The following is a 288,358-nucleotide window of genomic DNA, read 5'->3' as shown; positions in this document are numbered from 1 at the left end:
AAGGTTTGGTAGGTGCCTGGAATATGCTGCCAGTGGGTGTGATAGAAGCAGATACAATAACAGCACTTAAGAGGCATTTACACAGACACACGAACAGGCAGGGAGTAGAGTGATACAGATTATGTACAGGAACATGGGATTAGTTTAGACTAGCATCATGATCAGTACAGACTTGGTGGGCTGAAGGGCCTGTTCCTGTGCTGTACTGTTCTATGTTTTTATTACATTGTTGTTTGTGGGAGCATGCTGCATACAAACTGGCTCCCATGTTTCAGTCTTTACAGTTAAGCACATGTTAAAACATACATCGTTGGCTCTAAACGTTCCAGACAAATGCAAGTCAATGTTTTCATGACAAACAGTGTATTTTGAATATTGTACTGGTGTTGATCATGAGACATAACACTTCTACATGAAGGATATGGTAAGAGGTGTATCATATCTCCTAGCAATCAATCTTGTTATTGCCATTAATCCAAACTTGTGCACTGTAATAATAGTTTGATCTCAACCTTAACTTACAGTGTATTTTGTTGTTGGAGCAGGAACAGTTTAAATGAGTTCTGCTGTATACCCATATATAAAAGACATTTGTGCCATATATAAGAAAAGGTTTGACCATCAACAAAGCTGCCCAATCTGTTAATAAAAACTTAATTTGATTGCAAGTCTGAGCACTGTGCTGTATTCACAAAGCCTGGTAATAGATATCATTGGGGCAATAATGAGGAATTAGTTGAGGGCTTCAGGCTCTCACAGAGCCCATCAGGCCTTACCATAATGTAAGTGTGCACCCTAGGCCAAGGGATAAAAAACAGAAGAAAAAGCCTCAGGCAAATCTGTCACCGTCCATATGCACTGTACTAAGATTGATCATAGTGACAAAATCTTTGTCATTCATCAATGCACCAATATTATTCATGCAGTCTTGTTTACAGCTATGTCAGTGTTTCATATTGAAAATGCACAGTTTCTAGAAATGTATTAAGCATTTTTGTAAGCAAGTCATTTGACTGAAATTCATGGAGCTCTCAGACTTACGCAGCATTTAGCATTCCATCTGAAGGAGATGCAGTTGACTCTTAGTTATGCAGGGTGACTAGAGGGAGTGTCTCCATGGACAATGCAAAGGATCCCAGTAGCCCATCCATAGTGACTGCATGTTGCACCTGTGTCCAGCATTACCCCCACTTACTTCCACTGCCACCAAGTGAATCTTCAGTCGTCAGGCCTTGCTGCAATTCCACCTGAAGACCATGGACCTGGACAAGTTTGAGCAGGTGCAGAACTTCCAGCTCTGCCGGAAGGCCTTGTCCTCACTGAATGGCTGCATTGGACCCATGGGCAGGAGCAGAGTCAATGGCAGAGTGCAAGCTCCCCATTTCTGCTTTACCAGCATAACTCCTGCCCAGAGATGCTCAATAGCTTCAACAACCTTCAGGAGAAAATCTGATGCCATGATTACCCCAGGTGGGGGGCAGAAGGAGATGTGGAGGGGTGGAGGCACCCACTAAAGACAGCAATGCCTTCTTTTGTCTGCATTACCTGATGTACTGTGTGACCTTTGGAAGGATCTTGCTTCTCCCCCTTGCAACAAAAAGTTCCCATCTCACATGAGGTTCAAGAGCCAGCTACAGGGGCAGACGGTTGACCCTGAAATAATCTCAGCAGCAACAACGACCCAAAATCTCCCTTCCCCCCACAAGTGTCACCCATGCCCAAGGGCAGCCTGCAATAACAACAGGAGGTAATTACCATCTCAGGGCTGCCCTTTATCAGCAGGGTTAGTCCAGGAAGCTTTTGGTTCCTCACCCAGGTAACCCAGAAACCTGTAAGTCAGCTGCTGGATAATTGAGTCACTGTGTATTTAGAAAAAAAATTATACAGTTTAACAAAACAACATGGCTGGTGATCAGTGTTTAGTGACTTTCACTAAGTCATTAATAAGCAATAACTAAAAGCTGGAACATTGCCTTACCGAGACAAAGCAAACTTCTTGATTAAACTCAAATGTAGAAAAACAATGCTACATGGCACAGATGAAATGTATTTTGAGATAAGTCACATACATTACACTAGTTCTGCACAGACTGGATTCATGAGATCTAGTGACACATCATCTGATATTGACCTTACAAAATCATAGAGTCATATAGCACAGAAGTAGGCCCATCAGCCCAGTGTGCCCATGTTGACCATCCTATCTGTACTAATCCCAGTTACCAGCACTTGGTCCATAACCCACTATGTCTCAGGTACTTGTCTAGATGCTTCCTAGATGTTCTGATAGCATCTGCTTGCACCATCTCCTCAGGCAATACGTTCCAGATTGCAACCACCCACTGAGTGAAAAAAGCTCTTCCTCAGATGCCCTCCAAACTCCTCACCTTAAACCTATGCCCTCTGGCCCTAGTCATCTCTGCCATGGCTAAGCTTTCTAAGTATCTACCCAATGAATGCCTTAAAGACCCAGGAAAGCTCTCAGTGGAGTTTCCTTTCTAGTTATTGACAGAAATCCCATGAGTCATGAGCTTCACCTTTGATGAAGTTCCCCCCCCCCCCACTCTACACAACGCAACAAACCCCCAACACTGCACCCAACCCACTCACTTGATCTTTCATGAATAATGGCTCAGCACTTTGAGCATTGTACAGCATTGGGAAACAACTGCATAGAAATTGGATTTCACCCATTCTTGGGATAGTAGCATTTAGCTCTACTATCTAATGAGGAGATACACAAAAATCACTAAAATGGTGAAATTGAACTTAATCTTTTTTTCAGGTGTTGCCTCCCCTAACCAGTTTCAAACCCCCCCCCCCACCACCCTGATGTCCCCCCCCCCCCCCCATTTTGGTGCATCACTCCACTGGCCCACACAATTCACAGCCATTGGCATCATTGATGCCAGGGATCATAGGAAGCAGGTCAGAGCTTTAAAGTAGGTTCTCTATGACAGCCACACCCATGGCACAAAGGGCAGTCATGAAAGGAAGGGAAAATACAGGGGAGGAAATGACACTTGCCTTCACTGTAACTGACCACATCCACCTTCCAGCTCAAACCTGCAATCACACCCAGACATTCCTTCCCATGCACTGAGGCCCTCCAAGCTACTGTGTGGAGGGATCATAATACAGGCTGAGATCAGATCAGTGATCCATGCAGTGAGAAGCTGCTGTGGGCACTCAAACACACAGAACTGACCTGCTGCACAAGCAACCATAATGAGGAAGAAAAGTTACAATGGCCCAGAAAGGACATTGCAAATCATGTAACTTGGTGCAGTGTTTATTCCTTGTTTGACAGTGAGTGAAAAATGCTTGTTCTGGATTGAACTGTTTGTACCAATTTCACTCATTAACAAAGAAGTCAACATTGTGCGATTTATGATGCCATCACAATGATGCTGAAGGAGTGGCTCCGGTACCAGTTATTTCAATTGCCTTTAAATTTGAACAGAACTATTTTAATCTGCACTCCATGCATTAAAATAAGTAGAAGCGGGTCCAATTTCTATATAAGGTGTTCACAGATATAGTTGCTTGGCTGCTGGGTTTCAAATAGCTGGACTACCTACAGGAGATTTCAAATGTAGAATGGTTGTTTCATTGCACAAAGGGAGGCAGGAGGGAACAGAAGTCATTTTGGCAGGCTTGTGGAACAGGCTGCTTTCTGACACATTCTATTAACCACTGAATGAGCAACCTTGTCGGAGATATTTAGTCAAGTTATTATTTGTGGCAAAAAGTGTAGGGGAAACAAATTTAGAAAAGAGGAAACAATACAATCTTGATGGTATCTGTAGCATTATTATACTTGATTTAATTTCAGTGAAGGTAAGTGTCTTAGAATACCAATACTTATCCTACATCAACAGCATGATTTCTACAACTTTGCAGCAGAATATTTTAGATCAGAGATTACACTGCATTATAAAATGCCATCTGCCTAACGTAATGCATTTCTTGGGATTTCAACTAATTCCTCATGGGTTGCCACCAGGTTCAGCTAATAATGGCATTAAATTAGTATTGACCAATAAACAGAAGTGACAGCACCAGTGGCCTAATCCCACAGTGTCATTGAGCAGTGGTTCTATCTGGCCTGAATGTTTTGCATACATGACTAATCACACGGAAACAAAGAGGTAGATGCAGTTTCTGAATAGCCTGAACCATTTACAGGGAAAGTCACCAAACTAATTTGATTGTTGATCGCATTTTAAGAACCATGACAATTTGATGCAGTTCAGTTTGGAAGCTAAAATCAGTCCATTCCACTGGATTTTTTTTCATAATGTGTTGCTTTATCGCACTGTTTAAAATTAAATATCATTGCCTGATGGATCATTCAGAATGAGAAAAAATATTTTGAGTGTAATCTCACTGGAAACCTCACTCTCTTTTATTTTTTAATTGTGATTCATGTTGCATATGTTTCCAACAGTTACATTTATACTTGTGGTGTTTTGCAATACCTTGGCATTGGCCGAGTTGTTGTGCAACAATGCAAGAAAACAAAATTGGTATATAACATCGGCTGCCTTGCAGACAATCATGCAAGTTGGCCTGAGAAAAGAGACATTGCAGTGTTGGAACTGCCAATTAAAACTGACAGCATTGAAATCTGTGTTAATGTCTTCGAAAGCTGGGTGAGCCAACAATTAATGAGGTGATTTGCTTGAGTAGGAGCCAGGCACACTGCAGGCAAATGTGTATCTTCCAAAATGTAAACACTAATTGTTGTGTAACCCAATAGAATAACAACACTACTGAAGGATTTGGAGCAATGTATCAACATGCTGATGCTCTCACAGATTTCTCTCAAACCTGTCCAAGCATCTTCTGTGGCCACCATCCCAAAGCTATTTTCAGGCTCTGCCTGTGCTGTCCAGCCTGAGGTACTGTGCTGAGGAAATTGTGTTTCGCCTCCCTTAAGGGGGAGGAACCTGGCATATATAATGTCTGAGATATGAACAAATGCCACTTCAAATCTGAGATTGCCACACAATGCAGATTATCCTAAAATGGGTGCAAGTAATTCACTTCAGTCTTGTAGCTACAGGCCAAATGTGGCATCAGAATCTTCAAATTATATTTTGAAGGAAAAATCTTGGAAAAAATCTAGATCATTGTACTTTGAATTATGGAATCACAGATTTGTTACAACATGGATGGAGGCTATTCAGTCCATTGAATCTGTGTGGGATCTATGCAGAACAGTCTAGTTAGTCCCATTGCCTAGCTCTTCCTTATAACTTCACAATTTACTTACATATTTATCCAACTCTCCTTTGAACCTGCATCCAGCATATTTTTTGGCAGCTTATTCTAGTTCACAAACTCTCACTGCTTAGAAAACACTTTTTCTCACATCAACCCTGGAGTTTTTCTCAGTCACTTCAATCTGTATTCCCTGATCTTTGACTCCTCTACTGATGGGAGCCTATTTACACCATCCAAACCAACTAAGACACAAAGATGTAAACATTAGTGGAAGCCAGAAACAAAACTTGAGACAATTTTTCATTCCACAGAATTATTTATTATTAAGCAAAGGAGCCACCCATAGAGTCCTGTTGTCTTCTTTCAGCTTTCTCGATACTCATTTTTTATTTTTATTTCTTGTGATTTCTATCTGAACTGCTGAGGGTTTCCAGAACTGTGTTTATTTTAGGTCACCTACGATCTTGCTCAAAGATGTGTATGGATTGGCCTCTTCCTCCATTGCTCAGTGTATCAAGATCAGCAGTCCTTTCCCAAACTCTCGCCCCTCCCATGACCAATACCTTCCCCCTGCATCAATACTTCCACCTACATTAGTTTTGACCCCCCTGCATCAGTCCCTTCCCCTCCACTATCAGATTGGTTTGTGGGTCCATGGGTCCAATGAATCCATGAACACTATTCTGTTATTCCTCTTTTGCACTATTTATTTATTTTTGTAACTTACAGTAATTTTTATGTAACTTATAATAATTTTTATGTCTTTATGTCTTGCACTGTACTGCTGCCACAAAACAACAAATTTCATGACATATGTCAGTGATAATAAACTTGATTCTGATTCTGATCAATAGCTCCCCCCATCAATTCCTTCCTCCCACATTAATTACACCCACTGCATCAATACTTCACCCCACATCAGATCCTTTTCCACATCAATGCCTCCACCTTCACCAGTACCTCCTCCCTGTCTCAGTACAAACCCCCCCCCACATCAATCCCTCCCCCCCAAATCGGTACCTCCCCCCTGTCTCAGTACACCCCACTGCTCACAACAATACCTCTCCCCACATTAGTTTCTCCCACTATATCAATGCCTCCCTCAGCATCAGGTCCCGATTAATCTTAGGAAGTACCCATTTATGGAAATTTGGTTTACTCACCTTAAAAATGACAACATTCCACTTCAGTAATGGAATAAGACGTTTAGAGTTACATGGCATAAAAGGCTTAACTTTATAAGGTAGTGTATCTTCTAACATTTCAGGAACAATATTGTTGACACACTATATGTTTTTAGAGAGACTCTGAAGAAACAAAGATATACTGCAGTTTAACTTCAAGAATATTCAGCGCATTAAAATTTGGCTTTCTACTAACTCAGCTTGCCAATTGTAGCAGTCAATTACCTACTGCTTTGTTTTCATTGCTCAATGAAGAGATAATTTCAAACACTAGTCAGCCTTTGAATATTGAAGATTTGTAAATGTATCAATTCATTCATCGAATTAGGCATCCCGGACAAGGTTAGCATTTGTTACCCATCCCTTATGGTTGTTGGGAAAGTGGTGGAAAATTACCTTTTTAAACCACAGCACTCTGTGAGATAAATGAATTTCCACAGTGATGCTGGGGAGGGATGACTTTGTACCTGTAACAGTGAATGAATAGTGATGTATTTCTAGGTCAGGCTAGGATGTGACTTGGTTGTAAAAGTGATCCCATACTCCTGATCCTCTTAGCTTAAGTACATCTGTTTCAATTTACTTTTCTATGCTATATTACTCTATGACTTTATAACTTTAATTAAGAATTGTCCAATAATTCTACTTTCCTGTTTTATTCAAAATAATAATTTGTTCTTCTATAAAAACAATTGTATCCAGCTTGAGAATGTGAAAATACTCTGCGCAGATTAGGCAGTCCTGTTTTATAACAATTTCTGCCTTTCATTAGACCAATCAAGATAACTTGTGCAGCAGTTAAAGATGCTGTTTTATCCAGCATTTTTGGTTGTGTTGCACTTCTCTGGGTAACTAGACACAAAATGTTTCAATATCAGTGTGAACCAAGGAGAGGTGGTTCATATTAGTGACAATGTCATTCATTCCATTTGATAGTCAGCTTGTGACCTTCTTGAAAGACAAGCTGTACAAGGCAAAGTAAACTGTTGTAACCTGGTGCGCATCAATTCATATTTTATCTGATGTACTTCTAATCATATATTAACAGTTGTAAAGAGTCAGCAATGTCATTACTAAATAATTACATATTAAGGAAGCCAATGAGAGCAAACACTCACAAGTGAAACACCACCTTCCCCATCATCATTGTGATGTGGATGAACAGTGAATATTGTAAAATCAGAATGAAGAAGTTGGCCACACACTGGTAAATAAGCAATATTGGAAGCCAGTATAGATCCTGTGGAACCAGAAGCATATTGCTAGTAGGAATGGGAGTGAGGGGTGGGAAATGGGGAGGGGGAGGCAAGGGGAAAATGGTGGGAAGGGGAGGGAGGAGGACAGGTAAGGTCAGGGTGACAGGGAAGAAGGGTGAGTACAAGCAAGGGGAGAGGAGGGGAAAGGATAGAGAAGAGGAAGTGTGAGGGAGAGGCAGGGGGTTGGAAAGCTGAGCGTAGAACAAGCCTGTGACTTGAAAACTAAGCTGCTTATCAATGTCAAAGAGGTGAGAGAACTACTGAACATCAATGTGTCTTTGTGAAACACAAGGACAGAGGAAAAAAATAAGAGAAAAGGGGAGAAAAAATTGTGTCTATAACACACCTATGTTAAGCTTTGGTACATTTTTTTCTGTGAAAGTTGCTATGTAAGTACAAGCTGTTGCTACGAATAAATCCTGCTCCTTGATACACAGAGGATTTAGAAGAAGCATCAATTTATTTTTAGTTTCTTGGTACAGAATTCGATAGATAGAAAAAAGGCTGCTCTCCATGATATTTGCCTTTTAGCCTCCTGATACCAACATGATGCAAAGAGGTCCGTGTTATTGACTGATCGTAGCAACCGGTTTCTATCAAATGGTCTGCAACAAATCCAGATCCAAAGAATATCGCATTGCTGGCACACTTTGTAAACCAGGGATCCAATGTCACTCTTTCCTGCCAAGAACACATTCAACCACCATTTATGTCACAAATTATACATGCACTGTATCCCAAAATTGTATTGCATTTTATGTTATATATCCCTTCAAGCTCATCCACAAGAAACTGTTGGATAAAAAAAAACATTCAATTATGAAATGAGGTGGTGCAAGGTATTCGAGGCTGGGTTGAAATGCTTTCTGTATTTTATCTCTTTAATGTGGTTTTACCAATCTAATTGAACTTTTCACCAGTTTCTCCCAAAAAGTGGTTGCAATGGTACTTGTTGCTGAGGCTGGTATCAAAAGTGATATGCTATAAGTTGCATTTTGCTTTTCTTAGGTCATCCCCAACAAAGTTGTTGATCCATGTGTTCTGTAATACAGCAGATTTGTCAAAACACTTCCTCAATGGCGTGAAATCTGACTTTGTCAATCTAATGATGTTCTAATTTATGAACATTTGGAGAGGTATAATATGATTAAGAATAGTCAGCATGGTTTTGTCAAGGGCAGGTCCTGCCTTATGAACCTGATTGAATTTTTTGAGGATGTGACTAAAACAGGAAGAGTAGTAGATGTAGCGTATATGGATTTCAGCAAGGCATTTGATAAGGTTCCCCATGCAAGTCTTATTGAGAAAGTAAGGATGCATGGGATCCAAGGGGACATTGCTTTGTGGATCTAGAACTGGCTGGCCCACAGAAGGCAAAGAGTAGTTGTTAATGGGTCATATTCTGCATGGAGGTCAGTGACCAATGGTGTGCCTCAGGGATCTGTTCTGGGACCCTTACTCTTCGTGATTTTTATTAATGACCTGGATGAGGAAGTGGAGGGATGGGTTAATAAGTTTGCTGATGACACAAAGGTTGGAGGTGTTGTGGATAGTGTGGAGGGCTTTCAGGGGTTACAGCAGGACTGAGATAGGATGCAAAACTGGGCTGAGAAGTGGCAGATGCAGTTCAACCCAGATAAGTGTGAAGTGGTTTATTTTGGTAGGTCAAATATGATGGCAGAATATAGTATTAATGGTAAGACTCTTGGCAGTGTGAAGGATCAGAGGGATCTTGGGGTCCAAGTCCACAGGACGCTCAAAGAAGCTGCACATGTTGACTCTGTGGTTAAGAAGGCATATGGTGTATTGTCCTTCATCAATCATGGAATTGAATTTAGGAGCGGAGAGGTAGTGTTGCAGCTACCCTGGTCAGACCCCACTTGGAGTACTGTGCTCAGTTCTGGTCACCTCACTACAGGAAGGATGTGGAAGCCATAGAAAGGGCACAGAGGAGATTGACAAGGATGTTGCCTGGATTGGGGAGCATGCCTTATGAAAACAGGTTGAGTGAACTCGGCCTTTTCTCCTTGGAGCGACGGAGAATGAGAGGTGACCTGATAGAGGTGTATAAGATGATGAGAGACATTGATTGGGTAGATAGTCAGAGGCTTTTTCCCAGGGCTGAAATGGTGGCCACAAGAGGACACAGGTTTAAGGTGCTGAGGAGCAGGTACAGAGGAGATGTCAGGGGTAAGTTTTTTACTCAGAGAGTGGTGAGTGCATGGAATAGGCTGCCGGCAACGGTGGTGGAGGTGGATACGATAGGGTCTTTTAAGAGACTGTTGGATAGGTACATGGAGCTGAGAAAAATAGAGGGTTATGGGTAAGCCTAGTAATTTCTAAGGTAGGGACATGTTCGGCACAGCTTTGTGGACCAAAGAGCCTGAATTTTGCTGTAGGTTTTCTATGTTTCTAATAAATATAAACATTTTATCAATGGCAATTAAAGCTGTTGAAAACCATCTATCTTAAAACAGAGGTTGAAGAAGGAAGATAATAGCAACTTGAAAGTTTTGGAAAACACAGTAAATTTAAAAACAAAAGGGGAAAGTAATTTAAAGAAGGATGTAAATGTAAAATAAACAGCACTAATAGCCAATAGGTTATTGGAGGATAAAAACTGGAATAAGACAAACACAAGAAAAGTGTTAAAACATTTTTATTTTTTGTGCTAAATGATATTTTAAGTACTGAATTTACTAGTTGAGGTTATGAAGTTACAATAATTCCTAATATTCCTTTTATATAAGTAGATTCCATTAACATTAACATATAATTCTGAATTATGCACTGATTGAATTGCTCTGCATGTCATCATAAATTGTTTCCTCTGACTTTGAGATGCCCTTGTGTTAATACATACAATAATGAATACATGTAAAATATCACAAACCTATATATGAAGGCTTCAGACAATTCTAAAAAGATCAAATCACGCACTCATACTTTATATTGAACCACTCCATGCGATGATTGCCTGCTCATCCTTCCCTATTATCTGACATTCTCTATTCAAAACATTGATGTTGTATGTTTCTTTCATTACTAAATGTGGGTTAGAAATGTGGTTGAAAGTTGATAGATGCTCATTCATCAATCACACTAAAATAGTTTAGTCTTTTGAATTTTGAAATATAATTTTAATAAACATTTAGATATAATCTAGAAATCCTGGTTAACAGCATAGTTTAGAAGGCATGCAATGTTGTTCTTGATTTGTTTGACAAGGTACATGGCCAAGATGCTGACAGCTTGAGTGACTTGACTGTTGGTGGTGACTCACCAGGAGGTGATGACATTGATGGAAAGTGATTGATAACCCTGACAGAGACCCCACCCTGGCCACTTAACCATGTGCATTACAGTAGTTTTTGTAGGCCTAGGTTACGGAATGGAACAATGACCAAAATAGGTATTCAAATGTGTTAAAACAATGCATTCGTATCCAACAGGGTTTTTTTTCACAGGGATTTATAACCACTAATGAGTTGCTAATGTGAAAATAATTTTCTTTTCTGACTGAAGTGCAGGAAATAAAGACAGATGTAGGGAGCCTATTGGGCTGATCAGAGCTTTGAAAGCACTTCAATAAATGTAAAAAATCTGAACATTCCACTTTTGAAGAGTGACAGCAACCACACTTGTCACTTTCACTTGTCAACAATACACTGTCAGGCCTACTCTGAAACAATTTATCTTGGTAAAGAAAGCAACTTAAGTTGAAATGCAAGTTTCCAGTAGGAGATTCCAGGAAGGGCGTGAATATTCCAATCTTAAACTATTCCAGTTGCAGACAGTTACAATGTTTGCCGCTGATTACTTGAGACAGCAATATGAAGAGTAGAAAAATAGAAAAGACTTCCTTCAATGGGAGCCTTGAATGGTTTGGTTCCACTCTTCTTGATATGCTTTACTGCTTCTATTTTGCTCGTTGTTAATGTTGTCCTTTTCTCTCTTAGTTTGGTGATGCTGGTCGAGACTACAACCGACTTTATTGCTTCCATCATCAATGTCATTTTACTTTTCATCCACAGCAAAATGAAATAATAATAATTCTGTTAACATTCCTGATATATACCAACATGCTAAGGAATAAAATTCTATTCTTTGATAAAGATTGGTTCTTGAGGGCTCTCAAGGCTTTAACCTGGAAATCTAGCTTGGCAAAGTTAAAGCTGCAGAGCCAGTTAAATCAGAGGCTGCAGCTTAAACTTTGCCAAGCTAGATTTCATTAAAACATTTATCAAAAAGTTGATGAAAGGTCATGGACCTCAAACATTAACTCTGTTTCTCTCTTCACAGATGCTACCTGACATGCTGAATGCTTTTTTGCCATTTTCTTCTTTTTATTTCATTGAAATATTTGATCTGTTCACTCGTCACCCGAGTTTTGATTGATTTTCCATTCATCGTCCCAACTCGACTAAGTGGGCAGGTTGAAGAGAATTGTAAGGGTGGAGATAGAGATTTTTGAAGTTTTATCACCTTACCTAATCATAACACTCTTGCTTTTACAGATTGAGATTCAACCTATATCTTATTTCAAAAAGCAATTAGGCAAAGAAAATATTCTTTTTTGTCATTCTGAACTGGATTTGAACCTGGATTCTAGACTTGAAAGGCAAGTGTCTAACTACTCTTTTGTGCCCAGTCTTTGGAAAAGCTTTCCCTCGAGATGGTGCCCTGCACTCCAAGAGACACAAGTATCATCTCTCATTACAGTACTTCTATGAAATTTGATGCCACCGTGTGTATATTATAATATAAATGTGACACAGGAGGATTCAAGTGAAATTGTAAAGGCGACTTTCTAATTGTGTACTAAGTGTTTAGAATGATGTTGTAATCAGTCACAGCAATGATATTGATCTCACTGGAATCTAATGTACATTAATTGTATGCATAAAATCACTTCATCAGGATTTGTTGTGTGATTGTGACTTACCACTTCAGTTGGACTCAGCTCAAACTTCCCTGTGCGAACAAGTGCACTAAGTGAACCATTTGACCATGAATAGTTCCAAGGTAACTGCAGCCATCCATGACACCTCATTAATTCACTTTTACAATTGCAATGAGCAATCACACACTGTGATAAATGTACACACGTTCGTATGGGAAAATATGCAAAAGGTGACAGCTGTAAAGGCAGGAATAGTGTTGTCTGATAGACAAAACGTCCAGAGGAGCTGGATTAACAAGGCAGAGTTCTTAAAAAAAATAAAATGTAGGAAGGCACATATGCATCAGCAGACTATGTGTGGGAGATAAATTATTTACTATCCTTAATTAGAATATCTTAAAGTTATGATCAGCAAACAGTGGGTATATTCAATTTCCCAAATCACAGTTGAACTCTTGTAAGGATACTTCTGTCATGTTGAATAGGTTCAGGATAATGCAATATATTTTTCATGAAATATGTAAAAATGCACATTGCAGAGCCTGTTCCAGAAAGACATGGACTTTGAACAGATGAATAAGTGCTAATAGGTTGTAAATGAAAGATGAAATAATTGGGCAAACCTGCAACATGAGTCTGTTTTTTTTTACTGTACTTTCATCTCTTTACATGTAAGTGCTTGCAAACTCATTTTATATGTTCACTGAGGACAGGCAAAGCTACACAAAAGGTGTGAAATCGAAGCTGTCTGATAACTGGATGTGGCTGATTAATAGAAATTTCTCGGTGAGGCTCCTGCAGCTCAGAGCCTGAGCCTTGTGGGGGTGACTGGAATGGAGCAGCTGTAGAGACAGCAGGAGCAAGAAGGACAGCTTGACCAGCCCTTCCATGGTAAGCACAAGTAGAAGGACAAATAGGCTCTTTAGCTTACAACATTAGCAAGAGTGACAGTGAGCCATGCTAATTGGTCTTTAGCATACCAATAAAGCATCAGTGCCCTGCTTACTCTCACTGGTTTAGAAAATGATTTAAAGCAGTTCAGTAAACTTTACTTGGATTTACTATTCCTGTTACATTGGGCAGCTTCGAACTAGATTTAAGGCTGGGTTTATTGCCATGCGCAGTTAAATCAGTGTTCAAGTTAACTATCCAAATTTAAGATTGAACTGCTTGTTTGCCTAAATAAACTGCAATTACATCCTCTAAAAATTAGGAGTGGAAACAACTTTTTCTCAGCCTCTTTTCAAATTAACAGGCGTACTTTTAATTTCAGAAGATAAAACATTGCAGCGTATTCCAGGTTTATATTTTACTTTCTGAAAGTGTTCAACCAGTAATTTACAATAGATAACCTTTATATAAATAAATCTAACAAGCTCTGTGTCATTTCTGATGCAGATTCATGTGGATATTGTGAGGAGCTATGAAATGATAACTTCGCATCGGCTGGTTTCAACGGGTAGCTTTTAAGGAGACATTAGCATGAAAGCTAGAAGTAAACTGCTGGACAAGCTTTACCTCAGCACTGCTGTGCTAATCATCCTGGGAAATCTGCACTGTGATGGATGCTGTAACCATTGCTCTGTTAACTTCCACCATAAAAGTCTATACTTCTAGTTTAAATTTTAGAGCAAGTTAGATCAGAAATAGTTCACCTAGAGTGCCAGATGCTGTCTATTAACTCGGCAAATTCTCACCTGAGATAATTATCCATAATGCTTAGTTTCACTTATCAACAGGTAATATTTTACAGCTGATTAAAATTCTTTATGCTATTCAATGCTGTCATAGAAAACCATTGTGTGGGGAAAAGAAATCCTTCTTTGCAATAACACCAGCTGTAGCTTAAATTATCCCATTACAAACGGAGCCCCGATGACCACAGAATGATGCCATCTAAATTGCTTTAGTTTCAAATGTACCTAACGATGACAGAATGTCAGAATAAAACACAGCCCAGGCCCGTGAGAAGAGAACAGGCCACAACTGTTAAATGGCGAGTGTTTGCTTAAAAAGGCTGTTCGACTACAGGTCAAGCACAGAGGTAGCTGCATGCAAATGCATTTCTTTAAACTAGTTCAAAGGAAAGCATCAAAGTAAGTGTGCACAACCTGACATCAAGATAAAAATAATAGCGACCTAGCAGTCAGAGGCAGACTTTTCCAATGCTGAAACTAAATCAAAACTTTCCCAACAATAGGGAGCTTGTGACATTGATGTATATTTGAACAGCAAAAGGTGACAACATTAGGAGGGACATTCGTTCTCTATGCCAAAGGACAACTTCCCAAAGTCCCAGAAAGGAACAGTAAGATCAGCACGGATACAGGGACTGTGATGTAAGCCTGATAGCAAATATTTTCATAACATTAAGAGCTTAATGCATCAATACATCTAAGGGTGCAGAAGACACGTGGCAAAAAAATCTGAAGGGTGTGAAATTGGCATGATTAATAATTAGAATTATTAGCACATATGCCAGCTGCTCATGTATGGGCTATTCTTTGATTTATGGCATCATGAGATTCTATATCAGTGGTAGCAGAGAGCCAGACCATAAAACTCTAGGCATTTCTCTCTCAGGCTCTGGGGTATCCTTTCCATCTACCTCTCTAGTCTGACCACTGTTTCTTTTTACACTTTGCTTCTTTTTAATAATCATTTAATCATTTTCTCTTGGCTTATGTGACGGTGTAGGTTACTTGAACCTGGCTGTTTAATGACAGAGAACAAATGGGGGAAGAGTGAGATTTGGGATGATGTTCAAGCTATTAAAGGGGCTGGCAGACTCTCACTTGAAACTGTTGCCAGGCTGCAAACAAGTACTTCATGGGAGATAGAGGAGGTGCTAAAGGAAAGACCATTTACATTAACAATAGAAATAATAGCTGATACCACAGGGGTTGTAAACAGGGGCATCTTTTTTCCAGCCTTACTTTGGTGCATTTATTAAACTGTCACTATATATTTATGTATCAAAGTACTTATATATCAAAGTAGTTTCTCACTCTTAGAATAGAGAGTATCATTTTATCACCCCTGAAGCGTCCAGGCAACCCCTATAGGTTGTATTTCAAAACTTAACAACAAAGAAATCTATATGACATGGCGTTTTCAGTTCTGCTACATCTTTATTGGATTACAATTATTCAAATCAGTTAGGGAACAGTAAAAAATTAAAGATGGTAGCTCTGGTTTAGAAAGTAAATAAAATGTAGAATTTTATACCTTTGCAAAAATTGCTTTTGAAAGATTATCTTTTATGCTGATTTTGGATGTGATTTAGCATTAATGCTCTGCAAAATCTTATGCATTGTGCTGTGAGGCAACATAAAATATCGAAGACAACTACAACTTGTAAAGGGAGCTCTTGTTAAAAAGTTTATGAAATGTAGCTCTTTACTATGCAGTCATTGCTGTCAAGAGGCATTTGGGGGTATCTGTAACACCAAAAGGGATAGTTATGGGTGATCTTACTACACACCTACATTTCTGGCTGGTTCAATTTTCAGTTTTCAAGCTATGATTGAAGTTGCTCTGTTGTATGTCTATGTAGATTCCACTTGCATAGTGTTGATCAGTAGTGAAATGTGATACATCAGCCTTGCTTAATCTTCCATTTCTCTAAATGTTTTCCATCTCCCTTCACAAATTCATATAAGGAGATCAGGACTTAAACTGGGCAAGTTGAACAGTAGAAATGTTCAAAAATATGAGAAGTCTAGACACAATAAATAAAGAGAAACTCTTCCTATTCATGGAAGGGTTGAGAACTAGAGAAGACAGATTTAGGCTGATTGGCAAAAGAACTAAATAAACAGAAGAAAATTTTTCTTATGCAGAAAATTCTTATAACCTGTAATGTACTGCCTGAGTAGTGGAAACAAGTTCAATTCTAGCTCTCAAAAAATAATTCTATATGTACTTGAAGGTAAAGAAAATTGCAGGGTGTGAGGAAAGAGGTAGGAAATTGGTCTAATTGGATTGATCTTAGAAAAAACTTGCCATTGTCTCCATGGGCTGAATGGCCTCATTCTGTGCTATGACTATTCTTCGAGTTTATGAAACATGCATGATAGGATGCCATGAAGTCAAAGCAACATTACCAATATGAAATACATTACAATACTCACCAACAAAGCTAACATAACATCACTTGGAAGGATAAATTTTGATTGTATGGTATATAATGAACAATAGCAAGTCAGCAAACGGTTTTACAAATGACCGATTTTTATTTTCATTGACATTAACAGAAGTAAAATTAGAGACAAATGTAAAATGGGTCGCTAACTTATTGCTTCCTGTTTTACAGTACTGCTCAAAGTAAAAGGGGGTCATGCTGGTAAAAGGCTGGAAACAGGTGTTCTATGGGTGCTCTGCCTATTTGAAAGGTTGGATTTAGCACACAAGCCCTCCAATTCACACTGTAACCTGTCTTGGAAATATATCGCCAGTCCTTCGTCTTCAGTGGGTCCAAATCCTGAAACTCTCCACCCAACAGATTTGCGGGAGTACCTTCATCAACAGGACTTCAGCTTAAAAAGGCAGCTCACCACCATCTTCCCAAATGATGGGTAATAAACATTGGCCATTATAGCGATGCCCAGATTACCCAAAAATTAATAGCTAAAAAATTTTGTGGTCCTGATTGCTGATTATTATGATTTTAACACTGGAAATACTAAGCTATACATCTCCAGGTTTACCACAAGATACTAGATACATTTTCTATGCAGTGATATAGGTAGGCTCCACTACCTAATTCCACAAAAGTTTTCTGCCAGGCACAAAGCAGGATGTTGCAGGATGGTTTAGGGATCAAGGGAGCTGGCAGATAGGTTCTTCTCTGTGGAACTGGAGGACTTATGGAGGCACAAAGGAGGAGGGAGAATTCTGTACACGCGAAGGAGGAAGGGGAGGTGAAGGAGGCCATCTCACCCTCCTCAGACTTCTGTCCCTCCCTTCTGGACCACGTAGTGCTGGTCTGTTTCTTCTCATAGCCTTCTTCTGTTCTTTGTGCAGAGCCTTTGCAAGAAGCCCATGACCAAGGATTCTCTATGTGACTTCTAAAAGGGGACAGTGAAGTGTTACACAACATCACGTAAGGTCCTCAAATAACTTCTAGAATAGGGTACTTCAATATTGTTAACATCTTGGATATGAAGTCATGAGTATCCCTTTAATTAGAGATTAAAATTGATATCAACACTGTGTTTACTCCTACACAACTAATTCCTGTAAAAATGGGCACCAGTTGAATGCAGCATGCCAAAATGTTGCTCAGTGTCCTTAATGATCACCAGCGGGCATTTTAAGTGGCAGTCAGTTACTTAACACACCTCCAGGTAGGTACAACTACCTTCAATTCCTTTTCTCAGATGGAGTCCTGTGCTAACTAAGAGCTAAATCAGCCACCTCAACAGCTCTCAAACACCTCAAGTATTCTGTTGAAAATCATCTGCAGGACCCAACACAGCAGAAGAGAAGTAATTTAAATTCAAAGTCATTAGTCCACTAATTTTTCAGATATTACCACTTCTTCAATTCCCATAATTCTGGCTCCAGGTCTATCAGATTTGTCTCAAAGGTAGTACACTTTCCACTGAATAAGGACATCTTAGGTTCTAGCCTTCACTCTATAGACTGGGGTAAATAATTGACACTGACGTTCAGGTTCAGTATTGAGAGTCCAGACCACTCTAGCTAATTCCTTTTGAGTGTGATGACGGACAGAGGCATTGTCTGCTTTCTCAGGTGCATATCCTGTGGCAATACTTAAAAAGCTTGAGTAGTTTCATGGCAAATATTTATTGCTTGATCAATATTATTAAAAAACATACTATCTAGTTGCTTATCTCCCTGTTGTTTGTGGATCACTGACTATATTTCAAAAGTAACGTTTTAGAATAGTCTGGAAACATGAAAAGCACTCAATAAATGCAAACTTCTTTCTTCTTTCCCAGGATTACAAGTCATACAATCAAATCAATGTACCATGTGTTATTGATTTTGAAAGCAACAAGCAACTGAAGAAACTAAGTTATATTATAATAGTAATAATAATAATCATAATAATAACATATTTAGAATGTGCAAAAATGAATTCTGTTAGAAATCTACAGTTAAATGAGTTAAATGGTCTGACAAAGTAAACATATGAGTATTAAATTGCAAACACAAGTATTTATTGATAATTTTCTAGTGTTGTGCAAATGATCTGAGTGCTATGGGTGCCATGCTGTTCCATGTTGCTGTGAGATGCATGGGTGGACATTTGTAGCAGGAGTCACGCCACATGCCGTATTGGGAAGGACATAGTGACACTTTCACACTGGAAATAATGATGGCTGACAGAAAATTATGGCAGTCATTGTGCAAAGCTAACTTAACAAAAGTAGACCTCAGTGATGCAGCTCGTGTCATTCATTAAACACATCCAGCAGAATACATCAGTAGGAAAGACCCCCATTTGTAATACTTAAAGGGATCGTCAGGTTCCTTCAGGTTAGTGGCAGTGTGACTACGACGATATTTGATACTTTCAAGTACCCTTCGCGTTTGTAAGGTTGATAGGAAATGACAGGCGAAGAGCTAAGGCCTGACTTAAGACCTCTGCACTTCCTAATTCAGACATATGAGAGTTCAATATGGTTTGGAGGAGGGGCAGATGCCACACAGAGCAAATTGACATGCTAGAAGTGGAAGGAATGGGATAGCTGGGCGGGGGTGGGGGGGAGGATTGTTGATAGGTGGGCCTGGCAAGAGCCCTCAAAGCTTATATCCACTAAGGAGTTTCTGGAAGCAGTTCCCCTCCATCCACCTCAGCAAGGAGCAATGCATGCGTCATTTGTGATGAGCACCACGATATTGGTATTGGTTTATTATTGTCACTTGTACCGAGGTACAGTGAAAAACTTGTCTTGCATACCATTCGTACAGATCAATTCATTACACAGTGCATTGAGGCAGTACAGGATAAAAACAATAACAGAATACAGAGTAAAGTGTCGCAGCTACAGCTATGTCAAATACTGTAGGCACATCTACAAATGATTGCTTTGCCATTGCCTATTTGGCTGTAGAATCCTTTAACTTCTACACATTGGACTCCTTTCAGACACGATCTGGAGGTACCTACAACATATCCCAGTTTGCCATGTACTGTTACATAGAGGATGTCACAGGTGCTGCCTGTTCCAGGAGAGCTGAATATATCTCATTCTTCCTTGCAGGTGAGCAACGGGCAGAGTGAAAACTTCGTTCTATTGGCATCCAAGGTATCCAGTTTCTTAAGTTATTTTTTCATGATCTGGCAAAATTTATTCCAGTAAGATTTAAATTTGATGTAAGTCTTACACCTTCACTGACATCATGTGGTTACCCAGAATTCATAATTTGTCATCATGATTGAGTCGCACCAACAATGCACCTTCAGTTAGTCCTTTCACATTATTGGCTCAAGTCATTGTTTAATAACAATATACCATAGAAGCTGGCAATGCCAGTCATGCTTATCACACTTGTACCTGCTCATTTTCAAGATGAACTCGTTTAGTGAGAAGCCACTTTAAGTTCTCACACAACTCTTTTGGTGTTGTGCTGTGGGTATATCCTGTTGGATAAAATACAAGGCCAGGTGTGCTGAGTTTCACTGCTGGTTACTCTCTCACTGGAAAATTAAAGTTTGGACATTGTTCCATGTATTGTAGCTAATTTAGTTGTATTGGTAATGAGATCATCAGAAAATCACATTACATTTGGAAATGACTGTAAGGGTTCTGTGTCTTTAACAATTAAGAAAATGCTTTAACCATTGCCATATTTTCACTTCCATTGAGCGAGCAAAGCATTTGGTCATTACACTAAGTTGATGACGTCAAACTGGCATCTGCAGCATTCCCAAAGAACCAGGCTTGCTGGTACATCTGAGGGCAGTGAATATAAATACTGCTTCCAAAGAGATAGGTTGCCATCCTTTCCTTTTTCAATCTTTTTATTAGTTTTCAAATTAATACAGATTAATATATCAATGTTTATACATGTAATACAAAGAGATCAAGAGAACAATCATGACATGGATAATCATAAAGAACAATAGAGTATAAAAAAATCTGTATATCCAATGATCTGTTAGTGAATGAATATAATATAAAAGAAAAAGATTTATTATAAAATATAAAAAAAGAAAAAAACAATAAGAAAAATTATAAACAATATATCAAACCAAACTAAGCTAAAAAAATTTTTAAAAAACAGAAAAAAAAACTGGACTAAAATTTCCCAATAGAAACAGAGCAATATTATGTCATCAACTCCGTTCCTCTAAATTGAAAGGTTATTATAAGGGGATCTATATCATGTGAAAATATTGAATAAATGGACTCCAAACTTCCTCAAATTTAAGTGAAGGATCAACAGTAACACTCCTAATTTTTTCCAAGTTTAAACATGATATAGTTTGAGAGAACCATTGAAAAGTAGTAGGGGGTATTGGATCCTTCCATTTAAGCAAAGTGGATCGTTTGGGTTGCCATCCTTTTGACCACAAATTGGTTGAACTGAATTGTCTCACGAAAGGAATAAGCTGGAAATAAGATTAATTGAAAGGAACATTGAATAAAACATTAATGCATGTTTTATTTATTTGCTGAATTTATTCCAAATACGTTTGCTGAGTTTAGGTGTACATTTCTGAAACTATGTACCTGGCCACGTATTGTACAACCAAGCAAATAACACCTTAATTAGCCAATGCCAAATTAGCTGAGGTAATAGCAAACTAATATTTGCTTAAGGATTGTAAGATGAGCTACAATGATAAATAATGCTGGGCTTTTAATTTTTTTTAGATCAGTGCATCAGCAGTAGAAGTTAGCAAGCCTAATTTGTGATGCTCCCAATACTCTGAAAAGGAAAATGAAGGCCTACATTTAAAAGAGCACCTTTCAGGCCTTCAGGAGGACTTGGACAATAAAACACTTTGAAGTGTAGTCATGTAAAGAAAGGAAGGCAACAGTCAACTTGGACATAATCTCCCGCAATCAGCAATGTGTTAATGTCTGGGCAATCTCTGTAAAGTTGACTGAAGGAGACATATTGACCAGAAATCACACGATAATTCCACTATTCTTCTTCAAGTGCTGGGCACCTTGAAAGAGCAGATGAAGCCTAAATTTACCAATTTATTCAAGGAAAAGCATCTCTAATAATGCAGCTTTCCTTCAGTTCTGAACTGGAATGTGCTGAGGTGGGATTTGAATTCATAGTGTTTTTACAAAGAGTTGAAAGTGTCACCACTGATGTTTTTGTTTCAATATGGCACCCAGTGAAAGTGCATATATTAATTACATGAACTGTGGAGGATACCTTGTTGCTGAAGCAGTACGTACATGTGGCACACTAGCTAGACCGAGGTGCGATCAGTAGTGGCATTTTGGACACCTGTGTTTCATCAGAGCACTCTCTTGTCTTGCCACAGCTGGGCATGTATTCAGCAGCAGGGCTCTTTTAAATGTAGGTCTTCATTTTTCTTTTCATCACAAATTGCTGACATGGTTAATTAAGAGAATAGGACCTTTCTGGTATCAGATGTTTAGTTGTCCCAACCTGCCATGTAATCTGACTGGGCTTCAGTTTGTGGTGAATCACCTCTCTCAACCATTTCTCCTCTGCAGGCATGAAATACTCCAACTCAAACTTTTTGAATGACGCAAACCTAACAGAACTGACAGCAGCTGAAAGGTATTGTTGGTACAGCATGAAGCGTTTGTCTTTGTGAAGCATAATTACTGTATCATTCAAAAGAAGGTTGAAAGAACATAAGTAATTGGAGACATGTCTATTTACAAAATATTCCTTAACATTGTGAACAAATTGCATATGATGTGAGTCTAGGACCCAAACGTTTAGGTCATCAATCTAGTTAATATGCTTACCAAATTAATTGATTCAGTGTTGGGGGGAGTGGGGGAGAAGAGCGAGCAATAAATTGGACAGTCTGCAAAAATGGGTGTGAGGGTTAGCATGTGCAATTAATAAGCATCTGCTACTTCTGATGCAGGTGAAACACCAACTTTTTTGCTGCCTACTAACTTACAAGATTGCATTGTGTTGATGGTCCAAATATCTCCAGCTGCAGCCTGGAAGGATCATAGAACATGGCCATAGCCACACAACAGCCATTGGCAATATGGTCCTCATCTGCCCTAAGTTTGCACTTGTAGCTGGAGAATGTGGCAGGTCTTAGTGAGGATATATTTAACTAAAGCACTGATGTCTCACATACTGTTCCCCAATGAGGTTTAGGGAAGAAACTTGCTCTCTGAACGCCATGCATAAATGTGAGCTCTTGCTGAGAACCTATCTTTCTCTTTTGTTCCAGCAGCTTGCCCTGCTTTGCAAATTCTCCCAAGATACTTTCCAAACAAAATGACTCCAAATGCACCTTTGTATGGGAGCAACTAGTGTCTAGAATCAGCAAGAATCTTTCAGCATTTAGCACTCCACTCCAATAAATGTTTACAACCTTAAAGAACTTCAGTAAGCATGAAGTACTTAGACAGCCATAAAAATATCCTGTAGAATTCAATGATCAATTAAAGCAAAATTAGTTGACAACTTGTTTAAGTAATATTGGCAGAGGATCCACCTGCTGCTGAATATGTGCTTATCTGTGGGAAGACAAGAGGGCACTCTGGTGGAGTGCAGATCTCCAAAACGTCACTGCCGATCGACACCTCAATCTAGCTAGTGTGCCGCGTGTATGTATTACTCCAGCAACAGGATATCCACCACAGTTCATGTCATTAAGATAAGATCTCTTTATTAGTCACAGGTACATCGAAACACACAGTGAAATGCATCCTTTGGGTAGAGTGTTCTGGGAGCAGCCCACAAGTGTTGCCATGCTTCTGGCGCCGACAAAGCATGCCCACAACTTCCTAACCTGTACATCTTCAGAATGTGGGAGGAAACCAGAGCACCCGGAGGAAACCCACACAGTCACGGGGAGAACGTACAAACTCCTTACAGACAGCGGCTGGAATTGAAGCCGGGTTGCTAGCGCTGTGATAGCGTTATGCTAACCGCTAAACATTACTGAAACCACCCAAAATGGAATAAAATATTGTGTCCCAACCCAAGTAATCAAAAATAACCTCAATGTTTTGGATTATTACTGTTAATCTGGATGGTTTTCAAGTAGCAAGTGTCAGCTAAAGTAGGAAAATGGTGATACTAAGAAGATATTAACAGTGCATAATATGTTTTTATAAAAATAAAAAAACAACCTTTTTTACATTTTTAAAATTTAACACTTCCTTCAAAATGTTAATTTATGTAACCCTTCTCTAATTGGGCTAAAAGTGCCTTGCTTTTCAGCAATGTGGAACACTGACATAACTAATCATTCATACACACAGACCAACAGAAAACGTTGCTACATTTACTGAGATTGAATCCAACTACAATATCACTTAGATCAATGAAAGTTGACTGAGCGCCTTGCTAGGCCATCAGATTGCATCAAGTAGTAAGGGACAGGAGTCACAAATAGGCTGGTCCAAATAAAGATGATGTTTCATTACTAGCTTAAAAAAAGAAATAGAAGCAAGAGAAGACCACACAACCTAAAGAACTGCCTATGTCATTCATTCTTTCATTTGGATCACGGCTAAACTTCTATATTAACTCTTCCCCTTATCCATCGATTCCCACAGTGCTGAAAATTCTTTTAAAGCAGTCTTGAATATTTTATTGGACCAATTTTTCTAGACTGGGCCTGGTGCCTAGAATCACTCCAGATGCCATTACCTGGGCCAGATGGAGAATGCTGGGGTCACTGGACCTCTGCATCCTCAGGTCAGGCAGTGAGGTCTGATGAACAGAAAGACTGTGGACAATGTAGTACTGAGGTCCTGCCTCATGATAAAAGGCAAAGCTGAGAATGGGGCTTTCCCTTTTGTCACAGCTGTCATAAATATTAATAGTTATGAAACATCTTTGTCATTCAGAGACTTTAACAACTCTTAAATTTTAATTAATTTTTCAATTAAAATCACTGAAAACAGAAAGTTAATTAAAGCACAAAGCAAATAGAAAAAAAATTAAAAAATGATGGAACTGAAAGAAAATAATTTAAAAATATTCACCTTCCTCCTAATCAGCAGGCCTGTATTGAAGTCAATGGGATCTCTGATCACAAGGCAGGTCTGATTAGCACAGGATCTGAGAGGCCATCCACCTGTGCTTGGGAATCCCAACATGATTGAATCCCTGCTGTTGTACTTAATGTGGAGTCCAGCGAAGCAGCTTGGTGACAGATTTGCCCACAAACTAACTGAAAAACCTCAAACTTGCAGCACATGCATGTAAATCAGGTACTAATGTTTGGTTAGCTGAGCTCTGGTGGTCTCCTTGGAAATGCTGCCACAGCTAGCAAGATTTGACCCATTGGCTGACCAGAGTCAGTGCTCTTGCATAGGGAATTTCAAGATTAATCAACACTTTCTAAGTGATGTGAGTGAACCAATTGGGTTTTACGACAATCCACTTTTACTGGTTACAGCTTTCTTTTAGTTTCTGGATTTGGAGTAAGAACTTAATTCACATTCTCAAATTGCTAACTGAATCCACATTATCTGATTTGTAAATCCAGTTTTGTGGAATATTAGTGCAGGAACATAAACACTATAGCTTTATTTAAAGAATGAAGCTACATCTATTCAATTCTATCTATTCAGAACTTCAGGTGGCCAAATTTACTGTAACCTGACAGGACTTTCTTTCATTGCTATGGATCCATCTGGCCATGAACATGGTTGCTGGACCAAGACCAGTAGATGCATCACAAACAGCTATGGAGGCAGTTAACGTTTTTATTACACTGTCATCATTGTGCTTTTTATTTTCATCGGTTTGTATAACTTACAGCACCTTTAACAAAAGCATCCCAAGGAAATATCACAACAGTTTTGTCAAAACACATGAAGAGGTATCAGGGAAGATGACCAAAAGTTTGGCAAAAGAGGTTGGAGTAAAGAATTGAGAGAGAATGGAAACGTAGATAGTTTGAAATCAGGTAAGGAGGCATCTGTGGAAATGATTCAGGTCGAAGACCCTTTGTCAGAACAGTTTTGATAAAGGGTCTTCAACCAGAAATATTCATTCTGTTTCTCTTTCTATCAACGCTGCCTGAATATTTCCAGTATTTTCTGTACTTATTTCAGGTTTCCAACATCTGCAGTTTTTAGACAGACAGAGGTTGGAGGGAGGGGTTGAAAACTGCGGAGTTTATAGTTGACAAGTTTGAAGGCATGGATGCCAATGATGGAACAACTACATTTGAGGCTCATTCAGAGGCAAGAATGGAGGAGCAGAAGCATGTTGGAATGTTATTGGACTGGAGGAAGTTTCAGAGGTGAGGAAGGGAGATGCCATGGATGAATTTGTTTGTCACACTTCTCTAATTAACCTCTCTCTTAATAGGGTGTACTTGCAATTATTACACAATACGGTCATCAAATACTGATAAGGAGTTATGTGGATTGTTTCTGCAAAAAGACAGGAAACAGGTTGCAGAACACAGCAGTATAGAAGAAACATGGATCACAATGATGAGAAAGTCAGCTTTGAGTGTTCTATATCCAAACTAATAATCAATTACATGCATTGCTCCTCTTCATCATGATTAGCTTGCAGCTTTTAAAACAAACCGCATAACAATCTTCTGTAATACAATAGCCTGTTAAAGATCATAAAGGATGTAACAGGATTCCTGGAACAAACACCACATGAGCACCGTTACTCACCTTGTATAACCAAGCGCTGGTTGAAAACTTCAAATATTTCCTATTGCTATATTGCACATATTTTTGGTGAGGGGATGGAGGATACTGCTGGTGAGTATCGACTGATTTGTAGTGGTGCAATAATTGGCTGGGCATATGAATACAGCATTACTACATAATTTCAAAATCCACTTTTAATACCAGCAGCTGTGGCACTAGAATAACTATATCAGCAGTGTCATTGCAGAGCTTTTAAGCAAGCCTCCTTTACTGGGGAAATATGAACAAGTATGGACAGATGTGGATGAGCAGAATGCAGTCTCTATCATTTCAGAAATAAACAATAAATTAATGGGTCCATTAATCACCATCAAAACTGTATCTGTGGTGATGATAGCCGAAGAGAGCTTATCTGAATTTGACTGGCCGTAAACCTGTCCGGAATGTAATGCAATTACCATCCTGCCTGCATCTGGGGCACTTCTGGGGTGATTTTTGATGAAATTAAGTAGACAAGCCATTCAAGCGTATAATAGATATCTAAATCACAACAAACGTGCAAAAGCAGGACATTACCAAAAGCAGACTATTTTAAATAAACTGACATTGGGAGGAATGTTGCCAATGTTTTATTTTGCTTTTTGAATAAAGCCAACACTTTTATTTACTTATACTATTTATATTTCCCGCTGGTTGCTTCATTAATCTAATAAACACGATACTGCATAGACTTAAATTAACCATTATATGTGTGTCCTGACTCATCAGAAATCAAATCAGCCCTCCCTCTAGCAATGCAGCTGAGGACTGGATTGTATATTAAATACAGTGGTATGTTTTGTTCAATCAACCAGACTTTATCAGGCATCACTGTGCAGTTCAAACATGTACCTATAATTGCATTATACCCTTGTGATTGCCTTACCTGTTACAGGTTAGTGAGCTGTACACTTTAACAGGGACAAGTGAAAGAAGAGTTATTTTTAATAGCAGTCAGTTTATTTTTGCTGTTACATTATATTATTAAATTATATGACAAAATAATCTTAAACAGCAGTTCAAAATTCTCAGTTGTATGCAATATCGTGGGGAAATACATGCCTGTGAAAATACACAGTTAAAAAAGCTGGCCCCTAGACAAGGCAGTCGATAATCAAAATATAACATCATAGTGTTGGTAATTTCATTATTTATTAAGGACTTAAGGATGCCAATAATGACATGTATACTGGCCACTAAAACCAATAATTCTTAGGCCGAGTGCCAGTACCATTGTGTTCTCCAGACTATTATGACTACATCACTGTCCTTCTGCCTGTACTAAGGAGCTTGGCCCGGTTTACAAAAATGCCGCAGGGTGAAGAAAGCTGCCATTCAGGGGACTGCGCCTGCAGGCTGCCTCATTCTACCTGACATCCGTTTGCAGATGGGCTGTTCCCCAGGTAGGCCTGGCAAAGCTCTTTCCATTAATCATTGCTTAAACCACTCTCAAAGGAAAGACCTCAGGTTAGTCATCATTTGAAAGCAAATTGGGTGAAAAATAGTGCTGGCAATCAGAAGGTTATGTTGTAATCCCCTGTGAGACTCGTGCAAATGCAAAAACCAGACTCTTCCTTGCAAGCAAGTAATCTGTCAGTCAGTGAACGACATCATAATCCAGTTTAATATAATAACAAACAATACAAATTACAACTTGATTTACTTCCCTTGTCCTTTGATTTATTTTGCTTTGAAATATAGAGAGCCCAGGGACTATATAAAAAAGAAAAAAAGGTAATTTATACAAATTGTGGAGAAACTACTTAATTGATCCAGTGTAGTTTTGAATTTAAATTTAAATTAAATTTTTAAATTTAAAATTAAATATTTTAATTTTTAAATTTTTAAAAAATTTTTTAAATTTTATTTACAGCGTGGTAACAGGCGCTTCTGGCCCAACGAGTCCGCGCTGCCCATTTTAAACCCAAATTAACCTACCCATACGTCTTTGCAATGTGGGAGGAAACCGGAGCACCCGGAGGAAACCCACACAGACATAGGAGAACATACAAACTCCTTACAGCCAGCGACGGGAATCGAACCCCGATCGCTGGCGCTGTAATAGCGTTGCGCTAACTGCTACGCTACCGTGCCGCCGTTCTTATTCATTCTTATTTCCATACGTATGCAGAAAGCTATGTAATCAATCTAAATTCTGAATCAGAAAACTTGAGCTGATTTACTTCAGCTTTTTTATCGACAGAAGCTGCAACTAGCTGTGACTATCAAGAAGCATCATCTCTAGAATATAGCTAGAGCAGTAACAGTATTTACCCTTTGAGGACTGTGATAAGATTAGTACACCTTGCCCCAAGATATTACAAGATCTGATCTATCCTTTATTCCGCAACTGTACCCTGTCATTTATAGTTTGTTATTCCATAATATTTGCCATTTTATTCTAATGTTTTAGAAATTAACCATTCAAAAATGTTTGACTCACAAGTTGAATACCTTTCTGTAAATGGTGGCCAGGGCCAAATTCTTTGCATTCTCTCCTCAGAGTCAATTGAATGTGTGCTCAAAGCCCATTCCACCAGCTTTGGTGCAAAAATCAGACACTCCAGGGTAGAATAAGGGAGTGCTGCAATGTTGGAGGCACTGCCTTTCCGCCCCAGTGGCAGATTGAGCCCTGCCTGCCCCAGGTAGATATGAAGGATTCTGTATTAAGAACACGGGAGCTATCCCTTGTGTCACTGCCAATGTTAGCAAATGAAAAGTTACTGCACTCTCATGACATTCCAATGTCTACTATTTAATAGATGTTAATACACATGTTTAACAAGGTTTTTTTGGAATGTTGGATATGAAAGCAAAATACTGTGGATGCTAGAAATCTTAAATGCAAACTGAAAATGGTGGGAATGCTCAGCAGGTCAGGCAGCACCTGTGAGAGAGAAAGAGAGTTAACATTTCAGATTGTTGGCTTTTTGTCGAACCCAATATGATAGAAATGTGTGATGCATCGTGATATTTAGAATGCTAATTTTCAGGTGTGTATTGTGGGTGACTGAGTATGGTAAAATTTGGAAGGACTTGGATAAATAGGTAATAAAAAAGACCATAGCATAGAATCTGCACATTGCACATAACTTCATACATTCAGAATATGCTAATACTATTCTTCAGAATGTAAGACAACACACAGCACAATATAACACAGGAAGAACACTAAATATTCAATAAAGACATCTGATTAATGAAACTTCGAGTCAATTTCATCAAACTTTGTGGAAGTTACCTTTCATAAAGCAGAACAAAGTATAACAAGAAGAATTGTGCAGTACAAAGCAAAATACTGCAATGCTGGAAATCTGGAATAAAAATGAAAGTTCAAGAAATACTTGGAGGGTAAGGCAGTGTCCTTAGGTCAGACCTTTCTGGTTTGGTTTGCCCGTTTGAAATCAAGTCCAGTCCACAGCTTAGCCAACTGTAAAAGCTCAGATTGATTTTTAATAACTTTTAAATGTCCAGGACATTCAAAACATATAAAAAAAACTTTTAAAACTGAAGTAAATAATGGAGTCCAGCAGCATACCAAACTGATTCTGCATCCTAAATCTCTCGTTCTTTATGCCTTCTGCATTTGATAATGCATAAGCACGTCTAGGATTTAATACCAATTAAATGGCTAAATATTGTGGCATCATTCAGAACCAGTGACATTAGCTACTGCTGTTTTCCCTTCTTGGCCCGTCTCCTCTCAGACGTACCCACAATGCTTCCTGATGAAGGGTCCTAATGAAGGGTCTCGGCCTGAAACACCGACTGTTCATTTCCCTCCATAGATGCTGCCTGACCTGCTGAGTTCCTCCAGCATTTTGTGTGTGTTGCTCCAGATTTGCAGCATTTGCTTTCTCTCTTGTGTCTCCACGATGCTTCCATTGCTCACTGGCAATTTTACAATTTATACCTTCCAAGCCCCAGTCATTTCATTCTCCTCGTGGATATCAAATACCTCCGCACCTCTAAACCCACCCAGGAAAGCCTGAATATGCTTTGCTTCTTCCTTGAACAGGAGCCAAACCAATGTCCCTCCAACACCAACCTCCATTGCCTGGTTGTACTTCTTTGCACATTGAGCAACCTCCCCATGACACCACTCATTTCCTCCAATAAAAACTTATGGCCCATAGCTTTTGCGGCCACTTTGAGGGATATGGGAAATATTTTTTGCTCCATTGCTATAGTTCACTTGTTCACTCTTTTTCTATCACCTTGAACTGTTTTTTACCACTTCATGCCCTCATCCAGACCAGTAGCTAACATCCACTATAAGCACACTGACTTTTCAAATGCCTTAGCTTTACATACTTCCACACCACTATCTGTAAGAGTTTCATTCCCAATTTTCCCAATTTCTCTAACTCTGTCAAATCCATTCCATCGATGCCACCTTCCATGCTGGTGCTTTTGATATCACTTCCTTTTCCCTCCACTGAGGTGCCCTCTAATATAATTGAGAGGAAACTTGAATTTGACCATTTCTGGCACCTCCAGCACATTGATACCATGAAACACCATTCCTCTGCTCTTGCCCTTTCAGTATTCAATAGGGACTATTCTCTTTATGGGACTCTGGTTTACTCAATCACCACCAACAGTTCCTCCCTTTCCTCCTCATGACAACTTCTTGTACAACACATGTCCTTTGACCTCCTTCCTTCCCACCATCCATGGTCCCAGGTGTTTGCCAGGTGAAACTGAGATTTTGTTGTGCTATTGTCAAATTATTATGTGATACTGACTGCTCACATGTGCCTCCTCAGCATTTGAGATCGAAATGATTAGTGCCTGATCACTTTGCAAAACTTGTAATTATTCACAAGAATAACCTATGTTTTTGGTGCTTGGCATATTACCTCTCTGAAACTCTTCCACTCTGACCTCTTAGTCCTTAACCTTCTGCTCCATTCCAATGAAGCTCAACATAAGCTCCACTTTTTTTTAATAAGGTGACAATGGAGGTTGATGAGAACAGTATGTTCAATGTAGTTTGCAGAATTTAGCAAAACAATGACAACATAGGTTCAAGGAAGAGCATCTTTAACCCAGCATATTATAGTCTTCTGGACTCAGTGTTGAGTTCAACAATTTTACACCATCTAACTACTCTCCTTCACACCTCTCCCGAACCCATCTTTTGTTTCTTTATTTGTCACATTATCACCCCTTTCTTGTATGAATTATTAAAGCAATTTATCATTTCAGGTGGTTGAATGCTTGGCAAATTCTACCACCCTTTGGTTTTAAAGTTTGCTGGTGATTTATTAAAGAATTTACAAATATTAGGTTATTTGAGTTGATAAAATCTAGTAATATGGTTTTCTCTAGGTTATTAAGGAGGAATCCAAATAGACAGATATATTTTCAGATTACCAAACTGTAAATGTAAGGCTTAAATTGTGTCTCGATCACATGACCCACAAAATTCATTCACCACCTGTATTCCTCTTCTGAAGGTGAAAGAAGAAGTAGCAGAGGCTCTTGCTATTATTTTCTAACTATCTTTGGCTACAGCCATGGTGCCAAAGGACAAGAAAGATGTTAATGTGGTGTTGGCTGAATTACTGGTTCAAAACATTTAGAAAGGCACAGATTGATCAAGGACAGTCAGCATGCACCTGTTAAGAGAAAGTCATGTCTGATCAATGATCATTTTTTATCACTTTTTTAAAGATAAGCTAACAAGGAGAGTTGATCAGGTCAGCATATTTGATGTAGCTTAAAGAATTTAGCAAAGTAGTTGACAAGGTTCCATTCAACAGACTGATCCAAGGGAAAGTGGGATGCTTACAAAATTGTCTCAGTTTCAGAAAGCAAAGTCTAAGGACTGATGGGTATTTTAGATACTGCTTCTCTGTCGCTGCAGAGTCTCACAGACCTCAGTACTGAGTCAGTTCCTTTTGGGGTAAATATCAATGGTTTGGACAAGTTTAGAAGCCATGATTGACAACTAGCACATGATATCAAAGTTGGCTGAGCAGTTGACATTGAAAAGAAAACTATAGACTATGCATGGACAGAACACACCAGTAGAAAAATGGTAAACTGAATTCAATTCAGGAAAGTGTGAGATAAAGCATTTGAGAGAGACAAACAAGATGAGGAAATATATGATAAATATAAGGTATTGAGAAGTGTAATAAAAAGAAAGATCATGGAGCTCATGGATACAATCACAGGTGAATATGGAAGGAAAATGGTGTACTCACCATTATTGGCTGAGGCAAAAAATATAACCGCAGAATGGTCAGACTAGAATATTATAGTATAAAACATTATTGAAGCCTCAGCCAGAATACAATTCCAGACACTAAATAGCAGAAATGATATGGTAACAATGAACAAGGAAATTGCTGGGTCTGGGAATTGTCCAGGCTTGTTTAGTTTTTGTATTGGAAAGGAAGTGATTGAGTGCAGGTTTAATTTAGGTGTGTGTAAAATTACAAGAGCCTAGATGGGGTGAAGACAATATACTATTTCACTGATGGAGTGGTAAGTAACAGGGGCATTTAAAATTATTGGTAGAGGGACTGGCAGAGAGTTGATGATTTTTTTCACCAGAGGAGTGGTGGGAGGGGTTCAAGTTCAGTAGATGAAAGGTTGGTCATGGCAGAACCCATCATCATATTTACAGATTATCTGGATGAGCACTTGATGTGCCTTAGCCTCCAGGGCTACAGACCAAGAACTGGAAAATGCACTTAGTCTGAATAGTTCTTCCTTGTACACATTGGAAAGATGAGCTGAATGTCCTCTTTTATTGTCAAACACTTCTGTGATTTAATTACCTGTGTTCCTTCATATTCCTGTGTTCTTTCCATTCCTTCTTTTTCAGCATCTTACATCTATTTTTTTTCTCTCTTCAATTCTGCTGAAAGGCCATCAACCTGAAGCAATGACCCTTTATTCCTCTCTCCACATTTACTGCTTCACTTGCCAGCTATTCCATTTTCTCTATTTGTAATATGCAGTATTCATATCATACCTGAGCCAGTGAGACAAAGGACAAACACCAAATAATAAATATTATATAATAGAAATTGCAGTGGATTACAAGACAATAATATGTCAAGGGATTAAAATGTCATCATAGGGATCAGTTGATGGTCTTGGCTGGATTGCTAACTATGATCAGATTACTAATGTACTAAAAATACAGATTTCTTTTGGCAAATTCTACCACCTTTCGATTTCAAAGGTTAATAAGTTTGCAAGTATCAGGTTATTTCAGTTGATAAATAAAATATTTCTTTTTTCTCTTTATGATATATGGAGGATGCTGAAAAGATAGATATGTCTTCAGATCAAATCCAACTATGAATTTGAGTCTTAAGTAATCTCTGGGTCATTTGATTCCTGAAATTCAGTCACCACCTGTAATCCTCTCCCACATGCTAGGTATCGTGACATTATTGAAATTATGTTGACGTTTACTGTTGCTGCCAATTAGTTTACATGATGCAAACTAACACAGGGTCGAATTAACTGCCAAATTTCTATCTGATGAAGAATTGTAAAGGAATGCACTACCCATCATATACTATGCACCAATGCTTTCTCTCCCTCTGTCTTTCTTAATTATGTTGACCAAAAGACAATGTTTTGTTCAACCTGAATATTTGTTCATAAATGTCACTGGTAGACTCTGTTAAGGTAAAATAGCAGTGTGATGAACTTTTAAGAGCAGTAAAAGTTGCCGAATCAAGTTGCTAATGATCTGTTATTCTGTTTCCTTTCAGTTCTGGCATTATATTGGAGAGTTAAGTGTATTTGACACAACGGCATCTTTATATTTACATGTGAGTTTTCTGTATCTTCCAAAAAACATTTTGTTCAAAGGAACATTAAAATGTTTTATAACCATTTGAAATCTATTAATGTTAATGGTACTTTCTGATCTTTCTGATCCAAAATGTATTACCGTATGGCCCAGTAGCATTTGGAATGGTCACAGAAAAGTTGCTATAAAACATGAAATTGATCACCAGGAGATTAGGGAAATCATCTCAAGATACAGCAATCAGTTCCAACACCCCAACACCACCACCCCACCCCACCCCCACCTTGATATGTCAGTAATAGTAACCCTATCTATGCAATGGATAAAAATGCCTAAACCAATTCAGACCCTAAACTGTGAAATCTAATAACATATTGCAACCAGGTGGATAACAATATAGAAAGTCAGCAAAAAAAAATTATGACATCTTTCACAGCATCAACATATCAATTCTTTTTCCACCATTATTTCTTCTTAGGTTGATTCAAACATAAATGGAACTGTGAAAATATATTTTTTTGCATTCTTAACTCTATTTATATTCCTATATACCACATATATATTACCATTTACTTTTGCATTTGGCTTTTTATTAATTTTAGCTCAATTATAACCAAGAATTATGTTGTTGTCTATTGCACGTGTTTCTTCCTGAATCACAAGGGGAAAATAGACTCATATTTTCCCAGAAAAAAACAAGAAATCTATTCCCGTGCTGCCTTCTCTGGATGAGTATGTACATAAATTGATGTCAAACGGCAACATTTGAACAAAATTCTTTTGTTCTCCTTCGGTGTGGCGCTGCGCATTCAGAACAAAGCTGGCAAAGCATTGTTTCTCTTTTACAATATGTATGATGCACATATTTAAGTCCTGGTTTTCAATCACTGATGTGACATCTGGTCGGAGTTGGAAACAGTAGCTATTGAAAACACACATCCATAAACAATATGGATAATTGTAAACGACATCTGCGCCGCCACATTTACGAACGTTTCATACAATAAAGCTGAAATAAGGTACATAAGGTGGGTATCGGTTAATCCTAGACACCAAATTAAAAATAATCTAACCTCATTAATTCACTCAGGGGGCATTGTGAGGTGCTCTAATGTATAAAGTGCACGACACAAACTTGCACTTCCAGAGAGGTCTATCCTGTAGTTCCTTCAGCGGGCCACGAACTTGTTTTAAGGGATTCGGAGAAGTCGCAATTTTCGCTCATTCGAATGGTCTTTAAATTTGTTGTTACAAATAGAACTGGTTGTCTAGGGGAAAATCCCACGAGACAAAATTAGCACATACTTACCCAAAGTCAGAATGTCAGAAGTTACAAAAAAAAGGATATTGCTGGCTTGTAATTTCAGTGTACGAATGAAATGCCAAATCCAAAATCAGATCTATTTTTTAAAATGGACGAAACAAAAAGAAACATGTCCTCTAGGTAGGCTTATCCTGAAGTAAATGATCGGAAAAGTATTGGCTCCAGTCAAGAAGTCGGTATCACGCTTGTTGAACCGTTAGGCAGACCCTTTACCACCCGGCTGAAGCGATCGCTAAAGCCGTATTAGAAAATTGCGTAAGGACATTCGAAAACAGTGAACGTTGAGAAGATTACTGTTATTTTACACTTAAATTTTATTCGACTGCTTCCTTTGATATTTAACAACATCATAAGAGAATCCTGGAATGAAACGGCTCTAGCTGTTCTACATTCTTCTTCTTGTTCAAAGTCACCAACTTAAATCTCGAAAATTGAAACAAAAGTTTCATGGTTGTTATTTTGAAACAGATGTGAAACTTTTCCCCACACAACAAATCTTACTGTCCCAAGTTATCCAGAGTAAAACGCTCTTTGCATTGCTAACAAACATTGTGCCAAAGGATGCCATCAAACGAGAAAATGAACAATAAATGGACTATCGATTTAAATGCATTCCAGGTCCAAGAAAATACGGGTTTGCTAATTTTAAAAAGAATATATTACATAAGAAATGTATTCGAGTATGTTTCGTGATTGAGAGATCTTTTCAGGGTGTTGTAGATGCTTAAAGTACCTGAGCCAAGCAGGCAGACACCCATCTGATTAGTGGTGTTTAGATGCCATATTGCTGTCAGATTTCCCTTGGTCATGCCAATCAGAGGGGCAAGGTGTTGAGTTAGCATGGCTGCTGTTGCAATCATACAGCCTCAATATGTTTGTTCCTCCCTGCAGACCCCCAGAGATAACCTGCAGCCTGCCTCAACCATCATACAGGATTATTAGGTTGACTGCACCGGCGTGGCAACCCTGAACAGCAGCTATCAGCAGCAAGATTTATTGCTTCATTTGACAAACAGAGATTGGCAAACCAAGCATGACACTTCGGGGACTGAGATTTAACACCATGACACAACCAAGTTTGCTAAAAAAAACTAATCCAGTCTTTCGCCCGGCTGCATTAGCATAGAATGGCATCTGGCTTTCACTGTAAACTCTATGTAATAATTCAGAAAAAGCAGCTTTGATCGCTCTCATACGTTTCCTTAGGCAGTGCAAGGAGAACAAGTAGCCAGCGAGACTCTATGGAGAGAAAAAGAGACAGGACTCCCGGTGTAAGTGTGTCCAATATGGTTTTCTTTCCCATTCTCCACAGTCAAGGGCACAACATGGGGCTCTCATCTGTCACAGAGGCCCAGCTCTACCTGCCTCCTCTCTGAATCTCTCAGCTGCCAGCTCAGGATGAGATCCTCTGTCTGTCTCCACATAAAATATTACACTGTCATCTGCTGACCTGATTGTGGTCCTACTTCAGAAATCAAAGGATCGACACTAAACAAGATGTCAAAGATAAAAGCATAGGACAGTAATTGTTCCCTATTGTCTACTTAGGATTCAGTCCTCTTTTAAGAAGGATTATGCATAATAGATCACGGATCTCGTTTTGATACTTAAAGCTGTATGTTCATCATTTTTTAAATCTGTGTCTCACTTTTCTGTTATCATACACAAAACATTTGTGGGTTTAAATCCTATCATTGCAGAATAAATGATTAAAGACGAGACTGAAAGATTCACTATATTCGAACCAAGAACACTAATATACAATGGTGTGTTATAATAATCGGGAAATCGATCTGAGTGACCGAGGGAAACAACAGTATGAGCATTTCTCATTGTTAGTAGAACATTGGCTAAAGTTTAAGGGAAGGTTTACACTAACCTGGCTCTTTGGTCTCGGCGTGGGCAGTAAATACACACTGTGCCACAAGTGTCTTCAGTAATAAATCCGCCGCTGTCAGTTGCGCGCTGATAATCTGGCAATACTTCTGAGGGGAAAACATTTCGATAGAAATGATAGCCGGAAAACTTGTAAGGAAAGATGGAAAATGGATACTGTACTCGTTAATGGAAAATTGGCTGAACCACAGGGGCCGAAGGCGAAGGGACAGCATTTCAATGATTTTATATTGGCAATGAGGCACATGGGAAAGGGGAAAGAAAATATAAAGAGTAGAGGAGCTAGTAAGGGAAGTGTGGATGTACTTGCTTTATTTTGTTTATTGGGTCAAATTTGTCTCGAGTTCTCGTTTACAGCTCTAACCCTTTTCCTCTGATGTTGCACTTCAAAACAGTTTGGCGAGAAGACATCCTGTTATTTCTCTTGCGACGGAGCCCTGACATCGCACAGGTAAGAGGTAGACTGATTTCGTTTTAAAGGCGTCATTTAACTTGTTTCTTGTTTAAGTAAATTGGATGGATTTTCTCCTCAAAGCTTTCGATGAGACGGATTTTCTGTCTGCTTTGGAAAGGGAAAGTCAATGAAAACGTGAAAAGTGGACGCACAGTGTGCAGAAACCGCTTCACGCTAAGGAAGTTCTTTTTGGTCTACGGAGGTGATCCAGTGCAGCGAGCGAGCCTGGCGGTGAGTTGCTGATTGCAATTGGCAGTGTAATTATAATTGGAGATTGAAGTGTTTGCACTGAACTATTTCAATGTCACTTCGCGGCTTTTTTCTTGTTAAAAAAGGTCGCATCTTTACAGTCACAAAGCTAAAGTTAAAATTAACAGCTCGCCATTAGTTCCGCCTTGCCGGATAAAAGCGAAATATTTTCAGGTTGACTGAAAGTTTAACTTTGCTAAACTATTTATTTTGCAGAAAATCCACCGTGACGTGGCACGCGCGTAAGAAAGAAATCCCCTCGCCATTTAACAAATTACTTGTTTTTTTTATCTTCCGGAGCGGCGAAAATGCTTCAATCCCGTCTTTTTGTTGTGTTTCTTCATTTGTGCGAAATTAGCAGCGTCTGTAAAGCTGATTGAAAGGATGAGATTAGTTTGTCTTTTGTGCAGCGGGGCCAGTCTTTGTAAAAACTTCACCCAGCTCATTGAACAGGATGTAGCGAGCAGAGGATTAAAAACCACCTATAGCCATTTGTTAAAGTAAGAATAACGGCGGGGGAAACTCTTACATCAGGCGCAGCTAATATTCGTTGCTGGTCTTGGAAATATTTATCGGTGCTGCATGATATTAAAAAAACATAATAGGAATTTAGTTTAGAAAGCAGCAGCAAGGCCTCTTACATTTTAAAAGTAGAATATTTTCATTTACAAGCATTAATAGAAAATTAACTTTTTGGATTATTTCTGGAGAATATAAACCAGAACTAATGCCTTAATATAAATATATTTTACAGGTTAGGGACATGATTTAAAAGTGTAAGGATCTGAATAATATTAGTTACATGGTACACGCTTCCAAGACGGATGCGGTGATACCGGCCACTCTAACTTGGAGAGAGTGACTCCTAATGTGTTTTAAGTAAAAAGGAATGATGTGAGTTAAAAATAGGAGATTTAAAACTGGTGGATGAGGAGTGGCAGGTCACAAAGAAAAGGAGGGTTCAGAACCATATGAAAATGAAGCGATTTCTCCCCTGCCATTTATTTATGTCGAGTCTCCCTCCCACCAAAGCCGTTATTTACTGTCCCTTTTCTTGATCACGGTAATATTTTCCAGTTGGTCTGAGCTGGTTTGTTCAGTTCCTGGAGAGCTGAATCCCTCCTAAATTGCATTCCCCCCCCCCCCCCCTTAAAGGCGTTAAATCGTGTAACAACTACCTTCCCAGTTTATCACAAGGATAGTTTCCAGGAAATAATTTCAAAATCAGAATAAGATTAAATGAGGAAGCAAACCTTTCAAACTGAAAACCTTACGCCATTTCTAACATTTACACTCGGTAGCTCGGAGTGATCACCCGACCATCAAATTAAATTCCAAATTAAAACCAACAGCAAAAATTGATTAAAATCTGACCACCGCTACTACTTTTTTTCCCAAGAAACAATGATTAAATAGGGCGTGGGGAAATGCGCTTCCACTGAAGTTTGCTTGACCTAGTACGCTTGTTTCCATCAAAACATTTCCCAGGTATCAATTTTCTTCTCACACTCAATATTGCCCATCCAGCAATCTAGGAGAGTCTCAGCGTGAGAAGACATGGGGCCCTGGACTTATATTTAGATCCTGATAAATTGCGACGTGTTTTCTGTTTTCCCAGGTCAGTGACCCCACCATCCACACCAGGGTTTGACTCAGCTCGGCACTGCTGCTTTCCCGGGGCGTACAGGGCGCTTTCTTTCATATTCCTTCGGATTCAAAGCTAAAGGTAGTGTTCCAGCCTGGTCCTTTCTCTCGCCCGAACTGAGGTGACAGCCACTCGAGGTAATGGATTGCTGTCCCGAGACTGAACTCACTGCCCAGCCGTGCATCAGTTCCAGAAACCCCAGCAAGTCCTCACTACATCTCTCCCGGTCCCGACCCCCACTCCCCGGGTACTGCTCCTCACCGTCTTATTCGTTTGTGGATCTGAATGTTGTGACCGCAACGAGTTCAATGTTACTGCGTCACTTAATGTTAGTTTGCCGAGTTAGGTCTATCTGTGTGTGTGTGTGTGTGTGTGTCTCCCTGATTGTCCCCCAGTTTACACACAGCTTCTGGATGTTTGCGCTGAGTTTTGGACTTTATTGAGGCGGAGTTGAGACGGAAATTCCACACCTAGTTTTTGAACTTTCGGCTACTCCAAAAAAAGGAATCAGATTTAATAATCGCAGCCGTCGAATATATATGCAGATAGTTTGAGCAGCACAGCCTATTGCTTTGGCTTCACCTTCCTCTTCCCCGGTCTCTACTCCCAGGTTTCCCCTTTTATAAAGAGATAGGTTTTTGGTGTATTTTTTTCACTGGATTATTATTTTATATTTTAGGCGACTTTATTACACTTAAATTTAAAAAAAACACAACGAATTCACAACATCACTGACGAATAGGGATTTCCAGCCTGAAAAGGGTGTTTTAAATGTTCGATATATTAGCTAACTCCCCTTTTAGAGTTTGCCTCTCTCTTATTGTGCCTAATTTATGTATATTTTTATTGAATTACCACAAATATTTTTTTTGCACGTCTCTAATTGGGATGCTTAAAATAGACTAGTTCTGAGTTCGTTTTTGTGGCTGAATTTAATTTGGTTAAGAGAGATGGTCCTGGTAAAATCGAGCGAACTGTTTACTGTCACAAACTCGGCGCTTGGTTTAAATCTGGAATCATAGCATGACCAATAGAAGTCTCACGAGTTGCGGGATCCGATTCATTTACCTTAAACCTTGGGCTCAACATTTGTAAACTGGCCCATAAATTTGGTAGCAGCCCTGAAATAAAAATCAGGTTGGGAAAAATTGGGATATACTTCACTTTTCCTCTCGACGCCAGCTGTGACCACTATTCGAGCTTTCTCCAATACTGTAAACAAATTCAGCGAGATTAAATGACTTTTACAAAAGTGATGTCAGATGCAGAGGCGCAGTGAAAGTGATCCATGGACCAATGATCTTCTAAATCTCACGCAACTCCTCTGCTCAACCAGATCGCGGCAAACCTGCTCTAACCTATCTAGTTACTTTGATCGCATTTAGCACAATGCTGTTATTACGCTAAAGGCAAGAAATGCTGAAGCAGTTCAAAAGTGGAAGAAGAAAGAGCCGATGGAGAGATATTGCAGCCCTAATGTAATCCTTTGGTAAGAAGTCAATGGTTTTCCCCACAGTTACACCTAAACTCTTAAATTACCTTTGCATCGATTCTGATGAATCCACTGTGGATATTGTTTGTTGCTGCTTTTATTTTAGATTTCCAATATTTGTATTTTTTTCTTCCTGCTTTCCCTACAAAATAATGAACAATGTGTTGGGAATGTGATTTCTGTTTAAGTGGTTCCCAATATATTGGACAATCTGCTATTTTCCTTTTAAGTTTGACCTCCTCAGAAAATGCTGTCTGAGGATTTATATTGTACTTCATTGTTCTGCACAAGACAATTTAAAAAAAAGGTGGCAGGATCCTATGGCAGGATCCTATGTAGCATTGCGGCGAAGTGAACTAACAAATATCTAGAGGCACAGACTATTGGTCCAGAGAATTAGGTTCAAATCCCACCACAGCAGCTGGGGAATTAAAATTCATAATTAAAGGAATTCTAAATAGAAAGCTACTGAAAGTAATGGTGACAATGAAACTACCAAATTGTCATAAAAGCCCATGTAGTTCACCAATGTACTTCACAGAATAAAATCTGCCATTCTTACCCAGTCTGGCCTACATGTGAATTCAGGTGTAGAGCAATGTTGTTGATTTTTAACTGCCTTTTGAACTAGTCTGTTAGGGAAAGAACAATACTTGTCTTCCTTCTCTATGAATGAATAAAAATAATACAGGAACACTCAGGTTAGTTTAGAAAGGGTTTTGGGTCATAGGATGACAGTTACCAACATTAACTACTATTCTTCCTTGCTTGCAACACATTGACACAGAGGAGCTGAAGGGAACAGCCTGATGTTTTAGATTTTAAGGGGAAAGCAACAGTTGGTATAAGCTTGCATAGTTATTCTGTACAAGGTGCACCTGAAGTAGAGTCATAGACTGCATTCAACAAAATGGTTCCAGTACTCTCAATGGTCAGGCTATGGGTATTTATACATTTGCTACCACATCATGTGTTGCTACCACACAAACAAATAAGAAACTGGAGGTGTAATTTAACATTCTATCACTGGGCCAAGAAACTGGTCATTGCAAAGAAAGTTGCCTGTTTTATTCTCCTCCTCATATTTTTCCCCTTTATTTTAAGCCCCACTCTGTGTTGTAATAAAGAGAACCTAGTTTCATACACCAGTCTGCACTGTCAGAAGGAGATACAAGAGACCACAGATGCTGGAAATCTGGATCAACACACAAAGGAGCTGGAGAAACTCAACGGGTTAGGCAGCATTTATGGAGGGAAATGTACAGTCGATGTTTCAGGTCGAGACCCTTCATCATCGAGTCCTGATAAAGGGTCTTGACTGGAAATATCGTCTGTCCATTTCCCTCCATAGATGCTGTCCGACCCGCTGAGTTCCTCCAGCTCCTTTGTGTGTTGCATTGTCAGAAGTACTGTCTTCTGGGTGAGATGTTAAAATCGAACACATGACAATCCAACAGCACTACTTTGAAGAACAACATAGGGAATCATTATACCGACTAACATTGTCTGTTTGTTTGATTGGCCATTTTACATGTCTGCATGTTGGCTGGCAGGATTCACATCATCCTTTATATCTGGAAACACTCATCAGATCAGGCAACAAATGTGGAAAGAGAAACAGTTAATACTTCAGGTCAAACTGTCTTTGTCAGAACCTGGGATTGAGAGAAAACAAGTCTATACTCTGCAATACTTTTCTCCCAATGACTCCACAGCAATCTGATTACCTGATTTTTTTGTTTCATTTGTTATTGCTGAGGCTTTGATTTGTGCAAATTGCCAGTCATTGCTGTTCCTATCAATATCTATTGAGGTTGGTAATTGGAACCAATGAAATAAAACAGAGAATGCTGAAAATACAGCATCTGTAAAAATGTCATCAACCAGAATTACTATCTCAGATCCCCTCCTTGGATACCACCTGACTTCCTGAATATTTCCTGTTTTATTTCATTGATTCTAATGATTAATCCCAATAGACATCATCAGATGGCTGTACAGGAAGTGAAACAATTTGGAGAGATGGGGGTAGAGAAAAGACCCTGTTGAATTGGGTAAAAGTACATAGTTGGAACAAAGTAGAGGCTGTTTTAATAATAATAAAAAACAGAAAATAATGGAAACAATATGTCAGAGAACAAAGGGGATGTCTCAGGGTGGAGACAAGAGAATCTGATGATGTAGATGGTCTTGTTATTTCTGAGAGAAGGTGATAGAAGCTTGTTAATCATAATTGATTGTAGCAGATGTTTAGTATCCAGACGTCTCTGCTGACCTTGGGCTTGGGGGTTCCTGATACTAATATTGGATAACCAGAATGGAAAAATCTTTCATTCCCTATCACTGACATTTCTTATGTCGATGAGCATAAATAATTACGACAAAACTAAAAATAACACAATAGTGAGTAAAAAATCATTTTAAAATTGGTTAAGAACCATTAATTTGTATTGTTATGTGCCAAGGAGGACAGAAAACCATCTGGCCTTCTGAAGTATGAAACATGGGCATAATAACTGATAACCAGCCAGCGAACAGGAGCAACATTTCTGTTGTTTGGAGGACACTGTCAAGAACCTGAAAAACAGTCACTGGACTCAGGTAAGTGTTTGGGGAGGTGGGTTGGGGGGATGAAATCAGGATGGTGAGTGGGAAGCTCTTCTACCTCCTGATACCCAAGTAAACCAACTAAAAGAAAATGTATATCTCTCTGTCACCTCAAGTGGTCCGAGATCCTTTAGATACAGGGTAAACTTGGGAAAAAAGCCTCATCAACCACCCTGAAAAGCCCTCTAGTTGATCGATGTCAACCCCATAATTGGAATCAGAGTTGTATATTTAACGAAAATTTCATTGCCTTTCTGTGGCGATTCCTCTCAAGCTTGGGTTAAAGATTGCAACCAGTGACTGTTAGTTTCACTGGTCAGTTCAACTGACCTCATGTTGACTCTCAGTGATTGGGCGTGAAATTTGAGAGCAGATATATGGTGGAAGTGAGGAGTGGCCAATGCAAATTGTATTGTTGAAAATGGATGCAGAATTAATCCATGAAATCAGAAGTGTAGTGGTGAAACATTTTAAATCTTATTTAAATATTAAATCATTTAATATTTTGATGCAGAGAAATAATTAAAAGCTACCAAAAGCAAAATAGTAAAGATTTTGGAATCTTGAAATAAAATGCTGTATATACTCAACTGGAGAAGGAACATCTGTCAATGGGGGATCAGAGTTAATGTGGGTAATAGGAAAATATAGAAATGAATCAAGTTTAAAGATTCAGGCAAAGGGGGAGGATGCAAAGAGAAAAGGTCTGTGATAGGGTGGAGAGATTGAATGACACAAGTGATGGAAGTGCCAGCTGAGAGGGAGCTGGATGATAGATTGGCAATATACTTCCAATCCAGGGTGGTGTGCAATACTGAAGTGGTGCTGTTCCCCGCAATCTGCTGCCATGGTCCTTCTTGCTGGGACAGGTTGCAGGTATGCGAGGTGAAGTTCTAGTAGCCTGAATGAGTAACCACACTGCCTTTTGTATTTGGTATATATTGTATCCACTGTGCACCAGTAGTGGAAGGAGTGAATGTTTAGGGTAGTTGAGTGGCTGCCAGTCAAGTGGGAAGCTTTGTCCTGGATGTTGTTGAACTTACTGAAAACGATGGCGCTGCACTCATCCAGGCAAATGTTTCATCAAGCTGCTGACTTGTGCCTACTGGATGGTGGAAAGGCCATGGAATGTCTGGAGATGAGTCGCTTGCCACAGGATACCTAGCATCTGGCCTGTTGTTGTAGCTATAGTAGTTATGTGGATTACCCAGTTGGGTTTCTGGTCAATGGTGACCCTTAGATATTGATGGTGAGAAGCTTGGCGATAGTAATGCCATTTTATGTCAGCGATAGGTGTTGAGATTCTCTTTCGCTGGAGATGGTTATTGCCTGGCACTTTTGTGGAGCAAATATTGCTTGCTACTTTATCAGCCCATACCTGAATGTTGTTTAGGTCTTTCTGCATGCAGGCATAGACTGCTTCATCTGCTGAGGAGTTGCAAATAGAATTGAACATTGTGCAATCACAAGCAAACATCTCTACTCATGGACCATTCAGAAATCTGATGGTGGAGGGAAAGAAACTGTTGGTGAAGCAGTGAAGATTATGTTGGACCAAAGACGCTGCCCCAGGGAACTCCTGCAGTAATGTCCTGCACTGGGACTGATTGCCAGGACTGTGAGATACAAGGCTGGAAAGGCTGATTATCTGAGATTCTTGAATTCAGTGTTCAGACCAAAAAGCTGTACTGTGTCTAGTCAGAAGATGAAATATTTTTCCTCGAGATACATTGAATCCACTGAAAAAGTATAGCAGGCAAAAGCAGAGAAGTGAGAGTGGAAGTGGGAACCAGAAGATCAGGTTACGCTTGTAGAGCCGATCTGTGTGGATTTCTGAAGGGAAGATCATACTTAGCGTAACTAATCGGTGATTATTGTAATGCATTGAACACCGCAAGGATATGGTGTGTCCATGTAACCTAAAAGACTCCAGGATCTGGCACACCACAGTCAGAAACAGAGTAAAACTGCTATCCAACAGTATATCTTAACTCCATTGCATTAACACAATGTTCCGAGTTCTCATATCGGCCACCATTATAAATGGCAGCTACTTATTGCCAACAGTTTTCTTGCTATGAACCTATGGATATGATAGAGTACGCTAGGACAGCCCAGAATCAGAATCAGGTTTACTTTCACTGATATATGTCGTGAAGTTTGTTATTTTGCGGCAGCAGTACAGTGCAAGACATAAAGACATAAAAATTACTATAAGTTGCAAAAATAAATAAATATTCCAAAAGAGGAATAACGAGGTAGTTTTCCTGGACCATTCAGAAATCTGACGGCGGAGGGGAAGAAGCTGTTCCTGAAACACTGAGTGTAGGTTTTCAGGCTCCTGCACCTCCTCCCCGATGGTAGTAACATGAAGAAGGCATGTCCTGGGTGGTGAGGGTCCATAATGATGGATGCCACCTTCCTGAGGTACCACCTCTTGAAGATGTCCTCGATGGTGAGGAGGGTTGTGCCTGCGATAGAACTGGTTGAGTCTCCAGCCTTCTGCAGCCTCTTTCGATCTTGCACTTTGGAGCCTCCATACCAGGCGGTGATGCAACCAGTCAGAATGCTCTCCACCGTACATCTGTAGAAATTTGCAACAGTTTTTGGTGACGTACCAAATCTCCTCAAACTCCTAATGAAGTAGAGCCACTGGCGTGCCTTCTTCATGATTGCATCAATGTGTTGGGCCCAAGATAGATCCTCTGAGATGTTGATGCCCAGGATTTTTAAGTTGCTCACCCTTTCCACCACTGACCCCTCAATGAAGACTGGTGTGTGTTCTCCTGACTTCCCCTTCCTAAAATCCAGGTATAAATCGAACAATTAATAGGGATGAGTGTTTTATGCCACCAATGTGAGTTCAAACCTGGATGACTAGGGGGTGACAGGATAAAAATTAGACCCACTTCCCCACCTTTTCGAACAGGTCCTATTCATTTGAACTGCAAGGTGATATTGATTTTGGCAGGTATAATTTTTTTCAGGAAAATGCTACTTACCGGAAATTAACATATTAAAACATATTCCACCAACTTGAATATTGCTGTGGCAGACACCTATCCTAATGTTTGGTTTTAATTTGGTAGATAGCTATTCCATTAACTACCTAACCTGAATTTAAGCTTCAAAAACTATATTCCAACTGAAAATGGAATAATTCCCTCCATAATTTAATGGAATTTCCACATCCAGCATGAACTCATGCTGCATATGTAGACATTCACAGATTTTTCTTACAGGAGATGAGAGAATTTGACTGCAGGAATAAAGATGTCTCACTGCAATTTAATAGGGCACTGGTTAAATGGCACCTGGAGTATTATGCAGAGTTTTGGTCTCCTTACTGAGAAAGGATGCATATACCAGTGAGAGAATGCAACAAAGATTCATTAGCCATTTCTTGGGATGGTGGGTTTGCTGTATGAGGAGACACCTCGAGTAGAACAGATCATTTTCTCCAGAGTTTGGAAGAATGAGAGGAAATATCATTAAAACTTATAAGTTCTTACTGGAAATGAAAATTGAAAACTGCAGATCCTGGAAATCTGAAATCTGACAAAAAATATTTGACCAGAAGAGTTAAGTCTATTTCTATTTCCTAAGATACTGCCTGAGCTACTGAGATACAGCATTTTTTGTTTTTATTTCAAATTCCTTACAGGGATTGACAAACCAGATGCAGGGAGGATGTTTCTCTTGGATGAGGAATTGAGGCCCATGGATCATGGTCTTTGAGTAAGGACTGAGATGAGGAGAAATTTATTCCCCCAAAGAACAGTGTAGAAGCTCAGTTGTTGAGTTTGTTCAAAACAGAAATCAATAAATTCCTGGATATTAAGGAAATGATGGATATGGGGATAGTGCAGGAAAATGGAGAAGGTCAGCCATAATCCTGAAGGACTTACTCCTGCTCCTATTTCTTATGTTCAAATGTTGTTCTGAGACTCAAATTATTCCAACACTTATGAGAAAACAGTTTCATCTGCAGATTTTTGGGGGAAATGACAATAATTTTTTAAACAATTCAATGTTTTTTCTTCCCTTCCATTTCCCTAAATCTCTTCATTCTTTTTACTTTCTTTCAATGAGCAACTTATACAAAGCACCCATCAGTTAGCTTTGTAACATTATGGAGTATGCAGGAATGGCTAGGGCAGATTTTATGGACCTTCCTATTAGGAATTGCATGATGCTTCACAGCCATATGACTTAGATTGGGAAATCAATGCATGGTAAATTGTGAGTTTGCAGTGCTATCAAAGGCTATCAAAGCATGATAAACCTGTTGGTAAAATAAATTTAATTTCAGAACAGTGATGACTACTCACTGTATTTTCATTATTTCTTGATAACCTCAATAAGTTTACACAATTTCCCACTCAATTATCTTCGAAGTGTAATGCTGAGTGTCTGAATCTGAGCCAAAGACTTCCACTGCCATTTCAGTACTGAATGACTTCATTTTCCATGCCTTGTAGCTCAGTGTTGGAGGTCTGAGTAGGTGAGAAATCTCGGCTATCTGAAAGAAAATGACACAAGTGAAAAGTCATGCAGAGCAAGCAGGGGCAAGAAAGAAGTGAATGTTTACACCAGCTGTACTTCCTGAACCAGAAGAGAGTAGGATGAAGAGGAGGACCACCAGATATGTGTATACTGCCATTTTCAATTATCTCTGTGTTACTGTCGTCCATGGTCTCTGTGACAGCTGCTCCAGTAATGGCATCAGTTTCTCCTCAGACTGGTGAGGCAATTGTATTTCTCTCCCAGTCTAATATTGCTGGCAGGCATTGTTCTCCTCATCCTCCAGGAGAGATTGAAAGGTGTTAGAGAATGAACTTCTGTGTCTTTAATTCATGATTTGTGGTCAGGCAGATACCATGATTGAAAACCTGAATGAGTGAAATGCAGTATTGGGATAACAGTGAATTTGTGAGGCTTAATGGGATATATAAGATGAGATATCTTTGTACATCGAAACACACAGTGAAATGCATTTTTTGCATTGATTGTTCTGGGGGCAGCCCGCAAGTGTAGCCATGCTTCCGTTGCCCACAACTTCCTAACCCGTACGTCTTTGGAATGTGGGAGGAAACCGGAGCACCCGAAGGAAACCCACGCAGACACAGGGACAATGTACAAACTCACTACAGACAGTGGCCGGAATTGAACCTGGGTCGCTGGCGCTGTAATAGCGTTACACTAACCTCTACACTACCATACCTGCCAGCAGGTTAAATGATGAGAAACTGTTGTGAGGTGAGTGACAGAGGTGTAAAGCAAGGAGCAATGTGTAAGTGTAGTGACACTTTGGAGCAGAGGTTTATGCTGATGAATGATCATCAACCTGAAACAACTCTCTTTCTCTCTGCCCACCTTGTTGAGTACTTTCAGCATTTTAAGAAATTTTATTGATGTGTTTACTGATCTTGGTCACAATTTTGAGGTTATTAAACTTTAATTGACATTGCATCCAGATCATGAGTATTTCAGTCCTGGACAGACCTCAGTATCATTGTATTGGTATTGGTATTGGTATTGGTTTATTATTGTCACTTGTACCTGGGCAGGCACAGCAGTGAAGCAGTTAGTATAATGCTTTACAGTGCCAGCGACCTGGGTTCAATTCAAAATGTTTGTACATTTTCCCCATGCCTGCATGGGTTTCCTCCGGGTGCTCCGGTTTCCTCCCAAATTCCAATGACATATGGGTTAGGAAGTTGTGGGCATGCTATGTTGGCGCCGGAAGCGTAGCGACACTTGTGGGCTGCTCCCAGAACATTCTACGCAAAAGATGCATTTCGCAGTGTGTTTCGATGTACATATGACTAATAAAGATATCGTATCGTATCGTATCATAGGTACAGTGAAAACTTGTCTTGCATACCAATCATACAGCTCAATTCATTACACAGTGTGGTTACATTGAGTTAGTACAGATTGCATTGAGATAGTACAGGTAGAAACAATAACAGTACAGAGTAAAGTGTCACAGCTACAGAAGAAGTGCAGTGCGGGTAGACAATAAAGTGCAAGGTCACAACAAGGTAGATTGTGAGGTCATAGTCCATCTTATCGTATAAGGGAACTGTTCAATAGTCTTATCACAGTGGGATAGAAGCCGTCCTTGAGCCTGATGGTATGTGCCCTCAGGCTCCTGTATCTTCTACCTGATGGAAGAGGAGAGAAGATAAGCTGGTGTGGTTGATAAGCTGCAGCAGAAATTTCCACCAGCACATGTAACCTCATGGCTTGGCATCTCAATACTTTCAAGCCAAGGTTTCAACCGAGGGATCAACCTTGGTTTAATGAAGAGTGGAGAAGAACATGCATGAGGTAGCACCAGGAATACCTAAAAATGATGACAGCCAGGACATGGATGGGGCATTTACAACCAAGTGACAAGTAGATGATCCATCTCAGCTTCCTCTTGAGATCCCCTCCAGCACAGAAGTTAATCTCCAGCCTATTAGATTCACCCATGAAACAGCTGAGAGCACTGGATACATCTAAGACCACTGGACCAGGTATCACACAGCTGCAGGACTGAAGCCCTATGTTCCAGAACGAGCTGTGCCTCTAGCCAAGCTGCTTCAGTACAGTTCATTGACAGTGGAAAATTGCCAAGTATGTCCTTTTCACAAAAGTCCAGTCAAGCTAACTACCAACTAATCAGTCTACTCCCAATCATCAGCCAAGTGATGTATGTTGTAACCGACAATGCTAAAGAGAGGCACTTACTCACCAATAACCAATGTACTGATGCCCAGTTTTGGTTTCACCAGGACCATTCAACTTAGAGTCATAGAGTCATAGGGTAATACAGCATGGAAACAGGCCTTTCAGCTCAACTCATCTATGCCAACCATTAGTGCCCACCAAGCTAGTCCCATTTGCCCACATTTGGCCCATTTCCCTCTAAATCCCTCCTATCCATATACTTATCCAAATGTCTGTTTATCCAAATATCCAAACTTCTAGAGGTGATGCGAGAGTGACTGCTGACATCAAGGCAGCATTTGACCAACTGTAGCATCAAGGCATCCAGGTAAAACTGAGGTATCAAAGGGAAAACAACCATGTGGTTGGAGTTGTACTTCACTTGAAGGAAGATGATTGTTGTTGTCAGAGATCCATCATCCCAGCCCCTGGACATCACTGCAGAAGTTCCTCAGGGCAGTATCCTAGCTCCAGCTGTCTTCAACTGCTTCATCAATGACCTTCCTTCCATCCAAAGGTCATAACTGGGGATATTTGCTGATCAGCACAAAATATTCAATTACACACACAACTTTTCAGCAAATAACATAGTCCATACCAACATGTAGCAAGACCAAGCCAACATTCAGTCATGAGCAAGTAAAATTTGCACTACTAAAGTGCCAGCAATCATCATCTCCATCAAGAAAGAATCAAGCCATCTACCCTTCATATTCATCGAAATTACCATCGCTGAGTCCCCCACCATCAATATCTTGAGAACAACATTGACCAGAAACTCAACTGAACCAGCCATATAAATATTGTGGCAGCAAGAGCAAGTTGGAGGGTGGGTATCCTATGACAACTGACTCATCTCCTGACACTCCAAGTGCTTTCCACCATCATCATTAAATATTCTCTACTTCCCTAGATGAGTGCAGCTAAAATAACTCCCATGAAGCTCAACACCATTCAGGAGAAGACAGGCCACTTGAATGGTACACACCAACCAAGATTCATTCCCTCTACCATGGGTACATAGTGGCTGCAATGTGTACGCCTACAAAATGTACTGCAGTTACTTGCCCAGACAACTCTGACAGTACCTATCAAACCCACAATCTATAACACTAAGCTGGACAAGGGGCAGCAGGTGCATGAGAACACCACCATCTGCAGGTTCACTTCCAAGTCACGTACCATCTTGACTTGGAAATATATTATGTGCCTTTCACCATCGCTGGATCTACGCTCTGGAACTCCATCTTTGTTAGAAATATCGGCGTACCTTCACGCCGATTGAAGTGGGTCACCATCACTTTCTGAAGAGCAATTAGAGATGTGCAATAAATGTTGGTCTTGTCAGCAATGTTCACAATCCATAAAATGAATAATCTTTAAAGAGCCCTTTATCATGGACCGGTGGAGCTTCCTGAGACCCTCAGCATGGAGAATCTCTCTGCACCCTCAACTATTACAGGCTAGCTGCTTTAATTCCTTCTCAGCCATGTCTTCATGGAACTTTCCAAATGCTTTTGAATGACTGGTTGCAGTTCTTGGAAGCATAGGCCACTTTCCTTTCAAGAGGTGTAGTTATGCCTTAAATCAACACAGATTTCCTTTGGCTGGTGTTGGTGACTTCCAAAAGGATCATCTGTAAGAAGCTGCAGAGAGTAATGGACTTAGCCCAATACATCGCGTCCTTCCCCACCATCGGTAGTATCAACAGGAGGCACTGCCTCAAGAAGGCAACATGTATCATCAAAGATCCCCACCATCCAGGCCATGCCATCTTCTCGCAGCTACCATCAAGCAGGAGGTGCAGAAGCCTGAAGTCCCACACTCCCTGGTTCAAGAACAGCTACTTCCCTTCAACCACTCAGTTCTTGAACCAACCTGCACAACCCTAATCACTACCTCAGTACAGCAACACTTGGATCACTTTGCACTACAATGAAGTTTGTTTTTACATATTCTAATTGTTCTTTCATGTAAAAATTGTGTATAATTTATGTTTATTTTATGTTTTTCTTGTGAATGTTGCTTATCAGATGCTATATGCCTGTAATGCTGCTGCAAGCAAGTTTTTCCTTGCATCTGTGGTTGTGCATATGACAATAAGCTCGACTTTGACTTTAAACATGTGCCAAGGTGCTCTGCTACTCAGTTGGCATTGGCTGTACGATGAAATGCATGCATCAGTTTCAGGGGTGTTCAAGCTGCACGGGTTATTCACTCACAATGGTTCCAGTACATTTTTTTGTGTGGTTGAATTCTTCTCGACAATGTCTTTTCACTGCTTTATCCAAGATATAACTCTGCACTAAACATATTACCATCCTTATACTAGTCAACATATACCCTCATGAGATATGCTGATAAAAGATGATAAATTTCAAGATTTGTGCTTGAGTTACTTCATACATTACAATTTCTGTAATGAGAATAATGCTCAACTATACACAAGACTCCAAATTAGTGTCATAACATTTTATTATCATATACTGTTATGGAGCTCATTTTAACCTTCAGATTTATGTTTATGTGCAATCAGTTCTGAAACCACTGCAGCATTCAATTGTATAACCTTTACATAACAATAAAGGGTTTTAACCATATAAATTGTCATTTTTTTCTGGTCTACCTTTCATTTCACTTAATCCATTAAAATAAGACATGAAGGTTCTTGAACTAATTTTAAAGTTACCAAAACAACCTAAGTCCACACCTGTATGTAAAAATATAAAATGCAGATGTTTAAAAAGAATAGTGGAGCTGTAAAAGCATTTTGCAGAGGAGAAAAGAATAAATCATTAGCAAGTGGCAAAATGATGTATTTTTATATGAATCACCATATTATGTTTTGAATTTACAAAGAGAAATGAATATTTAACTGAATTTTGCATTTTTTTTAAATGGATCATCGTATAGTAATGGAAAGAGTAGAGCACTTCAGCTCAACAAACTTTCTTCAAATACCTCAGTTGTAAGTACAAAAAGCCTATTGGCTCTGAACCACTGATTCTTAAACTTTTCACCTCTTTGTAATTGTAATCTAAACTCATTTTCCAACCACTTTTCCTTAGATCAGTTCAAGTGGATCCGAAGTCTGATTGATTCTGACATGAACACTCTTGAAGTACTTCTAATGGGAGTCTTTTGCATTTTATTCCTTTGAACCCACTACAGTGTGTTTACTGGTATTTACATTTCGTGGCCTAAAAATGAACCATGGAAATTAGAAAACAAACTCCTATTCAACATTTCATGTCAAAGGTGATGGCCATGCCTGTGTGTTGTCTGTGGGACAAACATTTTCTGTGATCTTCAGGCCTCTGTTCTGCAGTGTTGCACTCTCCACAGTTACGTACCTGTCTGGAGGGAGTGCTGCAGTTTATCTTGTCAATGTGGGAAGTCCTAGACGATGCCATCAAACTGATCGATGGCAGAGATGCTCCTTTGACACGCGCACAATGGTACTGGCAGAGAAGAAAGAAAGTGAGCCATTCTTTAAACAATGTTGCTTTTGAGTTGTACAAAATTCACACTCACTGAATGAAACAGTTGCCATGTTCCGAAGTTCACTTTGTACTTCGACCCTCAAGAAAAAAAACATGCAAGGCTCCTGTGCAACTTGCAAAGTGCCTAATTTAGTTAATTTAACCATCAGCTACACTGAGCGCACAGACTGCTGCAGAGTGCACCTGTTAGGCGCTGCAGCGTTGTGCCTCTGGCTGTTTGCTTTTGTTTTCAATCACAATTGTGGACTGTTAGTGCTGTTGCCTGACTATCGCAGTTATCATATAAAACAGTCATTAAGGACTAATGTGCACCTGCTATAGGAAATGCATGAATCAAGTATGGTCTCATTTCATTCCCTGCTGTACAGAATCATAGATTTCACTCATAGAAACCTCACAGCACACAGGGCAGCAAAAGCCAGGCCGACTCATACCTTTACTGCAACTAAAAGAGATTTCAGACAGTTAAAGTATGTTTCAAGTTCTCAGTACACTAATTTTTTGAGTTAATTTAGAAACTCTTTCTAAGTTCTGTGACAACTTTTTACAGTATTGTATTTCACAAGACCAGCAAGCAATTGGTCTAAGACATGTTTTGTTAGGTACCAATGTTAGCTCTAGGATGGCTGAAAACCAGTAGGAAATCTGCTATAAAAAGGTAAACGAGAGAAAAGAGCTTTGAAAAAAGATCCACTAAAATTGTTGTCAGGGACTTGACTGTGTATGAATGGAATGCTGTTTCATTTATGTGCTCCTCTTCAGAACTAGAGATTTCCGACAAGATAGTGCATGAGCTTTCTGAAAGGGGAAAGCTTTTTGTTTTTTCACACAAACATGCTCAGACATAGCTTTCCTTTCAGCTAATTAAGCTGTTTTGAAGGAAACTGGTCAAACAGTGACATCTTTGTGGGGAGCCTTGGAATAAATAGCACGATATAGAAGAGGGGACATTTAAAGGGTGACTTCTGCCATTGTCTGTGCTGGAGGAATCTTTTCTACTTGGTCAGTGCCGCCGGAGTGACCTCTCACAATGGAGAGAATTTGAAGGCAATAACCTCGAGAGATGCCATTAAGAGGACAATCCCAGAATAAGATTTCATGGTAGGGAGCCAAGCTTGCTTTCTCTCGACCCATAATGCTTTCAACATTTCACATGCATGGTTTTTGCTGTTAGCATGGTGTTGGTGACCAAACAGTTTCAGATCATTTTTCACAGCTTCTATTTTTTATGACCCCTAAGTATGTGTTTAAGTCGTGACAGAATTTAACTAAAATCAGAACATTCTGCTTTGCATAAATCAAGTTATTTTAAAAAAAGTTAAATTCAAATCTGCATAGGCTCTCGTCGACCTGAAATAAACAAAATACTTATATAAAATTTTGAGAGATTATGCACAACTTGCACTTCAGAATCACTGGCAAATCAGAACTTTCGAATTGGATTTATCAAAGTATTTGTTTCAAATGCTGTTAGGATTTCCTTCTCAATTCTTTTTGAATCTTATTTTTACAATACACAGTTTGTGATGTCTATTAAGTCATGCATGTGTAACTTCACTCAAACAAGAAAGCCACAATGTCACTAAGAGATTAAAATGAATTACTCTCTTTTTTGCACAAGTTGGCAGAACAATCTGAAACCTTAGACCTCAGTCATGTGAAATTACAGTAAGATTGTAGACTCAACTGACAAAACAGAATGCTAATATGTACTAACAGGGAAGTCCAAAACAACATTTTATTAAAATTTATTGAAATCAAGATAACTTGCCTAAACCCTTTCAAGAACCTATACACATTGCAAGATTCAAAAAGAATTGAGAAGAAAATCCTAACACCATTTGAAACAAATACTTTGATAACCTATACACATGCTGAGAAAATCATTTCACTACATTAAGGGTTGACAATTCTACTTGTGTTGGAAGTTCAGACCTGTCTGATACTGGACACTTCTTTGGCTCTGTGCCTTAATCACATAAGTAACACTTTTTAATTGACCGAACAGAAATAAAATCAAATCATAGGGAATAGTTATCTATCCTCTTGTGGAGGGATCTGTTTCAAACTAAGAAAGAACTTTATACCATTCTCGTCTTTTGTGTCCATTCAGCATAGTCATGCTTCTCTCCAGTGATGAAAATATTTCAAAATCTGCAACCTATTCCCGGCAAGATTGTGCATTGCAGGGACCATCCTGGAGCAGTGGGAGGACCAAAAGGTACCACAGGTCTACTTCAGCACAATCCAAGGTCCCAGGTCTGTAGAGCATAACCAATTCATCATGCCAGCCCATGATCAGCTGACTTTTGTGCGGAAGCAGTATAAGTTCATCCCTCCGTTATCTCCATAGGAAGCTGCTTGGTCATCCCATTGTCCAAACTGACCCCTTCATCACAGTCTCCAGGTCACTCCTACCACATCCCTTTGAATGCATTTCTGGGTACAGTATTTACTAGTTCTGCTGAGAGAAACTTCTGCATCACTTTGGGCATTTAGTAGTCTTAGTGTGGCTGTGCAGAATGTACCTAATGTCCTCTGTCCACCACTTCTTCTCTGCTGTACAAGCCTATGCACTTATAATGTACTAAGCACAGAACATTTGTTCTTCAAATAAAATATTCGATATGGATCATGAAAAGTCGCATCCCCAGCAGCAATCCTCACAGCGAGCTTGAAAATCACCCATTTATTCCTACTTTCCTAACTCATTGCCATCTGTTATGTTGTCCATATAAAAGTGATACCACGACTTTTTTTTTGGTTGATTATTTTCACATGTACCGAGGTGCAGTGAAAAACTTTGTTTTGCATACCATCCATACAGATCATTTCATTACAACAGTGCATTGAGGTAGTACAAGAGAAAACAATAACAGAATGCAGAATAAAATGTTACAGTTACAGAGAAAGAGCAGTGCAGGCAGACAATAAAGTGCAAGGCCATAACGAGTTAGATTTGAGGTTAAGAGCCCATCTTATCGTAAAAGGGGGCCTTGCAATAGTCTTATAGCAGGATAGAGGCTGTCTTTGAGCCTGGTGGTACGTGCTTTCAAGCTTTTGTATCTTCTGCCTGATGGGAGGGGGGAGAAAGGAGAATGTCTGGGGTGGCTGATGTCTTTGATTATGTTGGCTGCTTTACCCAGGCAGCAAGAAGTTTAGACAGAGTCCATGGAGGGGAGGCTGGTTTCCATGAAGTGCTGAGCTGTGTCCAGAACTCTCTGCAGTTTCTTGCAATCTTGGGCAGAGCAGTTGCCATACCAAGCCGTGATGTGTGAGGCTTCCTTAAGAAGCAACCTCTTGCCAGCATTGAATGTAGCTCCTGGAATGAGAAATGTCGGTAAGTTCCATTAGCACTGCACTCCCAGAATGCAGAAGGGGAACAATCATAAGTTTTTGAGGCCATACCTCACCGTATACTGCAAATTTATGTTGATTAATATTCATTGGTACTACTCTAGGTTTACCATAGAATTCTGCAGTGCAACTTTTGATCGTTTGAATGTCATTATAAAATATATGACTGTAAGCTGTTTGTTAGTGGACTCCATTGCTTAACCTTAGGTTGCTACATTCATAAGGGTTACATTCTGACTGAAGGCTGGGAACCTGACTTCCTAAACTTTGTGCAATACTGCTGCCTGCTGTTTTCCATCAGTTCAACAGCTCTTTGGAGCTCACTTCCAGGTGCACCATTTCTGCTGCTACAAGTTTAATCCATTGGTGTCACATGACCTGTTGTTTTCAATATGGGCATGAGGTGGTTTACTTTAGCCCATAAGCAGCACAGGGTTAAGATCACCACTTATTCATGGCAATCACAGGCACATTCATTTTTGCACAAAATCAAGATAATGATGTGTTGGTTTTCTGAATCTCCCCTGCACTTTCAGCAAAATCTCAACACCAGCTCAAGGAATTGTCTGCTCATTAAGTCACCTAGTAATTAACTGCAGATACTATTTCTCAATAAAAGCTTACACTAGGAGAGGCAACTGTGATTCTGATAAGTGAGCAACATTGCACATCAAGGACAGTGAGTTCACTGACAGCTGGCGTCGACACTTTGCAGTATGAGATGCCATTTTAACTCCTCGATTAGATTACTGCTTTCTAATTGTTCCCAGATAACCATTATTCCTGATTTATTTTCACACAGGAAATGAAAGTATATAGGGAATATTTTTTCCTTCAAAGCATTCCACTGTTTATAGAGGAATATATTCTCACCAAATATTTTTGTTTCTCTGAGGACTTCAATTTTTCTGCTGTTATTGAGATCTCTAAATAATGCCATCCTCCATCATTAAATTATGCCCACTGTGTACTTTATTTCAAATTCCCTTAATTGTAAACAGATAGGGCAGGTGTAGCTATTCTGAAGTAATGTCTTAGAAAGATCTGAACCCATAAAATGGTTTCCCTGTTTCAGGTAGCTGAACCTTCACTGACTACTCTAATGTCTCTTTCAGGCACTGAGCCTGAATGACTGTTAAACCCCATGTCATTGGTGGCTGGAAGGTAAGATCAGAGTTTTCTGCAGGACTGTGATTCCCACTGAAAGTTCAACTGGGTGGGATTTCCATACAAATCTTGTACTTTTTGGGTGCAGCCTGACTGGCATTTGAACAAACTGTCGCTGGGATTTCATACGGAAGAGGAAGATAGAAAGATGTTGGAGAAGATGCTTCTGCAAAACTAAAAAGGGACAGAAAATATTTTTTATGGACCACATGGAACTATTTATATTTTACTCAGAGTCATGATTACTAAGACAATTTGTGATTTTTGTATTTCTTTTCCTACCTGTGAATTCTCTTTACATAACTCCAGGTTAAATTTATCTTTTTTTCTCTCTGCTCATTTCACTAATTTGTCTGTGTACTCCCAATGTTTGCTATCATCCTCATTGTTTGCCACATTTCTGAAATTTGTGCCATCTACAAGCTTTGAAACCATGTCCTGCACACCAAATACCAGATGTTTAAAATACATCACAGAACATTTTGATCCCAATACTGATCCTGGGGAAGTATCACTGAATTCTTCTCTTCAATCTAATAAATAACTATTCAGCTTCACTCTATTCTTAATCAACGCCATTTCCACGCAACCTCTTCCCTTATATCCTCATGGACTTTGATTTTTCTAACACTTTTATTATGTAGCATTTTTTCAAGCCTTTTAAAAGTCTACATCCATCAACAGCAGTAACTCAGCGATCCTCCCGACTGCCTCCTCCCAAAACTCAATTGTTAATCAAACATAATTTGCCCTAATGAATCTATACTGACCTTCATATTTTAATCCATATTTTTCCAAATGTCAACTAATTTTACCTGTATTTTCAGCCCTAAAAGGTTTTCCTACCACTGATGTTAGGGTGACGGGCCAGTAGTTGCTGACTGTACCCTTCTGTACCTTTTTAAACAGAGGTGTAACAAGAACAATATTCCAAACTTCTTTCCAATTCCCACAGCTACAGAGATTTTGAAGATTGTGGTAAAGCATTTGCATTTTCTATCTTTAATTCACTCAACAGCTGAGCAATAAACATGATCAAACCGTATGACTTCTTCTTGAGTAAGTGCCATCTCTTAAATGCTTCTCTATTATTTTTATTCTTTTCCTATTTCTCTACCACTTACTGTTTAACTCGGCCATTGACAACATCCTTTCTGCAGTAGGATAGTCATTCCTAAAGATTCTTTAGGAAACAGAGCCCATCAAGGAAAAATAAAATCATTCATGTAGAATTAAAAAAGGAATCTCTCAAACATAAAGCAATTTTTTTGTTGCTTCATTCCACACAAAACAAAACATGTTTTCAGTTTATAATCAGCCTCATCTTTCCTTGGATTATGCTTTTATTTATCACTGTTTAATAAAAGAGTTTTGGGCTCCTCTTAATAAACCATATGAACCATAGAACCATAGAACCATACAGCACAAAACAGGCCCTTCGGCCCACCATGTTGTGCTGTCCATCAAACCACCCTCACACTATCTAACTCTTTCCTCCCGCATATCCCTCTATCTCACATTCCTCCATATGCCTATCCAACAAACTCTTGAACCTGTCCAATGTATCTGCCTCCACCACTACCCCAGGCAGTGCATTCCATGCACCAACCACTCTCTGGGTGAAAAACCTCCCTCTGACATCTCCCCTGAACCTCCCACCCCTAACCTTAAAGCCATGCCCTCTTGTCTTGAGCATTGGTGCCCTGAAAAGGAGGCACTGGTTGTCTACTCTATCAATTCCTCTCAATATTTTATATGCCCCTATCAAGTGTCCTCTCATCCTCCTCCTTTCCAGTGAATAAAGCCCTAGCACCTTAAGCCTTTCCTCATATTCCATACGCTCTAATCCAGGCAGCATCCTGGTAAATCTCCTCTGCACCCTCTCCAACGCCTCCACATCCTTCTTATAATGCGGCGACCAGAACTGAACAAAGTACTCTAAGTGTGGTCTAACTAGAGTTTTGTAAAGCTGCATCATCACTTCACGGCTCTTAAACTCAATCCCACGATTTATGAAAGCTAACATCCCATAGGCCTTCTTAACTGCTCAATCTGCCTGTGAGGCAACTTTCAGTGAACTGTGAATATGAACCCCCAGATCCCTCTGCTCCTCTACACTGCCAAGTAACTTGCCATTTACCTTGTACTCTGCCCTGGAGTTTGTCCTTCCAAAGTGTACCACCTCACACTTCTCCAGATTGAACTCCATCTGTCACTTGTCAGCCCAGCTCTGCATCCTATCAATATCCCTCTGTAAGCTCCGACAGCCCTCCACACTATCCACAACACCGCTGATCTTAGCGCCGTCCGCAAACTTACTAACCCAGCCTTCCACCCCCTCATCTAAGTCATCTATAAGTATCACAAAAAGTATAGGTCCCAGAACTGATCCCTGCGGGACACCACTAGTCACTGCCCTCCACAACCCCCTGCTTTCTACAGGCAAGCCAATTCCTAATCCACACAGCCAAGCTTCCCTGGATCCCTTGGCCTCTGACCTTCTGAAGAAGCCTACCATGAGGAACCTTATCAAACGCCTTACTAAAATCCATATAGACCACATCCACTGCACTACCCTCATCAATCTTCCTCATCACCTCCTCAAAGAACTCTATCAGGCTTGTGAGGCAAGATCTTCCCTTCACAAAGCCATGCTGGCTGTCCCTAATCAGTCCATGATTCTCCCGGTGTTCATAGATCCTATCCCTTAGAATCCTTTCTGACAGCTTACCCACCACAGACGTGAGAATCACCAGTCTATAATTCCCTGGCCTATCCCTATTACTTTTTTTGAACAAGAGGACAACATTCGCAACCCTCCAATCCTCCGGCACCATCCCCGTGGACAACGAGGACTCAAAGATCCTTACCAGCGGTTCAACAATCTCCTCCCTCGCCTCCCGAAGCAGCCTGGGGAAAATCCCGTCAGGCCCCGGAGATTTATCTGTCTTGATATCATTTAACAACTTCAACACATCCTCCCTCTTGATATCTACAACCTCAAGAACATTACCCTTACCAGCACTCCTTTCCGTATCATCAAGACCCCTCTCTTTGGTGAATACCGAAGAGAAGTATTCATTGAGAACTTCTGCCACTTCCGCCGCCTCCAGGCACATTCTCCCACCTTTGTCTTTAATCGGACCTACCTTTACCCTAGCCATCCTCCTACCCTTCACGTACGTGAAAAAGGCCTTGGGATTTTCCTTAACCCTACCAGCCAACGCCTTTGCATGTCCCCTTCTAGCTCTCCTCAGCCCTTTCTTAAGTTCCTTCCTCGCTATCCTATATTCCTCATGGGCCCTGTCTGAACCTTGCTGCTTATACCTTATGTATGCTACCTTCTTCTCCCTAACTAGTCATTCCACCTCTCTCGTCACCCACGGTTCCTTCACCCTGCCATTCTTTCTCTGTCTCACCGGGACATATTTATCCCTAACATCCTGCATAAGATCCCTGAACATCGACCACATCTCCATGGTACATTTCGCTTCAAAAAGGACATCCCACTTTACACTCCCAAGTTCTCTCCTTATAGCCTCATAGTTCACCCTTCCCCAATTAAATATCTTCTTGCCCTCCCTGCACCTGTCCCTGTCCATGACAATTTTAAAGGTTATGGAGCAATGGTCACTGTCCCCCAAATGCTCACCCACCAATAGATCCTTCACCTGTCCCAGTTCATTTCCTAAAACTAGATCTAGCATGACATTCCCTCTAGTCGGCCTGTCGACATACTGCGTCAGGAATCCCTCCTGGAAACATTTAACAAATTCCGTCGCATCTAAACCTTTGGCACTAAGCAGGTTCCAGTCTATATTTGGGAAGTTGAAGTCTCCCATTATAACAACCCTGTTATTTTTGCTTCTCTCCAAACACTGCTTGCCAATCTGCTCCTCTATATCTCTACTGCTACCGGGGGCCTATAGAATACTCCTAGTAGAGTAACTGCTCCCTTCTTCTTCCTTACTTCCACCCATACAGACTCTAGAGATGATCCTTCTACAACATCCATCCTTTCCACAGCTGTAACAGTATCCCTGACCAGTATCGCCACCCCTCCTCCTCTTCTCCCCCCTTCCCTATCCCTCTTAAAACACCAAAAACCAGGAATATTCAATATCCACTCCTGCCCTGACGTCAGCCATGTCTCAGTAATAGCCACAATATCATAGTCCCCCATACTTATCCAAGCCCTTAGTTCATCTCCCTTATTCCTGACACTTCTTGCATTTAACTAAACACACTTCAGTCCATCTACCTTACTACTTTTATAGCCTGTATTCTGCTTCTCCTTCCCCAAAGCCTCTCTACCTGTTTGATCTAACTTTTCCCCATCCCCTTCTTCCTCTGACCTACTCCTCTGGTTCCCTTCCTTCTCACAAACTAGTTTAAACCCTCCCGAACCACCCTAGCAAACATAGCCGCAAGGATATTGGCCCCCTTCTGGTTCGGGTGTAACCCGTCCTCTCTGTACAGGTCCCACCTTCCCGAGAAGAGATCCCAATGATCCAGAAATCTAAAACCCTCACTCCTGCACCAACTTCTCAGCCACACATTTATCTGCCACCTCCTCCTGTTCCTGCCTTCACTATCGCGTGGCACCGGCAGCAATCCCAAGATTGCTACACTTATCCTTTCTTTCTTTGCCCCTATTATTTCAAATCTCGTTCCTGTTCAACAAACTTTTTCAGCTGACATCTCACATCACAACACCCTTAGTGGTTGAAGCTATTGTGCCAGGAGTTGAGAAGGGAACCTACAGCAGGAAGACTGATATCTGGCATCAGCCACCACCCCGTCATGTAGGCCTTCCTTATCTGCTTCAAGACCAGAAAAGCCACTCTACTGTCAATCTGCACTACTGGGGTGTCTGAGATAACTCAACCTGCAATTGTGGTGTGGACCAAACCAAGGCACACGTTGTGGGTGAGTGTTCACTGACCAAGTTCTACAGTGAGCTTACCCTTGTCATAATGAATATCATTGCTTGTCTTAGAATACATGCAAACAGTTTTCTCTGCACTTCATACAGTATGCAGCTTGGCTCTTTGCTATACTAGAACTGGACATGTATGGAAGCCTCCTTTCATTGTTAGATTTTTACCTTCATGCCTTTAGACAGCCACAGAGCTTTGGATTTAGTTGTTCTACCATTTCCTCTTGTGGCAAAGTGTCTTCTTTTCCTGAATGACTCACCTTTGAAGGCCTCCCATTGATCATTTAGAATTTCCCTGCTGGTCTTTGGTTATAGTTCACCTGGGCCAGGTGACACCCAATTCACTGAACTTAGCTCTCCTCCAGCTGAGTACTATTGCCATTCATGTTTCCGTTTCCTTTCTCATAGCTCCTCTAAACCTGATGCTATTATGATCATTGTTTCCCAAATGCATTACTCATCCCTCAATCGAAAAATCCCCCCCATTTATTCCACTTTATTTCTACAGATTAGATCCAGCACTTCTCCTCTGCACATTGGGTGAGAAATACTGATCAAGAAAGTGTTCCTCTACATATTGCAGGAGTCCTTTCCTTCCTTTGCCCTTCACTCTGTTATTTCCCTGGTTTACATCAGAATAAATGAAAACTCTCCCTATCACCATTCTAAGGTTCTTGCCTTTATCTGCAAATTGCCAGAAAATTTATTGCCTATCTCCTCATTATCCGGAGGTCTAAAAATCACACCTGGCATCCTAATGGCATGCCTATCATTCCTTAATTCTAAATAATCAGATCCCACTTCTGAACCCTCAAGGTAATCATCCTACTTTCATCCTATGTCCTGATGAAGGGTCTCAGCCTGAAACATTGTTTGTTCATTTCTCTCCAATAGATGTTGCCTGACCTGCTGAGTTCCTCCAGCATTTTGTGTGCATTGAATCATCCTACTTTAGTACTATGCAAGGTTTTTGATAAGTACTGCCACCTTTTTCTTTTTTCTCTGGGCTTTGATTTCCAGAATACCTTGTAACCAGGAATGTTAATTTTCTTTCCCTCATATTGTTGAATCATATCATCCTTATTGCCACAACAGTGTAATCCTATGTGGTTACTTGTACCTGCAGCTCACCAACATTGTTACCAAGTTCTGGTTATTTGTGCTCTTGCTCTCTGCAACATTTTTCCTGGAATAAGGAATGGTTCTTGAACTATTCCTTATTCAAATATATTAACAGTAACTGGGGAATTTAAATTCAGTGAATTAACTCACCTGGAATTTTAAAGAAAAGATGGCATCAATAATTATAACAAAGAAAAGTAAGGATGGACTCAGAACAGATCAAGCAGCTCAAAACATGGCATCTCTGAGGCACTATGAACCATCAGCAACAGCAGACTTTTACTCCACCAGTTACTTCGTGGCCTGACATATCTCTCATTCTACCATTGCTATCAATCCAGGAAACCAGTCAAGGTTTAATAAGCAGTGCATTCCCCCACTGATTTCCCGGCAACCTATTCTCTCTCACATACTTATCATCCCATACCACCCAGTAACAATTTATTTTAGCACATCATTGGGATGTGGGAGGAAACTGGATCAACTAAGGGAAACCCAAGCAGTCACAGAGAAAAGTGTAGCCTCCACAACCAGCAGATGAGTCACTGGAGCTGGGAGATAGCAGCACCACCTGCTGTGCACAGTACTCTAACTGCTCACTGAATCTCACCAAGATCAGTCAGCTTCAGGGCTTATTTTATCCTCAGTCGAAATACGGACAAAAGTTTTGAATTTCAGAGGCAAGAAGAGACTGATTATCCAATTAACAAACAATCTGCTGGAGGAACTCAGGGGGTCAAGCAGCATCTGTGGCGGGAAAGGAATTGTCGATGTTTTGGGTTGAAACCCTGCATCAAGTAGCCCAGTAGAACTGAAGGCGATGAGAACCAAGGGGACAACAGACAAAGGAAGATGGTTGTGGCTGCTGGAGATCACTCATCCTATTCCTGCACGTTGCCCACCCAGTCACACACCATCCTGAATCTGATTGTTGTTAGGTCTAATTCCTGGAATTCCCCTTGCCACAGCACCTTTGGGTTAGTTCACCAGATGGTTCAAGATGGTGGATTGCCACTACCTTCACTAGGCCACCACTTTATGAAGAAGCAATACAATACCTGCATCTCATTACTAAATTAAACAAAAATGTATATTTTCTGGAATCTGAACCCTTGCAAAGTTTATTTTTCACCAACTAATTATAAGTACAGAAGGATCTTTGGGTGCAAGTCCATAGCTCCCTGAAAGCAGCAACACAAGTAGACAGGCTGGTAAAGAAGGCAAGCAGCATACTTACCTTCATCATTGAGCATAAAAGTCAGGACATCATGTTGCAGCTGTATAAAACTTTGGTTAGGCAACTTTTGCAGTATTGTGTGCAATTTTCATTGCTGCATTACAAGAAGGATGCGAAGGCTTTGGAGAGGGTGCAGAAAAGGTTCACCAGGCTGCTGCATGGATCAGAGAGTATTAGTTATAAGGAGAAGTTGGACAAACTTGGACTGTTTTCATTTGAGCTTCAGAGGCTGAGGGGCGACCTGATTGAAGTATATAAAATTGTGAGAGGCATACTTAGGGTAGATATTCAAAGTATTTTTCCAAGGGTGGAAATGTCAAATATTAGAGGGCTCTAAAGTGAGGGGGGAAAGTTTAAAGGAGACTTACAAGGGAATTTATTGTACACAGAGAGGTAGGTGTCTGGGGAGGTGGTGGAAGCAGATCCAATAACAACATTTAAGAGGCAGTTAGACAGGCACATGAACAGGAAGCGAATGGAGGGATATGGACCATGTGCAGGCAGATGGGATTAGTTAAAATTTGCATTATGGTCAAAACTTCCATCGTGAGCCGTGGACCCTGTTTCTGTGCTGTACTGTTCAATGTTCTAGTATTGGAAAGCAAAAACTGAAATGAATTTTATTTTATAGCCTTCAGTTGTATTTTCAACATTATATTCCATCTGCCATTTTTCTCCCCACTCACTTGGGATGTGAGATGTATATTACTAATTAATTCACTCACTGTTCTATTTGCATTTTCTTTGCATCCTTCTTGCAGTTTACCTCCCCGACTAGCTTCGCAACCATCGGATAATACTTGATATATTGTACTCCGTTCTCCTATCAGTGTTGGTGATCTAGGTTGTAGTTAGCTGAGGTGAAAACATTGATCCTTGGAGCACAGCAATAACTAAGAACCACCATTCTAAAAATGACCCATTCATTCCCATTTTCCGTTTTCAAGCCCAATCACCAACCGCTGTGCACCCCACTCTTCACAGTGTGCCAATCTGAGAAAGATCTCTCTATTCCCACTCTGATTTCTGTCCATTAACCAATTCTCAATCCATGCCAGTATATTACCCCCCAATTCCATCTGTTCTAATCTTGTTGACCAACCTTCTGTGTGGGACCTTATCAAAAGGCTTCTGAAAATCTAAATACAGTACATCCACTGGTTCCCTCTTATCTGTTCTAATAGTCATAATCTCCAAAAAACTCATATAGATTAATTAAACATAACTTCTCTTTCATAAATCCACACTGATACTGCTCAGTCTTAATCTTTTCCAAGTATTCTGTTCTCATTATCATTTTCAGGAGGTTCCCTGCTACTGATGTCAGATATCATCTAAAAAGGATACGTACATGGATAAGAAAGGTTTAGAGGGATGTGGGGCAAATGGGACCAACTTAGGTGGGCACCTTGGTCACATGGACAAGTTGGGCTGAAGGGCCTGCTTCCATGCTGTATTACTCTGTGTCTTTGAGTCTTGATTCTTACATCAATGTCTTGCACACAGCATAAGCCCACCTCAATTTTCAATGCTAAAGATACTTGTCACATTGTTATTTAATTACTGATCGCATCATTTTTATATTATGTCTATCAGAACTACAAGCTGCAATTTCTGCCTCATCGATCATTCAGAACCTCACAGTGGCACAGGGCCACTTGATGCACTGGAATCAATTGGGGTGGGCGGAGGGGTGCATGCTGACTATCACACATAGAGGCATTGCCATGTCTCCCTTCCCTTGTGTGTTTTCTCATCTCTATGGTAACCTAGAATACAGTTGTTCAACAGCTGCCACAGGGAGAGTTCCCTTAAGGTCTGATTCCCTTCGCAGCAACAAGCATGTCAAAGATGTGGTACTTGGGAGCTTTTCATGCTGTTTCCTCTCACAGATCCCATTTCAACTCCTGTGATTCTGAGTGTAAGCCACCATATCACTGTCTTAACATATTTTGGGCCAATTCCATGATTTTTGGCAGGGAATCCAATTTGGTAGTACTGCTTCCTGCAGCACATATTAAAGTGCATCAAAAAAAAGGTGAAATCCAATTTCTAGACATGTGTTTTTCTCTCCTAGGTCACTCTGAGATAGTTCTAGTGGCTGAATAACTTCTGGCAAGTGAATCAGTCCAAAGTTGATGCAGACTCTTTGATGTATCTACCCGAGACCATATATATGAGGTCAGATGGAGATCACTAAGTCAATAGATTACACTCATTAATTATTAGGAACTATGCTTAAAGAAGCAACAGTTCCAATAAAGAAGCAACACCTCCCTCACACCTGCCTATCACTATCTTTTACCTGCATCTACCTATCACCACCTCCCCTCTTTTGTCCACCTATCATTGCTCTGCTTTTCCCTCCTATATATTGGGCTTCAGTCCTGAAGAAGGGTCCTGACCTGAAATGTTGACCGCCTGCTTTTCTCCACGGATGCTGCCTGGCCTGCTGATTTCCTCCAGCATCATAGTGTTTTTCATCTAAATTCCAGCATCCGCAGTCCCTTGTTTCTCCAATTTAGTCTTCATTGATTATCAGTATTTTGGAAAACATAACAAATAGAAGACACTTAAAACATCCTTTGAGCGCTCACTGTGCATTCAAGTCCCTCCATGTTTTCAGCCCAATCCATCAATGTAACCTCCTTCAGCCCTACAACACTCTCAGATCTCTACACTCAGTCAATTCTAGCATCTCACGTCTGCGATTTTCTTCCCTTCTTCATCAGCAGCCATGCTGTCAAATGCCTAAGGTCTAAGATCTGAATTCTCAGAGTCAGAATCAGAATCAGAATCAGGTTTATTATCACTGACATATGTCGTGAAATTTGTTGTTTTACTGTCTCATCCTCAACATCTCCAATTCTCCTTTAAAATGCTCCATGATACATCTCTTTGATCATGCATTTGGTCATCTCCTCCAATTCCATGATAAATTCTGTTGAATAATTATTCTTGCAAAATGCATTGGGATATTTTACTCTGGCAAATTTGTTATATAAATGCAAATTGTTGTTGTTTCAGGATCTATGGATCAATATAGTTGAAAATAGCTGCTGCTTCTATCAAAGTTTACACAAATCAATTCTGTCCCAGAAAGTTAAAAACAAAACAAAAAGAACAAAGTTTTCCAATCAGAAGCAAACCACTTCAATAGCTCTATGTTTCTAAATGGAAATGTTGGAAAAGAATGGGAAATGTGGCTAAAATAAATCCCTAAAAAAATTAGAATCAGGGAATGGAGCTCTGCAAATATTAACAGAACAAGCATGAATGGGGGAAAGGGAGAGCTATTCAACTATCTTTTGAATAGAGCACTTGTTTTTTGAGCAATGTGGAGCTTTGAACAAGTTTTTAAGAACAATCATATATTCTCTGCTTCTTAGAGAGCTGTCAGAGAGTTTGCAGGCATTGAGTGGTCCATTTGGTCATATTCATGCCTCTTAGATATTCCATTTTTTGGTATCTGATGAGATCTAGTGTAATTTAAAGTTATAAAATTGCCTATTTCGAAAGATGTTCTCTGACCACCTGCCACCATTGCTACATATTTGCATATTAACTACAATGCTTTACTCTACAGAAGCCATGTGTTATCATAATGAAACATCATTTAACTAAAGTGTTTTGTGCAGTTTCACCCGAGACAGAGCATGAATAATAATACAGAACAATTAAAGGGCTACTTTTTACATTTGTTTGGCAGTTAAAACATGGACAACTTTTCGTTTAATGTCACATTCAATAAGACCATACTGAGGTAATAAAATAGGATGTTCAGTTCTATCTCCTCTTAATAGAAAGAAAATAATCTCTTTTTTTTCCATTTTGGCAGCGAAATGTCCATGCACATTGCTGCGGCGTCTGTAGCAGCATGTGTTTCTAGGATTGTTCTGGAAGAGAAAATGCCAAAACAGCAGGGAGCAGGAGATAAACAGGCAATTCGTGACTCATTAAAACAGCCAACAGTGGCCAACATTGTAGAGCATGCAAGGACCCAGATCCAGCTCAGTCATAAACTTTTTTTCCACCAGCTGGACTTAGCATCTGTCAGAGTTTGGAGGGAAGATAATCTGGTACAAACGATTTCAGTGTATTGCATTTAGAAATCTGCCGGCTTACATAACGGTGCTGACTGGGAACCCAGGGAACTCTTTAAATGATGACACAGCTTCTCGATGTGATGTTATAATTATTCCTATTAAAACATTTTACCACCAGTTTCCTTTCTCTGACAGTACTTTAAAATGTTATTTCGGAAACAGAATTCACAATGGTGTATTCTGCAAACATGATTACAGTAGGTTCTGGAAAGGATATCTCCTCCCCCACCATTTTGTCTTTGACTGTGCTTGATGTACTTTATTAATGCTGTACCCAATCTATTCGAAAAGACTAGCATATGGTTAAACATAGCTCTGGGATATGGGAAAAATATAACAAAGTTCAGATCACAATGCACAAAAGACATCTCTAAGTATAGTAATATCCCAGCTTCATTTATTCCCCTAGGGCACATGCTCAGGCTCCGCACTCTTTGAGAGAATCATGAAATTTCTCTCCAAAAAAACTGCTCTGAAGCCAGTAACAAATGTTACATTATGAACTGAGGATTAAAGCATGCATACCATTGCCAAAGGTTGGGTCCCAGATGCCTCTGTGAGTAAGATTAAAAATCTGCTACATCACGTCCGTGAATTTCAATATTTATAGCGTTCAATAAAATGTTTCACTGTCAAAGGGAGATATGGCAGCACACTCCCTTGCAGCAGATGGGATGCAATATGGCACATTTACATGGACCAGCTGTGCTGGGCAGGATTGAATGCTGGTCAGAGGCAGAATACAGACAGCACATCTGGATTGCTGACAGAGTGGCTGACATATCCATTGAAAAGTTTGTTTCACTACAGCAATCAACGGTTTAAATTGGCTCCTCCGTTTACCTTCCCTGTAACAAGAGGCAACATTAACATGAACAACAATGGTTGTTATTTTCTGTGCCTGGGCTTTCTCCATAGGACATCGTGTGGCTGCAAGTGTGGTTGGCTAATCACTTGGGTGGGTTGGTGTTAACTGGTTTAAAGTAGCAGTGTCCTTGTGCTATCACTGGCTGTGAGATTTCAAACTGGTCTCAGTTTTAAGGTATCATTTGACAATATTTCCTCTATTTAAAATGTCCGTAAGATTATGGCTGCTGTTGTACCTATATTTTAAGACATGGTTTATCACGAAGAGCTTACTAACTAGTTATCAACTTAAGAGTAGAAGCCAGCTGGATATTTTTTACAAAGCAAAATCTGACAATTTAAGTAGAAATGACAAAATGTCATGACCAAAATTATCAGACTTTTTTTCAATTATATTGGTTTGTTTCCTTGGAGCAAATATGTAGCTGAACAATTAGAAAAGATAGACCACATCAAAGTGAAGAATCATGCAACAGAGATGCAGCACAGGGAAAGGCAATTCAGCCCTTTGCATCCATGCTATGCAGAAAAGAGCTATCCCACCTAGTTCCAGTTCTCCAGCTGTTGGTCTTAGTCTTGCAGGTCGTGGCACTTCAAGTACATATCCAAGTACCTTGTAAGTATGGTGAGGATCTATGTCGTCCCAATTCTTTAAGTGAGCTCCAGACTTTCAGGGTGAAAAGATTTTGCTCATCTTATCCCTAAGTCTTCTACCAACTACCTTTAATGAATGCTCTCAATTTCTTGACCTGCTGAGAGAAATGTCTTTCCTATAATTTCCATCCAGCCTCCTCATTAATACTATATATTTGGTTATATCTCCCCTCAGCATTCTCTAACAAAGAAAACCTGACATTGAGTTAGAATATTAAGCATTGAATTAACAATTTTAAAAAATACATGAAAAAAGAAACGTAAATAAAACTAGCAGCAATTATTAAAGCATGTTATAAATGTGATTTAGACATTTTATGATTTAAATAGTTTATAATAGTATAATGAGTACTGTTTTCCCAATAGGAAGAAACATGACTGATTTTTTTCCCACAATTTTGCCTGTCTGGTCTGCAACTCAGCCACAATTCTTTGAAGTTTGTCCCACAGTAAGGCTAATGAAGGATGAGTAAGGCAAAAGGAAAACCAAGATCTTACATAAAAATTGAAAATTTATGGGAGGGGAGGCAACTGTTTAGCATGTTGTGTCTGTACTGAACAAAAGAAGAGCTATGAAGGTTATCCCAGCTCCATGTCCATAGTGCTGTACATCATACAGATATAAATTGATTTTGACCCATTTCCCAGCTCAAACTCTGCAAGTACGCACCAGAAAGTGGAGGCACAAGACTCATCTGAAGCTTAGAGACGTTGAATGCAATAAAGTTAGTCACAGGCCATTGCCCTGTGGGTCTTCCCATGGCAATTCCTAGACTTCTTCCAAACATCCATGCAAGGGTGAGTCACTTAAGTGGATGGTACCAGGCAGAACATTTCTGGATTCCATGTAATGCCTTCCTTCCAAATCTGGTTAATCATTTTTGGCTTGCTGCTGATGGCTGACTGGAAAAGTGGCTCCATCTCCTTATGGTCCAATTACTGAGTGACCCATGGTAAGCTGCTGGCACATGGAGTTTTAGCAACAAAACCAGAAAAAAATCATTGATGTTACTGAGACAGATTCAACAGTGTGCCGAAAAACTTACATCATTCACCGGAATCAAACCCATGCTATTGTGTGCCTTTTATATAGCTTACTTTCTCAAACTCAGCATTATTATGGTAAACCACACCAACAGCATATTGTATCAATGTATTTTAATTGTACAATCATCTGTTGCATCTAAAAAATAAAAAAAGGAAAATAAATTAATGTTAAAATTAAGTTAAAGAAATCAGCTAGAAACTTAATGAAATTTTAGCAAATGATTGATGACGAAATTTGCAGTGGACAATTGTCCAATGAAAAGATATTCTTCAGTACAGTGGCTGGGAAATAGCAAAAGCCAGCCAGAATTTTCGCTCCTGATTGTTCTACACTGTCCTCTGCTGGAGAATGCCTTTGTGTACAGATGTCTAAAGAAAGGGTTCCAATAGAAGCCCAGGGCAATCTTCTTGGATTTGTAATTTTTGTGTGTATAGACACTAAGTAAGCATAGACCGAGGTCTGCTGTGATACCTTTGATAGATGATTAGTCTGCCACCACTCACTGCAAGGGCTCACACTTCATATTTTGTCTGTGGGCAGTGTGTCAGAGAACATTGTTACCTGCATTAAGGATCAATACTTCCAGGAATTAAGAAAGGGGAAAAAATGGAACAAAGCTGGGCAGTATTTCCATTCAAAAAGAACATAAGAAACAGAAGCAGGAGTAGACAACTGACTCCATAACCCTGTTCTCTCACTCAATAAGATCACTTCTATATCCCCGCCACATATATCATATCCTTGACCCATACTTTATAGAGAAATATGTCATGGTTTAAAAGGTTGGCAGGACAATTTTATGAAGACCAGCCATTTCCTCAGTGGATTACCTAGAGGAATTATGCAAATTGCCAAAATCAGTTATTTGTATAATTTCTTTGGGGAATCCTCCGATGGCAGCCCTGCAGATATTCAGGGCTAGTGTATCATCACGAGCAATGTGTTCCATGTAGTATTTCAATTTACGTAAACTGCAGTAAGTACCTGCCTGTTATGAATGCGAATTTTGGGTCTTCTCAACTGGTGAAAAATTCCATAAGCCAGGCAACTGGACAACATAATTTTCTCCCTCTGAGGCTGTAATGTAACACAGGGAATCAAGACTTCACACATTCTCTTCATTAATCTCATATTTTCTCCAATATTGTTATCTTCAATACTGCTGTAAAATTGGAATTTCTCCATTTTTTTTGAAAAACATTCTGATGTAAAGATTCCAAAGGTGCTTGAAAAGCAAAAAGCACTTAAAAACCAAAAAAGCAAATTGACTTCATTGGTTGTAAAATGAGTTGAGTCCATGATGAGCACAAAATAAATGTCTTTCTTTCTTAATTATCTCCAGCTTATGGTAGAACATTGATTGCTTCTTACATGTTAACTATATTTGAATCATATTTCATATACATGCACTCTTTAGTGTAAGCAATCATCTCTGTTCTGGGAGGACTAAAAGGATTTGGACATGTTGTTATGGAAAAGCTCATTGATTGATTGATAAGATTTACTTTTTCAAAGATTTATCAGATCAAATTATTAGCATGATGTTTGAATATTATTTTATTCAAAGTGCTTTATTTATACCAAGAATCCTATTTTACAGATATAAGAAGACCAGAGATTACTTATATCATAGTAATATTGTACAGCCATGGCGTTAACATTAGTAACATTCTGGCCTCTGCATTGGTTAGTAGTGCATTCAAGCCTCACCTTAGGGCACATAACCAGGCTGCCATTCTTTGCAATGCTGAAGGAGCAATTTATTGTCTGGGGTGCTCCCATATCTCACTTGGAAAAGTGCATTCCACTTAATTTTCACTAGACCAATGTAAGTTTCAATAAACATTCACCTTTCTTGTCTGAAAACCAGAGGGCACTTGGAGCAGAACTTCCAATACAAATTCATAGCCTTACCTCTCTCATCTCAGAAGAGAAGGGCACACCTGCCAACCTCAGTTACACCTCATACTTTTGACCATCCTCAAGATAGGAAAAAATATGACTCCAGTAACTGCATATGGTTTACCTTGCTGTTTGCCAGAGGGATGTCATCCCAAGGGTCCTCCGCAACTGCCTTCTCCTAATGCCAAAGAGGTGCTCCCTGAATCGCGGTGTGGTTCTGTCCATCAAGAGGCACAAAGGATATGATCTTTTGTCCACAAAACAACTCCAAGGGAAAATCAAAAAATTGCAGATGCTGGAACCATTCTGACAAAGAGCCTTTGACCAGAAACAATTTTTTCTCTCTCCACAGATCCTTCCAGCTGTGCTGAGAGTTCTTAGGATTTTCAGTTTTTATTGTAACTAAAAGAGAAATGCAGGGAGGAGCACTGTCCACTACACGTGGACTTCTCGGCCTTACAAAAGCCTACGCCTCCATCAACCAATGGGAAATCCTTCTTAGGTTTGGTTCCCTACAGATATTCATCTCCATTCCAAGTCTACTAAAGATGGCATGCAGGTCATGATTCTACCCAGTGGGTCCACCACAGATTTAACAACTGTGGTTAAGTGAGACTGCATCATTTCTTAAACCCTTCTCACCGCTGTCTGTAAGGAGTTTGTACGTTCTCCCCGTGTCTGTGTGGGTTTCCTCCAGGTGCTCCGGTTTCCTCCCACATTCCAAAGACGTACGGGTTAGGAAGTTATGGGCATGCTATGTTGGCGCTGGAAGCGTGTCGATACTTGCAGGCTGCCCCCAGAACACTCTACACAAAAGATGCATTTCACTGTGTTTCAATGTACATGTGACTAATAAAGATACCTTACCTTATCTTCAAGAGGGGTGTAGCCTTTGAGTATATTTTAGACCAAGATATATAGATTTAGAGGTATTAAGGGAATCAAGGAATTATGGAGTTACTGCAAGAAAGTGATACTTATGCTATGATTTGCCAAGATCATATTTAATGGTGGAGCAAGCCCGGGGAACTAAATGGCCTACCCCTGTTTCTGTTCTTTATGTTCTTATGTTCTTTCTTGCTGCAATATTACACATCACACCCAACAAACCACTAGTTGGAATGATTGTAATCAAAGGACAAATGGGAAAGTGTTCATTCTTTGACACCTCCACTCCAGAGCAGAAAGTACTCCAACTCCAGTCATCAAACTACAGATGGTGCTTGTGTATGCTTACAATCACTGACAGAGTTTCCCTGTCTAAAAGTTAGATGCTTTTTGCTTCAGTTAGGAGCAACTGTGGGAGCTCAGGCTTTGCTTCCTCAAAGAATTAATAACTAGTTTGTGAAGAATTTTCCTTTGCCTGATCCTGCCTGGATCAAATGGATATAAAAATCTGAAAAAGTGTTGCTCCACAGCTAACAACTCCCCCAGTAAGAACCAATTCCCAAACCTGCAACACCTAGTCAATGCTGTAAACACAACCCCTACCCTTTGATCCCTGAACCCCTTAACACTGCCATTTCCAAAGCTGTGATCAGCATCCAGTCCTCCCCCTCCACCTTGGTTACCATTACCCATTCCACAGATTGTAATCATCAACCCCTGAAGTACCTATTCCTCCCAGAAATCAATGAGCCACACCCCAATTATAAGCGATCCCTCCACACAATCACTGTGCAGCTCCACAATCAAAGACCATCCAGTGATCAATCACCAACTGACCCCACAGTCAGGACCAATTGACAATTCATAAATCCCTGTCTTCAAGATCACCTCCTGGATTGATTTCACAACTACCAGTCCTTCATAATCAATGACCCATGTAATCTTTGACAACACTACCAACGCTCCCCCCCACCCCTCCACCATCAGCACCCAATCACCGATCCCAGCAATCATTGGCATTCCCGTAATTGCCAGTCTCCCCTGATCTCTCTATCACTGAGGCCCTCCAGGCAATAGTCAACACTAGATGGTCGCAGATCCCTACAGGCAATCAATGATTGCAGGACAATTTCACAATCTATAACCTTCCCAACAATCAAGATCGACAATCAAACCTCAAGGATTCTGTTGCTTGGCTTTGAATACATGGAAATATTAAATAAAAATAAAATTACTCTGCCATTGTCTAAGAGTTTGCACAATGTACAGAGGAGATCAGGATGCAGCATTACCACGTCCATCTTTGTTTTGCACCCAGAGGGCATGTGGAGGCAAATCAGCCCTTTAGAATTAGACCTCTAAATAAATGCAAGTCTAATTAATATTTTAATAGACCTGTTAAATCTCCATAATTGTTGCGTTTCCTTCTGTCTCAATCATGTTTGCTACTTCTATCATGTCTTGCCTATTACACATTTGCCACATTTTTCTGGTGCTTTCATTTGCTCTTAGACCTGCATTACCTGGTCTCCAAGACAGGTGTCACTGTTGCCTATCTATCACTGAGGTGCCTCTGTTTCCTTCAGGTTTTGTTACTTCATCCTTTTAAGTTAGTCAGCAATAAATAACACTATATTATAAATTTAGAATAGATTTGCAACCCTTCTCCCTGATCCCATTCTCAAAAGCAATGGTTTTCTCCCTTCCATCCAGTCCCTCATTTGCCTTCCACCTTTCACCATCTCTGATGACTATTGTCTCCCTGTCTATTCTGGATGCATCTTAATCCTCAGTCTTTTAGCCCTGATCCCATGGGTTTCCTAGACCATCCTTAATGAAAGAGGAGCAAGTGAAGGAGGCAGAGAAATGGTGGGCTAGAGATTGAGAAATAAGGGGTAATGGGAAGAGAAAGAATAGGGGAGAATCAGTACAAAGGGGATGGGGAACATATTCCGGGCAAAAGCTTTAGAGCTCCACCATTAAAGTTTCATTGTTGAGAACAGCCTCTACCCTACCAATAACTTGACACCCTGTAAATTTGGTTCCACTCTATCATGTGATATACCCTTACCTCATGATCAAACAAAAAACCTGCAGATACTCAAAATCTAAATTAAAAACAGAAAATGCTGGAAATACTCAGCTGGTCAGGCTGCACCTGTGGGAAGAAAAACAGAGCTAATGGAGCAGACAGTCTGATGAAGACCTTTGACATGAAACGTTAACTCTGTTTCCCTTCCCACAGATGAGGCCTAACCTGCCGAGCATTTTCCAGCATTTTCTGTTTTTATTTTACACTTATCTCAGTTTTCCTATTACCCTGCCAGCTGTGACATGGGGAAAATGTTAACATGGCCTTATCTGGATTAGATGGGGCGGTGAATCACGTGATCTTTCCTTCTGTTTCCATTCAATCACCAGTCATGGCAGGATTTCTCCTCTGACTGATACTTTGAACTGCATCAGTAGGGGTTGGGGTTGAACTGCATCAGTTCAAAGTATCAGCCACTGGGACAATCTGCAAGTCTATTTGCCACTCCCACCACAACCCCTATTTACAAGAGACCATCCAATATATTTGATTAGTTGCCAGCTGTGGGGATCACACTTACCAGGTCCAATTCTTCCTGGCTTGTAGTCCAGGTGTTTTTCACAGGATTTGTTCACAGGATGAGGGCATCATCAGCAAAAGATAAGATAAGATATTTACTTATTAGTCACATGTACATCGAAACACACAGTGAAATGCGCCTTTCTGGGTTACTGAGAATGTGCTGGGGTCAGCCCACAAGCATCGCCATCCTTCCAGCGCCAACAAAGCACGCCCACAGCTCCTAACCTGTACGTCTTTGGAATGTGGGAGGAAACCCAGGCAGTCACAGGGAGAACGTACAAACTCCTTACAGACAGCGGTGGGAATTGAACCCAGGTCGCTGGCACTGTAATAGTGTAATGCTAACCGCTACGCTACTGTGCCACCCTATCAAGAACAAGAGAACTTATTGAATTTTCCATCCCTGTATGCATTGCTGGGTGGGGAATGGAGATGTCAGCTTTCCATCTCCATTCACCACCTCAAAAATGGGATATATTCAACAATCTGTTGGCTTCATAATGTATAACCTACATTGCTGGGTTTGAAGCCACATATAGGCTCGACCTGGCAAAGATGTCAGCTTTCCATCTCCATTCCCCACCCCAAAAATGGGATATATTCATCAATCTGTTGGCCTCATAATCACTAATACTGATGTTAGTTTTTTAATCCCTGATTGATTTAATTACTTGCATTTAAGTCCCCCAGCTACCCTGCTGGGGTTTGAACATGTGTCTCTGGATTCTGACTAAGAGTTGAGTAGCTTACCATTGTACTACCATACCTCTATGGTAGAAGTATAATCAAATCTTTGATTTTTTTTGGAATATTTTTGTTCATTTCTTCAATAATACAGATTGCAACAAAGCAATTAGAAAGAGGAAAACCACAGGTAAAATTACCCATAGCCTTTTTTTTTGGTTTTATTTTTCCATCATTTTCAGAATAATATTTTTAAATGCCTTTTTTGAGATTATTTATACCTAAAATATTTATGCAGACTGACCCATGAAAGGGTGAGACTAACTTCTGGGTAGCTGCCAAATGGAACATGACAGGCACTCACTCATGCTGGGAGCAAAGAGATCAAGAGCCATTTTAAGGCCAGAGCCCTCAATTAAATAGAACCAACGAGCTGCAACTGCCAAGTTAGCATCCTGATGCAGCTTGCTGAATTTGGGTTGGCTCTAAATGGAGGTCACTGGCTAGCAGGAGACCAGGTCTAGTTGAGGGATTTCATAACAGCAAGAGAATCACGGGGTCAGGGAGGCAGTGAGGCAAATGCAGGCCAGATTATTTCTGAGGAGCCTGCAGGAATGAGGGTTGCCCAGCTGCACAAGTGTAATTTAAAAGTGAACATTTTGGAATTTCCTGCTGGGTAAGCAGGATGATTGGCTCAAGAAAGTATACTTAAAGACCTGAAACTGGGCAACATTTTGAACAGCCCTTTAAAAATGGTAGCTGCCAGGAAATTGGGCCAAATAGAATTTTAATATTTTCCGATTCCATTTTGAAGCCATTGTTGTTTCACTGTTGCAATTTTGACTAAATAAAATAAGCCATTAAATTGGTAGGAAACAATTCAAACAAGTTGTCAAGGAAAGGATAGTGGGGCTTCTAAAACTCCTCAGAAAGTAAATCTTGTGCTTTCTAGATTTGCATTTTAATTTAGACTTGCAAGTATTTATTTCTATTTCTTTTCAATACGTTGGAAAAAAGCTGGCATCAGAGCAAAGTATATGCCACTGCATTTGTCGTGTATTCATTTATTTACAGATTTCATAGCTTATGTTTGGGGATGCTTATGGGGCATGAGTTTTTTGGGACAATTTCAACTGCTTTGGTGTTTCCTGGTTTTCTAACTTTATTGTGCAAAGCTCCACTAATCCGCTATCCAACTATTCAGAAGTACCACTGGCTCGGCATCTGGCTCTCCAGGTGATGGGTGCCATGGTCCCTTTTAACTCACCAGGACCCCAGTTCCTGCACTCCCTTCCCACTCACTGTGATCCTGGTTCCCATGCTCCCTATCAACTCACTGGGGCCCTGTTTCCCACAATCTCTTTTGTCTCACTGAGCCCTAGTTCCCATGCTATGATTAAACCTACTGGTTCACTGGAAGACTTATTATAATAGTGTCACATCTAAAAAACGTGAATTAAAAGTTTGTTGGGGATTTTTTTAAAATCCAATAGTCCAGAAGATCTGCTAGTCCAGCACCACTAAAGTTAATAACCCATCAAATTATGTCAAGTTATCAGAGGCTTACTGTACATGACTCTTTTAGTTTGATAATTGTGTTATTTGCTTACTGCATAAGATATTAAGCTAACAAGCAAATCATTTAGTAGCTGTTCACAGGTAAGCACTGGATAATGATAATACTGGTCATAGTCATTTCTGATTAATGTTATTTGCTATCCACTGATGTCATTGTAATATTCCCTGAAGTATGTTCAAAATTTAAGTTGTGAAAGCTTAGCATGTGTGTTTACTACGGGACACCACATGACAGCTGTGGCCCACAGTCTACTACTTTAGAATCTAACCACATTCATTTTTCAACATTTAACATTACAATGATCCCTGAGCTTACCCATGGGGAAATGCTAAGAAGATTCATAACCCTAAAACATATTAAAGAAAATCATTTTCCTGTGGAAATAATTTCATATGATTTCACATTTCACAAATCGTGTGGAAATGATTTCACAATCAAGTTTCACATGTTTTAACATGTGGAATTGCAGCTTAAAGAAATGATTGCAATATATGCAGTCAGACTGGAACTGTATAACACCACTCTCTCTACTACCTCAAAACGGTGATACTCCCTTCTAATACTTGTTGGTTTCCTGCAAGTCCATTCAGGAAATGACATCTTGGGTAAAAATGATGAGCCAAGATTTCTGCTATCCATGCAGAACTGCAGGCTTTTACCTCTGTAGATGCAAGGAAATTTAGGGCTCCAACGCGAGTGTAAATGATCATGAAAGCCAAAACATCCTCACACCTAATCACCATTGTCGTTCTGACTTCACCTGATGTTGAATTCTTCATAAGAACATAGGAAGTGGAAGCAAGAGTAGACCTCTCATGCTTGCTCCATGATTCAATATGATCAAGGTTAATCTTTTATCTCAACGCCACTTTCTGCATGAACCCTATGACCCTTGATTCTCCCAAAATTTAAACAATCTATTGGTCACTGTCTTAGATATACTCAGCAACAGACCCTCCATTGCCTCTTGAATAGAGAACTATAAAGATTCACCACCCTTTGGGTGAAGAACTTTCTTGTCATCTCAGTATTGAAGTACAACCTCTTACTTTGAGACTGTGATTCCTGATTCTAAACATCCCAGCTAGGAGAAGCATCACTGTCAAAGTGGATTCACAAGAACATAATAAATGGGAGAATGCCTTTCAAGACTGCTCTGCCATTGAATCAGATCATGAATGATGTGATCTTGGCCTCTGCTACACTTTCCTGGCTGTTGCCCTTCACCCTTGATTTCCCACTTGACTAAAAGTCGGTTTATCTTTGCCTTGAGAACATTTAGTGATTCAGCCTCCATGGCTCTCTGGGATAGAGAATTCCAAAAATGTACAATCCACTGACGCTGGAGGAACTCAGCAGGCCAGGCAGCATCCATGGAGAAAAGCAGGCGGTCAATGTTTCGGGTCAGGACCCTTCTTCACGACTGATGACTTGCTGAGTTCCTCCAGCTTTTTGCTTGTTGCTCCAGATTCCAGCATCTGCATTCTCTTGTGTTTCTTATCCACTATTTCTGCAGCTCCTCTATTAGGATGCAGGTCAACAGGTCCAGGGAACTTGTCAGCTGTTAATCTGATCAGTGTGCCAAAAACTTTTTCTCCATAGGCACTGATTTCTTCAAGTTTCTCTCTCCATTTTACCTCCGGATTTTCTGTTATCGGGATGCTTTTGGCATCTTCCACTGTGAAGACAGTTACAAAATATTTGTTCAAAGTCTCTGCCATGTCCTTATTTCCCATTATCCACCCTGGCTGTATGGCTTAGTCAGTGGTAAGGCTCTGTGCTACACAGGATGTGGCTAGTCAAGTCAGAGCCAGCTTCAGGAACTGGCAACTCAAGGTGGTTTGTGTTAAGGGATGTGCTCATGTGGGCAACTGGACAGCAAGTCACCCTGAAGATCTTGATGATTTCTTTTTCGAGTATAAGAAGCAAGCAAGGGTCATCAAACCTTGTGTTTCTGTTTAGTCATTGGGGGAGACGCTCAGAAATTAATCAACAAAGAGAAGAAAGCTTTAGTGCTCCAGGGCATCCTGGGAATTTTATTATGGTTCTGAAATTGAGTGTTAAATATGGATGAATACCTAGCTGATGCAACTGCTGTGATGTTACTGAGCAGCAGATGTGCCGCTGCAGAGAGAAACTGAAATATTGTAACATTTTACAGCACTGATCTGGAAAGATTAACATTTATAACTTTGTCAGGTCTTGGAAATTCATAGGAAATATTACCACATAAAACTTATATTGTCAGTAGAGCAAGCTAATCAGAAAAGGCTGCAATCCAAGCAATTGACCCTAATGATTCAACTGAATCTTTGTCTCCTTCCATTCACTTTGATGACATGTATCAATAACTATGCCCTTAGTCAGAACTCCAATTCCAATATTCCTTGGAATGTACATCCACGGATCCTTAATTGTTAGAAAGACATCCGAGATGATTTCCTTAATTAGCCAAGACATAGAATATAAAAACAGGGAGGCTACAATGCAATGCAAGCTAAACCACACTTTGAAAATTACGTACACTCAGTACAATCACATCTTTCCTGGTTTAATGGAGAAGATGTTTTGACAGTCTGCAGATCAGGGTAAAAGCAAATATTTAATTATTTTGGTTGTTGATCAGACATAAATAATTTATATACTACGAAGTGAATTTGAATACAAACAGACAATTTAAATGAATGAACTCAAAACAAAAATTCCAGCAGCCTCTACAGTGAATACAAGAGAGAAGGGTTGCAAGGCGTGTCTGCAGAAGGAGTGTGCAGTCCTAGATTTGTTGCCTGCAGCCTGCCATGACATGCAGTGGTTGAGTGAGCAGGTGTCTGTTTGTCCAAATGCACAAAGAAAGTGCATGCATTGTGGATCACAACAGGACAGTCCAGCTCACATCTCAGGGGTCAACCTTTAATATTACATTTTAAGATTTAAAAAAACCATGTAGCATTTATAGATGCTGTTAACAAGCATCCTCATGAACAGATGGTACTTTAATACTCCCCATGAACAAGAGCTATCTCTCTTCTCTCAGCTGAGGTGACCAGCTGCTAACTTGCCAAAGCAAGGATAAAGTACTAAGTTTGCTGTTGTCTGTCTGGACCCCAAATATCACTTGATTCAGCAATGAGCCATGGAACTGGCACTTAAATTCATCTCCAAGCAAATTAAAATTCAGGTTTAAATTTTCCATTGACAACTGTACAGACCTGAAAGCAGCCCACTCAGAATCGTTTCAGACAGGCTCAGCGGGCTGCAGGGCTGCAGTTCCGCTAGATTGGCCCTGATGTCCAAAGTCGAAGAGGATGGAAAATAACTTATGAGTCCACTCAAGGATTAAATCTGCATGTTTCTGTTTCAACAGACAATGCTTTGAGTATTGCACTTCCCCAATAGGTGTTGACTTTTGCACCACACAATAAGTGATAACAGCGGTCTGCAAAGTGTGACGCTCATGTAGATCAAATAACAAATAATCAGAACTCCAGCTGTCCATCAGCCAGTCACTTTAGCAGCTCAACTGTCTGGGCTCAACATGCAACTGTCACAGACTGATGGGCAATGGAATTTTCCCACCTTGTAGGAGGTCGAGGGCCACCTTAAGAAAGTAAAGAGCAAGCACTGATCCACTGATCCAATGTAAAATGGACACAAAATCAAACACTGTGTGCAAATAGTGTTTATTGTTATGGATGACAGTGTCCTATCTGATAAACTCCAGGTGATTCAGGATTTTGATTTGAAATGTATGATTAATAGAAGACATTGGCTGGAAATATTCACTGTTATGTAAATCTACATAAAGAGGATTGTATAACATAGGGTGCAGATATATACCCACTTTCTATTCTCTGAATTGACGATAAATTAGTATAACTTTGGAGTCCGGTTTGAATCTGACTTCATGACCCATCAGTGTCCAACCCCTCAGAGTGGCTGTGCCAAATGGGTCTTTCAAGACAACTTTCCCACTTTACATACACAGTTTTGTTCTTGCTGGTTACTTCATAAACTTTAACAGTTTTAATGAAACATTGGACAAAACAGATGACCTTAGAATATTCATAATTCACAGGCAGGAGTTGAAGTTGTGCATGGGTGTGAGTACCAGTGGGTAGTATTTTCTGCTGTCACCCAGAAGATGACCGGCAGCCCATGGTGTAATCCAGGTGCTTCTGCTGGTGAGCTCAGTATGCATCCAGTGGATGTATAGCTACACTGCTGCTTCAAATATAGTAAGTCAGCTTTCAATTTTTAAGATTATGTGCACTATTATGTTGAGTACAGTACAGAACAAAGCTTAACAGTGTGGTGGGAGCAGTGGGGGGCATCAGTACAGCAAATTTCTAGCTATTAGAAATTAATTTACCTAATTAATAGATGCAACAATTTATGAAGGGTCAAAGCTGTGTTAAACCCACTGCTTGCATTCCTGATGTTCTCCATTAGTTGTAACTCCATATTGGGATTGTTAATTCATGAATTTTACCCCAATATCTTTTAAAATGCCAATAGTTTTTTTCTGACTGATAATTTTCAGTTTATGCTCACAGCTAACTAATGCATCTATTCTGTGTCATGACTTTCCAAAGGAACAGAATGTTCCAAGCCAAAAAAAATCCACAGTCAATAAAACAGCACATAGCCTGTTGATGACAGGAGTACTTATGACAGGTTTGACATCACACACAATTTCACTGCACCCTTCTCCAAAGAAAGCTATGGATGAAATGTGGGTAAATGGGATTAATACAGCTAAGTATAATGGGTCAAAGGGCCTGTGTCATATGACTCTCGGACCTTATGACTTATTCTTTGATTGGTACTTGGGTAATTCAGGCATCCCATTACCTTAGCAACAAACAATCTGCTGGAAGAACTCATTGGGTCAAACAGCATCTGTGGGAGGAAAGGAATTGTCAACGTTTCGGGTTGAAATACTCCATCAAGACTCAGCAGATTGTTTGTTGCTCCAGATTCCAGCAGTCTCTTGTGTCTCCATTCCATAACCTCACTCTGGTGTTATTCTTCATGCAGGTAGCATGACTGCAGAGAGAAGCTGGCTCTCATCTGAAATTCCGAACACACTATTCAACAGCAATCATCAAGCAGAAGAAGCAGGAAGACTTTTTTTTCTCTCCCAAGTCCATTATGGCTAAATGTTGCACCCCAACTTCCATCCATCAGAGGCTAGCGATATCAGCATGGATTGGGGATTGAACTCTGGAATCTTCCCACTCCTTGTCACTCAGGAACTGTTGTCAATTCTATCATCGAGGAAGCTCGTCCGGGATTTATTTAAAGGGGTAGTCATTTTAATGGTGCTGATTGTTACTGGTAGATGAAAATAAAACATTGCGATTCAAGCAGCTTTTGGAAATATTTTCAAACTATCAATTTGAAGGCAGAGTGCACAGTTGGTTCAGTGCAGACGTAGCATGAAAATGGTGCAATGGCAGAAGCATCCACAGTATGTTGCAGTTCTACTTACCCATCAATTAAACACCATGGTAATTCCTCTCAAGTGAGGCCTAGTAAAAATCCAAATTGCACACTCAGCATGTCCCGATGGACTCTGCAAAGAATCCTCCTGGTACCTACATGAGATCTTGCCTCTCCACCTTTGTAACCTATATAAACCCAAACCAGTGTGTATGCTGGGGAACATCCCTGACAGCACCCAGCTCCGATTTCAGTTTCCACTTCTGCTCGTTGATGTCAAGAAAGAAACCTGCAGTAATAAACTGAGGCATTGGATTGAAACTAGCTCAGGCGTAATATAGGTGTGTTCATGGTGGACTCCTGTCTTCCCTCCTGCTATCCTCTATTTGTCAGTTCTGCTGAAGGGTCCTGGACTTGAACCATTGATTGACTGCTTCTCTTTCCACAAATACTGCATGACCTTCTGAGTGTTTCCAGTATTTTCTGTTTTTTTTACCATCTTCTCCTTCCCTGCCAGCCAGCACTGAACACTTAAAATCAAGTTGTGGTTTCAAAGCTTCCAAAATTGTTCACAACTATCATATCAGAGGAATGGTAGGTCTGTTATTCCTACATAGTTTTTACACAAAATCGTTGGCCTCTCACATATTTTGCCTGATCCACTGAGCTTTTCCATAATTTTCTGGTTTTATTTCAGATTTTCGTCACCTAAATTATTTTGCTTTTAGTCCAGTAGAGTTGTAAGACACAGCTACGTATTTCCAGAATCATCCACATCAGCAATATTTTATACAGGCAAGTGGCAAATTAAACTGAACAGTAATGTTGCACACAAGTTAAAAAGTGTGCATTAAACATTAAATAAATGCAGGTTACTTAACATAAGTAGATTTAAGAAAGGAGCTGAGGAGAACGGGCAACACAGTGATGCAACTTATAGAGCTGCTGCTTCAGACCTCCAGTGACTTAGGTCCAATCCAGCCCTCAGGTGCTGGCTGTGTGGAGTCTATGCATTCTCATTGTGACTGCATGGGTTTCTTCTGGGTACTCCCATTTCCTCCCACATCTCAAAGACATGTGAATTGGTAGAATAATTGGCCACGATAAGTTGTCCCTGGTGTATGAGTAAGTGGTAGCATTCAGAGGGAGTTGATGGTAGTGCGCAGAGAACAAAATGGGATTAATGTAGAATTAGTGTAAATGGGTGCTTGTTGGCTGGCATGGACTCAGTGGGCTGAAGGGCCTTTATGACTATGGTAATTGGATAGTCATCAGCCCTGATTTTCTTCCATGGACTCCATTGGTTCACCCTTTTGGGTGTAATAAAGAAGATGGATTTGCAGAGATATGTTAAACTTCTGTATGTCACCTGGAGGTGGGAATGATAGAGAAAGGCTGATCAAGTTGTCAGCAAAACAAAAGAGCTGGTCATTTACTTCAGGAAAGGGGGCAGTGTACGCTACATCAACAGTGCTGAGGTCGAGAGGGTTGAGAGCTTCAAGTTCCTAGGAGTGAACATCACCAATAGCCTGTCCTGGTCCAACCATGTAGATGCCATGGCCAAGAAAGCTCACCAGCGCCTCTAGTTCCTCAGGAGGCTGAAGAAATTTGGCATGTCCCCTTTGACACTCACCACTTTTTATCGATGCACCTTAGAAAGCTTCCTATCTGGATGCATCATGGCTTGGTATGGCAACTGCTCTGCCCAGGACTGCAAGAAACTGTAGAGAGTTGTGGGCACAGCCCAGTGCATCACAGAAACCAACCTCCCCTCCATAGACTCTGTCTTTACCTCTCGTTGCCTTGGTGAAGCAGTCAGCATAATTAAAGACCACACCCACCTGGGTCATTCTCTCTTCTCCCCTCTCCCATCAGGCAGAAGATACAGGAGCCTGAGGGCACATGGCACCGGGCTCAAGGGCAGCTTCTATCCCAAGGTGATAAGACTATTGAACAGTTCCCTTATACGATCAGATGGACTCTTGACCTCACAATCTACTTTGTTTGACCTTGCACCTTATTGTCTACCTGCAATGCACTTCCCTGTAGCTGTGACACTTTACTCTGTATTCTGTTATTGTTTTTACCCTGTACTAACTCAATGCATTGTGTAATGAATTGATCTGTACGAATGGTATGCAAGACAAGTTTTTCACTGTACCAAGTGACAATAATAAACCAATACCAATACCAAGTTCATTAGAAAATTTAAATGAGACAAGCACATATACTGCATATCTCACATTTCAGGTATGGTAAGCATTGTAAGGTAATAAACTGGGAGAGTTTATTACTTTTATAAAAGTTTATTATATAAAAGTGGCCTTTTCTCATCTTTGATCCCGTTAGCGCTCTTGCTTACAGGAATAAGTCATGGAGCTTTACATACTTGCTTGGCCTGGTTTTCATCCTCATTTTCTGCTGAGTTTGCTGAATGGAGTAGAGTTGCTGCAATTGGTCTTGATGCTCCTCGTTAATGAGACCAATGGCAGGAAATTTGTATGTGTAGGTTTCTGAGAGCCTCAGGATTAGTCTCAGCAGATCAACATATGACAAATAATCATTTGATCAGGATGGGGAGCTGCCATGCATGGAGTGACTCCCCAGTGAAAAGCCTCTCAGAAGAGGGAAGAAATTGGTGAGAAAACCTGCAGAAGCCCAAAGGGAAATGATAAAAATTTTTTAGATTTTATTTACAGCGTGGTAACAGGTCCTTCCGGCCCAACGAGTCCGCGCCGCCCATTTTTTAAACCCCCAAAATTAACCTACCCGTACATCTTTAGAATGTGGGAGGAAACCGGAGCACCCGGAGGAAACCCACGCAGACACAGGAGAATGTACAAACTCCTTACAGACAGCAACGGGAATCGAACCCCGATCGCTGGCGCTGTAATAGCGTCGCGCTAACCGCTACACTACCGTGCCGGTAACATTGTATTCTAGATGTGGTCTCACTAGTGCCTTGCATAGGTTGGAGTAAGACTTTCCTACTTTTATACTCCACCCCTTGAAATAAAAGCTAATATTCCATTCACTTTCCTAATTATCTGCTTCACATATGTGTTAAATTTCTGTTTCATATACGAGGACCCCTTTGTGATGCAACTTTCTGCAATCTTTCTCCACTTAAATAGTAATCTGATTTAGCATTCTTCCTTCCACAGTAAACAACTGCACATCTTCTCACATTATATTCCATTTGCCAATTTTTTGACCACTCATTTAACCTATCAATAGAACATTACAGCACAGTACAGGCCCTTCGGCCCACTATGTTGTGCCGACATTTTATCCTGCTCTAAGATCTATCTAACCCTTCCCTTCCACATAGCCCTCCATTTTTCTATCATTCATGTGGCTATCTAAGAGTCTCTTAAATAAAAGATAAGATATCTTTATTAGTCACATGTACATCGAAACACACAGTGAAATGCATCTTTTTGCGTAGAGTGTTCTGGAGGCAGCCTGCAAGTGTCGCCACTCTTCCAGTGCCAACATAGCATGCCCACAGCTCCTAACCTGTACGGCTTTGGAATGTGGGAGGAAACCGGAGCACCCGGAGGAAACCCACACAGTCGGGGAGAACGTACAAACTCCTTACAGACAGTGGCCAGAATTGAACCCGGGTCACTGGCGCTGTAAAGCATTACACTAACCACTACACTTGACCAGAAATATTAACAGTTTCTCTTTCCACAGTTGCTACCCTTGATGCTGAGTTTTTCCAGCATTTTCTAATTTTATTTCAATATCTCTTTTATCTCTTTACAAACTCTTTTATGCTCCTCGCAGCTTGCCTTCTCACCAACTTTCATATCATCCATGCATTTGACTACAGTATGTTTGCCTTATTCCTCCAAATTATTACTCTGCATTATAAACAGTTGCAACCCTAGCATTGATCCCTGTGGCACCTCACTGGTTTGTTTGCGAAACTGAAAAATGACTCCCTTATCCTTATACGCTGCTTCCTGTTAATTAGTTAATTCTCTATCCTTGCTAATATATTACCTCCAATACCATGAGCTCTTATCTTGTGAAGTAGCATTTTATGTGGCAGCTTGTCAAATGCCGTCTGTAAATATATATACACACAAATATGTTACACCTACTGCTTCCAATTTTTCCACTTTGGCTGATACTTCCTCAAAGAACTCTCATAAATTTGTCTGACGTGACTTCCCCCTTCATGAAGCCATGATGACTTTACTTGATCAGATTATGATCAGTTAATCATGAGGAACAGGAAAATGGACCTCACATAGATAACAATAAAAACACAGATACTACTAAGGTTACTCAGGTTGCAATGAGATACTGTGGTCAATGCGTCCATGGAAATAACATGGAAATAAATTTCCGCTTGGCTAAAGAAGCCAAAACACACAAACATCCTGGACCCCAGCTCTAGTCATAAACCCACCTGCATTCCAGATTCCTGCTATTTCAACCCAGACCCAAGCTCCAGCTGAATACACAGCCGCACACTGACTACTTATTTCACGACTGCATAAGGCATCAAATGAAACACATTTCATGGCAAACAGTATTTACTGGAGGAATGCACACACACACACACACACACACACACACACACACACACACACACACACACACACACACACACACACACAGAAATATATGACTTTATTTACCAACATACACTGTGATACATGGTCAACTTTGTGAGTGCATGAATTAGCGAATAGTAAGTCAATGGATAATGAGGACTTAAAGTACAATCCTAATGATTGATTCCAAACATTTTTCCAATAATAGACGTTTGGCTAACCAGCCTATTGTTACCTGCTTTTTGTCTCCCTTTATAAATAAGAGTACCACTTAAACAGTTCTTTATTGCTCCAGTACTTCTCTAGGATCTAAGGATTTTTGAAAGATTACTATCAATACATTTACAATCTGGTCAACCATCAGCTGCTGGGGACTTATCAACCACATGTCCCATTAGTTTTCCTAACACTAATTCTCCAGTGATTGTGTTGGTATATAATTCTATATTTGTTTTAGTATTAATGGATGTTTGCAATATTTTAGAATCATAGTATCATAGAGAGATATTGCATGTCCCTTTGGCCCATCAATTCCATGCCAACATTCAAGTACCCATTTTGATACTAATCCTACCCTAACCCATTTTTATTCCTCATACGTTCCCATCAAGACTTCCCAATTCTACCAATCATCTACACACTTGGGACAATTTACAAAGCCAATCTGTGGGTGGAAACCGGAACAAATGGAGGAAACCTGGAGGGGTCACTGGGAGACTTTGCAAACTCCACACAGAGAGCACTGGAGGCCAGGATTGAACCTGAGTCACTGGAGCTGAGAGGCAACGACTCTACTGGCCATACCGTTGTGCTGCCATCAGGCTACCATTAAAACTCATGCAAAATATCTGTTTAACCCCTCTTCTATTTCCTTATTCTCAAGAACTGTTTTGCCAGCCTCATTCTCTTATGGGCCTTTATTCACTTTGACTTCTCTTCTCCGTTTTATGTACTTAAAATCTTTTATATTTCTCGCTATCTCGCCCTCATAGTTTATCTTGCCACTTTTAATTACTTTTTTGTCCTTTTTTACTGGATTATGAATTCATCCCAATCTTTGGGCCCATAATCGGCTTTGAAGAGGGTATTGTTCTTTTCTCTTTCAACTTAATATGCCATTTAACTTCCTTGTTTAGCCACAGTTGGTCCATCCTCCCCTTAGAATCTTTCATCCTAATTTGGGATAATTTTTGCTGAGAAGTCTGCCACTGCTAAAATGTCTGCCACTTTAGAGAACCCTCTCCTTACTCCTTTGTAATTTTCTTTATTTAAATTTAACACAGTTATTTCACACTCAAATTTTTTTCAGCCTCAAGCTGAGTGTTAAGTTCTACAATGTTGTGATCACTACATCCTAGAGATCCATTACTCTGAGTTCATTTACTGCCCATTACCAGGTCCAAAATATCCAGGAAACTATGCCAAATGCATTCTATGAATTAATTCTCATGGCTACCATTTGCAATTTGGTTAGCCCAATCTACTTAAAGATTAACATCACCCCTGATTAATGCACTTACTCCTTTACTCTTTTTGATTTATACTCTTCCCTACAGCATGACCTAAACATCAACCTTTTCACAGTCTTCTTTCTCTAGCTACTTTTCCCCTCCACCCAAGTGAACTCTACATCTTACAAGCCTCAGTCAATTCTCAGATTGTACTTATTTTATCTCTTACTAGTGGAGCTACCTCACCAGCTTTTCCTTCCCACCTGTCCTTTTCTAAAAGTCAAATATCCTTAAAGCTGAGTTTCCTGGTTTGAACTCCTTGTAACCATGTCTCTATAATGGCTGTCTATTCATGACATTAGTTCATTGATTTTGTTTAAGATAAGATAAAATGCGACATGGATTAAGAATCTACATGAATTAAGAATACAGGGCTCTTAATTTCATCTATTTTATCAATTTTTCTTACATTGATCCCCTCTGTTGGGCTAACTGATCACCCCCAAATGCTAATGAGTGCACACCCAACCTGCTCAACCCTTTCACAGCTAGAATCAACCTAGTGAACTTTCTCTAATATAGTGAACTACGTCCAATGTATATAGCCGTCCTTAAACAGGGAGACCAAAACAGGATGTTCCAGGGCTCCAGGTGTGCTTTCATCAACACCCTGTACAATTCATTCCTCCTTTCAATTTACTGTAAAATGAACTTTCTAGTAATTTGATACTTTTACGATAGTGGTTAATTTTCCAGACCAGTATCCACAGCCTAGATAATTGACCCTGGGACATGAGTTTTAATCATACCACAATGGCTGGGAATTTAAATTCAAACAAGTAAATATATGTGGAATAAAAAGCTAGCATGGTGATCATGAAACTATCCTATTGTTATAAAGCCACCTAGTTTGCTAACATGCTTCAAGGAAAGAAAATTTGGCATCCTTGCCCGTTCTGGTCCATATACATCACCAGACCAATCTGTGAGCTTGACTGTTAACTGCCTGCTCATTTCAGGGGCAATTAGTAGTGGGCAATAATTGCTGTTTTTTTCAGCCTTGTCCAAACCCCACGAACCCTTGAATCGATAAAAAAACAAACAGCTGATCTGAGCAACACCTGGGCAGAACTGGTGGAGAATCTATATTTGGCCTTGCACTACATGGCATGGTATGTTTGCACTGGAAAAACTTGACTTTATTTTAAAAAGTATTTTAAGCATCTTCCTCTGTGTAAACTTTCTTCACATCAAATCAAACAGAAATGAGAATGGAGAAGGAGGAAACAATTGGAGCATTTATCCATAATTCACCTTTAACGCTCAAGCTGTTTTACATTATGCTACTTCCATTATGAAATTGGCACTTTAGTGCTGTTAATGCAATGCTTGTTCACTTTAAGTATCTGGCTTTAGTTCAGGATTGCAACATTGGCTCTAATCTTTGCATTATATTCATGCTTATTCACTTAGGATTCACAGGAAAATTGATTGCAATATTTTTAGGGATTTGGATTATTCATTAATTTATCATTTAAACAGTCACGACATTTTGTATTTGATTTTGAAAAACACTGCAAATATTCCCAGTCATCTCCAAGAATTATTTATATATTTATCTAAAGACAATAAAATAGAGGATACTTTTAGCACAAACTCAGATAAATACGGAAAGTCAAATGAGTAATAAAATTATGAGAGAGGAATGAATAAATAAAAAGGGCATTGAGAGTGCTCATCAGAGGGTAAAACAACATTAATCAATAAAATGCTCCAGGTCCCATTGTATTAAAGGCATTCATTGTTCAGGCCCAAAGATTTAGTAAGTCACATCAATGTTGCACTTGGTGTTGCATATAGTTTGCCTGTGCACATGTGGATAAACTCTTGTGGTGCAAAATACTGTGCATTGGGAACTAGTGGAGCCAGAAGCTGCCTTTAGATTGACAGCAGAAAAGAGGGTTTACATTGTGTCTATGAATGCTGAACCTTCACATGAGAAAACTTCTAATGGCCCCAGACAGAAAGTCCTGACCTTTTCTACAAGACTGATTTGACATGGGTAAAAGTTATCTTCATCTCCCTCCCTTAACAGCTTTACCTAGGAGACAACCCCTTTATCAGTTCCCCAAACTCAGACATGTAGTTACCCTCTGAGGACTGAAGGGTACTTGATAAATAAAAATACCTTAAGCTTCAATTTTGTTTTGAATAAATACAATAGATATAAATAGATATCTCTCCAGATATAAAAAGTTTCTTTTTCTACTTTTTTCCAATTTAATGGGCGCTAATGAAAGCAGCAACTCTGCAAGTTTTCTATAGTTAAGTGTAAAATATAACTCTGATACAGGAACAATTGCGACCACTAAAGCACAATGCACATGTAATAATATTGCCACTTAACCTATATTTTAATGCATATTTGGTTCATTCATCTGCAAAATGTGATAGGATGAGCAATACTGTAACTGCAATTTGTAAAACTTAATAACTCAACAGAACACTGAGATGAAATGGCATGTTCAGAAATAGACATGATACTTTTGATACCCAGGTCAGTCAACTTTAAAACAAAGGATACGCAGAGTAGGACAATATAAAACGAACCAGGTGAATGAGGGGTCTGCTGCAGGTGCTTTGCAATGGTTTTCCACTTGAAAATAACCACAAAGTTAAAGCTGCAATATTTATGTAAAGTCAGACAGATATATTTAAACTGAACTAAGTACTAAATTAATATTATTTTCCAAAGTAGTCCCTTCTGACATGGATATGATGACGTATCTTTTTATAAATTTAAAAGGCTAGATTTTAATCCATGTTATTGATTAATTTACAAAAGTGGACAATATACATATCAACATCCCATGAATTCCAAAAATATCAGACTGAATTATTTTGAATAAATCTCACAGTCTGTCATTCTTTACTGCAGAATTGAAAGTGTCAGCTTTCAAAAGTATAGCAAATTGCCAAATCCATTAATCAGAAAAAAACATTTCAATAGATCAAAATGTAGCCAATGGAAAAGAACAATGGGCCACAGCAAGGATCACTAGGCCTGGTAGAAGGACTATCCGAAATGCAATGTCCCATTTACTGCTGATACTTGTTGAATCTAAAACTCCTCCCTATCCATCATGGTGTTTGATGCACCTCATTAAAGCTCACTGTGCATGGGAATTTTACAAAGTATGCAACTCAGTTGTCATTTTTATAGTTCTTCAATGTACATTTAATCCACAATAGAAACATCTGCAGCATTTGGCTTGTGCCCCAAAATTAGCAAGAACCTTATTTCGCCTACATAATCTCTTGTTTTCTGCTGGAGGATGCAGTGGAGTTGCCTGTAATTGAAATACATAACTCACAGCCCCTGGGAGTGAACAGCCCGCTTTGTGTAATGAGCTCTGTCATATTTAGTTGCCTCATAGTGAAAGTATTGGAGTAGATTGGCTCATTGTCCATGGCAAGCAGAGGCATGTGCAGAAATTTAAATTTGGCTGCTTTTGGAGGGCCATGTTACACATCACACACGTATGCACAAACACGCTAATCCTAAATACACTTAATGATTATTGGGGGAGACACATAGGACCTTACTAACAACTCCCATGCTCTTCCTCCCATACCTGATAAGGCAAGAAACCTAGGCTGTCACTAACGTAAATTAGAATGTTTTACTCAGATGGTTTTCAGATTCATACTTATGACAGGGGCAGGTACCATTTTGCAGCCATGCACACTCTCTGAGAACCGTGCACTGGCAGGTGTTATCATCTGGTAGCTGTCAAAAACCAGCTGCAGCTTGAAGGAATTATAGCCTGTTGTATATCACAGCATACTGTAAGATTTTGGAGAAGTATGAAAAGAGAATTATATCCTCGATCTTGAAGAAATCAAGAAGTTATTACTGCCAATAAGTTCTTATTGATTCTGGGCTTCCTGCTAAATATTCTGATCTGAATCGTATGTTGGAGAATTTATTGCAGAATAGGCTTTGGCTGTTTAATTAATTCATCAATAATTATATAAAAGACACTGTTACTGATGCCCATTGTCAATGGCTAGAATAACCTGTGATACAAACCTAGAGGCCTGTGGTGACCTTCATAGACATTTAGCAATTGGACTGCAGAAGTTTTGTGGAGAAAGTTGAACTTCTGATATGGCAAAATATATCTTATTGTACAAGATGTGTACCTTTCACACTGATCCAGGGTTGGGAATTGGGCCTAGCTTCACAAATATTTCAGTTTTGAGATATTCAAACCAAAATGGAAATTATTTTAAACAACATTTTTTCTTTGTATTTATTGTCCTTAAGCACAACAAACTTTCATCTAAATGTGTAATTATAGAGTGAGAGAATCACATGGCACAGAAACAAGCCCTTCAGCCCATATTTCAATGTCAACCATCAAGTACCTATCTATATTAATCTCATTTACCAATGCTTGGTCTGTAGCCTTCTATGCCTTGGCAAATCAAGCGCTCGTCCAGACACTTATTAAATGTTACGAGAGTACTTGCCTTCACCAACTTCTCATGGAGTGCATTCCAGATTCCAACCCTCCTCTGGAGAAAAAATATTTCCTCAGGTCCCCTCTAATCCTCTTACTCCTCACCTTAAATCTATGCCCTCTAATTTTAGACAAGTCTTTGTTATAGGGAAAAACTTCTCACTATCCACCTTATCTATGTCCCTCATAATTCTGTATACATTTATTATGTCACTCTCAGCCTCCTCTGCTCCAAGGTAAACAAAACCATCCTATCCAGAGTCGCCTCACAAGAGAAACATTTCATCCCAGGCAATTTCCTGGTGAATTTCCTCTGCATCCTCTCTGGTGCAATCATGTCCTTCCTATAATGTGGTGACCAGAACGGCACACAATACTCCAGCTGTGGCCCATCCAAAATGTTATTAAGATGTACCATGATCTACATGATCTACAGTCTATACCCTGGCGAATGATGGCCAGCATTCCATATGCCTTCTTCACCACCCCCAAATACCTGTGCTGCCACCTTCAGGGAGAACAAGCTCTCTTTGTTTCTCTTTTTTCTTTTTCAATCTTTTTATTAGTTTTCAAATTAATACAGATTGATATATAGCATCAATATTTATACATGTAATACAAAGAGATCAGGATAACAATCATAGCATAGATAATCATAAAGAACAATAAAATATAAAAAAATCTGTAGATATAACGATCTCTTAGAAAATGAATATAATATAAAAGAAAGGAAAGAAAATTTATTATATAAATTTAAAAAACAAATCAATAAGAAAAATTGTAAACAATATAAACTAAACTAAACAAAAAAAAATTTCAAAAAAAACAAACAACAAAAATAAAGAAAAAAAAACTGGGCTAGAATTTCTCAGTAGAAACAGAGCAATATTATGTCGTCAACTCCGTTCCTCCAAGTTGGAAAGTTATTGAAAGGGGATCTACATCATGTGAAAATATTGAATAAATGAACTCCAAATATCTTCAAATTTAAGCGAAGGATCGACAGTATCACTCCTAATTTTTTCCAAGTTTAAACATGATATAGTTTACTCTCTTTGTTTCTCCACATTCCCTTGGCTTTACCCTTCATTGTGTACATCCTACCCTTATTACACTTATCAGGATTGTGCCAGCTCATCCATATCATTCTGTAACCTAATACTATCCTCCTCAGTATCAACAACACCACCAATATTAGTGTCATCTGCAAACTTACTAATCATACCTCCTACATTCACGGTAAGGGTCCCAGCACTGATCCCTATAGTATACCACTGGTCATAAGTTTCTAATCACAAAACCTACCATCCATCGTCACCCTCTGTCTCCTATTATTAAGCCAGTTTTGGATCCAATATTAGCAAATTGCCTTGGATTCCATGGCCTCTAACCTTTTGGACCAGTCTTCTTGTGGGACCTTGACAAAAGCTTTATGGAAGTTCATGTGGACTACATCAACCACACTGCCCTCATAAACATATTCTAATACTTCTTCTAAAAACTCAATCAAATAAGTTAGACAGGATTTCTCACAAACAAAGTCATGCTAACTATCTTTTATCAATCCTTGCCATCCAAGCATAGATTAATCCTGTCACATAGAATTTTTTCCTATAACTTCTTTATCACTAGTCATAATTTCCTGGCTTATCCCTGCTGCCTTTATTGAATAGAGGCGGCACATTTGCTGTCCTCCAGTCATCTGGCAGCAAATATTTAAAAATCCATCAGGACCTCAGCAATCTCCTCCCTTGCCTCCCTGGGATACTTCTCATCAGGACCTGTGGATTTATCTACCCTCATACCATTATATGCTGATTTATTTGGATACTTTTTTTTTATTGTCCACAGGATATAGATGTCACTGCAAAGGTCCACATCCCTAATTGCCCCTGCACTGAGGAGGATGTTCAAAGTCAACCACACTGGTGGATTTGAAGTCAGGCCTGGTGAGATCGGTAGGTTTTCTTCTTTGAAGGAGGAAAATTAGTCAAAAAAATCAGGTTTTGCAAGAGTCTGTTGATTTTGTAATGATTCTACATTTATTCTACATTTATTTAGTTGCTACTCTCTCCATTTCACTGTCTAGCCCCCTGGATGCTAAATCCAGTAGTTGAAGCACAGTACCACCATATCCACTATTGTCTTCTCAGAAGTATTAGGTAGTGACAACATTTCTGGGAACATCTAAAGAGATGTTTCTCTTTATAACGGGGTTTTCCTTGAATACTTTAGTAGTAGGTAAGAATGTAGGTTTAGAAGTAGGTAAGTACTTATACTTTAATAGTAGGTAAGAGTGAATGCTTAAGTTCCCTTTTCACTTTGAGACAGAATCTTTGAAGATGTTTTCACATTTAAAAAATGTGCTAAAATACTTTAAAACCATCAGAGACAGAATGAATTGCAAAAGCACCCTACATACTATAATCAGTTTAACCCTCAAAACACTTGTTGAGAAAATCCATCAGCATAAATCAGAATTCAAACTAAGCCCCTGAAAAATTGATGTAAGTTACCCATTGCTTCAAAGGGAATACATGCCTTCTGCCTGCGAGAGCACAACACATTCACCTGAGCCCAGAAAACATGAAGACAAGACCTTACAGACACCCAGTTGTGTTCAGTAGTACTGCTCATGTTTATCCAACTTAAACAGCATTGCTAAGCTTCCTTCAACTTACTCAATTACACTTACTCTAACTTTTAAGGCATTAACTTGCAGAGTCATCAGCAACTGAGCACAAAGAATTCGAGGCTCTAAGTGACATGACCTATTGTCAACTTGCTCTGGCTACATTGAAGCAATCAATTATTTGGATCAGATTTCAAGTTGCCCTGCCCCCTATTCAGTTCTAATCTTCCATTGTCAATCATGCTTTATCAGAGCCAAAGACACCCAATTTTTTCAGTACCAAGTTAAATATGATCATAGAACATAGACCATTACAGCACAGTACAGACCCTTCGGCCCACAATGTTGTACTGACATTATATTCTGCTCTAAGATCTATCTAACCCTTCCCTCCCAAATAACCCTCCATTTCTCTATCACACACCCAGCACTCTCTGTGTAAAAAACTTATCCCTGACATCCCCCTTACTGTATATCTTCCTCCAATCACCTTAAAATTGTGTCCCTCGTGTTAGCCATTGTCACCTTGGGAAAAAGTCTCTGAGTGTCCACTCGATCTATGCCTCTTATCATCTTGTACACCTCTATCAAGTCACCTCTCATCCTCCTTCGCTTCAAAGAGAAACGCCCTAGCTCGCTCAACCTATCCTCATAAGACATGCTCTCCAATCCAGGCAGCATCCTGGTAAATCTCTTCTGTACCCTTTTTAAAGCTTCCACAGCCTTCCTATAATAAGGCAACCAGAACTGAACACAATACTCCAAGTGTGGTTTAACCAGAGTTCTATAGAGCTGCAACATTACCTCGTGGCTCTTGAACTCAATACCCCAACTAATGAAAGCTAACACAACATATGCCTTCTTAACAACCCTATCGACCTGCACAGCAACCTTGAGGGATCTATGGGCGTGGACCCCAAGTCAAACTACAAAAAGAAAACTGCCACTGAATAACTAACAATAAGCAGAAACTAAAGTTGTCTAGAAGTCTTTGCTAATTGCAAAAAAAACAAAAGGGCTGGGGGATGGGAACCAGAGTGTTAGAGAAGAAAGTGAAGAGGAAAATGATCGTGCGAGGTCTGCAGGTAAGGACAGAAATCAAAGGTTTGTATATAATAGTAATGTTCTCAGGTGCATCTATTTCAATGCAAGGAGTATTGTAGGTAAAGCGGATGAGCTTAGGACGTGGATTGGCACGTGGGATTACGATGTTATTGCTATTAGTGAGACATGGTTGCAGGAGGGGCAGGACTGGCAGCTTAATGTTCCAGGCTTCCGTTGTTTCAGACGTGATAAAGGGGGAGGGATGAAAGGGGGAGGAGTGGCATTGCTGGTCAGGCAACAGATCACGACTGTGCGTAGACAGGACAGCCTGGAGGACTCGTCTACAGAGGCCATATGAGTGGAGCTGAGGAACAAGAAAGGTGTGGCCACACTAATAGGGTTGTATTATAGACTGCCCAATAGTCAGAGAGAATTGGAGGAACAAATCTGTAGGGAGAGAGCAGACCGATGTAAGAAACAGAAAGTTGTAATAATTGGGGATTTTAACTTTCCACATATTGACTGACACTCCCACACTGCGAAAGGGTTGGATGGCTTGGAATTTGTCAAATGTGTTCAGGAAAGTTTTCTAAATCAATATATAGAGGTACCAACGAGAGAGAATGCAATACTTGATCTCCTATTAGGGAACCAGGCAGGTCAGGTGACAGAAGTATGTGTAGGTGAGCATTTTGGGCCCAGTGACCATAATGCAATTAGTTTCAAGATAATTATGGATAAGGATAGGTCTGGTCCTCGAGTGGAGGTTCTAAATTGGAGAAAGGCCAATTTTGTGGAAATGACAAAGGATCTAGGTAGGGTGGATTGGGATAAGTTATTTTCTGGCAAGGATGTACTCAGTAAATGGAAAGCCTTCAAAGACGAAATTTTGAGAGAGCAGAGTTTGTATGTTCCTGTCAGGATTAAAGGCAAGGGTAACAAGCATAGGGAACCTTGGTTTTCAACAGATATTTGTGAGCTGATTAAGAAAAAGATAGAGGTGTATAGCAGGTATAGGCAACTAGGAACGGATGAGGTACTTGAAGAGTAAAGGAAATGTAAGAAAATACTAAAAAAGGAAATCAGGAAGGCAAAAAGAAGACATGAGGCTGCTTTGGCAGATAATGTGAAGGTAAACCCAAAGGGTTTCTACAGGTATATTAAGAGCAAAAGGATAGTAAGAGACAGAATTGGTCCCCTAGAAGATCAGACTGGTCGTATATGTGTGGAGCCTCAGGAGATGGTGGAGGTCTTAAACAGTTTTTTTGCATCAGTATTTACTCAGGAAACTGGCATCGTGGATATGGAAGGAAGGCAAACAAGCACTAGTGTCATGGAACATATAGAGATTAAAAAGGAGGAGGTACTTGATGCTTTACAGAGAATAAAGGTAGATAAATCCCCAGGGCCTGACAAGATATTTCCTTGGACCTTGAGAGAGACTAGTGTAGAAATTGCAGGGGCCCTGGCAGATATATTTAAAATGTCCTTAGCCACTGGTGCAGTGCCAGAGGACTGGAGGATAACTCATGTTGTTCCATTGTTTAAGAAAGGCTCGAAGAGTAAACCGGGTAATTACGGGCCAGTGAGCCTGACATCAGTAGTGGGTAAATTATTGGAAGGTGTTGTGAGAGATAGGACATATAAGTATTTGGACAGCTGAGGGTTGATTAAGGATAGTCAGCATGGCTTTGTGTGTGGTAGATCGTGTTTATCGAATCTTGTGGAGTTTTCTGAGGAGGTCACTAAGAAAGTAGATGAAGGTAAGGCTGTGGATGTTGTCTACATGGACTTTAGTAAGGCCTTTGACAAGGTCCCACATGGGAGATTAGTTCAGAAGGTTCAGTCAATGGGTATCCATGGAAAGGTTGTAAACTGGATTCAAAATTGGCTGAGTGGGAGAAGACAGAGAGTGGTTGTGGATGGTTGTTTCTCAGATTGGAGGCCTGTGACTAGTGGTGTGCCTCAGGGATCCGTGTTGGGGCCATTGTTGTTTGTTGTATATATCAATGATCTAGACGATAATGTGGTAAATTGGATTAGTAAGTTTGCGGATGACACTAAGATTGAAGGTGTAGTGGACAGTGAGGAAGGCTTTCAAAGCTTGCAGAGGGATTTGGACCAAATGGAAAAATGGTCCAGAAAACGGCAGATGGAATTTAATGCAAATAAGTGTGAGGTCTTGCATATTGGAAGGACAAATCAAGGGAGGACATACACAGTAAATGGTAGGGCACTGAGGAGTGTGGAGGAACAAAGGGATCTGGGAGTTCAGATACATAATTCCTTGAAAGTAGAGTCACAGGTAGACAGGGTTGTAAAAAAGGCTTTTGGCATCCTGGCATTTATAAATCAAAGTATTGAGTATAGGAGTTGGAATGTTTTGGTGAGGTTGTATAAGTCATTGGTGAGACCAAATTTAGAATATTGTGTGTAGTTTTGGTCGCCGAACTACAAGAAGGATGTCAGTAAGATTGAAAGAGTGCAGAGGAGATTTACAAGAATGTTGCCAGGTCTTCAGGAGTTGAGTTATAAGGAAAGACTGAGCATGTTAGGACTTTATTCCTTGGAGCAGAGAAGAATGAGGGGAGATATGATAGAGGTTTATAAAATGATGAGGGGCATAGACAGGGTTAATGCAAGTAGGCTCTTTCCACCTAGATTAGGAGAGATAAGTACGAGAGGACATGGCTTTAGGGTGAAAGGGGAAAGGTTTAGGGGGAACATTAGAGGGAACTTCTTCACTCAAAGAGTGGTGGGAGTGTGGAATGGGCTGCCATCTGATGTGGTAAATGCGAGCTCGCTCTTAACTTTTAAGAGTAAATTGGATAGCTACGTGGACGAGAGAGGTCTGGAGGGGTATGGGCTGGGGGCAGGTAAATGGGACTAGTAGAATAATGTTTCAGCACAGACTAGAAGGGCCAAATGGCCTGTTTTCTGTGCTGTAGTTTTCTATGGCTCTATGGTTTTCTATGGTGATTACAAAAAATTAAGGTAACATATTACAACACGAAATAATGAAATCTCTTGGAATTCCACACAGAGATTCAACACAAAGTGAGGTATCAAGTCAAGTAGGGTTGGAGGCAAGGATGATTTTTGGGGAAAGTAGAGAAAAATAAAGGAATGACGAAGGGTGAAGGAGGAGGGAAAGGAATGAACCTGGGAGCTGAATGAGACAAGAGGCAAGGAGAATGCACACAGAAGGGATGCCATGAGAGGAGTAGTGAGAGAATGATGAAGGGAGATAAAAAGAGATGAAGGTATCAGGAAGGAGGAGTGGAGAGTAAGATGAAAACAGAAGAATGGAAGGACACACACCTTGACTACAGGGATTAGCTGCAAGCTCCACTTTTCTCTACCGGGCCAGGGTTTTCAGCCCAGGTGAGACAATAGTGAGAACACTTCTTCCCACCAAGTCAAAATTTACCTGCACCTTCCAGGACCAGCAAAAATATTGGAGGGGAAGGAAGAGGAGACATCGAACGAAAGAAATTGACCTGCACAAAAACAGTCACCAAATTATGTGAAGATGGTGGAAAGGGATCACTGATTTTGATAGCAAGTAAAAGATGCAACGATGGTTAGGATCAACCAATGCACTCACAGAGAATAATGGTCAGGTTGAGATCAGGGGTGGGGAATTGCAGGCGAGGAGCCCTCAGCAGTGCAAGGAGGACCGCAAGGAAATATCTGGCAGCTGATCTTGGGCAGGAGCTGAAACCAGATTAATATCAAGCCACACCAGAAGTATTCATTTAAACTTGTTGAAATTGCAATAATAGAAGCAAAGGTTAAGGACTCCGTTTTGTCTTGACAACTTAAATAATCCTTTTCTTTAGTGCAGTGAGGTTATGACTTTTTGATCTGATTTTAATGCTGTGTACAAATAGCTAACAGCTTCCAACGCCAATCCTCAGTGTCGCTGTCTATGAGGACAAATTCTGATAGAAAAGATTTTAGTCAGGACTTAGAGTCATTGAGTAACACAACACAGAAACAGGCCCTCTGATCCAATCCATCCGGCCAACTACGATACTCAAATAAACTAATCCCATTTGCCTGTGTTTGGCCCATATCTCTCAAAACCTTTGCTACCCATGTACCTGTCCAAATGTCTTTCAAATATTGTTATTGTACTTGCCTCAACCACTTCCTCTGGCAGCTCGCACCACCCTCTGTGTGAAGAAGTTGCCCCACAAGTCCCTTTAAATCCTTTTCCTCTCATCTTAAACCTATGCCATCTAGTTTTTGATTCCAGTTTTTGACTTATGTTTATGCGGATCAAGATCCACCTACAAATGACACATAGTGCATATAAATACTGACATTTCCAAAGTGTATTTTCACGTAAACAGAGTTTGACAAATGAGCAATATGAAATAGAATGCAGTGAATTGCCAATGTTAATGTGTAGCATTTATGTAAATAACAAGGTGTGTTCATCATCAAATAAAACACTTTGGAATGTAACTAATGATGATTCATATTTTGGCATTCAGTCACTCCAAATTCATTGAGAATTACAGTTTCTGATTGAGAATCAGACTTCCACTTTTTGAGATAAGATTCTCATGTCCATTTCTCCTCCCCGGGTGTGCAATGTTTGTATAAGAGATTCAGGTCCAAGATGTAAGGTGTGCTTATGAAAAAAAAGAAATGGGTTACAACAGAGTTCAGCCTTGCAACAGGCAGCATCTTTCACAAAAAGGGAGCTAACTCAAGCAGACAATAAGGAGTAACCCAGGCCGATGGCTTTAGTTACCCAGAACATCAAGACAATAAGAAAGTGCGGACTGAGAGCTTATTGCTGATTATGATTGGGTTGGAGAGGTTGCTGCTGAAACTATTGACTTCCAGTTAGTAGAACAACTGTTCAATCCGGGTTCACACCAGAAACCGTGGAAGAACTGGGAGACCACTCCCCACTGAAGTCTAGTCCTGCAGCATTCAAATCAGGTGGCCCTGACCTATACAAGAAATCGAGATACGACCTCCGTAAAGCTATCAGAGATGCCAAGAGACAACATCAGTCCAAAATCGAGTCCCAGACCAGCCGTCAGTTGTGGCAGGGCTTATGTGCTATAACGGGCTACAAAACCAAGTCGGGCAGTAGCGTCGACAACAGCACATCCCTTCCTGATGAACTTAACGCATTCTATGCATGTTTTGAAAAAAAGGAGGATTGGTTTGTCACCACCCACCCTGACAGCCTCCAACGCAGCTGAATCCAAAGTCACCGTTGTGGACGTAGGATCAGTCTTCCGGACAGTGAACCCGTGGAAAGCATCTGGCCCGATGGTGTCCCTGGCTGTGTCCTTAGATCCTGTGTAGATCAGCTGGCGGGGGTACTTGCAGACATTTTTAACCTCTCCCTGCTTCAATCCGAGGTTCTCACCTGCTTTAAGAAGACCACTATCATCCAGATACCTAAGAAAAACAAGGTAACATGCCATAATGACTACTGACCAGTGGCTCTGACATCCACCATCATGAAGTTCTTCGAGAGGCTGGTCATGACACGCATCAACTCCAGCCTCCCAGACAACCTTGACCCACTGCAGTTCGCCTGCCGCTGAAACAGGTCTACAGTGGACGCCATCTCCCTGGCCCTACACTCATCTCTGGAGCATCTGCACAGTAAAGGCACCTACATTAGACTATTGTTTATTAACTGCAGCTCTGCTTTCAATACTATAATTCCAAGCAAACTCATCACCAAACTCCAAGATCTAGGACTCAACAGCTCCTCTGTAACTGGATCCTTGACTTCCTGACCAACAGACTGCAATCAGGCAACACCTCTGCCATGATTATTCTCAACACTGGTGCCCCACAAGGCTGCATCCTCAGCCCTCTACTCTACTCCCTATGCACTCATGACTGCGTGGCCAAATTCTGCTCTAACTCCATCTACAAGTTTGCAGACGGATCATTGTGGGTCGTATCTCAAATAACGAAGAGTCAGAGTACAGGAAGGAGATAGAGAGCTTAGTGACATGGTGTCATGACAATAACCTTTCCCTCAAAATGTCAGCAAAACAGAAGAGTTTTGTTCAACATTGACTTCAGGAAGTGGGGCGGTGCACATGCTCCTACCTACATCAACATTGCTGAGGTCAAGAGGGTTGAGTGCTTTAAGTGCCTAGGAGTGAACATCACCAATTGCCTGTCCTGGTCCAACCACGTAGATGCCATGGCCAAGAAAGCTCACCAGCACCTCTACTTCCTCACGACGCTAAAGAAATTTGGCATGTCCCCTTTGACACTCACCTATTTTAATTGATGCAGCTTAGAAAGCATCACAGCTTGGTATGGCAACTACTCTGCCCAGGATCGCAAGACATTGCAGAGACTTGTGGACACAGTTCAGCACATCACGGAAACCAACCTCCCTCCATGGACTCTGTCTAAACTTCTCACTGTCTCAGTAAAGCAGCCAGCATAGTCAAAGACCCCCACCTAGCCGAGGCGTTCCCTCTTCTCCCCTCTCTCATCAGGTAGAAGATACAAAAGTCTGAAAGCACGTACCACCAGACTCAAGGACAGCTTCTACCCCACTGTTATAAGACTATTGAACTGTTCCCTGGTACAATAAGATAGACTTTTGACCTCACAATCTACCTTATTGTCTACCTGCACTGCACTTCCTCTGTAGCTGTTACACTTTATTCCGTATTTTGTTATTGTTTTACCTTGTACTACCTTAATGCACTGTGTAATGAATTGATCTGTGTGAATCGTATGCAAGACAAGTTTTTCACTGTACCTCAGTACATGTGACAATAATAAACCAATTCCAATTCCAATAAAGTTTGCTATTGTGATAATGATATGCTGCCATTAATCACAAATGTCACTTATACCAATACAATACCAATACCAAAATGTCATAACATACTCCTCCTGGTACTTCTGACTTGTGTTTGGTACCTTTGCAATTGTCCAATGACAAATCAGTGATTATCCAAGTTAAGATGAAAGCAAACTGAATTTCTAAAATTGTTAGCTTCTTGTTACTCTATAAGGTGCTGAAAATTTGCAACCAAAAGATCAATAACCTAATAATTAATCAAACATAGATGTTTCAATTAGTCTGCAATTAGCAGCAGGTTCTATAGTTGTCTTGGCCCAGGAAGTTCTTCTCTTAACTTCTCTGCCCCCTTTTTATTACTGTACAGTATATCACTTTAACCAAGGTCTGATCCAATATTTCCTTCTGTGACTTTTTTCAGTATTGCTGCTGTTAAGCATCTACAGTTGTTTTACGTGTTAATATTGTAAATGTCCGTAAAAGTCTAATTGGGTGATAATGAAATGGCAGTTCAATGGCTCATTACTGCTTGTTTTATTAAAAATCATGGTCTACCCCATGGTCTTTCCCAGAAGCCAGCCTTGTCTCATTTTTACCCAAAAGGACAAATGAAGGAGGTTTGGCTAAGAGTGTGGGGAGTGTGCATTTTTGGTATCTGTAACCACAGAAAGATGTATTGTCATCAAAATCAATGCAAAGTAGATTCACTTGATTGATTCCTGAGATGAGTGGTTGCCTCTGAAGAACAATTGAGGAAGCATGTCTGTACTCTTTCTTTCTGAAAAAAAGAGTCGTCTCATTGAAACATACAAAATTAGTGGGGGTATTGACAGGTAAATAGTAAGAGACTGTTTACTTCATGGATAGTCCAGAATGTAGTCTCAGAGTAAAGGGTTCACAATTTAAGTCCATGAGTAGGAACTTATTTACACAACGAGATGTAAGTCTTTAGAATTCTCTCCCTCAGAAACAGGTTTCTCTTTAAGCATTTTGTTAAGGTGCTGTTAAGTTCCCAGTTTACATTTTCTGTCAATTATGCAGTGCAAATGTTTAACAACTGGATTTAAGTGAATCTTGTCATGAACTAAACAATTTTGCTATCCAAAGAATTCCATTGTTGAGGATATTCGACAGAATTTTGGACATTAAAGTGATCAGGCGATGATGGTGATCGAGCAGGAAATTAGACTTGAGTCACAAGATCAATCATAATGTAGAACAGCTCGAAGGGATGCTCCTGATGCTGTTCCTTATGTTCTTAAGTGGCTCCTTTTCACGGTATCGACTAACTGCGCATCCAGAACAAAATTAGCAGGCTAGATTTTTTCTGCTAACTCTATGGGAAGAAGATAAATCAAAAGTAAAATTACAACAGCATTGAGAGCTACTTAAACTTTATTCTGGGAGACAATTCCCAACTGCATACTACCAGATTCTTGCCAGTCACAAAAAGTCCCTTTGTCTTGCAATCAAGTTCAAGTGTATTTTTAAAATAAAATCTATTCAATGATCTTCCAACCATGGACATGCAACTTCCCAGTTTTGTGTAAGGAAATCCCCAGGGATTCTCTGGATAGCGACAATGTTTAGTACATGACCAGATTAGCTTAAGCCAAGCAGGGCCTTAACAGTTAAATGCTTGTATTGCATAACTGATGGAAAATTGAACTGGGTATTTATCTTCACCTTAACAAAGTGCTGATATGGAGAAGACAGCTTCAAATGCATACGCACAACAGCCAGGTGAAAGCAATTTGTTTCTTACTTGATAAAAAAAATTAGCATGTAAAGATAACAAAAATATTCAATAATTATAGGAATTGGCTTTTGGATAAATAATTTCATAAGTAGAAGAAGTGTGAGTTTTTTTATTTATTAATTTTTCAAGATCTGGGTGTTCTGGCAAAGCCAGTATTAGTCGCCCACCCCCATTGCCCTTGAGCATGTGATGGTGAGCCATCTTCTTGAACTCCTGCAGTGCAGTTAGGTAGAGAATTCCAGGATTTAAACTAATGATGATGAAGGAATTCTGAGATATTTCTAGAACAGGATAGAAAACAATTTGTATGAAAACCTGCAAGCGGTGGAGTTTCCATGCATTGGTAGAGACCATGGGTTTGGAAGGTTCTGTTGGAGTAGCCTGGGCGAGTAATTGCAGTGCATTTTTTGGATCGTGCACACTACAGCCACTCTACACCAGTGGTGGAGGGAGTGAATCTTTGATGTGGTGGATGGAGTACCAAACAATTGGGCTGCTTTGTCCTGGATGGTGTCAAATCTCTTCAGTGTTTTGGAATGCCACTCATCCATCATACTCCTGACTTGTCCCTTGTAAACAGGAAGTGAGTCAATCACCTCAGCATACTTCACCTCTCATTGACTCTTGTAGCCATGGCGTTAACATGGCTGGTCTAGTTGAGTTTCTGGTCACTGGTGGCTATCAGGATATTGATGATGGAAGGGACTTGGCAGTGGTAATGCCATTGAATGTTAAGAATCGGTGGTTAGGCCTTATCTTCTCAGAGGTGGTCATTACCTGGAATATCTGTGGCGTGAATGTTACTTGCTACTTTCAGTTTATGACTGGATGTTGTTGAGGTGTTGTTGCAAGCAGGCATGGACAGTCGCATTTGGTAAGGAGTTGCAAATGGAATTGAAAATTGTGCATTCATTAGGAAACATCCTCATTTCTAACATGTATTGCGACGAAGTGGCTAAAGACAGTTGGACACGCAACACAGTCCAGAGGAACCCCTTGAGTGATTTCCTGGAACCCTCTTTCTTTGTCTAAGGTATAGCTCCAATCACTGGTGTGGTTTCCCTTTGATCCCCAGTTTTACCAGGGCTCCTTAATGCTACACTTGGTCAAATGACACCTCAATGTCAAGGATGGTCACCCTCACCTTAAATCTGGAATTCAACTCATTAATCCATGTTTGGACCAAGGCTGTGATGAGGTGTGGCGTCAAGAGGTCCTGGTGAAATCCAAACAGAGCTTTGGTGAGCAGTTTATCTGTGAGTAAGTGCACTTGAGAGCACTGTTGACAACGCCTTCCATAACTATGCTGTTGGTTGAAAGCAGACTGATTGGGCAGTAGTTATTCATATTGATTTGATCTGCTTTTAGTGAACGGGACAGACCTATGCAAATTTCCACATTGTTGCTTAAATGCCAGTATCTTAATTTAACCTCTTCTAGAGGCCTGGAGTGCAAGTCATCAATACTGCAGCTGGGAAGTTGTCAGGTCCCGGAGCCCTTGTTGTATCCAGTCTTCTCAACCACTTCTTGTTATCACAAGAAGCAAATCGGATTGAATGAACACTGACTTCTGTGATGATGAGGTTCTCAGCAGAAAGCAAGGTTGATCATCCACTAGTACTTCTGACTGAACATGGATGTAAATGCTTCAGTGTTGCCTTAATACTGGGCCCTGCCATTGTTGAGGGTAGGAATGTTCTTGGAGTGACCTCTTCCTGTTAGCTGTTTAGATTTCCAGCAGAATTCACAGCTAGATATGAAAAGACCATTGAGTCTTGATTTAATAAGTTGGTTGTGGGATTGGTTAGCTCTGTCTATCACATTTTTTTTTTAAATACTTAGCAGCATGTCATCCTTCAGTACAGCTGCACCAGCTCCTCATTTTTGGGTGTTCCTTGTGTTACTCCTGTTATATAATTCTGCACTCCTCATTGTTGATAGTAATGACAGAGTGAGGGATATATCAAGCCATGACGTTATCAGTTGGGATCTGATGCCATTGATGCTAATGGTCCACATCACCTCTTGCTGCCCAGTTTTGAGCTGTCAGATCTGTTCTGAGTCTGTCCCAAGATTGCAGTGTCACGCAATATAATGGAGGGTGTCCTCGGTGTGGAGGTGGGATCTTGTCTCCACAAGGTCTGTGCAGTGATCACCTCTACCTGTGTTATTGTGGACAGATGCATTTACCACAGGTAGACTGATGAAGACAAGGTCAGGTAGGTTTAGCCATCATTTTGATTCACTCTTTTTCTGTCACCAACCCCATCTGGCAGCCATGTTCTTCAGGCATCTGCTGGGATGGGAGGAGGTAATCAGGATTAGATTTCCTTATCCATGTTTGAAATGATGCCATGCCATAGAGTCATAGGACAGAAACAGGCTTGGTTGTTTGCATACTGCCTGGGAAGAGGATTTTGGTATCCTTTTCCAGATTTAAACTGTTTTCAGGTTGAAGGAGGCAGAGGTACCAGTTGCAAATTTACAGGCCCACCTTAGAATTGGATTAAACAGTCCTTGACCACTCAGTGGGGGACTGCAAAGGTCTAGTGCTATTTGACTGGAACTCATATGACAGGCAAGAATCTGTCAGCCTGCAGTTGGCAATTGTCTTTTGGAATAAAGTTCAATTAGCTTCTAATGATGCAATTTTACTTTTGATTTAACATCTTCCTATGAAGGTCGTACAATATGCTTAGACTTGTACTTTTTGATTACTTGGCGTGTTGGAGACAGAGAGGGAACATTTCTGCTGTGTAGGCTGTTTAACAATATTTTTGTTTACATGGTTCACAATTTCTTTACATGCAACACACAGAGAATGTTTGAGTTAAATAATAAGTGATTTTGTTGGTTCTCCGGTTACTTGATAACATTCAATGTAAGAAAATTATGAGACGAGCTAGAGATGCAAAAATTACATGATAAACAATGGAAGTATTTTGTAAAACAGGATTAAAGAAAAGATAGAATTGATTTTCCCCTTTTTGTGGACATCATTACAACAGAATAGAAGCAAGCTCACTCTGATTTTGAATCTTAATTACAAACAGATTTTTAATAATTCTATATTTCTGAACTGCCAAAAAACAAAATGCTGGAAGCAATTCAGTCGGTCTTATGGAATTGCATCCGGCTGGCAAAGATTATGATTTTTGCCTCACGTCTGAAATTGCCAGTCTAAAGAGGAGCCTGAACATTATACAGCACATAAACTAGCTGCACTGATGCACTGCATGTCTTTATTCTGAAATAAAGATCGACAATTAAGCTTCATGTTTCTTTGCTCAGCTTTTTATTCCTCACAAAGCTTTCACGCTTGATGCCTTTAGATGTGCTGTAAAGAAAGCAAGTTAACATTAAGGGCTCCTGTAACAAGCATGGTGGAGTATTTGTTGTTTTTGCTAAATCAAGGTATTCACACCCAGTGTTCAAGCTATCAGTTTGATTTATTTGTCCACAATGACCCATATTGAGCCTTTAATTATCCTTGTATAATGTTTCTAGAGCATCATGACACACAGATAAAGACAATTGGCAATGTTCAGTCAACCAACTGTTGACCTGATGGCTAAAATGATGACTGTGGGCCAAGGGTCACTTGCCTTTTGAAAAACCCATTCTATTCTTTAGTGGCCTAGCTGGAGTCTCTAAGCCTAAATAAAGCTGATGGAGTAGTCAATCTGCTCAGCAAGGAGCTAGGTGTGACTTCCATACTCTAACAAAATCCTTCAGCGGATGGAAAACTTAAGGAAGGCTGAAATTGTGTTCAGGTCTCAGTCTGTCAACCAATCATTCTTCTCACAGTCACTTAAACTCGCTGCAAAAACTTTCAGGACTCTATTTCAAAACTGTCCAGCTGATAGTTCACCTAAATTAAGTATCATTTCTTTCTTTGCAATTCACAAACACTTTAGTAACATATTTAATATCAGACTAGAACTCCTACTGTTTCCAGTTACCTGGGAGTCTAGATCCTGTGGTTTGAATAATGTTTTACTTACAAAAGGGATGACAGCAGAAGTGTGGAGAGACGGATGGGGCTTCCTGCAGCCCTAGCCTTTATGGTTCAACTGATTCATTTTCTGGTTTTGTCTTTCCTTAACAGTAGAAAAAGTCCCTTCACAAATCTGTTTGAATATTTTTACTTTGATGAACGTGCAGAGCAGTTTTTAATCATGTAAATAATTGACTAAAACCACATCAAGTATGATCCCCTCTGCTCTGCTGCAAATAGCTTACAGAGCACACAGTCATTGACTGGGTATAAATTATTGCAACAAGTGCTGCCACACACTTGCCAAACCATTAAAAGTCTTTGCTTAACTGATTGGTGTGAACAATTGTAACCAGCATTCTCTCAGAGCTTTGCAATAGAAGGCTTGATATGCCACTGGATTATACCTATTATACTTTTCCTTCCCATATTCTGTGCTTTTTGTCAACAATTGTGTTAGATATTTAGTGAAATTTCAACACTTTTCAATGCAAGCGCTGTGACAATGCAGGTATAAATTGAAAGTAACACATCTTCTGTCATGTTTAGATTTGAAAATTCTCATGACTGCAAGCAAACTTTCATAGAATACTAAAAATGTATAGGGAGCAGTTTCCTGAGTGGTAAATGGATGTGAAAGTTTGAATTTCAAGATGTAATCACAATCTTTGCCTGTGTTAAGGCAATGCCACACTGGTGAAGATATCTTCTCAAGCTCACTGGCCACTGATATATGTAAATAAGAGGCCTCATGCCTGTCTGGAAACATGACTGCAGAGTTTGTCAGCATTGAGTTGAGCATTTGCTGACCATCCCCAACAATCGTTGTGGCTTAACCACATAACTTAGATTGATGTGGAGTCAGGTGGATTGGGAGTGCTCATTATAGCTCTACTGATTGCTGAAAGTTGCTGCTTGTCTGGAATAACTTCCTCCTGTTCAGCTTCCTTCCTCCAATCCCACCAAAGACAGACTTAAAGGCTGTTATTGGTGAGGCAGATGGCCCAAACTGGAGCCATAACTCTCATGCACAATGCCCTGTAATTATATTGGTGATGTCCACAGGGTGCAATATCAGTCAGGTGTCCGGTTTAAGGCCATGCTAACTATTTTGAGACCTCACAAACTTTAATGTGCCCTAATTGAACATGTTCAAAAATAATACCAGATGCCTGTTAACTAAACTTTGTAAATAAGCTATAAAGACATTGTTGCAGTGGTTCTGAGGCCATGTGCACTGTCTGATGTAGATCAGAGAGTCTCAGTTGCCATGGTTAAGATATCTTTATTGGTCACATGTACATCGAAACACACAGTGAAATGCATCTTTTGCGTAGAGTGTTCTGGGGGCAGCCCACAAGTGTCACCATGCTTCTGGCGCCAACATATCATGCCCACAACTTCCTAACCTGTACGCCTTTGGAATGTGGGAGGAAACTGGAACACCCGGAGGAAACCCACGCAGACACAGGGAGAACATACAAACTCCTTACAGACAGTGGCCGGAATTGAACCCAGGTTGCATTATGCAAACCGCGACACTACCGTGTTTTCATTGCCATCTAATACAGAATTTACTGATCAAAGCTGAGTTGGGGTTGAGACCACAGTGTCCTTAGAAATGAGAGAGAGAACAAAGTCTTTTATGGTTATTACTCCAATTGCCCAATTGCTCTGGATTGTGTATTTGCCTCAATGTTGAATAATGACAGATTTGGACGTCCTAAGCAGTCTTCCAAATTCAAGCAGTCGGCCAACATTCATTACTGACGCACGCACATGAAGAATGGTGAGTTTTTGGCGTGTTGCCAGCCTCCGTGGGACTTACTTTACCAGGAATTTGCTCCTTCAAGAATCAACAGGAACTCAGTATCAACTACTTATTTTCTCCAGGGCTGATAAACATCTGAGTAAAGATTCTGTCCTGAAACCACGGTAGAGTTATCAAAAACAAGAGGGAACAGGTTTAAGGTGAGAGGAAGGAGTTTTAAAGGGTATTTCAGGGGAAAGTTTTTACGCAGAGAATGGTTGATATCTGGAACACTCTGTTCGAGGAGGTGGTGGATTCAGATACAATTACTATATTTAGACAGACACTCAAGGCATAGAAGGATACGGTCCTAATGTGGGCAAATGGGATTAGTGCAATTGGGCAAAAAGGTCAGCATGGACGTGGTGGGTGGAAGGGCCCGTTTCTGTGTTATACAGCTCTATGGCTCTATGAAACATTGTGATTCAGATAGGTTTCCCCCACCTCCATTTCATATCCAGCCTTGTCAGTGATTCTGAGTAAAGTATAAATTGCTGTTGTAGGTATAAATATAAATAAAATAAATAAATTATTATTCCATTTAATCAGAAGTGAAATCATCCCAGAGTTTGGGGCAATTTTCTTACACTAGGAATTTCACACATTACTTCCATGGGTTTACAAAATATGCAGTGTTACTAAGGGTGACATGGTGGCACTGTTGCCTCACAGCTCCACACCACCAGTGCTGTCTGTGTGGAGTTTGCATGTTCTTCCTGTGGGTTTCTGCTGGGTGCTCAGGTTTTAACCTGCACCCCAAAAACATTTGTTAATGTAACTTACCCTTCAATGTAGATAAATTACAAAATAATTAAAGGGGACTTTATAAGCATGTGAGAGAGAATAAGTATCAGGTTCCAGGAAAGTAAAGAGAGGGGGAATCGGTGTGATGGGATTACTCCCTTAGGAGCATGCATAGACCTGATGGACTAAATACTCTCTTTCTCTGTCTAAGTAACTCATGTTAAAGAAGATCTTTATAAAAGTTGAATAAATTTATATCCAGACTTAATATGCAAATACAGGCTTTATTTATTGATTGGTACTTGAACAGGTGTTGGAGTCTGATGAATATGAGAAAAATGCTGTAAGTTTTGATAATGGATCTCACCAGAGATGCACACTATTCTTTCCATTTCACATCTGATTGACTTGCAATGTGATTCAAATGTCTTTCAGATTTCTGGTGTTGTTTCTCACACAAGATCTTCGAAGATTTAGCTCTCTGTCAGGCCTGAAGAACAGAAAAAATGGTGGACTGCTTAAAGTGTTAGCTATCAAGGATGTCTTTTCATTCCACTACTGTAGGTTTTAAATGTACATGAACATTCATTTTCAAATTTGATTTAGTTATTTTTAAATTGAATTAAAAGTATTTCTGCGTTATAATGAAGGCATTAATCCAATTATTATGAAAGGGTTAATGGTTCTTCTAAAATGAGGAGAGAGAACTATATCCAGTAGCATTGCCCACAGTCTACCCTGTCTCATATTCTTTGATCACAATTTAACCACAATTTTTTTAACTGTTGCAATTTAAGGTTAAAAATTCAATGCTTGTGTCCTTCTGATGTGTTCAGCTTCCAAAGAGTTAATGTCCATAAAGATTGGAAAACAACCATTCAATAGCCGCCCTATGTATTCGTAGCTATGAAAGCTTTAGATGTACTTTAAGCAGCTTCCCTGGTTCAGGTCCAGTGAAATCCATATTCTATGTTCCTTGTTGCCACAGCAATAAGGTCTGGAAAACAGCATGCGGAATCAGCACTGATGTCTAGCAGAAGAATAGGGAAAGCCTTGAATGTTCATGTTTGATATTGTCTGAAAAGTTGCCCATCATGTTGCTGCTTGGAAACCCTGGCAGTCGGAGATGACACGCTCCGGCTTCCCTATTAGGTCCCCTGCTTTCACACAACAATATGAACGGCAGGCTCCCAGCCAAGCACATACACTTGCAAACTGCCGCCAGTCAGTTCCCAAGGCCAGAGGCTGGATGCCATTGACAAAGGAGATGTGAATCAGGGCTTAGCCCAGCTCATTCTCCCTGCAGAGCAAGTGGCGCTTCTCATGGAGTTCTATAGGGCTGGACCTCCTGTCAGCACTGGGGTGTTGACTGCAAAGAGTAATTTTATATTCAACAAACTAATATTTTAAAGCAACCCAGTCTACTGGATTGAATGTGACTTTGAAATAATGAAGCCTCAACACCTTTCCTGTGTGCTCATTGCATTGTCAAAGAACTGAGACTAAACCATAGGAATCTCTGATCTGTTTCAAGCCTTGTTTTTGTTAAAAAATATTTATAAGTCTGGTGTGGTCTCCCTTGTGGTCATTTTCTGGGAAATCCCTGGATATTTTGGACATTAGCAGAGTCACAGCTCTCTTGCACCCTAGGTGTGATTCCTGACTCTGCTACTGTTTTGAATTCCTGTAACATAACCTTGTGCAAAAAACCTGGTTATTTGACAAAACAATTTGGAAAGAAGCAATGAAGTTTACTTCTAAACTCAAATTCAATTCTTTTTGTGGTTTCTCAGCATCAGTTTTCAAATCAAGGGTTATTTATGTTAGTTTAGTGTTTCCGTTTTGTACAAATGCACTAATGAAATGTCACACAGTCAAGTTCTGGGGGAAGGAATGGAACTGGTGCTTTTGCTGCCAGGTTTTCTACATTCCTTTCCTTGATATACTTAAATCAGGTTAACTAAAAATAACATTAGTATGCAATGATGTCAAAATATTTCGTTAAAGAACTTTTATGATCTCTCTCTCTCTCTCTCTCTTTCTCTCCATCCCTCCCTCCCTCCACCCATCCATCCATGCTTTTTGTTTTTATTCCAGATATTTCAACATGTGCAGTATTTTGCTTTTTTTCTTAATATTATATTTTCACCATACTCTATGTTAAAATAGGCCTGGAGGCCTGTCCTTTGTACAATCTACTAAACCCCACTCTTTCTGCATAGCCCTGAAAAGTATTTTCCTTTCTTCTGATCCAATTCCCTTGAAAGCCCTGATTGACCATTTCTACCATGCTTATAGCCAGTGAATTCCTGATAATAGCCACTATTTGCATGAAATGTTTTTCTCATTGCCCCCTTGTATCTTAAGTTTAAGTTCTTTGATTCTTGAACCATCTGCTAATGGAAACAGCCCCTCACTATTCACCTGATCTAAACCTGTTTTGTTTTAGCACATCTCTGTCAAATCAATTAAGTTATAGAACTACCTTTCATCCACCTGCTAGTGATTGGAGCTGTGCTTAATCAGGATTGTGGACAACCTAGAAGTGTACACCCACACGCTGAGTGATATTGTTCTATTCTTGCTATGTAGGTATTTTTCTTCTTTATAACTGCTCTGATTATATAACAACACAGGCTGTCTGTAACATGAGGTATTCCAGCACAATTGCCAAATCTCGAGGCCAAAATCATTTGGCACACAATGAATTTATCATCTAATATTTTTAAAAACCTAATGGTCAAAAATAACATGAAAAATGCACAAGCTGGTACTTAAAGTGGTTATTCAACCTTTATTGATCATCCTCCAGTTAAAAGTCTGATGGGGTATTTTATATCTTCTTCCTTTTATATCTCCGTATATCACCAAATCTGAATCCTTCTGCCCACAGACTACTGAAATTATAATGTTTGGTGCTTTCAAGATGTAAAGGAATGATCATCATCCAGTTTAGGCCTACTGTGGCTTCAGCACACTTTATCAACTTCAAGCATAAGATTAAAATCACATCTAGGCTTGACAGCAGCTGAACATTCATGTGGGGAAATGTTTCCTGTTAACTAGGTTAAGTTTGGAAGATAGTGAAGCGCATGTATGAATTATGGCTTCTTCTCCCATCTTGAGACAAACATGTCTGCTTGGTTTTCTGTTGCAGACAGTTCAATGAAAACTAAAATGATGAATTTTTATTTGATCACGACAAGAGTCACCTAACTGACAAATTACATGGAGAGGTGCTGAATGTGTTGCTCTGCCTACGTTCAAACCATGAGGGAGATGGTTTAGATTCAGTGTCATGCTGGACTTTTCCACATACTCCTTTAAGAGATTTTGACCTGTGCTACCGATTGGTTCACTAAATGACACCGTGGGCTGCTGACCTCAGGGTGATCACACCTCCTCCTCTCACACATCTTTCTAATGAACAACTGTACTACAAACGTTTTGAAGCGACATATTGATTCTTTCATCTGACAGCCTTTATCTGCACCTTATGGGGTCATTTGGTAGATGGAACTGACAGGGTTCTTGTTTTAACACAATTGGGAAATGCAAAGAGAACAAACAGTGTGGTAACAAATAGCACATAGAAATTGAATTGTAATAGATCTAAATTCAAACAGTTCATACCTTCTGTGTCAGAGTTGGTGTGAAACATACTAAGCACATCTCTGGGAACATTTCAAACTTAACCATCATTTTAACATTAGACTTTGCAAATGGCATGTACTCGTGTGGAATCAAAGCCTTGTCAAATGTGGCTGCCAAGTGATATCATAGCAGGTGATTGCAAAATCCTGTTCTCCCAGCAAGGGACTTATCTTGTAAGGAAAGAGAACCAAGGATAAAATGCTTTAATTCCAACTCAAACTCCTTGGGAGCACAACTTCTCCTTGTAAATATCGAATGAGTAATTAATATAAGCAAGCAAAGCTGCAACAATCAGTAATGTAAGCCCATGAAAGACAGTGGGACAGAAGTGTGAGGATAGGGTGCAATCACAAAGAAGGCACGCCAGGAGGCTCTATTTCGTTAGGAGTTTAAGGAGATCTGGTGTATCACCAAAGACTCTTACAAATTTCTATAGATATACATAGAACATAGAACACTACAGCACAGTACAGGCCCTTCGACCCACGATGTTGTGCCGACATTTTATCCTGTTCTAATATCTATCTAACCCTTCCCTCCCACATAGCCCCCTATTTTTCTATCATTCATGCGTCATGAGGGAGACAGTTTAGATTCAGTGTCATGCTGGAGGGCATTCTGACTGGTTGCATCACAGCCTGGTATGGAGGCTCCAATGTGCAGATCGCAAGAGGCTGCAGGGAGTTGCAAACTCAGCTAGCTCCACCATGGGCACAACCCTCCCCACCATCAAGGACATCTTCAAGAGGTAGTGCCTCAGGAGGGTGACATCCATCGCTAAGGACCCTCACCACCCAGGATGTGCCCTCTTCTCATTGCTACCATCAGGAAGGAGGTACAGGAGCCTAAGGACCCACACTCAGTGATTCAGAAACAGTCTCTTCCCCTCTGCCATCAAATTTCTGAACCCATGAACACTACCTCATAATTCCTTTTTTTGTACTATTTATTTGTAATTTTTATAGTAATTTTATGTCTTAGCACTGTACTGCTGCTGCAAAACAACACATTTCATCTCATATAAGTCGGTGATAATAAAACTGATTCTGATTCTGAATTGATAACTCTAGTTTAATAGCTGTTAAAGGAAATATATACTTTTATTTTCACTCCATTTGCTCTCCCCTTCCCCTCCCACCCTTACCCCAGATCATGTAGAGGGATCAACACTGAGCCTTTGGCAATTCACAATTTATCTTAAAAGATAAAAATACAGAGAGTAATATATCCAAGTTTGTGATACAACAAAGGTAGAAGAGAAAGTGAGCTCTGACCAAGAGGAAAGGGGTCTGCAATGAAAATAGTCAAGTTTAGCAAGTGTGTCAATGTGGGAAAATGTGAGGTTAAGAACTATGGTAGAAAGAAAAAGAGAATAATAATTTTTAAACATGGAGGATCTTGTAATTGATGCACTGGGGGATCTTGATGTGTTTGTTCATGAGATGCCGTAAGTTAGGAAGACAAGTGGTATGCTGAACTTTATTGCAAGGGGGCCAGAGCATAGAAGTTGGAAAGTTATGCTGAAATTTTACATGGCTTTGGTGAGACCCCATTTGATGTAACGTGTACAATTTTGGTCTCCACAATAAAAGTTGAATATGCTTGCCATGGAATCTCCAGAACGTAGATTCACTAATTTGATTCTAGGGATAAAGAGGTTGTCTTATGAAGTGAGGCTGACTTAGATTTTCCCACAGTCAGCAGAGTTTATTTGACTGAGGGGTGATATCATTAAGAAATAGAGAATTCTGAGGAGACTGATGGCAGCAAGGTTTCTGGTTAAAAGTTTGGTAATTTACAACTGAGATGAGGACCAATTTTTTTTACCTAGAGGATTATGAGCCTATGAAGTCCTCTACCTCAGAAGGCTGTGGATGCTCAGATATTGAATATATTGAAGGCTGTCATTTACAGATTTGTGGATACTCAGATGACATGTAGATTGGGGAGATGGATAAAATGCAACAGAGACAGAGGATCTCAAATGATATGATTGAATGGCAGGCCTACTCTTTCACTTATTACATTCTTATTTTCAAGCTCCTTTGCCTTGTTGTTGTACATTGAGGCATTTGTATGGTAAATCATTATCAGTTATCAAAATATCTGACCTTTGTCCCCCCTTTCCACTCTGAATGGAAATCATATATACTCCATTTATACCTTGCCTGAAATTGCCTGAAATTAGCATCTTACTCTTAGAAAATCATAACATTAGATTTGTCATTACACTATTTTCTAATGCATATTACATGTGACAGCATTAAAATATATTGCATACAGTTTGAAACCAAAAACAAGCATTGTTTTTTAAAGGGCAGGTATCATTGTGGTGAAAAGCCTTATAATTATATCAGATACTTCAACAGCTGAAAATTATCTATTTCAAAATAATATCAAAATGGCTGCCAGCTTGGACACTACAACACTTGCAATTATTTCAAAATCTGAATGATATTACAACTCAGATACAACTGCTAAATTATGCCAGAAAACAGAGCATTAAGTTATCTCACTGCCAACTTTGAAATTATACTCTCCTTTATGTGTGAATAAGATACTTGAAGCTAGTGACAGTCACCTTCTAAAGTAATTTCCTTTGGCTTCCTCATCAGAACTACTACAGTTCCAGTGATGTTTAACTACAAATGATAGATAAAGGAAAATATTTTGAGTTTTTAATGGCAGAGAAATTTAGCATTATGATTGATAAACTCAGATTAAAAATTCAAAAGAGAAAGTCTCACATAAAGTCATTTAGTAAAATATGGTTTGAAGTAATTTATGGCACTGAAGTGACTTGGTTCTCGAATGCCTTTTCCCTGTGATCCACCCATGAATAACCCTGAGAAAGTGAATAGGGAACAGACTGAGCTGGAGACAGACACAGGCAGAAACAGGAGACAGAGAATGAATCTGCATGCCCCTGCTTTACACTCCCTCTTGTTTCCACAGAAATGTCACAGAGTGACCATGGGATCAGTTCACAGCCCAGCATGGGGACTCAGTACAACGTTATGTGTGACATGATATCTAACAATTCCCATCCGTGGCAACAACAGAAGAATGCTGCTCAGCCTACCGTGCAACAAAAATGTATGAAATCGCATTTAAAAAACAAGATTTCTTGGTCTGCAGAAAGAAAGATTCTTTTATTTAAAATTCTGTTAAAGCCTCATTGATAAAGTGGTTCAGGCAGGATAAATAGGTAACTCCACCATATCTTTTCAGTAACATAGAGTAAAAACACATTCTGACTTTCCATTTAACGACAGTCTTTGATTCTCCTTATCAGTTTTCAAAAATAACATCCTGGGGTTGTGGAATGCAATCACAGCTGGAGTTAGTTATGAATAAATGTCTCAGCACTTAGTTTCTCTTCTAGAGAAGGTACCAAGTATTGGGATTTTATTTTGCTGTCAATAGTGTAATACTAGAATGGCAGCACAAGAAGAAAAATCGAAAATGCATTTGTGTTAAGCAAATACAGGACATGATGGAAGTAACAGCAGATCGGGCAACATCTGAAAGGACAGCATAGTTTAAGCTTTTGGGTGCAACACTTCATCGAGACCATCTTTGAATCTGGTTGCTGTTGATTACTGATCACCCTGAATAAGCAATTCTGACACAGGAAAGCAATTGTGCGTAGTTTCATACAATTATTTTTCAATGTCCAAAAATTTTTTCCAGATTCATTAACTGTTATTAATGATGAACAAGCACACTAGACTGGTAATTTGGTCACTCCAAGACTACATTTTTATCAACAAATTGATAAACATAGTCGTTGGACTTTTCAACTCACATTTGGAAACAACTACAGAGCTTTTGAATTTGTGGAAACAAATTCAATTATCTTTTATACATTTTATTGTAACTCTGCAGACTAAAGTAAGTGTGTAAATATTACTACAGCACGTGTAATAAAAGTAATAACAAATTGCAATATCTTCTGTACAAACAACTTGTCTGAGGATAAATTCAAAACGTTCATATTATAAATTATCTACTTAAAAAAGATATCATTGCCTTTTCTCTTCTTTCTTTCAGGTTACAGTTACACTGCTTACTTCTTTCATATTGCATTAATTTTGACTCTGAAAATGTTTTAATGTTTGTTGTTTGCAATATAACTTCAGTCTCAAGATCTTGTGTCCACGAAGGATTATGGAAAGAGCACATACTGCCCTGCCAGTACTCTGAAACTTGGAGATGTTAGGACTGAACATTCCAGCAAACCACAGTTCATTGTATCTATAACCTAGAATGCTCATCTAAAATATGTTCCTTAAATTTCCCCTATAATTATATACTTTTCGCATTACTTGTATATACATATCGGCAAAAATACAATCCTGAGATCTTGGAATTAGCTCTGCAATCAATAATCTCAAGAATTTAAGAAATTTGTTTGGACTCTAATTCTGGTTTAGGAAATCACTACAAACTAAAAGATGAAACATTTTTAATCAGTCTCTACAGTGTAACAGCAGAGATAGTCGAAGTTCAATTATAAAGCTTCAAAAACAGATCTGTTTGAAATGAGTCTGAAAAGTAATCAACCAAACATAGGGGGTCAAGATATATCTTCCAAATAGTACTTTTTCAAAATTGTCTACACCTTGGATGGATCCAAAAACACCTCAATATTGTAGATTAATATGATTTATCTGTCCAACTAATTGATGCTAAACCACAAAAGGAGGGATAAAACAAATTTGTCTTTGGTACCAACATTAATGTGTCCAGTAATGTCTATAATGGTTCCTTTCTGGAATTGTAGCCAAGCACTTTAAACAACTCTGATTGGAGAAGCTGCTGGTGATGGCACCATAGCCATAAAGTTTACCTATCATTTGGGCACATGTTTCCATGTCTCTTGTACGTACGTAGCTTGATTTCAGATGAACCAAAGTAATTCCAAATACACTCAGGTTGTTGACCAGCATGAAGGAAGAATTCAGTGATATAATTGCATAAGATCAAGGGGAGGAGCAGAGACTGTGCCTTGCCAGTCAGGAGGGAATAAGGAGGTCATGTTGACCAGCTTGCAAGGTTGACAATTCTTTTTGAACAGTAGAGGACTCTCAACCAGCAGGTCAGAAGAGTGACTAGTAACACTTCCAGCAGTGCAAATGCTTAAAAAGAATGGGTAAATTGTATACTCATCACAATGAGGATTATCAATGCTTCAGAAAGAAGATGTTTTCCACCCAATATCAGCACCAAGTGCACCCAAATCAGTTCTAGCACAATGTTGAATTATTTCAAGTCTATTCCCTTAAACATTCCCATTCATCTTACACTGTAGCACATTTATGTTAGATTTCCACTCAGGCATCTGTTGCTAGCTAGAGAGCTGGAGTTGAAATTTCCATGACCCCGTCTTCAGCTCTCCTCATGTGGAAATGAAATTGATCAGTGTAGTCTTGATAAAGAAAGACTTTTTTAAAAATTGAACTTTATTACCTTTTATAAAGAGGCTCTTGTGGGTGGTAGTCATAGAGACAACCCTTATAGCAAAGAAACAAGCCCTTCAGCTCACCCAGTTTACGCTGACCATCAAGTACCTATTTGCACTAATCCCATTTACTAGCATTTGCTCCATAGCCTTCTATTGTTTAGCGATTCAAGTGCTCATCCAAATAATTCTCAATTGTGAGAGTATCTGCCTCTACTAACCCCTCAGGCAGTGTGTTCCAGACTCCAATTTTTCTCTGGGTGAAAAATCCTTCCTTAGATCCCCTCTAAACTGCCAATATCTTATCTTAAACCTATGCTCTCTGGTTTTAGACATCTCTGCCATGGAGAAAATTTTCTTACTATCTATCCACTCATAATTCTGTCTACCTCAGTGAGGCCCCCACACCTCAGATTCCTCCATTTCTAGGAAAACAAACCCAGCTTATCCATTCTCTCTTCACAACTGAAACATATAATATCTTGATAAATTTCCTCTGCACCCTCTCCAGTGCAATCATGTCCTTCCTAGTGTGGTGACCAGAACTGCAGAAAGTTCTCCTTTCATGGCCAATGTTTTCTATAGTTACTCTTATATTTTTTTCCCCAGCTATTTGCTTTCTAAACCACCTTATCTATTTGTGCCACCCCCTTCAGGGGTCCTTTGACTTGTACATCAGGGTCCCTTTGTTCCTCAATACTCCCTGGGGTCCTATCATTCATTGTATATTAGTCCTCCCAAAATACATCAGGATTAAATTCCATCTGACATTGCTCTGCCCATCTTACCAACTCATCAATGTCATCCTATAGCCTAAGACTACCTCAAAGTAAAGTCAAAATCTCCTGGAGCTTTGTTGCTGGCTTTCCATTCTCTGACCAATCACTCCAGGTCCTTCACATCTTTTTAGTAATCATCAGCTTTCAAACACAGATTGAAATGTCTTTTCAATGCTTTCAGTCGTTCTTGGTTCTTTGATGAAAGATCCAATTAGTGCTATTCATAATTAATTTTGTCTGCTATTTTTATTCCATGATCATAAATAGAAGTAAAGGTGGAAACACTAATGCATAGCATCATTGATTCCATGCTAAGGAAATTTATGCTATGGAATTAATTGGCCAAATGGCCTCCCTTCTGTGTCATAGTTGTCTGTGATTCTTTAATGGATTTAACTAATGATTAACTGAATGAGTTAACTCACTGTCATGTTAATAATTAATTCAAATCCATTCATCCGTACATTTGCACTGATCTTTATCTCAATGCCCAAAATAACTTTAACATCTATATTCGATGAACCAGATTGATGTTTGAGACTACAGTAGTTGTCAAGTTCCCCAAATTCATGACATTCACCGTCCTTTCAGTATATCTTCACTTCTGCAATGTTTTCTTTCTTTTTCTTTTTTTCATTTTTTTACTAGCATGCCTGGATTTTTTTTAGTTATTATTTTTAGTTATAATTTTTAGCAAGCATAATTTTTAGTTAATACTATACCTAAATCTTGGGGGAAGACAGTTTCTAGGCTTTACATTTTGAAACCCCAGGCATGCTAACAAATGAACCATATTAACATATTATGGGTGTTACATATGAATGGAAACAATTAATTTTAAAAAATTGCATAGTTTAGCAGAGAAAGACTTTGCTATAAGATTCAATGGAACAGCAGGGAATTAAACAAGTGTCTATGCAATTGAAAGAAAATCACCTTTCAACATTCCCTAGAAAGAACACTGCACAGTACTCTATCAATAAACACTGTATTCCCAGTGTCAATCTCATGCCTGCTGGTGGGAGGAGGATGTGGTTCTATAGTCCTGGAGGTACATTGGCACAGTCACTGGATACTTAAACATCTCTTCTGTTGTTCATCATCTTGTTTAACTTAAATACAGTGTGACTGCCCCTGCATCAATAATGAGAAATCTTTCTGTGAAATCCATCCGTGAAATTGGAAAATGGGATGCAACTAAAGCTTTGCGACACTGGGTTATCTATATGTATGTATTCATCCGAAAATACACTCACACAACTAATTAAAAATGTCAATTATGAATGATTTTTTTTTAAAAATAAAGACATTACCATGCAGTGGCTGCCCTACTGATACGCGTTGTCAGCATTACCCTCTTCCCAAGGCTAGGCAATGAAACAGGACGTTACTAGCCGAGTCTGTCAGTGATCACTGCTGTTCATTGTTATAGACGGAGCAATGGTGAGTGCTAGATGCCAGGACTAGGTGAGGAAATATCACTTATCAAAGCATAACCTTGGAAATCCCATAAAGATGGCAGGCTCTATCAAAAGGCCAGCTGGTACATGGTGAGTTATTGAAGAGTCATTGTCATCTTTTAACCCATCACTGTCAGGTGGAGATTTGGAATTCAGTTTGTAACTGTGAACAGTAGTATCATCAGCAACATAAGGCCAAATTAATGGTCTAAAGCTATAAGTTGTAATGTGTAAAACTACTTTTGAAGTAGACTTTCTATTTTTTTATTATGTCTATGTGGTGGGCAAGTATATAACAATCATTTTTCCACAATTGAATAATTTCATTTTTCTTTGTAAAACAGGAATAATTTTCCTTTGGCAATCTTTATGTTTTGAATTTTAAATATATGCTCAAAGACCTACTCTTGTAGTTTACCTTTATAGTTAACTCAACACATAAGACAGTTACTTAGTGTTATAAAATCAATGTCGAGTATTTGAAAAGTGGCTGAAATTATAAGTTAGAATCTAATCTTTTAACCACATCTTTTCACTAAATACTAAAGGCATAGGAAGAACTTAGAGGAATAGCAACAAAAGTCTTACTGGCCCTGGAGATTGCTGAAAAATGTGCTTATGATCATTGTTAAGCACATCGGCATGCAAGCAAATTTCCCATGGCTTAATATTTTTGTTAGCTAAGCTCACCAAGGGGTATAGAGAAATAACCATGATCTGATTGAATGATGGAGCAAGCCCAAGGTGCTGAAAAGTCTGGTCTTGTTTCTTTGTTCCCCTATATGCTTCAGCAACTCTGGGGCAACTGTTGATATTTAACTTTGCATTTGAATCCTGCCTTCAAAGGGCAGGATTCCAGGTAACAGCAGTACTTGAGCTCCACAGCCAGAAGAAGCAGCATGAAGCACCAGCACTGGTATTTCTGTGCTGATATTTTTGACTGATGTAGAACAATGTGCTGCAATTACAGTAGATAGATATTTAGACTGGACACTGGAAATGTTTGTGAAATAAAATGCTAGTAGCATCAGTAGAGAAAGAAAAACAGGATTAACATTCCATGCCACTGACCTTTCATCAAAACATTAAGAAATTTCTGAATAGCCAAAATTGTACAAACCTAGTGTGTCCTAGCCTGTGTAGAACCTAGTCTGTGTAAGTGCATGTGTGCATATGTATGTGTTTGCATATGTTTTTATATGTGTGTCTGTGCATGTGTGTGTGTGTGTGTGTGTGTGTGTGTGTGCGTGCATGCATATGTGTGTGCATGCTTGTGTGTGTGTGTGTGCGTGTGTGTGTGTGTGGGCTTGGGGGCTTGGACTTTATGAATTCTAGGAGCAGAGTCATTGGACAGAAAAGCAAAAAAGAACAAATGTAAATGTACTAATTTTTTACCCACTGGAAAACCTACTTGCCTAAATCAGATTTGACAATTTTGAATGACACTTATATTCCTTACAGAGGTGTGAGCATAATTGGCAAGACCAGCATTTACAGCCCACCAGCACTCCTTAGAGGGGGTGATTGTTCATATCTGCAATGCAAGATTACCTGTATTTACCTCCCATTAAAGTGACTGTGAAATTGAAGCTCACTTTGAGCAGCAATATTTAAATATCTGATCATTGCTGTAAAACATGCTTCCTGAACTTGAAATTATTGCAGTGTTTGTTACACTGTTATGTAATTGAAGTTCAATTATTCTGTGGAATGAATCAAGGCAGCAGACGCTTCTCGGTCATTTCAAATATTTGAAAAATCCAAATGGACACATCCTGTTATCAATCATCCTTGCAATTCTGACATGATTTCTGGATCAGAGCATAAAGGACAAAGGAGCATCTGGACAATGTTATCCTGGAGGCACCCATCACTGGGATCCTTGGGACAATGGTCTTTATGCAGCAATGTTAAATTGAGAGACCTGCGAAGTATGAAATGATCCCACCAGCATACCCCAGCCTCCAAAGCAATCCAGATCACGTAACACACTGCCAGTCCTTCTTGATTCCATCCAGTCACCCAAAATATTGCCATCTCTCCACACAATCCTCAAGCTCAAAATACTGGTCTACCCTAGTCCTGGTCCACTCCCCCCACACCAAAATTGCTGAACTCCAAGAGCACCCCCTCCCATCCTTCCCACTTTGGGTTTGTGATCTCCCAAGCCAGCCTTAGGAAAGGAGGATCGAACAGCACATTTTCTGCTACAAGAAGATGCAACAGCCAGTCTGTTCAGTCTTGAGTGCAACGAGTTGTCTGTAGGGTGCTAATGATCGAGATAGTCAAAGTCAAAGTCCAGTTTATTGTCATATACACAAGTACATGTACGCACAGGTGCAATGAAAAACTTGCAGCATCATCACAGGCACATAGCATCATATAAGCAGCATTCACAAGAAAAACATAAATTAAACATAAATTATGCCCAATTTTTACAAGAAAGAACACAATTAAAGCAAAAAAAGACAAAGTCTATTTTAGTGCAAAGTGATCAAGTGGTAATAGTGTTGTAGTGATTAGGGTTATGTCGATTGGTTCAAAAGCCGAATGGTTGAAGGGAAGTAGCTTTGCTTGAACCTGGCAGTGTGGGACTTCAGGCTTCTGTACATCCTGCCCGATGGTAGCTGTGAGAAGATGGTATAGCCCGGATGGTAGGGATCTTTGATGATGGGTGTTGCCCTGGTTCTGTGCTATTCTAGCCCAATCTAATGGATGTGCTAGAATTTCCAGTTCATAGATGGTTGACACAAGGGTAGGGAAGTGGGGATGGTAAGGTGAGAGGCGAGTGGCTGGTGGTACACAAAGCTCAGAGAGCCTCACTCTATACCTGACCTTCCTTTAGCTGAGGACAAAATGGGAATTATTCTGTACTGAAGCAGAGAAATTCTTTACCCATTCTTAACCTGCCAAGTTATCACTTCCCTAGTGCTTCCAATTAAAAGTTCTTATCGATACATTTAAATTCCTCTATTTCCTCACAGCTCTCCTGATGTAATGAAAATCAAAAAATTCTAGATGCTCAAAATCTAAAACAAAAACAGAAAATGTTGGAAAAATTCAGCAGGTCAGGCAGCATCCAAAACATTGACAGTTTCTCTTCCCACAGATGCTGCCTGACCTGTTGAGTTTTTTCAGCACTTTCTATTTTGGCTCATGATGTAACCTTCCCCAGCAACATAGCTCCTCAGCTCCAAACCTATCATTTCACACTTCATCTGAAACAGTTATCAGAAACTGTCCTGGCCTATATTTATCCCTAAATAAATATTACAAAAAGATCCAGTCATTAGCAGATTGTGGGAGATTCCTGTGTCCACGTTGTCTACCCTGTTTCTTTTTCAGCAACAATAACTACACTTCAAAAGTACTTAATTAAATGCCTTAATGTCTGAAAGGCAGCTTATCAATGCAAATCTTTAATTTCTGAATCCACACCTCTCTTCACCTGCCTTGTGGCAGTCATGCATTCAAGTACCAAGGAAGTATTCCACGATAGTGTAGCAGTTAGCATAATGCTATTACAGCGCCAGAGACCTGGGTTCAATTCCGGCCGCTGTCTGTAAGGAGTTTGTATGCTCTCCCCGTATCTGCGTAAGTTTCCTCCGGGTGCTCTGGTTTCCTCCCACATTCCAAAGACGTACGGGTTAGAAAGTTGTGGGCATTCTATGTTGGCGCCGGAAGCATGGCGACACTTACGGGCTGCCCCCAGAACACTCAACGCAAACGATGCATTTCACTGTGTGTTTCAATGTACATGTGTCTAATAAAGATATCTTATATTATATCTAATCTTATAAGTATTCTATGCAGCTTCCTCTCTTAAACCCAGACCTCTTTTTAAAACCCTCTTATTAAGCAAACTGTTAGATAATTCACATCATAGGGCCCCAATAAATTGGCATCCTTTTTTTCCTCAAATACCTCTGTAAATTCCCTCACTACTTCAAAGGTAATTTGTTGTTTTGGTTATTTCAAGACTATTAGGTGCCCAACAAAGCTGCCAGGAACCAAGTCCACACAAATAGGATTCTCTCTGAGCAGTAACAAGGACTGTTAATGAAAACAAAATATCTATGATTCCTGATTACACAATAGTTTCATTGAGTTCATTAGAGTGTTTAAGGTATGTCAGAGGGAGTGGCAAAGTTTTGATCGTTCATTATACAGCCTTCCTGATTTTTCTTTGAAATTAAGTTAACACGAATGAACACTGAGCGGTATGCAAAACGATTGGATGACCTGTTATGCTCATTTTGCACCCATGACAGTAACTAAAGGGCTGCTCCAGCAAAAAGACAACTCCTATAAACGTTGCCAGGATAGGTGCATGAGCCCAAATGATTACTGATGTGCCACAGGGAGAGACGTCTGCTATCTAGCCTGTCTACAGGTCATGTCCTGCATGGTTGAATCATGGTTCCCTGTGTTTTGCTCACATATTGATGGTCTTTACTCCTTAAAATCATTGAATGCAAAACACTTTGAAATATTTTTAACAACATGATACTTTTTTAAAAAAATATCATTTGAGAGATTACTGGAAAGCCAGCATTTATTGCGCATCCCTTATAGCCCTGAGAAGATGATGATAACTCATCTTCTTGAATCACTGCAGGCGTCCTGGTGATGTTTCTCCCACAGTACTGTGAGCTAGGAGTCCTAGGATTTAGTGAGGATGGAACAAATTTCTCTTTCCCTTTCAATTTGTCACTCTAGTTAATGTCAGCAGATTACACACAAAACACAAAAAAGTGCTTTACTTTTTTGATTTATTATTTTCTAGTTTCATTTGTGAGAAATCTAAATCTATTTCATGAAATTGTTAGTTGAAACTAGTGCTCATTCTTTCCTTAGTTATTTAACCGTGATGGTCCTATACGTGCTAATATCTCCAGCTTCTGAGATTCTTGACACTTCCCTCTCAGTGATTACATGTTGATTTCAGATTGAGAGCAATGGCAGTTGGTTGCAAGGGCCTTATGGTCTTAATCTATTAGCACTGGCAAGTGGCAATGCCTGATTTGCTCATTCAGAAATCTACTCGAGGTTGTCCCCAGGTTATGGCAGTACCTGTGAACTGTTCAAAACCCGGACAGTTTGCAAGTCATAAATGCAGCCCCGAACTGAGTTCCCAGGTGGCAGAAGATGCCTGCAACCCCGCAACAGCTGGAAAATCCATCCTACGTTCGTAACCTGGGGAAGACCCGTTATCGCCACTGAGATTTCCAATAAACCACAGTGGTATTTCAGAATTCAGAAACTTCTCAGAATGGGTGCATGTGTACGGCACTCTCCTGTGGGTCATACTGAAACTTAAAATGGAACTACGGGCATAGCCCTGCACAGGGGTCTGGGGCAGGAGGCATAAGGGGGCTTACTACCTTAGGCCTCATCCCTCAGGTTCTTTCTGGGCCCAAGTTACTATCTTGATTTCTCCAAGGAATCGTGTCTGCAGAGACTAAAGTTTACCAATAAGCCAACACAGAATTTTGCTACACACCTTCCAAACTTCCTTTGCACATGGTGTACAAAAAGACATGTGATGTGTTTAAAAAAAAACAGAGAAATGTTTATTTTTTAAAAAATTATTTAAAAAATAAAACAGAGGAATGTTTTATTTCAAAATGAGTTCAACACACAGTGGGTAAAAGATTGTCATTATCACAGAATATTTACAAGAAGGTTGTCCAGCCCATTGAGTCTCCACTGGCTCTTAAGTGAGATGAATCCAGTCCTACTCCCCACCCTTTCCCCAGAGCCCTGCTCATTCTCTCCTTCTGGATACTGACCCACTCCCTTCTGAACGCTACAGATGAATCTGCCTTCCCCCCCTCCCCTTCCCTTGGCCATATATTCAGAATCAGAATCAGATTTATTATCACTGACTTAAATGACGTGAATTTTTTTATTTTGTGGCAACAGTACAGTGCAAAAGCATAAAAATTACTATAAATTTTAAAAATAAATAAATAGTGCGAAAAAAAAAGGAATAACAAGACAATGTTCATAGGTTCACAGACCATTCAGAAATCTGATGGTGGAGGCAAGAAGCTGTTCCTAAATTGTTGTGTGTGGGTCTTCAGGCTCCTCTACCTCCTCCCCAATGGTAGTAACGAGAAGAGGGCACATCCCGGATGGTGAGGGTTCTTAGTGATAGATGCTGCCTTCTTGAGGCACCGCCTCTTGAAGATGTCCTTGATGGGTGGGGAGGGTTGTGCCCATGATGGAGCTGGCTGAGTCTATAACCCTCTGCAGCCTCTTGTGATCCTGTGCATTGGAGCCTCCATACCAGGCAGTAATGCAACCAGTCAGAATGCTCTCCACCGTACATCTATAGAAATTTGTGACTCTTTGGTGACATACCGAATGAAAAATGAGATTGCACTACGTATTACCAGGAAAATAATGGATGTAAAAATGCAGCCTGTTTTTGCACAAACTGTGTGCATGTATACTTTCTCTATGGAACATTTGTAAAAAAACAGTACTCTATTTTGTCAATAAAAAGAAGCTATCAAAATATTCTACTGAATCAAGTGATAGTTAGTTTGGCCTGTTAGGTACATGAACCCTTAATCACAGGTCTAGTGATGCTTTTGATTTACCCTCTATATTAATGCTTAAATAAAGATAATTATTGAGATAGACAGTATACTTAAGGTTCCCTGTCAAACCCGATTCAAGTCTGCAATGTCAGAGGTAAATAATTGAGAATTCCTTTGGTTTTCTCATAAAGGAGGCCAATTTGGCCCATGTGGGGACTGCTTCAGAGTCATAAAATCATACAGATATACAGCAAGGAAACAGGCCCTTCGGCCCAACTTGTCCGTGCCAATCAAGCTGCCTAAATGAGCTAATCCCATTTGCCTACATTTGGCCCATATCTCTCTAAACCTGTCCTTTTCATGTAACTGTCAAAATACCTCTTAAATGTCAAAATTGTACCTGCCTCAACCACTTTTTCTGGCAGCTCATTCCATGTACTCACCACCCTCACCGTGAAAAAGTTGCCCCTCAGGTCCCTTTTAAATCTTCTCCCTCCCGTGAAATATGCCTCTAGTTTTGGTCTCCCCTACCATGGGGAAAAGACTTTGGCTATTCACCTTATCTATATCCCTCATGGTTTTCTAAACCTCTGTAAGGTCATCCATCAGCCTCCTATGCTTCAGGGTAAAAAGACCTAGCTTATCCAGCCTTTCCTTAGAACCCAAGCCCTCCAGTTCCAGTAACAATCTCCTAAGTCTTTTTTTGCACCCTCTTCAGTTTAATTACATCCTTCCTATAGCAGGGGAACTAGAATTGTACACAGTATTCCACATATGGCCTTACCAATGTCTTAGACAGATGCAACATGACCTCCCAACTCCTATACTCAATATCCTGAGTGATGAAGGCAAGCATGCCAACCGCCTTCTTCACCACCCTATCTACCTATATCGCCACTTTCAAGGAACTATGTACCTGCTCCACCAGGTGTCCCTGTTCTACAACACTCCCCAGGGCTCTACTATGCTGTGCCATCGTTTGGTGATCTCCTTGAGCATGTTGGTACCGGGATGCATTTGCTTCAGCACCTATCTGCTTTGTTCATATTGTAACCGACATTCATCCTGCAAACTTTATACAATCAAGTTATGGAGAGAGGTTGAGCAGGTTGGGACTTTATTCATTGGAGTGTAGGATAATGAGGGGTGATCTGATAGAGGTGTATAAAATCATGAGGGGCATAGATAGAGTGAATGCACACAGTCTTTTTCCCAGGGTTGAGGAATCAAAAACTAGAGGACATAGGTTTAAGGTGCAGAGGGAAGACTTTTAATAGGAACCTGTGGGGCAACTTGTTCACCCAGAGGCATATGGAATGAGCTGCTGGAGGAAGTGGTTGAGGCAGGTACATTAACAACATTTAAAATGCACTTGGACAGGTAGACAGATAGGAAAGGTTTCAGGGGATATGGGCCAAATGGGACTAACTTATATGTGAAGCTGGGTCAGCATGGACCACTTGGGCCAAAGAGCCTGTTTCCATGCTCTATGATTTTAAGACTCAATGCCAGAGACCAGAATCAGTGGAATCCTGACATTTGCAGCAGGATGTTGAACCGTGCAGTTTTAACCATATGGGTTTTTTCTGCCATCTAAACCACTTACCAGTGCAACTAAGAAAAAAAGAAATAAAAAGCCCAAGGTGCACACTTACATTTGATTACCATGGCCTTTACAGGAATATCAAACATCACACACTAGCTGGAAGTCCAGTCAAGTATCTGTCACTTACACTTTTGGTTTTAGTATCTTCCACTCAAGACTGCACTTCCTATGTAATCAAATTGATTCCGCTGCTTCCACTGTAGCTGGATTTTCCCTCATTCTTTTTTCCGGAAAGTACCATATGTAAAGAAAGGAATGAATATAACCAAAACTTTTCTCAGATCTACAGCAAGCAAGCCCAAAACAAACCACCCACTCTGGTGGTTATCAACAAAACAAATGCAAGGAAGAAGCTTGAAGTGCAAGAAACAGACACAATTTGTGTGTGTGTGTGTGTGTGTGTGTGTGTGTGTGTGTGTGTGTGTGTGTGTGTGTGTGTGTGTGTGTGTGTGTTCGCGCATGTGTGCGCAGGCATGTGATGCATGTGTGAGTAATTGTCTGTGTGTTTGTGTGCCTCTGAGTGTGGAAGTTGCCTCTCCACTCTCTGACGCATTCTAAGTGATGTAGTCTCAAGTGGAGTGCTAAAGCTGGCATCAGTGTTCCAAAGAAAGAAGATGGACATTCAACCTGTGTTTATTTTGTGTTTAATGTTCAAAACAAGATTTATCTGTAACATTTGCCTTTATTTGAAGGTTACATTTTACGTTTTACTCATCATAGTTGCTATTTTATCAACAAAACTTTCAAGTTCCTTGGTGTCCCAATAAGTACATGCACCCCAAGTTTAGATGTATTGTAACCATATCATATTTTTTAAGCAAACACATGTCTAATCCGTGTAAAGTGTAACATATGGGCCAGAATTTCCAATCATGGTGGCTAATGATTTATTCTCTTGTTGACCCACAGGAACTGTCCCCTGTGCCTAATGTCAAATGATCTCTTATCAGGCGATAGCACATTTGAAAGACCATAGAACCATAAAACCATACAGCACAAAACAGGACCTTCGGCCCACCATGTTGTGCCATCCATCAAACCACCGTCACACTATCTAACCCTTTCCTCCCGCATATCCCATATGCCTATCCAACAAACTCTTGAACCTGTCCATTGTATCTGCCTCCACCACCACCCCAGGCAGTGCATTCCATGCACCAACCACTCTCTGGGTGAAAAACCTCCCCCTGACATCTCCCCTGAACCTCCCACCCATAGCCTTAAAGCCATGCCCTCTTGTCTTGAGCATTGGTGCCCTGGGAAGGAGGCGCTGACTGTCTACTCTATCTATTCCTCTCAATATTTTATGTACCTCTATCATGTCTCCTCTCATCCTCCTCCTTTCCAGTGAATAAAGCCCTAGCAGCTTAAGCCTCTCCTCATATTCCATACGCTCTAATCCAGGCAGCATCCTGGTAAATCTCCTCTGCACCCTCTCCAACGCCTCCACATCCTTCCTATAATGCGGTGACCAGAACTGAACACAGTACTCTAAGTGTGGTCTAACTAGAGTTTTGTAAAGCTGCATCATCACTTTGCGGCTCTTAAACTCAATCCCACGATTTATGAAAGCTAACATCCCACAGGCCTTCTTAACTGCTCTATCCAGACTATCACATACAATACACCCTAATTACATTCTTGATTTGAATGGGCATCTCAGCTGCCCAAGTGCAGACTTATTGTCAAGTGATGTATGAGCCCAAGGACACATCTAGAAATGAACAAGCCAATTCGATCTGGCTCTATTTGCACCAGCTTTTGCAAAATGGATCTCTTATTGTCTCTGCCTAGCTGTCCTCTGCTTCATGTTCTCTTTCTACTTTCTATCAAAAAGTCCAAAGTTCTGTCTACAGCATCTACTGTGGCAAAGCACTCCTTGTTCTGAAAACTCTTTGGATAGTACTCTAATGGTAATGATTATTTTAAGCTTCTCCTTCCATTTGCTTCCTGAGTTCTTCAATCACTAGAATGTTTTATTGTCTTCTACAATGTAGACAAATCCTAAATATTTATTTCAAGTCTCTGCCACTTCCCAATTTTCCATAATTAGTTCCCCAGTCTCATGCTCTTAAGGACCATTTTCTATTTTTAATTTTTATTTCTATTTTTATTTTAAAGCTATTTTATGGAGTTTAATAATGATGAATTTCTGATGACTCAGTCTCAAAAGATTCCATAAAATTCTAAGATTGAGGGGATAGATTAGGCAAAAAGAGTCAGCTTTGAATATAATAGTAAAAATTGAATATTAAGATAAATAAAACACATGATTGCTAGAAATCCTGAAAAATGGAAAATGCTGGAATTACTCAGTTAGCCTTTATAAGATAAGATATCTTTATTAGTCACATGTACATCGAAACACACAGTGAAATGCATCTTTTGCGTGGACTGTTCTGGGGGCAGCCCCCATCTGTCGCTACACTTCCGGCGCCAACATAGCCTGCCCCCAACTTCCTAACCTGTATATCTTTGGAATGTGGGAGGAAACCGGAGCATCCAGAGGAAACCCACGCAGAACATACAAACTCCTTACAGACAGTGGCTGGAATGGAACCTGGGTTGCTGGCGCTGTAATAGTGTTACGCTAACCGCTACACTACTGTGCCCGCCCCCTACACTACCATGCCCGCCCCGTATGTGGAGCCTGGCAACATACGTGGAGAGAGAATTAGAATTAATGTTACAGTTTAATAACCTTTCAACAGAACAGTAAAAGTTAGAAATGAACCGTGCTTTAAGTTGCAGAGAATTGCAGAGTGGAGAGAACAAAGGAAATGTCTTTGATAGGATGAGACCAAGAGAGACTAATTGACACAAGTAGTGGTGGTGCCGGCTGAGAGGGGAAGGCAAAGTTGTTAATCACAGCTGATGTGTCTGGGGGAGATATGAATAGAGGCTGATGCACAAGAACAGAGGAGTGAGAAAAAACTGCTGGAATTGTGAAATACAAGACACTGCATTTGATCGAAATCTGAAAAAAAGGGGAGATGCTGTGAATACTTAGTCAGTCAGGCATCATCTGTGAAGAGTTAAAAACAGAGTTAACACTACACCTTTAATCAAGACTGGCCAATTCTAATACAAGCTGGAAAGGCTCTTTATCTGATTTCATTGAGTTCAATGTTGAGCCTTGAGGCCTATTTGGAAGATATTGTTCCTTAAGATTTGTTGGAAAAATTTAGGAGGCCAAACACAGAGAGATCAGAGTGGGAGCAGGATGGACGATCAAAGTAACAGGTAGCTAGAAGTAAAATGAATTCCCCTGTGTTGCATAGCATGTGCTACAGGAAAGAATTTTATTTAAAACCTTATGAATAAATACATTTGTGTCCCTTCCGGGAGCGTAGCAGACTTCTGCAAGTTCAAACCGGATCCTCTGTGCTTTTGCCATGCACTTTTTGAGATCACTTGCAAAAAATAAAGTCTTGCATGCGATAGAATTTTACTGCCAGAGCTTTGTACAGAACTGTTGTGGGCCTCCCATTATAACACACTTTTCCCAGTACTGGAGAATGTCTAAAACTGCTTTTCTTTACAGCTTCTTAGGTATGTTCTTGTTATTATGATTCACCAAGTAAACCTCCACACAGCAGATTAGTCTTCAAATGGTCCACGTAGCAAATTCAATGGAAATTTAGTACAACAGTTTGCTGTTAATTCTTGATAAAGAACTGCTTCCAGTACCTGAGGAAGTGGATATTTGAAGAGCAGAAAGTCAGCATGGCTGTAACTTATATTGGTACACATAAAATATTATCAGTGCTCAAGAGAAGTTTAGAGATCTCTAAAGCAAAACTTAAAAAAACTGAAAAATCTGCTTACATCTGTATCAAAATAGATGCTATTAGATGATATGGCTGCAATGCCTCAGAGCTTAATCCAACACTAAATCACTTCTTGGATTAAGTTGTTAAAACTTCATTAGTCTTTATTGTACAATGTAACTGGTAAAACCAGTAACTGGTGTGACTTAACAGCTCTCAGAGCCACTTGGAAACTCAGCAAAGCACCATAGCAACGGCATATGCTGAAACAGTTACCGAGTTGTGCTCACAAGTGATCTCAGTGGGGAACAGCTAACATTTTTAACTTCTGTGAAAATGGATATTTGTGGTAAAGGGGAACATTATTTCAAGGAATGTATTCGATGCTTTACTCAGTGTGTGTAGAGAGCTGGGATGCTGCAGGTGTTTTAATTACAATCAGTGGCTACGGTACCTTTTGTTGTTTGGTCAGCACCCACCAACAGCTTGTTCATAATTGGAGTTTTATTAATGCCAAAATCTTTCATAATCTAACTCATAATACCGGGCTACCTAATATAATAACAACTGTTTTATTTGGAGAAGAGGATGGGTAAAATGGAAGCATTTCACACGAATATTTGTTTTTTCTAGGCAATTAACGTTAATCTGGACTATTTTTTTTACAAGAACCATCCAGTATCATTTATTTAGCTGGGAAGTGTGAACATGTTTAATGTGTCAGTCTTGAAAATAAACAAAGTGTAGTGGGTCAAAATGGTTTGTCATATCTCAAAAAATTAGTGAACACGACAATCATTTATAGAATATTGGAAATCTGTTTGATCTCCTTTACAACAGTTGTCTTTCTGCCTCAGAATCCAGATATTAACATTGGGACAAGTATCATGTTTCAAAAGAACAATGCCTTCAATAATTTGGACTCTGCATTAACAGAAACCTGCTTGGTGTCAGCTGGTTGAAGTCTATGGATGATACACCCATCCAAAAAGCAAAGTAAAAATACCCTAATATCACGCATTTTAATTTCTCAACTATCTCTCTCTGTTTCATGTCACTGCAGTGTAGTTTACAGACCAAAGCAACAGCATCAATGGGTAACCTTTCCAGCTGAAAACATAAGGCATAAGGAATAGAAACAGGAATAAGCCTTTTAACCCCTCATGCCTTCTCTGCCATTCAATAAGAACATGGCTGACCTTATACCTCAGCTCTGCTTTCCTGCAGTAATCTCATATCCTCTGATTCCCTAAATGTACAAAAATCTATTATCATGAATATACTCAACAACTGGGCCTCCACAGCCACCTACATGGAGAAATCCAAAGACACACCACTCTCAGGGTGAAGGAAGTTGTTCCCACCTTGGTCCTGAATGACCAACATTCATTTTGGGACTATGACCCGTGGTTCACTTCCATTTGAATCATTGTGCCAAAATCCCAACCCAAGGAAAGAAAAGGCATTGAGCACATCAGTCAGTGAGCAGTGACACCTACAGACCTGGAGGTGGAACACAAATTTGAAGCTAGGGCAGAAAGCACTGGAATCAGAGCACAGTAGGATCTTACAACACAAATCCATGCTAACTGTTTCCAAGATCTACGCAGACCCATCCCACATCCCCATTTCCCATTTGTATCTCAGCAAGATCCTCAACTAAACGTAACAAACAATCTGCTGGAAGAACTCAGCGGGTCAATGAGCATCTGTGGGAAGGAAGGAATTGTCGACATTTCAGGTCAAAACCCTGCATCAGAACTGCATTGTACCACTCATCTACTGTCCCCATAATACCATAAGACACAGGAGCAGAATTAGGCCATTCGGCCCATTGAGTCTGCTCTGTCATTCAATCATGGCTGATTTATTTTTCCCTCTCAACCCTATTCTCCTGCCTTCTCTCCGTAATGTTTGATGCCCTTACTAATCAAGAACCTATCAACCTCCACTCTAAATATACCCAATGACTTGGTCTTCACAGCCACAGATCACCACCCTCTGGCTAAAGAAATTCCACCTCATCTCTGTTCTATCCCCCCCCTCCATCCTTCTAAACTCCAGAGCCATCAAACGCTCCTCATGCATTAACCCCTTCATTCCTGAGATCATTCTCATAAACCTCCTCTGGACCCTCTCCAACGCCAGCACATCCTTCCTTAGATATGGGGCCCAAAACTGCTCACAATACTCCAAATGTGGTCTGACCAACACCTTATAAAGCCTCAGCATTACATCCTTGCTTTTATATTTTAGTCCTCTTGAAATGAATGCTAACATTGCATTTACATTCCTTACTACCAACTCAACCTGCAAGTTAACCTTTAGGGAATCCTGCACTAGGACTCGCAAGTCCCTTTGCACCTCCAATTTCTGAATTCACTCTTCATTTAGAAAATAGTCTACATCTTTATTCCTTCTACCAAAGTGCATGACCGTACACTTCCCTACGCTGTATTCCATCTGCCACTTCTTGGCCCATTCTCCCAACCTGTCCAAGTCCTTCTGCAGACTCTCTGCTTCCTCAACACTACCTGCCCCTCCACCTAACTTTGTATACTCTGCAAACTTGGCCACAAAGCCATCAATTCTGTCAACCAGATCATTAACATATAACGTGAAAAGTAGCGGATCCAACACCGACCCCTGAGGAACACCACTAGTCACCAGCAGCCAACCAGAAAAGGCCCCCTTTTATCCTACTCTTTGCCTTCTGCCAGTCAGCCAATCTTCTATCTATACTGGTACCTTTCCTGTAATAGCATGGGCTCCTATCTTGCTTAGCAGCCTCATGTGTGGCACCTTGTCAAAGGCCTTCTGAAAATCTAAGTAAACAACATCCACTGACTCTCCTTTGTCTATGCTGCCTGTTACTTTCTCAAAGAATTCCACCAGATTTGTCAGGCAAGATCTCCCCTTAAGGAAACCATGATAACTTCAGCCTATTTTATCATGTGCTTCCAAGTACCTGGAAACCTCATCCTTAATAATGGACTCTAAAATCTTACCAGCCACTGAAGTCAGGCTAACTGGCCTATAATTTCCTGTCTTTTGCCTTCCTCCCTTCTTAAAGAGTGGAGTGACGCTCTTTAAGAAGGGAGGGAGGCAAAAGGCAGGAAATTATTTCAAAAGGGAGTCAGACAAGTACTCTTAGATGAGGAGACACAAGAGTACTTGTCTGACTCCCTTTTGAAATAATCTCTTTCCACCAGTTTTTCAGGTGAACTACTTCAGCACCTAACAACTTTCTGAATTAAAATCAAAACTTCTCCACATCTTCCTTCATGATCTCTTGAAACAGTTAATGTGTACAGCCTTTGGTTATTGACCTGCTCACCAGATGGAAAGTGTTTATCTACTTGAACAAAATCTCTCATTATTTTGAACACTTCTCTCACAATATTTGAGAAATATCTGAATGAGCACTTGAGTTGCCAAGGAATAGAAGGCTACAGACCAAGTGCTGGTAAATGGGATTACTGTAGATGGGTACTTGATTGTTGGCATGGATATGGTGGGCAGAAGGGCCTATTTCTGTGCTGTATTACTCTATGACTTCAATTAGGTTGCTATTTAACCTCTTCTATTCTTACCCATACAGACCTACTTTTCCAACACCTTTTCATCTGTGAAGTTCTTCATCTACTAGATTTTCAATCTACTGACATTTGAAACCATTGAAAAAGAAACTGATGATCTGCAATGAAACTTATGCAGCTGTGTGGTTATCTGAAGAGTTATTCCTCTGTTCAAGGGATTAACTCCAATTCCTGCACAACTGTTTTAAATAATTCCAGTGTCTTGATACAATTGGGCTGGAATTTTCCTTGCTACTGGAATGACCAGCATTAAATTGTTGTGACTTATTGTGATGATGTCTACATCCACCCAGCTGTTCCACTACTGAACACTAGGTGGGGCAGGATGTTTGCAAAATACTACAATTTGCAGTGTTGCAAATAACAAAGAATGTGAAATTCAAATTGCTGCATTGTGAGAAGTGCCTTCTTTTGGGTCAGACATAAAACTGAGGCACCACTCATTCCCTTAATGCATGTAAACCATCCCATTGCTCCATTTCAAGAAAGAACAGGGGGAATTTTTACCGGTGCCCTCAATTAACTTCACCAAAACAAATTACTGCAATCTGTGGGAGCTTATTGTGTTGATTCATAGTGATTAAATTTCTGAAACTGCTTCACAAGCTGTAAGTGTTTTAGGAAGTTCTGTAATGGGCATGAAAGACAGTATTGTTTTCAAACGTCACCACATAATCATTCTGGTTATAAATTCCAGCATGAACAAGAAAGCAGTTCAGAAGCACGCCCTTTGCTCTACCACATTACCGGAAGACTAGCAGAAATCATGCGCTGAGGCCCTTGAAGATTCCTACCGCTACACTCTCTGTATTTTGGGAAACTGAAATACCACTCAACTTTTGTTTTGACAACTGATTTTGTTTTGAGAAGTGAGTAAGTCTTGAGGAACTTCATTTGCAAGCAGTAATCATCTAGTCACCTTTTGAAATGAGTTGATGTTGTATTCAATGCAGTACCGGAACATGGAGATAAGAGTTAAAATAAAATTCAGTGCAGTTGCCACAAATGGCTTCACGATCCACTGCCCTTTACCCAGAATAAATAAATCTTGGTGAGACGACAACAAAAAAAACACAATTAACTAAGAAAAACCTTACACAGAAGTTGGTGAGACAACAATAAAAAATGCACAATTAGTTAAAGAAAACCTTACACAGAGATTGATGGCACAATAGTGGTATATTTGTTAGTAATTACAGTCTTCTGTTTTAAAGCGCAAATGACACTACTCATGATTAATGCTGGTTGATGGAGTATTTAAGAAGCATGAGGTAAATGACATCATCGAACAATCCTTCCACTTCTGCTATCATATGAAGTAATTAGCACAAGATGAGTTATTTAGCAATTACCTAATGAATAATTTTGAAATAGCTAAGGACTGACGTGGAATAGCCTGAGGGTTTTAGGAAACTTGCAGCTTCTGAAGTGCATCAACATCAAGCTGGTAATTAATGTGACTATATAAAGGTAACGGCCGCTCAAGAGAAGTCATATTCAGTTGTGGGCCACACCCAGAGTATTGTGTCCAATTCTGTTTTCATTAGCATTCAGGTCCTGGAGGCAGTTCAGAAAAAAGTCCAAACAATGTCCCTGGTACCAGGATACAGAGGTAGGAGAAATGTGAGATTTGCAGACTTGCAAGGAGCTGATATCTGAGAGATGATGACATACAGTGGCAAAAGTCCTGATCTTCTTCATCTCCCTTGCCTGCCATTGTGGACTCTGTCTGATGTGGCCTGAATCCATCTGTATATCTTGAGACAATGCACTGCAACAATTCTATGATTCCCTGCCTTGAAACCTCCCAGTACGTATCCACTGACTGATTCCAAGGTTAGCAGACAGCAGGTTCTAGAGGGGGCACAGACGCTTGCTACCCACTGTGGTTGTTAAAGTGAGGTTTGAGGATTCAGAAGATTCTCTTTGGCTGGGCTCTGCAGAAAATCTGCTCAATTTGCATCCTTATCTGGAAACTGGTTTTTAGCCCTTGAGTGAGATGCCTTTCAATGCTATATTTCTTTGAGTCTTAACTTGATGACACACCCTCATCACTATAGGTTTGATTGAAGGTGACGGATATTACAAATGCCTTTATAGATGATACATAACAGCATTCATAATGAAGAGAACAAGATAATGTCGAAAGTTATTTTATTATTTTAATTAGGTGTTATAGAGGTAGAATTCAACAATCCATTTGTTTCAGGAAAGGCAGGGACTGATGAGGAGGTGTCCACATGGCCTTGAACATAGAACATAGACCAGCACAGGAACAGGCCTTTCTATGTCTGTGCTGATTATGATGTCAATCCAAACTAATCCCATCTGCCTATATCCCTCCATTCCCTGCCTGTTCATGTGCCTCTCTAAGTACCTTTTAAACATTCCTATCGTACCTGCTTCTACCACTTCCCCTGGCAGCACGTTCCAGGCGCTCACCACTCTTTATATAAAAAAACTTGCCATGTAAATCTCCTTTAAACTTTCCACCTCTCACCTTAAAGCTATGCCCTCTATATTTGATATTTCCACCCTGGGTAAAAGACTAACCATCTACCCTGTCTACGTCTCTCATCATTTTATATTCCTTTATCCAGTTGCCCCTCAGCCTCCGGCACTCCAGTGAAAACAATCCAAGTTTGTCCAACCTCTTCTTATAGCTAACAGTTTCTAATCCAGACAACATCCTGGTGAACATTGTCTGCACCCTCTCCAAAGCTACCACAGCCTTCCTGTAATGTGGTAACTAGAACTGCACACAATACTCCAAATGTCGCCTAACCAAAGTTTTATACAGCTGCAGCATGACTTCCTGACTTTCATAATCAACACCCCATCTGATGAAAGCAAATGTGCCGTATGCATTCTTTACCACCCTATCTGCTTTGTTTCAATCTTCAGAGAGCTCAGGACTTCTTCATCACCTCCTCAAAAAACTCAGTCAAGTTTGTAAAACATGAGCTCCCCTGCACAAAGCCAGGTTGACTGTCCCCAGTAAGTCTATGCTTTTTCAGATGCAAGTAAATCCTATCCATAAGAACTTTTTCCAATAATTTCCCTACTACTGATGTAAGGTTCACTGGCTTATGATTTCCTGGTTTGTCCCTATTGTTCTTCTTAAACAGAGGAACAATGTTGGTTATTCTGCTATTCTACTAAAGAGCTGGATCCTTCACTGAGTGATAAGCCACCAGAGCTCACCACATCATTGGAAATCGCTCATTTTTGGAGTGGGTCCCAGCTGATTGGCATGGAGTCAAAGCACCTAATCTGCTAAACAAAATAGCAGATCTCGCCTGTGGCTAAAGAGGGTACTTAGATCTCTATCAAGACCCCAGCAATCTCTCTCTCTCTCTCTCCCTCTCTCTTTCAATAACTTGGGGTAGATCCCATCAGACACTGGGGACTTATCCACCTTAATGCTCTTCAAGACACCCATCACCACCTCCTGATATCAACATGCCCCAGGGTTATTAGTATACCCTACACTGATCCCGCTATCCTCCATGTCCTTTTCCTTGGTGAATACTGATGCGAAGTACTCATTTAGTACCTCACCCATTTTCTCTGACTCCAGGCATAAATTCTTTGTCCTTGAGTGGTCCTCTCCCCAGTTACCCTCTTGTTTTTAATGTACAAAATACCTTGGAATTCTCCTTAATTCTACCCACCAAGGACATTTCATGCAGAGGAAATACTGTCTCACAAATCTGATTGAGTTTTTGAGGAGCTAGCTAAGAAAATTGATGAAGGCAGGATGGTAGACATGGTTTACATGGACTTTAGCAAGGCTTTTGACAAAGTCCGGCACTGATCCAGAAGGTTAGGGCACATGGGATCCAAGGTGTGTTTGCAAGCTGGATCCAAAATTGGCTTGGATATAAGGAGGCAGTGGGTAGTGGTCAAAGGGTGTTTTTCTGATTGGATATCTGTACCACTGGTGTACTGCAGGGATTGGTGCTGGGACCACTGTTGTTAGTCATATATATAAATGACACAGATGAGAATGTAGGTGCATTGATTAATAAGTTTGCTGATGACACAAAAATTGGTGGAGTAGTAGATAGCAAAGAAGGTTGTGAAATAATACAGAGGGACATAGATCGTTTGGAAAGTTGGGCAAGTCGGTGGCAGATGGAATTTAATCCAGACCAGTTTGGGACATCAATTACTAACAGATACACAGTAAATGGCAAGGACCTCAGGACTGTTGATATACAGAGGGACCTTGGAGAGCAAGTTCATAGCTCCCTGAAAGTGGATAAGGCAGTGAAGAGGGCATTTTGCCTGCTTGCCATTATAGGCCGAGGCACTGAATATAAGAGTTGGGATGTCATGTTGCAGCTGTACAAAACATTGGTCAGGCAGGACCAGGAGTATTATGCACAGTTCTGGTCACCACACTACAAGAAGGATGAGGTAGCAGTAGAAAGAGTGCAGAAGAGATTCACCAGGATGTTGCCTGGAATGGAGGGTATTATTCATAAGAAGAGATTAGATAGGCTTTTTGTTTTTCTCACTGGAACACAGGAGGCTAAGGGGTGACCACATAGAGATTTATAAAATTATGAGGGGCATAGACAGGATAGGTCAGAGGCTCTTTCCTGGGATAGGAGAGTCGAAGGTTTAAGGTGAGAAAGGAAAAATTTAAAGGAGATCTGAGTGGCAAGTCTTTCACACAGAGGGTTATAGTTATACGGAACGAGCTGCCTGAGGAAGTGGCGGAGGCAGATACAATTACAACGTTTAAAAGGCATTTGGACAGGAACTTGGATAGGAAAGGAGTAGAGGCATATGGCCTAATGAAGGCAAAGAGGATTAGTGTAGATAGACATCACAGTCGGCACGGATGAGTTGGCTGAAGGGCATGTTTCTGTGCAATATGATTCTATGACTCTAAGCATGAAAAGAGTTTTTTTCTGCTTAGTAATATATCTGTAGTCCTTTATCTTATTTACCTGAACTGCAAAACACTTGTGCGGCAATGGACTTTGAAGTTAAAGCTTACATTAACAGGTTGGGTCAGTTTCCAACAGGCAATATCACCGTGGCACCAAGTGGAATGTAACAGTGTAGCCTAATGGATGATCTTGTTGAGATGATGATTGAATATAGACCATAATTTTGGGCAGAATTTCCAAGAATTTGTGCCTAGAGACACAGGAAGAGCAATTCAGCCTCTTGAGTCAGTCAACACATTTAATCATGCTTTTAAATGTCCTCCTTTACTCAGTCCTGGTGCACGGTTTCAGCCCAAAACATTGAAAATTTCTTCCTTCCCCCCCCCCCCCAACACACACACACGCACGCACGCACGCACACACACACACACACACACACACACACAGATGCTGCTCAACCCACTGAGTTCCTCCAGCAGATTGTATGTTGCTCCAGATTCCAGCATCTGCAGTTTCTTGCATCTCCTAGTTTTTATGGCCTGATGCCATTCCTATTTCACCTACCTGTAAATTTAAGATTAAGGATTATGAAGAAAACATTTTCCTCTCCAAGAGCTGTGGGAAACTCTTCCTCAAAGGGCAGTAGGAGCAGAATCACTGAATAGTCTGAAGTTGAGATGGGTAGATATTTGATAAGCAAGGAGGTGAAAGATTACCAAGAGTTGATGGGAATACAAAGGTTAACAATCAGATCAGCCATGATGTTAATAAATGGTGGAACAAGCTTGGTGGGACAACTGACTTATTCCTGTTGCAGATTCCTCAACAGACAATATGGTCTCTCTGTTACCAACCTACTGAAACCCTTTATTATCTTAAATTCAACAATTAGATTGCTCATCAACTTTCTGGCCACAAACAAATACATGCTAAGTTTGGACAACTTGTCATCATAATTTCGCCTCTTAAACCTGGAGATCTATAATCAGTTGTTGCAACTGAGGAAACTCAAATATAAATTTTCCGGGTTTGACAATCTCTGCACCCAAAAGTTCCTTCATTCATTAGCATCCTTTGCAAAAAAAAAAGAATCACTTGAATTTCTTGCTATGACATGGCACCCGTTCTATTAGATATACCAGGATATCCTTCAGATGTTTTACTATGATTTTTGAGGTAAAGTTTCTATTTTCACAGATGTTATAACTTGTTGCAATTCTTCCCATTCAGGGGTAATCTCTGCCCCCTAAGTTTGTGGAGATACTTAATAATAAAAAAAAACTGGAGAACCTGCTATTTAAAATTTAATTCAGCTTCATAATTTTTGCTGTTTTAAAATGTAGTCTCATGTGGTTCTTGACCCGCACCCAGAACAAGTCAATGGCAAGGTGTCAGAAAGTAATGTTATATAAAGCAGTACATCCAGATTGCTGTGTATAATGTTGGGCTCTTTTTTTTAAGGAAGGAGGTGTGAAACAATTTGCTTGAAACAGTTCAAAGAAGGTTTATTATACATGGAGTGGTCAGCTTGTCACATGAGGAAAGGTTGGACAGACTGGCCATGCTTTCTCTGATCTTAGAAGAGAGAGAGGTGAATGGATTGAAACATATAAGATCCTGAGGGGCATTGATGGAAAGGATAATCTTTCCTTTATGTAGGAAAATCTGGAACTGGGGTCAGTGTTTAAAAATAAGCAGTCGCTCATTTAAATAGAGAAAAAGATTTTTCTATTCTCAAAGGATTGTGAGCCTGTAGAAATCTCGTCCTCAAAGAGCGATGGAAGCAGTGTTCTTGAATATTTTTGAGGCAGAGGTAGATAGATAGTTGATAATCAAAGAGGTGAAAGGTTACCACAGGTAGACAGGAATCTGGAGTTGAAGCTACAATCAACTATAATGGGCCAAGTGGTCTACTCCTGCTTCATATATTTGTGTGTCATTGAATGGCTGCAGGCCTTCCAGCAAAGATCCGAACACTATTCTGTTAGGCAGGTAGTTAAAAAGTTAAACATACCAATAATAAAGGGATAGTGATATATTTCCAGCTCAGGATGGTATAGGAATTGAAGGGAAACTTGTGACATATATGTAATGTCTTTATCCTTCTTGGTGGCAGAGGTTACTGTTTTGTGAAGTGCTATTGAAATAACCTTGATTAACTGCAGCACATTTTGTAGCTAGCACATACCACCGCACGTACCACCAGGCTTAAGAACAGCTTCTACCTCACTGTGATAAGACTATTGAATGGTTCCCTTATACGATGAAATGGACTCTGACCTCACGATCTACCTTGTTGTGACCTTGCACCTTACGCACTGCACTTTCTCTGTAGCTGTGACACTTTACTCTGTACTGTTATTGTTTTTACCTGTACTACGTCAATGCACTCTGTACTAACTTAATGTAACTGCACTGTGTAATGAATTGACCTGTATGATCAGTATGCAAGACAAGTTTTTCACTGTAACTCAGTACAAGTGACAATAGTAAACCAATACCAACAAATGTGCCAGTGGTTGAAACAATGAATGTTTATTCTAGTGGATGTGGTACCAATCAACCAGGCTGCTCTGCCTTGTATTGTGCCAGGCTCCTTGAGTGTTCAAGGTGCAGTCAATCAGGCACATGGAGAGTATTCCATCACAATCTTGCCTTATGCTTTGCAGATAGGGGAAAGAAGCTGGGGAATCAGAAAGTGCTTCAGTCACTACAGGATACCCAGTCTCTGACCTGTGCTTGTAGCTATAGTATTTATGTAAGTTTATGCTGAATATTGACTCCAAAGAATCTTGAAAGCAGGGATGTCCATAATAATGCGATTGGAGATGACAGACAACATAAAGTATCTGTGTGCTGCAAATATTACTGCCCATGCCTGAATGTTGTCTCAATCTTGCAACAGGATGAAAGAGACAGTTTTGTTTTAAATGGAGCTGCAAACTGAAACCCAAACAGAACAGTGGTGAGCAGGTTCTTGGAGGATAAGTGTCACTCGATGGTAAAACTGACAACATCTTCCATCATTCTGCTGATGATTCAGAATCACTTCATATTGCCAGCATTGACAAGGGGGATGTTCTTGGAGGCTCTGCCTCCCTTAGCTATTTAATTGTTCATGGTCATTCGTGACTGATTGTGGCAGGATCTCAGACATTTTTTCAGACTTGTTAGTTAATGGATACACTTGCCTTCATCAATTGTAAGCTGCTTTTGCTGTTTAGCACACACATAGTCCTTACTGCAGCTTTGTCAGGATGGCACCTCATCTTTAGATATGCCTGATGCTCTCCCAGCAGGCCCTTCTGCTTTCTTCATTAAACCAAAGCTGGTCCTCTGGCTTGATGGTGGAGTGAGAGAAATGCTTGTCCGTGAGTTTATCAACTGTGGTGGAATAGCAGTCCATACCACAGGCCCTCATGAACACCCAGTTTTGAGCTGCCAGATTTGGTCTGAGTTTCTGCCATTTACCCTCATGGTTTTGGCACACAGCATGATGGACAGAATCCTTGCTATAAAGAAGGGCCTTGAGATACATTGGGAAGAACAAGGTCGAATGAGTTTATCCCTCATGTTAACTGCACACCATTCACCACAGCCCTAGACTAGCAACCATATCCTTGAGCTACTCTTTGTGGAGAACATTGAAGTACTCCACTAGAGTACATTTTGTACCCTTGTTACTCTCACTACTTCTAAATGGGCCAGCACTGATTCATCAGCTGAGGGAGCACGCGAGTTTGTAAGAAGAAGGAAGTTTCATTGCCCTAGGTTTGACCTGATGGCATGCAAATTGAAAGGGGTTCAGAGTCAACTTGGAGGACTCACAGGCCATTCATTTCTAAATACATAAAACTATGCTGCCAAATGTGGTGGATCTATCTAGCCAATGGGGCCTTCCCAGAGAATGTGTTGGCTTAAGATATGATTCTCTGAGTACAGCTGGGTCAGGCATTTACTTAAATACTCTGTGGCACAGATCTCCCAATGTAGACACCTCTCCCTGGATGTTTCTGAGCTCAGTATCAATTGTATTGGGAGTAACTTTGCAGGGTGGTCCACTAGGACTAAGGATTTTAATTGATGCACTGTAAAGTGATTGAGTTTACTGATATCCCTGAAGTGGCTTGGAATGAGCCTGAGTTATAGAGATTCATGATGCTTTGGCTGTTGTTGACAATGTGGTCCCAATAATGCAGGTTGCCTTCAGGTCAAGTTCCACTGCAACTCCTTCACTATTTCCCTTCTGAAGGAGTGCGTGAAAAAGTAACTTTTCCAAGGACACTGCCAAATAGGTATACCAGGACCTATTGACACAGTTGCACAGTTCGGGAAGGTCAGTCTCCCTCTGGTCAAACAAACCTGCCTCATAGCCATCTTTTAATCCTCTTCTTTCTTCTCCAAAAAAAGTGTATTTTAAAAGTAATAATGTGATGGTTAGTTAAGGAAACAGAGAATCTGCTGCAAAAATGTAAACAAAGAAATGAAATGAAGCAATAAATGTATTGCTAACATAGTTTTTAATAATATCAAACTCTGCTTTCCCATGAAAAGCTCCCCAAGAGGTTTGACTTTTCTGACACAGTGCATTCCCCTCAAAAAATTATGAAATCACACTACTGTTTACTAAAATGCAATTCTATTTATTTGTTTATTTATTTATTTGTTTGTCATTTATTTATGGATTTCAATGAGGATCTTACCACATGGAATATTGTGAAATGTGGGAACAGGATGGGAATATCATGAAAAATTCATCTCAAAATATTTATCTAACCATAGGCCAGAACATATGTCTGCAAGCTTAGCATACAATTTTGTAGCTAATACCTGTTCATTTAAAACAATTATTCATACAATGATGAATCCGTGAAAAGCAACAATAAGCTCAGTAAGGAGATGGCAAGAGGGATGTTATGTATTCTTGTGGGATTGTTTTACTTTCATGAGGCTTTCAGTGCTAATTCACTTTCTTTGTTGGGTCATTGTTTTAATGCAAAACCTGCAATGTAACAGTGGTTTTAAGAGGCTGATTTCAGGATGTCTTGAGGTTTGACAGAAAGTATAAGAATATCTCCCGAAGGTTTCTTTGGTTTCACACTTGCTGCAGTTTAACCATGCGTCTGTGAATGCAACATACAGACTTTTGTAAAAGGCTGCATCACCTTTAAGCTTCATGCAGTTGATTTGGCCTTCAGACTGTCTGATTATCAGATGGCACTTCACAAAAGGTTTCCATGCTCCCCAGTGCCATCTGATAATTAGACAGTCTGAAGACCAAATCAAAAAGTATGTGCGGGGAGCCTGCAAACTGTTTGCATCTGAGAATTATCTGGCGTCACTTCCTTTGGGTTCTGGAATCAGACAAGCAATGGGCAAACAATTTTAAATGAGGTGGTATTTTAAATACCAATTTTAAATGTGGCAATCATAGATCCAAAATCCTACAATGCTGCAGTACATTTTCTGCTCTGACAAAACATCTACTTTAAATGTTCAAATCTCTCTGCGAAATCAGTCTATCACTGCCACCATGGCTCTATTCCCTCTTTCATCCCTTAGAGATTTCTAGGTCCATGTGCTTTTGCCTCTTTTGTATTTTGGAATTTCAGCTTCCTTGGAAATTGAAGCTTGGATCAAGCCATTGATCTTCTAATTTGATATCTTTTTCTGTAATTTTATGCAATACTTTGTCAACTTTTGTTTAATTATACTCCTGCAAGCAAATTTATTTATTCACTTTTCAAAATCTTGGGGTTGCTGGCAAGGCCAGCATTTATTGTCCATCCCTAATTGCCCTGGAGAAGGTGGGGTAAGCTTTATTCTTGAACCACTGGAGTCCTTCCGGTGAAGGTTCTCCTACAGTGCTTTCACTTCGGAACTTCCAGGATCCTCCTCTTCCTGTTAGCTATTCACAACTAGATATGATCTGAATGCATATCTGTTGGTTATGGCATCTGTTAGTTCTGCCTATTGCATGCTATTTTGGTACATAGCATGAATGTAATTCAGCTTTGTAGATTCACAAGGCTAGTGAGAATGTGTATAAGGTATAAGAAAAGGTTAGGAGAGTAAAAGATTGTGAGCCCTGAGACGTGAATTAAAGGGTACATCACTATGGCTGTAATAGACCGCTTGAAATAGCTGTGCTTCACTTTGCAGTGCCTTGCTTCAGAGATTTTGCTTGCTTCAGCTAGTTTTCTTCAGCCTTGAGGTATGATAATACCAGTACAATCAGGTCCTGTCTCAGCAAGTCTGCACAATTGACTCTTGCTCCACTAAACTGACCCTGAGCCCACCATGAGAAACCTTATGTATACAAAGATAACCGGTGGAACAAGATGGTCTGAAAAGATTAAGGAACTATAGCTTTAGTAGAAATAGTGACTTTTTTAAGTAAATTCCTTTGTCTGTAACCAATATCGATGTAGAAAATAAGTGCCATGCTGCCTGACTAATGCATGATCATTCCTTGTATGGTAATTGTTTGCACCTTTGAAAAAGTATAAGAATGTATGTAGATCAATGTATCTCAGAGACCACCCGGTCCGGGACATAGGTGCCTGGCTTGATGCTCTCTCCTCGGATCAAGTAATAAAGAGATTGAACGAGAACAGTGGTCTTTTGAGTCTTCTCTCCGACCAAATTCGACACTAGCAGTTCAGCACTTTCCGATATGCTTGATGCTGTTCCTGGCAAGCCCTTCTGCACTCTTCATTGAACCATGGTTAATCCTTTGGCTTGGTAGTAATCATAGAGCGAGGGAAATGCCAGGCCATGAGGTTACAGGTTGTGTTGGTGTACACTCCTGGTTCTGCTGATGGTCCACAGTGTCCACAAACATGGATGCCCAGTTTTGAGCAGTCAGATCAACTCTGAGTTTCTTCCATTTACCATGAGTGTAGTGCCACACAACACAATGGAGGGAAGTTCCTTTGGAAAGTTCACTAATATCTCCATGATAAAGATTTTAGTTTCTGGCATGAATAAACAAGTGCCTTTCATGGAGGTTTATGTACCAAAGAAGTGGGCTGTTTTGCAGTGAGCTTGATGAGCAGTTGCAGAGAATCATTTTCTTATGACTTAGCAGATGCAATTGGCACTACTTTATCAGTTTTCCCACCAGTCAGTGGTATAACAGAACCCACCCATGGCAGGACTGCCATACCACTTGGACCAATGTCATCTGTCCACCATAGAACCAACCTTGAAGTTAAATGAAAAATGTAGCTCTCTCAGGTCCCAGCTGTTGCAAACTTCTCAAGAGCATCCAGCCATGCCCAGATCCTGTGAGTGGATGGACAGACTAGTTGTTCTGAGTGATATCTTTGCCTTACACGGACGCTGATTTGTATCATGATTGTGTCCCGGGGCATTGGGTTTACATAATTTTATGTTATATAGGTGCCCTTTTATCCCACTCTGGGCAACATGAAACCAGCCCATTTCTGTACGGCAAAAGGTTGGATATCTGTGGATCGGAGGATGTCCATTTTTATGTGTGGGAAAAAAATTGCTGATTTGCCAGTAAAGACAACTGAGCGGTGAACTTGCAGCTGAAGTCTCATTTCTCTCTAATTTACGGAGGAGGGAAGTCCCAGACACTTTCAGCATAAAACCCGAGAGCAAGTAACCCGGGAAATCATTCCCGAAAGCGAAACTTTGAGATCTCTCACATTCCGGCAAAGCATTCGTAGAGAATGGTTCTCTGAAGTCGGCTGGACAGCATGTTTGGGACTGGAATTTTGCGTTTATCGTTGTGCCTGTGTTGTGTGAGCTGGGACGGTGTGGTGGCTTCGGCTCTTGGACAGAACCGCTCAGGTAAGCGACCGTACCGGAGTGCTTAGTTGGTGAGCTGCGTTCCTTGACAGGGCAGAGTTTGAGCTTTTATCAGTGCGAGCTATTGAGCATTTGACATTCTATTTCCATTAACTTAAGTTCTGGAATGTTAACGCTTAAACCTTTAAAAAGGGGGAATGAATCGGCCTCTTTTCCACGTCGGATCTGAATATTAAGGTCGGTTTTAATTTTAGGATAGTCGGTGATTCCTACCGCCCTATTGGTTAAGCAAGTAACAATTTAAGTCTCACCTGAGACATCAGATAGCTCTGATGCATTGCTGTTTGGCCTCAGTTTGACTGCTCTGAGTGTGCAATCTATGGAACCAAAGTAGCAGCTTTTGTGTAAGTTGGGTGGTGTAAGAGTGAAACAGAACTGAAAGGATTTTCTGGTGATTTCACTTTCTATGTAATTTACCTTGGATTCCCCCAAAATGCTGTTAAGTAACTCGTATTGTAGTTATTAACACATGTGCAGCAGGAAATGTTAGATTTACTACCACTAGCAGTGTTGGTAATAGCTATCGCAATGATACATTCATGTATGGTAGCTACCTACTGGCTCTGAGCAGATTGCAATAGCATTGGAATAGATAGTATCGTTCCTAGTGTGAGAAAAGTGTTCCATGTACTCAAAGTGGACAAGAGCAAAGGACAGAAATTGTAACTGTACCAAGAATGTCAGTGATTCTCAGAAGCACAGGTTAAAAAATGGTAGCAGTTCTGAGTGAGGTTTTGAACATCTGCACCATTGCCAGTTTTGCAGCACCACCATTTGGATCTTGATTAGCTGGGTAAGTGGCCGAGGAATGACAAATGGAGTTTAATTCGGATCAGTGTGAAGTGTTGCAGAGGGGTAGGGCCCTGGGGAGTGTTGTAGAACAAAGGGATCCGGGAGCACAAGGACATGGTTCCCCGAAAGATGCGCTGCAGGTAGACAGGATGGTGAAGAAGGCTTTTGGCATGCTGGCTTCATCAGTCAGGGCACTGTGAATAGAAGTTGGGATGTTGTGTTGCAGTTGTACAATATGTTGGTGAGGCCACATTTGGAATATTGTGTTCAGTTTTGGTCACCCTGCTATAGTAAAGATGCCATTAAGCTGGAAAGAGTGCAGAGGGGATCTACGAGGATGTTGCCGGGACTCGAGGGACTGAGATATGGCGAGAGTTTGAGCAGGTTGGGACATTTTTCATCAGAGCAAAGGAGAATGAGGGGAGATCTCATAGAGGTGTATAAAATTATGAGGGGCATAGACAGGGTGAATGCACACAGTCTTTTTCCCAGGGTTGGGGAATCAAGAACTGGAGGGCATAGGTTTAAGGTGAGAGATTTAATAGGAACCTGAGGGGCAACTTTTTCACCCAGAGTGGTCAGTACCTGGAATAAGCTGCCAGAGGAAGTGGTTGAGGCAAGTACATTAACAACATTTAAAAGCTACTTGGACAGGTACATGGATAGGAAAGGTTTAGAGGGAAAAACAAAGGACTGCAGATGCTGGATTCTAGATGATAAAAACTATGATGCTAGAGGAACTCAGCAGGCCAGGCAGCATCCGTGGAGAAAAGCAGGCGGTCAACATTTTGGGTCAGGATGCTTCTTCAGGACTGAAAATAGGAAAAGGGGAAGCCCAATATATAGGAGGGAAAAGCAGAGCAGTGATAGGTGGACAAAAGAGGGGAGGTGGGGGTGGGCGCAAGGTGATGATAGGTAGATGCAGGTAAGAGATAGTGATAGGTAGGTGTGGGGGAAGAGGGGAGAGCAGATCCACCAGGGGGTGGGTCAAAGGTAAGGAGAGAAAAAAGGTTTGGGGGTATATGGGTCAAATGGAACTCACTTAAATGGGAATCTTGGTCGACATGGAGCAGTTGAGCCAAAGGGCCTGTTTCTGTGCTGTGACTCTATGACTCATTGATTGTTGTTGTGATTTAAGTGCAGTGATACTACTCCGGCTTGTGAGATAGGTTGTGGGTACGAGCCCCATTTCAGCAACTTAACCACACAAGCCAAGCTGACATCACCGTGCATTCTGGAAGAGGACTGTATAGTTGAGATCATGAAAAAATAAAAATAAATGCAAGCCTTTACCCGACTGGTGGGCATGGAATATAAATAGCATGAATCTTACAAAAGGTTTTGATCAACAAGTTTTGATTGCACTTTGTTCCATTAATCCTATTACAGGGACATGGGTTATCATTATTAGAAAGACAGAGAGAATTAGTTGGACTAACTGCAAACACTGGGCTTTAAAAAGGTAATAAGGGAGAAAGCAAGACAAAGAGATTTAGAAAAACAGCTATAAAAAAAGGGGCCTCAGTGTGAGAAGGTTCTGTTAAAGTGTGCAGTAGGGAGGGGAGGCACAACACTAGGCCGGGCTTGGAAGGTGAGAACTGCACACTGAGATCAGATAGATGGTAGTAAGAGGAAAATTAATATTTCACATTTTGACTTCAATGTCCTGATATAAGAGGGTTAACAGGTTCAGGAGGACAGCATGAAAAGGTCTGTAGGGTAAAGTGTAAATGAGTTCTGAATTATAAGGATCTACCTGGTAGAGCTTGGGAAGCTGACCAAGAGAATGGAGTCAGGAGATAGGGGATCATTGATTAGAGTTTTGGATCTGGAAGGGTTGAAGGACCTGTTCTGACAATAAATTAGATGTTGCCTGATCAGCAATATTATGCAGTATTAGTCATGGGTCAGTTGGTAACGTTACCAGTTTAAATCACACACCAGTAATGTCAACACTAAAGGCTAGGATGACATTCCATTACAGTATTGAACAAACGTTGTATTTTGGAGGTGTCAACCATCATATGAGCCAATAGCTCATATGATAGCTCAATTCAGAGAGAATTGGAGGAACAAATCTGTAGGGAGATAACAGACAGATGTAAGAAACAGAAAGTTGTAATAGTTGGGGATTTTAACTTTCCACATATTGACTGACACTCCCACACTGCGAAAGGGTTGGATGGCTTGGAATTTGTCAAATGTGTTCAGGAAAGTTTTCTAAATCAATATATAGAGGTACCAACGAGATTGATCTCCTATTAGGGAACCAGGCAGGTCAGGTGACAGAAGTATGTGTAGGTGAGCATTTTGGGCCCAGTGACCATAATGCAATTAGTTTCAAGATAATTATGGATAAGGATAGGTCTGGTCCTCGAGTGGAGGTTCTAAATTGGAGAAAGGCCAATTTTGTGGAAATGACAAAGGATCTAGGTAGGGTGGATTGGGATAAGTTATTTTCTGGCAAGGATGTGCTCAGTAAATGGAAAGCCTTCAAAGACGAAATTTTGAGAGTGCAGAGTTTGTATGTTCCTGTCAGGATTAAAGGCAAGGGTAACAAGCATAGGGAACCTTGGTTTTCAAGGGATATTGGTGAGCTGGTTAGGAAAAAGAGAGAGGTGTATAGCAGGTATAGGCAACTAGGAACGGATGAGGTACTTGAAGAGTATAGGAAATGTAAGAAGATACTAAAAAAGGAAATCAGGAAGGCAGAAAGAAGACATGAGGCTGCTTTGGCAGATAATGTGAAGGTAAACCCAAAGGGTTTCTACAGGTATATTAAGAACAAAAGGATAGTAAGAGACAGAATTGGTCCCCTAGAAGATCAGAGTGGTCGTATATGCGTGGAGCCTCAGGAGATGGGGGAGGTCTTAAACAGTTTTTTTGCATCAGTATTTACTCAGGAAACTGGCATCGTGGATATGGAAGGAAGGGAAACAAGCGCTAGTGTCATGGAACATATAGAGATTAAAAAGGAGGAGGTACTTGATGCTTTACAGCGAATAAAGGTAGATAAATCCCCCAGGGCCTGACAAGATATTTCCTCGGACCTTGAGAGAGACTAGTGTAGAAATTGCAGGGGCCCTGGCAGATATATTTAAAATGTCCTTAGCCATGGGTGCAGTGCCAGAGGACTGGAGGATAGCTCACGTTGTTCCATTGTTTAAGAAAGGCTCGAAGAGTAAACTGGGTAATTACAGGCCAGTGAGCCTGACATCAGTAGTGGGTAAATTATTGGAGGGTGTTGTGAGAGATAGAACATATAAGTATTTGGACAGCTGAGGGTTGATTAAGGATAGTCAGCATGGCTTTGTGCGTGGTAGATCGTGTTTAACGAATCTTGTGGAGTTCTTTGAGGATGTCACTAAGAAAGTAGATGAAGGTAAGGCTGTGGATGTTGTCTACATGGACTTTAGTAAGGCCTTTGACAAGGTCCCACATGGGAGATTAGTTCAGAAGGTTCAGTCAATGGGTATCCATGGAAAGGTTGTAAACTGGATTCGAAATTGGCTAAGTGGGAGAAGACAGAGAGTGGTTGTGGATGGTTGTTTCTCAGATTGGAGGCCTATGACTAGTGGTGTGCCTCAGGGATCTGTGTTGGGACCATTGTTGTTTATTGTATATATCAATGATCTAGACAATAATGTGGTAAATTAGAATAGTAAGTTTGTGGATGACACTAAGATTGAAGGTGTAGTGGACAGTGAGGAAGGCTTTCAAAGCTTGCAGAGGGATCTGGACCAAATGGAAAAATGGTCCAGAAAATGGCAGATGGAATTTAATGCAGACAAGTGTGAGGTGTTGCATTTTGGAAGGACAAATCAAGGGAGGACATACACAGTAAATGGTAGGGCACTGAGGGGTGCGGAGGAACAAAGGGATCTGGGAGTTCAGATACATAATTCCTTGAAAGTAGAGTTATGGGTAGACAGGGTTGTAAAAACGGCTTTTGGCATCCTGGCATTTATAAATCAAAGTATTGAGTATAGGAGTTGGAATGTTTTGGTGAGGTTGTATAAGTCATTGGTGAGACCAAATTTAGAATATTGTGTGCAGTTCTGGTCACCGAACTACAGGAAGGATGTCAGTAAGATTGAAAGAGTGCAGAGGAGATTTACAAGAATGTTGCCAGGTCTTCAGGAGTTGAGTTATAAGGAAAGACTGAACATGTTAGGACTTTATTCGTTGGAGCAGAGAAGAATGAGGGGAGATATGATAGAGGTTTATAAAATGATGAGGGGCATAGACAGGGTTAATACAAGTAGGCTCTTTCCACCTAGATTAGGAGAGATAAGTACGAGAGGACATGGCTTTAGGGTGAAAGGGGAAAGGTTTAGGGGGAACATTAGAGGGAACTTCTTCACTCAAAGAGTGGTGGGAGTGTGGAATGGGCTGCCATCTGATGTGGTAAATGCAGGCTCGTTCTTAACTTTTAAGAGTAAATTGGATAGATACATGGACGAGAGAGGTCTGGAAGGGTATGGGCTGGGGGCAAGTAAATGGGACTAGCCGAATAATGTTTCAGCACAGATTAGAAGGGCCGAATGGCCTGTTTTCTGTGCTGTAGTTTTTCTATGGTTTCTATGGTTTCCAAAGGCCTGCCAGTAGTTAACTAATGCAAAGTTGTTTGCCTGTGCCTGTCTACCAACATCCATATGCACCCAAAGTCACTTACTTGGTGAACATGCTGTTCTGCTGAACTCCCCATAGAATGCAAGGAACCAGCGGTTTCTTCCAGGCCTTGTGTCAGTTATCAGCCCACACCACTGTTGATCTGGGCAATGTTGGCTTAGTGGGCTTGGTCAGCTGAATAGTGGGAAATGCATCCATGCTTTGTGAGGTGCAAGCAGACTGTTGTAGGTTTCCCAACACAGTAGTGTAGCAGTTAGCATAACACTATTGCAGCGCCAGCGACCCAGTTTCAATTCTGGCCACTGTCTGTAAGGAGTTAGTACGTTCTCCCTGTATCTGTGTGGGTTTCCTCTGGGTGCTCCGGTTTCCTCCCACATTCCAAAGATGTACGGGTTTGGAAGTTGTGGGCATGCTATATTGGCGCCAGAAGCGTGGCAACACTTGTGGGCTGCCCCCAGAGCATTCTACGCAAAAGATGCATTTCACTGTGTTTTAATGTACATGTGACTAATAAAGATATCTTATTTTATAACTTCCAGCATCCCCAGTCACCACAATTCCCAATCTCCACAACTCTCCCAGTTTCCATCCTCCCCAGCCGTCCTAATTTCCAGTTTGCGCATCCACCCCACCCCCCCAATTTCACCTTCCCAGTCCTGATCTCCTGTCTCCGCTGCACTGAAAAATATCACTTCTTTCCTCAGCCTTCTCCTCTGGTCTGAGCATTCCTTCTCTGAGGCTGCATTCATTTGCTTCACAAAGACAACAATGTTAGCAGCTCATCCCATCATATATATACCTTTTTAGAAGATAATTAATAGGCAAGTTATATAGACTTGGGTGTTATCATTTAAGGAGACACTAAATGAAGGAAGTATGTTACTCTGACAACAGTTTGATACATTTTGAAAAGAGGTACATGAACAAGGAACTAATCATGAACAAGGAACTAAAACACATGTGTCTATGGTCACCCTACTATAGGAAACGTGATTAAGCTAGAGAAGGCGCAGAAAAGATTCACAAGGACGTTGCCAGGACTTGAGGGCTTGAGTTATGACAAGAGACTGGATAGGCTGAGACTGTTTACCCTGGAGTGAAGGAAGCTGAGGGGTAACTTTATAGAGGTTTATAAAATCATGAGATGCATAGATAAGGTGGATAATCAGTCTTTTTCCCCAGGGTAGGAGAGTCTAAAACTAGAGGGCATTGGTTTAAGGTGGCAGGGGAAGACTTAAAGGGGATCTGAGGGGCAAGTGTTTCACATGGAGAGTGGTATGTGGAATGAGCTGTCAGAGGAAGTGGTAGAGGCAGGTACAATTACAACGTTTAAAGGGCATTTGGACATTTTCATGGATAGGAAAGGTTTAGAGGGATATGGGCCAAATGCAGGTAAATTGGACTAGTTCAAGAAGGCACCTTGGTCATCACGGACAAGTTGGGCTGAAGGACCTGTTTCCGTGCTGTATAACTCAATGGCTGATTAAATTTTAGTTTTGAGGAAGGGCCAGCCATTGACAGTCAGAGCACGACCTGCCAGTTGTTGAGAAATTGTTTCTGGCAGAATGCTAGAAGTGAAAATCAAGGATCTACAGGTGCTGGAAATCAGAAATAAAGACACAATAGTGCCAGAAACACTCATTGGGTCAGACAACATCAGTGGAAACAGAGTTAACATTTCAGATTGAAGACTCTTCATCAGAGCTGGATGAAACAGTGTACTAACAATTTTTAAACTCTAATTCCCAAACAATTAAAGCCAATAACCAATTTGTCTTCTTAATTACTTGCTGCACTTTGTTTCTCATGAACAGAGAAATACATACAAAGAAGCAGAGTTGATTTTTTCAGTGTTCTTTAATTGCAAGTAGACTTTCCCTAAATGAAGTACAGTAACAACCATCTCTAAAATAAAAACAGAAAGTACTCAATATACTCAGCAGGCCAACCAATAGATCCGCTTTTTAAACATTTAAAACACTTACTAAAGAAAGTTATAAAAGTCTAACCCTTACACTTAAAACCCTAACAAAAACTAACCCTTACACTTAAAACCCTAATAAAAGTGATAAACAGAAAAAACTTAGCTGCTCCAAAGTCCTCCGAACCGAAGCCCTCGAGTCCTCCGAAGATTTTTTTCTCTCTCCTTTTTTAAGCTGCCCGCGCCGCGCCTGTGCAGTCCAGCCCCCACTTGACTAGTTAGAAAAAACTTTTAAAACACTTACTAAAGGAAGTTATAAAAATCTAACCCTGCTGCCAATGCCACGCGATAGTGAAGGCAGGAACAGGAGGAGGTGGCAGATAAATGCGTGGCTGAGAAGTTGGTGCAGGAGGGAGGGTTTTAGATTTCTGGATCATTGGGATCTCTTCTCAGGAAGGTGGGACCCGTACAGAGAGGACGGGTTACACCCGAACCAGAAGGGGGCCAATATCCTTGCGGCTAGGTTTGCTAGGGCGGTTTGGGAGGGTTTAAACTAGTTTGTGAGGGGGAAGGGAACCGGAGGAGTAGGTCAGAGGAAGAAGGGGATGGGGAAAAGTTAGATCAAACAGGTAGAGAGGCTTTGGGGAAGGAGAAGCAGAATACAGGCTATAAAAGTGGTAAGGTAGACAGACTGAAGTGTGTTTACTTAAATGCAAGAAGTGTCAGAAATAAGGGAGATGAACTGAGGGCTTGGATAAGTATGGGGGACTATGATATTGAGGCTATTACTGAGACATGGCTGACGTCAGAGCAGGAGTGGATATTGAATATTCCTGGCTTTCGGTGTTTTAAGAGGGATAGGGAAGTAGGGAGAAGAGGAGGAGGGGTGGAGATACTGGTCAGGGACGCTGTTACAGCTGTGGAAAGGATGGATGTTGTAGAAGGATCATCTCTAGAGTCCATATGGGCGGAAGTAAGGAACAAGAAAGGAGCAGTTACTCTACTAGGAGTATTCTATAGGCCCCCCGGTAGCAGCAGAGATATAGAGGAGCAGATTGGCAGGCAGTGTTTGGAGAGAAGCAAAAATAACAGGGTTGTTATAATGGGAGACTTCAACTTCCCAAATATAGACTGGACCCTGCTTAGTGCCAAAGGTTTAGATGGGACGGAATTTGTTAAATGTGTCCAGGAGGGATTCCTGACGCAGTATGTCGACAGGCCGACTAGAGGGAATGCCATGCTAGATCTAGTTTTAGGAAATGAACTGGGACAGGTGAGGGATCTATTGGTGGGTGAGCATTTGGGGGACAGTGACCATTGCTCCATAACCTTTAAAATTGTCATGGACAGGGACAGGTGCAGAGTGGACAAGAAGATATTTAATTGGGGAAGGGCGAACTATGAGGCTATAAGGAGAGAACTTGGGAGTGTAAAGTGGGATGTCCTTTTTGAAGGGAAATGTACCATGGAGATGTGGTCGGTGTTCAGGGATCTTATGCAGGATGTTAGGGATAAATATGTCCCGGTGAAGCAGAGAAGGAATGGCAGGGTGAAGGAGCTGTGGGTGACGAGAGAGGTGGAACGACTAGTTAGGGAGAAGAAGGTAGCATACATAAGGTATAAGCAGCAAGGTTCTGACAGGGCCCGTGAGGAATATAGAGAGGAAGGAACTTAAGAAAGGGCTGAGGAGAGCTAGAAGGGGACATGAAAAGGCATTGGCTAGTAGGGCTAAGGAAAATCCCAAGGCCTTTTTCACGTACGTGAAGGGTAGGAGGATGGCTAGGGTAAAGGTAGGTCCGATTAAAGACAAAAGGTGGGAGAATGTGCCTGGAGGCGGCGGAAGTGGCAGAAGTTCTCAATGAATACTTCTCTTCGGTATTCACCAAGGAGAGAGGTCTTGATGACGCGGAAGGGAATGCTGGTAAGGGTAATGTTCTCGAGGTTGTAGATATCAAGAGAGAGGATGTGTTGAAGTTGTTAAGTAATATCAAGACAGATAAATCTCCGGGGCCTGACGGGATTTTCCCCAGGCTGCTTCGATAGGCGAGGGAGGAGATTGTTGAACCGCTGGTAAGGATCTTTGAGTCCTCGTTGTCCACGGGGATGGTGCCGGAGGATTGGAGGATGGCGAATGTTGTCCCCTTGTTCAAAAAAGGTAGTAGGGATAGTCCAGGGAATTACAGACTGGTGAGTCTCACGTCTGTGGTGGGTAAGCTGTTGGAAAGGATTCTAAGGGATAGGATCTATGAACACCGGGAGAATCATGGACTAATTAGGGACAGCCAGCATGGCTTTGTGAAGGGAAGATCTTGCCTCACAAGCCTGATAGAGTTCTTTGAGGAGGTGACGAGGAAGATTGATGAGGGTAGTGCGGTGGATGTGGTCTGTATGGATTTTAGTAAGGTGTTTGATAAGGTTCCTCATGGTAGGCTTCTTCAGAAGGTCAGAGGCCAAGGGATCCAGGGAAGCTTGGCTGTGTGGATTAGGAATTGGCTTGCATGTAGAAAGCAGAGGGTTGTGGTGGAAGGAGTGCCCTCGGATTGGAGGGCAGTGACTAGTGGTGTCCCGCAGGGATCGGTTCTGGGACCTCTACTTTTTGTGATATTTATAGATGACTTAGATGAGGGGGTGGAAGGCTGGGTTAGTAAGTTTGCGGACGACACTAAGATCGGCGGTGTTGTGGATAGTGTGGAGGGCTGTCGGAACTTACAGAGGGATATTGATAGGATGCAGAGCTGGGCTGACAAGTGGCAGATGGAGTTCAATCCGGAGAAGTGTGAGGTGGTACACTTTGGAAGGACAAACTCCAGGGCAGATACAAGGTAAATGGCAAGGTACTTGGCAGTGTAGAGGAGCAGAGGGATCTGGGGGTTCATATACACAGTTCACTGAAAGTTGCCTCACAGGTGGATAGAGCAGTTAAGAAGGCCTATGAGATGTTAGCTTTCATAAATTGTGGGATTGAGTTTAAGAGCCGTGAAGTGATAATGCAGCTTTACAAAACTCTAGTTAGACCACACTTAGAGTACTGCATTCAGTTTTGGTCGCCACATTATAAGAAGGATGTGGAGGTGTTGGAGAGGGTGCAGAGGAGATTTACCAGGATGCTGCCTGGATTAGAGAGTATGGAATATGAGCACAGGCTTAAGGTGCTAGGACTTTATTCACTGGAAAGGAGGAGGATGAGAGGAGACATGATAGAGGTATATAAAATATTGAGAGGAATAGATAGACAGCCAGAGCCTCCTTCCCAGGGCACCAATGCTCAAGACGAGAGGGCATGACTTTAACATTATGGGTGGGAGGTTCAGGGGAGATGTCAGGGGGAGGTTTTTCACCCAGAGAGTGGTTGGTGCATGGAATGCACTGCCTGGAGTGGTGGTGGAGGCAGATACATTGGACAGGTTCAAGAGTTTGTTGGATAGGCACATGGAGGAATGTGAGATAGAGGGATATGCAGGAGGAAAGGGTTAGCTAGTGTGAGGGTGGTTTGATGGACGGCACAACATGGTGGGCCGAAGAGCCTGTTTTGTGCTGTATGGTTCTATGGTTCACAACAATAAAATTAATTTTTTAGGGCACGTAAGGTTGCTAATCAATAATTATGGCTTCACATTCCCTTAAAGTTCAATCACATCTCATACAATATAGCACTGGGTTCTCAGAGTTTTTTTTTCAGCGAGAATATTTGCTACTTACATAAAGTTTGCCTCAATGTACTAATTTCAAAGATTATGTCTGAACAGATTCATAAGGTGTGTGCCCTGCAGAGTACAGAATTACTGACATAGTACCTAGATTTCTACCTACATCAGCGTATTCCAGATGATTATGAATTTGTTTCTCAAAATGTAAGCATCATTAACAATGCCTGCATTTAAAGCCCATCCTAATGGCCTTCAGGATAACGGCAGTGGTGAGCAACCTTCTTGAACCACTTCATTCCTTTGATGAAGGTACAGGTCCTCCCAAGCTTATGAACGCCTGCCAGATGTACAGCCCATACATATGAATAAGAGTTTGGGAAACCAAAAGGATGGATTTGCCGACTGCTGCAGGGCTGCAGGCATCTTCTGCCACCTAGGAACATAGTTCACGGCCGTATTTCCAAATTGCGACCCGAGGTCGACCTATACTCCCACAATGCTATTGAATACAGGGTTCCAGGATTTAGACAGAGCAATGATAAAGAACTGAAATATATTTCTAAAGCAAGATGGTGTGCATCTTGAGGTGGTGCTGTTGATACGTGTCTGCTGCTTTGTCCTTCCTGGTGACAAATGTCCCGAGTTTGGGAGATTACTATTGGAAGATCTTAGGTGAATAACTGCACTGCATTATGGAGATGGCAGACTACAGCCACAGCAATGGAGTTAATGGATGGGTTTGAATTCCTTGAGTGTTGCAGGAATCGCACTCATCCAGGCAAATCCTGGCATTGATTTTAGATGATAAAAAGGCCACTATCACTTCCCAGCCTCTATCACCATTTCCACCTTTCACTCCCTCCATCTGTCGATCACCGTTCCTCACTTGGATCCAACTATCTATCGCTTGCCAGCTCTGGCTTTAACACATAGTTGGCTGTGTTTATCTGACTTTCCAGTGTTTATTGCTGAAACTAACTACTGAAACTGAAAAGGGATTCATTCAAGTCTTGCGAAGTTCAAAAAAAAAGTCACACTTTTTGGTGTTTATCAAGACATACTTTCACTACAATCTACTATTGCCACATTTTTACTCATCGCTGAATTTAATATTGTACACGGATGTTTAATATGGAACATTACACCAGCTGGAAAATTGTTCACTGTTCTCATCCAGATAGTGCAATCCTAAGCAACTGCACTTAATGCACAAGTCTGTGGTGTGATTGCTAAAAACCAATTGTAAGTCCCATTATAGTTTAGATAGTACTTTCAGAATCTTGGTTGCTTACTTATTAAGTCCTACTATTTTTAACGTCATAGAATAAAGAACAGTACAGCACAGGAAAAGGACTTTCAGCCCAATATATCTGTGCTGAACACAATGCCACATTAAACTAAATCTTTTCTGCCCGCACATGATCAATATCCCTCCATTCCCTGCATACTCATGTGTCTATCTGAAAGCTTCTTAAACACCACTATTGTATCAACTTCCAGTACTAGCCCTTACAGCCCATTCCAGGCACCCTCTGTGTGTAAAAAAAAATGCTTCCCACATCTCATTTAAATATTGCCCCTCACCTTAAATGCATGTCCTCTAGTATTTGTCATTTTTACTTTGGGAACGATAGTGTAGCGGTTAGCGTAACGCTATTACAGCGTCAGAGACCCGAGTTCAATTCTGGCCACTGTCTGGGTGCTCCGGTTTCCTCCCACATTCCAAAGACATACGGGTTAGGAAGTTGTGGGCATGCTATGTTGGCGCTGGAAGCGTGATGACATTTGCGGGCTGCTCCCAGAACACTCTATTGCAAAAGAAGCATTTCACTGTGTGTTTCGATGTAGATGTGACTAATAGATATCTTATAAAAAAAGATTCTGTCTACTCTATCAATGCCTCTCAATTTTATATACTTCTTTCAGGTCTCCCCTCTGCCTCTGCTGCTCCAGAGAAACCAAGCCAAATTTGTCCAATCTCTCTTGAAAGCTCAAACCCTCTAACCCAGGCAGCACCCTGGCTAACCTCTTCTCTAGCCTTTTTAAAAGCGTCCACATCCTTTCTGTACTGGGGCAACCAGAATTGCAAAAGTGCAGCCCAACCAAAGCTTTATGTAGCTGCAACGTGACTTCTTGACTCTCACTTACTTCCTGAATTGTCAACAATTCATTTTGCATTTACTGTTGTCTCTCTTGATCAGCTTCTGTGAAACGGTTACAAATGCACAGAATGTAAGTTGTCCCGGGTGCTCTGGAGCGCAGGGGCGGCAGTGACGAGGATCGCTACACCATCCGATAATAGTCGGAGTCACTCGGCAACTGGGGACGAGCCCGGGTCACGGAGGCCCAGGCCACGGAGGCCCAGGCCGCCGCCAGCAGTACCAAGGCGGTGAGACGGTAGCGAAACACCACCTAAGAGAGAGACACAAGCCAGACCGCCAGCAAGGCCCGGGGTCGCTCAGAGGTCAGCTAGAGCGTGGTCACGTGACATTGTCGCCCCTGACCCAATACGTCATATGACCGAGGCTGCCAGAGCCGATCCGGGCTCGGTTACCCGGGAACGGTTGTCAGTCATTATCTGCAGGAGGGTCATTTTTAACGGGAACCAATTTAATTATCCCATTCAAGATTAACCCTGTACATTCCATAGCATTAAACTTTTATCTCTGAAAACAGATTTTCTGAAAAAAAAGACAAAGTTATATCAGCTTCCGCCGATTCCCAATGGTGTTTCGATGTGACTTTATAGAAGATGACATGGAGCTTTGCGATGATTTTAGTGTGGACTGTAGAATGGAACAGTGACAATTACAGTCTTCAGATGGCGGCATATCTTCACGTGCAGACCAAGTTTGGACGTGTTACTACGACATTTAATCCTCTCCATTCAAGTCTCTGCTGTTGTAATGGGAAGTGAATCTGGTTGAAACATCGTAATGCCACTGCCGGGAGGAAATAAAGCAGTGGTATCACAGCGGTGTTATGCAGTGCATGCAGTCACTGAGTTAAAAATAACTAAGACTTCAATGACATTCTATCATGACCCTCTGCTGTGTTCAAAAGCCATTTTATTTTCCTTGTTACTCAACTACCAGAGGCAGTTGAACAATGGAATCTTAAGGTCGCTTTCCGGATATCTTCCCCTTAACACGGATAAAACCATACATGCATAAAATATATTCTATAAAATTACAGAGTAGCAACTGTATAAGTAATTTAAAAGGAGTCAGCCTCCTGTATGGTTCTGAGCCATGAACTGCCTATAGCAGGCAAAGATCTAGAGTGATACTACCCACCGTGTGATCTCAGAACATAGAACAGTATAGCACAGGAACCACAATGTCTGTGTGTGATGCCAATTTAAACTGCATATCTGCTTGCACATATCTATATCTGTCCATTCTCTGCCTGTTCTTGTGTCTGACTCTAAAGTTGTTGCTATCGTATGTTTCCTCCACTTCCCCTGGCAGTGCGTTCCAGGCACTTACCACTCTCTGTATAAAAATAACTTGCCTCGTAAATTTCCTTTAAACTTTCTCCTCTTACCTTAAAGCTATGCCTCTGGTATTTCATATTTCCACCCTGGGAAAAAGACACTGACTACCTTATCTATGCCTCTCTTAATTTTATATACTTCTATCAGGTCGGCCTTCAGCCTCCAGTGCTCCAGAGAAAACAATCTAACTTTGTCTGACCTCTCCTTATAGCTAATACTCTCTAATATAGACAACAACCTGGAAAATCTCTTCTGCACCTCTCTAAAGCCTCCACTTCCTTCCCGTAATGCATTGACCAGAACTACACACAATGCTCCAAATCACTGCAAAATATTCCAAATTCACTGGCAGGGTAAAGCAAGTGAACCAATGTCAGCTTCCTCTTCCAGGCCAAAATCCCCAGCATCGAGGCACTAATTTCACTCAGCCAGCTCTGATGGGTGGGCCTCATTGGTCATATGCCCGATACTGGTATCTCAAAGCAGACATTCTGAGCTCTGTCATAGCGAGAAATCACCAGGAGGATGGAGGAAACAATTCAAGGATTTTTTTCAAAGCCTGCTTGAAAAACATCGTCACTGACTCAGAGGAACCCCTCGTCCATGATCGGTCAAAATAGATAATGTACATCTGGGGATGTCATTGAGAACCTCGGGTCCCTTTATAGTGAGCACATGGAAGACCAGCAAAAATGGCAGTTGGAGTGCACCATCTCCCATTACTAACCCCATCAAATACCTCCTCGCCTACCAAATGGACTATCTAAGAAGAAAGAGGAAACTCCTTTGAACCATCATCAATTCAACATGCTGGTTAAATAGGTGAAAAGAAAAACAGGCTACGGGCAAAAAGTAGGGGAGTGAATCTCATTGAACAAACAGTCAGCACAGACAGGAGAGCCCAAAAGCCTTTTTAATGCTGTATTACCTGAAGAAATTAGTCTCTATTGTACATCTTTTATATTGATGGTATAAAAACTTTTACCTAAGCAACAGACCCAACCTTGATGCAGTCTGGTGTTAAGAGTTTGTGATCATCACAACACTTCTCATCTTACAGCAAAGGCAGGTTGGTAGGTGACTTTTGTTTTGCACATTGTAAAGCCAATTTTCTCAACATGCTGAAATTTTAAAAGTTGTGAGGATTTGCCCCTCTCCTAGCTCAGGAAAGAAATCATCAGGGACACTTCTGTTGATTGTAATCTTATAATCTCCACCATGACGGTGCCATGTGTTTTCACTGTAGGAATAATTGGGGATTATATCGAGAAACTCAAATCAATTCAATTGTAATTGTTTCCTGTAGTCTCAACTCTTCCCCTACTGCTTCCTTCATATTGTAAGCTACAGGTCCTGCTTTTAAGGAACCAAGGTGTAAGACTTCCCGTCAGGTAAATCTCAGCTTTAACATTTTGAATACATTCAAGTTTATCATAAAATATCTCTCAGTTCTTATCAAGTACTGTTAATACAGAAAGATTCTCCATACTCTTGATCAGTCTGTAATCTTTGCTAGTCAATCATGGTCTATCAGATTTGATACTTGCCCTGAAATGGTCAAAAGAGGAAGCTTCCACCATTTTCACTCATCACTTTGATCCTTCTTGTATTTTAGGATAAAGAAACAGCAGATGACATCTTGTGTTTCATCATGCTATCTGATCGACATTGTTTAACTTCCTCCTCTTTCATTGTCCTTTCACTTTGTTTATTCCAGATCACAGTAGATATATCTGCTCAGGTCAGTTCTAAGTTTTTCTGCCTTGTACCTTATATCTCTGCTCTCTTTTAACCAACCTATTGGATACTGGCTGCATTGCTTCGTAGTCAAAAGTCAAAGTTGAGTTTATTGTCGCATGCACAAGTACATGTATGCACAGGTGCAATGAAAAACTGACATAGAAACATAGAAAAACCTACAGCACAATTCAGGCCCTTCGGCCCACAAAGCTGTGCCGAACATGTCCCTACCCTAGAAATTACTAGACTTACCTATAGCCCTCTATTTTACTCAGCTCCATGTACCTATCTAACAGTCTTTTGAAAGACCCTATTGTATCCACCTCCACCACTGTTGCCGGCAGCCCATTCCACACACTCACCACTCTCTGTGTAAAAAAAACTTACCACTGACATCTCCTCTATACCTACTCCCCAGCACCTTAAACCTATGTCCTCTTGTGGCCACCATTTCAGCCCTGGGGAAAAGCCTCTGACTATCCATCCGATCAATGCCTCTCATCATCTTATATACCTCTATCTGGTCCCCCCTCATCCTCCATTGCTCCAAGGAGAAAAGGCTGAGTTCCCTCAACCTGCTTTCATAAGGCATGCTCCGCATTCCAGGCAGCATCCTTGTAAATCTCCTCTGCACCCTTTCTATGGCTTCCACATCCTTCCTGTAGTGAGGTGACCAGAACTGAGCACAATACTGCAAGTGGGGTCTGACCAGGGTCCTATATAGCTGCAACAATACCTCTTGGCCCCTAAATTCAATTCCATGATTGATGAAGGACAATACACCATATGCCTTCTTAACCACAGAGTCAACCTGTGCAGCTGCTTTGAGCATCCTATGGACTCAGACCCCAAGATCCCTCTGATCCTCCACACTGCCAAGAGTCCTACCATTAATACTATATTCTGCCATCATATTTGACCTACCAAAATGAACCACTTCACACTTATCTGGGTTGAACTGCATCTGCCACTTCTCAGCCCAAATTTGCATCCTATCTATGTCCCGCTGTAACCTCTGACAGCCCTTTATACTATCCACAACACATCCAACCTTTGAGTCATCTGCAAACTTACTAACCCATCCCTCCACTTCCTCATCCAGGTCGTTTATAAAAATCACAAAGAGTAAGGATCCCAGAACAGATCCCTGAGGTACACCACTGGTCACCGACCTCCATGCAGAATACGAGCCAACAACCACTCTTTGCCTTCTGTGGGCCAGCCAGTTCTGGATCCACATTGCAATGTCCCCTTGGATCCCATGCATCCTTACTTTCTCAATAAGACTTGCATGGGGAACCTTATCAAATGCCTTGCTGAAATCCATATACACTACATCTACTGCTCTTCCTGTTTTAGTCACATCCTCAAAAAATTTAATCAGGTTCATAAGGCAGGACCTGCCCTTGACAAAACCATGCTGACTATTCCTAATCATATTATACCTCTCCAAATGTTCATAAATCCTGCCTCTCAGGATCTTCTCCATCAGCTTACCAACCACTGAGGTAAGACTCTCCGGTCTATAATTTCCTGGGCTATCTATACTCCCTTTCTTGAATAAGGGAACAACATGATGTAGCAGCATCACAGGCACATGGCATGAGAGACACAACATTCACAAGAAAAACATGAATTATACAAAATTATACCAGAAAGAACACAATTAGAACAAAAGACAATTACAGGGTGGTCAGAGTTGTCATGGTGTTGCTTTACTTGGTTGTGATTAGGGTTGTGGCAACTGGTCCAAGAACCAAAAGGTTGAAGGGAAGGAAGTAGCTGTTCTTGAACCTGGTGGTGTGGGACTTCAGGCTTCTGTATCTCCCACCTGATAGTAGCTGTGAGAAGATGGCATGGCCTGGATGGTGGGGATCTTTGATGACAATGTCTTAAGTAGATAGTTTCAATGGTGGGGAGGGATGTGCCTGTGATATATTGGGCTGAGTACATTACTCTCTGCAGCTCCTTATGTTCCTGTGCATCCGAATTGCTGTACCAGACCATGATGCAACCAGTCAGGATATTTTCAATAGCACATCTGTAGAAGTTTTTTAGTGTGCTCGGTGACATGCCAAACCTCCTTAACCTTCTAATAAAGTAAAGGCACTTTCAGATTCATTGCGATGTTTGCAGTGACAAATTGCAGTCTGAAATGCAGAGAAATATGGACAACATAATCATGGGCTAGACAGCACACTTCCAAAGTGCACTGAATATAACAAGAGGTGTCAGTTCCTCAATAAATGACAAATTGGTTATATCTGCTCATCTGTATGCAGGACAGAAAATTTTAGAGACTGCATTGGGCACCGTTATTCTGATTCTTTATATCAAGGTCATGCCTGAAAGCAGTATTTCTAAACAAAATCATTTTAGATGACTCACACATGGATGTTACACATGTCTGAACACAGGTAATGTTCACTTTGGCAAGCATTGCAAACTTTTAAATGCTTGCACGTCATGTCTTTTACCTTTTAACTTTCCTGCCTCTATCACTCCTTCCAAACTCACCTTTTTCTCTGTTTTTGCGATTCCCTCTGACCCCAAGTAATCATTTCTTAGCCAAAGCCTCAGTTTTGTCCCCTGCTGCCCATGCTATTTTGTGGACACAATTTTATAATCCAGCTTCCAATTGGAGTCCTCCTGCTGGACATTTCCGCTCTCCAGACATATTCATTACAAACTGATGTCATTGACCATCATTTCTACCACTCTCACTTACTCAAGCTTATCTCCCTCGGATCCTGGACTCAAGTCCAACCTAACCACTGCCAGAAATCTGCTGACAAGGTCGACTCCAAGGGCAATGTAAAGAGGCTTTCAGGGGTGTCAGATCCGGTTATTTTCGAATCTGCAGGTTCTTATAGGAGTCCAAGAATGAGTTGAAAACAACTTGGTGCTTCACAAAGTTTTATTGGAAAAGTTTAAAACAAAGAAACAGTCACAGGGCACATGGCACTAGCTTTACTACTAGGAGATGAGCCGAGACAAATGAACTAAAAATGAGCTCGGGCCAGGGGGAAGAGAGCATGAGAGTGAGATAAGCAAGAGAGTGATTAACAAAAAATGACACCTTTTATACCTGAAATAAGAGGTACTCCTTAGATAACAATAGTCCAATCAGAAAACCTATTACATACCTGTGGCAAAACCAACCAATATAAAAACACGTATTCACCTGATGGACGAACCAATAAGCTAAGAAGTGGCCATTCCTTGTACAGCCACTTGAGGTGTATTAAACACTGTACGTGTTAAAAAACTACTTAAGACGGTCGAATCCAACAGGGGATATGGATAAGTAGAGTGAATGAATGGGCAGGAACATGGAAAATGAATATAATGTAAAAGGTGAGGTCATACACTTTGGCACACATAACAAAATGGAAATCTGTTTGTTCAGTGGTGAGAGATTAGGTAGTATTAATGTCCAAAGGGGCCTATGAGTGCTTGTACAAAGTCATTGAAGACTAACGTGCAGGTCGAGCAAATGTGTAGAAGGGCAAATGGCATGTTAGCCTTTATCATAGGCGGATTTGAACCCAGGAGTTAGGAAGTCTTATTACAATTGTCTAGGGTCTTGGTGCAACATGGTTTATTGTGGAATATGGGGTACAGTTTTGGTCTTCTTCCCCAAGAAGGAATGTATTCGTCATAGAGGGAGTGCAACAAAGGTTCCAGGGATGTTGGAGTTGCATATGACAAGCAATTGAGTGGGCCAGGATTGTATTCTGTAAGTTTAGATAAATGAGAGATCATATCAAAACATACAAAATTCCTAAAGGGTTTGATAGACTTGATGCTGGGAGGATGTCTAGGACCAGAGGGTACAATTCCAGAAACTGAAATGAGGAGATGAGATGAATGTTTGGAATTCTCTATTCTGGAGGCTTGGTTATTTGTTCATTCAATATAGAGATCAATCGGCTTCTGAATATTAAAGGAAGCAAGGGATATGAGGATAGTTCTGAAAAATGGCACTGAGATAGAAGATCAGCCATGATCTTGATGAATGGCAGAGCAAGCTCAAAGGCCAGATGGCCTACACATTTCTATTTCTTATGTACATGTGTTCCAATTTCATCAACCTCTTTGCACCTCTGCTAACAATGCCACTTTCCACATCTTTTAATAACCACTCTAATTCAGTGTTATTTTAACACAATGTGTAATTAGTTGTTTTGAATACCATTTTATTATATGTTGTATATTTTGCCATTATAGCTAATTATGAAATATTTTAGCCATATTGCACTAGTAAAATGCCAAAAGGATATTTTGCTTTCCATGTGTGACAATGAGTTATCTTGAGTGTTATTGACCAAAACTCATTATTACTTTGTGTATTAAGTAGTCTGCCAACCCCATTTCTCAATTCCTCTTTCATTGCAATGAAATTGAGATAGTCATAGTCATGCAGCAGAGAAACAGGCCCTTCGACCCACCATGTCTATGTCGACCATCAAGTACCGTATGTCCCTTTTATCAGTACTGTATCAAGATATTAGATGTATTCAATGTTCATGTATCTGTAATCTGACTTCCTGTTTTAAATATATAGCAGGAAGCATGGAACTCGCACATGCTCTAAGTATGTGGCCGTTGCTGCTTTGCTGATAAACATTAAGAAGTGCAATAAACCATAAATAACTGGTGAAGGATTAACAGCATTAACCAGATAACTTGTTTTCTGTGAACAGTGGGATTCACTTCCTTCCCTGCTGAACTTCCCTTCCAGCCAGCTCAACAGGAGCTCTCAAAATTACTTAAACAGCAGTAGTGTTCTTTGGTGGAAAGGTTCCCTTTAAGAGCTGGAACTCTGAAGTCAGTTAACACAAGAGTAGTTGTACAGTGATCAATTACTAGTTCTGTACACCTTGCACATGCGAATGCATCAACACTTGATTCTCCTGCAGAACAAAACTCTATTTCTTTAAATATATGCAACAACTCACCATGAGGAATCAAAGATCAGAAGAATCAGTTATCAAATATAATGTTGCATTGAAGGGTTTATCCAGATATTGCAAGTTTGATGAATTCTTAAAGTGTGTGCTGCATGATACATTTGTACATGGCTTAAATGACAAGCAGATTCATTCCAGAATCTTACATTTGTTCTTGGCTTACAAAATCGCAATCATGATGGAAATGGCGGTGAAAAATGCCAAGGAATTTTGTCCATCCCCGAAGGCCACAGCAAAACCATGATGCCCAAAACAAAGTCCATATCATGTGGGAGCAGATGGCATGAGTTCTTACTACAGATGTAATGGCAGCCATTTGGCACAATCTGTTGCTTTGAGAATATTATCAGAAGAAGGGATGGCTAAATGACAGCATGTTAATCTGAAAGCAAAACATCCTACCAGAGCAAAAGTAACAATGTGATCCCTTTGCAGAGAGGATACTTTTCCAGAGGAGGGTCCTGCTTAACTTTGAAGTCAATTCAGACAGAGCAGAGCTAGACTTGCATTGCATCTATGCAATGGAAAAGATAGGAAACAGATTTCAAGATCAAGTACCAACAAGCAACTAGTCAGTAGAGCTGAATCGTGCATTATTCTGTCAAAGGTTACAAAAGGAAATTCAATTATCTGTCCTTGATAAAAAGTACAGGTAGTCTCAAGGCTGACTCTCATGAAGTACTGTAGATACTAGTTTAAACAAAATGATAGGTTATGCTGTAACGGGCAATAATTAGAATTGACAATAGTTATGGCCAACTATAAAAAGCAACTGATATGGCTAGGCAAGGATAGGCTAAGGAAACTAAAGATCAATTGGAAAGGTGTTTAGTGTTCACGTGGATACTGCAAATTCATGACTCAAATATGAAGAACTCTTTAAGAATACTTTTATTGGCCTTATTGGCTAGGAGGCATATCTTTGTATTGGGCAGAGATTCATAAAGTTGTACAGCACAGAAACAGGTTCTTTGGCCCAGCATATTCACACAGATCATTGTATATATCTATACTCATCCCATTTACCCACATTTAGCCTATTAACCAATATCCCTTGGTAATTCAGAGCATTGTGCCAAACCAGCAAACCCCAATTTATGGCACAAATATTTAGTGCTGTATTCTCTAAAATGTCTGTTGGAAGAAACATTAGTCAAGTTAAAGAAGTATGGAGTCCCAGGGAAAACAAGTCAAAGCAAATGGCTAACCCCAGATGTGCTACGACTAACAAGACAGATTATGTAGTAACTATAACGTGACTCTTAACTAGACAGGTGATGAAAGACATTATGACATTCTAAGATCTTTACACAGGATTGCCAAAAGCCAAGGTCTTCACAGTCTTAGACTTGTTACATGTGTATTCTCATTTAGATGTAGAGGATGAGAGTGAATGTTTCTTCACCACTAATATACATAAGGGTCTATACAATTATACAAAATGGCCCTATGGAGTCGAGTCGTTACCAAAAATTTTCCGGTTGACAAAGAACAAGATGCCACAAGGCACAAAGCATTACTTATGTAACCAGGACAACCTTCTTGTTGCCATTACCACCAAGGAAGGCAATCTTCACACTAGAGAAGAAGTTTTAAAACAATTGCATCACCTTAATTTGAAACTCAAATGAAGTAAATGCACTTTTGCCTGACCAGGTTTACAACCCATCAGGAACAAAGAAGATTGAAAAGGCAAAAAGGACAGAATACATGGAAGAACTCATGTCCTTTTTGGATATGTTTCTACCAGAACAAACAATAGTGCTGCACAGGAGAACAAGAAAGACTGCAGATGCTGGACATCTGGAGCAACACACAAAAATTATTGGAGGAACTCGGCAGGTCAGGCAGGATCGACGGAGGAAACTGAACGGTTGATGTTTCAGGCCAAGACCCTTCATCAGGACTAGGCAATCAAGACCTAGGTCCTGATGAAGGGTCTCAACCCAAAACATCAACTGTTCATTTCCCTTCATAGATGCTGCCTGACCTGCTGAGTTCCCCAGCACTTTTTTTAAATTCTGCACAGGCTGCTTACAAAGAATGAGGCAGGATGTCACATATTTATCAGATCAAGAAACAATTCACCAGAGATCCAGGTACAGACAAGATCTATCTGAAGTAGCCAATCAACAGAGTGAGCCTGCAATTATACATATGCAAAACATCCTGTAAACATTTCAACCCTGGGGAAAAGATACTAGCTGTCTATCTATGCCTCTCATAATCTTATAAACCTCTATCAGATCTCCCCTCAGCCTCTGCCACTCCAGAGAGAACAACGCAAGTTTGTCCAACCTATCCTCATAGCACATGTCCTTGAATCCAGGCAGCATCTTGGTAAACCTCTTCTGCACCCTCTCTAAAGCCTCGACATCCTTCCTATAATGGGGCAACCAGGACTGAATGCAATACTCCAAATCCGGCCTAACTAAAGTTTTATAAAGCTTTAACAGCATAACTTCCTGACTCTTGAACTCAGTGCCTCAACTAATGAAGGCAGGCATGCAATATGCCTTCTTTACTATCCTATCAACCTGCGTAGCCACTTTCAGGGAGCTATGAACTTGGACCCAAGATCCTTCTGCTCATCAGCACTGTTAAGGGTCTTGCCATTAACAGTGTACTGTCTCTTTACATTTGGTCTCCCAAGGGCAACACTTCACATTTGGCCAGGTTGAACAGGTTGGCCATTTCTCTGCCCATATCTGCAACTGATCTATATACTGCTGTATCCTTTGCCAATCTTCTACGCTATCTATACCATCACCAATCTTTGTATCATCTGCAAATTTACTAACCCACCAATGTACATTTTCATCCAGGTCATTTATCTCCAGGACTCGCCTGTGGCTAGAGAGGACACGAAGATATTGGTCAAGGCCCCAGCGATCTCATCTCTTGCCTCTCACAATAACCTGGGGTATTTCCCATCAGGCCCTGAGGACTTATCCACCTTAATGCTCTTTAAGAGACCCAACATTACCTCCTTCTTTATCTCGAAATGCCCTAGCATCTTAGTGTGCTCCACACTGATCTCCCCATCCTCCACGTCCTTCTCCTTGGTAAATACTGATGCAAAGTACTCATTAAAGACCTCACCCACCTCCTCCGCTTCCAAGTGTTCCTACCTTTATTCTTGAGTGGTCTTACCCTCTTCCTAGTTATCCTCTTGCTCTTGACATGTGTATAGAATGCCTTGGAATTCTCTTTAATCCTACTTGCCAAGGACTTTTCACAGCCCCTCCTGGCTTTCCTAATTCCCTTCTTGAGTTCCTTTCTGGCTTCTTTATAATTCTCAAGTGCTCTGTTTGATCCTAGCTTCCTAAGCTTTACATACTTTTCCTTTTTCTCCTTGACTAAATTCATCACCTGTCTCGAGAACTCCCGCCTTTCGTTCCAAGTCCCGGCTCTCACTCACTGAAAGTGTGGTAAATTTCTATGTCAAATTGTAAATGAGTCATATATGTGTGATACAATATCTTAATCATATGTATGACAAAATGTCATGTTGCAGTTAGTTCTTAACCTTGATTGAAAAGCAGAAATTCTGAAGCTCCTGGTGTTACTTAGATTTTTTCCAATGCTATTCTCATTAGTTTTACAACAGTGGCATGAGGAACATCTTCTAAAAGGGTGAAATTACGCTAGTGAATTTCACTTTAATCAGACTACTTCCAATTCATCCACTGCTTAGACGTCAGCCTCGACTTTCTCAAAATATTATTGTATTGAGACTGAAATTGGCTTATTATTGTCACATGTATCAAGATACAGTGAAAAGCTTGTCTTGCATACCATTCATTCAGATCAATTCATTACACAGTGCATTGAGGTAGTACAGGGTAAAACAATAACAGAATGCAGAATAAAGTGTAACAGCTATAGAGAAAGTGCAGTGCAGGTAGACTATAAGTGCAAGGTCAAAACCCTCTCCTTAAATTTGAACACATTATCTTGAATCAAGCTCTGAAGATGTGTCACATTGCTGGATACTTGCTGTCCTTTGGATAAGATGCTAAGCAGAAGTTTACTCAAACTTTCTACAGAAGATTCTATGTCACTTTTTAAGAAGAGCAGGGACCTCTCTCTCTTCTAGTTGATGTTTATCCCTCAAGCAAATTCATTTAAGCATGAAATATATTATTATGGCAGAATGCTGGAAATACTCAGCAGGTCAGGCAGCATCTATGGAGAGAGTATAAATATCTCAGGTCAATGATCTTTTATCAGAAGCCATCTCAATGAATAGCTCTTCTTCCGCTGCCTACACCTCCACACTTATTTCATTTGCTAGAAGTCTTTAGACTTGACTGTGGACCCTTTTCCTCAGAATTCACAATCTACCTAGACCCCATGTTTCAACCTATAGTATTCGTTGCTCACTGCTGGCCTGACATTGACCATCTAAAAATTTCCATTGCTCCTATTTACTCTAGCCTAATCCAGTCTGAATTTACAATGCTCTGTAAAGGACCAATCCCAAGACTGTCATCAAAACCTGCTGACAAGGATGGTGTTGTTGGTGGTGAACTGACCTCTATCTAATAGAGATTGAATGCCAGTTGTCTGACATCTTATAACACCACCATGACCCTACCACTGAATATCACACCATTGTCAACTGGACACTTATTGACTTCATTTCCCCAGCTCCGCAACCTACAATCCCATTGCCCTTCACTCCCACTTCTGCTTCCTCCCAAAGGACCATAAGTAGTACTATCCTATTTATAAAAAAACAATTCAGATGATAGATTAACTACTTGGAGCATTAACTGTTTCTCTTTCCACAGATGCTCCCCGACCCAATGACTATATCCAACATTTTCTGTTTTTATTTTATGATTTCCAGCACCTGCAGTTTTATGCTTTTCAAAATGACATTAGACCCGTGAATCAGCTTCAAAGTGCTTCATTGCCTGTAAAGCAGTTTGGGATGTCCTGGGGTTATTGAAAGGCACACGATAAATTGTCTCCTTCAATGAAATATGAGAATTGTTGTTACTCTAATTCACTTTACACTGAATCATTTGCAGGCATATTCCCTGATTAAAATACAAAGCCATCAATTTTCACACAGCAAGCTCCCACTACCAGCAGTGTATTAGTGATTAGATAATATGTTTGTGAATAATACTTTTCTCTTTAAGGCTAAAAAACAAGAAATGTGTTTCAGCCATAACTATAAAGAGAAGTTAAAGATAGTTAGGGAAAAGATTTAAAATGTTGCCAAAAAAGCAGTAAGGCTAAGGATTGGGAAAATTTCAGAATTCAGCAAAGAATTAATAAGGAAAAAGAAAACAGAAGAGTAGTCCAGTGAGAAACTTAAAAACTGACGGTAACACTTCCTACACATATTCAAAAGGAAAAAAAGATTATCTAATATTAATGTATGTCTCTTGCAGACTGATATTAAGTAAATTATATTGGGAAATAAGGAAATAGCAGAGAAACTAAACAGATATGTTGTGTCTGATTTCATGAATGATAAACACAAAACCTCCCAAAAGCAGTGGGAACTACAGGTCTGAAGTGAATGAGGAGTTTCATGAAATTAACATTAATAAAAATAAGTATTGAAGAAATTAATGGGATTGAAAGGTAATACATTTCCAGCTCTAAATGGTCTGCATCCTAGGATTTGAAGGTGGTGGATGTGGAAATATTGAATGCACTAAAATGCCATAGATTCTAGAATGGTTCATTTGGGTTGGAAGGTAGAAATGTAACCCCACTATTTAAGAAAGGAAGGAGAAAGAAAACAATGAACAATAGAGTAGTTAACCCATCATAACCAGTAGAAATCTCACCAACTTTTACCGATGCACCATTGAAAGCATCCTATCTGGATGTATCACGGCTTGGTATGGCAACTGCTTTTCCCAGGACCACAAGAAGCTGCAGAGAGTTGTGAACGCAGCCCAGTGCATCACGGACACCAGCCTTCCCTCCTTGGACTCTGTCTTTGTCTCTGTCGTTGTCTTGGTGTAGCAGCCAGCATAATCAAAGACCCCACCCACCCGGGACATTCTCTCTTCTCTCCTCTTCCATCGGGTAGAAGATACAGGTGCCTGAGGGCACGTACCACCAGACTTAAGGACAGCTTCTACCCCACTGTGATAAAACTATTGAACGGTTCCCTTATACAATGAGATGGACTATGATTTCACGATCTACCTTGTTGTGACCTTGCTCCTTATTGCACTGCACTTTCTCTGTAGCTGTGACACTTTACTCTGTACTGTTACTGTTTTTACCTGTACTACATCAATGCACTTTGTACTAACTCAATGTAACTTCACTGTGTAATGAATTGACCTGTACGATCTGTTTGTAAGACAAGCTTTTCACTGTACCTCGGTACAAGTGACAATAATAAGCCAATACCAATACCAAAAGAGAAAAATGCTGGAATCTAATATTAAGGAAGTGGGAACAGGGCACTTAGAAAATCATAATAGGATTTGGCAGGGTCAACATGGATTTTGTTTGACAAATCTGTCAGAATTTTCTGAGGTTGTAACTACCAGATTAGATAAGAACCAACCATGATGCTATGTACTTAAACTTTCAAAAGGCCTACAATAAGGTACCACAAAAGAGATCCCAAAATAGAATTGGATCACATGATATTGGGATCAATATTCTGGCATGGGTTGAAAACAATTTAAGGAATAGTAAACAGAGAGTAGGAATAAACAAGCCATTATTTGGTTGGGAATAGCGACCAGTGCTGGCCCTCTGCTCTTCACAATCCATTTTTATGATTTTAAAGAGGGGATCAAGTGTAATATATCCAAGTTTGCTAATGCTGGGTGGCAAAGCAGGGGGGCAATGTGGGGTGTGAGAGAGGCTTCAGTGAAATATAGAAAGGTTAAGTGAAAGGGTAAAGTATGGCAGATGGAATATAATGTGGAAAATGTGAGGTCATCTACTTTGGTTGAAAGAATAGAAGAGCAGAATATTTTTTAAATAGTGAGAGATTAAAAGATATTGGGGTTTACTGGAACATTTTATTTAAATCACAGAAAATTAACATGTAGATGCAGCAAGCAATTAGGAAGTAAATGGTACATTGGTCTTTAATGCAAAAGGATTTAAGTAAAAGAGTAGAGATATTGTTCCAATTATATAAGACCCTGGTGGGACCATTTCTGGAATAATGAGTACAGCTCTGGTCTCCCTCCTAAGGAAGAATATAATTGTAATAGGAGTGCAGCATGACAGGTTTGATGTAAGAGGAGAAATTAAACAGATTGTGCCTCTCTTACATTTAGGAGAAGGAGAATTAATTTCATTGAAAATTACAAAATTCTTACAGGGCCTGGCAGGGTAGATGTTGGGATGCCATTTCCCAGCAGGGATGTCTAGAATCGGGATCACAGTCTCAAATTAAGGTGACAGCCATTCAGGATACAGTTGAGATGTAACTTCTTCATCCAGAGGGTAATAAATCTTTGGAATTCTCCAATCAAAAGTGTTACGAAGATTGAGTTTATGAGTTTATTCAAGATTGTGATCGATAGTTTTATTTTAGATATTAAGGGATTCAATGGATATGGGGTTAGTGCAGAAATTTGCTCTGAGGTAAAATAATTTTATTGAATGATGGAATAGGCACAAAGGCAAATTTCTCCTGTTTCCATTTCTTATGTTCTATGTCTATATTACTGTACATCAGCATCAGCAGACATATTTATGCACTGAAGCAGGAGTTGTACCCTTAAACTTCTAACTTGGAAGCAAGAGTGCCAATGACAAAGACATGTTTACTTGTGCACTTACTGTTCTGCTCTGCAAATACTTCATATTCTTATGTTCATATAACATATCTATTGGACCAGTGTTGCTAACATTTAATTAGAAATGAAAGCTGCAGTTCCACTTCTGCCTGGACCTGTGGGAGTATGTTTGCATCTTTAATGAGTTTCACACATCTGAAAGTATTTGCTGTGTTTCTATTTAAGGGAATAAGACCTGTAGTAGTATTCATGTAGAAACTGGTTGTAAAAAGTGAATCAAATTTTTTAATTTAATTCAATCACGTTATAAGACGGTCTTCCACTGTTTTCTTTCATATTAATGTTCTGTCTTCAGCCGAACACTTTCACCTCACCCAAAAGAAGATCTCTGGCCCTCTTGCTCAGTGGTACAATCATCTACATGAGTGGGAAATGGAAAGCTTTGTGATCAAATCTGGAATGACACAAAGTTGTCTTCTCTTCTGTGTCTTGTTTATGGTGTTGTATATAGCCTGTTGCCAAATCCATCAGAAAGGATGCGGGTATATAAAGGGTGATGATCCCAGACAGCAGAAGCAGCCAAGTGAAAAGCATACCTCAACACAGACAGCCTTGCTCTGTTGTGCTTGAGTTTGTCTCTGTTGTCCACTGTCAATCCACAAATAGATGAGTATGTATACCCTGTCAGAACTGACCTCAAGGGCCAGCAAAAGCAAGGCCATATCCTTTGGCAACTGGTGATGAGAAAGTCCCTCCCTAAGAGACTCTTTTTTGGGCACAGCTAGTGTATCATTGCCACTGAACAATGACACTCTAGGGGAAGTTCTGCTGGGAAGTAGCCCTTTATTAAGCTAAATCTGGAAAACTCATTTGCTGAGATGGCTTGGAGACAGATGAAATGGTCATTGTCTATGTTCATCTGGAACAGCTAACACAGAATTATCACATTCCATGATCCAGAAACTAGTGCTGAGGGACTCATTAAACCTTGGTGTGTCCAAAGGCTTTATGGGAAATGTCACACTTTAAGGCCTTCTTACGATTGCACACTGAGAGGCTAAAATTTGTCTAATAACCTTTCAGAATGTTTGATCAAGGAATGTATGCAAAGGAAAATTGATGTCAGACTGATATAATATAAATTGAATAGCATGGTTTGTCCTGAAAATGATGACATTACGCATATTTGAAAAAGTAACATTTGTTTTAATCTAGTTTCCTTTGCATTGGCATCCTGTTGTTCAGCTAGCTAATTGAAAACTACCAGAGGTGGGGTTTCCATTAGATAGCTACATTTTTTTCCAAAGCAATTTACACAAAACCATCCAAACCTGTACTAAAGAATGGGGAATCTCAAAAGATCAAGTTTCCATGATGATATATGCTTGTTTCAAAAGTATCCACCCACATAACTGATCACAACCACAGAACAAATTAATCATCACTATCATTTTTCATCAGTTGTGCAATAAAATGTAAGATTTGTTGATGGGTACAAGGGCAGAAATTGGCCTTTGTTAAACAAATTAATGTATATTTAATTAGCTAAGAAACTGGCCAGTGTACACCAGTGAAACAGTAAATGCTGTCTGTAGTTTCAAAAGTGAACATAAGCATTTAAAATCAGGTTACTCACGTAGGTAAGTAAAATTGTTTACTTTTTATAATCGTTTCTAGTAACTTTCACTTGCATTAATAAAACCACACCATTCTAATATGAGTACTTTTTAATGGAATGAACAGTTCATTCCTGCTTGCTCCTAGAAGCTTTTATGTTTGTGTTTATGTAAATATTTTTGACTGAAAGCCCCATTTCCCTTAGAGAAACCATGCAATTTTGAGTGCAATTTCACTTGAATTGCTAACTGTGCTTGGAGAGGAAGTACTACCTCTGAATATTTTTAATAAACCAGTCAAGAGATGGTTGTTTAATCTTCAGTGTATCTTTTATTGAGTTAACATTGAAGATTCAAAAGTTTACATTATTGAGCAGATTTCATGTAAAGATAAACGTTTGAGTGGAACTCAATTATTCCAGATCTCTAGCTTATACATGCTCTTTTGGAATCTCTACTGGGCTGAATGCACATGTTGTTCTACCTGACACTTGTCACTCACTGCAGGAAAAGGGGAAGGCCTAATAGTATGATGCCAAACAATGAAAATTGTTTGGTATCATACTTGAAAAATTCTGGTATATTGTATTCCACAGAGTGGAAGTGAGGTGTACAAGACTGTTTTGAATGGATACAGCCATGTTAAGGTGCTTCTGACAAGATGAGTAGATGATATGGATCGCACCTATCAAATCAGACATGACTATACATGTAGACACAAGAGACTGTAGATACTGGAATTTGAAGCAACACACAAAAAGCTGAAGCAACTCAGTGGGTCAGGCAGCATCTATGGAGGGAAATGGACAGTCAATGTTTCGGGTCGAGGCCCTTCATCTGTAGTTCAGACGAAGGGTCTTGACCTGAAACGTCAAATGTCTACACATGTATATTTTTAAAAATGAATTTAATTTTTAGTTGCAACTTCAAGTAGCACCATTACAACACAGCCATAAAAGGACACCATCATATCATCTAACCAACTTGTCAGAAACACCTTAATGATTACATTTAGGTTAGTTACTAGATTATTTCTGCTGGATATTGTTGCAATTCTTTGAATTCTGTGTGTTTCTATAGCTGAAGCTTCAAGGCTGTTCAGGCAGCAGTGTGACAGGGACTGAATATTTTTGAGGTAGCTTAATGACTACTGCCCTGACACTTGCATCTAGATGCGGAGTAGTAGCCCTTCCTTGTGTCATAGACCATTAATGGGAGAATGATGAGAGACTGCACAGAACAATACATGTTCCTAAAAGAAATAGGAGGAGGAGCAGAAGGACACAAGACAGGATCAACAGGAAACCACATCTCCAGAGGGTGTCTATGAAGTATTCTCTTATCTGAACCTATCCTAGAGATGTTTGCACTTCATTGAAGGGAATCATTTCTGCCAAAAGCTCATGCCAGAACTGCTCTCAAGATAACTGTAGCCATGAATGTTTATATTTCTGTTTCCTTCTAGGCTGCTGCTGATGATATTAGCAAAATCTATTAATTTACAGTATACTGTCTACATAAGCAGGTAATTGGTAATTGGTTTGTGGTCACATGTACTGCAATACAGTGAAAAAATTTGTTTTGCATGCCATCCATGCAGGTCATTTCTCAATGCAAGTACATTGAGGTAGTACGAGAGAAAAGCAATAACAGAATGCAGAATATCGTGTTACAGTTACAGAGAAAGTGTAATGCAGGCAGACAATAAGGCGCAGGGGCCATGATGAGGTAGATTGTGAGGTCAGGAGTTCATCTTTATCATGCAAGAGGTCTATTCAATAGTCTTATAATAGCAGGATAGAAGTTGTCCTTGAGCCTGGTGGTGCATGTTTTCAAGCTTTTGTATCTTCTGCCCAATGGAAGGGGGGAGAAGAGAGAATGTCCAGGATGGGAAAGATCTTTGATTATGCTGGCTGCTTTTCTGAGGCAGCAAGAAGTGTAAACAGAGTCCATAGAGGAGAGGCTGGTTTTCGTGATGGGCAGAGTTGTGTCCACAACTTATGCAATTACTTGCAGTCACGGGTAGAGCAGTTGCCATGCCAAGCTGTGATACATCTGGATAGGATGCTCTCTATGGTGCATCTATAAATATTTGTGACGGATAACAGGAACATACTGAATTTCTTTAGCCTTCTGAGGAAGTAGAGGCCCTGGTATACTTTCTTGGCCATGGTGTCAAGGTGTTTGGACCAAGATAAGCTATTGATGATGTTTACACCTAGGAACTTGAAGCTCTCGACCATCTCCACCTCAGCACCATTGATACATACAGGAGCGTGTCCTCCACCCCACTTCCTGAAGTCAATGACCAGCTCTTTTGTTTGCTGACATTGACGGAAGGATTGTTGTCTTGACACCATGTCACTAGGCTCTCTATCTCCTTCCCGTATTCCATCTCATCATTATTTGTGATTCGGCCCACTACGGTTGTGTCATCTGCAAACTTGTAGATGGAGTTAGAGCAGAATCTGCCCACACTGTTGTGAGTGTATAGGGAGTAAAGTATGGGGCTGAGGATGCAGACTTGCGCAGCTGCGGGGCAGTCTAGAGGATAATCATGGCAGAGGTGTTGCTGCCTATCCTTCCTAATTCACCAAAACTTCTATGCAAAGGCAGGAAGCATACAGACCAAGTGAGAGATTTCCAAGGATCCCCTATGGTGCAGAATGATTTTGATTAGCTTCATAATGACACCATCATGTACTCAAACCAAAAAGTGTTTCGCTCACAATATCCCGATGGTGTGTGACCACAGTATTACTAAGGTAAGCGCCTGCTTTCTGGTAGTAATCACATTGCTTTCATTTTGTGTCAGTGCTATATGCCAGCATTATTTTAACCACCACTTCAAACCACAGAGTGGCTACTGGAAAACAAGTGTTAGCCACGGCACCATGGCTCATGATACAAACATTCGCAAAAGGCACATAACAAGAACCACAATGCTACAGGAAACGTTATAGAGCAATAGCATCCCAAAGCAACAATAATATTGTCTGGCATCTATGAGAATGCCTCACAGAACTCAGCGGTGCAGCTGTTGAGATTTGTGGTGTTTTCCTGTATATTGCATAACCTCATCATCAAGAGAGTTGAACTTTGTCACCAGCCAAACTGTAGCTGAGGGGAAATAAATAAGAGTGGGAAGAAGAAGAGGAAGGAAGGCTGAAACACAGGGAGTCTCTTTCTGCCTGAGCTTTATATGAACAAATAATTTACCCGGAATAGCAGTAAATTCTATCCTAATTCCCTATTCACTAGTTTCTCACCCTTCCTCTATCACTAACCATCTTTATAAGTTAGCACAATATGACAGCACAGTAGTGCAGCTGGTAGAGCTGCTAACTCACAGGTGGCAGACACCCAGGTTCAATCCTGACCTCGGGTTCTGTCTGTGTGGAGTTTGCTTGTTCTGCCTGTGATTACATGGGTTTTCCTATGGGCATTCTAGATTCCTCCCATATCCCAAAAGCAAGGGGGTTGATACGTTAATTGACCACTGTAAATTGTCGCTAGTGTGTAGATGCGTGATAGAATCTGGAAAGAGTTGATGAGAATGTGGGGAGCATAAAAGGAATGAGATTAATATAGGATCAGTAAATGGGTGTTGATGGTCAGTCCAGGCTTGATGGGCCAAAGGGCCTGTTTCCATGCCATATATCTCTATGACTCAAATATACAGCTTCCAATTCAGATTGCTAAATCAAACTACGTCAGAGTACATACAAAAAAAAATACCCATACATATTCTTTAATTGTTGGTCCAAAAATGCGGCAACAATTCTCCTTCACTTCCAAATTTTCCTTCAGCAATGACAGAAAAGATCACAACCAATGTTCAAAGGAGGCTGACACAGGGAGATAAATATGAATTAGGAATACATCTTTCTGGTATGTGTATGTCCTGCCAATGTTGGTCCACAAATGTACAAAGAAACAGAAATAATTGCTGCATGCTAATTCCTGGACATTAACCAGTCTGATGTTCTGTTGGTGGGGAGTTTCCAGTCACAAGCTTTGTTTTGACAGAATGCCTGGCAGAGTATAGAGACCTATTATTACTATGAGAAATGCATAAACCTTCAACTCAATTATGTCAATAGATAGGAGTCTCATTTTTTTTAAATTTTGGCTGTTACCAGGTAACTTGCATAGTCGCGATGCAATTAGATGTGCAGTAGAATAAAATGATTAAAATGAAGGTCTCTTCGAAGTGCATATGGCTTTCTTTGTAAATGTAATACTTTGAAGGCAGTTGAGAGCTGGGTTGTTTTATTTTTGATATCTTTTTGTGGAATTTCCACATTACTACTTGTGGAATTTCCATGTCACCGTTTTATTATATAGGAGTGGTGCCTGGTTAGACGTCACACCCTTAGCAGAGGATTAGCTGTAAATTCCAGATAAACACCAAAATGGGATTTCTGCCAATGCTCCCCGAGCATCATGGATGCTGATTGAAAGAATCTTTAAAACATTTTTGGTGAGAATTGTTAACATTAAGTTAGTTTCTTGTAGGAAAACGATATCTTGAAGGTGGTGTGAAGAACATTATATCATTGAAAGTCATTCTTTTTCTTTGCACTATCCTGTGGTTGCCATTTTTGTTAAAATATAATCATTCTCCTTCTACATGCCTCATGTTTAAATGTTCAAGCATCGTGCACACGTGAAATTACAGGTCTCCAACCAAAATTATCATTGTGGGATTTCCTAGATGAGACAGCAGTGGGTAGAAGTTCCACCTGTCATATCAGTGCATGACATTTGATTAGTGATAGGGTTGGCAGTATGTGGTTACTCATCAGATTCTCAATGCTCAGAAATATTTCAAGCTTAGTAACTTGAATATAGGTAGATGCCAGAGTGGTGGAAGTGGCCTCCCCAAGGGTGTCCAGATTCTCAATGATCAAGGGTATTGCAGCAGAAGCAACAGAATCCAATCTGTCACTTTGGTGTTTTCAGCCCACAGTGGCAACCTGTTTCCCAGCAGCTGCCAAGCACCACATTTTGTGCTCTCCTTCTAGAGCAAAACTGTGTTTAACACTATGGAAACCCAAGACTGGGGATGAAAGGTGGACTGAAGGCCAGGAGACTCCAGCCTCACTAAGAGACTTGGGATCTCAACAGAGGGATCTGAGGTTGGGAGATGTTGGGAGGAAAGGCTGAGGTAGAGACAAACAATGAGCAGGATGTACAGAATGTGTACATTATTGAAGAGTGCTAATACATTCCTGCTGAACAAATGCCCCAAAATACTCAGGTAAAATCTATGAATATGCCTGAGGAAAAGTAAATACTGAAAAGGGACTAAAATGTTAATTTTAATAAAATGTTCTTTTCTGACTGGGCCGTTGCTGCCTGGAGTGAGACTATAAAATGTTACGGAGGTGTGTGTGTGTGTGTGTGTGTGTGTGTGTGTGTGTGTGTGTGTGTGTCTGGTGGGATGGGGGAATGTCTGAATACATGAGCCACAAAGGGTTGTAAATACTATAAATAATAAAGAAGGTCAACCGAACGTTGGCCTTCAATGCACGGGTTATGGAATATAAAAGTAGAGAGCTTTGCTGCAACTTTACAGGGTGCTGGTGAGATTGTACCCAGAATATACATGCAGTTTTGGTCTCTGTATTTAGCGAAGGATGCATTTGCATTGGAGGCAGTGAAAAGAAAGCTCAACAGGTTGATTGGGGCGATGACGTTTGAAGAGTGGCTGAGTAGGTTGGGTGTGTATTCATTGAAGCTCCAAAGAATGAGACATGATCTTATTCACCTTGTGACTCCCATGCCCCTTGACATTCCAACATGATCCCTGACAACATTGAAGGGTAAAATGAGACAACTCACAATTTTTTTTTCTTTGGGCTCAATAGCAATTTAACTTCTCTTCTGCATAGAGTCTAAGAAACACTGCGACCAGTTAGTTACTTTAACAGAAATCCAAGATTTAATTATAATTAGTCCTTGAGGGGAAACACAGTAGATGAACTTACATGTTAATGTTATTTATTTTGCAGGTTATCATGAGCTTCCTCCTCCAGTGAACCTCTCTTTAATATCTTACAACTTCAAGACCATTTTAACATGGGCTTATGAAGACAAGACACCTGATGCAACAAACTTTACTGTTGAAGCCAGGAATTACCGGTGTGTATTGCTTTGTATTATCAACTTATATTTGTTTCAAACACACAATAAGTTGGCAAGTCAAACAGGAAAGACTGCTATTTCTGTCTTTACAGAACTGCACAATGGGAGCTGTTTTCACCCTGCTCGAACATTTCATCACATTCATGTGATGTCACTAAAGCCTTCAGCGTGAACCTGAGTGCATTAAGTTCTTATTATGCTAAAGTCAAGGCAATTACACATTTTCAAGAGTCACAATTTGCTTTGACTGACAGATTCTCCTTTAAAGAAAATGGTAAGTTGATATTGTCATTTAACAGAATTCAGAGGAGTGACTTTTATAGATAGTCATATTTAGTACAGAAATAGAACCTTTGGCCCACTATGTCCATGCCGATTATAAAGTAACCATCTACACCAGTCTTTTCTGGTCACATCCCCATGAACTTCAGTAAAGCATTCGACAAGATCCCATCATGGTACTTCAGTAAAACATTTGACAAGGTCCCTCATGGCAGACTGATCCAGAAGATTACATCACAGTGAGTTGGAAAACTGGATCCAAAATTGGTGGTCATAGAAGGCACGGGGTAGTAAAGGGATATTTTTCTGACTGGAGGTCTGTGACCAGTGGTGTTCCACAAGGATCAGTGCTGGGACCTTTGTAATTTTTGTAAAATATATTAGTGACTTGGATGAAAGTGTAAGTGGTCTGATTAGTAAGTTTGCAGACAACACGAAAATTGGTGGAGTTGTGGACAGAGAGGAAGGTTGTCAAAGGATACAGCAGGATATAGATAAGTTGAACATTTGGGCAGAGAAATGGTAGATGGAGTTAAATTCAAACAAGTGTTAGGTGTTGGATTCTGGGAAAATGCAGTAAATGGCAGGGCCCCCAGGAGCACTGATGTACAGAGGGATCTTGGCGTGCAAGTCCATAACCCCCTGAAAGTGGCAACACAAGTAGATAGGCTGGTAAAGAAGGTGTATGGCATACTTGCCTTTATCAGTCAGGGGCACTGCATAAAATCATATTATGCTGCAGCTGTATTAAACTTGTTGAGGCCACATTTGGAGATTGTGTGCATTTGTGGTTATTGCATTACAGGAAGGATGTGGAGACTCTTGAAAGAGTGCAGAAGAAGTTCATCAGGATATTGCCTTGATTAGAAAATATTAACTATAAGAACAAACTTGGATTGTTTTCTCTGGAGTGTCGGAGGCTGAGGAGTGTTCTGATAGAAGTATATAAAATTCTGAGATGCATAGATAGGGTAGATGGAGTCTTTTTCCCAGGGTGGAAATATCAAATACTGGGGAGCATAACTTTAAGGTGAGAGGCAGGAAGTTTAAAGGAGATTTGCACGGCGCCTGGAACACGCTGCCAGGTGGTAAAAGCAGAAAAAATAGCAACATTTAAGAGGCATTTAGACAGGCACATGAACAGGCAGGGAATGGTGGGATATAATCCATGTACAGGCAGATATGATGAGTTTAAATTGGCATCATGGTCGGCACAGACATTCTGAGCCAAAGAGCCTGTTTCTGTGCTGTATTGTTCTATGGACTGTTTCCTAACTCCCACCCCACCCACATACAATGGGGATAATATACAGTTCCCAATAAACCCACATATCAGCATGTCTTTGGCATGCAGGAGGAAATCAGAGCACCCATGCTGTCATTTGGAGAACACACAAACTCCTCTCAGAAACCACTGCCCAGTTCTCTTGAGCTGTGAGGTGGCAGCACTAAATGCTGTGTCATTTATGCTGCTCCTACTCTCTGTACATGTTTTGATTGCATTTCAATGAGCTGAAGTGGATTTCACTTGTCATAAGTTGGTTTCAGAAAAATTTCCATGATACCTCCCTATGATTTATCAATTTATTAAATAATATATTTGTTTATTGTTGTAGGCAGTAGAGCCAATTAGAATGGGTAATTGGTGGCATGGAACATTGCCCACAGATTATCCTTACAGATTTTTACCCCATCAGCACCATGCCTAATATTTTGATTGAACTAAGGCTATTTAAATATTACAATATTTGTTAACACATCCTTTACTCATACATGTGAGTGAAATAGTTTAATTTTTTCATGAGAAATTTGATGATGTTGCTTTCTGTCCTAAGAAATAGCAGCCTCAACTACTTTTGCTGCAGGCATAGGCTTGCTATCGGACGTCACAACAGCATATGGGTTGAGTTGCAAGTTGTATTCTGCTAGACAAGGAGTTCTAAACCATGAGGTCATGACTCTCTCAGGTCTGTAGGAAGATATCAAGGGATCCATATTACAAATAGTATCAATGCATTGGAGTTGAGGTTTTGCTGTGGGTCCCTCCTTCATTTGAAAAAGACAACAAGAAGTCGTCAGCCTAAAACATTAACTCTTGTTTCTCTATCCACTGGTGTGCTGACCCATGAAGTATTTAAGCCGTTTATTGTTTTTAGTCTCTCCTTCTTTCATTGGGTCAGACCTACCCCACCAAACCCTCATGGTCTTTGCACCTTCCTCTCTCTGATATTGTTCAACAGGTCTGGTATCATTCTCCTCATTGTTTTGGCATTGCTTAGCTTGTGCAATGATACTGATGGACTGCTCTGCATGGCTGAATCTACACAATGCAATGTCTGGGCCCTACCCGGGTTATCTGTCCTGGCCATTCCTCTCCCATGCCCAAAGATCTCAGTCAAAACTCAGAAAGCTCATTTTTCATTACTAATTTTAATCACAAGCCAACCACTCCTGGTAACCTAATTATTTTAACATACATTTGCCAAACATCCACACTGTGAAGTGACAGCAAGTTTACAAATTTGTCCATTTGGTTACTTGCGGGGCTGAAAGAGGGTCATGGAAATCTTGTAGGTAAAATGGGAGCTCCAGAAGTAAATAGGTTGACAAATCCTGCACCAGTCAGCAAAAAGAGAGGACAAGGCCTTCAAAATTACTTGCTCTGTCCCTTTCTAATACATATTCAAGGCAAACACAAGGAGCTGTCAACAAATTGTCCCTGCTGCTCAACCAATCAGATTGTGACTGAGTGTTTGATGGATTCTGGAACTTTTAATTAAATGAGTGCCTGTCATTAAAATTGACAATTCCACTAAGACCCCAGGCATGCTCGGAGCACAAGCCTTTATTGCAATTGTTTGTACCATAGCCACCCATGCTATAAGAATTGACTATACTATTAGAAAGGTCAAGTTAAACTAGTTTAATTGTTGTGCTAAAAGAAAAATCTGACTGAATTTTTGAAGGATATAAGAATGTGAAACCAAAAGAAATCAAAACAGCACCATTCCCCACTGTATATTCTATGAGGATAACTGGGTGTCTGTTATTTCTTATAAAACAAGGGAGGGAAAGATTTTTATCTGAGTTATTACTTGTATGGAACTGAAAGTGTTTTCCTTAACAGTATATTTTCATTCTTGATACAAATAACAGCAGGTATTGCTTCACCTGTATCGCTATCTGTTAATTTTATAAATGATGTCTACTTCGCTCACTTTGGCTTCATCAGAGTCTTTTGATTCCCTCCAAATGATCTTTCAACCAATAATATTGTAGTATGAAAAGGTGCAAGACATGTTAGTATTTTAACACACAGGGAATGGCCATTTATAGCAATATAGAAATCAAGACCATCAGAAGCAGAAAAAGAAAAAGGCCCCTTGAGCCTACCTCACCATATAGTAAGGCTGACTTTATGTTTCAAATTCAAATATTCTTTATGTTGGGGTTGAAAAATCTATTAGTTGAATGTACATAAGGACTGAGCATTCATTACTCTCCGAGATACAGAAATCCAAAGATTTACATCCCTCTGTGTCGGGAAATTTCTCCTCATCTGAGTGCTAAGAGGCTGACCTTTTTTCCTGAGATCTATTGCTGGATGTTACAACCTCTCAGGATCTCACTCAGTCAAGCCCCGCAGAATTTTATTTGCCCCAATGAGATCATTACATTCTTCTAAACTCCAGTGAGTGTAGGCCAATCTTCCTCAAACACTCATACATCTTATTTTAATGAAGCAATAACCTCAATTATTGTCTCAGTTTAAGATAACTGGCAAAAGGTCCAAAGCTAAATAATTAGTTTTTACTGATGCAGGTATTTGTAATGATTAGAAAGGACAGTGGAAATCAATTCAACTGTATCTTTTTAAACAAACTGGTTATAAAATATACATTTTGTTTAAACAGGAAAGCTGTGAGACTAAGATGAAAGAACAAGGAGGAGGTACAAATGAAATAGTTCTTTGCAATAGGCTTTCCAGGCATTGATGCCAAACTAAGAGTTCAGCCACCCTCCACACCCACAGTAATCAGTTGACACTCAAATTCCTTTACTCAAGTATACACAAGGAAGTCACCCAGATATACAGAGTTCTGGGATGCCTTCAAAATAACAACCTACATGGTTATTATTATGTCCTAAGCATAGTTACATGTGATTTGTATCATCCAATTGTAGGGTTAAGTATCAAAGGTGAGCATTTTCTTGTCAATGTACAGTCATTTAGTTATCACTTCTTGACTAACCCAAGGTGACACCCCATCCCTAGTCAATATCCAATCATAAAAAAACATTGATTCAATTGATCAATGTTGCATTGGTCCAAATTTGTTGCCATGTTTTCTCAGCTGACCATTTGTGTTCACAAACCTGTCACCTTACCCTGCATTCCTCCAGAGTTTTATTGTTTTAGGAACTTACTTTTGGCTACTTGTATCACTTTTACATCATATGGCCATTCTATAGCCTGTCCATTATGAGCCAGGAAGTCAATTAATTCTTTCTTATAAATCTCCATCTGCATTGTCATGAATTTTACTACAAAGACTGCTACACCCCCGTGACTTTGTTATCTTGAAAAGAACATGGAGTAGGCTGTTTGTTATAATTTGGACACCCACCAGGTCTTTTAGGAGATCTTCTCTGACAAACCTGATTGAATTTTTCAAAGAGGTAACACATATATTCTTGAGGTCAGTGCAGTTGATGTTGCATACATAGACTTCAGGAAAACTTTGACGAGGTCTCACGTGGGATATATGTCTAAAAGATTAGAGCCCATGGGATTCAAGGCAATTGGCACATTGGATCAAAAATTGCCTTGGTGATAGGAGGTAGAGAATGATGGTGGAGGGTTGTTTATATGATTTGAAGTCTGGGACCAATGGTGTACCACAGGGATCAGTGCTGGGACCCTTATTTTTTGTACTATACATTAACAATTTGATTAATAGATTTGCAGATGACAAGAAAATTGGCGGTGTTGTTGATTGTGAGGGGTGTGGTCTTTGGCTACAGGACAATATTGATGAGTTGATAAGATGGACAGAGCAATGACAGATGGGATTTAATCCTGATATGTGTGGGAGGACAACTAAGGATAGAACATACCAATGAATGGTAGGGCCCTAGGAAGCATTGAGGCATGCAGGGACCTTGGTGTATAAGTCCAAGTATCCCTGAATCTGGCATACAAGGAACTTGCCTTCGTTAGCCAGAGTATAGAATATGAGAGCAGGGAAGTTATGGTACAGCTTTATAAAACATTGGTGAGGCCACATCTGGAATATTGTGTGCAGTTTTGGTTGCCTCATTATAGAAAAGATATGATTGTTATGGAGAGGGTGCAGAGGAGATTCCCCAGAATGTTACCTGGGATGGAGCATTTAGGGCTCAAGGAGAGACCGAATAGGCTAGGTTTGTTTTCCTTGAAGTGGAGGAGGCAGAAGGGTGACCAGATAGAGGGATACAAAATCATAAGGGTAGATAGTAAGAAACTTTTCTCCATTATAGAAGAATCTAAAGGGCTTAGGTTTAAGGAAAGGGATAGGGGGTTTAGAGGAGACCTGAGGAATATTTTATGTTTGCTCAGAGTGGATGGAATCTGGAATACACTACCTTAGAGGGTGCTGGCATCAGAGATTCACACAACATTTAAGAAATATCTAAACAAGCACTTATCGAGGCATTAAAGGCTATATGCCAATAGCTTTAAAATGGGATTATTATCATCATCATGAACACATTGGGCCAAAGGACCTGTTTCTGAGCAGTATGATTCAATAGTAATTATTTATTTAATAGAGCAGGGACATTTGTTCTGTTGCAACATGCTTTATACCAACTGCATCAAAATCCCAGGTGCCATCAAATATTTCCTAAAAATATTCTGCAACCTTTCACAAACACCCAATAAGGGGACCTCCAAAAAGTCCCGAAATTAGGATTTTTCTGTTAAGTCATTGTTAGAGATTGCTGCATTCCCAGCCTGTGGAGAGCCTTTGCCACAATGAACCATGGGAATTGTCAGAGCCTCAAAGAACCATGGCAACTGCACCAGAGCAGCATGAAAGACTCCCATGGAGGTGAGAGACAATTTGAGTGGAAGGGTGGAAAGGGGGGAATGTAGTCTCAGTATGTGCAAGCACATCCCTCCACTCAGCTGATTGTCCTCATACCATTACAAGACAAGGGCCCATTATTCAGGCAGATTTTGCAACATATCTCTGTTGTGTAACATTTTGAATGCCTGCAAAATGCATTCAGAATGCACTGTGCTTCTACATGGCAAGGGCATTCTGCAGGCAGCTGTTGCTGGGAACACAGCAAACGCTAACAATTTTTTACAAATAAATATTCCCGACTTTGGGATTCAGAGGTTCCCTTATTGGATGCTGGTGAGGGTTACAGAATATTTTTTAAGGATTTTTATATGGCATTAGAGATGTTGATGCAGCTGACATAAAGCATGTTGCAACAGAAAAATATTCCTGCCCTATTGAACAAGTCAGACATGGTGAGAGTACCAGTAATGTAACAATTATGTGCAGCATTAGTAACTCAGTTAGGAACATGTAGTCAGCAGCACATTAATGTCCCATTAATTCACACCTGTAAGTGACTTATTGAGGTACTTATGTCCTGTTCTAATAAGAGATGGAAAGGAGAGTTGCTCATTATTGCTCCAATTAATTTGGTGAGGCAAAGATGAGCATCGCACATATTAATGATGTCATCATATGTGCAATTCATACCACATTAAGGTGCATCATGCATGGTGTTCTCGGTCTAGTTTCCCAATGAGCATGTATTCCACTGGAAATAGGCATTATCACATTAAAGCATACATAAAACAGTTCTTTTATTTGATTCACCCATACAAACAGGTGCTACATGTTCCAGTTTATAGGCTGACCTCTTTTTACGCTGTATGATTTTATGACATAATTCCATAAATGTTGCACTTTAGCTACACATATCTAACAAAGAAAAATCCACCTGACACATTACATATCTCTGTATTAATACTGAATTCATGTACGTACAAGGGTAAAAATAATTAAAAGATTTATGTTTATGTAGTATCTTTCATGACTTAAGGAAATCCCAAAGCACTCTGCAGCTAATGAAGTATTTTTAAATTGCCATCTCTAAAGCAACAGTCAATTTGTATATAGTGGGTTTAAGGTATAAATATTGGCTAATTCCCCAAGGATAATTCCCCTGTTCTTATTTGAAATAATACCATGGGATCTATCACTTAAGAGAGCATATAGGGCCTCTGCTACTGAGTGTGAACTGTAATTTCTAACCTATATGTAGACTTGAGCAGGTTTCTCAATGTTCTTCAATTATATTGTTTCCCTGTTTTATACAGCCACATTGGGTGCTCCAACTGTTGATGTCACGGTCCATGGACAAGAAGTTACTCTAAGATGCATTTTTCCTCATGTTGAAAAGCTGAGTACAGAGACCGGCTTGAACATAAACAATGACTTTAAATGTAAAATTTGTGTTGAGCGGGAAGGACACAATATTTTGGTATGTACATTAAGTAATTAAATGCCTTCAGCTAATGTTGATATTGCACCAATTAGCAAATCCAAATTCACTGCACTTGTTAACCAATGCTGTTATAATTGTATTCTGCTTATTATGTTCTAAAAAGTATTATTAACAGTACTTAATCACTTACCTGAACCAGATTTGTGAAAAAGCTGTACCATTATCTTTTTTCCCATATTTGTAGAACTTTTATTTAAATATTTATTCCTAGCATTTTCTAAAAAAGCTATTATGGATTCAGTTTCTGCTTTTCTTGAGTATTCCATCTCCTTCTACTGGCTGCATTCAAAAAAAATTCCCAAAGTTTTCCATAAGGACATCAACTCCACCAGTTTCCACATTCAATGACTTGTCTTCTGCCATCCTCAGCAGGAGGCCATCACCGAATACATCTTCCCTTCACCTTTCAGCATTCCAAAGAGATCTTTCCTTCTGTGACACCTGAGTCCTCTCCTCAGCTACCCCTATGTCTCCTGCACTTCCTCTGCCAGTTTCCCATGCAAATGCAGGAGGTGGAGTACTGGCCTGATATCCCCCCACCCCCCCCCTTCCCCCTGCCCTGGGCTGCAAATGCCTCTTTGAAATAAACTAGCAATTCATATGAAATTCTTTCAGGTTATACTGTATTCAATGCTTACAAGGTGGTCATCTGTACATTAAGGAGATCAAACACAGATTGAATGACCTTTATGCAGTACTTCTCCATTCAGCCTGCATGCATAACCCATTGCTTCCAGTCATCTGTCATTTTAATTCTTCACTCTTACCATTTTTCTCTGCCTACTACAATGTAAGCTCCAGAATCAGCACTTCATTCTTCAAGCAAGTACATTATAGCCTTCCAGGCACAACAATTTCAGATAATACAGTCTGCTGGAGGAACTCAGTGGGCTGAGCAGCATCTGGGGGTGTGGGGGGTTGGTGGGAAGGAATTATTGATGTTTTGGGTTGAAAACCTGCATCAGAACCTGATGCAGTGTTTTGACCCAAAATATCGACAACTCCTATACCCCCACAGATGCTGCTCAACCTGCTGAGTTCCTCCAACAGATTGTTTGTGGCTCCAGATTTTAGCAATTTCTCCAATTCACATTGAAATTTCTCCAATCTCAGATAATATTTCTGCTATTATTATTTACATTTGATGAAGATTAAATTAAGTTGGTAAATTAAATTGTCACATATACTGAGGTACAGTAAAAAAACTTGTTTTGCATACCACCCAGACAGATCATATCATTACAACAGTGCATTGAAGTAATACAAGGTAAAACAATAACAGAATGCAGAATAAAGTGTAACATTCACAGAAAAAGTGCACTGCAGGCAGACAATAAGGTGCAAGGTCATAATGAGGTAGACTGTGAGGTCAAGAGTCCGTTATCGTACAAAGGGACTATTAAGTAGTTTTATAACAGTGGGATAAAAGCTGTCCTTGAGCCTGGTGGTACGTGCTTTCAGGTTTTTGTATCTTCTGCCGATGGGAGGGAGCAGAAGGGAGGATGTCTGGCGTGGGTGGGGTCTTTGATTATGTTGGCTGCTTTACTGAGGCAGTGAGAAGTGTAGACACAGTCCATGGAGAGAAGGCTGGTTCCCGTGATGTGCTGGGCTGTCCACAACTGTCTGCAGTTTCTTGCAGTCATGAGCAAAGCAGTTGCCATACCAAGCCGTGATGCATCCAGATAGGATGCTTTCTATGGTGCATCGACAAAAATTGGTGAGGGTCAAAGGGGACATGCCAAATTTCTTTAGCCTCCTGAGGAAGTATAGGGATTGGTGAGCTTTCTTGGCCGTGGCATCTATATGCTTGGACCAGGACAGGCTATTGGTGATTTCACTCCTAGGAACTTGAAGTTCTCAACCCTTTCAACCTCAGTACCATTGATGTAAACAGGTGCATGTTCACCGCCCCCCTTTCTGAAGTCAATGACCAGTTCTTTTACTTATTTCTCCCACCTCTGTTGCCCTGCACCATCACATCTAGATTTAATAATCTTCTGGCTTGCACATTTTTGCAGGCCTTGTTTTGGTTTCCCCTTCCCTTTCCTTCCCTTGTTTTAGTTTGAAATCCCCTAGTACCCCTAACTTTTTTCAGTTTTGTCAAAGGATTATTGGCCTAAAATGTTAATTCTGCTTTACTCCCAATTATCCCACCTGTCCTGCTGAGTATGCCCTGCCTCATTTTATTTTTATTGGAAAATTATGGGCATTAATTTCAGGCTTGCCAGCAGTGGGAACAGTTTTCCCCATTTATCAAAACTCTTCAGGACTTGAAACATCACTTCTTATCTCTTAATTTTCTTTAGTAATTATTTCAAGCATACAAGGCACAGAAGATAATAAACTGATAGCAGTGGTTAGAGATTTAATTATGAAAAAAAACAAATAGAGTGCCAATTTCTCTGGTCTCTCAAGTGGTCTCTGATCACTCCTAAAACTGGACTGTAGTGGTGTAGCTGCAGGAATTCTCCAGATGTTTGAGCTTAATTATCATCGATATTCAACTCTGGCATATACCTAGTTCTATTTCACCTTTCTTAACCCTAAGAGGAAGTATCTTAAAATTACCATGCTGCATCCACAATTGTCTAAAGGCTGAGAAGTCCCCTGGACCTGATGGCCTGCATCCTAGGATCTTAAGCAAAGTGGCTGCAAAGAAAATGGATGGGTTAGTTGTAATTTACCAACATTCCCTGGAAGAAGACAGAAAGCAGGAAACTATAGGCCAGTTAGCCTAACATCTGTCCTTGGGAAAGTGCTGGAGTTCATTATTAAGGAAATTAAGCAGAGTAAACATGGCTTTATGAAAGGAAAATTGTGTTTGACCAATTTGCTTAAGTTCTTTGAGGATAAATTCACAAGGTTTGTAGGGGGGAACCAGTAGGTGTCGTGTACTTGTATTTCCAGGAAGTATTCTACAAGGTGCCACATAAAAATTCAGCTTTGTCACTCACTCTCTCTGTAACTTCCTCTAGCCCCGAACCCTCAAGTTCCCTGCATCTGGCCTCAAGTATACACCGGTTTTCAACACTTCACTATTGCAGCGCTTTATGCTGTCTAAGACTCAAGTTCAGTGATTTCCTTCTTATGCTAATCTGCCTTTCTATGTCTGTCTCTTCAAGACTTTGGTCATCTGTTCTAATATGTGATGTGAGTCTTTGTTAATTTTGGTAACGATAACCATTCCTGTGAAGGACCATGGAACAATTCACTATGTTCAAAATGCTATAGTCAGTTGTTGGCTCTGTTAATGAAAGGTCATCAACCTGAATCATTAACTCTCTCTCTCCCCCCACAGTTGCTGCCTGACCTACTGAGTATTTCTAGCATGTTCTGCTTTGTTTCAGATTTCAAACATTTATGTATTCTGCATTCCAACCTTTGGTTTGTCTACCAAGTACTATTCTATCCTTTAAAAAATGACATCCTTTCTTATGAAGAGACTTACTGGAACATACAGATACCAGATAAGTTTTAATTTACATTAAGCATTAAAGTGAATTAGCTTGTAATCTTACTCTTTTATTTTACTGTCTTTAACTAAAGGCAAATTGTTCAATAAAAAGATCAAGACTGAAGTTTAATGTAACACAGTCAAGAGTTACTTTATGTGTCTCTGCTCAAGTGAATTCAGAACAATGGAAAATGAAAGCAGAATGGTCAAGACAAAAATGCTTCGAGGTTTATTCCTTAAATCTACAAGGTAATGTGGCCTTAAATATCACATAGTTATAATTGCATTCTGTATTGCACTATAAACTGCTACTATTCAACTGTCATTACAAAATAGCAATCATTTCAATCATCTGGATAAGAATGTACAAGAATTGTTAGTAAGTTTGTAGATGACGTTAAAATAAGTGGTACTGTAGACAGTGAAGAAAGTTATCAAAAATTACAGTGGGATCTTGATCAGCTAGGTAAGTGGGCCGAGGAATGGCGAATGGCGTTCAATCCATACACAGTAAGTGTGAGGTGTTGCATTTTGGGAAGTCAAACCAGGGTAGGACTTTCACAGTGAATGGTAGGGCCCTGGGGAGTGTTGTAGAATAGAGGGACCTAAGAGTACAAGTATATAGTTTCCTGAAAGTGGCATCACAGGTAAACAGGGTGGTGAAGAAATCATTTGGTGTGCTGGCTTTCATCAGTCAGGGCATTGAGTATAGGAGTTGGGACTTTATGTTGTATTTGTACAAGATATTGGTGAGGCTGCACCTGGAGTTTGTGTACAGTTTTGGTTTCCCTATTATAGGAAAGACATCATTAAGCTGAAAAGAGTGGAAAGAGGATTTATGAGAATGTTGCCAGGACTTGAGGGTGTGAGTCATAGGGAGAGGTTGGGCAAACTAAGACTTTATTCATTGGAGCATAGGACACCGAGGAGTGACCTTATAGAGGTGTACAAAATCATGAGAGGCATAGATAGGGTGAATGCACAGTCTTTTTCCCAGGGAAAGGGAATCAAAAACTAGAGGTTTAAGGTGAGAGGGGAAAGATTTCAAAGGGACCTGAGCAGCAACTTCTTCATGCAGAGGATGTTGTGTATATGGAACAAGCTGCCAGAGGAAGTGATTGAGGCAGGTACAATAACAACATTTAAAAGACATTTGGACAAGTACATGGATAGGAAAGGTTTAGAGGGATATGGGCCAAATGCAGGCAAATGGGAGTAGCTTAAATGGGTATCTTGGTTGTCATGGACAAGTTGGGCCCAAAGGCCCGTTTCAGTGATTTATTACTCTGTGACTCTATTACACCTATTTTACCTGTAGATCCAGCTTACTGGATATTTTAAAAACCGCCATTTGCCATCAAAGATCTTTTTGAAACATAGTTAGTATTAAGGCTACATCTTTTTGACCTTTTGCATATCACATATGATGCCTTGACCCGAATTATAGCCTGAAAAAAGTATAGATGATGTACAATAAATGGCAAATAAGGTACATCTAAATATACAAACTAAATAAAATAAAACATACTACATTAGTTTCTCAATGTTTTTTCATTTTGATGTTAGTGTAAGTGAGCCACCTATTCCACCCTTATTCTCCGAATACATCTGACCTGTTTTTCTTTCACAAACTTAATTATCATACAATTAACTTCAACTCAAGTTCAGCTGTAAAATTTTCATTGAATTGAGTGGGATTGTAAAAGCTGTACCTAATTTACCTGGCATAGGATATAATAAGTAGATCCCCCAGCCTAATTGCTAAGAAATCTGTCAAGTTCTAGAGAATCATGGTAAGTTTGTTCTCTGCTGTTGGATTCCAGTAGCAGAGCTGACTAACAGACTTACCAGCTGGAATCTGAGACTTCCAAATTTAGTTGCACATGCACTCAAGTCTTACATTTGCTTGCATTTATGGGTGATAAATGCTAGCACTTTACGTCAGTATCTACCAGTAACATCCAGCACAATATATGTATTTTATCTCTTCTATTTCACATGACATACAGCAATATATTTTCTTTTAATTTAATTTGCTGTTATACATACAAATACCCCAACACTTAGATTTTGGAAGAGTTAAAGATACATTCATCAATTTCTGGCCATGATCTGACAGAACTGCTATATTGCAACAAGCCCTCTGACAAACATTCAAGTTAGATCATTCTAAGGTAACAGTAGTATGCTGCATTTTGCATCATATTTTACATAGGATAACAATGTTATTGCAATCTTATTTTCAGAAAATTTCTTACAGCAGCTTTAGTGAATAATAATGGTTTTGTTTCTTTTCTATCTAGAAACATTAATTATCCTTTTAGCTGTGGTTGCATTTATCTTGGGGCTTGCAACTGCTAGCATTCTCTGGAAGCTTTTAAAAAAGGAATTAGTCTTACCAAAATCTTTGGTAAGTAGTTCTGTGAGTCAGTGCATGCATTGTTTATAATGGCCTTGTATGTATCTTTGTAGTCTGAACATCTGAGCCTAATCCAAGCCAATCTATTGCCGCCTGTAAATAGATTTTACCAGTCCTGCACTATATCCAAGTTTGGAAGTCAGTGCAAAGCAGAAAGCCACTTATAATGTGATTAGTAATAGTAAGGAAAACATTACTTGTGCAATTGGGCTAGATCCTGTAATGTCCAGTGGCAGGAAGGAATCAGCTGCTATCAGATTAGATGTTAAATAGTAATTCATCTCTGATGACTCCTGCTGTGTTTCTACATGTGTTTCATGCATTATTTTGTTGTTTCAAATTTTAGAAGACTGCTGGGAGTAGTGTAGCAGGTACAGATGGATTTTGTCCTGATTTCACAAACGAGTTGCTCTCAAACATGGGTGGATTAATAAGCAATCACCTGGAGGAGAGTGACACTGGGAGAATAAGCAAAGGACAAGTATACCAGGATCAGAAATAAAGGGAGAGAAGTGGGAAAATGGCCAGTTTGGGGAGCAATTACCACTTATAAATCTCAGCCAGTGAGTTTGACATCTGTGCTTTAAAAAGAATATCGTCACTAAAATCAGTTGCAACCTGAAACGATAAACATTCTGAATTAAATTTTAAAATTAAAGGATGCAATGTTGCATAGAACTATCAAGTAATCACATTTATGCATTCTTTTATTGCTTTTCCATCTTGTGCTTTACCTACCCCAGTATTCCTATGCAGTGCTAACCCAGCAGCTACCTCATTGCTGATGAAAGATGGCTGAATTTTATGACTGAATGAAGACTGCTTTGGAGGATAATTAAAAGCAGCTCTAAGAGCCTAGGAGGTCCAGTCTCTGACTAGAGCATCTTAGTAGGAGTAATCAGATCTGTTTGGTTAACTGTCCAACAGCAGAAGCATTGTCAAGGGCATCAGTGGAGTGGCAGTGATATGATCATTAATCCTGTCATCCTGAATGACCTCACTTACACACTGACATCCAGAGCCATGATAGAAGCATCTTGCATTATAAAGTCTGAGCTTCCACTGCAGTATGTAGACATCGATTTGCTTCTGCTTGCCCTGCAATAAAGCTGAGATGTCACGTACAGTATCTGATACTGCATCCAGGGTTGGATCCAGAAGTATTCTAATGGAGTTGGAAAGGACGGGTTCCAACCAAACTCTTTGCAAAGTTCTTGCTAGACCACTACATGCTCCTTGACTTTGCACATTGACTGACTTAGAGGCCTGCAATGCACCAAGCATTCCTTATGCTGGGATGCATTTGGCATTCATGACTGTTCTCAGCCTACATGGTTTCCAGTGAGCTTTGAACATAATAATGGAATTTTGAGATAACCCAGCACAGTAACCCAATGGACAAATTCCACCCCATATTATGAAATCACTCCATTTAGCTGATTAATGTTCTTCAGTTCTCTAGAGTATTGGAATTTCCACAGAAATGTAATTAAAGTATATGTCTGTACTTATTAAATAACTCCATAGAGTATTACCATATACAGTATTTGTTTAATCAATCTTAACATGTATATTAGCATTGAACATATCAGTGCTCTGATTTTGAATTAAAATTTCACCTTCTGTTTCCTAGATACTTATTGTAAAGGCCATCAACCCACACGTAGAGAAGATTGAAGAGGATGCTGTATCTATTGTAATTAAATATGAGGAAGTGATTCCAGTTGAGCATGACCTCATCTTTGAAGAAGTTGCAAAACCCAGCACATGTCCAGAGAACCGTGAACCACATGCTGTTGACCTGAAATATGCTGGGAAGATCTGTGCATATGATAGGCCTCAAAATTTGGAGAATGTCCTTTAATTTCCAAGGATGCTGTCTCCTTTCATTGCAACTCCTTGTCCCTGGTAGATGTTGTGCATCATTATTGCCATGCTGTAGAGTTGATTTGTGTGAAGAAGGCACAAAATAAATTTATGTGCACTATTGTAATGAATTAGTTAAATCATCTTAGAAAGGAATTCCTAATACAAGCCGAACAATATAAGGTTTGGGATCCGAACAATGTTAACTTTTCAGAATTTGGTTGGTAGCAAGAACCTGCCTAACATTAAGGGAAGAATGTAAAGTATGTTTGCTTAATATGTAGATTTTAATAAAATAGAGAAAAAAATTTAAAAGTATCTGTTTATTTTTATCCAAAATAATTTTGCATTCCATTTTGAAGTGGTCATTGTTGTTATGAAGGCAGAAGCACATTTTCACACAGCAAGTGACATAAATGTCCAGTTAATCAATTTTGATAACATTAACTGAAGGATAAATGTTGGCTAGGAAAAGGGAAGAGCTCCTGTACAGATCAAAATGTTGCCTTTAACATCCATCCATATAAGCAGATTTCCATTTTCACTATTCTTTGGCGAGTGGATCAATTACATCATCCACATGAAGAGGCTCACAGAATCTATTTTCATGGTAAGGCCTCAGTGGAATACCATTACAGGCCCCACCATTCCAATGCTATTCTGTAGCTTACCAATCAGGAAGGTGGCATATCTCTTCACATAGCCAAGCAGTAAATGAGTTGTAAGGAGCTGAGAAAGCAAATTCTGAAAGAGCAATAGAGGTAAATGCTCAAAACCAATTGTGTTTTAAAATTAATGAGACTCTGGCCTGTTTTGAGTGGGAATACTGGTTGTCTATCTCACCTACTGAATCACACTGATCTTGTACAAAAATTGAGCAGAGATTAATAATTAGGAAGAATATTGCAAAGTATGCATCTGAGGAGAGAGAAACAGAGTTAATGTGTCAGGTTGATGACCCTTCCTAATTCCAACAAAATATTATTGACCTGAAACGTTAATTCATTTTCCATCTCCATGGAAGCTGTCTGACCCATTAAGTATTTTCAGTTTTTACTTTCAGATTTCCAGCATTTGCCATATTTGGTTTGTTGTAATGAAGCCATAGGTTTTTTAAATTATTTTCATCTGCCCCTATATACTGAATAATGGAGGCATGTAAATCACCCCTAGTCTTAGAATCAACTTTACACACTCCATCTTCATGAAGAATTCTATCATGTTATGGTCACTCTTCCCGAAGTGAACTGCTCAACAAGATCCTTCATTGTCTTTGTTTCAATTGATCTGACTAACCAGGTATAACCCCAATAAGCCACTGAGAAAATTATCAGCACAAGACAGTGACAGAATGTATCTTAGATGTGAAGGTGAAAACAAAAAAAATTACGTTATCTTTTTCTAAGAAAATGAATTTTGCTGAGTTTGCATGCATATCTTATTGAACCTGTGCCAGCCTTTTCAAAGAAGTTGACACAAGGGCAGTGATTATATTTTGGCTGCCGTCAGCAGAGTAAGATTTAATAGATTTGTACTGGGTAAGGGAGGAAAAATTAGAAAGTTGGCAGATTTCCTTTTGGTTCCAGAAACTGACGTAACCATGTTGGAACTTCTTAAGCTGCACCAGGCTTGAATTCTTTTAAAGATGAAAAGTTGAACAGTAACTCTTATGGACAAAGCTTTATTTATGTGGAATGGTGGAAACATTTTAATCAGTCTGTAATCCAGCATAACACACCATAATGGATAGCATATCTTAACAAATGATGGACCTTAAAATCAGGGCTTCTCTTTGTAGGCTCATCATGTACTGGAATTCTACATTGGGATATAGATTTTAGCTGCACACCTTTCTCTCATACCCACAACTTTAACATGTTCATCTCCACACCTCACCAAGTTCAAATGATTCATTCAATCATTCTTCTTCTTCCACCTCCTTTGTTTAAGAAGGAAAATTGGGATAATCCAGGAAATTATAGGCCATTGAGCCTTGAATCAGTGTTAGGGAAATTGCTGGAGAAGATTCTTAGGGACAGGATTTATTCACATTTGGAAAAGCATGGACTTACTCGAGATAGTCAGCATGGCTTTGGGGGATGTCATGTCTCACCAACTCAATTGAATTTTTTATGGAGGTAACAAAGATGGTACATGGACTTTAGTAAAACATTTGACAAAGTCCCTCATGGTAAGCTGATCAATAAGATTAAATCACATGGGATCTACAGGGACTTGGTAGGTTGGGTTTAAAATTGGCTTGATCATAGAAGACAGAGGGTAGTGGTGGAGTTGTGTTATTCTGACTGGAGGTCTGTGATAAGGATCAGTGCTGAGACCTTTGTTAGTAATATATATGTAAATGATTTGGATGAAAATGTAGGTGGGGGCTGATTAGTAGGTTTGGAGACAACAGAAAAATTAATGGAATTGCAGATTGTGAAGAAGGTTGTCAAAGGAAACAGCAGGATATAGATCAGTTGGAAATTTGGGCGGAGAAATGGCAGATGGAGTTTAATCTGGACAAGATTGAGTTAGTGCATTTTGGGAAGTCATATGCAAGAATATAGTGAATGGCAGGATGCTTAGGAGTGTTAATGTACAGAGGCATGCAAAAGTTTGGGCACCCCTGGTCAAAATTTCTGTTACTGTGAATAGTTAAGTGAGTAGAAGATGAACTGATCTCCAAAAGTCATAAAGTTAAAGATGAAACATTCTTTTCAATATTTTAAGCAAGATTAGTGTATTATTTTTGTTTTGTACAATTGTAGAGTGAAAAAAGGAAAGGAGCACCATGCAAAAGTTTGGGCACCCCAAGAGATTTGAGCTCTCAGATAACTTTTACCAAGGTCTCAGACCTTCATTAGCTTGTTAGGGCTATGACTTGTTCACAGTCATCATTAGGAAAGGCCAGGTGATGCAAATTTCAAAGCTTTACAAATACCCTGACTCCTCAAACCTTGTCCCAACAATCAGCATCCATGGACTCCTCTAAGCAGCTGCTTTGCACTCTGAAAATTAAAATAAATGATGCCCACAAAGCAGGAGAAGATGAGAAGAAGATAGCAAAGCATTTTCAGGTAGCCGTTTCCTCAGTTCATAATGTAATTAAGAAATGGCAGTTAACAGGAACGGTGGAGGTCAAGTTGAGGTCTGGAAGACCAAGAAAACTTTCCAAGAAAACTGCTCATAGGATTGCTAGAAAGGCAAATCAAAACCCATTTGACTGCAAAAGACCTTCAGGAAGATTTAGCAGACTCTGGAGTGGTGGTGCACTGTTCTACCGTGCAGCGACACCTACACAAATATGACCTTCATGGAAGAGTCATCAGAAGAAAACCTTTCCTGCATCCTCACCACAAAATTCAGCATCAGAAGTTTGCAAAAGAACATCTAAACAAGCCTGATGCATTTTGGAAACAAGTCCTGTGGACTGATGAAGTTAAAATAGAACTTTTTGGCCGCAATGAGCAAAAGTATGTTTGGAGAAAAAAGCATGCAGAATTTCATGAAAAGAACACCTCTCCAACTGTTAAGCACAGGAGTGGATCGATCATGCTTTGGGCTTGTGTTGCAGCCAGTGCCACGGGGAACATTTCACTGCTGGAGGGAAGAATGAATTCAATTAAATACCAGCAAATTCCAGAAGCAAACATCACACCGTCTGTAACAAAAAAAAAGCTGAAGATGAAAAAAGGATGGCTTCTACAACAGGATAACGATCCTAAACACACCTCAAAATCCACAATGGACTACCTCAAGAGGCACAAGCTGAAGGTTTTGCCATGGCCCTCACAGTCCCCTGACCTAAACATCATTGAAAATCTGTGGATAGACCTCAAAAGAGCATCTTTTACTCGCTTAGCTATTTACAGTAACAGAAATTTTGACCTGGGGTTGCCCAAACTTTTGCATGCCACTGTATGTGGCTACAAGGGCAGGTCAGTGGCTGGGTATCCACTGATGTGACTCATTTCTTGACTCTCCAAGACCGTTCCACCATTTGTAAGACACAATCATAAGTGTAATGGAATACTCTCCACTTACCTCAATTAAGCGCAGTTCCAACAGCACTGTAGAAGATCAACACCATTCAGAATAAAGTTACCCCCATCCGTCATCCTTGACATTTAATTCCCATTCCATCCACAAACCGTAACTGCAGTTTATTCCTTCTATAAAAGACATTCACCAAGGCTACTCTAACGGCACTACCCAAACCCACGAACCTTGCCACCTATAAAGGACATGCTCAGTAAGTACTTAGAAACACCACCATCTGAAGATTTCTATCCAAGTCACACATTATCATATCGCTATTCCTTCATTGTTGCTGAGCCTAATTCCTGATGCTCCCTGCCCAACAGCATTATGGGAATAACTCCCCCAGAAAGACTGCAGCGGGTCAAGAAGAGGCACCCCTCTGCCTTCTCAAAGCCAAATGGCAAAGGATAGTAAATGCTGGTTTTGCTGCGACATTTGTAAGACAGGACACATTTAATTGCATTTATGTTACTTGGTATAAACATCGTTCTGAAGTCCGCTTCCTTTAATTTCTTTTCACTTCTTTGTTTATTAATTGAAATTCCTTTCCGTGACAGTGTTTTCATTCTCTTTTCCTCTTAAGCTATGTTAGAATTTAAACAGTTCTAATGAAGGGGCTTTACGTCTGAATGAGCTGACAAAGTTTATCTGTTCCTTTAAAATGAATAATATTCCCAGAAGCGAAGCTTGTCTGTTGAACTGTACTGCACTCTATGGGACTCGATAGCTCAGGCTGATTGGAAGTGTAAAATTCTATGCTTCTTCACAGTCGTCACGGACTTCATCAAGACCTGCATCACAAGATCACAAGATCACAAGACAAGGGAGCAGAAGCAGGCCATTCGGCCCATCGAGTCTGCTCCAAGGAAAGGGAAATAGAAATGAGAAATGGGGAATGGGGGAAGAAGAAAAAAAAACTATTCTAATCCCAATTACCGGCCTTATCCCCATATCCCTTGATATCCTGACTATTTAGATATCTATCTATCTCCTCCTTGAACGCCCCCACTGATCTGGCTTCCACTGCTGTACGTGGCAAGGAGTTCCACAAATTCACCACCCTCTGGCTAAAGAAATTTTTCCTCATCTCTGTTTTGAAACTATACCCTCTAATTCTAAGATTGTGCCCTCTGGTCCTGGACTCACCCACCAAGGCAAACAGCCTAGCCACATTTACTCTGTCCTTTCCTATCAATATTTTAAATGTCACTATGAGGTCCCCTCTCATTCTTCTGTACTCCAGCGAGTACAGTCCAAGAGCCGACAAACGCTCCTCATACTTAAGCCCTTTCATTCCTGGAATCATCCTCCTAAATCTCCTCTGAACCCTCTCCAACGTCAACACATCCCTCCTAAGATGTGGGGCCCAAAACGGCGCACAATATTCCAAATGAGGCCTCACTAGTGCCCCGTAGAGCCTCATCAACACTTCCTTACTTTTATACACTATACCTCTCGAAATGAATGCCAACATAGCATTCGCTTTCCTTACCACCGATCCGACCTGGTGGATAACCTTTAAGGTATCCTGCACGAGTACCCCCAAGTCCCTTTGTACTTCCGTGCTTTGGATTTTCTCTCCTCCTAGATAATAATCTGCCCACTTATTTCTGCTTCCAAAGTGTACAACTGCACATTTCCCTACATTGAATCTCATCTGCCATTTCCTTGCCCATTCTCCTAAACTGTCTAGCTCCCTCTGCAACCTTCCTATCTCTTCAATACTCCCTATTCCTCCCCCTATCTTGGTGTCATCCGCAAACTTAGCCATGAAACCATTTATTCCATTATCCAAATCGTTAATGTACAAGGTAAAAAGGAGCGGTCCCAACACCGACCCCTGCGGCACACCACTAGTAACCGGTAACCAGCCAGAACGAGATCCTTTTATTTCCATTCTTTGCTTCCTGTCAACCAGCCAATGCTCCACCCATCCTGTTATCCTACCCGTAATTCCATGACCTCTCATCTTATTAATCAGTCTCTTGTGAGGCACCTTATCAAAGGCCTTTTGAAAGTCTAAATACACAACATCTACCACCTCTCCCTTATCCACCTTGCCTGTGATTTCTTCAAAAAACTCCAATAGGTTGGTCAGGCAGGATCTTCCCTTCACAAAACCATGTTGGCTAGGACCTATCCTGCCCTGCGCCTCTAGGTATTCCGTAACCCCGTCTTTGAGGATAGATTCCAATAACTTTCCCACCACTGACGTCAGACTAATAGGTCTGTAATTTCCTTTATGCTGCCTCCCTCCTTTCTTATACAACGGAACTACATTTGCGACCCTCCAGTCCTCCGGAACCACGCCTGAATCTATCGATTTCTGGACAATAATCACCAATGCCTCCGCTATCTCTAAAGCCACCTCCTTCAGAACCCGGGGGTGCACCTCATCCGGTCCGGGAGACTTATCAGTCCTTAGTCCATCTAGTTTTCCTAGCACCTTCTCCCTAGTAATCTTAACTGAACTCAATTCCATTTCGTGAGACTCCTGACTAACCGGCACATTGCTGATGTCCTCCACGGTGAAGACCGATGCAAAATATTCATTCAATTCCTCTGCCATCTCTCTATCGTCCATTATAATAGCTCCTGCACCGTTATCAATTGGTCCTATATCAACCCGTGTCTCTCTTTTACACCTTATGTATTTAAAAAAACTCTTAGTATCCTTTCGAATGTTATCCGCCAACTTCCTTTCATAATTCCTCTTTTCTTTCCTAATGACCTTCTTAGTTTCTCTCTGCAGGTTTTTAAAAGCTTCCCAGTCCTCTGTTTTGCCACTAATTTTTGCTTCTTTGTACGCCGCCCCTTTTGCTTTTATTTTAGCCTTCACCTCTCTCGTTATCCACATTTGTGCCTTTTTTCCATTAAAAACCTTTTTTCTTGGAATATATCTATCCTGCAATTTCCTTATTTCCTGTAGAAATTCCTTCCATTTCTCCTCTGCCGTCCCTCCAGCCAGCTTACTCTTCCAATCAATTAGGGCCAACTCCTCTCTCATACCATTGTAATTTCCTTTGTTCCACTGAAATATCGATACACCAGTTACCAGTTTCTCCTTCTCAAACTTGAAACTGAACTCAATCATATTGTGATCACTGGTTCCCAGTGGTTCCTTTACCTTTAGTTCCCTAATCACCTCCGGTTCGTTACACAGCACCCAATCCAAAACAGCCGATCCCCTGGTGGGCTCTTCAACAAGTTGCTCTAGAAAAACGTCCCTTAGACATTCCACAAACTCCCTCTCCTGAGTACTACCGCCATTCTGGATTTCCCAGTCCACCTTCATGTTAAAATCCCCCATAATTATCTTCACATTGTCACTCTGGCATGCTTTTTCTATCTCAAACTGCAATTTATCGTCCACTTGCTGACTGCTATTAGGGGGCCTATATATGACTGCTACCATTGTCCTTTTACCCTTGCTATTTCTTAGCTCCACCCACAAGGATTCCACTTGAGTGAGTGTGTGCCTTTGAGAACATACTGAGTCTTCCCAAACCAGAAGCCCTGGATGAACAGATTCACGGTCTGCTAAGGGCTAGATCAGTGGCGTTCAAGACCAGTGATCCAGAACCCTTCAAGAAGTCCAGGTACGACATTTGGAAAGCCATTGTGAGAGCAAAAAGGCAATTCCGTGTGAAGATAAAGACACAATCGGATGCATCACAGCTGTGGCAGGGTTTGCATGCCATTACTTCCTATAAGGCGAAACCTAACAGCATAGATGGCAGTGATGCTTCACTCCCTGAGGAGCTCAACGCCATTTACGCACACTTTGAAAGGGAGAATAACACTATGCCTGTGTGAATCCCCACAGCATCTGGTGACTCTGTGATCTCTGTCTCGGAGACCAATGTCAGAACATCCTTCAGGAGGGTGAACCCTCGCAAGGCATCAGGCGCCAATGGTGTACTTGGCAGGGTACAGAAAATCTGTGCCAACCAACTAGCTGGAGTGCTCAAGGACATCTTCAACCTCTCACTGCTGCAGTCGAAGGTTCCCATCTGCTTCAAAAGAGCAGAGTGAGCTACCTTAACGACATCTGCTGTGATGAAGTGGTTGGTCATGGCTAGAATTCATGGCTAGAATTAACTCCTGCATCATCATCCTCCTCTAACAGAAGGAGGAGACAGAAGAGGTCGGAAATGGACTTCTCACTGCTTATGCACTAGTGATTCACCCAGATCAGACCTGCTCTCTATCTGGTAGGAAGATTTCTAATAGTCTTGTGCTGCTTATTGACACGATCATCTGCATGCAGGATAGTGGATGGATACTTAACCATAGTCAGCCTGAACTAGGAGAAGACTTTTGAAAAAATATCAGCATAATTGGTGTGACCTGATCAATGGATGCAAAATGGAAAGCTTCCCAATCATGTGCGGTTAGCCAAGCCTGTCTCCTCTGCATTGTTCGTGTGTTGATTTGGGCCTTTTGCTGGGTGAAGAAATTCCTCCTCATTTCAGTTCTGAGTGTTTTATCCCAATCCTGACACTCTGACTCCTGGTTCCAGACCCTGCTAGGCAAAGGAAACTTTAACCCCACATACAGCCTGTCAAGCACACACACACACACACACACACACACACGATTCTAAGCACACTTAAATGCACACTGACCACACATATGTACTGTACATACAGATACTACTTCAGTATTGTATGTGTGTCAGCCTAAATTATCATTCAATTACTTGAATGGGCCTTGATCAAGTGGAAGCACTATCTCTTACATCAGGTCACAATGACTATATTTGTTGCTGACATTTACTGAACAGCTGTCGATGGACAGGTATGTACTACATCTTTACAGCATAGTCATACAGCATGGAAACAGGCCCTTCGGCCTAACTCGCTCATGCCGACCAAGATGTCCATCTAAGCTAGTCCCACTTTCCCACATTTAATCCATATCCCTCTAAACCTTTCCTATCCATGTACCTGTTCAACTGTATTTTAAAGGCAGAACCTTATTTCCAATCATTTTGTATCTCCTTGCCAGTGGACCAAAATCGGGTTCCATTAAGAATGTGTGGCAGCTAGTGTGCACTGGCTACCCCACACTGGGAGAATTCACACAGAGACTTTTCCAATCCTCAGGACTAGAGTGGAAATATGTGATTTTCAAGGGACTGCCTCAGAAGAAGAACATAGAACGCTACAGCACAGGTCCTTCAGCCCATGATGTCTGTGTGGACCGTGCTGCCAATCTAAGTTATTCTCATCTGCCTGCACAAGGTCCATATCCTTCTATTCCCTGTCTGTTCAAGTATCTAAAGAGATGGAATAAATGCTCCTTAAACATTGCCGTCATATCTGCTCCTACTACTTCCACTGACAGCATGCTTCAGACACCTACCAACCTCTGTGTAAAAAGACTTGCCTCATAAATCTCCTTTAAACTTGCCCCCTCTCGTCTTAAATATATGCACTCTATTATTTGATATTTCCATTCTGAGAAAAAGACTCTGATCATCTACCCTATCTATTCCTCTCATAACTTCATATACTTCGGATCAGGTTGCCCTTCAGCCTCCTATGGTCCAGAGGAAACAATCCAAGTTTGTCCAATCTCTCCTTAAGTTAATACACTCCAATCCAGCCAATATCCTGCTGAATCTCTTCTGCACCATCACCAAAACCTCCACATCCTTCTTGTAATGCAGCAACCAGAAATGAACACAGTACTACAAATGTGGCCCAACCATAGTTTTATGTAGGTTCAACATGACTTGCCAACTTTTATACTCAATGCCCCAACCAGTGAAGGCAAGTATACTGTATGATTTCTTTACCATCGTATCCCCTTGTGTTGCCACTTTCAGGGAGCTATGGACTTGCACCCCAAGATCCCTCTGTACAGTGGCATGCAAAAGTTTGGGCACCCCTGGTCAAAATTTCTGTTAATGTGAATAGCTAAGCGAGTAAAAGATTTCCAAAAGGCATTAACATTAAAGATGACACATTTCTTTAATATTTTAAGCAAGATTACTTTTTTTATTTCCATCATTTACAGTTTCAAAATAACAAAAAAGGAAAAGGACCTGAAGCAAAAGTTTGGGCACCCGGCATGGTCAGTACTTAGTAACACCCCGTTTGGCAAGTATCACAGCTTGTAAACGCTTTCTGTAGCCAGCTAAAAGTCTTTCAGTTCTTGTTTGGGGGATTTTCACCCATTCTTCCTTGCAAAATGCTTCTAGTTCCGTGAGATCCTTGGGCCGTCTTGCATGCACTGCTCTTTTGAGGTATATCCACAGATTTTTGATGATGTTTAGGTCAGGGGACTGTGAGGGCCAATGGCAAAACCTTCAGCTTGTGCCTCTTGAGGTAATCCATTGTGGATTTTGAGGTGTGTTTAGGATTGTTATCCTGTTGTAGAAGCCATCCTCTTTTCATCTTCAGCTTTTTTACCGACGGTGTGATGTTTGCTTCCAGAATTTGCTGGTATTTAATTGAATTCATTCTTCCCTCTACCAGTGAAATGTTCCCTGTGCCACTGGCTGCAACACAAGCCCAAAGCATGATCGATCCACTCCCGTGCTTAACAGTTGGAGAGGTGTCCTTTTCATGAAATTCTGCACACTTTTTTCTCCAAACATACCTTTGCTCATTGCGGTCAAAAAGTTCCATTTTAACTTCATCAGTCCACAGGACTTGTTTCCAAAATGCATCAGGCTTGTTTAGATGTTCCTTTGCAAACTTCTGACACTGAATTTTGTGGTGAGAATGCAGGAAAGGTTTTCTTCTGATGACTCTTCCATGAAGGTCATATTTGTGTAGGTGTCGCTGCATAGTAGAACAGTGCACCACTACTCCAGAGTCTGCTAAATCTTCCTGAAGGTCTTTTGCAGTCAAACAGGGGTTTTGATTTGCCTTTTTAGCAATCCTATGAGCAGTTCTCTGGGAAAGTTTTCTTGGTCTTCCAGACCTCAACTTGACCTCCACCGTTCCTGTTAACTGCCATTTCTTAATTACATTATGAACTGAGGAAACGGCTACCTGAAAATGCTATCTTCTTCTCATCTTCTCCTGTTTTGTGGGCATCATTTATTTTAATTTTCAGAGTGCTAGGCAGCTGCCTAGAGGAACCCATGACTGCTGACTGTTGGGACAAGGTTTGAGGAGTCAGGGTATTTGTAAAGCTTTGAAATTTGCATCACCTGGCCTTTCCTAATAATGACTGTGAACAAGCCATAGCCCTAACAAGCTAATGAAGGTCTGAGACTTTGGTAAAAGTTATCTGAGAGCTCAAATCTCTTGGGGTCCCCAAACTTTTGCATGGTGCTCCTTTCCTTTTTTCACTCTACAATTGTACAAAAAAAATGTACTAATCTTGCTTAAAATGTTGAAAAGAATGTTTCATCTTTAACTTTATGACTTTTGGAGAGCAGTTCATCTTCTACTCACTCAAGTATTCACAGTAACAGAAATTTTGACCAGGGGTGCCCAAACGTTTGCATGCCACTGTATCTGGTTCAGTTAAACTTCTTTTTCTGCGGTGACTCCAGGATGTCGATGAGATTCAGCTTTGTCAAGGCTAGGTAAGATTCTATCTTGTTGTTCATGCTCATTGCCTGGAACCTGTGTGCTATCAATGTTATTTGCCACTCATCAGTCTAGCTGCAAATATTGCTTAGATCTTGCTATATGACTTCAGCTGGTTGAGTGTCTTGCCCTCAGTTGCTTTTGATTTTACATGGGCTCCTTCATGTCCTGTGAAGTCTAGGACTAGTCCAGCTGGTTCCAAAGCCCAAATCTTCAGCAATACAATTTGGTGCAGTAGTAATTGCTGTATCTAGTACACCCAGTCATTTCTTGATATCACGTGGCGTAAATTGAACTGGCTGAAGATTAGCTTCTGTGATAGCATGGGGGGAGCCCAGGAGAAAGATGAAATGGATTCATACCCATGACTGAAAATGACTGCAAATACTTCAGCCTCATCTTTGGCCTCCACCATTGCTGAGATGGGAATGCACTTGAAACTTCTTTCTCTTGTTAGCTGTTTGTTTGTTCACCACCTTTCACAACAGTTTGTATAGTAATGTTTATTATATAATGCATTGTAAGAGGAAATGGACATTGAGAGATTTTCAGACTGGAGGGAAGTGTACAGTGGAGTTCCTTAAATGTCAGTGCTCAGATTACTGCTCTTCTTTATATTAATGAGTTGGACTGAGTGTACAAGGCAAATTTACCAATGATAAAAAATTGGAGTGAACTGCAAGGAAGATAGTAACAGATTTCAAGGAGATATGGACAGGCTGGTGAAAAGGACACAGAGGTAGCAAATGAAATTTAATGCTGTGAAATGTTATGTTCGGTGAGAAAGAATTAAAAGAGGCAATATAAATTAGAAGAGCAGCAGAACAGAAGTTCATATGATAGCTCATTAAAAGTGGCAGGAAAGGTTGAGAAAGTGGTTAATATAGGGAATCCAGAGCTTTATAAACAGAGGCATAGAATACAAAAGCAAGAATGTCATGATGAACATTCATAAAACTCTGGATTGGCAACAACAGGAGTCACAGAGTCATATAGCACAGAAACAGGCCCTTTGGCCCAACTGGTCCATGCCGACCAAAATTCCCATCTATGCTAGTCCCATTTGCCTGAGTTTGGCCCATATTCCTCTAAACCTTTCCTATCCTTGTACTTGTCCAAGTACCTTTTATATGTTGTTAATGTACCTGCCTCAACCACTTCCTCTGGCAGCTTATTCCATACACTGAACACTCTCTGGGTGAAAAAGTTGCCCCTCAGGTTCCTATTAAATCTCTCCCCTCTCACCTTAAACCTACACCCTCTAGTTCTTGATTCCCCAACTCTGGGGAAAAGACTGTGCACATTCACCCTATCTATGCCCCTCATGATTTTATATACCTCTATAAGATCCCCCCTCATTCTCCTAAGCTCCAATGAAAAAAGTCCCAACCTGCTCAACCTCTCTCCGTATCTCAGTCCCTCGAGTCCCAGCAACATCCTCATAAGTCTCCTCTGCACTCTTTCCAGCTTAATGGCATCTTTCCTATAGCAGGGTGACCAAAACTGAACACAATACAGGAAGTCCCCGGATTACGAATGAGTTCCATTTTTGAGTCCGTTCGTAAGGTGAATTTGTATGTAAGTCGGAACAGTTACGTACAGTTCACATCTAGCATCAATTAGTCCTAAATCACTACAAGCTTCAGTTATTTATTGCTATATTTTAAGATCCAAATGGAATTTTGATTCCAGTTTCATTATAATTCCACACATAATGTGAAGCAATCTAAAATACAGCATAACTTGTTATCGCCGGGACATGTGAAGACTGTCATCAGTCTTATGTGCGTTTGGTGTCATTCATTACAGTATAGTACTGTGGAGGTACAGTTACCACAGAGTGAATTTTGTGTATTTTCTGACTGATGGACAAAATCAACTTAAGGACATCTGGAGAAACGGACCTCAGTCATTACCCAGGGACGACCTGTCGGGGGAGAGCGAGTGCTGGATAGATAGATAGATAGATAGATAGATAGATAGATAGATAGATAGATAGATAGATAGATAGATAGATAGATAGATAGATAGATAGATAGATAGATAGATAGATAGATAGATAGAGGGAGATAGAGAGAGAGATAGATATGGTGGGTGGGGGCAGCGGGAGAGGGGGCTGGTGACCATTCATGGCGTCCCTCATCATTCAGAACTCCTCAAACATCCCTGCCCCGAAATAACGGTACAGACTGTAACACATGAAATCCACAATCCAGCGTTCGCCACCTCCATCACCTGGAAAAAGTCAACACTGACAGGCAAACCGTTCTGCGTCCAATTCCACGCCTTCTTCCCGCCATTCGTAAGTAGAGGTGTTTGTAAGTCGGGCAATCGTAACCCGGGGACTTCCTGTATTCCAAACGCGGCCTCACCAATGTCTTGTACAACTGAAACCGAACATCCCAACTTCTGTACTCAATGACTGATTAAGGCCAGTGTGCCAAAAGCCTTCTTCACCACCCTGTCTATCTGTGATGCTACTTTCAAGGAACCATGTTCTTGTACTCCTTGGTTCCTCTATTCTACAACACTCCCCAGGGCCCTACCATTGACTGTGAATGTCCTACCCTCTTGTCTTGTCTTGTGTCCATTTCTTGGTGCCATGCTAGGAAAGATGTAAAGTTTTTGGAGAGGATGCAAAAGAGATGAAGTGATTTCAGGGATGAGGGAACTGAATTACATGGATACACTGGAGTTGTTCTCCTTGGAACAGAGGAGATTGTGAGGAAAGCTGATAAAGGTATTCAAAATCATGAAAGGTATACACAGAGCAGATCAAGAGAAACTACTCCCATTGATGGAAGGATCAAGAATCTGGGGACACAAAATAAAGGTGACTGGAAAAAGAACCTCATTATTATATAAGGAAATATTTCTTCATGCAGCAAGTCGTTAGGGTTTGGAATGGCATGCCAGCAATAGTAATGGAGACAGGTTCAATTGTGGAGTTCAAAAGGAAGTTGGATAAGTATCAGAAGGAATTTGCAGGGAAATGGGGAAAGAGCAGGAAAATGGGACTAGATTTGAAGCTTTTCATTAGGCAACAACATGGTTAATTTAACAAAACAGTTATTTGATACTGTCACCTTATTTTGCCCCAGAAAGCCGGGGGGCGGGGGTGGGGGGGGAAGGGGCGATAGGGTGGTACTGGAGAATTCTTCCTCTTCCACTTCTGAAATTCGATTCTATTTACTTCAAGCTGAGCCATGCATTTACACATGCAATGAGGACAAATTTCTACCTATGTTTCATCACATCAGTCTGATGTTATCTGATCCATGCTTCAAGTGCAATGTTGAAATACATAGATGGGTAATGACTACATATTGTTGGCAAGGAAAAACAGTACAGTAACAGTGTATCTGACTGAATTAAACTCTTAATATTCCATTCCTGTAAACATACTCTATTTTTTCTCATTGTTTGCATCTTTGTTCTGCTTGGAATGCAGAAAAGTAAATACACATAGTACACATAGACATACAAACATACATGGATTTTTTGGGGAAAAAAACATTTTTTTATTCATTCATTTTCTGAGATATAGGTATCACTAGCAAAGCTAGAATTTATTGCCCATTCCTGGTTGTCCTTCTTGAATTGCTGTTGTCCTATTGAAGGTACTCCCATAGTGATATTGGGAATGTTCTGTACACATGTCTAAAACTTATGCAGCTGCACACAGCCCATACGCAAAGGTGTACTTTTCTGCAGTGGACAAAACATTGGGTTCATCACATAAATGAAACTAACACCAAATCAGGACAAAAAGTTATTACTTGATATATAAAACTCGCACTGACATGTTGAACAGTGAATGCTGCATTTATCTGTATGGTAAGAGCTACTGATATGTAAGTGGTTTGTTTACCTGAATATCTTTCATATCAACAAAATGTGTATAATCTGCCCTTTCATAGATTCTGCACAATTTATTTAGCTACCTCAGGGAGGAGACTAACTTTGGTAAAACTTTCAGAAAATTCATTAGATGGAATTAAGAATGAAATATTGAATGCTGGAACTTATCAGATGAGTTTAATTAGTTCTGTACATTCCTACATATTTTATTTTAATAAAACATTTTTGCTGCAATGTTCTTAAAGCTAGACTGCATTTATTAAACTGGAGGTGCATTATGACTGGAGCAGGTTCTGCCAGTCGTGAAGGAAATTAAACAAAAACAGAAAATGTTGTAAACATTCAGCAGGCCAGGCAACATGTGAAGAACGAGAAACCAAATTAACATCTCACATCCAAGTTCCTTTGTCAGAAATGGGAAAGAGAGAAAACAAGTTGGTTTTGAGCTGCATCAAAAATGGGGGAGGAATGGATAGAACAAAGGGAAAATTTCTGATAGAGCGAGGTCGAATGGTTTAATGTGACAATTACTTGCAGATTATAAGTATGCGTTAAGTGTTGCTAATACCAGAGCTGTGGAACATGCCCAGTAGTTCAAGCTCTACTAATTGAGAGAGAGAAACTGAGCCAAAATCACAGATGGATGTCTGGCAGGAATGGCTAGCTCTGGTACAATCAGAAAGAAAGAGCAAGTTACCTAAAGTTGGAGAATTTGACACTGAGTCCAGAAGGTTGCACCATGACAAGATGGAAGATGAAGCATTGTTCCTCAAGCTGGGCCTTGTAGTAACAGTTCAGGAGGCCACAGACAGATAGGTCAAAGTGGAAGTAGAAAGGAGAACTAAAGTGGCAGGCAACCGGAAGCTCAGAGTCACTCTTGCGGACTGAATGCAGCCACTCCACACAGTGATCATCTAATTTGCTTGGTACTTTGCGAAGTTGCTTAGTGTGGCAACTGCTCTGCCCGAGACCACAAGAAACTGCAGAGGATTGTAGACACAACTCAGCACATCATGGAAACCAGCCTCCCCTCCATGGACTCTGTCTAGACTTCTCACTCCCCCAGTAAAGCTGACAACATAATCAAAGACCCCACCCAACCCAGATATTCTCTCTTCTCCCTCTTCCCATCGGGCAGAAGATACAAAAGCCTGAAAGCACGTACCACCGGGCTCAAGGATAGTTTCTATCCCACTGTTATAAGACTATTGAATGGTCCCTTAGTACGACAGGATGGACGCTTGACCTCACAGTCTACCTCATCATTTCCTTGCACCTTATTGTCTGCCTACACTGCACTTTCTCTGTAACTGTAACACTTTATTCTGCATTCTGTTCTTGCTTTTCCCTTGTACTACCTCAACGTACTGATGTGATGAAATGATCTGTATGTATGGCATACAAAACGTTTTTCACCGTACCTCAGTACGTGTGACAGTAAAAAGCAATTTAATTTGCCAATTTGTTCCTGCATTGAAGAGGACATCATAATGTGAACACAGATGATGAAGGAAGTGAATCTAACATGGAAATATATGGGACAGCGTGGTCTGCAAGATCCTCAGACACTACATAGGAAGTCTTGTTGTAAAAGTGCAAAATAGGAGAGATGTTCTATGTCTGCAAGTAGTCAAGAGACCTTCCAGTGTTTAGCTCAAAAGAAAATGCAGACGGTCATGGAGGTCAATGGCAGCAATCAAGCACCAAGGATTAAGAAGTTCATTGATCTCATTCATTGTCATACGAGGAACCTTTAAATGCCAACTGGACTACTGGCTTCAAAAATAGTTCAGTTCACCACAACTCACTAGGTATCTACCAATAAATCTAAACAATTGGGACTCATACTTAACATCACAAGCACCACCAGAGCTCCACTTAACTGTGAAGCAAGCTGTTGCTGAAATCATAACCAGTATTAAAACTGACAAGCATGAAAAGTACAGGTCACCCCAGGTTATGTACACCCAACTTATGGACACCCCTACATACATATGAGCTCCCATAATATTATTAAATTCAAAACATACATTCATTCCCATGAAAGGCAGAGCTAGTTTCCTCTCTCCCTCTCCACTTTTAGTAATTGTTCTTTCTTATCAGTCTTATATGCTTTTGATGCCATTTATTACAATACTGTTGAGGTACATTTACCAAATCAAGGGATTTTTGTGTATTTTCCAACTTACAAACAAAATTGACTTCTGGACATCTGTAAAAACAGAACCCATTCATTACCTGGGGATGGCTTGTAATGGTGTCCAAATGCATATTCTTACCTGCCTCTCAACAAAATCTTCTATTTGCAAACAGGAAGTGGTGTTTAAAGCTTGTTTACATCCCCATCTCCTCTCCTGTCCTCTAGCCCTCTGATGTCTTACACTTGACCTTCTTTCAATCCATTTAGCAGAGAACTGCAATCTGAACAGGTAGTAGCAAAATAGCAAAAAGACAGGGATGAACTCAACATGTCATTATTCAATTTCACACTAGCAACCAGAAGCTTAGATAATGTCACTGAGCATGATCTAGAAAATGACATAAGGACAGGATCTGCACATTGTGAGACATCAGGCACAAGGGCAGGCCGGGGCACAAGGGGTTTGGCTGCAAAGATTAGAAACCATCCCTTCCAGCATGGAGGTGATAACCAATTTTGTGCATCACATACTAATTCAAAAGTAAAATGTTGCAGATACCAGAAATCTGAAAAAAAGACAGAAAGTAGTGGAAATACTCTGTAGGTCAGGCAGCACCTGTGGCGAGAGCTCCAGTTCAAACACTTGTGGATCCAACCATGTTGCAGGATTTAATGGCTGATGTAATTTCCACTGGAAAACAAGCAGTAATCAAATAACCTCTAAGTGCTACAGTGGAAGCTCAGGCCATGTCATACAATGTCAACTTGTTGCAATCCAGGCAGTTGCCAACAAGACTATAGATTAGAATGTGCTAAGAGCCTCACCTTGTGTCACACTATCAAGCAGAGCTACTGCTTATGATTCCTAGGTGGATCTTGATATCCCCACAGTCAAATATTGCAAGGCCCCTTCTACTGTCTATACACACATGACTGTGTGCTAAACACAGCTGCAATGCCATCTTCAAATTCGCCGATGACACTACTGTTGTTGGACAAATCACAGGTGGCAATGAGTCTGCTTACCGGAATGAGATAGGACACCTGGTTGAGTGGTGTCGCAGCAACAACCTGTAGCTCAACGTAAGCAAAACTAAGGAGCTGATTGTTGACATCAGGAAGCAGAAGGAGGGCGAACATGCACCAGTCTACATTGGGGGTTCGGCGGTGGGGCAAGTCTGCAGCTTTAAATTCTTGGGTACTAACATATTGGATGACCTGTCCTGGGCCCAGCACATAGATGCAATCATAAAGAAATCCTGATAGCGTCTTTACTTTCTTAGGAGGTTAAGGAGATTTGGCTTGTCACCGAACACTCTAACAAACTTCTACAGACGTGCTGTTGAAAGTATCCTGACTGGTTGCATCATGGTCTGGTATGGCAATTCAAATGCACAGGAATGTAAGAAACTGTAGAGTGGTGGACTGTGCCCAATACAACATGGGTACATCCCTCACCACCATTGGTAGTATCTACAGGAGGCACTGCCTCAAGAAGGCAACATCTAACATCAAAGATCCCCACCATCCGGGCCATGCCATCTTTTCACAGCTCCCATTGGGCAGGAGGTACAGAAGCCTGAAGCCCCATACAACCAGGTTCAACAACAGCTACTTCCCTTCAACCATTCGGTTCTTCAACCAACCACCGAACCCTGAACACTAAAATTTAGCAACACTATGACCACTTGGCATAAAACCAAACTTTGTTTTTTTTTCTAATTGTGTTCTTTCTTGCAAAAAATTGTGTATAATTTATGCTTAATTCACGATTTTCTTGTGAATGCTACTTATATGATGCTATGTGCCTGTGTGGCTGCTGCAAGTTAGATTTTCATCGCACCTGTGCATACAGTTACTTATGAATATGACAATAAACTCAACTTTGAACTAATGCTTCCACTATCTGTACCTCAAAGTCAGTGAGCTAATGGAACCTTCCTTTGGTAGCACATATTTACTTATCATTATGCTTCAAGTGCAGCTGTATATTAAATTCTAGCACAGCAGCTGGGGAATTTACTCTTACAGTACTCAACAGGATCCAACTATACATGACAGAAAATAGATAATATTTTCAGGTCAAGTCAGGTGTTAGGACTGCCCATGGTTAGCTCTTGTTTGGGTCATGTATTAATTTTATTACTAATGTCCTTAAGGTAAGGAAATCTGCCATTCAATACTTTGCCATGGTTTAACAACACATATAGGCCAATGTTGTTGACTCAAACCTGCCCTTAAAATGACCCTGAAAACCACTCAGTTCGAAAGCATTTAGGGATGGGAAATAAATGTTATCTTCACCAGTGACATCCAAATTTCATGAATGATAAAAACAAATTTGCAACACAAATTTACAATAAACACTCATAGAATTGCACCAGAAACTTAAGAAATCAACCATTACCTCACTTAAGAGTAGAGATGGTACCTTTAAATATCTCTTGGAGTCTGTCCTTGTTATTGAACACTTGTTCAACTACATGAAGTTAAGAAAGGGGAGCAGATGAAGCACTGAGTACCAAATTAACAGTGATGGTGGCAAATCAGCACGGCCTGAAGACTGACATTATGAACTGCATTCTCTTCTTACTTCTGGTGAATGTGCACTGCTATATGGGCTCCAATGCAATTTGTCCAAAAGTGTTCCTAGCCAATACTCTCAAAACTTTTAATTTTACTGCACAATTTCCATTTGTTTTTCTTTGAAGAAAAAGCAAACCTATTTTTATTTTTAAAGTCATAATATTTTGGAAATTACTGTTCAAACCTGCACCTGTGCAGAGAGAATCAGAGTTAATGTTTCAGGTGGATGACCTTTCAAACAGAAATGTAGGAAATTACACCATATCTGTAGTACAGAGACAAGTCAATAACACAAAAAAGCAAGCAGAAAACCAGAAGTAAGGTAGAATGGTTTGATTTCTGTGTGAAAGGTCTATAGTGGAGTCAAGGGTAAGATGGAAGCCCAATTCTGCAGAGGTGCCCCTTGACAGAAATCTAAACAATACTTTCCCCATCCCCTGAGGTTGGTATATGGAATTTGGTCACAGATCACCCTTGTTCTCAATCAATGCAGGATAGGTGAATACCTAAATGGACTCTACTGTCAGGCATGCAAACAAGGTAGCCAGCCCAACATAGCTGACTGAGTGTACCTAAGGCCTCAGGACACGTTGGCCTAGGACGCTGACATTGGTTTGCTTATCATTCCAGTGAAGGACCTATGTCTTTCAGATGCTGAGGGCAAGGCCCATCTTCTTATTTACTTCAATAAAAGCACTGAGAATTGCTTGGAGCATGGCAAATGTGTGTGTCGTCTGCATACTGCAGCCTGACTGCTGAGGTATGATTCTCGGATGTAGTCATTGTAGGTTGTACCGTGCCTCATTAATTCTGAAAATTAACTCCACTCTTGCAGGAAGTTTGTTGCAGGTGAAATGTAACACTACACCAAGAAAGATCAACAAAATTGTTGGGGCAATGACACAGCCTTGTTTAACAGAGCATAGTTTTGTTGTAGACCTGTTGGTTAAAATCATGACTTCCGTGCCATTGTGTAACTGGTGTAAGATGGAGATAAGTTATTGTGAGCAGCCAAATGGTGTTCCACAGTCAATCCCAAATGATGGAGTCAAAAAGCTTTGGTGGGGTCAAAAATGGTTAAGTACGGTGTCTGGTGCTACTCCCTGTATTTTACTCGGAGTATCATGCATTAAAGATCATGTCCGCTGTGCCTTTGGATGGATGGAATCCACATATGATGGATAGAATCCACATATGACTGGAAAGAGGACACTGGTGAAGACTTTCCCTGTGTCAACCTGCAGGGAGACCCCCTCAGTTACCACAGTGAAATTTGCCTCCTTTCCTGAAGATGGTCATGATTATGGCACCTTTGAGGTCCCCTAGTAGATCCATCTCCTCCCCATGTGGACAATGAGATCGTGGATTTGTGACTGAAGCTCTTTACCTCTGAGTTTCAGAACTTCAGCAGGGATGCTGTGTGCCCCTGAGGCCTTGTTATTTTTGAGTTGGGGTATGACATTCTCAACTTCTTGTCAGTCAGGATAGGCAAGGTTAGCTTGAATAGTATGCTGTGGGATGAAGTCAAGGGTGCTTACATCAAGGACAGAGATGCAGTTGAGGAAGTATTCAAAATGTTCCTTCCAGTGAGTGTTGACTGCTTCTCTGTCCATAACCTACACACGTCATGGTTGTCAGCGAGTTATGGAGCCTCCTGTATGCTCTCCATCTGCTATTATTCTTTAGGTCCCAGGTTTTCTGCTGGACCTCTGCCTTGAGGTGCCTGTAGAGTTGTTTCTTCTTCCTTGAAGAAATATGGAGTTTCAAATTCAGGAGCATCTAATGTTCTGGTCAATTAGCTCCTCGATGTCACAAAATGATCATTAAAGAGATACAATGAGAAAAAGGCCCTTTTGCCAACTTTGAGTCCACACCAACCATTGACCACTTATTTGTACTAATCGTACATTAATCCCATTTTTTTTATTCTCCTCACCTTCCAATCAACTTCCCCTAGATATTACTACTCATCTACACACTGAGGCAACTTACAGTGGCCAGTTGACCTACCAATCCACATGTCTTTGAGGTGTGGGAGGAAACTGGAGCATACAGAGGGAAACCTACGCAGTCACAGGAAAAACATGCAAACTCCACACAAGTCAGGATTGAACCCAGGTCTCTGGCACTACGGAACAGCGGCTCTGCTGGCACTGTGCCGTGTCTTCATGGGTTTCTTCCGGGTGCTCCTGTTTCCTCCCACATTCCAAAGACGTACGGGTTAGGAAGTCATGGGCATGCTACGTTGACGCCAGAAGCGTGGCGACACTTGCGGGCTGCCCCCAGAACATTACGCAAAAGATTTATTTCACTGTGTTTCGAAGCACATGTGACTAATAAAGATATGTTATTTTATCCTGCTCACTCTTATCAAACCAGTCCAGGTTCTTCTTGGTTCTTACAGCACTCTTCAAGGCAACACATAAGCTGTGGACACTTTGTGGCTCCTACACTTTGAGAGTTGAGAGTTGGCTGGTTGTCTGTGGGTTTTTGCAATGCTTGACATTGAGCCACAATCCTCACTCATATGATGGATGAAGAACTTTAGTAGCTTTGAGTTCACAACCGCTTGTCATCTTCCAACCCCCAAAAGATTCTCCAACAACTCCTATGGTTTGGATGGTAGCAAGTGTAACCCCACTATTTAAAAAGGGAGGGAAAGAGTTTTCTCTCTGGGAGCTATCAACCATTTAGCCTGACATTTAGCCAGGAAAAAATTTGAAGGGGGGGTGTGGTGGATATGATGCATTTAGACTTTCAAAGGCCGTCAATGAGATGCCACACATGAGTATATGAAATAAAACTAGAGTACATGGGATTGGGGATAATATACTGGCACAAGGATAGGTTGATGGACAGGCACATGGAGTAGGAAAAAACAGGTAATTTTTGAATTGGGAGACAGTGACTGTGGGTGACACAGTGCTGGGGACCCATCTGTTAAAACCTATATTGATAATTTGCATGAGGGGACTAAACATTTTCAGATGATACAAAGTTGGATGGCACTCTGCGTTGTGAGGAGGATTCAGAGAGGCTTCAGGGAGAGAAAGTGATTAAGTCAGTGGGCAAGGATATAGCAGATAGAGTACAAAGTGGGAAAATGGGGTAAAAATAAACACAAATTGGAATATCTTTTAAACAGAAGATTGAAAGGTGTTGGTGTTCAGAAGGACCTGGTTTCCTTGTACTCAAACATTAACTATTAACATGCATGTACAGCAAGCAAATGGAGAGTAGTTAGGAACTTATTGTAAGAACTTTGAGTACAAAAATGAAGGCATCTTACTCCTATTGCATGCAGCCGTGGTGAGAAAGCAATTGGAATATTATGCACAGATTTGGTCTTCCTACCAAAACAAGTACATATTTTTGATGGAGGAAGTGCAATGAAGATTTATAAGATTGATGTCTGACATGGTGGGATTGTTGTATAAGGAGATATTAAGCAGCCAGGGCCAGGATTCTCTTGAGTTTAAAAGAATGAGAGGTAAACTCATTGAAGCATACAAAAATTTTATGTGGCTTGACAGCGTTAGATGTGGGAATGTTGCACCTCCTGGTTTGGTTACCGAGAACCAGGGCACGTTCTCAAATTGAAGGGTCAGCCAATCAACACAGTGGGCTGTGGAGCTGAGTCAGCAACCGCAGTCGGGAATGAGACGGATAGATTTTCAGGTATTAAAGGAAAGGGGTTAGTGCTGGGAAGCAGGACAGAAATAGAAAATCAGATGTGACCTCATTGAAGGGCAGGGCAGGCACAAAAGTCTGAAAGGCCTCCACCTACTTCTTGTCTTTAATCAACTTAGACCATATGGTTAAAAGTTGTATGCACATCATCATTTGTATTTTCCTTACAAGGATGCCAATTTTACCCCCAGTTTTTTTTCTTCTGCAGCCTCTCTGCTCACGGGGGTATGTAAAAATCCAGTGGTGGAGTCGGCTTGTCGATTGATCCTAAATCTTAGCACTGAGAGAGTTAACCCTTAGCCGCAGCGGTGACGCAGAAACCACCTCCCAGCCTGGCGTTTCTGGATCTGCCCCGGCGGCTTCCTGTTCCACAGAGTCAGTGTGTGTGAGTGATTGATTGAACATAAGCGGCGCCGGGAGTGGACTCAGTGCTGGCGGGAGGGGCCGGGTTAAAATGTGGCGCAGCCGAGCCCGCACGCCGAGACCGGTGCTCGCCTCCGTCTTCTGCTTCTGCCTTCTGGCTTCACCCCAGAGCCTGGGTAAGTGTCGCGATCTGAGCTCCTTCAGTCCGCTCCTTGCTGTGCTCCTTTTTTTATTCGCAGCCCTCTTTTTGTTTCTCCCAGCTGGAGGAGTTTGGAAGGTGCGGAGTGGCATTCCCACTCCGGGCCTCGTTTCCTCCCCCGACTCACGGACAGTAAACCGGACACACTCCGCTCTCGGCAGCTTCTGGGAGTTGAGTTGTTGGGGGGGGATTGTATTTCTGGGTGACTAATGCAGAACTGAAGAAGTTTATTCATCTGCTCCGTGTTTTGTTTTGTTTTTCGGGGGGGGGGGGTTGGTGGAATGGCAATAAAAAATCTCTCACAACAAAGGTGAAAAATCAACAAGATGCTGGAGGAACTCCGCAGGTCAGGCAGCATCCGTGGAGAAAAGCAGACGGTCAACGTTCCGGGTTTTCGGGTTAGGGCCCTTCAAGATCCTTCCAGCATCTTGTTTTTTTAAAATCTAGATTCCAGTATCTGCAGACCTTTGTTCAACAAAGATATTTTTGTGCCCAGAAGCAGCTGGGTTTCAAACAGTTCTATTGCTATTTTAGCTGTTTACTTTAAAGGGGCTAAGTGACAAAAAATGCCAGGAGGCCTTGCCCGGGGTGGGTGGAATTTTCATTGGCGTAGGAAAGGTGTTTTTCGAAGGTCACTTCCTGCTGGGAATGGTTGCGGAAGACAAAAGAAATGTTCTGCCTTTGTTTGTATGAAGTGTGTTGAATGGCCTGTAAACCCTGACCAAACCTGTGTTGTTTATAACGAGAAACAACTGGAATAAGGCAGAAACGGGTTTCTATTTTCCAATTTCAAAACATTGAATGTAGAAGTACTTAGACTTGGTTGGGTCAGACGTGTGACTTGATGCCAGCTGAACGGGAAGATTGCAACATGTATTCTAAGTCTGTTCACACTCGCTTCCGTGGCGGTGTTTCGAGGTTCAAGTGCCACTTAAGATTTGAGTATATCTAACCAGGCTGATATCCAGTGCCGTACTGTGGGAGTTGCAGCATTGTTGGATGAGATGGGGACCAAAATGACCTGACATCCGTAGTAGGGAAACTGCTGGCATGTTTTTATGAAAGTGTTGTCAGGGCACCTAGAAAATGTAGAATATGGAGGAGTACAGCATAGGAACAGGACCTTTGGCCCACAATGTCTGTGCCGAGCATGTTGCCAAATTAAACTAATCCCTTCAATCTGCAGATGATCCATACCCCTCCATTACCTGCATATTCATGTGCCTATCTAAAAGCCTCTTGAATGTGAATTTGTTATTACATAAGAGATTACAAATGGGGCCAGTTTTAGAACATTGAGCTGGCTACACTATTAAGTAAGATCATGGCTATCCAACCTTTGCCATAACACCACTTTGCTGCCTTTTAACCTAATACCCCTTGACCTCCTCATTTTTAATGTCTGTCAGTCTTTGTCTTGAAGATATCCAATGACTGCCTCTACAACTTTATGGGGTAAAGGACTGCAAAGAGTTAAGACTGAGAGAAGAAATTGTTCCTTGAGTTCTCTTACATAGATAACCTCTTAATCTAAAACTCTGACCCCTGGTTTTCAATATCCCCACTAAGAAAAACATCCTTTAAGCATTGATCATGTCAATCCCCTCAGAATCTTGAATGTTTCAATTAGTTCACATCGTTCTTCCAAATTCCAATGTACAAAGGCCCAGAGTTGATACATCAATCCCTTCATCCTCAATCAACCTAGTGAAACTTCCATTCATTGCCCCCAGTGCAAAGTATCCTTTCTAAATCGTGGAGAGCAAAACCGTGTGGCATTCTAAGTGCAGTCCCACTGGGACCCCATAAAGTTGTATCACAACTTCCCTACTTCTATATTCCGTATCCTTGGTAATAAATTCCATTATCCTTGCTAATTATTTGCTGTCTCTGCCAACCCTTTGTGTTTCATGTACTATGATTAGGACCCCCACGTCCCTTGGTACTGCAATATTTTGCAGTCACATTCCATTAAAATAATAATTAGTGTTTTGTTTTTGTTCTTCCTTCCAAAGTGGAAGCCATACCCCCCAAAGAACTCTTAAGCAAATTTATCAGCAAGTTTCCTTTTTGTAGAACCAAGTTTGACTCTGCTCGTTTGTCTTATGATTTAGTACATATCCTGTTATTGCCTTTAATAATGGATTACAGCATTTTTCCAATGACAGATATTTGATAAACTGTGTATTTAGGAAATAAATTCCTTTCTTGAATAGTGGTGATATAGTTGTAGTTTTCTGATGCTCTGGGGCCTATCCAGAATCTTGGAATTCTTAGTAGATTATGATCTCTGCAGTCACTTCCTCATGGTTGTTCATCTATCTCAGCACAATTTTCCTGCCCTATCCCCATGTTCCTTGATTCCTCAAATATCAAAAATGAATTGGTCTGAAGTTGGATTGAAACTAATGACTGAAAACCAAAGATTTGCCACCAACTGAGTGAAGAAAACTCTCTTCCAGTCCTAAGTAGCCTTTCCCTATTTTGAGTCCATAACCCCTTGTTCTAGATTCCTCCATCAGGGAAATATCCTTCCTGTATTTGTCCTGTTGAGCTGTCTGTAAATTTTAGATGTTTCAATAAGGCCAACTCTTCTTCTGAAGAAGAATAGAAGTTTAGACAGCTGAATCTTTCCCCACGTGACTGACCTACCATCCCAGGAACTAGAACTGGTGAATCTTCACCCCAGTCCCTCTGTGGCAAGGATATCCAAAAATCTGTCAGTCTTTTTCCTGAATATTCTCAGTGACTGAGCCTCTGCATTCCTCTCGGGTAGAGAATCCCGAAGATTCATCACCCTCTGGGTGAAGGAATTTCTCCTCTTTGTGGCCAGTGATGTTCTGCAGAGATCAGTGTTGGGACCTCTTGTTTGTGTGATATATATTGTACTTTGGTTTGGACAAAAATTTAGGTGGGCTGATTAGTAAGTTTGCAGATGACACAAGAATTGGTGGAGTTGTGCATGGTGAGGAAGGTGGTCAAATGATACATCAGGATATAGATCAGTTGGAAACTTGGGCAGAGAAATGGCAAATGGAGTTTAATCCAGACAAGTGAGGTTTTGCACTTTGGGAAGTCAAATGTAAGACAGAAGTATACAGTAAATAGCAGGACACTCAGGAGCATTAGTGTACAAATGGATCTTGGGGTGCAAGTCCATAGTTCCCTGAAAGTGGCAACACAAGTAAATATAGTGGTAATGAATGCGTACAGCATACTTGCCTTCAGTCAGGGCATTGGGTATAAAAGTTGGCAAGTCATGTTGCAGTTGTATCAAACTTTAGGCCACGTTTGGGATATTGCGTGAAGTTCTGATCACTGCATTACAGAAAAGGATTCCTTCAGAATGTGCCAAGTGAGCAGTTGTCAAACAAAATGAGAGGACATGGGATTGGGGGAGGGGAGTACGGTGCAAAGTTCTGATGTTCTGGCATGGATGGAAGATTGGTTAACACAGATTGTTGCTACTGTTCATTATCTATAATCTATGACTAGGATGATAGGACTGATTTTATTGATGATACAAAGCTGTGAGGTGATGTGGATTGTAAAAAGGATGCAGAGAGGGTAGTGAATCTTTGGAATTCATTATCTAAGTTGGGTGTGGAAACTCTGGCAGTGAGTATATTCTTGAAAGCTTGATAGATATTTGAGTATTAAGGGAATTATGGAATATGAGAGAAATGAGTGGTGTAGAGATACAAAATCAACTATGATTTTATTAAATGGTAGAGGAGGCACTGGAGGCCAAATGGCTAACACCTACTTCTTGTGCTCCTCTGTAATTTTCTGATGACTGCCATTAGGTTACTGAGCCTCTAGTTACACGTGTTCTTCTCCGTTTTGCAGTTATCCAGTCATCAGGCACCATAACCATAGACTATGTTTTCACATATTAATGTAAAAACAAGAAAGATGATGTAACTTTCTGATGGCTGCAGCATGAGCTGTGATTTTGGCTTTTCATAACAATTAAAGTTATTCCAATGCTTTAACACAGTATTTGTCCATTTACAAACTTAAAGTGAATTGTTCACAGGGTTTTGATACAAATTTTAACTGATTTCTGTGCAATGATATGAGGGCCCTGGACTGTGGCCCTTCCGTGTAGAGCCCCTACAGTTTCATTTTATAAACCATAATTTTATTTGCTTGTTAACGCTGACAGCAATTTTAAATTAAAACATGATTCCCGCTGTCCTGGAAGGCCTCCAGCAGACACTACGTTCTCTCTCTCTCCATGGACACCCAGGCATGAGCATATCCTTAGAAGGGGGTGGTTAGTTGGCTTGGATGGACCCCTTGAAGGCCCACTGCCTGGACCTGTGAATGGTAACCCTGGCCGAGTCCATGAGCAGACCAACAAGGAGGTCCTCCAACCACTGCAGTAAAGGTCAGGTACAAGCCAGTCAGTTATGCAAGACTGTTCAATTGGATCACAGTGAATTTGTGCTGAATTCATGTCCCTTGATATCCATCACTGGATTTAAAATTTATTGATCTCAGTCTTGAAAATTCAAATTGATATCCAAGGGCTTTTAGGAGGTTCAGGTTCCCACTGACCTATTGAATAAATGGCTTTCTGATTTCACTTTTAAATGAACTAGCTCTAATTTTAATCTTGCGTTCTTTAGTCCTGCCAGAAAGATAATTTATTTACATCGACTTCACAGCATGCTGTATCACATTAAATGTTGATTATGTGACATGTTCTTTAACCTTAGTGCTGTATGGTTATATCCACACAAAAGCTTTATATCTTTCTTGAGAGGTGAAATCCCAAGTTGGATATAGTGGAGTCAAATAGCATGGAAACAGGCCCTTTGGCCTGAATCCTCCATGCCAACTGAAATGCCTATCTACATGGATCCCATTTTCCTGAATTTGACTCGTGTCCATCTATTCCCTTCCTATGCATGTACCCATTCAAATGCTTTTTATACACTGAAAGTACCTGCCTCTACCACCTCCTCTACCCACCACCCTCTATGTGGAAAAACTTGCCCCTCAGACCTCCTTTAAATATTTCCCCTCTCATATTAAACCCATTTCCTCTAGTTTCAGACTCCTCTACCCTCGGAAAAAGATGGTGACTATCTATCCTATCTATGTCCCTCATGATTTTATAGACCTCTGTAAGGTCACCCCTCAACTTCTTGTGCTCCTGTAAGAACAATCCCAGCCTATCTAATCTTTCCTTGTAAGTAAAGCCCTCCATTCCAAACAACAACCAAGTGAATCTCTTCTACACTCTTTCTGGTGCTACCACATCCTTTCCACAGTGTGGTGGCCGGAAATGCATATTCCAAGTTTGGCCTAACCAATGACTTGTGCAGGTGCAACATGATGTCCCAACTCTTGTACTCAATATCCCTGCCTATGAAGGGAAGCAAGCTAATCATCTTATTTACTACCCTATCCACCTGCGTCACCATTTTCAGGGAGCTATCAACTTGCCCCCCCATGATCTCTCTATACCTCATTCTAGTGTGAATTATGATCAGTGGTCTGTGCAAATGAAGCATCATCACTTCAATCCAAGTTTTGTTTTGTAGGAGTCTCAAAAAAAAATCTCAAGTAAACATCTAAAAGAAATATTAACCACTTGCCATGTGATGGCAGATGCTGCTACATGAATTGTCATTCTGCTCAATGATGATTCCACAGGATATTTCCAAATACAAAAATGTGGTAACATCTTTTACTTTATACCAGCATGTGATAATGTCTAATGAGTCTGACTCAAAAATTTAATTGTACGAATTGGAAAACAGAAGGGATCTATTGAACATGGCAATACTAGGAGTCAAATTATCTGCTGCATGAAGGAGCATTCATGTATAGACTTGTGTAAACTTCCTCTTGTTCAGTGTTTCCTAAATGAACCCCTTACTATACATCATTTCCATCTCTTTAATTTTATATCACAATACATCCATGGCTTATGTTTGAGCAACTTGCAGAGGTTTAATCAAAAATTCCAAATTTTATTTTCTTTAAACAAAATAAGATCCTATTGTCTTTGGCAGCAGGTACTATAAACTTCAATGGTAGCATGATTAAAATATTCACATTAAGGAGATGAATTTTTTCTCTATTCTTCCTTTCTGCTGTGTTTGATAAATGTTTTGAGTACATTAACCTATTTAATGCTGTTAATTCTTAACTAGAATTAAATTAGATAGCAAGAACTGAGTTTTTCTCTCAATAAACAGCTAGCTGAGATCCTTGTTGACCCATTTCCTCTTAGGTTATCAACTGACATGTCGAACAAAAGACTCTAAACTAAGGTTTAGTATGACTTATTCTTTATTAGCACTCAAGATACTTAAGCATGCATGTGTGCTGCTGACTTCTAATAACTTTGCATTTGATTTACTATTCCAATTTATCACTACTTTATGAAGTCACAAGGCTTGAACTCAATTACCTCCCGTATGAAGTAAACTAGCTAGATTCACTTTACCAGGGGTGTAGTCTTCTGAGTTCTGAACTCAGGGCCCTCCTTGCAATGGTTGTTCCAGGGTTGTTGCTACCGATGTTTCAGACAGCAATTTTTTGTTTATATATGATTTTTCTTCCAATTTTCTTAAGGCTTATTTTGTTCTTATCCCAGCCCAGGACTTTCATGATTCTGAAGTCGATCATTCAAGCTGCCTTTCATTCAAGGATTGTTTCCTTTCCTCTTTTTTTTCCATTGTTAACTTAGACCTGGGCTCCATCATTGTTGATCATCCATCACAATTGACACGTGATATAGGGTAAACAAGACAGAGTTCTTTAATTGTCAGGGGTGCCTGTGCTTTGCAAGCCAGCAGAACTATTTCTTCCACAGAATGACAGTCCCCAAAACATCCTTGGTTATTTATCCTGCTCTCTGGATGGTTCACATCAGAATAATTTACAATGGCATAGTTCACAGGGCTATGTCAGCACAACTCTACTTCGTTTACTGACTAGGCATGACCTCCCTTCACTGCGATTCTTTGTTCTGCTGTTCACAGCATCTCTCTTCAGTCAGTGTCCTCCCAAAGCCTGATGGGATCCTTGACATCTTGTCTCCAGCTACATTATCATTGTTACTTGATTTTAAAATTTCTTGTCTTTATTTTCAAATCCCTCAACGGTGTCACCTGTCCCCATTACTAAATTTCTCTTGGACATTCAGTTTTCTTCTTTCTGCCATTGGTGGCTTGTTGCCCTATAATCTGAAATTAATTTGCTAAATCTTCCTTTCTATCCATTTCCACTTCTTTACACCAAGCAATTGTCCTAATTTTGTTTCGTGGCTTGGTGTCAGAGTTTATCTACCAATTGCTCTTGTATTAATGATGCTACATTGTTCAGGTGATTGTTGTGAAGAGTGGCTCAGGCTGTCAATTGAGTGGAATTGGTTTATTATTGTCACATGTACCGAGGTACAGTGAAAAACTTGTCTTGCATATCATTCATACAGATCAATTCATTGCACAGAGCATTGAGGTAGTACAAGGTAAAATAATAATAAAATGCAGAGTAAAGTGTAACGGCTACATAGAAAGTGCAGTGCAGATAGACGATAAGGTGTAAGGTCATAATGAGGTAGATTGCGAGGTCAAGAGTCCATCTTATCATACCAGGGATCCATTCAATAGTTTTATAACACTGGGATAGAAGCTGTCCTTGAGCCTGGTGGTACATGCTTTCAGGCTTTTGTATCTAGTGTTCTCCATTTTCAAACTTAATCGTACAAAGCATATCGCTGTCCTGAGATGACTACCAAAATTTTTAAATAGTCATATCCACTTAATCTTAAGAGTATTGTATTTCAGTAATGAGTAAAAGAAGGTTGCCAATATTTTCCTGTGGGTGTTTTATGGTACGCGTAAAATATGATCATTAAGTTTTTGTGGTTACCTTAAAATGTGACCTACTTTGTAAAAGTTGAATTAAAGAGGTGTTTTTAGACAAAGTTTATGACTAAAAGTCAGAATGTCATTTTGGTGGTATCCCAATGCAGTAACTGGTTTGGTATGTGGGAATTGAATCCTCAATTAATATGCTCAGCTTTTGCCTACCACTTCTGTTAAGCTGGCTGGTAAATATCTGACCTAGAAATTAGATTGGTGCTGTTTTATTTTATGCTGAATAAAATTATTTGTCAAGTTAAACACAGTAAAGTCCAATTCTGGGTTGCAGTGCATCATGAGAAATTTGACTGGGTGTTTCTCAGCCTGACCCCTAGGAATGAGTTACCTAAGGGTTATAGAGGACTAACTGCTCTACTCAGCATTGCTCGAGTTATTACGCTAGTAACGATGATATTTACAATTATTTCCATACAGTCAGGTTTTATAACACTCGTTTTAAATAAAATAAAATCTAAATTAAATAATCAGAATCAGGTTTATTATCACTGGCATATGTTGTGAAATTTGTTGTCTTGTGGCAGCAGTACAGTGCAAGACAAAGACAAATTATAAGTTACAAAAATAAATAGTGCAAAAGAGGAATAACGAGGTAGTGTTCATGTACCATTCAGAAATCTGATGGTGGAGGGGAAGAAGCTGTTCCTGAAACATTGAGTGTGGGTCTTCAGGCTCCTGTACCTCCTTCGCGATGGTAGTAATGTGAAGAGGGCATGTCCTGGGTGTTGAAAGCCCTTAATGATGGATACTGTCTTCTTGAGACACCGCCTCTTGAAGATGTCCTCGATGGCAGGGAGGGTTGTGCCTGTGATGGAACTGGCTGAGTCTACAACCCTCTGCAGCATCTTTCAATCTTGCACATTAAAGCCTCCATACCAGGTGGTGATACAACTAGTCAGAATGCTTTCCACTGTACATCTATAGAAATTTGCAAGCATCTTTGGTGACATACCAAATCTCCTCAGACTCTTAATGATGTAGAGCTGCTGGCGTGCTGCCTTCATGATTGCATCAATGTGTTGGGCCCAGGATAGATCTTCTGAGACATTGACGCCCAGGAACTTGAAGTTGCTCACCCTTTCCACTGCTGACCCCTCAATGAAGACTGATGTGTGTTCTCCCAACTTCCCCTTCCTGAAGTCCACAATCAATTCCTTGATCTTGCTGATGTTGAGTGCGAGGTTGTTGTTGCAACACCAAGCAACCAGCTGATCTCTCAATTCTGTATGCCTCCTCATTGCCATACATAATTATTCCATGGATAAAATAATTAGTGGGTTAAAATTATATAGTTTAACTAAAGTTATCAATAAAAACATGCACACTGAAGATAAATATGTATACAAACTTACATTTAATATAGTTCTTTTTAAGTTGATATGTGCTAATGTACAATGTAAATTCACTTGATTTCAATGTTGAAGTTCTTCAGAATACACTATATTTTGGATCTAGTGTGAAGATTATTTTGATCTCCAACTCTGGAGCAACTAACATATAGCTGACCATGGGAAAAGTAGTGGATTTTGAGATTAAGGCCAATAACTTTTAGTGATTGTCCTTGCACCTTGTTAATGCTTATAACCAAACTAAGTTGAATAAGGAACTGAAGTCGATTGAATTGAAAAGGTAGATCGGGTGAGATAATTGGTATCTAAGGGATGAAGCCATTTTCTTCAACAGCATTACCAGTCATTATTGTAGCCTCAATACACTTGGTAGTAACCTTTGCACTGATAATCCTTGTAGTTCCCCTCTCCACATTTGTCAAATTTAAAACTCTGTGCACATATTTTCGGTTTTTCTTTGTGGTTCAGGTAGAAAATCCACCCAAATATTTAGTACTTCAAAAATAGATCTGAAAAGAATCTCGTCAGTTTTCAATGGAGAAAATTAGAATTAGGTCCCCTTTGGGCTATGTAGGGTCTCCTATGGGGATTTTGGGAAACCTAAGAATGTAGTGCACATCCTTGTGCTACACTTAACTCGCATGCAGTGCTTCAGATTTCCAGGTGGTTTCATTACTGAGCTATGTGAAGGACACACTGACATTCTATTTTATTATGTATCTTTAGATAAACTTAAAGAAATTCTGAGGGGAAAAAATGGGCCATGAAATGATCTTGGCAAGTAGGATTAAGTGGAATCATTAAACCTTTTATAAATATATTAGAAGTAAGAGGGTAACTAACAAAGGAATTGGTGCCCTCTGTGACCAGAGGTGTAATCTATGTGTGAAGCCAAGGGATATGAGCAAGATCCTAAATGAATAGTTCTTACTGGTATTCACCAGGGAGAAGAATGTGAAGGCTGGAGAGTTAAGGGAGGAATATATTGATAATCTGGAGCATGTCTATATCAGGAGAGAGGAAGTGCAAAATATTTTGGAGCACATTAGAGTAGATAAATCCCCAGGGCCTGTTGTTTGTCATATTCTCATTCCAAGTCATATACATACACACACCCATATATATAGGTGGTATGATAAGTAAGCTTGCAGATAATACAAAAAATGGAGTTGTATATAGCAAAAAAAATTGTCTAAAATTACAGTATAACGTGGGTCAGCTGAAAAGTTGGACAGAATGGTGGCAGATAAAATTTAAATTCAAGTGTGAGGTAATGCACTTTGGGAAGTAAAATTCTGGTAGATATATAGAGTAAATGGCATGGACCTTGAGAGTTCCCTGAAAGTGGCAACACAGGTGGATAAGGTAGTGAAAAAGGCCTTTTGTATGCTTGCCTTTATAGGCTGCACTACTGCGTACAAGAGTTGGGACATCATATTGCATTTGTATAAAACATTGGTTAGATTACAGTTGGAGTATTGTGTACAGTTCTGGTCACCACACTACAAGATGGATGTGGTAGCAATGGAAAGGGTGCAGAAGAGAATCATCAGGATATTGCCTGAAAGGGAGAACTATAGTTACGAGGAGAAATCGGATAGGTTGGGTTTGTTCTCACTGGAACATCAGAGGCTGAGAAGTGATCTTACAGAGGCTTATAAAATTATGAGGGGCATAGAAAGGATAGATAGTCTTTTTCCCAGGGCAGAGGTGTCACGAACTAGAGGGCAGAGGTTTAAGGTGAAAGGGGTGAAGTTGAAAGGAGATCCAATGGGTAAGCTTTTCACACAGTAGTGAATATGTGGAATGAGCTGCCAGAGGAGGTGGTGGAAGTAGATACAATTACAACCTTTAAAAGGCATTTGAACACGTACTTGGATAGGAAAGATGTACAAGGATATGGGCCTCATTCAGGCAAATGGGATTACTGTAGATAGGGTTCACGGTCAGCATGGATGTGGTGGGCCTTAAAGGCTTTTTTCTTTGTACGTTCCTATGATTCTTCAATTGATTATGCTTTTATTGTCTGTTCTATTATCTTCCTAGAACAGAATTAAGGGGTATATTGGAAGAGTCAGTTTGAAATTAAGCAAAAGATGGCTTGCTCCCAATATATGGGTTTTCACTAATCCTAAGGTCTCTTGCTTCCAATCAAAACAAGTAACTTGGGAATGAAAACTGACTACTTTTATTCAAAATTATTTTGAATAGGTCAACTTGAGTTCTTGCCTCCAGTGAATCTCTCGATAGAGTCTCAGGACTTCCATACTGTCCTGAAATGGGATGTACTTAATTCAAGTGAAACAACTAGGTTTAACGTCGATTTTCGTGATTATGAGTAAGTTCATATTTTTTTTACAAGTTTGTATTTAACAATGGAAACACTGAATTAAGCTAATAAAAGTTCTTGTTTTTCAGAACTGTAGATTGGAAGCCAGTTTGTTTAAATATTTCAACACATCATTGTGATCTCAGCAATGTTTTTGTAGCTGCTCAGGAATCAAGAAGTGGTTATTATGGCAGAGTTCAAGCAGTTACAGCATTACAAGAGTCAAAGTTTGCTTATACCAATCGGTTCACTTTTGGCCAAAATGGTAAGTTGAAATTCCAAGGATAGCTACAACCTTTGTCACTTAACCAAAATCTGAAGTTACTGCATCATGTGTTTTTAAAGAATAATGGCATGTAGGAAAAATGTTGGCTTTGGATGTAAATAAATGACCTTTCAAATTATTAATGCAATTGTTTTCTTTATTCTTAAAATGGTTGTTTCCCTTAGCATTCCATATATTAAAAAAACAGTTGTGGCATGACATGCATCTTTAGTATCTCTTCTCATCTGACTGTTTCATATTGAGTTTGATTGAGAACTAAAGGCAAATTGCAAATAGTCAAAAATTGTTTTCCTTTTGTTGCTACCAAAGCCGGTGGAAAATGGGATGATTATCTGTATGGAATGGAACATTTCCACGTTTTTACTTAAATACAGTCAAAACAAATTATTGCTAAGTCTTAAGAGCTGCTACATAAAAGACCAAATTTAGTTATCTTTGCCCAACTTCCCTCCCTCCAATGCATCTGTAGGTGATACTACTGGAAATGTGGAATGCCTAATTGCAAGGATGCATATTATAACCAGACATTTTGTTCTTCCTCAGCGTAAAGCCATTGTCACAAAATACTTCAATGGTGAAGAAGAGCAGAAAGTTTGGTGACAGTGGCATAGCTAGTGGAGATGTTGCCTCAGTTCCAGTGACTAAGTTCAAACCAGAACTCTGGTGTTATCTGCATGAAGTTTGCATGTTGTTTCTGTGACTGCTTGGGCTTTCTCCAGGTGATCCAGTTTCCTCCCACATCCCAAAGGTTAATTGGCTGCTGTAAATTGTCCCCAGTGTGTTGGTAAGTGGTAGAATTGACAGGGAGGGAATCAGTTACAGGGGAAATTAGTGGGGGAATGTGATTGCTAAGTGAACTGGTTACTTTGTGAATGTGGTTACTAAGTGAACTTCAGCATTAGTGGATTATAATTTCATCTAAACATCATTGCACTCCACATGCAATGAAATAATGAGCCCCATCTATAAAGAGCTATGATCATCTTTTCTATGTATGAAATACCAAATACCAATAATTTTATAAGAATTACCAACAGGTTAACATTCCTGCACAAAGTAACCAAGACATTTGGGCAAAGGAAACATGCAGTGAAGGATACTTTTTAAACAAGATTAGGATTATAATTTGAGGTTGGGGTAGAAAGATTTATCTCTGGCTAACTTTTCATCCATGACCAGTGATTTTCAACACTGGCATTTTCCCCTTATCACACATGTAGGTAATACAAATACAGCTGTGTATATTGTTTATTTATTTAAAAATGAATGGACTAAAAGTTGTCATAGATTTCAAATGTGTTGCTCATGCTAAGATAGTTGTCCTAATCATTGAAACATAGATTAATCTGTTTCTTTACATAACAATGTTTGCTCAATGTTTATTGAAATTTTCACAAGAGAATTGCTGTGAGTAATTGTAACTTTGACTTGTACAGCCACCTTGGGCCCTCCCATTGTACAACTTGCAGCTCATGGCAATCAATTAACAGTGGAAGTTAAGTATCCAGTTCATAATTCCACATCACACAACGTGCCTTTCAACTTGTTATCATATAATGTGTACTGCAGGCATCAGAACCAGACTAATCCGGTAAGATTTTTTAAAAAGAATGTTAAATTATTGTCATGTGCAGTACTAGCAAGGCCAACATTTATTGCCCATCTCTAATTGTCCTTGAGGAGTAGTGGTGAGCCTCTTTATTGAACTGCTGCAGTCCTGCTGGTGGAAGGTACTTCCATAGGGCTGATGGGCAAGGAATTCCAGGAATTAGGCTTGATATGTTTGAGTCAGTGGTGTGTGGCTTGGAGGGGAGTCTACAGTAGATGGTGTTCTCATGTACCTGCTGTCCTCATTCTTCTTGTTTGTAGAGGTTATGGGTTTGGTGGCTGCTGTCGGAGTAGCCTGGGCAAGTAACTGCAATGCATTTTGTCGAATGGAAGTGAATGCTTGATGCGGTGCCAATGAAATAGGCTGCCTTATCCTGGAATGCTTAGAAATCCTCCTGCTCTTTTGCTTTGCTATTTACTCTAATTTGTTAACTTAATGGAATTATTTTGATTTAGTGTGGAAAATATCAACAAGTTAAGAGTTCAAAACACTTTTTATCCACTATTGATATACAGCATTACCTCATTTTGTCTTTGCTGATCTTAAGGTCATCAACCTAAAATGTTCTGTTTTTGTCACCACAGATGCAACTTGACCATAGTGGTTTGCATTTGTCTTCGGTCCATTGCTTATGATACTGGAATAACAAGTCATTATTTGCAATCCCAGCACTGGAAGCTATGAATTTGAATTCAATAAGTCTGATAATTTGGGAGCAAATCTTCCATTGCTCTAAAATTACTGTCTACATGTGTGGCTCCAGCATGGCTTCCAGTGCAGTGTCCCATTGGGAGTCCAGCTCCCAGTACTCCTGCATGGCCCAGCTCAGCACACAGGTTGCCTCGGCACAGTCACTTGCTTGGACTTAAAGCCTTTTGAGAACCCCTGAGACCTGTCCTCAGGCTCACGGCCTGTCAAAGCTGCAGGTGTGACCTGGACATTCACCAACTTTCTGTAATGTTCCTTAAAAATAACATGAGTTTTATTTATTAAAAATAGTCTTTGCATTTGAAAAGCTTAAACACAACACTAAAACAAAATAAAATTCTTAAAGCAAATTCAAATGTAACATCAACTATTATCAATGTATCCAAATACACAGTAATACAATAGCAAGATACTGTGGATACTGGAAATCTGAAAAAGAAACAACACTACAAACATTTCAGCCTGGGAGGCAGCATCTGTGCTGTGGAAAAACAGTTAATGTTTTGGGTCCATGACTGTCTACTTGAAATGTTCACTGTTTCTTTGTGATGTCTGTACTTCTGACTGCACCACACTATTTGTGAAATATTTCACTAGGGTGTTATTTTACTACCTGACTGATCTAGCATTTTATTTGTCAGATTTGTCTGAGGATGACTCCACGAAAACCACTTCAACAAGTTGAAGTCCCAGAAGGAAACATCTGTGTATCTGCTGAAGTACATTTATCAACACTTAATCTTAAGGGAAAGAAATCTGATGAAACGTGTTTGAGAATTTACCTGCACACTCTACCAGGTACACTTCTAATCTTATTTGTTGCTGAAGTTGAAATGTAGTTCCATATATTCACTGCCTCCCAGATTATGCAGTTCCAGCAGCAGACCTTGTACCAGAGATCCATGATGAATGGCAAAAAAGTTGCTGACATGAGTATCTCTTGTACTCAGTGGTGGTGCTGTCTGATGGAACTGATATTCCATTTGCTCCTGCAATATTTTGATTACTACTAGGATTATACCTTAATATCCAGATTTCATGTTACTTTTGGGCTGCCAGCGACACTAACAAACCGAGAAAGCCATTCAATAACCTCACACCAAGTACACTGATATCCTGGTCTGATGCCAAGGGTCAGATGTCTGACAAAGGATGGCGAAGAAATTGCTAAAAGGGGAGAAAGGAGAATAAATAAGAGCCTTTCTACATACTTATAAAGGAAGAAAAGCAAAATTGAATGTTGGTGTCCTGGAAACAGGGACAGGGCAATTAATCATATAGAATAAGGAAAAAGGAAAGATGTTGAACAAATATTTTGTATGCGTCTTCAATGGAAGGTGGTAAAGACATGCTAAAACAGTGGGGAATAAGGAGGGAGATTATCAATCATTATCACCTTTGTTGTAATAGATAAACTAATTGGACTAAAGAGACAAATGCTATGCACCTGTTGATCTATATCCTACAGAAGTGGCTGAAGAAAAAGTATTGGTTGTGACCTTTCAAAATCCCCAAGATTCAGAAAAGGTTTCTTCAACAGTGGTGAGAGTGAAAGCAAGGAGTAGTAGACAACTAACCTAACATAGTTAGCACAATGCTGGAGAAATAACAGGACACTTAAACCATAATACAATTAAAGAGTAAATGTGGAAAGGAATGAAAAGGAAAATGATGCTTGAAAATTAGAGCTCTTTGAAGACATAGCAATCAAGGTAGACAATTGGAAACCACAGGATACAATGTATTTGGATTTTGAAAAAAGTATTTGATAGGATGTATTAAAAGTTTCCCCACAAGGGCTCACTTAGAGGATAATGTATTATCACAAACAGACGATTAGTTAACTGACACAATAAATGATTTTTCAGGTTTGAAAGTTGTAACTAATAACATCCCAGTTGATCAATACTACTTATTTTATAAATGGTATGGAGATTTTCACTATCATCTTTGATGATTAATTTCTTATTTTTAAATTCTATTTCGATTAGCAAATAGCAGCATAGTAATTACCTTTCTGAAGAAATAACAAGCTTGAAGATGCATATTTAAATCCCACTATGACAGCTGGGGAGTTTTAATTAAATAATATGTAATATAAAACTAGTATCACTAAAGGTGACATGAAAATCTACTAGCTTGTCAAAAATATCCAAATATCTTCTGTCCGTAATCAGTTATTCACCCATGCTTCTGGAAGGCAATTCAAAACCCTCAAGGTAAGTTGCTAAGACTGTGTATAAAATATTGAACTTGCTTCCGATGACTACGTCCTACAAGAGCAACAAGAAAATAAAGAGGATGCACTGCTTCTTGAAAAATGGTGAGTCACTCTCTAGACAAGAGAAAGAGGAGATGCAATCTTATCTCAAATCTATAAAATTCCATTAAAATCATTCGCCACATCACAGCCAAAAAACAATAGCTGCAGATGTGAGACATCTGAAATATAACTAAAGTACTGGAAATACTCAGTGGGTCAACCAATTCAAATTTCTTCTTCTGTGACTGTTCAGTCTTGGCCAGCATTAGAAATATTTGGTGTGCAACAGCTATCCCAGAATAAAATAATTCATGCACTGGTATCTTCCATACCTCAGAACTAGCATGGCAGCAAATCCTCCTTGATCTATGAGAGAGATATCCTAGGAAAAGATTGTTTAGCTGCAAAATGGATATCCAAATGACTGACGGAGTGAGCCATTAGATTTTGTGAGGATGAGGGCAAAGAACATTGTTGTCCCTTTGAAATAGCCAGCAGGAGGATATGAATGAGCAGCTTTTTCCTCAGCTGAAGTGAATCCTGGAGCATGACATTATATTATTGCTCCTCTTCACTTTCCTTCTGCCTTGTTGACTTGGTTTCAACAGGCTTCTTCCTCCTCTTTCTTGGAAAGATTGTCTCATGCAACTCCTCAGACCCCAGCTACACACAAGGGAGGCATCACTGAAAGGCTTTTTCTCATCACAAACCTTCACTTGGCTTTCTGGATTTCACCTTCAGATTGGGCTGTTAATGCTGAACTGGTAAATTCCCTCTGCACCCTCTTTAACACATTGTCATCCTTCCTGGGGCTAATCATTGTTTTACATGGGCTGAATGTACAGGGTAGATCACCCTGGCATTCTGCACCCAAATTGGGCAGCAAGGTTTGAATGACTACAAGGCTACAGGTAGCATTGGTGCCGAGGCCCTCCCTCAAAATACCCAGACAAAATGGAGGTGGAGCCTTGCCTTTTGTCATAACTTGACAATGAATTTAAGTTTTTAAATGCCTAAATTACGAAAATTGATGCAAATAATTTAAATATTTTAAATAATTAAAAGCATGCAAAAGCTCTTTGAAGTAGTTAAAAGCAGAGTCATAGGAGGCTGCTCCAGAAAGTTAAGTCGCTTGGCATTCAGGATTAAGTAGCCGATTGGATTCAACATTGGCTTAGTGGGAGAAGCCAGAGAGTGGTAGTAGATAGTTGTCTCTCTGACTGGAGACCTGTGACTGGTGGTGTGCCACAGGGATTGGTGCTGGGTCCATTGTTTACCTTTAAATTATTAATATAGATGATAATGTGGTTATCTGGATCAGCAAGTTTGCAGATGACAGCAAGATTGGGGGCATAATGGACAGTGAGGAAGGCTATCAAAGCTTGCAGTGTGATCTTGACCAGCTAGGAAAATGGGCTGAGAAATGGCAGATGGAATTTGATGCAGACAAATGTGAAGTGTTGCACTTTGGGAGGACAAACCAGGCAGGGTAAGACTTGTACAGTGAATGGTAGGGCACTGAGGTAGGCTGTAGAACAAAGGGATCTGGGAATACAGATCCATAGTTCCTTGAAAATGGCATCACAAGTAGATAGGGTCATAAAAAGAGCTTTTGGCACTTTGGCCTTCATAAAGTACAGGATTTGGGATGTTATGTTGTACAAGATGTTGGTGAGGCCAAATTTAGAGTATTGTGTGCAGTTCTGGTCACCTACCTACAGGAAAGATATCAATAAGCATGAAAGTGCAGAGAAAATTTAAAGTATGTTACTGGAACTTGAGGACTGGAGTTATTGGGAAAGGTTGAATAGGTTGGGACTATGTTCCCTAGAGTGCAGGAGAGTGAGGGGAGATCTTGTAGAGGTATACAAAATTGAGGGGTATAGATAGGGTGAATGCATACAGGCTCCCACCCCCCTCCCCCCCCCCCCCCCCCCCCAAAAGGTTGGGTGAGACTAGAACTAGAGGACGTAGATTTAGGGTGAAAGGTGAAATATGTCAATGTTTCAGGTCAAGGCCCTACATCGGGGCTGAGAGTGTAGTTAGCCAGTATGTAGAAGTGATGGGTGGAACCAGATAAGGGAGGGATGATGAGCAGATGATACCAGGTGGGAGAAGGGATAGGAAAGGTGAACCAATGGAGAAGAAACCCAGGTGGATACATGAGGTGGTGGTCAGATGGAACCCAGTGGGAGTGGGTAACGAGAGGGATGTATGGAAAAGGTGAACAAAGTGAGAGAACTTGAGTGGGCTCGTGGGAGTGGAAAAGGAATGCAAGTGTGAGTTACCTTAAATTGGAAAAAACAATATTCATGCCATTGGGTTGTAGGCTGCCCAAGCAGAATGAGGTGTTTTTCTTTTAAGTTTGCATTTGGCCTCATTGTTGCAGTGCAAGTCACCTGGATTGGATGGACTACACCCCAGGGTTCTGAAAGAGGTAGCTGAAGAGATTGTGGAGGCCCCACTGCCTAGGGTGGTGATGGAGGCAGGTACATTGGTCAAATTCAGAGATTACTAGATAAGCAAATGGAGGAATTTAAAATAGAGGGATATGTGGGAGGAAGGGGTTAGATAGTCTTAGGTGAGGTTTAAAGGTCAGCACAACATAGTAGTGATCTTTAAGGAATCATGAGTCAGGAATAGTTCCAGAGGCCTGGAAAAATCGCAAATGTCATTCCACTCTAAGGGAGGGAGGTAAAAGACAGGAAATTATAGGCTGGTTAGCCTGACTTCAGTGGTAAGATTTTAGAGTCCATTATTAAGGAGGTGGTTTTGGGGTACTTGGAAGCACACGATAAAATAGGCTGAAGTCAACATGGTTTCCTTAAGGGGAGATCTTGCCTGACAAATCTGTTGAATTCTTTAAGTAACAGGCAGGATAGACAAAGAGTCAGTGGATGTTGTTTACTTGGATTTTCCAAAGGCCTTTGACAAGGTGTGTCACATGAGGCTGCTGAACAAGATAGGAGCCCATGGCATTACAGATAAAGGTACTTGCATGGATAGGAGACTGGCTGACTGGCAGAAGACAGTGAAAATAAAGGGGGCCTTTTCTGGTTGGCTGCCAGTGACAAGTGGTGCACCTCGGGTCAGTGTTGGGTCTGCTACTTTTCACATTATGTTAATGATCTGGATAGCAGAAGTGATGACTTTGTGGCCAAGTTTATAGGTGATACAAAGATAGGTAGAAGGGCAGGTAGTGTTGAAGCAGGGAGTCTGCAGAAGGATTGGACAGGTTGGGAAATTGGGCAAAGTAGTGTCAAATGGAATACAGCGTAGGGAAGTGTATGGTCATGCACTTTGGTAGAAGGACTAAAGGCATAGACTATTTTCTAAGTGGGGAGAGAATTCAGAAATAAGAGGTGCAAGGGCACTTGAGAGTCCCAGTGCAGGATTCCCTAAAAGATAACTTGTGGGTTGAGTCAGTAGTAAGGAAGGCAAGTGCAATGTTAGCATTCATTTTGAGAGGACTAGGAAAGCAAGAATGTAATGCTGAGGTTTTAAGGCATTGATCAGAGCACATTTGGAGTATTGAGAGTAATTTTGGGCCCCATATCTAGGGATGTGCTAGCATTGGAGAGGGTTCAGAGGTTATGAGAATGATCCCAGCAATGAAAGGGTTAATATATGAGGCACATTTGCAGTTCTGTGCCTGCACTTGCTGGAGGTTAGAAGGATGAGGGGGGAATCTCATTAAGACCTACCGAATATCAAAAGGCCTGGATAGAGTGGAAGTGGAGAGGATGTTTCCAGTAATGGGAGAGTCTAGGACCAGAGGGCAGTGAATCTGGAATTCATTGCCACAGACTGCTGTGGAGGCCAAGTCATTGGGTATATTTAAAGCAGAGATTGATAGATTCTTGATTAGTAAGGGCATCAAAGGTTAAGGGGAGAAGGCAGGAGAATGGGGTTGAGAGGGAAAAATAATCAAAGATTGAATGGCAGGGCAGTCTCAATGGGCCAAATGGCCTAATTCTGCTCCTATGTTTTATGGTCTTACAGAGAAGGCAGAGGACAGATAGGCAAGTGTGGGAATGGGAAGGAGAGTTGAAATGACTTGCAGCCAGAAGCTGAAGATGGCTGTCGTGGGCAGAGAGGGGGTGCTCTGCAAAACAGTCGCCTTGTCTACACTTGGTCTCACCAATGTAGAAGAGGCCATATCACGAGGACCAAATGCAATTGACCAGCTGGAGGAGGTACACGTGAATCTATCTCACTTGGAAAGGCTGTTGAGGTCCCTGGATGGTGGCAAGGGAGGAGGTGAAGGAACATGTATTCAATTTGGACAAGACTGCTTTCAAGAAGTGGAGGTTGCCAAAGTCAGTAAAGTCCAATCTAGGTGGCTATATGGAAACTAATGCTCTTTGTGCCCATTTTATATCCAGTAATGGTCATAATGTGCTTCAGTTTTGCATCCTTCAGTGCTTCCTTTAAATTTGTCTGAATTGCACATGAAGTTCAAATTAAGAGTCAAAGAATCTTAAGAAAATTGAGTGTTCTTTGCACTTGGGGAAGATTAGTTCTGAAGAACCTTATTTGGAAGGTAAAACTCAGCTCCAATGTGCCAAATTATCTGAAGGGTGTGGTTATGATGAAGACCACTTCTCTCCTAATACCATGGTATTGGAGGACTCTCTGGGGTAGACAATATGGATGCAATGTACCCAACTTGTCCTTCCTGCCCCTTCCTTGGCAGCTTGTTCCATATATTCACCGCCCTCTGGAAAAAGTTGCCCTTCAGATCCCTTTTTAAATCTTTTCCTTCTCTTTTAAACCCATACTTTTTAGTTTTGGACTCCCCTACTCTAGGGGGAAAAGACTTTGGGTATGCGCCTTATCTATGCCCCTCATGATTTTATAAACCTCTACAAGTTCACCCCTCAGCCTCCTACTCTCCAGGGGGAAAACTATCCTACCCTATCCAGCCTCTTGTAACCCAAGCCCTCCAATCCCAGTAACATCCTCATAACTGTTTTGCACCCTCTCCAGTTTAATTACATACTTCCTATAAGCAGGGAGACCAGAACTGTGTGTAGTACTCCAAATGTGGCCTCACCAATGTTTTGTAGATCCTCTCTCTCAGAAGCCCCTCCAATAACTTGCCCACCACTAAGATTGGGCTCACTGGTTTTTAGTTCCCAGGCTTTTCCTTACTAAGAACACAACTTTAGCCACCGTCCAGTCTTTGGGCACCTCACCCGTGGCTATCAATGATACAATTATCTCCACAAGGGCCCCTGCAATTTCTTCCCTAGCTTCCCACCATGTCCCAGAATACACTTGATCAGGAGATTTATCCAAGATTTAAGACCTCCAATACCACCTCTTCTGTAATGTGGACTCTCTTCAAGACATTGCTATTAACTTCCAATTTCCTTAGCATCCATATCTTTCTCCATAGCAAATACAGACAAATATTCATTAAGGACCTTGCCCATCTCCTGGAGCTTCACATATAGATGACCCTGTTGATCTTTAAGTGGCCTTATTCTCTCCCCAGTTACTCTTTTGCCCTTAAAACATGTAGAATCTCTTTGGATTCTCTCTTACCTTATCAAATCTACCCCGTGTACGCAAATCTACTTCAATTCTGGAAGCCAATGAAGGCAAAGAATATTTTCACATGGCCAGTTACTTGACCACCACTTGAAGTTCAGCTGCATGAAGGCAAACATCATTCATAAATGCCATACAATATTTTGACAGATTCAACAAGTTTTAATTGGCCACCTCAGCTAAAGTGTGAGGACTATACCACTTCTCTCACTAATGAGCTGGATGACTTGGTGCAAGGAGAGGAAGGGTACTATAACTATCCAGAGGATGAGGAGGACCACCAGTCAGAGGATGAGGAGGACCACCAGTCAGAGGATGAGGAGGACCACCAGTCAGAGGATGAGGAGGACCACTCCCTACGCAAAATGTTTTCAGATGAGGATCCAAAGGATACCTCAGGTCAGTTGGAATATAGTTTCTCCCAAAAGAAAAACAATCCTCCAGAGTTATGTATATTCTGCTTGGGTATGCATTTAGTATGCAGTGTTTTGACATGCACATTCAAAGCTGCTATTTTGTTTTTCCAAAGATTTTCCCTTTATTGAAGCAATCAAACTACACTTATCAAAGTCACCCTTTAGAACAAAACTTACCCCTTATTTATAGTGAATTCCTGAATGCAGCCTTCACATTTTGTTTCATTAATTTGCCACTTAACTTCATAATATTTTTTTGAACTCCAGATTCCTGAAGTGCCAGTGCAACCAAAATGGAATAATGAAATGAAAGTTCTGAGAGGGCTGAGTGCAGTCCTTGAGTTTAAATGTAGTGTAGATGAATTGCGCTGCTTCACTTGGGGGAAGTGGGGGGGGCTTGGATGGTGGAAAGGAAAGTGGTTGTATAAAAAAAATGTTGCATCTCCTGCAGGTACATGGGCAAGTGATGTTATGAGAGGAATGGATGCTGGAGATGGAAAATTGGACAAGGGAGTCATTGAAGGGAACTCGCCATTTGGAAATGCTGGGAGGAGAGGATGTGTCTGGACAGAGGGGGAAGAGGTGTCTGTGTCAGCTGTTAACAATGAACAGTAGAGAGAGTAAGAGGCTAGAAGAAGGGGTCTTGTTGATTGGGGGATTCTGGAGGCAGGAGAAAAGTTTCGCAGGTTGTAAACTCTTGACCAAAAGAAATAAGCACCGAGGCAATGGAATAGCTCCATATGTATGTCCTTGCAACATAGGAGACCCATCAAGTCTATCAACTCCCTCCCCAGATTCCCCCACTCACCTATACTGAGAGGCAATTTACAGTGGGTGGAAACATGTATGGTCAAAGAGAGAATTTCACAGATGGCACTGGAGATCAGGGTTGATTCTGTGTTGAAGCTGTGAGGCAGTAACTCTAATTGCACAATGTGCTGCATACACAATGTCATGCTGAGGTCAGAACCCACATGGGGAGAGGGAGATGAAGTTGAGCCTCTGCTGAGGAACTAGTCATTCAAGACCAGAGAAAATCAGAAGTGTTGGTGAAGATGCAGCAGTGGTTGGAACAGAGAGGAGAGATGAGGATCGGAGGAAAGTGAAGGGGGAGAAAGATCCAGCAGAATTTTAGACCTATTGAAGTATGTGATCTTTGACATCTGAAAGGAAGAAAATCTTATGTTACATCTCTAGATCTGGCAAAGGATAAAGTGGAATTGCAGACCACTAGTGGTCAGTGGTTTTGCTGTGGAAGAGGTCAAGCGTGTCTGTGTGCCAATGAATGGCATTAAGCATGGATCAGTGAGAAGAACAGTTCAAGAAACAGGAGATAGTTTGAACATGCATGTGATCCTGAGTGAAAGATAGAATTACAGTGGGAATCCACATGGAAATGAGTCAGAGCCAGAGATGTGTTTTGCTGCACTTTTCCAAGCAACTGCAAGCAATGTAACACCTACTTTTTCCACATTGTGTCTCAGCATCCAGGAATCCAAATAGCCCTTCCACCATTGTAAGCAGCAGTTCATTTGTACCTCTGATCATGTGTATTGTATTCTTTGGTCACAATATGAGAAACCATACACAGATCGGTTGACCGCTTTGTTCACTCTGCAGGGGCAAGCCTCAGCTTCCTGTTCTGTCAGTTTAATTCTCCATCCCATTCCCTCTCCAACCTTTCTGGCTGTGGTCTTTGTTCCAATGAAACACACCATAAACTTGGTCAGAACCTCAAATTATGTTGAGGCACATCGTAACCTTCCCGATTCAATAAAATTCAACAGCTTCAGATCACTCACTTTTTTTCAGTATATCATCAGAACTAGTCTGTTCAAGTTTGCATTTGTAACGTTCTCTTTCCACAGATTCCACCTGATCTGTGGGACATATGCAGCACTCTTTGTTTCAGTAACAGCTCTGCAATTCACGGCTTTAACATGTCCTATTAATGGCTATAGTACAAGCAGCTCTGTAAACATTGGGATCACCTGGGCAACTGTGAATTCACCCTATCAGAAATACTCCCTTTGTCCTATGCATCCTTCCCCTACCTCTTCTACAGATCTTATCTAACTTCTCTTTCTCCTAGTTCTGATGACAGGTCATCTCCCTGAATTGTTAAATTGTTTTTTTCCTTGAATGCTGCCTGACTTGCTGAGGATTTCCAGCATTTTCAGAGAAAATGCAGTGCAGGTAGAAAATGTGCAAGGACCATAACAAGACAGATTGAGAGGTTAAGAGTCCATCTTATTGCACAAGAGGTCTGTTCAAGTGTCTTATAACTGTGGGATAGAAGCTGTCCATGAGCCTGGTGATGCGTGTTTTCAAGAAGAGAGAATGTCCAGGGTGGGAGGGAATTTTGATTTTCTGAAGCAGTGAGAAGTGAAAACAGTCTATGGAGGGGAAGCAAGTCTGGTGGGATATAAGCCAGTCTTCAAATAAACAATAAAAGTTTTTTTGTATTCGCCTGGACCTGAAGACAGTCAATCAGGATGAGTCACCTTTGAGGATTTTCTCAGCCCAACCCCACTGCTGTTCATGCAACATATCCAACAGGGATAATGGATTTAGAAACATAGAAAAAACTACAGCACAATTCAGGCCCTTCGGCCCACAAAGCTGTGCCGAACATGTCCCTACCCTAGAAATTACTAAGCTTACCCATAGCCCTCTATTTCAGTTCCATGTACCTGTCTAACAGTCTCTTGAAAGACCCTATCGTATCTGCCTCCATCACCATTTCCGGCAGCCCATTTCCACGCACTCACCGCTCTGAGTAAAAAAAACACTTACCCCTGACGTCTCCTCTATACCTACTCCCCAGCACCTTAAACCTATGTCCTCTTGTGGCCACCATTTCAGCCCTGGGGAAAAGCCTCTGACTATCTACCCAATCGATACCTCTCATCATCTTATATACCTCAGGTCCCCCCCTCATCCTCCATCTCTCCAAGGAGAAAAGGCCGAGTTCCCTCAGCCTGCTTTCATAAGGCATGCTCCGCATTTAGGAACTAATAAAAGATCTAAGGCACTATGGCATCCTATTGGCCTTCTAAATACCACTGTTAAATGCTGCTCAAGCTGCATTGCTTTCTTTGCTCTACATAAGCTTCCAAGGAACAGTCTTCAGTTTGCTACCTTTTGTTGTATGGATACTAATCTGCAAAAGCTGCTGTTTCAGTTTAATCTTACTCATGTATCATTGCTTCCAATAATACCTCCTCAAGCCTTTATTGCCACTTGGCAATTGAGGCCACAGCATGATTTGTACTGGCATCTCCCCATGTCTGCGTGGGTTTCCTCCAGGTGCTCTGGTTTCCTCCCACGTTTCAAAGAGGTACAGGTTAGGAAGTTGTGGCCATGCTACATTGACGCCGGAAGTGTGGCAACTCTTGCAGGCTGCCCCCAGAACACTCTACGCAAAAGATGCATTTCGCTGTTTTGATACACATGTGACTAATAAAGAAATCTGCACAATTTATTCTTCTAGATCTGAGGAAGTCTTCTTAATGTAAAGTTTTAAAAATATTTTGATTTTGCTGGTGTGGAGTATTTTTTAATGTTAGACCATAAGACGTAGGAGCAGAATTAGACCATTCAGCCCATTGAGTTCTACTAAATCTGTGTCTACGAACAATACTGATTGAGTGTAAATTGCCAGATAACAGCAATGCAGAAGAGTAGGTGGAATTGGCAAAGGCAGCACAGAATCATTATGCACAAATTATACAAGTAGGAAGATAAATAGCAAGTGAAAATGATAAACAACTGTAATATTCTATACTGAAGAGAAAAATGGAGTGTACCATTTCCATTAATTGAAAGAGGACTAGATTGAACATTTAATATGTCCTGATGCCAGGTCTCAACCCACAGCATCCACTATCCCTGTGCCTCTGCAAATGGTGCTTGACCCACTACATTCCTCCAGCAGTTTGTTATTTTGCTGAACATTTAAACATGCCTAAACAATTCAGAATAGCTACAAATTCCTGACCCATGGTTGAACTAGCCAACTCCATATCCCCACCATCAAGATGACTCCCAGCTTCCACTTCCTTTGCATCTGTGCTTCTGCCTCAGCTCATGATCTGCTGAAACCCTCAATGCTTTTATAGTCCTGCTTCTGGCTGACCTTTGTTACACCATTGATAAATCTGAGCTCATCCAAAATATTGCTGTTCATACCATAGCACAAGCAAGTACCACTGATCCATCATCTTATTCTTGCAGGTCAAACATGCCTAAGTATAAAATTACCTTTCTTGATTTCAAAGACCTTTCTACTCTATATTCTCTTATCCTCTCTGAGCTTGCCATCCTCCAGGATGAGTCTGATCTTCTAGTTCTGGATCCTTGTGCCTCTTACACTCCCACCTCCTCCTCCCACCTCCCCTCCCCACCACCACCCCCCCCCCCCCCCCCCCCCCATCCTCCTCCCTCTTCTCCACTCAGTGGCTGTGCCTTCAGCCATACAGGACATAATCCCAAGAATTCTATTCCTAAATCCCTCCATCTCTCTCTTCCTTAGACATAGCTTTTTAATCACCAGCTTGATGTCAATTTTCTTTTCCCCAGTTACTCATTTCCCAGGATGTTGGTGTCACTGCCAGCATTTAGAAATCAAACTTGTGCGGACTCTTTGGTCCATTGAAACCCGTCAATAGTCCATTATGTAATGTTATACTCAGTATCTCACCAGCTCTGGATGACAATATTAAAATAAATTGCCAATTTATATGGTTTCTTATCAACAAATTGTACTTGCATAGCACCTTTAATGCACAAAATATTTCAAGTTACAGAAGCCTAACCTAACATACTGAATTCAATTTCTGAGTTTCTATAAAAATTTTCTGCAATCCTTTTGAAAATGTTTAGTTGTACCACACTAATTCCATCTTTGATTTGAAATAATAGTCCTTGTGTATGTTTCACAAAAAAAATTGATAAAATAGCCCTTGTTCTTGTGTACTCTGGCTAACATTCCTTCATTTGTGTTTTAGTCACTACAGTTGTAATTCCAACAATATTGATCTGTGTCCTCGTGGTCATTTCGATACCTGTTGTAATATACCTTTTCAAATGTAAAAAGAAGCTGAAATTACCCAAGTCTTTGGTGAGTTTTTTTATTGATAAAGATATAATAATGTGTAACCTTAAGTAAAGTCTGGACAACTGGACTGGAATATAATGTTATGAATTCAGTTATTGTGTTAACCATGCAGCCAGTGTTATGTAATACATTTTTTAATATTTGGGTGCATTTGTCCCTTATTCAGATTGCTCAGGGAGAGGCTACTGCAGAGCAGGCTGTGTACTTATGTAAAATGGTGAAGGATGAGATATTTAAAGAAAATGGGGGCTTGATGGTTGGCAGGGTGATGGGCTACAGCAAAGACAAGATGTGATTAGAAAAATAGAAGATAAAATCAGGTGGAAGGGATATGAAGTGGAGGAATACTTTTAAAGGGGCCATTTACAAATCAGGAAAGTCAAAAGTTTATTTTTTTCAAAAGGAAAAGTAGTGTTTTTAATGGTTTTTATTCCTTTCATAAATGCAGTACAAGGTTAAAATGTGTGTACAGCTCAGGAAACTAGGCAATGGCTCATCTATATATATTTCTAAGTAGTAATGTACCTTTTTATGTACAAGAGTTTTATCTCAAATACAAAAATGATTTTTTTTTAAATAGATGAGATTATTTGGCATTTCAATTTAACTGAGGTTGTCATCTAACTTCTAGGCACACATCGTAGTGAGTGACCAAACATACAACGTGATCAGTCCAAAATCTGAAGAAAGCAGCGTATGTGTACTTTTAAAACCGGAGGAGGTGACTGATGTACCTCATGATTCAAGTAGATTTCAGGATCAAGAGGAAGTCATCAATACTTTGGACAATGTGGATCCTGGTACAATTAATGCTGATGAAGGCAGCAGTGAACTTGTAAATGCTGACTTGAATGATCCATATGCAGCTAAAATTGATACAAATGGCATGGATCAAAAAAGTGTCAGCACAGACAATACTGAAGTTGGTGTCAGTGATCTGGACAGCAGTCATGACTTGTGCAAGACGCATTTTGATGGCATGAAACAAAATTATACTGCAGATAACTGGGGTTATGATAAACCTCAGGTTCCATTTAATATGTTTTAAATATTTTATGAACTAATACAAAGACAGAACATCTTCCTCTGCAGTGAAATGGATTAGGAACTCATTACTGAGGATACCTCTTGCTGAACACATTAGATGTTTATAATGTCACAACTGAACATCCAGAGTTCTGCTGGCCTAAATATTTTTTTAAAACTTGCCATTCTCAAGACACTGCTTGGAATGTATTGTTGCAGCTTCCGACTACAGCCAGAGGACAATGTGCAGGTTTTAACTTACAATTCATACAGTGCAAGTACTTGAATGCTCTGTTGTACAAGGTTAAATTTATGTGTTTGGAAGGGAGAATTTATTGAACCACAGTAGTACATTTGGTTGAGCGGAAGTTAATATTTCCTCCAAATCAGACTAGCACTTTACTACAGTACTGTTAAAGTGCAGAGTTGTATTGGCAGGAACTGCAAATTGATGATATCAAATTGTGAGCTCTTGTAGTAGGTTTGATTTTTCTTTCAATACTAAAAAAAATGTTCAGAATGCTATTACCCATATGTTATTACTGTCCAAGACATCTAAACTATAGCTGTTGTCTATAAAAGATTGCAGGGCATTGTTCAAATAAGAGGAGAGTTCTGCTGTGTGAAATTTATCTCGCACCAATACAGTTAATAACGTTATCTAATCACTATCTCATTGAAGTTTGAGGCAGGTAGAAATTGCTAGCTACTTTTGACTCTAAAAATGGAGTCAAAGCACTCTATTGGCTGTGAAATATTGAAGTTCAAGAAATATTGAAGTTCAAGAAATATTGAAGTTCAAGAAATATTGAAGTTCAAGAAATATTGAAGTTCAAGAAATATTGAAGTTCAAGAAATGCAGTTTATGTCTCAGTTGTAAAATGATGAATTTCTCAGGCAGTGGTTTGTTCGTGGAAAGGTTTGATTCCAAAGGAAATTAACATTGTGAAATAAAAAGTTTGTGCATAGTTATTTTTTCCTCCAAATTTCAAAATTTGGTTCCTTTCCGATAAGATCATTGAAATGAAGGTGCTACATTTCACTCCACACTTTCATTATTGTTTTAATCATAAATCTCTTTCCACAACTTTCTTCTGTGAAATCTCTATTGTTAAAGGTTTTTTTTAATTAGACAATGAAAAACAAAAAGATCATTAAGATTATAGTTATACAGTTATGTTTCTATTTTATTATTGTGTAACAAATCTCCATCTAGAGAAAACCAAGTCCTGGCCACAGGTGAGATTCCAGAAGACTGGGGAATAGCCAATACTGCTCCATTGTTTAATAAGGGCAACAGGGATAATCCAGGAAATTATAACTGGAGAGCTTTACATCAGTGATAGGGAAATTATTGGAGATAATTCTTAAGGATAGGATTAACTCAAAAATGGAAAAGCAGACTTATTAGGAATAATCATCATGGCTTTGTGTGGGAGAAGTTCTCTCTCAAATTTGATAGGGTTTTTTTTTGAGGAGGTGATGAAGATGATGGTAGGGCAGTTCATATTGTCCATATGGACTTCAGTAAAGCATTTGATAAAGTCCCTCATGGTGGGCTGGTCCAGAAGATTAAATCACATGGAATCCACAATGAGTTGGTAAGTTGGATACAAAATTGGCTTGGTCATAGAAGACTGAGTAGTGATAAAGGGGTGTTTTTCTCACTGGACATCTGTGACCATTGGTGTTTCACAAGAATTAGTGCTGGGACCTCTTGTTTGTAGTGTATATTAATGAATTGGATGAAAATGTAGATAGTTTGATTAGTAAATTTGCAGATGACATGAAAAAAAAATCAGTGGAATTGTGGATAACAAGAAAGATTGTGAAAGGATATGGATCAGAGGAAAATTTGGGCAGAGGAATGGCAGATGGAATTTAATTCTGACAAGTAAGGTGATGTATTTTAGTAGGCCAAATGCAAGAGGAAAGAACTCAGTTGATGGCAGGACCCTTGGGAGCACTGATGTACAGAGGGGTCCTGGGGTGCAAGTCTATAGCTCCCTGAAAGTGGTAACAAGTGGATAAGGTGGTAAAGCATATGGCATGCTTGCCTTCATTGGTCAGGGCATGAGTGTAAAAGTTAGAAAGTAATGCTGCAGCTGTATAAAACTTTAGATAGACCACATTTGGAGTATTGTCTGCAGTTCTGATGAGCACAGTATAGGAAGGATGGGGAGGTTTTGGAGAAAGCACAGAAGAGATATGCCAGGATGTTGCCTGGATTGGAGTGCATTTGCTATAAGGAGAGGTTGGACAAACTTGGATTGTTTTCTTTGGAGTGTTGGAGGGTGAGGGGTGACCTGATAGAAGTGTTTAAAAAAAAATTGAGGGGCAAAGGTAGGGTGGTCAGAATCTTTTTCCCCAGGGTGGAAATGTCAAATTTAGAAGGCACAAGTTTAAGGTGAGAGGGGTAAGTTTAAAGGAGATGTGAGAGGCAGTTTTTTTTTAAATATAGAGAGTGGTAGGTGCCTGTAGTGCTGTTAGGGGAGTGTGTAGATACAGATAAGAGGCATTTACACAGACTAGTAAACAGGCTGGTTATAGGACCATGTGATATGTTACACATGCAGGCAGATGGGATTACTTAGATTGGCATCATGGTGGGTCAACCTATTCTTGTGTTCTATGTTCTAGCCAGTTGTTCCCAACAGACCAAGGAGAGTAAATTTATTCCACAAGCATTTGATGGTTACTGTCACTCATTTTGGTTTCTCCTTATTTCAGAGCAGCGTGGAGCTTGTGTTTCCATTTAGAGATTTCTGTCCCATTGAAAATTTTAGTGTCATAGAAGTAGAAAATCAACATCAGATACAAAAAAGGGAAAATGAGCAAGAATAGTAAATGATTTGGTATAATGAGTGAAGGATAAAACACAGAGGGAGAGTGCATCGCATTACCCTTCAAAGGCATACATGTCGACTGAATAAGCAGCTGTTAGCATAACCAACTGGAAGCAGCTTGCATTCTCCAGCAGATCAAGAGATACTCTACACTATTTTGAAATGGGTTGCTCATTTAGAATGAATGTTTAGGAAAAAAATGGGAGCAGGAGTAGACTCTTCATCTGAGTCTTCTCTCAGTTTCAATATGATCATCACACTCATCTTTCTCGATGTGCAATGAAAAACTTACTTGCAGCAGCATCAGGCACCTAGCATCATATAAGTAGCATTCACAAGAAAAACTTTTTTTTACAAGAAAGAACACAATTAGAACCTCCATGGTGGGGATCTTTGATGATGGATGTCGCCTTTTTGAGGCAGTGCCTCCTGTACCAGACCACAATGCATCCAGTCAGGACACTTTCAACAGTACATCTCTAGAGGCTTGTTAGAGTGTTCAGTGACAAGCCAAACCTCCTTAACTTCCTAAGTAAAGAAAAGATGCTGGCATGCATTCCTTGTGATCGTGTCTATGTGCCGGAACGTGACCCCTGGTTCTGGACCACCACCCTCCCTTCAGCGAGGGGCAGCATCCTCCCCACATACAGCCTTATCAAGCCCTGTCAGAACTTTGTACCTTTCAATGAGATCTATTTTTATTCTTCTAATCTGTAATAAATGCACACTCAGTCAACCCAATCTCTCCTCATATGACAGTTCTGTCAGCCCAGGAGTTAGTCTCATGAACAGTTGTTCCACTCTATGGCATATATATCTTAGATAAGGAGACCAAGACTGCACAAAATACTCAGGGCATAGTCTCACCAAGGCACTATATAATTGCAATCGGATAGTCTTGCTCAAAACCTCTTGCAATGAAGCCAATTTACCATTTGCTGCCTTAACTACATGCTGCACCTGCATAGTTGATTCCTTGACTGGTGTTCAAATGCATCCAGATCTGTGTCATTTAACATTTCCCAATCTATCACCATTTAAATAATGTTCTACCTTTGTTTTTAACCTACCAAACCAAGATTTAATACTGTGAAAACATCATATCTTCTGAATTATAATGGGAATATGGCAGGAGATTGCTAGTTTGTGTAATGACTTATTAACTTTAACTCTTTCCTCCTCAATGCTGTTTAAAAGCTTCCACTGTAACTAGCTTTTGGCTATGTGCCCAAATAGCTCCTCATATGGCTTGGTTTTCCCACCCGTCTCTTTGGAAAGTACCAAGGGATTTTTTCCTGCGTTATATACAAATTGATGGCTTGTTGGTAGAGTGTGAGAGAGTGCCAAAGCCATACAAGACCAGCTGGTTGTCAAACCTGTCCCATATTCCCAATGGATGGAATCACATGAAAATGTATGATGTAACATGTAGCTATATGAAAGGAAAATAAATTAATATCAACTCGGGTTTCTGTTACAAACTGAATACTAATTAGTAAAATCTAGAGTAATAGATAATTGTTTTTCATTAAATTTGAGACAGTTTCTTAATGAAGGTATTGACTGAGTTCAAGTTGAGTACTCTCACCTCTTGAGAGAAAGTCAAGGGTTCAAGCCTGAATTTGAATCTTGGAAATGTAAACTAGATCAATACTTAAGTACCGGGGGAAGTGCTGTGCATCTGAAAATGTTGAACTGAAGGCACTTTTTGTCAGGTGGATACAAAGGTGACCATGGCACTATTTTGAAGAGGAGCCAGAAGGTCCCTCATTACGTGGTTGATGTTTATTCGCTGGATTTACATCTCTGCAACAGTTGATGCAATTTTATTACCTTGGTATTTGAGCCACCTTGCAGTATGCAATTTGGCTGCTATATTTCTGACATGACTGCACTTCATTAGATGTTATGCACTATGGGGCCTCCTGCAGTTCATGAAAGCAGCAGTATGAATGCTACTTCATGTTTTATACATTTTTTCCTCTGAATAGCCTGCCACTTAAATAAATAACATCAATTTTCATTGCCATCATTAACAGAAACAATAAGCAAATGAGATTCTCTCTTCAGTGTATGCTTCAGACTTTAATATAATTACATGCTGGAATCTGCTCTACTATCTTGTGTAAATGTTTGCTAAACTTTTGGCATAACAGATACAGGGATTATTTGCAAGATCCTGACCAAGTGAAAGATTCCAGGGCTAAAATTGTTTTGGAAAGTTGCTCAATATTTGTGTTACAGATCTTGAGTCACAAGATTATAAAATGAAAGTAACACAGGAGGGAAAAACCCAACATATGCTTTGAAGGTTTCCTGTTCATTCACATTGTAATTATGAATCATAGTTACGAATGACTCACCTACTAGCAGTCATATGGGTTGGGGGGAGGGGTGGGGGAGGGGGGTGGTGGTGCACAAGATCAATTGTGGGCATTTCTTCCTTAGAAGCAGAGACATTTTCCAGAGGCTTGACCAAATAGTAAAAATCCATGTTTTTATAATGCATATAGAATGATTACATCACAGAAGGACTGTGTCCACCAGCTCTCTGCCAGAGCAACTCTAATTCCAGTCATTCACCTCCTCTTTGTAACATTGCAAATCTTTTCTCACACAATTCCCTCTTGAAGGCCACAAATGGAATCCACCTCCACCTCTGCAGCACATGCATTCCAGATTCAACTATGTGCTCGGTAAAAATGTTTTTCCTCAGTACACGATTACCTTTCCACTCTTCTACCTTCCAGAAGGTACAGGAGCTTGGTAGACCTGTCAACCAGTCTCAAGAATACTTCCTCCCCACAGCTGTCAGACTTCTGAACCAATCACCTTTCATCTCGCCTTTCCAGTGGTGCTGCCACATTCTCAAACCCCTACCTCTTATTGTCACTTCAGCATTTCTTTTTGCACTATTTAAGTTTACACTACTATACTTTGCACCATTCTATTGTTTTGTGTTTGTTGCTGTATTTATTATTACTGTGTATACTGTTCACTCTCTGTGCTTCACTCAAGCAAGGAATTTCATTGCACCCTAGTGTACATGACAATAAACTAATCTGAGTCTCTTGTAAGAGTGGTAATAATGGTACAACAGATTGTATTCCTACCAGTAGGTGGAGATCTTGTCTTACACAAATCAATGATGACCAAGGAACTAAGAAAACAAAACACCTCTGGAAAAGAGTTCCATACAGTTGAACACAGATGGCTGGAAGCTTTATTTTATCTACACTGCACTCAATAAATGCTGTCTGCAAGTTACCAGAAAAAAAATAACCAGACAGGATCTACCAAAGGGTTTCCTTCTGTGTGGCTTCTATGAACTTTTTTGCATCACACCAGCAGTACCAGTCAAATGCAACACTCTGTGCTCCAAAGTCAACATATCCCTGATATCTAGTGTTCAGAACTAGACATATTACTCCAGATGGGAGCTAACCACAGCCCCGCCCAGTTGTGAGCCACTTCCTTGAACTACTGCAGTCCTAGTAGATACCTCAACAGTGCTCTGATAGGGGAAATCCAGAATTGAAACCCAGTGACCATATTCTCATAAACTACTCTGGTGATCTGAATTAAGCTGGGAATCCTTTGGACATTTTCAAACTTTTACCTCTGCTGCAGTCCAGACAAGCAAGTCCCACTTACTTCAGTTCAGCTGAAAGAACTGTGGAGGGAGGCAGGAATTTAAGCTAATTGGGAGAATTAAACCTATTGAAAACAACTGTGAATCTTAATTAGGACTATTAACTTTATTGCAACTTTTGACTCCATCAGCTACCACTGAATATTTATACTTAAATCCCTTAAATGATTGATTTGAACCCTTTAGTCGACACTGGCCATATAATTAACACACACTGCAACTTGGCATTAAAAATAAGCAAAAATTACAGATGCTTTAAATCTAATTTGCCAAACCATTTAGATTCAAGAATTGTACGTGACATGAGCTCTAGGACAATTCTAAGCTGATCTTACCTTTAACACTTAGGAACAAAGGGGTATAAACTATGAATAGCAAATGTGTCCAGTTATGAAAGTTGACAGCTAATGTGTAGATACAAATGACACAAAAGAACTAACAGAATGGTGAAATTCAATAGGGGGAAAACAATGCCTAATCCCGTAAATATATATTAAAAAATTGGTAGTATAAACCAGGTTTATACTCCCTTGAGTTGAGAAGATAGATCATATCCAAGCCAGCCAGTGGGCACCCATCCACACAAATCCCATCTCCCAGCACTTGGCCCATTCCTTTCTATGGCCAGGCAATTCAAGTGCTCATCTAGAGACTTATTAAATGCTGTCAGCAAACTCACTTCAATCACTCTCTCCAGCAATATATTCCAGGCACTCACCACTCTCTGGGTGAAAAAAAGTCTCCCTCATATTCCCTCTGAATCGCTTCCCACTTATCCTTTATCTACGTCTCTTTATGTCTACCTTTGATAAGGGGGAAAGTTTCCTGCAGTCCACCTGCAGAGAGGTTGGACAAACTTGGATTGTTTTCTCAGGAGTGTTGAAGGCTAGGGGGAGACATCAGAGAAGTTTATAAAATCATTGAAGCATAGGCAGGGTAGATAGATAGAGTCTTTTTCCCAGGGTCAGCTACTAACCAAGCCCAGCCTTAAGGTAAGAGGGGGAAAGTTTAAAGGAGATGTGCGGGGCAAGTTCTTTTTTACACAGAGACTGGTGGGTGCCTGGAACACGCTGCCAGGGGTGGTGGTGGAAGCAGACACGATAGTGGAGTTTGAGAGGCAATCGGACAGGCACAAGAACATGCAAGTAAAGGAGGGATACGGATCATGTGCTGGCAGATGGAATGAGTGTAATTTGGCGTGGTCAGCACAAATATTGTGGGCTGAAGGGCCTGTTCCTGTGCTGTACTGTTCTATGTTCTAGATTCTATGTTTATGTGCCCTATTTTTACCCCTTATAATTTTATATACCTCAATCATGTCTCCTCTTAACTTCCTCTGCTCCAAGGAGAACTGACCTAGCTTCTCCAGTCTCTCCTCATAACTGGTACGCTCCATTCCAGGCAACATTCTGGTAAATCTCCACTACACCATCTCTCGCGCTATCACATCCTTCCTATACTGTGGCGCCCAGCACTGCACATAGTATTCCATTTGAGGCCTAATCAAAGTTTTATTAAGTTGGAGCATAACCTCTCTGCTTTTGTATTCAGTGCCTTGATTAATGAAGGCCAGTGTCCCATATGCCTTCCTAACCATGTTATATACTTGCACTGCCACCTTCAAGGATCTATGGACTTGTACTCCAAGATTGTTCCATTCATCAGCACTTCCTAAGACCCTATCATTGATGGTGTGCGTTCTAGCTTCATTAGTGTTCCCAAAATACATCACCTCCCATTTATCTGGAGTAAATTCCATCTGCCATTTATCAGCCCTTTTAATCAGCACAACCTAAGTCTATCTTTAGTCTATCCTCCACACTATCCACAACTCCGCCCATCTTTGTGTCATCTGTGAAATTAAGGATCATGCCTTTTACATCCACATCCAGATCATTCACATATATTACAAACAGCAAAGCTCCCAGCACTGATACCTGAGAAACACCAGTGGTCACAAGCACCCAATCACTATAGCAACCCTCTAGCATCACTCTCTGTCTCCTACTGCTGAGCCAATTTTGGATCCTGTTTGCTAAATTGCCCTGGATACTATGGGCCCTAATTTTTGGACCAGTTTCCCATGTGGGACCTTGTCAAAGGCCTTACTGAAGTCCATATAACCACATCTACTGCTCTGCCCTCATCTATACACTTAGTAACCTCTTCAAAAAATTCAGTCAGATTGGTCAAACAGGATCTGCCCCTGACAAAGCCGTGTTGACTGATTAGACCCCATCATTCCAAGTGATCATTAATCCTGTCCCCCATCATTTTCTCCAATAACTTCCCAACTACTGATGTTAAGCTCACAGGTCTAGAATTACCAGTCTTTTCCCCACTGCCCTTCTTGAAAAGGGAGACCACGTTTGCTGTCCTCCAGTCAACAGGATTCTCACTTGTGGTCAGCAAAGATTTAAAAATCTCAGTTAAAGCCCCAGCAATCTCTTCCTTTGCCTCTCACAGCAGCTTGGGATAGATCTCATCCAACTTTGGGGGATTTATCCACCTTTAAGCCCACTGAGGCATTGAGTACATCCTCTTTATTTATTGAGACTTGCACTAGATTTTCACCTTCCCCTTCGCTAAATTCCCTAACTACAAAGTCCATTTCCTCACTGAATACTGATTCATTTAGGACCACTCCTACAACTTCTGACTCCATAGAGAGATTGACCCTGTTGTCCATAATGGGCCCTATTCTTTTCCTGGTTATTCTTTTGCCCTTAATATACCTATAATCCTGTCTGTGATATTTCGTGACCTCTCTTTGCCTTCCTAATTTCCCTTTTAAGAACTTTCCCACACTTTTTGTATTCCTGACAGGCAGTTCCCTATACCTGCCATATTCAGGGTTCCCTGAACATTGTTACCCCTGGCTTTTACCCTTACAGGAAAATGTTGGCCCTGAACCCTTGCTGTTTTTCCTTTGAATACTTTCTACTGTGCAGATGTAGACTTCAGTCAGATCCTGTCTTATCCCAATGAGATTAGCCTTCCCCAAATTTACGATGGGCAAAAACAAAGAAACTATTTCATTTGGTTGAGAAATCCAGTCTAAACACTACTCATGAGTAAAATTAGGATACTATAACTTCAGAACTATTTGCTCTGAAATTATAGACTCATGGCTTTTTGACCCACCATGTTCCTGTGGACCATTGTACCTATTTATACAAGTGCCATTTACCTACATTTGGTCTATAGCCTTTTTTGCCTCAACAATTCAAGTGCTCATCTAATTGCTACGTAAATGTTGTGAATATTGCCTCCATCACTTCCTCAGGCAATGCATTCCAAAACCCAACCACTGTCTGTGGGAAAAAAATCCCCTTCAGTTCCCTTCTAAACCTCCCACCTCTCACCTATCCCCTCTTATTTTAAAAACCCTGACCCTGGGAAAATGATTCTTACTATCCATCCCCTTCATAATTTTGTACACCTCTATCAGGCTCCTCCACTGCAGGGAAAACAAATCCAGCCCATCCAACCTCTCCTTATAACTGAAATGCTCCAGTCCAGTCCTGGTAAGCCTCTGTGCACCTTCTCCACCGCAATCACATCCTTCCTATATCGTGGCAACCAGCACTCCATCTATGGGCTAACCAACGTTTTATAAAGTTGCAATATAATGTTCCTGTTCTCATCTTGTCTGCCACGGCTGATGAAGGCAGGTATCTTATATGCCTTCTTCACCACCCTATCTACCTGAGCTGCTACTTTCAGGGATTAATGGACTTGCACCCTAACGTCCCTCTGTTCATCAACAGTACCTAGGGCCCTACAATTTACTGTTTATGTCCTACCCTTATTTGATCTTCCAAAATGCATCCCTCTGTATTTATTAGGATTAAGTTTGACCTGCTATTGCTCCGCCCAACTTTCCAGCTGATCAATATCATGCTGTAGCATAAGACAATGCTCCTTGCTATGTAGAACACCACAAATCTTCTAGAAGCTGGGTTAATTGGAATCATAGCTACTCATCACATTTGCCATCCAATCTACCCTCTCCTAATGCTTTTCCCACAGCTGCATTTACTTTTAATGACCCTGGAAGTCAACTCAAGCTCCAGAGCTCACGAATGCAGCTGTCCCTCAAGACAGAGACGTCTGCAAGAGTCAACCAGACCTCCGGAGGTTGATCCTGAGACCCTGATGCCTCCTTAATAGCTGTTTTTTTGTCAAACACCTTTTCAACTATTTCTAAATGTCTCTGGTTATTAAAGACAATTCTTAATGTCCATTTATTTCTACAATTAACCTCATTTTAAGCAAATATTTACTTCTTAATTCAAATGGGCAGTGGAGGCAGAAATCCCCATCATATTTAACACTACTTGGATATGTCCTTAGACCCTGACCTGAAGGACTAAAGATCCAGCGTTGGACAGTGGGATTAGGCCTGAGAGCTTATTTTACAACCAGCCAAGATACAATGGCTGAATGGCTGACTCCTTATGTGCTATAAATATTTTGGTTCCCTGGTACAGGCTAGGACTACGGGAAGGTAGGAAGAGGTTTTGCTCGAACAAACCCCAACTACCAAGGGGAACTTTTTTTATATAAACATCTTTTAAATTACATAGTTTCATTTCTGCTTTTCTATCTGATAAAAGCCAATTCAGAGCCGTTAGTGGTGGAGGCAAGATGGGAAGATTCTCCATTCAGCTGCTGGTGTTATTGGGTTTCCCACATCTAGTTTGTTCACAAGTTTCTGGTAAGCAAATCATATGTTACTTTCATGTATGTCTATAAAAATACTGATGAAAAACACTATGATGCTGGAGGAACTCAGCAGGCCAGGCAGCATCCATGGAGAAAAGCAGGCGGTCAACATTTCAGGACAGGGCTCTTCTTCAGGACTGAAGATAGGAAAAGGGGAAGCCCAATATATAGGAGGGAAAAGCAGAGCAGTGATAGATGGACAAAAGAGGGGAGGCAGGTTGGGCACAAGGTGGTGATAGGTAGATGCAGGTAAGAGATAGTGATAGGCAGGTGTGGGGGAGGAGGGGAGAGCAGATCCACCGGGGGATGGGTCAAAGGTAAGGAGAAAAAAAAGAGGGGTTGAAAAAAGAGAGATAGCTTAGGAAAGGGAAGAAAAGAAGGAGCATGGGGGGGGGGGGGGGGGGGGGGAGGGAAGGGGCGTGGGAATTACTTAAAGTGGTCATCTAGGTTCCAGCATCTGCAGTCTTTTGTTTCTCTATAAAAATACTGAGTCTTGGGAAACCTCCAGTGGGGTGCTGCTAAAGTATACAGTGGTGTTTGTTTTTGCCAGTTGGTCAGATTGACATGTACTTACTCGCTTGAGATGAACTCACTTGGTCACTGTTACCACAGGTGAAGTTCAAGAATAGTGTATACAATGCAGCCATAATTTTCCATCAGCTAATTTCCCCCATAATGAATTGTGTAGTTGTCAAAAACGCATGAAATCGGCAAGCTACTTAGTTAACCAGCTCTGGCTGTACAAAGGATTTGGAAAAGGTCAGAACAAAATGAAAACAGATTATTCAAATAAGTGTGATTTTCTGGCTGCTTCTAACATCTCTGTCGTCCCACGAGCATAGACTGGAACATTCCCCAACCTTGACTCAAACAATCTGCCCTATAAACTGGATAATGAAAATAGTTTAACTTAAACACTGGTAATTTTCTTATGGCATTGTCTACTGGTTGTTTGAGATATGGAGAATGAAGCTCCATATGAATTACTTGACCTGATCAGATGTTCCCTGTTTTTTTTCTCATCCTGATTTTGGAGTTCTATCCTGAAGGCTTTATTAATCCATCAGATTGGGCCCAAGAAGCATCAGACTTCAAGACCGTGAGGCTCATGGAATCTTGGGGGGGGTAGGGGTGGGTTGTTAAGAAGGTTGATCCTCTGTTCGCTTTGAACTTTAGTTAACTATTTTTCTAGCTCCCATTTGATCAACTGAAGCTTGAAGAATTGGGTCAAAAGGATATAAAGAACCTACAAATCACAGTGCAACATTAACATTGTCACAAGCACGCATGTAACACTTATCCTGCACATATCTAATGTGCCTTTTAAAGAACATGTAACAAACAGGAAGCTAAATAGTAAAACCAATTCTTTTAACATCAAATGTTTGTTAAATGAATAGTATATAAGTATTAGTAATTAACCTTTTTATCAAAGCAAAATTTTAACGAGAATTTACCTGACGTGTGGTAATATTTATAAATTTTACTGAATATTTTCTCCCAAGTAAAATGTCCCTAATTATTCTCACTTCTACCTTATGTTGTGTGAACTGTTACAAATACAGAGTTAAGTTAGGTTATGGAGTTTGACAGAAGTCTGAGGTACAGAGGAGTCAAGGTATATGAGAAAGGGCAGGAAAATAATGTTGAAGCCAAGATTGGAACGCCATGATCTTACTGAGTGACAAAGCAGACTCAAAGGACTGATAGGCCTAATCCTCCCCATATTTCTCATGTTGTAAGAATGACTGTGTAACTTGGTTATAAGATTCTGTGAATTGTGTAACACAGTAAAACAAAATTTAAAGAACAAGACATAGCTTAACCTGTCATCACAATGGCTAGTCTTCTTGGCCATGCAAGGTGTACATTTCCTGACTAGCCCCAGGGTTGCTGGGATTTGGTGCCCTGGATTAGTTAAATGGTCATAGGTGGTTGAAGAATACGCATGGCCTTACACTAGTAGGTACAGATCACCAGCCAAAAGACTCATAAAATACAATTACTAACAAAGATTCCCAGAACATAAACTAACATTTCCTAGGCAATTTGGGAGATCAGTGAAACGAAGAAAAATTCTTGTAAATCTTGTATTAGTACATGTGCTCTTCAACCTTTTCATTATTCAACATAACCAGTTCTTGTCTTATCTTCAGGTCATATTCCAGAGCCACAGCAGGTGAACTTCAAGTCTACTGACTTCTACAATGTTTTACAATGGCAGAAAGGCAGCCACTATAGCAACAATGCAGTTTACATCGTGCAATACAAAATGTTGGTTTCTTTTATTGAGATAAGTATAAAAAATTGCAAAAATGTGTTGAAAAGGTAGTCAGAGAAGCTGGAAGATACCTATCATAACACTAAAGGACTCCTACACCAAAAGGGGCAATCAGCATAATAAAAGGATACATAGCAACCAAACCAAGTGGATAATGTAAACCAGTTATTGGGGCTCAAAATAAAATGGGATGGATGGTATGTAGAGGTATTGAGGATGAGATATGTGGAATATTATAGGAGTTAATGAATACTGGAGAGACCCAGTACAAAAATCTCATCCATATTAATCCAGCACCAGATAAAATATTGACTCAAGCTATCAAGAATATGCTTTAGAAACACTTGCATGGTGACAGCCTAATAAAGTGTAGCTAGAAAGGTAAAGATCTTTCTTGGCCGGCATCTTACATTTTTTTTGAAGAAGTGATACACCATATAGATAATGGAAAACCCTGAAGCTTGGGGTACTTAATCTTTCTAAAGCAAACATTAACTTTGTTCCTCTTTCTGAAGATGTTGTCTGGCCAACTGAGTGTTTCCAGTATTTACTATTTTTGTGATCTTTCAAAAGTCAGTTCTGAGATTAGAGAAGTGAGTTTTGAGGAAGACCAGAAGAATTTAATTTCTGAAATCAAAAGGTTACAGAGATGTGAACAAGATAGTAAAGAATATGAAAAAAAATTTTGAATATTTCTTCAGTCTGAGCCATTCAAGTGCTCAAGAGAGCATAGGATCAAACAAATAAATAGTAAATTTAGGATTGATAGCGAAAATCTCTACAGTGAATAAAATTTAACAATGGGTAGCAGAGAAAAAGTTTTAGGAATCATTTAAGAAATAGCTAGGAAGCCTATAGAAAGACTGAATAACAATTCTCTGAAAGGATGAGGTTGGACAACTTTCATTATCTGTTTTTTTATTTTTAACAATTACAGCAGACTGAGACCTTTCTCGAATCCCTTTCAATAACCTTCTATTTGAATATAGAGGAGCGGAGCTAACGACATAATGTTTTTTAACTAAAGAAATAACAGTTCAGCTTTCTTTTTTTGAAGTTTTTGGTTTGCTTTTGTTTATTATTATTCTTTTATTTTTGGGGTTCTCTTTTCATATAATCAAATTTCTTTTCAAATTCTTTTGTATCATGTTCACTTAGTAAGAGATTGGGAGGTTCAGATTATATATTTTACCCCGTGTTTGTATATGTCAATTGTTACTATTGTAATCCCGATCTCTTTGCACCATGTGTATAATCACTATTGTTATGTGTATTAATTTGAAATTTCCTAAAAGATTAAAAAAGAAAGTTACAGCAGACTTTATCACAGACTCATCATTCAAATATTAAGAAAAACTTACTCTGGGTCAATGAAAAGTAATATTCTCACTGATACTATACATATTGGGAATACATTTAAGCCCCATTTTTGGTTCCATGTTGGATGAAGCAGTTAGAGATCTGTCAACTACTGAATTAGCATCAAAATTATTACAATACATCTCGTCTTTATGCTACTTCAATGAGAAGCCCTCATTCAGTCATGGATCATTCTGCAGCATTTGAACCAGTGTTTCTTCCATCACAAGCTAATTTATTCCACTTTCTCTGGTCAGTAACCTCTCAGAATTCCACATCATTCAGAGTAAATATCCAAACATTATCATAGAATCTGTATGAATTCAAAGAGCCCCTGAAGTTGACTTGGTTCTGCACTCACTGAGCCAAGGCATTGTTGATTGCTTTTTCAAACTTTTCTTCTAATGGATTTCAGACATGACATAATCTACTAAAATGCTAATAATCCATTTGATTCACACTTTGTTTGATTCACTAGCACTTGAGTCAAAACAAAATTATCCATTGTAGGTATGGAGAGAGACAATGGAATAATAAGACGGAGTGCTGGAAGATTAGGCGGACATACTGTGACCTCACACAAGAGACAAAACATTTCATGGAGCCACACTTCGCAAGAGTTCAAGCCCAAACAGCCAACGGCCAATCAAACTGGGTCATGAGTGAAAGGATTATACCCTTTTGGGAAAGTAAGTAATTATATATTAATATGCTTACAATTTACACTGAGTATTTCTGATGGATGAGTCATGTGGGAACTAATGGCAGAAATGTTTGTTGCCATGTGCCTGTAGCACACCTAATGGGGTACTTTAGAATTTTTAGGCCTGTGTCTGTAAGGACCACAACTCAGACAGGTTTTTTATTGTTTGTGCATGCTGTGAGATAGGTGAGGTATAGGTAAAAAGGAAGTATGAAACGGAAAGGAAAGCCTATCCTGGAAAGGCTAGTCCTGGAAAGAAAAGTGGTCTGATTGCACCAATACTGGTTTTAATCTGCTCTCAAAAATCCTAAAACTAATCTAGAGAAGGATAAACAAACCATCCAGTCACCTACCTCATTTAAAGAAGTAAACATAGGTTCGTTTCCATCATGCTTTGTAACTGTTTGATAAATAAATTGTTTTTGGAAACTCAATACAGTTCGCTGTTGAATCTGTGGAAAGTCCCACTAAATAAAATTGGACCTCTGCCTTTATGCTAACAGTATGATAATTATTACAAAAAAAGGAATTCATTGGGCTACAATTCATGTGTGTTTTGAATCATGTAAAATGTATTTGATGGATTCACATTAATATGATAAATTTTCACCTTATGCCACATTTTGTTTTATCTTTAGCTGCTGTTGGTCCGCCAAGGATTAAACTCATACCCCAGGCAAGATCAATATTGGTGAAACTGCTCATTCCACGAACACCTTTCAGAAGTAAAAATGGTTCCTGGATTACCTTGGATAAACTATATAATGATGTTGAATATCTAATAGAAATTTCAAGCAATCTGGTAGACAATGTAAGATTAAAGCTATGTGATTATGGTAGTAATGCACAATAGTTCTGTTAAAGAAACATCTATAATATTGGCATTCTAGTGTCCACACCCCTTTCATGAAGCTGCTAACACTTTTTGATTCCCTAGAGAGCAGCTTCTTCTGATACACTATATGAAAGCAAAGGATCTTCCATATAGGACTTGTTAGACAGAACCACTGAGTCAAAGAAAGTTTAGTCTAGGCTCAGAGTAGAAGCATATCCTTGTGTTATGGGAATGACATGTCATCGGCTTACAAATTCCTTATTTCTTATTTTCTTATATAAGGGGTTAGTGCAGGAAAGTGGAGCTGCAGTACAAGATTGACCATGATCTTATTGAGCAGGCACAAGAGGCCAAATGGCCTACTTCAATTTCTTATGGTTATGTTATGGGATAGTAATTCATACAAAAAAATGAGTAAGAATCTTGGCACTTTTTCAAATTACATACAATTTCTTATTTTATACAGAGATCTGAATTGTACACAGCAACTGGTATCACCTTGAACATACGGAACCTGAAACCAAAAACAACTTACTGCGTGCGTGCCCAAATTAAGATTCCCATTTTCAGCAAAGTCAGTGAATATGGTGGAAAGAAATGTGTGACAACCTTTCAGGGTAAGTCATAGAGAACCTAGATGGATAGAAAGTAACAGATTTAATGTCACATTTTGGATCAAAAGGGGTGTTTTCTTTTCCTTTCAATTTGATATAATACTGGCATTAATATTTACCTTCGTTCTGTGAAACATTTAGCTAGTTATTTCTTTTTATCCCTCTTCTCCCTTTTCTGAAAGTGATGATACATAATTGGGGATAAATGGCTTTGAAATTGCCTGTATATGAAAAAGTCTGTGAAAATTCTACAGTTTCTATCAGCAAGCTTCGATTTATAAAACAATTGGTCTTTTTCATTGTCCTGTAATGAAATTAATGGTCTATTGCAACAGTGAATGGTATTTGACCACTTCTGTTTTCTGCCCAGATATCCAATAAGAAGCTGTAATAGCAAGGCAACGTGGAAGAGGATTGTCTGAATGTACCTTTATTAACTCTATGATCAAATCAACAAAGGAATAAATTGAAAATTGTTTACAAATTCTTAGTGGCTATCAACAAAGGAAATGTACTGGCGACAGTTAAAAATATGTTCAATTTAGTTAAATTTAATATTAGTTTACTGAAAATCACAATATTTATTTTAACCTAAGTATTTGTATTAAAATTAAATTTAAAGATGATTATTTTGATGGTGTGCTACAAATTACATGATGCAGAGGCCTTTCATCAAGATCCATACTTCAAACAATCATTTAGATGTAGTAGATTTAAAAATAATGTAACACAATAAAATTAACTTTGAAACGTTATTTTATCCAAAGCCTAATATATTTAATATTTACAAGCAATGTCTATTCAACAATCTGTTCTCATGGTTCATTCAGAGGCACACTGCTTTAATTTCAGATCCACTTCCTATGCTTCAGGCTACCGTTAACTCTGCTTCAGAACTGTTCCTGTACCAGCTACCCAAATCTTTTCTATCCCCACTTCCAAGCATAATTCCAGATTCCAATTTACCATTCCTCTTTCAGGATTTTGCCTATTGCCAATTTAGTATCTGTTTCAGTGGAAAGAGCATTCATTCACCAATTGCTGGCAGTCACCATTGACCAGAATCCTAACCGGATTAACTACATAAAAACTGTGGTTACAAGAGGAAGTGAGTGGTTAGATATTTTGCAGCAAGTAAGTCTCCAGACTCCCCAAAACCTTTCAGCAATATAAAAGGAACAGAAAGGGAGAGTGATGGAATACTGTCTCCTGAATGAGTGAAGCTCCAACAACTCCGGAAGCTGGATACCATCCATGTCCAAGCAGCCTTCTTGACTGGTACTCTATCCTCCTCTTCCAAACTTCACTCTTTGCGGCACCTCCAATCTTGGGTACAGTGTGAGGCACTTACAAGATACATTACAGCAAGTCGCCAAGTTTTCTTCTAAACCTGTTACCTCCACCATGAACAAGGTTTAAGGTAGCAGATGCATGGAAACACCACTCCAACTGTTTCCTTCTAAGTCTTACATCCTAGTGCCATGGAAATACAGCACTGGATCAAAATCCAGCAACTTCCTACTCAGCAGGGCTGCTAGATTGTCTTCGCCAGATGATACTGAATTGTTGAAGAAGGCAGCCCATTATTTCCTCTGCCTTCTCAAGAGTAATTAGACATGGGCGATCAATTCCAGCCTTGCCAGTGATTCCCATATCATTTCTTTGAAAGTATTAAACAAAAAATCTAGCTTCTATTGCAGTAGTTAATGCCAAGTTTGCTGGTAGCAGATATGATTCATTCAATTTGTGGTAGACTAGGTACCACCTCTCTTTCAAGCAGAGTGGACTTCAAGGGCTATCAGCTACTGAGTGAATGTTGACTCTATTATGTGGTAGGAGACAGCCACAGAGATGAAAATAATGAGAATCGTGATGTCCACGGAAATATAATGCAGCGGACTGATGATATGACCCGATAATACTTCTGCTCCTTGGATTACTTGGGTGAACGTTGCAGTATTGCTCAGATCATGCATCTTATTGAGGTGGCTTCATATGTTATACAACTTTGAGATAATGAGAGATGTAAAAACCTTGAAAATAGGAGGAGGGGTAGGGCATTTGGCCTTTCAAGCCTGCTCCACCATTCAATATGATCACGGTTAATCATCTTTCTCAATTCCACATTCTGACATTCTCCCCATAACGTTTGATGTCATTTGTGTCTAAAAGTCTATCTTTCTCCCTTTTAAATATTCAGTAACTTGGCCTCTATGGTAGCAAATTTCACAGGTTCACCACCATCTGGATGAAGAAATTTCTCTTCATGTCATTTCTATCTCTCTTGTCTTTTAAACTGAGACTGTGATCCTCATCCTATACATCCCAGCCAGGAGAAATATCCTAACCTCATTTGGTCTGTCTAGCCCTGTCAGAATTTTCTAAGTCTCAACAAGGTCTTCTCTCATTCTTCTAAACTCCAGTGAATACAAACCTAGTCTAACTAATCCCTCCTTGTATGGCAGTCCTGCCATCCCAGGAATTTGTCTGGTGAACCTTTACTGGGCTCCCTCTATAGCAGTTAAATCCTTTTTTAAGTAGGAAGACAAAAGCTGGCCCCCATTCTCAGAGCATAGTCTCACCAAGGCCTGGCACAACTACAGCAAAACATCCTTTCTCCTGTACTCAAATTCTCTTACCATGAAGGCCAACATACCGTTTACCTTCTTAACTGTTACCTACACCTTTTGCTTTTAAGTAACTATTGCACAAGAACACTCAAATCTCTTTGTTCATCAACACTTCCCAATCCAATACAATTTAAGGTGCCTTTCTGCTTCCCCTACCAAAGTAGATAACTTTACACTTCTCCACATTATACTACAGCTGCCCTGTTTTTGCCCATTTGCTCTGTTGAAGTCACTTTGATGCCTCTGTGCATCCTCCTCACAATTCCCAATCCACCTGGTTTAGTGTCATCAGCAAACTTCAAAGTATTAACGTTGGTTCCCTCATCCAGTATTATATGTTATGAATAGTTGAGACTCAAGCATTGATCTCTGCAGTTGCTACTTGCCATCCTGAAAATAAACATCTATGTCAAGAGAATAGAGAATATTTCTATTCTCTGTTTCCTGTCTGTCAACCAATTTGTAATCTATGCCAATAGATTACCTCCAATACAAAGAAATCTAATTTTTGTACTCGAGTATTTTATGTGGGACTTTGGTTTCTGAAAAGGCTTTCTAAAAAAACTGCACCCATTTGTTTCCCTTATCTATTCCACAAGTTACATCCTCAAAAAACTCCGTGGAGTTCATCAAACATGATATCCTTTTCAACTTTATCCAACTTTAGATAACTTGCACTGTCTTTCTGTTTTATCAGGATGGGCCATTTTTGCTTAGCCTTCTCTCTTTTTTATTTTCACTCGTACATTATGGCCCACTGTGCATGTTCCAATAAGCCAGACTACACAGTATTACCCAGAATGCACAACATTAGCAACACATTACACAAAGGAGGTTAACTATCCATTACATGGTGACATTATTTCACCCTATTACCGACATTCCCTTTGTTCCACCCATTACCTTCCCCAACCTTCTCTGCTACCTAGACTAACTTGCTTTCACACTTCATCATTGCTGATAAAGGGTCATTGACCTGAAGTGTTGACTGTTTCAACTTCCACAGATGTTGCCTGACCCGCTGAATTTTCCCAGCATCTTCTGGTTTTATTTCTTCAAAGTTTCTCGTGCAGTCTTCTTTGATAGAAGACAGAAACAAAGTAAGTGTTTGCCAGTCCCTATTATGAATTCTCCCAGTTTCTACCTGTAGGGGACCTGCACTTCACCGACCTATTTTACTTGTAGAAGCTTTTGCAGTCCACTTTTCTGAATCCTACAAGTTTATGCTCATGCGATGCACAAGGGAACTGGAGGAACTCAACGGGTCAGGCAGCACCTATGGATGGATATGAATAGTGAATAGTCAACATTTCGGGTTGAGACCCTTCATCCGGACTGGAAAGAAAGAGGGGAGATAGCCAGAATAAAAAGGTGGGGGGAAGGGGTGTAGCAAGAGCTGGCGGGTGATAGTTGGATCCAGGTGAGGGAGGGAGGGGAGTGGGAATGATGTAAGAAGCTGGGAGGTGATAGGTGGAAGTGACAAAGGACTGCAGAAGATGGAACCTGATGGGAGAGGACAATGGACCATGGAATACAGTCGAGGTATGCCTACCTTGAAGGAGGTTTCCTCCTCTCTTCAACAGGAGTTCTGTGAGACCCTCTCTCACTGCTCCCCCTCTGTGATCTCTGCAGCTCTCCGGCTCTTAGACCATGTGCTCACCTAGACTTGCTGCCACAGCCATGTGTCCTTCCTGGCCACTTGTCTCCACCGCCATCTTGTGTCACGTGGCTTCCAGCTGCATCTCCAGGCCTCCCAGTTTGGCTTCATCTTCAGGCCTCCCAGTTTAGCCGCAGGAATTTACATTCCATTGATTTCTTCTCCCTCTGTTTCTCTCTCCATATTCCACGTGCTACCCTCAGCGCTGTGCGCAGGTACCTGCTGGTCCTCTCTCTTTCTCCCCCACAGCTCCGGTCCTCACTCTCCATGACCTGCCATGGACCGTCCTCCGTCGGATCCACGCCTTCAATCACCGGTTCTTCTCCTTCCTTGTGTCCGGCAAGGATCAGAAGCTCGCCTGCCTCCAGGCCGGGGCCCCCGCCACCTCTGGATCCCACTCCGGATCCCACTCCAGCCCTGGCCACCTCCAGGCCGAGACCTCTCACACCATTGCTGGGTCCTACTGCCCCTCTTCTTCCACCACCACTCCCCACCCACCCCTGGTCTCTCAGGCCTCCCCCTGCCCCTCTTCCTCCCTTCACTGCTCTGAGCAGTAATAGGGTGAAATAATGTCACCATGTAATGGATAGTTAACCTCTATATGCCACCTCATTTCCCCTGACTCCTCCAACCCTTTACCTTCCCCTGACCCCAGCTCCAACCCCTGCTGTGTCTTCACTATCCTCTCCGACCTCCCCCTCTCTGAGACAGAATATTCTGTCCTCAGCAGGGGCCTTACCGGAATCACCCTGCATCCGCACCTCAACGAATTTTGCGTCCACCATGACACCAAGTTCTTCTCCGGTCACCTTCGCACCTACTTCTTCAGCAAGGGTTCCTCACACCCCCCCTCCCTCACTGATGACCCCTTCTCCCACCTCAAGCCTTCCTCCTCCTCTTGGACCACCCCCCTCCCCCACCCTTCTGCCTGCTCTGGACCTTTTCATCCCTAACTGCCGACGAGACATTAACCATCTTGATTTCACTACTCCCCTCACCTGCTGCAACCTAACCCCTTCTGCTCTCCTACCTTCTACCCAAGATTCACAAACCAAACTGCCCCAGCAGGCCCATTGTTTCTGTCTGTTCCTGTCCTACCGAATTTGTATCCTCATATCTTGATTCCATCTTGTCCCTCCGGTCCAGTCCCTTCCCACCTACATCTGTGACACCTCGCATGCTCTCCACCACTTCAACAACTTTCAGTTCCCTGGCCCCAAATGACTCATTTTCACCATGGACGTCCAGTCCCCGTACACTGCTACTCCCCCATCAGGAAGTAGGGCTCCCTATTACTTTCTGGGTAACGGACCCAACCAGTTGCCCTCCACCCCGACACTCCTCCCTCTGGCAGAATTGGTGCTCACCCTCAACAACTCCTCTTTCAGCTCCTTCCTCCCACTTCCTCCAGACCAAAGGTGTAGCCATGGGCACTCGGATGGGCCCCAGTTATGCCTACCTATTCATTGGAGCAATCCATGTTCCAAACCTACATCAGCAACGCTCCCCAACTCCTTCTCCACTACATTGACGATTGCATTGGTGCTGCTTCCTGCACCCGTGGGGAGCCCTTCATCAACTTTGCTATGAAGGTCTTCCCTGCCCTCAAATTCATTTGGTCCATCTCCAACACCTCTGTCCCCTTTCTTGCTCTCTCTGTCTCCATCTCAGGAGAGAGATTATCCACTGACATTTTCTACAAAGCCACTGACTCCCACAGTTGTCTCAACTACACCTCTTTCCACTCTGACATTTGCAAGGATCAATTTGCTTTTCTCAGTTCCTCCTTCTCCGCCGCATCTGTTCTCGTGAGGAAGCTTTCCAATCCAGGATTTTCGAGATGTCCTCCTATTTCAGAAAACAGGGTTCCTCCCCCACTACTCTCGAAGGAGCCCTCAGCTTCACCTCCTCTGTTTCCCTTATGTCTGCCCTAACCCCATTTCCCGCCTTCCACACATAACAAGGATAGGGTTCCCCTGGTCCTCGTTTACCACCCCACCAGTCTACGCATCTGACGTATCATTCTCCGCAACTTCCACCATCTCCAATTGGACCCCACCACCAGGTACATCTTCCCCTCCCCTCTCCACTTTCCGTAGGGATCACTCTCTCCACGGTTCCCTTGTCCGCTCCTCCCTTCCCACCAACCCCCCTCCAGGCACGTATCCCTGCAACCACACTAAGTGTTACACCTGTCCCTACACCTCCTCCCTCACCACCATTCAGGGCCCCAGACAGTCCTTCCAGGTGAGGCAGTCCTTCACACATGAATCCATTGGGGTTATTTATCGCATCCAGTGCTTGCAGTGTGGCCTCCTCTACATTGGCGAGACCCGGCGCAGATTGGGGGTTGGCTTCGTCGAGCACCTTTGCTGCGTCCACTGTACCAGCCAGGATCTCCCAGTGGCCAACAATTTTAAATCCACTTCCCATTCCCACACTGACATGTCTGTCCTTGGCTAAGTTGAGGCTAGATACAGATCAGAGGAACAGCACCTCAAGTTCCACCTTGGTGGTCTCTCAGCCTTGGCCATTCTTCACCCATATCTCCATAAGGTCAATCACATCATATTTATGCTGTTAATTCATCCACGCTGCTATGTATACTTCGTGCATTTAAAGGTAGCATCTTTAGATTTTGCTTTTTAGTCTTTTTAGGCATTTTAACATTTTTATTTTGTGCCATATACCTCAAATACACACTTACAGTATGTGTGTATTATGAGGCTGGTTATCCCTACCCCATTCATTTTCTTGCTCTGCTTGCTTTTTCTTCTTCTCCAGCATTCTAGATTTCCCACCACAGGGACTCTTGCTCCCAACCCCTCTTTTAGTTTAAAGTCCTATTTACCTCCCTAGTTATTTGATTTGTTAGAACTCTGGTCCCAGCATTGTCCAGGTGCATCTGGATGTGACAACTCTCGCCTTCCCCCATACTAATGCCAGTACCCACGAATCAAAGTCTATTTTTGTCACACAGGTCTTGCATTCATCTCCCTGTTTCTACTAACTCAGTGCCAATTTGTTCATATCTCAGGTAATAATCTAGAAATTAATATTTTTACTGTTCTGCTTTTCAAGTTAGCACCTAGTTGCTCAAATTCTTTCAACAGATCCTCTGTCACCTGCATTTTAATCACATCAGATGTGAGTTACACACAGGGATTAGCTTTTAGTGTGAAGGCAGAGCAGAGAGAAAGGAGCAGAGAGATGGCTACTGAACAAGATGGAAAACAAGAAGTGAAGACTTCTTAATAATAAAAATAGTAAAAAGAAAATGGGGGCAGGAGGAGAATCAAACAAGCTCAGCCAATATCACAGATGGATGACTGATACAGACAGAAATCAAGTTAACTGAAGTTGTAGAATTCAATATTGAGTTCAGGAGGTTGCAACATACCCAGACGGAAGATGCGGTGTTGTTCCTTACGCTTGTGCTGGGCCTCATTGTGACTGTATAGGAGGCCACAGACCCAGAAGTCAGAGTGGGGCTGAGAATTAAAGTGACAAGCATTGGAATGACACCTGTTGTAGTCAAATAACATAGATGTTGTGGGAATTAAGAAAACGCAATTGCAGTGAGAATCGATGGCGGAATAGGTGTCTGAGCACGAAAGATGCTGTAGACCTTGTTGAGTAGTGGTGTGAATATGTAAAGAGATGAAGAGGAGTGTTGGCTGTAGTCAGATGCAAGCACTGCAGTAAATGGCAGCTCATTATCATGAGCTTGGCTTTTGGCCAGACTCTATTTGCAGGGTTGGGTTGAGGTTTGGTTAAGGGCATGAGGTGGGAGTGGGCTGGATTTGGAATGCTGACTACCTTTATGCAGTGATAATGAAGTCCGATCACAATCCACTCCCATCCCATCTCTTGTCCCTCCCCCACGTATGGGCTGGCCACAAGCTGTACATAATGATGAAATGTCAGGGCCAATTTCATGTAGTTATTGCATGTGTAGCATGCCTCCATTTTCAGGCCTATACACTTGATAATTACATTCTGACAAAAGGTCAATAATCTGTCTGAATCTCATCACAAAGAAATGGACTTTCCTTGTCTATACCCGTCAGGAGGAAGTTTCTGGTGATGACCATCCAAGTACCATGTAGTGAGGCCCTGCATAGGGCCCTGCAATGTAATCAATTCACATGGGCAAGCCAGAACTCACCCGTTTTGTAGATCAAAAGGGCCATAAAAATATTGATGGACTGGGGCCAAGGTGTTGCTGGCTGTCAAAGGTGTGTCTTCTTCAATATTTCTCATGTCTGGTATTCAGAAGGATTCTTAAACTATGAAAAAAATCAAAACAAACAGCTTTAAAAATCATAAGATGTCCACTCAAATGAAGGAGTTTGAAGGTGTTGAACCAGGTCTAACTGTGAGTGGATTCCCCCAGTGTAAATGCAAGCTCACTCTTCACTGTTAAACTCATTGGAAAGTCAAGTGGCAGAGTGCAGATGTGTAATCGCCAAAGGAGCTCGGCTGGTAGGTGTGGGACTTCCCAGGTCACGCCAGTGATTTGCATTTGCTGGTCCTTGCATTGACCAGTTCAGCCAGTCCACTGGAGCACTTTTCAGCAAGCCCTGCCCCATCAACTATTTCTCTCTCTTTCTCTGCTGTTGGTTCCTGACCTGCTGATCTGTGGACAAGTTTCACCGCATCTTGTATTTATTTCAGATATGTAGCTTCCACAGTTTTGAACTATTTAATGATTATCTACTAACCTAGCTAACATAACCATCATGAAGCAATTTTTATACATGTCCTAGCCTGCTACACAAAATTTTATGTGACCAAATTATTGTTTTTCTTGGATTCCAGCCTGTTGCAAACATACTTCTCTGCTGTGCACAATCTTTGCTCCTCACAAAGTTAAAAATCAGCAAGGTTATAGGCAGAAGGCAGAAGTACATTGTATTCCAATTCCGCATGCTGTATTCGACAACAATATGAAAAAGGAAGCATCCAGACATTTCATGAACAAACAAAATGAAAACAATTGTTCAATGATGAGAAAAAAAATGACTTTTTTTGTTCTTACTGCCTGCTGCAAAATGTAAAGATGGCAGCACAAGAGAGGTGCTTGTTTTTATGGCTCTTATTATTATTGGTAATAATTATCAGTGAAGGTAAGTAATACTTTATAATATTAAAATAATGTCTACAGTGCAGTTGGTAAGTATTCCAATTCTATTTTGTCTATCTCCAAAGGGTTTTGTAACAATTATTATTGCCCTTCTACCATCATACTTTATATTATTCTTTCAGAATAATCTCAGTTCTGCCACCAGAATATCAATTAATAACATCAGCAATTGTTTGGATTAGCAAATACCAGGAAACATTTGCGTAGATATGTTGTTATTAAATATTTAATCCCAACAGCAAAGACGGTAATTATTTATTTTTTGATAAACTGACCAGAACTAAATGAAAATAAAGATCAAATAGATGAATTTATCATCAATCACTTGTTATACTGAAAATCATGGAAGTGTCTGATAATAGAACTGTGTATTCTATACAATATGTTTGTTAAGTAAGTATCTTTATTTCAGCCAGTTCTAGATTAATTCAAAATGTGTCTAAAATGAATTAACAGGGTAGAAGTTAAATGCCAGCAAAGAATAGAAAGACTGACCATACTTATCTGTACTAGAGACCCTAACAATCAGCAAATCATAAAAATATGTTTGGCTGTATCTCTATTCATTTCAGAATCCAGAGCGCCAAAAGATGTAAAATTCATATCTCAAAACTTCCACAATGTTCTTCACTGGAAAGAAGGAAACCAGACAGAAAACATCACTATGTTCTTTGTACAACACCAACAGTATGTGTTTTAATAAAATTGATAAATGTAGAACTACAACCAAGGTCTTTAAAGATCTTTGATTTAATAATTTTTAGTATAATTTTAAATGATTTAAAAGGGAATAATCAATGCTGATTTTCTTATTGCAGGTATGGAAAGCAGTGGTCAAACAAAACAGAATGTTGGGGCATCCGAGTAACTTGCTGTGACCTCACACAAGAGACAAAACCACATTCTGAATTCTTCTCTGCAAGAGTGAGAGCATTTTCATTTAATAGATTTTCAAACTGGACACAGAGTGAGATGTTTTGTCCAATGACAGACAGTAAGTATATTTCTCTAAAATGTAAAGCTGAGCATAATTTATCATTTTATTCCATCCGATTTCTTGTTGTAGCGGACTATTACGTAAGAATGAGGATCTTGTCGCTGAGAATTTTATTATTCAACTTAACATGACCCATCCATTTAGAAATTGCTCAATTTTCTGCTTGGTTTCCCATCAACGTATCTTTGGGGAGTGCAGAGAATTGGGTGGAGAACTTATTGTGTCATCTTGCATTTCATAATCATTCCTTCAATCATTAGTTTATTAATTTGTACCAATAATGTGTTGCTTCTCAGAGACTTAAAATAGAAAATTAGAAACCTTAAATAAATACATGAGAGGATAACTTCAAGTGTTGGAATATTTTGTGTTGCTATTACTATAATGGGTAATGGGTTAACATTGTGTCAGATGTTGCACAGTTAATGAAACCATCACCTGTTGGGTCTTACTGTCCTTAAACTAAGTTTTAGTGTGCTGTACTGAATTGGTTCAGATTCCTTTGTAGATTTTTTACATGTGTAATTGATGTATATGTACACGGTAGTGTAGCGGTTAGCGTAACGCATTACAGTGCCAGAGACCCCGGTTCAATTCCGGCCACTGTCTGTAAGGAGTTTGTACGTTCTCCCCGTGTCTGCGTGGGTTTCCTCCGGGTGCTCCGGTTTCCTCCCACATTCCAAAGACATACGGGTTAGGAAGTTGTGGGCTTGCTATGTTGGCGCCGGAAGCATGGTGACACTTGTGGGCTGCCCCCAGAACACTCTACGCAAAAGATGCATTTCACTGTGTGTTTCGATGTACATGTGACTAATAAAGATCATATCATATCATATATGCATACAGATGTATATGTAGGTATATGATGTATACGTATTACATGTATAACCTGCTAAATGGTGTTGTATTATGGCTACAACTGCACATTGACAAACTGATTACTTGAT

At 40.3% G+C, this 288,358-nt stretch overlaps 3 protein-coding genes across 5 annotated transcripts; all 3 read left to right on the top strand.

Annotated features, from left to right (window-relative positions):
- The first annotated feature begins 154,495 nt into the window (after nt 1–154,495).
- On the top strand, nt 154,496–207,193 carry LOC127575288 (interferon gamma receptor 1-like). The gene is made up of 7 exons (XM_052025051.1): nt 154,496–154,636; nt 191,234–191,363; nt 191,459–191,640; nt 199,033–199,196; nt 202,767–202,923; nt 204,978–205,084; nt 206,727–207,193. Exons 1-7 carry the CDS (start codon nt 154,543–154,545, stop codon nt 206,955–206,957), a joined length of 1,065 nt encoding a protein of 354 aa, XP_051881011.1. The 5' UTR covers nt 154,496–154,542; the 3' UTR covers nt 206,958–207,193.
- Nucleotides 207,194–230,765: 23,572 nt separating this feature from the next.
- LOC127575280 (interferon gamma receptor 1-like) lies at nt 230,766–264,276 on the top strand. 3 transcript variants are annotated; one of them, XM_052025034.1, is made up of 8 exons: nt 230,766–230,821; nt 231,042–231,372; nt 242,863–242,989; nt 243,070–243,245; nt 244,703–244,857; nt 246,225–246,381; nt 258,828–258,940; nt 259,569–264,276. In XM_052025034.1, exons 2-8 carry the CDS (start codon nt 231,288–231,290, stop codon nt 259,983–259,985), a joined length of 1,230 nt encoding a protein of 409 aa, XP_051880994.1. In that variant the 5' UTR covers nt 230,766–230,821; nt 231,042–231,287; the 3' UTR covers nt 259,986–264,276. The 3 variants fall into 3 exon arrangements, with proteins under 3 accessions (XP_051880994.1, XP_051880993.1, XP_051880992.1); XM_052025032.1 differs by lacking the exon at nt 230,766–230,821 and adding an exon at nt 253,553–253,801 and having other exon boundaries at nt 230,854–231,372; XM_052025033.1 differs by lacking the exon at nt 230,766–230,821 and having other exon boundaries at nt 230,851–231,372.
- A 6,830-nt stretch (nt 264,277–271,106) lies between these two features.
- LOC127575185 (interleukin-22 receptor subunit alpha-2-like) lies at nt 271,107–277,483 on the top strand. The gene is made up of 6 exons (XM_052024885.1): nt 271,107–271,181; nt 273,346–273,463; nt 275,340–275,518; nt 276,171–276,343; nt 276,834–276,984; nt 277,352–277,483. Exons 1-6 carry the CDS (start codon nt 271,112–271,114, stop codon nt 277,360–277,362), a joined length of 702 nt encoding a protein of 233 aa, XP_051880845.1. The 5' UTR covers nt 271,107–271,111; the 3' UTR covers nt 277,363–277,483.
- The last annotated feature ends 10,875 nt before the right edge of the window (nt 277,484–288,358 follow it).

This window comes from Pristis pectinata, chromosome 10 (assembly GCF_009764475.1).
Source record: "Pristis pectinata isolate sPriPec2 chromosome 10, sPriPec2.1.pri, whole genome shotgun sequence".
Lineage (NCBI taxonomy): Eukaryota > Metazoa > Chordata > Chondrichthyes > Rhinopristiformes > Pristidae > Pristis > Pristis pectinata.
This window is presented reverse-complemented; position numbering and strand designations above follow the sequence as displayed.

What these genes read in the sequence shown, in the direction of transcription:
- LOC127575288 (XM_052025051.1), top strand. Translation starts at nt 154,543, where the DNA reads ATGTTTGGGACTGGAATTTTGCGTTTATCGTTGTGCCTGTGTTGTGTG. An exon ending in ATTCTCCTTTAAAGAAAATG is followed by an intron (nt 191,641 to 199,032) that starts GTAAGTTGATAT and finishes TGTTTTATACAG; the next exon opens with CCACATTGGGTGCTCCAACT. An exon ending in TTATTCCTTAAATCTACAAG is followed by an intron (nt 202,924 to 204,977) that starts GTAATGTGGCCT and finishes TTTTCTATCTAG; the next exon opens with AAACATTAATTATCCTTTTA.
- LOC127575280 (XM_052025032.1), top strand. Translation starts at nt 231,288, where the DNA reads ATGTGGCGCAGCCGAGCCCGCACGCCGAGACCGGTGCTCGCCTCCGTC. An exon ending in GGCTTCACCCCAGAGCCTGG is followed by an intron (nt 231,373 to 242,862) that starts GTAAGTGTCGCG and finishes TATTTTGAATAG; the next exon opens with GTCAACTTGAGTTCTTGCCT. An exon ending in TTACCTGCACACTCTACCAG is followed by an intron (nt 246,382 to 253,552) that starts GTACACTTCTAA and finishes ATATTTTGACAG; the next exon opens with ATTCAACAAGTTTTAATTGG.
- LOC127575185 (XM_052024885.1), top strand. Translation starts at nt 271,112, where the DNA reads ATGGGAAGATTCTCCATTCAGCTGCTGGTGTTATTGGGTTTCCCACAT. An exon ending in TACATCGTGCAATACAAAAT is followed by an intron (nt 273,464 to 275,339) that starts GTTGGTTTCTTT and finishes TATCCATTGTAG; the next exon opens with GTATGGAGAGAGACAATGGA. An exon ending in GATTATACCCTTTTGGGAAA is followed by an intron (nt 275,519 to 276,170) that starts GTAAGTAATTAT and finishes TTTTATCTTTAG; the next exon opens with CTGCTGTTGGTCCGCCAAGG.